Below are 260,259 nucleotides of genomic sequence, written 5' to 3' on the forward strand. Positions count from 1 at the left end.
CAGCCCCACCCAGCCCCTCCCCACCCTCCCCACCCAGCCCCACCCTCCCCACCCAGCCCCTCCCTGCACGACGGACGGACACAATAATCCCCTGTGGGCTGGTGTAACCAGGAGGTTCCTACCAGTATTAGGTCTAAGATTTATAGTTTTTGTAAACGGATGCCCGCAAGGGGCAGCCAAAGAGCCACAAGGGGGCAGACAAAGAGCCACCGCACGCGTCTCCAGAGCCGCAGGTAGCCGATCCCTGGACTATTGGGAGTGCGTAACTTCAGCAGCATTTGGTTAAACAAAAAGCAAACTCTGAACGGGGTTTGAGATTCAGTGTCTCATCAGCAGAGCCACGGCTGGTGAACTGCCAGATGTTTAGACAAAGACCCTTGCTCGGTGATGTCAGTGCTTTCCTTCATGTTCCATTGGGAATGGTGTGGGTACGTGCCTTTGGACATCTGTGAAATCTCTCCTGGATATTTGTGAAAAGAGCTTCATAGCTCATCTGATTTCTCCAGGATACATAATGATTCTGTACTCTTAGGTTATTTCGGTAAAGTAACGGAGATATGGAAATAAAGAAATAACTGTTCACGTTTCGATCGCAACAACAAGCTTACGGGAGAGGTTTTCCACACAACTCAGACATAATTTCAACTGAGGAGATGGATGCAAAATTGAGCAATCTTTTGAAGGACGTTGATCAACCAGGTAGGGTGTTAACTGTTGTTAGCCGACTCTGAATTGTATTACATTTCTGCATTTTGTGAAGTTTGATATCTAAGCTTCCTTATCACATTTATTTTCTCTTTCACCCAAGCCCTCTTAGAATATTATCCCCACCCTCTCGCCCCTTTGCGCCCCTTCCCCCTCTATGTAATGCCTCGTCACAGAGGCATGTTTCTCTCTTTCACTTGAGGACGATCGCTTGTTGTGTTGTTCTTGTTGCGATCGAACCGTCGTGATCGATTATATATTTATTTCCCTATCTACGTAACAGCACACGATGGGGTGGGTGGCCAACACCACGCCCGCCCGCCTTTGTCTCCCCAGTGGCGATGTTTACACACAGCACCAGGCACTTATTTGAGGCTGAGTCGACCTAGGGGAGGCCGTGAGCGGGAATCGAAATTGGGTCGCCAGGTTCGAAGCGCAGCATAGCGCTAACCGCTCGGCCACTGCTCCCCACCCGCAACCAGCGTCAACCCTCACCAGAACATTATTCATGAGAGAAATGTCACGCGACCACTTGGGGATTTGAACCAAGAACCTTCAAATGAATTGGTGACTCGATGCTCAAACACAGACATAGAAGCTGCGAGTCGTCCAGCCGAGCAAATACAGTCGTTTTAATCCCAAGGCTCAACACATTACCTCGGCGCACACACAGGGAAGTCACGTCGTTGCACGCACGGTACAAAGCGCCAGCTCCCGATTCATTCGCTCCGTAGCCCATGTGTGCGCGATATGCCGCAGCAATAGAGTCTTGTCGCTCTCCCATACAAAGCAGCCGGCAGGTGTGCGCAGCTGTTGAAACGTTGATATCGACCGTGTCCGGTAAATTATGAATTTAATTGAAATGTATACAGTACTACTTCATAATGCACAGAGGTGATTAATAACTTCACGGGCAGAACACAACTTGATCTCAGAGTTTACACGAGTATTAACCTGATTGACTTTGGCAAACATTTGCATTAAATGAAGTCATCTGTACTCATGCATGTCAACATTTGGTTAAGATTATGTTTTGTATCCTGTTCAGGCTCATGTGTTGGCACGAAGGCCATTCCACAAGTGTTCTGCTGAAATGGACGAAAATCCGCAAACACGTTTTGTCTTTTGCATGAATCAGACCCCATGTGTTTCCTGCACAGCTCATTTTATGTTTACTGTGACTTCAATAATCCAATTAAAATGTCTGAAGAAAAAAAGTAATGTATTCAATAAAGGCTGATGATTACTGTCCCCATGAAGAGGTGATGATTTTTTTAAAATTAAGTTTTCGTGGCTATTTAATGAGCCAAATTGAAGTGTGCTTTCACTGCTAATTACTACACCAATGTTCCCGGACACTGAACAATGGCGTGTACATAAAATCAACGTGCTTCCAGTTCAACGGCATGGATTGTATCACTGCCACACAAACACACTTGACAATTAAATACACGCGGACAAACATTGGGCTGACTTAAAACAACAAAACATTTGAAACTACCGTGTACAACGCCCAAAACTGAGCAACTGGGAGAACAATATATACAGCACTTTGTGGAAATGCGTTACGGCAATCCCCTCGTCATTTTCTGTCGCACGAACCCTTACGTTTTGGTGTAGCGTCCACATGATGTTCTCTTGTCAACAGAATTACCAAACACGGATCCATGACAACCAGGACGTTTGCCAGCCATTGCAGTTCGCTCTGACGCGAACCGATGGTGCCAGCCGTGGTGGGAAAAGTGAAAAACTTCACTCAGCTCAGCGCCGATACAACGTTTTATTCGGGAATCGGCGGAGGAAATGCAATTCACAAAAGGTCAATTTGTATTCAGCGTTGCAGTGCACGAACAAATCAAGTTGAACGAATGTGATTTGCATCAATGTCCACCACGATTGTCCTACCACGCCCAGCAAAGTCCAACTTTGCATGAGCGTCCTCAGCTGATGCAGAGCCGTGTTATCATCAGCCGTTATGATTCGGCATTATCATCATCTTCATCATGTAAAAGCACTTAATATATTAATGTTATAAATAATGGTACTTACTTTTTGCACCTATAAAGATAACTCAATACAACACGACGAACCCATGGCAACCTCCCCTTTCTTTCTTCTCTGCCTCTCGCCATCACCAGCTGATAATAACGAAATAAAATTTATGGCATATCCACCCATCACTTTAGTCTTTCCAACGACCGCTCTGCATACCCAGAAGATTCCAAAGCACCGTGACATCGTCATACGTGCGAGGCCCATGGCTTTTTTTTTGGCTAATTCACCCTGAAGTGCTCGAACGTCCTCATGAACACTGCGCCATCAGTCGTCTGATGGAAAGTGAATGTCCATTCACTTTTCACAGCATCTTGAGATGCCGTTGTATTTCGAATTTTGTATAAACCTAAATTGCATTGCAATACCATTGTATACTGAGAACAAAATCAGTCTGGGTAGGTGTAGATGGTGGACGAAGAGGTTAAAGGTCATCTCCAAGTCCTTACCTCTGGCTGTCAGTGCCGATGAGCACCGTCCAACCTCTCTGTATTATTCAGGTTGTCCCACTGCTCAGAGCATTATGGGTAAACGTGTTCGGCAGGAATTTTGCTGGTCGGCAGAGCCGCACAAATGCGAATGGCCTCTGCTAATCGGAATGGTTGCAGTCACCGTCGTGCCCAGGTGTATAGGCTGCGAGACCTTGGGTGTGCACGGAAAGAGGGGGTGAAGGGAGCATCATTTGTCGGCCCGCACAAAGGAAGCGAACATGCTGTCATGCGCGAGCAGCGCGCTGGGCGTGTCATACTCCAGCACGCTGCCGCGCTTCAGCACCATCACCAGGTCCGCCGTCAGGATGGTGTGCACACGGTGCTGCACGCATAGACGCACACAAGAGACAAAGATTCCCCGTCAGCCCACACAAGATTGTTGGGGTAAAGTGCTGTTCGCGAACGCCAACGAAGGCCATCGTGGCGTCCGAGGGGTGATGTGGCCAGCAGCGTAGTTGATATTTACATCCCGCACCAGGCACATATTTAAGGCTGAGTTGATGTAGGGAGGCCCTAGACCGGTTCAGATGTCACTCAACACCGACGTTAGACATGGCTTGGAATTTAACCCATGTCATGGGGTTCATAGCACAGGGCTCTAATGACTACAAAGACAAAGATTTCCCCATAGCCATTCACAGATTGTTGGGGCAAGTACTATTAGTGAGCAACTATGAAGCCTGACACGGCACATGAAGCCTCCCTTCATGGCCAACACCACGCCCGGCTGCTTTGTCTCTCCACCAGTACTAATATTTACATACCACACCAAGTACTCATTACAGGCTGAGTCGACCTAGGGGGGGGGGTCCAGGACCGGCAAAAATATTCATAACTATTACTGATCATGAGCAGGAATCGAACTGAGGTTGCAAAATTCACTGAAGTGCATTAACTACTATGCCACGCTGCATAAAAAGACACACGCACATGGAAGCACTCTTATGCTGGTACATGTACACTGATACTCGCATGTCAATATACATTCAATGCTTGCATTTGCATGTAGAGTACATTGACATAGGAGTAAACGTTCACACGTGGCACACACACGTGGCCAGACATGAGCATCATCACTCTTTCATGTGAGTGTAGATATGCGCATGCGCACAAGCATGCGCATTCATTAAGAGCATAAAGACAAATATAGCCTGATTAGCATTAACAGACTGTTGGGGCAAGTACTGTCAGCGAGCACCTATGAAGGCCGACACGGCACACAAAGGGATTGGTGGCCAACACCACGCCCGGCCACCAGTGGTGATGTTTACATACCACACGAGGTACTCATTTGCTGAGTCGACCTAGGGGAGGCCCAGGACAGGTTCAGATAAACATGACTGATATTGGCCGTGAGCGGGAACCAAATTCGATTTGTCGCGTTCATTGCGCAGCGTGCTAACCGCTGCACTACCGCTCCCCACATGCACCTCTATACATGACTATCCTTTGCGATCAACATAATTTTATAATGAATGCATGATGAACGTTTTTATGCAGGAGCACAGGAGAAGATCTTGACTTAAAGCTTTCGTGACTGCAGGAATTCATATTATTTTGGTCATTTGGTAAAGTCACGTAGATAGGTTCAAAGAAAATAACAAAAAACTACGACGTTTCGATCGCAACACAAGCGGTCGTCATCAGGAAAAGGGGGTTAGCTTCGAAAGGCAAACTGTTTATAAAAGTTTAAAATTGGCATAGCCCAAATGTCAGCAGCATGGGTGGGGCAGCTATTGTTAATGTAAGTGATGGGCACGGACCGCGATTGGCGGTGGGTTCCACCAATTAAAGGGCTGCCAGGTAAAAATTTGCATGTTAATGTGAGATCAGTGAGCGGCCTCCACGGCGAGTGCGCTGAGGTGGCTGTGTTGGTGTGAGATCGAGACGTCGTAGTTTTTTGTTATTTTCTTTGAACCTAACTACGTGACTTTACCGAAAGACCCAAATAAGAATACAGGAGAAGATATTCAAATATTGCCACACGGTTCTCTGAAACAGACCACTGTTTCATACCAACCCCAATGTTTTCATCTCCTTACAAACCACTTCAGATGTTATTACTCAAGCCGTCATGTAGTTGTGGCTGGGAGAAATCAATTTGTGCTCAGTAATACTCACAGCAATGATGACTACTGTCCTGTTGGCAAACGCTGTCATCACCACCTTCTGGAGAATGCTCTCCTGAATAAGAACAAAAGAACAAAAGAAGCAAAGTAAAAATGCACACAGTCCCTCTAAAGATCATTCTACCTCTTCTGCTCGTGTTCTACCACTGCAGTCGCAGGTTTATCCAGTATCGAGCACGTGATGTGGCCAGCAGTGGACAGACCCTGGTACATGATGACGGTGATAATGTGGCCCGGTCTGTAGCCCTGGCAAGGTTTCTCTTGGTACACAGCTCCTCCAAGGGCTGACAGACGCTGCGTAGTCCGTGTCTCAGTCACGTGTGCCAGTGTTGCTCGAGGAGCCCCACTTTCCGCATGTTGCCTGTTAAGCTGCCCACTTCCGATCGAAGGCGAATTAAACATCGACAATGTTTTATTTCGCGCCCAAGAGTCCTTCGACATTTTACAGGCGTTGTTGTCAGTGCCGGCCCTGAAGAGGGCCCCTCTGAGTGGTGACACTGATGACTCCAGTGGTCTGCAAGGCATTAACCATCGTTGGTGGTGGTCGGTTTTCAGCAGGATAGTTCTGCTGTGCCGTGATGAAGGACACATGCAACAGAGTGGCACCATTGGCTGTGTCGAATAAACCTTCTCCATCAGAAATCCTCGTTTCAATTTGATGTGGTGCGGGGCGTTGGTACGGATATGTGTGAAACTGAAAGTGTGAATGTGAGGGTGTGTGTGCAGGTGCGAAGGCGTGAGTGTGTGAGGGTGTGGAGGTGAATGTGTACATGTATGTGTGTGGGGGTGTAACGGGTGCGAGGGACTGGTAACCCTTCAACCTTCAATTCATTACCACTAAACCATGACTGAAATAAGCTTGTGCCAGAGGCGTCTATGACGTCTCCTCGGGGCCGTCATAGAAACAACAAAAAAAACACTACGTGTGGCCACGTGGAATGTTCGAACGCTCACTGCGGAGGAGAGGCTGCCACTCCTCTGTCGGGAGCTGGACCGGTACCGCCTGGATCTCTGTGGTATTTAGGAGGTCCAGTGGACCGGCTCTGGCTCCTGCCACCATGAGGGGTCGACAGTCCTCTTCTCGGGGCAGGAGACTGCCAAACAACAGGGAGTGGCTCTTATGAACAAAAGAATGAAGGGGATGTGAGAGCATGGCATTGAGGTGTGGGAATCTGTAAGCCCCAGGCTACTTTGGGCTCGCCTTCCCATCAACCAGAGGCGAGGAGTAGTGGTCATGGTTACTTATGCCCCCACCGAAGACGAACATCCATGGAGGGATGCAGGCAAGGCCGATGAGTCAGATGCCTTCTATGACCTCCTGTCACAGATGCTAGCTAAAGTGGCCCCTCGGGATAAAGTCATCTTGTTGGGTGACTTCAATGCCCGAGTTGGTCATGATACCGGAGTGATTGTTAGGCATTAGCCAGATCAGCTCAATAACAATGACAGGAGGCTGCTAGATTTTTGTACAGCCCATGGGCTTGTAATTACCATCATGCTGTTCCATCATCAGCACATCCACACAACATCATGGATGCATGTCGGGTCCAAGCAAGAACATCTGCTGGACTACATAGTGATGGAACAGCGGATGCGGGCCCATGTCCTTGACACCCGGACCGACCTTGGAGCTGATCTGCCCACTGACCATCAACTTGTCATCTGTAAGATACGCCTGCCATTCTTCTACTCCAGTGGTGGGTGTACACCCAGGACCCCATTCAAACCCTTAGTGGCATGGTCTCAGCTAGCTGATGAAAGTTGCAAGCGAGAATTTCATCATCGCTTGCGGCTGGGGTTGGCATCGTCCCCCACTCCTCCTGATGTCGGGGGGAAATGGGCGAGGTTTAGGACTGCGGCTCATGCAGCTGCAATGGCTGCATTGGGTACACGGTCCAGACCTCCCCAGAGACCCTGGCTGACAGAGGAGGTGTTTAAGCTGGCTGAGAAAGAGCAACAGGCCCACTCTCATTGGCTACAGCATCCCACGTCGGAGAATGAGGAGGCTTACCGCAGCCTTCGCTTGGAGGTTCGGAGAGCCGTGAGGCGCTGCAAGGATGGGTGGTGGTCGCGGGTTGCTGAGGAGATGGAGTCTGCCTCAATGGCCTGCGATCACAAATCGCTTTTTAATTCCATAAAAAAAGTTACCTGCAGCGCCACACCTATTACCAGCATTAGGGAAAGAACGGTGATCCAATCTCCGACCCCCAGGAACAGGTTTGCAGATTTGCTGAAGATTTCTGTGAGGTCCTGGGGGAGGGGAAATCCCTCAGCCTGGAAAACAACGTGGGACAAAGTGGGGATGACCCTGCCAAGGCTGCGGTGCCTCAAATATTGGAAGAAGAAGTCACCCCTTGTGAGTGGCTGGCTGAGGTGCCATCTGTTGAGGAAGTACAGAAGGCGATCCAGAGTCTGAGACCAGGAAAGGCACCGGGCAGAGATGATCTCCCAAACGAAATGCGGAGGGAGGGTGGCGTTTGTGCACAGACTGCCCTACATCATGACATCATAACAACAGTCTGGACCACTGGACGGGTTCCGCAGGATTGGAAGGATGTCCTAGTCGTCCCCCTCTTTAAGAAGGGGGACCGCACAGACTGTAACAACTACAGGGGCATCTCACTCCTCAGTGTGCCGGGAAAGGTCCTGGTAAGGCTTATTCAACATCGCCTTGCTAGGCATGCTGAGGAGAGGATTGCGGAGCCCCAATGCAGTTTCAGGAAAGCGCGGTCCTGCACAGATGCCATATTTTCTGTCCATCTGCTACAGCAGAGGTGTAGGTAATTCCAACAAGACCTACATCTCTGCTTTATTGACCTGGTCAAGGCCTATGATACCATCAGTAGGCCTGGGCTCTGGGTTGTTCTTCGTCCTTTCGGAGTCCCTGACCCTCTGCTCATGATCATTAAGGACCTTCATGATGGTGAGCGGGCCCGGGTAAAACTACGTGGCCAGGAGACGGAGCCATTCCCTGTACACCTTGGGGTGCGACAGGGATGCCCTCTGGCTCCCACATTATTTCACATCTATTTCGACCAAGTAGTTCGTGAATACCTTCAATAGCTGTACCGGAGGAATTTCCATCTGGTACAGATACAATGGGAGGCTGATCGATCCCCGGGTGCGGTCAAGGTATGGCTCCCTATTGCTCAACTATGTTATGTATGCTGATGATCTGGTAATTGCTGCTCACTCAGAGGAGGAGTTGGAGGCGCTGCTGCTGAACCTGGAGCTTGCCACTAAGAGGTGGGGCCTTACGATCAGCCCCACCAAAACTAAGCACCTGCCTGGGTATTTTGTACCAATGGAAACTCCACCCCTACAACTCCAAATTGGTAATAGGGCAGTTCTGGAGAGGGTGGAGAGTTTCCCATACCTGGGCAGTGTGCTCATTACCGGCTCTGGTTTAACAGCAGAGGTCTCACTCTGAATCAGTTGAGCGGCATTATCTTTTCATCGGTTGCGTAACACTGTGTAGAAGCTACCTGGTCTGTCACTCCGCACGAAGCTTCAGGTCTTCTCGGCCACAGTCATACCCTCCCTTATCTATGCTTGTGAAACGTGGACCCCCCTAATGGAACATCTTCGCCAGTTAGAAACAATTAGGATGGCCTGCCTACGATCCATCCTGGGTTCAACAAAGCTGGATTGTGTGAGGAGCTCACAGGCAAGTCTGCGTTGGCTGGGTCATGTAGCCCGCATACCCAGCCACCGCATGCCTAAACAGCTTTTGTTCGGCCGGATCGAGGGGGCTAAACGGGTGCAGCACGGGCTAGAGAAGAGATGGAGTGATGTGGTTGAGGAGGATGTGAAGCTAAGTGGACTTGCCGATGACTGGTACCAGCAGTGTCAAGATTGGCCTCTGTGGAGGAGGCTCGTGAAGGACGCTACTGGGCAGTTGGAGGCATTGCCCTCCAACAACAACGAAGGGCAGAGAAGCGACGCTCACAACAACGAGTGGAGCGCCGGGTGGCGAAAGCACAGCAAGTTGGTACAGTAGGGGGCACAGGCGGTGCATCAGCCAGTCTTCTCAGTCAGTTGACCTGTGGCATCTGGGACTGCCCCGTGACCTCCTGCCAGCGGGCGTTCGACACTTCACGTGGCCTCAAAGTGCACATAGCCTGGCACAAGGGTCGTGGTGACGTCACCGTCACTTAGTGGCGAATGGCGGTTGTTGTTGTTGTTGTGTGGTGGGGGAAGCAGTCGTGTAGTCGTGAGCGCACCGGGCTACGAACCTGGGTTCGATTCCCGCTCATCGCCAACACCAGTGACGATTATCTGAACCAGTCCTGGGCCTCCCCTAAGTCCATTAAGCCCCAAATGAGTACCTGGTGAGGTGTGTAAACAATACCACTAGGGATACAAAGGCGGCTGGGCATGGTGTTGGTCAATGCCGACCTTCATAGGTGCATGCTAACAGTACTTGCCCCAACAATCTGTTAAGGTGGAGGTGTAGAGGTGTGTGGAGGTGTAGAGGTGTGTGGAGGTGTAGAGGTGTGTGGAGGTGTAGAGGTGTGTGCAGGTGTAGAGGTGTGTGGAGGTGTAGAGGTGTGTGGAGGTGTAGAGGTGTGTGGAGGTGTAGAGGTGTGTGCAGGTGTAGAGGTGTGTGGAAGTGTAGAGGTGTGTGGATGTGTAGAGGTGTGTAGAGGTGTGTGGAGGTGTAGAGGTGTGTGGATGTGTAGAGGTGTGTGGAGGTGTAGAGGTGTGTGGAGGTGTAGAGGTGTGTGGAGGTGTAGAGGTGTGTGGATGTGTAGAGGTGTGTGGAGGTGTAGAGGTGTGTGGAGGTGTAGAGGTGTGTGGAGGTGTAGAGGTGTGTGGATGTGTAGAGGTGTGTGGAGGTGTAGAGGTGTGTGGATGTGTAGAGGTGTGTGGATGTGTAGAGGTGTGTGGAGGTGTAGAGGTGTGTGGAGCTCACCGTGGCCATGTCGATGGAGGCCGTCGCCTCGTCCATGATGAAGATGCTGGTTTTGCGCACGAAGGCTCTGGCCAGGCAGAAAAGCTGCCTCTGCCCCACGCTGAAGTTCTCGCCGTTTTCTGTCACCATGGCATCTGTGGAATGGTGGCAGCACGATCCGACATCAGGAGTCGAATTATTAGGCATCTCCAGGGCGACGTTTGAGAGCAACTGCCATCAGCCCAACAAGGACTACATTACAGTATTCCCTCGTTATCCACGAATCGCGTCTGGAACGCTACACGACTGCATCGAGAGAGAGATTGAGAGAAAGTGATGAGATAATGTCATGAGATAAAGTAATGATGCGCAGCATCATAATTTAAGGTAAGTTAAGTTAAAAACTATTATTTAATACGTTAATATTCATTTACTTTATGATTATTATAGCCATTTTTTGTGTTATTATGAAATGTTAATGTATTTAATCGCTCATTTATGTATTTATTTAAGGTAACCCATTTAGAAGATAGGTTTCCATAGGCCAATATCATTGTCCGCGAAATTTGCTGTTCATGAGCATCTCCGGAACGTATCTTTCACGAATAACGCGGGAATACTGTACAACCTTTGTTCTAATGCTGTGTAGCGTGCCACATTCTCCTGTGTATCAACATGTTCCACTGCACGAAAACAATCACCCTTTTGTTCTACCAGACATCAGCACTCTGGTCAGTACCGATTGGTGAAGAGGTGACCCAGAACCGGGTCAGATATTACACTTCACTGGCGTTGGCCGCGGACGGGAACTTAACTCAGGGTGGCGAACTCGTAGTGCAATCACCGCACCATCGTAGTGGCTGAATTTAAGCCCTGTTCTACACCACTCATTACATAACTTTCTGTTATCTGCGAGACGGCTAGCACAAGCAATCACGAGACATCGATGACCGGTAAGGAGCTATCCCTTGACTACACCCAGACAATAGTTAATCTCCCATGGCACCTGAGTCAGACAAAAAAAACCCGATGCAATGCATTGAAGATGGGAGAGAGGGGTAAGTGTGGAGGAGCCGTGACTGAGAGTTGGGGGAGGGGTTGACGCACCGAGGCCCCCCGGCAGCGCCTTGACCACGTGCTTCAGCTGGGCGATGTCAAGGGCCTCCCAGAGGACCCCGTCGCCACACGCCGCCTCCGGGTCCAGGTTGAACCTGTCACATAGCGTGGCACAGCAGCAGCGTGGCACAGCATAAGCCACGGCACAAACCTTCACGTCACATCGTGACGAGCGTTCATTATCAAAATGTGTTGCTGACGGTGCCACCGATATATATGAGTTTGCAATGTCTCTCTATGCAAAGTCTCTCTTCCCATGGTGGCATGGATATTTCTGTGGGTCCTCCAGTTTTTCCATCCATATTTATAAATCATGTGCGTTTAGCGTAATTGGCTGTTATAAATTTCCACGTGATATGCCACTTTGTTGAGCAATCATTTGTGGCCAGGTCACTTCTGAAAAAGAGCTAAACAGCTCAGTCGGACTTGCCTAGTAAAATAAAAATAGTTGATTGTAGTTTTGTTAACTTTCTGAAACATCAGGACAAACTAGATTTTAAAAGTCAAAGTGGTTTCCTGTACAAATGAGCACAGGGTGCTATTCTGTTTACACCCCTGAGGAAGCTGTGGAAATTCCACATTGGTATGGAAACTTAATTTAAAATTACTGCACGCACATTTCCATAATTGCTGGTCAGTTACGCGTGTTAACAAAATATGACTTGCTGAATAAATGCTGTCATAATAAAAATCGCTTAACCCTTAAAAATATCCCCCCAAAAAATACCTGATAAACCTAACGCTAACACCTAACTTCATTAAAGTTAACAAATTACTGTGACTCGTAAAAATGTGTTTGGGTTAGATTGCATAAATATAAATGTGTCATGAACCCAGCACCACCACCCAACACAGCCAATCAGTGAGGTTTGTCACGTAAACAAAACGTGCCAATCAGTTACTACGTCAGCACACCGCTTGTGTGTTGGAGAGTAAACCCACAACATTTAAAATTTGAGCACGAAGTTTCTCTGGTGATTACAACTAGCTTCATCAGCCAATTTGCCAGGATTGTGAAGAAGTCTTTCTCTTTTAGTGTGAAAATCAGAGGAGGTTATTGTAACCATATAAATTATAATGGATTGTTAATCTGAAAATATGCAGACCATATTACCGGTTTGGTAACCTGAATAGGTATGTAATTAAACGGTGTATATGTCACAACAACATGTAGCTGTCAGAACAGTGTAAAACAAATTATTTCACTCAATTTCAATAGATTCTCTACATGGGCAGAGCTTCACTTCCAAACTGGACACCTTTATTAATTCAATTGCAGTAGTTTACAATTAAGATTAAAAATAAATGTATTAATTACATGCACCCGCAATTCCTAATCTGAGGGACAAAGCAAACTCCTGCTCCCCCCCCCCCCCCGAATACAGAAGTCAAACTCTCTGCCTATGATTCTATAAATAAAGAGATATACAATAATTTTTAGGCGTGGGAGAGGGGTGGAGGTGACGCGCGGTGCACTAGGAGTGAGGAGGAGGGGTAACCTGATTGATCCACTAAAGAGGATGGGGTCCTGCAGGATGATGGACAGACGCGAGCGCAGCGTGTGCAGGGGGATCTTGGCAATGTCGATGTTGTCAATGATGATCCTCCCTGCGCACGGCATGCATGGGGAGGCGGCAGCGTTGTTACGGGCGTGCGATGGCGCCCCACATTCACCGAGCCAAAAAGTATCCATTTCAGTCGCGCTCACGAACCGTCGCGCGCGGGAATCGGTTGATCCCACGACTCGCGAAGCAAACGTGATGGTCGGGCTAATGGAGCGGAGTGCAACGGTACAAATGAGATGGGAAAAAACAGCAAAACACTACGAATGAGAGGGTAGAATGGCACATGGAGAAGCGATTCTTGAGTTGAATCAGAGCAACCGATTATGTCTCTCGTGTCTGGACCGGGGGTGGCAGACAAAGGGTCAGACTCAATCAAGCCTTGGTGAAATTGTCACAACACATTGCCTTAAGCGGTCTGTCCACTATTGTTATTAGAGACATCAGGGGCGTATTTCACAAAACTGCAAGGAACACTTGCTAACCTGTGAATTTACACCAACGTACATATGCGTAGCACAGAGATGGACATGCAAATGCATACACTTTACCTCATCGCGTATTGTGGTGAATGGTACATGATAAACACGGTGCGAACGAAGTTCAACATACATACAACGGCGCTATTACAGTACTGTATTCTGGACCAAATGCAACGATGTACTTCTTTACAACAGTAATGCAAGAGAACTTACATATTACAGAATTGTTAATTCCCAATTAAACTCTTTGCCAGAACTTATAAACCCCAACTCCACTATGTTTGTACCAAATTTCAGGTTATAACGAAGCATTTGTGCAGCACTCGTAGCAAACGGCAGTGTGAATGTGATCATTAAATTGTCACCTTCAAAAGTGTCCACCATCCGGAAGAAGGCCAGCGAGAGCGAAGATTTCCCACTCCCCGTGCGTCCACAGATTCCCACCTGGGCAAATGTTCATGGTTGCAGCATCAGGGTTCATCGGTTACTGTATACATCATGCAATACACGTAAACTAGGTGGGTTCTTCCCACTTGAGACTAACACGCTGACAAAAAAAGTAGGCCCAAACTAATTTAATTTGGTTTTGTATTATTATAGTTCTAAGCAAAGACTCGACGAGATGTCTGTCAATTTCACCTCACAGGCTCTTCTAGAACATCATAATAATACACCAATACCAATACCCGCCATTCGCCACTAAGTGACGATGACGTAACCACAGCGACAGTGCCAGGCCAGGTGCACTCTGATGTATACCACAGTCACTCACTCACTCACTGATTGAAAGAAAAAAATATTTTTTATCAGTCAGGCATCACAGCCAGGGAACGAATCGGCAAGACACAGCAGGAACTATTTGTCCTTCTGTACATGTGTGAAAAAGAGCTTCATAGCTCATCGGATTCCTGTTGCTGCTCTACGCCCCCTGTACCGTTCCCGTTCTGCTGCAATGTGCCTACTTCATCGAGGGTGATATTGGCCCTTCAAAAGAAGATAATTGATTGCTTGATTGATTGAAAATAATAAACGAACAAATAATAAATCCGAGCCCTGCTGGCCCATGCGTGTGTGCATTCGTGCTCCACCTTTTGGCTGGGCTGGATGTGGGCGTTGACGTGCTTGAGCACGGGCTTCAGCGTGCTGTCGTAGCGCACGGACAGCTCCTCGATCTTGATCTCACCCGACTGTGGCCAGTTGTCCGGCACCTGTGCTTGAGCTGCACGCGACAAGGCATGCATGTACCCTCGTTGTCGCTCGCGTGCACACGCACCCTCGTCGTCACTCGCGTGCACACGCACCGCGGCAGAACTGAGCTATCGCGCCTCACCCGCGGCGTGTGGGGACGTTGCCATAACGTCGGCGACGTCAGCCACGGTGATGATCGATCACATTCTTCACTTCCAGAAGGCCGTGGGGCCCATGGGTTGCGTAAATAAATTGTTTATTTCTCACGTGGAGAGAGAGGTATATGAAGGAGGCGTATTGCCCGCTTTATCTATTTTGTTCATCACATGACGAGGTGCAAGGGAAATCCGTTAAGGGTCGGCCAATTGGCACAGATTCACCTTCAGCTTTGTGCAATCACAAGTGTGCTTTGGGGAAATGTGTACTGCCGTTATGCAAGAAAAATGTGCTGTGCACAATGAAAGTTTCTTTTTTTAAACCTTACAAAACTCTATATATTGATTTGATATTAAAATACATCTTTCAGAGACAAACATCTTTTTCTCCACACACAATTACATTAGTTTAAAAAAATTATTTCATTACTTATGTATCTTCTGGACCAACAGTTTAAGCAGACGAACTCCAGTTTCATCAGCAGTGTGGTCTATTCATTAAATGTTGCGTGGTTGCAGTCATTTTGAGCAAATTATTAATTGGTATAAAAAGTCAGACTTGTACTTTACACAACGGCACATAAAGAGTTTTTGATTTGGATAATTATACTTGTTAATATTCCATAATTTAATCTGCCTTTCCTATCATCATACATTGTAACATTGACTGATAGGAGCTAAAAGCTTGAGTCATAAAAATCTAAAGACTATGTGCCACCCTTCTCAAATAAGCAATGGTCAAGGCTTCGTTAGCAGCGCTGAACCAATGTGCAAATTCCATATTCCCATTGGTGGGGGGCAGTCTGTCCATAAGATGGTCAGTGTTGACTTCCCCAAGAGTAGTATTCATTTTATCGACCATAAAGGTTGATGAGCTGAGTGGATCCTTAACTGGGATTTTAAATCAAACCCGATTGTATTTAAACCGCACAATATTCAACAATTTTTTTTATTTTACCACTGAGCTATATGGCACTTTTCAGAAGTGACCTGGCCACAAGTGATAGCCCAATGAAGTGGCTTATCATGTGGACAATTGTAGCAGCCAAATACTCTAAACGCGTGATTCTAAATGTGGAGGGAAAAACTGGAGGACCCAGAGACAAATCCACACGACCACGGGGAGAGACATACAAACTCCGAATATAAAGACGACTGAGTAGGGATATAACGCAGGCCCTCCTGTATACCAGGCGAGGTAGTTAATATCTCGCCACCGCGAGCTTTGTGCTGTCACCACAGTCACAAGACTTTCCTGGCAGTCTCCATTCAAAACGGCAATCGTGCGCGTGACCCAATCAGCAAAGAATAATAAACAGCCTGCTTGCCGTGACGGCAAGCTGCAGACATCAAGGGCTCGTGTGCTACTGCACAGCCTGTTATGGCAGATATAACTAAACCTGTCATCCGCACTTTTTGAGCTTTTTAATTAAATTTTTAAAGCCATTTTATCAATCCACTGCTGTGTCGGCGTTGGGAATTGTTCTTACCATACTTCACCACAATGTTCCGTGCAGGTTGATTAAGGGTGTGGCCAGGCCTGGCTTGCATATAACTTGACGTTAGCCACGGCTGGGAATTGAATTCGGTTCGCTACACGGGTTCGTAGCACGATGCGCCGACCCGCTGTGCCAAAGCCCCATCCAATATTGAGTTTGCAGGCCTGCAAATCCTATGGACTAACCACCGTGCCACAGTTCTTGGCGAGAAAATGCCGGAGAAGGCCCCAAGGGTCACTCACAAAGCAGCCCGTCGTAGGATTCGGTCTCGATCTGCAGGAGGTTGTTCACTCGCTTTATGGCTCCCATCTGCACCTCTATGTCCGCCAGGTTTCGCACGACCCAGTTCAGGTAGTTTGACACCTGCATCACAGCCCAGCGTGTGGAGGTCAGGGCGAACAGACAGGTTACACAGTGTCCAGTCGCTGATGTTAACATATCTCAGTCTTCGGCATTAGCTGCACACATCGTCACGGTTCAATGATGGGAAAGCCACCTTGTATTAGGCCGATACCATGAATCCCAGTTTAACACGTAGGCTTTCACGACCAATATTATTCATGTGTCGACACATTTATACTTACGTGGACTAACCCAAACACCTTTATTACCATTAATCTCAGCAACCCTGTGGACCAACAGGATATCATGTACCATGTAGAAAGACGTTCTCTGTTTATGATTGCATGTTTGGAAGTTATTTATGCTTGATGGATGGTCCGTGAAAAAATTGTCTTCCATGAAACCGGTCCCTGGTGCTAAAAAGTTATGGGGACCGTTGCCTGCCATAGAACATAAAAAAGCTCGCCTGCTAAAGAAATGCACCTCTTGACCACTTTCTATCACTTGTGGCCCTTCTGAAAAATAACTAATAGCTGAGTGGGCTTTACCTGGTAAAATAAAAAGTAAATTTTCCGATACTTTACACTCCTATCGTTCAAAAAGAAAATTGTTTTTATTGCTGTAACTTTCTGACCTGCCCCCTTTACCGGACATCTGAGTTTAAAGAACTTTGTAGCTCAACGGATTTCCCTAGGATAAATAAAAGATTATGATTCTCACAGCCCCCCCATCCCCACCTCCCGGGAGAAGAGTGTTTGAGCAGAATTGCGCTCCGTGCCGTTCCCAGGTGAAGGTAGCGGTAGTGGGCCTCACCATGAGCGCGTAGGTGAGGCACAGGCCCACGCGTGCCGACGACAGCGTGTTGTTCCACGAGTCGGTGATGGAGGCCACGGACGCGATCAGCACGATGCACGCCCCGATGTAATCCTTGCACCACGCAGAGAGAGTGAGAGACGGCACGGCCGCTAAACTCCCGCCGTGCAATTACCGCCGTCCTTCACTTGGCCACAAACGCCTCACAGAGTCTCAATAATATTTGAACTAATACTTTAAACTATTTTTGATTTTAGCAGGTAAGGCCACACTGAGCTGTATAGCTCTTTTTTTAGAAACGACCTGATTGCCCAATGAAGTAGCTTATCATGTGGAAATTTATAGCAGCCAAATACAAAAAGTGCATGTTTCTAAATATCGAGGGGAAAGCCGGAAGATCTGGAGAAAAATCTACACGACCACAGGGAGAACATGCAAACTCCAAATATACAAGCGGCAGGGTCAGGATCGAACCCATGAACTCCTGTATACCAGGCGAGGTAGTTAACATCTCACCACTGTGGCAAGATGTTCAGATTTCAGGATGGGCCCAAGTTGGGATGTTTGAACACTTCTCAAGTGAGTGTTCTGCACCAGAAAAAAAAACACATCCACGAGGGAATGACACTGCATGGATATAGGTCAGCAGAACACTTGACGTGCTGCCACCTGTTAGCCACGTCCTAGCTCAGTAAGGTGGGAATCATATAGGACATAATGAAAACTGCATGATCTTGATTTTAAGCTTTCGTGACTGCAGGAATCCATACTCTTTGGTTCTTTCAGTAAAATCACGTAGGTATAAATAAAATAAAATAAATCTCGACGTTTCAAACGCAACACAAGCGCCCGTCTTCAGGTGAAAATCGCGACAGCTGCGATGTCTGCTGCGAGCAGCATGATGTCTGCTGCCTTTACGTGACTTTACCGAAAGAACCAAAGAGTATGAAAACTGCATGATCCATCATCTTTGACTCCACATTGCAGTGTTACAAGTGTGAGGCACGATGCCATTGTATGTATTAATATGCCACCATCGATACATAACATAATTTGGCCATCATTATGAAGGCAGCACACGGTATGTATGGGCTTGAGGGCCGTACTGAGGCCATAGAGAGCCCAGGAATAGCCACGACTGCGTGGCTTTCACTGCATTGCTTGGAGTATTGCCCAAGTCGTGAAAAACTCAAACATTTTGATTAACCTTTAAGAAGGTAACTTAAAGGATTAAAGAACACAACCCAGGATAATGACGTAAGTAAAACGCTTAAGTCGAGCTGGGTAGGGCACATCTCAAGAAGGAATGATGGGCGATGGTTAAGTATAATAACGGAGAGGCGGCTAATTAATGGAATTAGTCCGATAGAACGTCCAGTAGGGAGATGCAGCAATGAAATCAGTTCATGGGTAGGTGCCAGATAGATTATTACATCACAGATTCGTAAGAGGTGGCAATAGCTTGGGGGGGGGGGCTTTTTCCAGCAGTGGAATGACCATGACTGATGATGAGAACGATGCTAATTTTGTTGTACCAATATTCTTTAAGAATTCATTTAATTTATTGTATATTTCACATCACTTTAACTTGCCAGATAGATCTCCTGCCCAGTTTAAGTGAGTCCTCCAGGCTGGGCTGTCCAGGATGAGGGGAGACAGGATGAGTGGTCGTTACTCATTACCGGTTGTAACCTGAAGGATGAGCGTGGTGGTGAATAGCTGTAATCCAGTGCTTGGGACGGGATTCACAGATGACGCTGACTAATCAAAGACACGAGACTCCCAGCCTGGCAGACTATGAGATGGCCAGTAGATAGCATTACAGCAAATGAATTTATGACCGATATATACATTTAATTCATAAGGGTTCTTTTTCCCTTGCATATATGTGGCTTTTCTCCACATATTCCAAAAATTTACTCAAATGGAAAATGTAAGTGGCCAAACATCCCAATGCAAAGCCTTCAACAAAACATTGTGAGAATCATTATGCTTATCAAGATAATAAAAATCATAAATATAACAGACCGAATAGTTAAAATCAAATTGATTACGTATTTATTATTTATGTGTACCTGGCTGGCAGTAAATACACCCGTCAGATAATTTACCTCAATAACCAGACACTGCATGCCCCTGTGTTTACCAGATTCGGCCACCAGCCCCTAAAACCCTTACACTTGCTCATCCAGTGCACACTCACCACTCTCACCGCACACGCCCCACGTCGCTCGCCAAATGCCATCGCTGGCCAATTACCGCTGCAGCCAACTTACCAGGCGCACCTCCAGCCAGCGGTTGGCAGCTGACAGGAAGAGGTACGAGATGTTGTTGGCGTCCGTGAGCTCCAGCAGCCGCTGGCGGAAGCGAACCTCGTGCCTGCGCGAGACCGAGAACAACTACCGTGGGTCAAACAAAGCGGAGACCTTTGGTGCACTCTCATGATCCAGCGCTGTGACAGACGGGCCGTGGCGGCTATGGTGCGTGTGTGTTGGTAAATGCCCGTGATCCAGCACTGCACCTCCAATCAGCAGAGTTGGCTACGCACGGTGCGAAAGAATTTCGATTTAAAGCTTTCGTGACTGCAGGGATTCATCTTCTTGGTTCTTTCGGTAAAGTCACGTAGAAGGGAAGTAATAAAATAATCATTGGAAGGACGTAATAAACCATTTCGATACACATTAGGGTGGGTAGAATAATACATAGTGTTATGTTGAAATGTATAAGGTATAGGGTGGTTTATAGTAATACAGTATATAATTTAATGTTGGGTTTATCTATGGCAGTATATAGTACGGTATATGCTCGTGTGATGTAAGAGAATAAAGTTTAGATGGAAGCGTATTATATCATTTTTACGACGTAGAATTGTAATGTATTACTTGCTGTTAGTAACTCAGCTTATTGTAGAGTATAGTAAGTATACTGATGGTGCTATGCAGTTTATACTTTAGCTTTTTATGTAGTTTATACTTTAGTTTTCTACGTGGTTGTTTAGTAACTGCAGCTACATATCATTAACATTCCTTTCCTTTGTTAATGCTACTCCCTGCACCCCCCCTTGGTGCTGTTGATCCTGCATAATGCATGGGCATAATATGACTTTGAAACCCCCCCCGCCCACCTCCTACGCATTTACCATGAATATGCAAAATTCCTCTTCATATGCACATTCTTTTTGTTAAGGCGCTCTTCCACCTCCAACCCAGTTTAGATATAAGCTCCTAGCTTGGTAGTGTCTCATTCTTCACCTGAAGACGGCTACTTGCGTTGTAGCCGAAACGTCGTGAGAATTATTTCATTTTATTTTTATTATTTTATTACTTCCCTTCTACGTGACTTTACCGAAAGAACCAAGAAGGTGCGAAAGAAGTTAAACATGCATACAACACTCGTTTAGTATTTAAAACTCAAAGTACGCAATTTTTCATTACATAAATTAAGGTCTACTGAGTGTATAGCTCTTTTTCAGAAGCGACCTGGCTATCACAAATTATAGCTCGACTAAGTGGCTTATCACGTGAACATTTCTAGCATCCAAATACTCTGAACGCGTGATATTGATTCTCAATGTGGAGGGGAAAACCGGAGGACCCGGAGAAAAATCCACGCGACCACGGAGAAAAAGATTTGCAAACTCCAAACATACAGCAGTCGTCACGGTCAGGATCGAACCCACGACCTGCTGTATACCAGGCGAGGTGGTTAACATCTCACCACCGTGGCAACCCCACGAAGGTGCAGCTATTTATTCCTGCATGAACAGAGGAGCAATGAAGAATACCGGAAGGCACGGATGGTGGTGATGCCCTCGACGGTTTCGGAAAAATGTGAGAATAGGGGCAGCTGGGTGCTGTCGTCCAGCTCCTGCAGGTCCCTGCGGAGCGACACAGACATCTGCGTTTCACGGAACGTTCATAATTACCAGAGGACGTCAAGTTCGTATATTAAGTAAATGGGAAAAAACATTGTCTTTAACCTTTCTGGCAATAATACTGGCAAAAAGGGTCCCGTAGTTATATCTGCTCAAACCTAGCTTTTAATGCTCTGATACGTGCATTGCCTTTGTGCTGTTCGCCTTTTGGCATCGTCTGGTCCAACACTGGTGAGACTAGCCCATGGAGAAGGCTATCTCTGGTGTAGACCAATCAGTTTCAAAGACAAAGCATATTATCAGAGCATATTTGTTTGCATGTTTTACCACAAACATGTGTGGTTAATGCAGAATTGATGCCTTGCAATGGGTGTCTATTTGGTGTTTGAACATCTTAACACCTTATTCTTTGGCAGCGACCGCGACGGTTGTGGGTTTTCCACCATTAACATTAGCTTCCCCGCCCATGCTGCTGACATTTGGGCTACGCCCATTTCAAACCTTTATAAATAGGTTGCCTTTATAAGCTAACCCCCTTTTCCTGATGATGACCGCTTGTGTTGCGATCGAAATGTCGTAGTTTTTTGTTATTTTCTTTGATCCTATCTATGTGACTTTAACGAAAGACCCAAAGAATATTAATTTCTGCAGTCACGAAAGCTTTAAGTCAAGATCTTAACTCCTTCTGTATAGTTACAAAAAAGGGTACAAAGCCTGTTCTTTTTTTCCATCATTTTGATACTTGCAAAAAACGGTCCCATAGAGAAAAATAAATGTGACGGTGCATTGGCAGGGGTGCGAAAGCAGAAATGAAAAGAGCTCAACACATTCGTCGGTGCGAAAGAAGTTCAACATGCACATGCACGTACGTACAGGGCACCGCAGGCTGGTGCGCTCACCTAGAGGCAACACGGAAGTACTTCTGGATAAAGTAGTAGGCGATGGCGAGCGGCACGAGAGCGATGAGGAAGATGGGCGTCACGTAGGCGATTATCCCGAGCGCCGACAGGCACAGCAGCGCCGAGCGCATCAGTGACTCCAGCGTCGTCGGGATTTGCTGCGAGGAATCACCAAGAAGCAGTGGTCGGCATGTGCCTCTGTCTGTTTGTGCCTGTTTATCCTGTCTATCCGGGAAGGGGAGCGGTTAGTGTAGCGGTTCGCATGCTGAGCTATGAACCCGGAGACCCCAGTTCGATTCTCGCTCTAACGGCCACCAACACCAGTGACAATTATCTGAACTGGTAATCCACCTCCCCTAGGTCGACTCAGACAGATTAGTAAAACATCGCCATTGGGGAGACAGAGGTGGCCGGGCGTGCTGCTGGCCACCCACCCCCTCGTGTGCCGTACCTGCCTTCATAGGTGCTGTTCTCTAACAACACTTACCCCAATAATCTGTTAAGACTATATGGCGAATATTTGTCTTTGTCTGTCTCTGTTATCGTGTATCAGTGTGCCCAGTATCATTATGACCATTCCCATGTGAACGTGTGTCCCTTCTGTGTCTATCTGTTCAGTAAAATTCCCTGTGCTTGCCCATGTGATAATGTATTTTCACATTTCTTAAAATGAAAGCAATATAATAAGGTACATCTCACTTTTAGAATTTACACCAAAAGTGAAGTACAAACACAGGATAGTTACTGCACGAGGCAGTAAAACTTCAGTGTGTATAGGTGAGCAATGTATAAACACAGGCTCTTATTCACAGATTCATCTTCTTTAGTTTCATCGCAGACTTGTGCGTCCTCTGGGTAATTAACATCATACTGGAAAATATTGGTCGCAAAAGCCTACGTGTATATCTCATGGTGGTTGTCAAGGGGGGCCCAACTCGAAGCCTTGGCCACCTGGGAGGGGGGAGGGGCAAGGCACCCCCTGCCCCCATGCTCGTTATGCTAATGGGTTCACCTATATAGATTTATCTTTTGCGTGTGGTCCCTATTATCTGTGTGCGTACATGCAGTACATTTTGCATCTGTAGATCGGGAATTCCATTTCACAGTCCAAAGACAACATAGTTTGGGAGTAAATAAAGGGTTTATGCGGCTACACGAGAGAGCTGTGACAACGTCTCATTACCGGTCAACAATCGTTCCTTGTTGGATTTGTCAGTGCTCTTTAACGGCTATCCCGCACACCCTCGTGAACAATTGTTATGAATTCAAATGTTGAGACGATAACAGCTTGTGGAGGTAGGCGAAGGGCAGCGGAAACCGTTTCTCTCCTGTACCGAGTCTCGTCTCTCAGGGGGAGTGACTGCCACTCAACAGTTGTGACCGTTCACAATGCTCTCCACAGCACTTACTCGTGGGATTTTAACATCAAAACTTCGTTTGACTGAGCTGCAGCGGCGGATCCAATGGGGCGAGTGATGTAGATTATTGCTTTCCGCCCAGGTGGCTTCGAAAAGTGGTATTTTATCGATATTTAGCAGATAAAATGTATTTAATGTTTTATGCCTTTTTATGGTCTTTTTAAAAACCTTGTAATTTGGGGACCGCCTCCCTTGGGAATCTTTTAACTCGTTTATTAGCAACCCGCAAGTCATTTGGAAGTGACTGTCCATCTGTCCCACCCAGCCAGCCAGCAAAACTTTTAAACTTACATAGAACCCTGTGTCTCTCCACCTTTTGCCTTCTCTGTGCTGTATATCCCAATTTGTCTTACTTTGCCTCCATTTCCATCCGTTTCTCTATGTCTCTGTCCCCTCTTCTACCTCTCCCTCTGTATTCCTCTCCTCCAACAATAAGAACAACCGCCATTTGCCATTAAGTGGTGGTGACATCACTACGGCCCTTGTGTTAGGCTATGTGCACTTTAAGGCCACGTAAAGTGTCGAACGCCCGCTGGCAGTAGGTCATGGGACAGACCCAGGTGCCATGGGTTGGCCGGGGTGGAGGGTGGGTGGCAGGGGAGGTGTGACATCATTATGATGCACAAACCAAGCTCAACGCTGTGACATGCGGGTGACATCATCACGCAGATGCGATCAGTCACATTACTACTGAGCACGTGCACTTGTGCGCTAGCCAGCCAGGCAGACAGGAATCCAGGTAGAAAACTTTTTTTTACATAGTATTATTTATCCAGAAAAGCTGGGAGGGTCCTGCATTGGGTTTTTATTTAAGATTAACTGCAAGCGGCACAGATCTACAACAGAAAATGGGAAATCCTTCATCCGAGCTGTGTTGGTCGTCCTCCAAATGTAAAGCAGATGGCGACTATTTTGATGACGAAGTGCAGGACCACACATTTGTAACAATGTCCGTCTCACAATGTCTGTGTCACACAGTTCTCACCTGGTCCATGATGTTCGTGTCAGCCGAGAAGCGGTTGAGGATGTGTCCCAGCGGAGTCGTGTCAAAATACCTGAAGTCAGAAAAAAAAACATGACTTACACCTGATGGTACTTGCCTGTAAACACATTGTCAATACTTATATCCAATTCTAAAAACTAAAACTAAACCCTTTTTATTTCACCAGGTAAGGCCCACTGAACTATGTAACTCTTTATCAGAAGCGACTTGGCTATCACAAATGATAGCATAACGAAGTGGCTTACTTGTGGAAATGTATAGCAGCCAAATACTCTGAACGCACGTTGATTCTAAATGTGGAGGGAAAAACCGGAGGATCCGGAGAAAAATTCAAGCGACAACGGGGAGAGAGAGACACAGGCAAACCCCACATATACAGGCGTCAGGATCGGGATCGAACCCACGACCTCTTGTATACCCGGCAAAGTAGTTAACATCTCGTCACCGATACTGTTGTCTTAGCGCTCAAGACCGATGCTGCTGTTACTCTGATCCAGAAAAAAAAACTTCACATTGGAAGCCAGCAACCCTGAAAACTTTCATCCTATCTCAAGCCACCCTTGCCTTGGAAAAGTTCCTAGGTAGGGTCATCTCATCACGTGACTTCCATTCACCTCTCTCTCCATCCTCTAACAAACCCAGTACAATCGAGTTTCTGCCAACACCATTCTGCCAGAGCTGCTCTCCTACGAGTGGTAAATGACCTCCTTCCTCCTCAGAGAAGTTTTAGAGCATGTGACATTTCATCTCCCATCGTGCCTATAATTTTTAGTGATGCTTGTTTACCCAGGAGAGCCTCACTGAGTCTCAAGACTCGTTTTCAGGAGGGTCCTGCCAAGTTTTTCACAGTATGAGGGCAATATTGCTGCTGAGTGTAATCTCAAATGAGTCATTATTAGGTGATTTTTTTGCATTGGAATGTCTGGCCAATATTAGTTATATTGTATGATTTATTAGGTATTGGAGGAAACTGGAGAAACCCAGAGGAAACCCATGCCAAACAAGGGGGAGATCATACAAACGCCACAGATAAAGAAGCCTGAGTCGGGAATGGCAGACCCAGACCGTTGCTGCTGCATGGCACGAGTGTTTCCACTGTGTATACATATATTTGTGACACCGTAAGTAGCCAACCGCACTCATCAGAGGTGCGGGGAGAAAGAAGAACAACCACTGTGCCACTCCGCCACCCAGGGGCAAGTCTCGTGGAAGATGCCCTAAGGCACGTACTCATGAGAAGCTAAGTAACGCCAGGGGAAGCCTTCGTCAGGTGTGGAGGGGCTGATGGTCACTACCTTCGGGCTCATCTCTGCTAAAGAAGCACCGCAATCATGCCGAGGGCCTCCTGCGAGGGCCTCGCTCAGACGACTCAACCAACGTCCCTCGTGCATCACAGGGGCCCGGGCGTGCGCGCTGCTACTACCTCATAGGTGCCAGCACGATCCTCTTGAGCATGTTGTTGTGCACGTTCCTGGCCGTCTTGAGGCCGGTCCACTCCACGGTGAGGGACGTGATGAAGCAGAGCGCGATACCCGAGCAGCAGAGCAGCCCGAATACCATGGGGTAGATGCACAGGATGCGGCAGCCCTGCAGCTGCAAGGCGACACAGTGATTGTATTTCGGAATCAGAATCTCTATTTATACAGTACTGGAGGAATCCGCTGAGCTATAAAGCTATTTTGCACAGATATCCAATAGCGGCGGGTCAGAAGGTTACAACAACAAACAATACCAAAACGCGATAGTATAGCAAAGGTAAACAAATCACATAAAAACTATTCCATGTTTAGTTTACCAGGTAAATCCCATTGAGCTATTAGCTTCTTTTTCAGAAGCGACCTGGCCACTTCGTTGATAGCTCAACCAAGTGGCTTATCACGTGGAAATGTACAGCAGCCAAAAATACTCTAAACGCGTGTTTCTAAATGTGGAGGGGAAAATCCATGTGACCACGGAGAGAACACACAAACTCCAAATATACAGCAGGCGTCAGGGTCGGGATCGAACCCATGACCTCTGGTATACCAGGCAAAGTCGTTAACATCTCGCCCTACTCAATAACAACCTCCACACTATCTCAATCACCATCACACTCAATCAGAATCGTATACGAGAATAAAGTGGAGTGTCCAAACAACTGGCAAGTGTCTCGTACACAGCGGCCTTACTGCTCACATTTGTAGGTATAGTCTGTTCTCCTACAATGTCTCGTGTTGTTTTCATAACGCGAATCGGATATAACGCGATGAATGTATTAGGAAAAACATTTTCTAAAACGCGGTTGAATGTAACGCGATTGAGTGAACAGAACAACGTTGCGCGAGTAGGAATAAACGGTTGTACGGCTGCCTCGGCGTAGCATCACACAAGGCGGGATGTTACTGGATGCTTATAGATGCTACCCACGTGCCTCAGGCTTTGTTCACCCTGTCTACACATCTCACGTGTTATCACAGACTGCTTTGCCCTATATTATTTATTATAACACGGTGTTCTTCAGGAACACAACTACCGCGTTATAGAATAGACTGTACATGCCACTGCAGCCAACTATACGGTTAAACTTAACACTTCATGTGAGGTGATGTGCACTCATGGAGGTGCACCCAGGCCTGATGAGATGGGTGGGAATGTGGTGCAACTGGACAGTGACTCCAAGCTTCAGGGGGTCCCCCAAATTATAATTTGAAAAATATTTTGGTTTTAATTTATAAGGGAAGGGATAGAAACCCAGAAGTGGAAAGTAAATGAAGATTGAGTCAAGAAAAGTAATGGCTCTTACCCTGGATATTCATACGTAAGCCGTAGGTACCAGGCTGTCCAATTACAGCTTGAATCTTTGTCATGTTATTTGATTACAACGTTTTCTGGATGGACTCCTGGCTGGATTCCTGTCTGCCTGCCGGGAGTGCGCCCAAGTGCGCGTGTGCAGTGGTGACGTCACCCGCATTGCACAGCTTTGAACCGGGTTCACGCTTTGTGCTGACGTCACTCCCCCCCCCCCCACCCTGGATGTGCATCCCGCGAAATTGCGATAGAGGAGCGAGGTAGAAGAGGGAGGTAGTGGAGGAAGGAAGAGGCAGAGGAATGGAGAGGAGAGGGGTGGGGAGAGAGTGAAAGGGCGTGAAATGGATAGTGAGGGAAAGTGACAAACAGTGGCAGGATTAAGGAGAGGGCAAGGCAGATTCAGATGGGAAAGGGAGAGGTGGGAATAAGGAAAGCGAGGGAGAAAGGTGAGAGAAACAGGGAGAGAAAGCGGGAGGGAAGAGGATGAGATGGTGTGGAGGAAGGAGAGGAATATAGAGAAAGGGAGGGAGAGCCAGAAGAGGGGACAGAGGAACAGAAAAACTGATAGAGATAACAAAGCGAGAAATCGAGATAAATTGGAAAATGCAATAGAGAGAAGGCATGGTAAAGGTGAAGAGAGACAGGGCTCTATATAACTGGAGGAATCCCTTGAGAAATTACGTATTTTTTCACAGATGTCCAGTATAGGCAGGTCAGAAAAAATATCAAAAGTTTTGCTGGCTGGCTAGTAGGGAGGGAAGGATGATCACTTCCAAAGGACTTGCAGGTTTCTAGTTAATGATTAAAAACATACTTCATAGTTAACACATCCCTCCTACTTCCCCCAGCAGACATACCCTCATTCACTCACTCACCAATTCTAACGCCACACCCTAATACCCTAATTTCCCTCCCCCACAGCGTTCCTCAAAGCATCAGCAACTCCGCTCCCTCTCTCTCTTCCTCTTATAACGCTCATGCCCCGTGTGGGACCCCAACACGCTTGTTGGTGTTCTTCCGTTACGCTTCTACCCCTCGCGTTCCCCCATCCAGCCCCGTCTGTCTGTACGCTGTATCTTCCTGGTTTTTTTTCCCTACAAAATATATCTGGAAAAAATATACTTTTTAAACGTATACTTTGTAACAGAAGTATTTATGAGATGCTATGAGCATGAATGACGCTATATAACATGACAGTATTATTATGATTATCACTTCAGAGTGAAAGTCACCGCACGGACGTTGTGTTAAAACACGTGGGGATGGGGACACCACGTCGTGCCATGGCGATGCGCTAGACCGTCACTTTGAGGTCCTTATTTGTGCCGGACAGCTCGCGAACACGCAGCCCAGCGTGTCTAGCAGCCACGAGACGAGAGCCACGTGTTCGTTTTTTTGTGCGGGAGGGGGTTTCGTCTTCCTTCCGCAGAGAGGCTGCACGCTCGCCCCGGGCTCCGCCATACCGCCTGCGTGCCGTTGCCGTGGCTGCAGTTGGGCTGCTGCGCTGCGCCTGTGCAGTTGTAGGCGTCGGACGTCCACTCGGAGAGCCAGAAGTCGATGGCCACCATGGCCGAGTGCTTGAGCAGCTGGGAGAGGATGAGCAGCAGCAGCAGAGGAGCGCCGCCCGAAGTGAGGTAGCGCAGGAACGCGCCCCACGGCAGCTTGGCACGCTGACGGAATACGGAAGATACGTCGTCCTCGTCATCGCTCTCCAGCTCCTCCTCTGCGGGCCGGGATTTCAGAGATCACACACAGAGCGCACCACCACGCAGGTGTCAGAGATCACACACGGTGCACTACCACACCGGGTGTCAGACATCACACACGCTGCACTGCCACACTGGGTGTCAGACATCACACACGCTGCACTGCCACACAGGAGAATGCCATTCAATCAACTGCACATGCTGAGGGTTCTCAATTATGGAGGATGTATCGAGCTCAATTAAACTTGTCAAGTACAATTAGAGAGATTACAAGGAAGAGTTGCGTATGTTTCCTGTGGCAATAGAGGAAGTACACTTTGCAGATTGAGAATGGGATTGCAGGAATGCGTTCATTCTGCACCATTGTTTTTATTAAAATGTTCCGCTATCTTCACTTATAAATTGCAAGGGGAAGGGGAGACAGAGGGAAGGAGAAAAAGGTGGAATTGCAACCATGAAAATGTTGATGATAAGGGTGATGATGTGCTTGGGGTAAGGCAAGATGGGGTTTTCTGTCACTCGTAAGATCTCCGACTGGTTGACAACGATCGAAAAATTTGACAGTGTACCACCACGAAGTGGTTGTAGAAGTCGACGTGTAAGTGTGGACGTTCCCTAATCCCAGCAACGTCTCACCCAACGCCCACACCCTTTTGTGGAATAATAATCTCGGGTGGAAACCACTTTCTGTTTGGTGCAAACTGGTTGCATTGCATGGATAATTAATTTTCAACTTCTTTCATACTGTACATAGCCAACGATGCTAATCAGAGGTGCGGGGGAAGGACAACAAACTTAAGACAAAAAACAGTTCTAAAGAAATTCGTTTTCAATCTAGATTTAAAAGTACATAGCTCCTGCGGCTTCCTAATGTCAGAAAGAAAAGCATTCCAGATGGCGCGATGTGGGGACCATCTTTGTTTGATAGCTATCCAATAGCCGCTGCTGCGCGGATGACCGCAGTTTGCGTGATGGTGTATGCTTCTTGACGAGATCAGCAAGGTATTTTGTTTCATGTGTGGGAATAACTCTGTCTGTAATGAGTGCGACCTTATCATGTATTAGTTCGGCAACCGAAATCCGCATTAATGACGGAAACACTTTAAATTTACACCACTATTTTATATTAATACGCTAGTTTGATATTGTATATATATAACAAAAAAATTCTGCCTGAATTCTTGTTTGGATTCCTGGCTGGCGCATGCCCAAGCTTGCGTGCGCGGTGGAGACGTCGCTGGGCACATCCGCGTGATGACATCCCCCCGTGTCCCACAGCATTGAGCCGGGTTTGTCCGTTGCGATGTTACGACTCCCCCCCACCCCCACCCTCCACCCCGACCGCGTGTATCCCACGCAAATGCGTAGTCAGTGCGGGAGGGAGGAAAAAAAAGGAGGGAGGGACACGTCCTAAGGATATGCAGGCTGCTTATGCTTAAAAAAAATTATTCGGCAGAAAATCAGGTTAGGGGCAAGACGTCAATCAGCGGCCATATTTTTCTTTCAATATTAAACCTTTGGGATTGTATTCTATCGGTATCGTAACAATGTGGCGCATTACGCTTACAATGTCCGTGTCCCGCCACAACCAATACACAACGCGTGATGATTACGTTCGGAGGGGGCGGAGCGTGACGGGCCCTGAGGGCTGGAGTGCGAGCGGCCGTTGGGGGTAGGTACCACACCTTCCTCCTCCTCGTCCTGCTGGGTTTTGAGCTGGGCTTCGCGCGAGTACATCGCCCGCCGGAGGTTCTTGCGCTCCAGCACCGTCTTGCTCTCAGATATCGTTTCCTGCAGCGGAAGCGGCACCAAAGCCCAGTTCATTTGAGGTCTACAATGACATTTGCTTACACCTGGCTAAGACCTCGAACGCAAGCATGGATACTTCTGTGGGTTAAGCTTCTGCTATTGGACAAAGAAGGAAATTAATGTCTGGGCTGAAAGGAACATCCCCTGGTGCTGAACTGAACAGGGAGAAGAATGGACGTCTGCATGTGAATTGGCAGCATGAAAATGTCATTTTATTGCGGATTTAGTCACGCAATTTTTTGTCCGCAACAAAAGTGTTGAAGGTAGGACGTGCTTTGTGAGTGGGTGCACGAAGGAACCTTCTCAAACTCCTGGTCCTGCCGGTTCATGAGCGTCTTCCAGTGTTCGTACAACTCGGGGTCGTTGTTCTGGATGTCCTTGAGGGTGCCCTCCCGAAGCACGGTCCCGTCCTTCATGGCGATTATCTGAAAATTCATAGAATGGAGTACGGGGGATGAGCAATGAACAGGCCATTGCGAAGTTTACATCCCGGCGGTTTTCTTATCATTCGTACATTTTAAACACGAATTTAATCACTGTAATATAGTAATACATCTTTGCACAGGAAAGGCTCACTGAGTAACGAGCAAAAACATTTGAAGAGGTTCCTGCTCAAAGCGTTTGTTCAGATGCAATCCACACACTCTGCCTGTGAGAAACCCTACCACACAAAACACCTGCACCAGTGCCGGGAAGTGCGAATCAAAAACGCACGCCACGTCGTCGCACACCACCGGTCTCCCGCAGCAGCTCTCACAATTCCGAATCCTCCTGCCGACGGTTCGTGCAGCACCCCTCTACGGTGGGTCACCGCCTGCCGCTCCAGCGAGGATCCCGGCCACGAGACAAGGAACGGGGCAGCGGCGGTGCCAGGACACGGCGGAAGGGGGTGGGGGGCGCGGCACCTACCCAGTCGGCGTGCGGAAGGTACTGCAGCTTGTGTGTGACGAGCACCACGGTGCGCTTGTCGTCACGCAGCAGCTTCAGGATTCCCTCCTGCATGAGGTGGTCGCTCAGGTGCACGTCCAGCGCCGAGAATGGGTCATCCTGAACGGGTGGGAGCGGAGGGTGAGAGGACAGGGGGGGGGGGGAGTCAACGCTGCTGAAAATGGTCGCCGGCGGTACGCGAGTCGGCCGAGGGACTCCTCTTCTCCCAGGTCAGTGCTCCCTCTGGCTCTGTCCGCAAACATCCCCACCGGGCCCAGCGGGGGTGGCTCATGGCTCCGGTTTGTTGATATAAAGGTGCAGCCTTGTCATTGATTGTTCGTGTACGTGTGTATGTGTGTGTTGAACTTCTTTCGCACTTTATGTAGCCAACCGTGCTAGCCAGAGGTGCAGGGGGAAGCACAACAAACTAAACACGTAAAGTTATTCTAAAGAAACGAGTTTTCAATTAAGATTTAAAAGTGCATAACTCCAGTGGCTTCCACGAGACCAAGCTCTAGAGAGACCCACGAGAGGATATTTTGTTCTGCTTGCTCACTCTCTTCGGACGTCTTGGAGGAAGTGGATGTATCCACGCTTGATCACAACACACACGGCCCTCCAATTAACTAACTGCGGTGTACCCATTTATGCTGCTGGGTGGACGGAAGCCGGAGTGTTTAAGAAATTCGGCCCATTGTTTCACCCGCCATACCAGGATACAAAATCGTGTCTTACTTTGATAAAACAAACATTACGAGATCTTAAGTCCATTGCGGATCATACCGAATCAAAATACGAAACACTTCACCATGTAAGGTTTGGGTTCGTCGCAACTTGTCTCAAATCACAGCTCCCCTGTGTGTGTTTAAACTAACGCGTAAGAACATGAACTCCACTTCGCCTCTGCGGGCAACCTGCGGCTCACGGGCCACCTGTTAACTACCTCGCCTCGTATACAGGAAGTCGTGGGTTTGATCACAACCCTGACACCTGTATATTTGGAGTTTGTGTGTCTCTCTCTCCCAGTGGTCATTTGGATTTTTCTCCGGGTCCTCTAGTTTTTTCGTCCACGTATAGAATCCAATGTGCGTTTCGAGTATTTGGCTATAAATTTCGACGTGAGAAGCCACTTCGTTGAGGTATCATTTGTGGCCAGGTCGTTTCTGACAAAGAGCAATATAGCTCAGTGGGCCTTAGCTAAAAAAAAAAAATTATAGTCCAGATTTCCCATCACTGCTCTATGAGGTAGAAGATCATGCAGCCAATATATAAACTGTGACTAACAGTAGTTCTCCTCAATTCACTACCAGTGGTTTGCATGTGCCCTTTTATGACAGCTTGTTTATGTGAGTATGTATGTATGTTGAACTTCTTTCGCACCGTACAGAGCCAACCGTGCTAATCGGGGGTGCGGGGGGGAAGGACGACAAACTAAACACAATAGAGCGATGGAGCCTATCGACCAGCTGGGCGTCACACCAGGTCACAGATGGCGAGATGCAGCCATGCCTGTAAAAGAGAAGGCAGGTGGAGCGGGCAGTGCTGGCGCTCACCAGGAACACCATGTTGGTCTCCTGGTAGATGGCCCGGGCCACGCTGATTCGCTGCCGTTGTCCTCCGCTGAGGTTGATGCCCTGCAGAGTGGTGGTGGCGATGCATGCGGGAAACATGGAGTCAAAGGTACAGGAGGAAGCATTCAGAAACGACTGCAGTCCTGAGAAAGGGGGAAGCGCTAAACGTTTTGTAATCGTACACAAACCCTGCGTGATGCAGAGCATCGAAACAGAGTTTACCAATTTGTGCGATTCCAGAAACGTGTCCAACACTGCCCAGCTTCCTCTACACACAGCTCATCAGCGACCCCACCACCACACTGCCCAGCTTCCTCTACATACAGCTCATCAGTGACCCCACCACCACACTGCACAGCTTCCTCTACACACAGCTCATTAGCGACCCCACTACCATACTGCACAGCTTCCTCTACACAGAGCTCATCAGTGATCCCACTACCACACTGCACAGCCTCCTCTACACAGAGCTCATCAGTGACCCCCACCACCACACTGCCCAGCTTCGTCTACACAGAGCTCATCAGTGACCCTCCCCACCACCACACTACCCAGCTTCCTCTACACACAGCTCATCAGTGACCCCCACCACCACACTGCCCAGCTTCGTCTACACACAGCTCATCAGTGACCCCACCATCACACTGCACAGCTTCGTCTACACACAGCTCATCAGTGACTCCACCACCACACTACCCAGCTTCCTCTACACACAGCTCATCAGTGACCCCCACCATCACACTGCCCAGCTTCACTACACACAGCTCATCAGTGACCCCACCACCACACTACCCAGCTTACTCTACATAGAGCTCATCTGTGACCCCACCACCACACTGCACAGCTTCGTCTACACACAGCTCATCAGTAACCCCATCACCACACTGCCCAGCTTCCTCTACACACAGATCATCATTGACCCCACCACCACTCTGCCCGGCTTCCTCCACACACAGCACATCAGTGACCCCACCACCACACTGCCCAGCTTCCTCTACACACAGCCCATCAGCGATCCCACCACCACACTGCTCAGCTTCCTCTACACAGATCTCATCAGCGACCCCCACCACCACACTTCACAGCTTCCTCTACACACAACCCATCAGCGATCCCACCACCACACTGCCCAGCTTCCTCTACACACAGCTCATCAGTGATCCCACCACCACACTGCCCAGCTTCCTCTACACACAGCTCATCAGTGACCCCCACCACCACACTTCACAGCTTCCTCTACACACAGCTCATCAGCGACCCCCACCACCACACTTCACAGCTTCCTCTACACACAGCTCATCAGTGACCCCACCACCACACTGCCCAGCTTCGTCTACACACAGCTCATAAGCGACCCTACTACCACACTGCACAGCTTCCTCTACACACAGCTCATCAGTAACCCCACCACCACACTGCCCAGCTTCCTCTACACACAGATCATCAGTGACCCCACCACCACACTGGCCAGCTTCGTCGACACACAGCTCATCAGTGACCCCACCACCACACTGCCCAGCTTCCTCTATACACAGCTCATCAGTGACCCCACCACCACACTGCTCAGCTTCCTCTACACACAGCTCATCAGTGACCCCACCACCACACTGCCCAGCTTCCTCTACACAGAGCTCATCAGTGACCCCACCACCACACTGCACAGCTTCCTCTACACACAGCTCATCAGTGACCCCACCACCACACTGCCCAGCTTCCTCTACACACAGCTCATCAGCGACACCACCACCACACTACCCAGCTTCCTCTACACACAGCTCATCAGTGACCCCACCACCACACTGCCCAGCTTCCTCTACACACAGCTCATCAGTGACCCCACCACCACACTACCCAGCTTCCTCTACACACAGCTCATCAGCGACTCCACCACCACACTGCCCAGCTTCCTCTACACACAGCTCCTCAGTAACCACACCACCACACTGCACAGCTTCCTCTACACACAGCTCATCAGTGACCCCACCATCACACTACCCAGCTTCCTCTACATACAGCTCATTAGTGACCCCCACCACCACACTTCACAGCTTCCTCTACACAGAGCTCATCAGTGACCCCCACCACCACACTACCCAGCTTCCTCTACACACAGCTCATCAGTGACCCACACCACCACACTTCACAGCTTCCTCTACACAGAGCTCATCAGTGACCCCACCACCACACTACCCAGCTTCATCTACATACAGCTCATCAGTGACCCCCACCACCACACTTCACAGCTTCCTCTACACAGAGCTCATCAGTGATCCCCACCACCACACTACCCAGCTTCCTCTACACACAGCTCATCAGTGACCCCCACCACCACACTTCACAGCTTCCTCTACACAGAGCTCATCAGTGACTCCCACCACCACACTACCCAGCTTCCTCTACACACAGCTCATCAGTGACCCCACCACCACACTACCCAACTTCCTCTACACACAGCTCATCAGCGATCCCCACCACCACACTACCCAGCTTCCCTTACATACAGCTCATCAGCGACCCCACCAACACTCTGCAATTCACCAACTCTCAGACAAAGCAATTGAATGGCTAAATCTCTTTGAACTAAACCTCTAATAGCTAGTTTCTCTTCATTGGCCTACACAATCATCATCATCACGATAAACTGTGAAATATGCGTACGTTTGAAGGCTGGAACAAAAGTATCAAAATGTGTTCAGGCTTTGACATCCGTCATGGCACATCATACACCATGACAAACGCTTTTTTATTTATTTCTTCCTTCTGCTGTTATTTCAACAAACGTATGAACTGGCAAGTTTTTTTATTATCAATTTAGGCTTCTATATATATATAAAAGACTATAATATGTGTAGATAACGGACAAATCAATCTCCATCCAGGCACATTACTTTCACGTCTATTTGTTATGAGACAAGGTGAGAAATACGGAGTACCAGGATGCAGCAGGGAAAAATGTATTTCCAAAAGGTAGTGAATACTGAAGAGGCGATTGAAAATGCATCCCAGAAACTTTTAATACAGCAGTCAAAATGTTGGAATCAGGTCACCCAGTAACAGCTTCTGGTGAGTACTGCTAAGATGATGAATAGAAAATAATATGAATAATCCGATTAAATAAAGCTGAAAGGGGTAAACAGCATTTGCCACAGGATGGGAAATTGGATCACTTAATTACGATGGACAGAATGGAATAGTCGAGAGATAAGTAACACATCAGGGAAATATTTACCAAAAGTTTTGTTGGCTTTTTATACCAATTATCACCCAATTGTGATGCAATCGGTGTCACACCATGCAACAAAGACAACCCGCAGAAGTTGACATCAGAGCATCATTCTCGAGTCCCTTCTGTCAGCTTCATTATCCACACGAGCAGCACACCTTGTATACGCCATGCAAAGAGCGTCCACTGCGTGGCAATCACAAAGCAATTCAGAATAACTATGAATTTGATAAGGATAAAACCAAAATGCATACACATTTCATGTTACTGACAATGAACTTTGGTTCAATGCATGAGGCCAAGGCTGGTGCTGGGTGGGTGCCCGGGGTGGGCCCTGCACCATCAACGTCCTGCTGGCCCACCCAAGTCCACTCCACCTAGCGGTCAATCACCATTACGGTGGCGGCTCCACACAGCAGCTCGACTGGACTCCCCCCTCACCCCCCCACGTCTGACAGCACCTGCAGCTGGGCCTGCATAAAGCTTTAATCCGATCTTAATGAATCACTTGGTAGTAAACTTTACCCTGCAGGAGATTTGGTTAGGCGCGCACTTTGTAATGATTGTTTAAATGGTGGTAGTACACTGACCCGCTCTCCGATCATCGTCTGGTCTCCCTGTGGCAGGATATCAATGTCTGGCTGTAGAGAGCAGGCGTCAATCACTGCAATGTACCTGTTTGAACAAACGAGGCACCAATTGTAAGGCACAACATGTGTACCCTGCATGGAACAATCAGGCACGCACGCACACACTCACACAGAGGAACGTATACTCATATACTCACACACTAAAGCACATACAAAATCATCAACTGCCGTTCACCATTTAGTGGCAGTGACGTCACCGCAGTGCCTGTGCTAGGCTAAGTGCACTGTGAGGCCACGTGAAGTGTCGAAGGCTCACTGACAGGAGGTCATGGTATACACCCAGGTGCCATGGGTTGACTGACGGAGATGACTGGCAGATGCACCACCTGTGCTCCCGACTGTGCCAAGTTTCTCCGTTTTAGTCACCTGGCGCTCCGCTCGTTGTTGTGAGCGTCGCTCCTCTGCCCTCTGCTGTTGCTGGAGGGAGACTGCCTCCAACTGTCCAGTAGCTTCCTTAACTCGCCTTCTCCACAGAGGCCAATCTAAACACCAATGTACCAGTCATTGGCAAGTCCAATCAGGCCCACATCCTTCTGTACCAAATCAGTCCATCTGCTGTCTAGTCCGAACCACACCAATTTAGCCCCCTCTATCCAGCCAAACAGAAGCAACTTCGACATGCGGTGGCTGGGCATGTTGGCTACATGACCCAGCCAACGCATCCTCGCCTTCCGGGGGAAGCACACTGATGAGCCTGCGTCCAGATCTTTCAAGGATCTGTGAGTTCCTCACAATCCAGTCTGGTTAAACCCAGGATGGATCGTAGACAGGCCATCTTGAATGTTTAAAACCGGCGCAGATGTTCCTTTAAAGGGCTCCACTTTTCACAAGCATCGAGAAGGGAAAGCATTACTGTGGCCGAGAAGACCCGCAACTCATATAAAGTTATAGCCCCGGTTGATTCACACGGTGTTACGCAGCTGATGAAAATATTATTGCACTCAACTTATTTGGTTTGACATCTCCGCTGCCTGTCCAGAGTTGGTCATACGCACACTGCAGAGATACGGAAACTTCTCCACTCTCTGCACAACTGTCCCAAAACTAATCGGGAGTGGTGGGGCTGGAGTGTTTTATGACACAAAATACCCAGGCAGGTGTTTTGTTTATGTGGGGCTAATGGTAAGGCCCCATTTCTTAGTGACACTTTCCAAGTTCAGCAGCCAGTCCCCAACTCCATCTTAGAGTGAGCAGCAATGACCAGATCATTAGCATATGTAACATGGTTGACCATTAGTGAGTAATCCCTTAACCGCATCCAGGAATTGATCAACCTCCTATTGTATATATACCAGATAAACATTCCTCTGTTACAGCCACGGAAAGCTTCTCAAACCACATGTAATTTTTTTTTAAATAATGTAGAAGCCAGATGACATCCCTGTCGAACCCCAGGATGTACAGGGAATGGCACTGATTTCTGACGACGCAGCTTTACCTGGGCCTGCCCAACATCATGAAAGTCTTTAATGATTGAGAGCAGAGGGTCAGAGACCCCAAATGCATGAACGGTAACCCAGAGCCCTGGCCTATTGATTGTATAATAGGCATTTACGTGGTCGATAAAGCAAAAATGTAGGTCCTGTTGAAATTTACTACACCTCTGCTGCAGCAGATGGACAGAAAATGTTATATAGGACAGCCTGAAAAAAATCAGCAGTTCACTTGGGAGATTATCTCTGCCTCGCACTTTTCCTGGTCTCAGACTCTGGATTGCTCTTGAAACTTCCTCAACAGATGGCACATCCGCTAGTCACTCACAGAGGGTGGCTACTTCCTCCAATATTCGCACATTCACATGCACACTCTTAAGAAAAACAAAGACAAAGATCCCCAGTATAGCCTTAACAGACTGTTGGAGCAAATGCTGTTAGCGAGTAGCTATGAAGGCCGGCACGGCTCACGAGGTGGATGGCCAGCACCACGCCCAGCACACACGCTCACACACAAACAATCACGGACACACCCACACAAAACGGCTCAAACGCACACACATATACTCCTGGTCTAGTCACTGCACAATTAGATTGGCATCCTTCAAGAAACACCCCATCATGTCTCATCCATTACATTAATCTGTAGCCATATGAAGTTAAAGGAACAGCCCTGAAATCTGCTTATGCCACTTTTGGAAGGGCCTCCACCTTGCACGAGGCGGGAGCACCCTGTGCTTTAGCACATCACACGCGATCTGTCAATCAACATTGGGGAACCGTGGTGAAAGCAACATATTTTCAGGTAACAAAAAACAACGAAATTCCAGAGGCAAGAAACTTGCACCATTATTTCACTTGCTGTGCCAGGAGATTGAACTGAACCAGCAACTTCTAGATTGCAAGCAAATCCAGCATGTTAACTCACTAGTTATTTAATAAACTACAAAAGTCTATTTTCATTTTACCAGGGAAGGCCCACTGAGCTATACAGCTTTTTTTCAGAAGCGACCTGGCCATAAATGATAGCTCAATGAAGTGGCTTTTCACGTGGAAATTTATAGCAGCCAAATACTCTGAACGCATGTTTTTTAATGTGGAATAAAAAACCAGAGGACCGGGAGAAAAATCGACGCGACCACGGGAAGAACATGCAAACTCCAAATATACAGGTATCAGGGTCAGCATCGAATCCACAACCTCCTGTACACCAGGCGAGGTTGTTAAAATCTCGCCACCGTGGCATTAAACACGCCCACAGTGTGAGCACCAGCACAGTGTTGATGACGCTGTGCTCACCGCTGCTTGACGAACGGGCTGCCGAAGGTGATGTTCTCCTCCACAGTGGCATTGAGGAGCCACGGCTTCTGCGCTGCATACGCGACTGGACCCCTCTTGCGGCTGCCACAATGAGAGGAGCAGATGGAGGGCACGAGAGGCGAACACGAAGGAATTACTGAGCAGTCTAAGGCAATACTATTAAATAGTGTGATTATATATCATTGTATATATGCAGGACAATTATATGCTGTGTGTATATATTTATCACTCGACACTTAAAAATGCTGTGCATTTATTTTATGAAGTAAAACATTAAATTGATGTTTTAATCCAAATAAAGCAGACTTAAGCCAAGAGAAGTCAATTGTTAAGTGAGCATATACAGTGAGGGGAAAAAGTATTTGATCCCCTGCTGATTTTGTACGTTTGCCCACTGACAAAGAAATGATCAGTCTATAATTTTAAGGGTAGGTTTATTTGAACAGTGAGAGACAGAATAACAACAAAATCCAGAAAAACGCATGTCAAAAATTTTATAAATTGATTTGCATTTTAATGAGGAAAATAAGTATTTGACCCCTCTGCAAAACATGACTTAGTACTTTGTGGTAAAACCCTTGTTGGCAATCACAGAGGTCAGACGTTTCTTGTAGTTGGCCACCAGATTTGCACACATCTCAGGATGGATTTGTCCCACTCCTCTTTGCAGATCTTCTCCAAGTCATTAAGGTTTCGAGGCTGACGTTTAGCAACTCGAACCTTCAACTCCCTCCACAGATTTTCTATGGGATGAAGGTCTGGAGACTGGCTAGGCCACTCCAAGACCTTAATGTGCTTCTTCTTGAGTCACTCTTTGTTGCCTTGGCCATGTGTTTTGGGTCATTGTCATGCTGGAATACCCATCCACGACCCATTTTCAATGCCCTGGCTGAGGGAAGGAGGTTCTCACCCAAAATTTGACGGTACATGGCCCCGTCCATTGTCCCTTTGATGCGGTGAAGTTGTCCTGTCCCCTTAGCAGAAAAACACACCCAAAGCATAATGTTTCCACCTCCATGTTTGACGGTGGGGATGGTGTTCTTGGGGTCATAGGCAGCATTCCTCCTCCTCCAAACACGGCGAGTTGAGTTGATGCCAAAGAGCTCCATTTTGGTCTCATCTGACCACAACACTTTCACCCAGTTGTCCTCTGAATCATTCAGATGTTCATTGGCAAACTTCAGACGGGCATGTATATGTGCTTTCTTGAGTAGGGGGACCTTGCGGGCGTTGCAGGATTTTAGTCCTTCACGGCGTAGTGTGTTACCAACTGTTTTCTTGGTGACTATGGTCCCAACTGCCTTGAGATCATTGACAAGATCCTCCCGTGTAGTTCTGGGCTGATTCCTCACCGTTCTCATGATCATTGCAACTGCACGAGGTGAGATCTTGCATGGAGCCCCAGGCTGAGGGAGATTGACAGTTCTTTTAGTGTTTCTTTCATTTGCGAATAATCGCATCAACTGTTATCACCTTCTCACCAAGCTGCTTGGCGATGGTCTTGTAGCCCATTCCAGCCTTGTGTAGGTCTACAATCTTGTCCCTGACATCCTTGGAGAGCTCTTTGGTCTTGGCCATGGTGGAGAGTTTGTAATCTGATTGATTGATTGCTTCTGTTAACAGATTAGGAGCACTCCCTTTAAGAGTGTGCTCCTAATCTCAGCTCTTTACCTGAATAAAAGACACCTGGGAGCCAGAAATCTTTCTAATTGAGAGGGGGTCAAATACTTATTTCCCTCATTAAAATGCAAATCAATTTATACAATTTTTGACATGCGTTTTTCTGGATTTTTTTGATGTTATTCTGTCTCTCACTGTTCAAATAAACCTACCATTAAAATTATAGACTGATCATTTCTTTGTTAGTGGGCAAACGTACACAATCAGCAGGGAATCAAATACTTGTTTCCCTCACTGTATGTGAACTTGCTTGTGTATATACCGCAGTGTATAAACTATAGTGTCTGGTCCGTCTCCTTAAAGTGTCTCCAACGTCAACCAGGGACTTGGGGAGGTGCCTGCCTCAGCTGCTGGTCACTTTGAGCCCGTGGAGGAAATTCCACATTCCCATGGCGAGAGCTAGCCTCTCTGCATGGCCACTATTGAATTACCCAAAGAGTGGCAACCAATGTTATTAATTCCCCAGGGTTGACCAAGTTGACCCTGTAATTTTATGCTCACAACATTCCCACTAAGACGAGAACTCTGAGACAGCACCGCCAGCAGCCAGCATGCCGTGTAAAAGGCAAAGGTGCAGACCTGTATTCTCTTGCTCATGCCACTGCTGGCGGAAGGGCCTATCACTCAGGGTGAACTTTAGATTAACCATCTGTATGGTATATAATGGCCTACTCTTCCATTGCTGGCCAGACGTCTTTGGGCAAAGCGTGAGTTTTCCCCACCACACAGAACTTTTCTATTAAGTAACTGGTGCACCCATTTATACTGCTAGGTGGACAGAGTTTGGAGAGATTTAAGAGACTTGCTAATTGTTCCAACTGCTGCGCTGGGAGAATGGACCAAACCGGCGACCCTCTGGATTGCAAGTCCGGCGTGTTAATAACCATTACACTATGGCAATCAATATTTGCCCAGGTGCATCATGATATCCAACTGTTCAATATTCTACCTTTCCATAAGTAGTGGTGTAGTTGTTTAGAGTGTGGAGGTTCCCTTACCCAGGCAAATGCATTTATGACTGGCCAATAACTGTCAGTAGAAATCTGATGCCTGTGTAGGGGTGTTAGAGAGAGAGCCGTTATGCATGGCAGCTTATGGGAAACAAACACAGTGGGCGGGGCTACGTGAGTGCACGGGGGGGGGGGGGTGCTCTCAACGACGTCCGCACCAGGCAGCCCGGGGCCCCACCCCTCAGCGGGGGTGGAGTATAAAGGGGGATGTGTCAGAGGGCTCGGGGCAGAATGTTAAAGCTAAACCAGTGAAGACCGAAGATCGTCTAGCTAGAGCCCTGGACTCCCCTGGGACGCCGCCCTTGTCAGGGCCGCGCAGGACCGAGCCAGCGGCGTGGTCCCGAGAACCAGAGCTAGTGCTCTGGGACTCCGGGTACCGTAGCCCGACTTACCAGTGTCGGGCCAGACAGCCTCCCCTAGCCCGTTAGTGGAGGACTAGGAGGTAGGTCAGAGATAGCTAGCAGTGTATTCCCAGCTAGCCGGGTGAGGGGGCCGATACCCCCTCTAGTATTGTATGTCCACAGTTGTGACTACTTGTACGGAATAAATACGTGTGCCTCACCAACGGTGTCCAAGAGTCATCAACGGTACTTCATCTGGTGTCAGAACAACTATGAACATGGACACGCGCCGGACAGCTCGAGCCGGAGTACCGCAGGTGGAGGACACCGCTGAAATTGTCGAGCCCGAGACGGCTCAACAAGACATCGTGCAGCCGGGGCCGGACGCATTCTTACCGGGGCATCAGGATGAAGAGGAGCCGCCATCAGAAGGGCTGAGGCTGGCTCACGCGAGGCTGGCGGAGCTGCTTTACGCTGCTGCCGCCACACTCGAACACATCACGTGGCTGGGGGCTGGTGGACCACCACGGGGCGAGGAGAACCGACGTCCGATGCGCCTTCCCGCCATCTCAACGGATTCAAACTTTGAATCTCCCGCCATCGCCGCAGCAGCTGCTGAGGGCGTGGCCGGCCTGAACCTCGGCTCCAACATCGCTCTCGCTGGGGCTGCCGCGTCACCGCCAGCGGAGGGAGCGTCATCACGGCTGCGACAGGCGATACCATCTGCCGTTCGCGCCGAAGCGCAGCCGAGTTACGGGGACAGCAGCCTGCGAGCTTCCATGGCGACCGCTGCGCTGCACCAACGGCTGCCTCCGCTCAAAGAGTTTGTTGGCGCGGAGGGCGACTGGGGCGGCTTCCAGTGACGCTTCCTCGCCCACTAAGAAATGGCACGGTGGTCGGATGCTGAGGCTCTCTGCGCGCTGCCGGCGCTCCTCGACAGCGACGCACTCGCCGCCCTTACATCGGCGCCGAGGGAGAAGCGCTCCACGCTACAGATGGCGCTGCAGTTGCTGGCCGGGGTCTACGGACCTTCAGCGTAATGCAGGCAGCAGTTTTACGATCGCCAGCGGGGTGCAAAGGAGTCGCCGCTGGCATACAGGACGAGTCTCCTGGCACTGGCGAAGACGGCCTTCCCTCGAATGGACGACGACGGCGTGGACGCCATGGTCACAGAAAAAATCCTCCTGCTGGCAGACGACCTGGACATCGCCGTCGTTGCACAGGAGGACACGGAGATGAGTTCCCTCCAGGCTGCGCGGCTCCTCCACGCCAACCTGCTGTCACAGCGTCGGAAAGCCAGCAGGGCGTGCGGTGGCTGCAGCCACCCTCCCGGCGGAGGAGGTTTACGCCATCGACCGTCGACGGCAGCAGGGGACGGGAGCACGGTCGGGCCGGGATGGGTCGAGCCGCTTCGACCGTCCGTCATCGCCGCCGGCACTCCCGCGTTGCTTCAACTGCGGCGTCCGGGGCCATGTCGCCTCGGGGTGCCGCTCTCCTCGGCAGCGCGGGACGATGCCTCGACAGGACGCCGGCCCTCCTCCTCCCAAGCTCCATCAACATAATCCGGCGAGTCGCGGCACCCCTCATGTTTGGCCCAAGCACACACTCGTCACACACTCGCACACCGCAACGAACGGGGGGGCCGACATTGCGCTGCGACGGGCCAACACGCACCACTATGGGGACTCAAATCGAACCCAGGCAGTGGTCCATGTTGGCCCATCGCGTTGTGGCCGCGTCGTCGGGGTCGTCGGCCGTGGTGGGACACATTGACGGGGTGGAGGTACGCATCCTGGTCGATACGGGGGCATCGGCGACCATCATTTCCGAACTCATTTACAATATTCTACCTGTCCAGAGCCGTCCTTTACTGCCGGTTAACGTCCCATTCTATGCTGCTAACGGGGGCTCTCTTGGCATCATTGGACAGATTCGAGCGCAAATTTGTATCGGGGATATCAAATTGTCGGGCCCGATTTTTGTTTCCTCCTCGCTGGCGGTTCCGTGCCTGCTGGGGACGGACTTCTTGGGCAAAATGCTGATTCGTATTTTAATAGACCAGGGATGCATTGAGCTCCCGTCGGGAGGACGCATGGCGTTCCTGCCTTCCCCTACTGCGGCTCGGACGGCGTTCGTAACAGTACCAGCGTTCGTCGTTAAAATAGTTCGTGTGCCGCCGGGAGCTCAAATGTTGATGCCTCTAAAACTTCGTCGGCCCTTCGCTGAGGGCATTGGGGACCAGGGAATTCTGCTGGGACCATCTAGGGCCGGGGTTAGTGGACCTCATTTGATTCCGGCCCAGACCGTCGTAAGAGGGGACGGGGACCCTTTCATCGCGGTCCTCAATGTGGGGTCGCAGACAGTGGTAGTTCCTCAAGGGACGGTGCTTGCTCACGCGACGCCGGTGCCCTGCGAGGAACCTGTTGCGAATCACGTCGGCACTGCTCCCCGGCCGCACCCACATTCGGACAGCGATGGAGGGTGGCTCGATGCGCTTTGTGCGGGATCGACGGACCTGTCAAATTCAGAGCGCCAACAGCTTAGAACGCTACTGCGGGAATTTTCCGACGTTTTCAGTCGGGACAAATACGATTTGGGTTGCACTCATCTGCTGCGTCACCATATTGACACGGGTGACAGCGCGCCAATACGCCAGAATCCGTTTCGGTTAAGTCCCGCCGAAAAGGACCATGTCAAATCGGCTATTGATGACATGTTAGCCGCCGACATCATTTCTCCTTCCACCAGCCCTTGGGGAGCACCGATCGTCCTGGTTATAAAGCAGGACGGCTCGTTGCGGTTTTGCGTTGATTTTCGGCGCCTTAACAAAATTTCGGTTGCCGACGCATACCCGCTCCCACGGATGGACGAATCGCTGGACGCCTTGGCGGGAGCGCGATTCTTCTCCACACTGGATTTACTTTCGGGATTCTGGCAGCTTCCTCTGGACGATGATTCAAAGCCTAAAACTGATTTCCGTACACCGCACGGCCTGTTCCAATTCAACCGGTTGCCGATGGGCTTACACTCAGCGCCGGCAACTTTCCAGCGTTTGATGGAATTGGTTTTGGCTGGATTGCAATGGGAGTCGTGCCTGATTTATTTGGATGACGTTATCGTCTTTAGTAAAACTTTTGACGAACATCTCCAGAGGTTGCGGGCGGTTTTCCTAAAGATGCGGGCTGCTAATTTTAAATTCAAACCCCAAAAATGTCATTTGTTACGCGATTCGGTGCGTTATTTGGGGCACATCGTGGGGCGCTCAGGTATTGCTACCGATCCCGCCAAAACGCAGTGTGTCAGCTCCTGGCCGACTCCCACCTTGGTGGGAGAGGTCAGGAGTTTCATTGGCTTCGCGTCGTATTACCGACGGTTCGTCGCTGATTTTGCGACGATTGCCAAACCCCTACACGCTTTAACATCAAAAGGGGTTCGGTTCCACTGGGGTCAGGAGGACGAGGTTGCTTTCTGCTCCCTTCGGGACGCCCTGGTAAAAGCTCCTCCCTTGATTTACCCCGATTTTTCGGAACCATTTTTGCTCGACACCGATGCGAGCAACACGGGTATTGGGGGCGTGCTTTCCCAGGTGGTTGACGGCGTGGAACGGGTGGTTGCGTACGGCAGTCGGGTGTTGTCTCCAGCGGAGCAAAGATATTGTGTCACCCGTAGGGAACTGTTGGCAATTGTCTATTTCATCCAACAGTATCGTCCATATCTGTACGGTCGGCATTTCACCGTCCGCACAGATCATGCGGCACTGCAGTACGCCCTGCGAGTTCAACAGCCATCGGGACAATTGTCCCGATGGTTGGAGATCCTCCAGGATTTTGATTTCGAAACCACCTACCGTAAGGGCGTTCGCCACACCAACGCGGACGCTCTGTCGCGCATGCCAACCACCTCCGAATGTGCATGCCTCCTGGGGTCGGGACGTTGCAAGCCAGCAGGGGACATGCCGGTTCCGTTCCTGGCGGCCGCCGCCGATGACGAAACATTGCTTCCAAATTCTATCACACAACAGGGAAAAGATTCCCTGCTGGGTTTGCCTGTTAATGAATGGGGGCGCCTCCAGATGGAGGATACCTCCCTCCTCGCGTCGCGTCGTCGCGCCGGGGAGGCGGGGCGGGGGACGGGTGATGCCGACGCATGGGAAATGCACGCGGGGTTGCTGATGCATTGGGACGGGAAATCCCATCGACACCGGCTGGTGGTCCCTTCTGAGTTACGGGGTAGGGTGGTGTGGGCTGCTCATGAGCGCCTCCTCCACCTGGGTACCCAAAAGACCCTCGCCTTGCTCCAGCTTGATTTTTTTTGGCCAGGCATGACGAGGGATGTCGCAGATCTGTTGGCATCATGCCCTCGGTGTGCGCAGCGAAAACCACCAGCACGGGAGTCAAACCCGCCTTTGCAGTCTATCAGAGTCTCCAGAGTGAACGAACTTGTCGCGCTGGATATTCTGGGGCCATTTCCCGCCACCCCTAGGGGCAATAGATATTTGTTGACCGGGGTGGAATACTTTACGCGCTGGCCTATGGCCTGGCCCCTGGCCAACCAGTCGGCAGCAGCCATCGTGGAGGCCTTTGTCCAAGGTTACATCATGGACAAAGGTGCTCCGGAGCGGCTGCTGACCGACCAGGGAAAATTTTTTTCCGGCAAACTCCTCCAACAGGTCTGTGAGCTCCTGGGAACGAAAAAAATTCGTACCTCTCCCTATCACCCGCAAACTGACGGGATGGTCGAGCGTCTGCATCGAACCATCACGTCTATGTTGTCGCAGCAGGTTTCGGACTCACAGACCGATTGGGACTTGCAAATTCAAGGGGTCCTGGCAGCATACAGATTGGCCCCCCATGCTGCGACGGGATTTTCACCCTTCTTCCTCATGTATGGCCACGAACCTGACCCACCTGTTCGGGCACAGCTGCAGATCCCCGCGCCGCTGGGAAAAACTAAATTGGCCGACCATGTTAAATTTAACCTTGCGAAATTGACTGAGGCACGGGATGCTGCCATGCTGAATTCCGACAGGCGTCAGAAAGCGAATGAGCGCCTCAGACTGGGTCGCGCGCACGTGCTGCAGTGGAAGCCGGGGGACAGGGCGTGGCTGCACTGTCCCCAGGTACCACTCGCGACCTCAAAACTGGTGCGGCCGTGGCGGGGCCCCGTCGAGGTGGTCGAGGTTTTGCGGCCTCAGTGCGTTCGCATCAAATGGGGGAAGCGCCGGTGGTTTGTGCACCCCTCTAGGCTGAAACCCTTCGTTGCGGTGCGAGGCCCCACTCCACACACGCGTGGCCAAACATGTGGGGGGTCGGCCGACTCAAAGGGTCCGTCTCTAATGCTCTCGCCTGACGTGTTGCCGGCTGTCCCGCCCCCAGGTGCACCAGGAATGACGGGCTCCCGCCCAACAACCCCTACGGGGGATGCCGAGGGTCTCGCGACATCAAGCGCAGACTCACTTCGAAATGGACAGCTGCCACCGGATGGTCCGCCATCCGGGGTTGCCCCGTGTGACGGGCCTGCGGCAAGGACGCGCGCAAGAATGCGCAGACTCTTGTGATGCACAAAAAGAAGAATTTTTTTTTATTTTCACGTGTATGGTTACTGTGCGCTGCGTCGGTGGTGTGCTCCTGGCACATTGTGTTGTGTTGTGTGTGTGTTGGGGGTTCCTTGCGATTTGTATATACGTTGCTTTTACGGAATTCGTATTTATTCGGGGGGGGGGGGGTGCGTCGGGCTGTTTTCCCTTCGGGGTTTTCTGGTTCTTGTTGTTGTTCTCTTCGCGTTATGTTGAAAAATAGTGAGGCACACGCGCGGTCAGGGGGTAAATGCGCTTTTATTGTCGTTTTTTTTTTGTATGTTGGCAGCCGGGACGGCTGCAAGCTATGCGGGGGGGGGGGGGTGATGTAGGGGTGTTAGAGAGAGAGCCGTTATGCATGGCAGCTTATGGGAAACAAACACAGTGGGCGGGGCTACGTGAGTGCACGGGGGGGGTGCTCTCAACGACGTCCGCACCAGGCAGCCCTGGGCCCCACCCCTCAGCGGGGGTGGAGTATAAAGGGGGATGTGTCAGAGGGCTCGGGGCAGAATGTTAAAGCTAAACCAGTGAAGACCGAAGATCGTCTAGCTAGAGCCCTGGACTCCTCTGGGACGCCGCCCTTGTCAGGGCCGCGCAGGACCGAGCCAGCGGCGTGGTCCCAAGAACCAGAGCTAGTGCTCTGGGACTCCGGGTACCGTAGCCCGACTTACCAGTGTCGGGCCAGACAGCCTCCCCTAGCCCGTTAGTGGAGGACTAGGAGGTAGGTCAGAGATAGCTAGCAGTGTATTCCCAGCTAGCCGGGTGAGGGGGCCGATACCCCCTCTAGTATTGTATGTCCACAGTTGTGACTACTTGTACGGAATAAATACGTGTGCCTCACCAACGGTGTCCAAGAGTCATCAAAGGTTCTTCACCTGCAAGCAATCTTCTTCTTCTTTCGTACAGTTGATGTAGATGCAAAGCAACAACTACAATTTCACATTCAGGTGGTCAACCCAGATTACCGCGACAGGAGCCAGCGGAGTGTATCGCTGTGATGTCCCCTTCGTATTTATGGATCGAGCTTTGCGTCGTTATACGTTGTATGGTCTGTTCTGGATGACCAGGGTCCCACACTGGAGAGTTTTAATTTTCCAATTGTGCATCAGGTATCCACATCTGCCATGGGTTGTGCGGATGTGGTTTGGGGCAGACCATGAGCTTTGTGGAAGTCATATCCAGGGATCTTCTTCGTTGGGTCTTTCACAAGGTGTTTGTTTGTGCATTATTTTGAACTACATTCAGCTATCTAAGCTTCATCGATGTTGAACTCGCATTGTTGAAAGGTTAAGCGTATGGGTCCAAAAGGGCTTACGTGACTTCAAGCAATGACAAGGGACGTTATTGAGGTCCTGATGAATGGAGAGGCGACTGTTTTCCTAAAGTCACAAGACTTCCCGGAGGGTTGCAGCATCGTTGCGGATGTGTGGGGGAGAGATGTGGGACAGCACGGGCAGCCAGGGAGTTGTGGTTGACTTGATTTTACTGGCTCTGCAGTGGTTTGCGAACGCTGCCTGACTTGTCTCTGAACACCGAGCTCCACGTCTTTGCGGCCCCGTGCCAGATTAACCCTGGTTGCACTGCTATATTGAATCGGCCCGCTTTAGCATGGTTGGATACGTACGGTGCGAAAAAAGATCAACATACACACACACGCATATTCACCATGCACAGTCAAATATCATTCGGCTGGACAGATGGAGCCACACGGGGGAAGGGACATGACATAATCGACTGGTATCGTCATTTGGGAAAAATTGGGGACAATGTGGGTATACAATGGATATCGCACAGGCTAATGACCATGTACTCTTTGGTTCTTTTGGTAAGGTCTCTCTCTATTTAAGGCCTCGACACAGAGACGTATTTCTGTGTGCCTATGTGTGTGTCTCTCTCTGTTTGTCTCTGTGTGAGTCTCTCTCTGTTTGTGTGTCAGGTCTGTGTGTCTCTGTTTTGTCTCTCTCTCAAATTTAGCAATCTTTGGAAGAACGTAATCAACCAGGTGGGGTGTTGACTGTTTTGTTGGCCGACTCTCTGTTTTGTATTGCATAAAATTTCCAAGTTCACTATGTTTGTTTTCTCATTCATTTGTACCTGATGATGGTTGCTTGTGTTGCAATCGAAACGTCGTATTCTATTATTATTTAATTAGATTTCTTTCTACGTGAATTTTCTGAAAGAACCAAATAGTAATTCCTGCAGTCAAGAAAGCTTCGATTCTTATATAATTAACATGTAGTTCAAAGTCATGCACAGGGACTTGCCCGAAGAGTGCACTTGCTTTTGGCTTGCACTGTGTCAGAGCTATCCCCTGTGGAGGTTGGCAATTAATGGTGTTGGGCTGCCCTCCAATACCACAATGTGGTGGAGCAACCTTCGCTACAATGAGAAGAGTGCCAGGCAGCCAAAGCACAGTGAGATAGCTCTCAACACCTGTGCCAGTGAGCGTTCACTATTTGTGGCCTTATGGTGCCACGAGTCCCAATCACAGGCACTGGAGCCATGCCACCACCACTGACAGATGGTGGCGGCTGCTGCTGCTGTTCTTGCCTGAATACATCCGTCAAAACACTTCATAGCTAGTCAAGCAAATAGCTGCTGATAAGTGATGTTTTTAATAGACCACAGCAACTTCGCTGTATGAAGGCGAAAACTAAACTATTTTTATTTTAGCAGGTAAGGCCCACTGAGCTATACAGCTCTTTTTTCAGAAGCGATTTGGCCACAAATGATAGGTCAACGAAGTGACCTATCATTTATAGCTCAACGAAGTGGCTTATCATCTGCAAATTTATCACAGCCAGATACTCTAAATGCATGTTTCCAAGTGTAGAGGGAAAAACCGGAGGACTGGGAAAAAAATCCACGACCATGGGGAAAACATGCAAACGCCAAATATACAGGCATCAGGGTCAGGATCAAACCCACGACCTCCTGCATACCAGGTGAGGGAGTAAACATCTCGCCACCGTGGCGCCCATATGACCGTGTTTACTCCAACCCCTAGCAGTCGGAAGGGTCGTGGATTCTAGCTGGCTCGAATTACTAAGATTCACATTCTGTTGATTCTTTCATGGCAGAATCCATGCTAGAATCCCGTTAAATAAAAAGGTTTCATCATTTGGAATCACCCACAGAAGAATCACGATTCTTGCGAGAATCAGGAATCTCTAATGCAGTGGTTCTCAAACGGGGGTACGCAGACCCCTGGGGGTATGTGGAAATGTCCCAGGGGGTACGTGACGTGATTTATAAATGTGTGAAATTACATCATACGTGAGAGTCATTGAATAATTCACGAATTAATCTGCCAATATAAAATAACTACGATAAGATGTTAATCCATATTGTAACCTACAACGATATAGAAGACCTTTCCAAACTCATTGATCGTACCAATGTGGTTTCCAAGAGTAACCGGCGAGCGCAAAGCGTCCGTTGAATTTGGTTTATTCGCTTGCAGTTACGAGCTAGTTAGTATAACTCACGAAATGGAAAATTGGTTAAAATATTCATGTTCATTATTCATACATTTATTTCTCAGAACCATGTTGGGTCAGATAAGGGGGGTACTCGGTTGAAACAAAATTCAACAAGGGGTACATGAGCCAAACAAGGTTGAGAACCACTGCTCTAATGGACATGAAGTGACATCGTACCACCCACGTCATGGAAACCTGGGAACAGATTGGGGAAGTTCCAGCATGCCGTGTGAAGTGAGCCCTGGATCAACCACAGGTCTGCTACTCCACACTCCGCATTGGAATAGAATTGCATAACACGACTTTTCATCTGCAATGGATAAAAAAAACATGCCATGGTAGGTAGACATTATGATACTGAAACAAATAGTATTATCTGTGATGCATCTTGTATTCAGTGAGGACAGCAATCATTTTAGACCAATGTTCCTCGGTAAAACCGAGTCATGCTGGGGCCATTCAGAGCCATCCCGGCACAGATTGGGAGGCACCAAATAATCTAGACAAAGATCTCTCGAATAGTCTGCAACAGACTGTTGGGGCAAGTGCTGCTAGCGTGACGCATCTATGAACGTCGATTACCATGGTTGGCTACATACAGTGCGAAAGAAGTTCAGCATGTATACAAATACGAGGAGGTGAGTGGCCAGCACCATGGTCGGCCACCTCTGTCTCCCCAGTGGTGATGTTTACACACAACACCAGGTACTCATTTGAGGCTAAGTAGACCTAGGGGAGGCCAAGGACCGGTTCAAATAATCGTCACTGCTGTTGGCCGTGAGCGGGTATCGAACTCAGGTCCCTGGCTTCGTAGCGCAGTGCACTAACCGCTGTGCCACCGCTCCACCCAACAAAGATATTTACCCACTGCAGAATGAGCAACTCACGATTCACCCTACCTCTGGCCCTGGGCCAGATTCAGACGTCTTCGCGTGAGGCCAGGGTTTCACGGTTTGGTTCTGGCCTGGCATGGCACATAATCCGGTACAAAACCACCCCTATCATGAGGCACCATGGGCTGGCTCAAATGTGCCAGTGGAGGGGTGCGATGACAGAATGTTCGTTTCAGATGAAAATCGATTTGCAATAAATACAAGGTACAAGATATGCAGCGTTGCCCATATTTTTGTTGGTCAAGAAATATGTGCTGATCCTTGGCCTCTGCAACGTTGTGGCTGGATGCTTGTGTAAGTGGGAACTTTTAATGCATCCGATCCATTAGTGGAAGATGCTTCATAGCCAGATCAAGGACACCGTGATGTTGCTCCAGTGTATGGAGTCCCAGGTTCAGTCCCTCCCGAAGAATGACCATTGCTCATCTGCATGAATGGGCAAATGTGTCTCCAAAAACGGGGGCCAAAGACCACCGCAACGATGGACGGACAGAAGAATGGGCATGCACATGCATGTTCTGATGCACAAGCACAGGGTTACGGAGGGTGGAGCTGAAGCGCGGTGGCGGTACCTGTCACTCTCCTCAGAGGAGCCGTCGCAATCCAGGGGGCTGCATGTAACATCCAAGTGCGTGTTAAGGTCAACGCTGCAGTGATGCGCCGATGCAAAAGGCAAGCTTGAGCATGGGCACAACCTGCTGCTGCTACTGCTGCTGCTGCATTCAGAAGCGGAGTATTTGGGCGATTCCCTCTGGGCCCTGCCTCACGTCTCTTCCTTGTGTGGTGTCCAGCGAGGGCACAGCAGAGGGCACGTGGCTCGACCCCAAAGCGACGGCTTTGGTTCTAGCGTAACTTCAACCCTCTTCTCTTATCCAACCCAAACCCATTCCCCCTTTTATCCCTACCCCTCTCAAATTTGGACGACATGTACGTTTATTTAAACAAATTATTTGGTGGTGATGCTGCTGCTGTTGTTTGAATTGGCAGTGGTGCACAAGCATAGCTAACAATACACTCTTCAACACGTTCATCAATACCACTGTGGCCTTAAAGGAAAAGTATATAATATGTATACTGTACTTATACCTTACCCTTTAAGGCTACAGTGTTATTGATGAACATGTTGAGTTTATTGTTAGCAGTGCTTGTGCACCACTGCCAACGAAGCAACAGCAGCAGCATCACCAAATAATGTTTAAATAAACGTAGATATTTAAATAAACGCAGATATATGTAGTATGTCATGTCTAAACTGTGCTTATACTCTTGCTTTAAGGTCGCTGTGATATTGATGAATGTTGTCAAATAAATGCTGTTAAAAGCTACTCTTTGTGTCGAGTTTTGTTTTGATATTTTTACTTCGAAAGCCTTGCATCTTTAGAAAGGCCCATCGCTTCATTTCAATTAACTTGACAATTGCAACTTTGTGTAGGAATTACACAATTGTCTGTGGGTATGTGCATGCCCGTACGAAAATTGAGTCAAACTTTTTTTGGATAATTTCTGTTTCATATTGGGTGCACCGACATCTTGAGAATCTATCTCAACACCACCCAGTGCCACCCGCTGCTGCTATCGCCACTTGGTTTCCAGTTTATTTTGTCTAACCAGGTGAGACCAGGATCGTATAATTTGCAAGAGTGACCTGGGGCCTTAGTTTGTCAGTAAGAGGCAATCATTACTGTGCATCATCCCAATTAAGTAATTGCTTGGTAATTTGATTAATTGGCAAATTTAGGCCCTGATTCCAGTACACAATGGCCTACCCTTGCAAATGACGTCAGGGGATCTTTAACGTCGACTGTGAAGCAGCCAGTGTGTAGCATTACTATGGATTTATTTTTATTTTACCAGGTAAGGCCCACTGAGTTATATATGTCTCTTTTTCAGAAGTGACCTGGCCACACATGATAGGTCAACGAAGTGACCTATCATTTATAGCAGGCAAATACTCTAAACGCACGTTGATTCTAAATGTGGAAGGAAAAACTGGAGAACCCAGAAAAAAATCCACGCAACCACGGGGAGAGAGAGACGCAAATTCCAAATATACAGCAGGCGCCAGGGTCGGGATCAAACCCACTACCTCCTGCATACCAGATAAGGTAGTTAACATCTCGGCACCATGGCACCCCTAATAATCAGGGCAGCCGTTTGATTTGAACCGTGAACCTCTCCAACGTGGCCAACACACTACGGGTGGGCCGTGTCACTGCCCTTGACACTGCCAAGCGTAGCGGTAGCGCACTGCACTCTGAATACAGCGTCCTGAGTTCAATCTCCGGCTATGGCTAACATCAGTTGCGAGTAACATCTGAACTGCACTCACTCCCCCCACTCTCCATAACGACACCAATTCACTCCGACCAGTTTGATGAAGCATGATGAAACAACCCACGTGACTGTAACGGTGCAGGGAAGCCTTCAGCGGTGAAATGAGAACAAGAAGAAAAATATTAATTAATTAATGAAAGTATATATTACTTAACACTAAAAATTGTCGTCAAAATATATTTCACGAGCTTGAATTTTCTGATCTTATCTCTGCTAGTTTAACACGTAGGCTTTCGTGACCAATATTGTCCATAATACAGGATTTTTGGGTTAGATCGCGTAAATATAAATGTGTCATTAAACCCGCCACCACCCGACATAGCCAATTAGTAAGGTTTGTCATGTAAACAGAACATGCCAATTCGTTACTAGTACAGCACACCGGTGTGTTGGAGACTAAATCCACAACATTTACAATCTAAGTACGACGTTTCGCCAGTAATTACAACTAGCATCATCATCCGTAATTACTGGCGAAACGTCGTACTCAGATTGTAAATGTTATGGATTTACTCTCCAACACACCGGTGTGCTGTACTAGTAACGAATTGGCATGTTCTGTTTACGTGACAAACCTTACTAATTTGCTGTGTCGGGTGGTGCCAGGTTTAACGACTTATCTCTGCTGCTTCCAGGGCGTTCGGGCTGGAAGTCTCGTGACAAAATGGAGCGCTATAGCTAGGCCTCGGCACGATAAGGTAATTTACCCTTTTTACCGGGTAAAAGGGTAAAGGTAAAGGTGTCGACATGCCAAGGGGTAAGGTAAAGGGTAGGGTAAAGGTAGCTCGGAAGAATTACCCGGTAGGGTAAAAGTAGCGCGAAGTATTACCCGGTAAATACGATAACTTGTTTACCGCTAGAAGCTCCGTGGTGCAGTCCGTGGCCTCCATTTAATAAGGAATATAAAAAAAACTTTTTAAAAACACGCTTTTATTTAATGTATGGGTAATGGCAGAACTACACGACTCCAAGAAGTGGCCCGAAGCTTGCCATAACGAAAGGGACTGTGGCCAATTACAGCCAACGTTAGTTGAGCGTGGAAAATTAGACCCAAGCCGAAACATAACATAAAAATTAATGTTTAAATATATATTTTATGATAGAATATCGTATTGTCATCAGTATGACATAAGTAGACCAAGTTTGCAGTCGATACCATATTGGGAAGTGGGTTAAAATTGAGTTACAAGATTTGAGGATACAACAACGACAACAATGACAACGACAACAACAGGCGTGTAAAATTGGAATCATCGAGTGTATTCTATATGACTAAAGCGCTCTACCTAGCATTTACCATTAGAAACCTTTTTCATGTTTAGTTCCCTAGTAATTACCCTGTAATCGGGTAATTTGTATGGGGTAAGGGTAGAAGGTAGGGTAAAAGGTAGGCTCGTTGCTTTTTACCTTTTACCTTACCTGCTAAAGGGTAAAAGGTAGGGTAGAGTGATTGTATTGTGGTAAGGTAAAAGGTAGGGTAAAGGTAGGCTCGTTGTTTTTACCTTTTAACTTTTACCTTACCTTGCCGAGGCCTAGCTACAGCCCAGTATCAGTGAGTGCACAGTAGGTAGACGCGGTGTGAGCTGTGCAATGTGTGCGGTTATGTTTGCAGTACCTCCTTCGCCCATCTGGTGTGGAAGGACTCCCCACCCGACTAAAAAAGCAGAAACAACACAGCATTACAAGACGTGCCCACATCACAGCCTTGGGTGTGGTCAGCTGCTGTTACATGGGAATTGTATTCCAAATGCAGAAGACGTGTAAACTGGACACTACTCCATCCCTCTGTAGCCACTGGCGCGTCCTTGCGATCACCTGTTCCAGTTGACGGCTCCTGACATGGTCTGCATCTCACCAAGGGTGGCCAGCAGCAGTGACGACTTCCCACATCCAACCTGGCCCACGATCATCGTCATCTGCCCTGGGGATGAGTGGTGTAGGCGGAGTGGCAGAGAGATTGGAGTAGTGGTGGTGAGGGGGGGGGTAATAGGTAGGGATGAGTCCGCCAGGTCAGGTGGTGGAGAGAGTGGTGTAGTGCTTGTCAGGGCGGGGAGGGGTGTGGTGAAGTTCTCAGTTGATAGATGATAAGCGTGTTTGGAGGATGGAAAAAATGGAAGAGGAATTTAAAACGTTGAAAGGAAAGATGTGGAACAGACGGGGAAGAGGTGGGTGGTGGAGGACAGGAATCTGTAAACAGATGTTAAGATGAAGAGTGGATGTGCGAGGGAAGCAACAGTAGCTAGGAATAATGTGAGCGAACAGCCTTCGCACATCCACTATTATGTGAAGGAATAAACGGAAGGAAAAGCTGAACTGAAAAAAATAGATTGTGTTGTTGTAGTAACAAAAATCATATCATAATTATCATGCTGTCACTGAGGACTCGTACAAGACCTTCATATTGCTCTGCTGGAAAATATAGTTTACCAATAGGCACCTGCGCAGATTTAAAAGGACTTCAGTGGCATTGCCCGAGCCCTCTCTACGTCCTCCAGAAAATAGCAGTGACAAATACTGCGCGTAAACTCGGTGATTTATAAAACTCCACCGAACTGTCATGATGTAGTTTTTTTACGACGGGCGATTAATAAGAAAGGGCAAAGGAGCAGGGTTCTGCTCATACCGTGAGGTACTTGGATGTTGATGTTGGAGAGAGTTGGGATGCCGCTGCCGGTCCAGTTGAAAACCCCACTGGTTACCTTGCGACCAGACACCATTACAAGGGCACAGACATGTTTGTTAAGTGTGGTGATAATTTAAAATGCTTTCATAGCAACAATAATAATTTTCTGCCCTTTGACAATCCATTACTGGGTGAAGGCCTCCCCGTGCTGCTTTGTCAGTCATGGGGGTTTGTTTTGGCCAAAGATAACCATGCTGGCCACGTCTCATACATTAGTGGTGAAACGTGCATTACAGCAGCCATTTCACTTTCACCGCCAATATTATTTGAACTAAATTCAAAGGGTTTTTTTTTATCAAAAAGCCCTGCACATTCGCAATTTCCATGTTTTATGAAATCACCTTAAAAAATATTTATAATTGTATATATAAAACAGAAAATTTAGACAAACCCTTAACTACTATTTTAACTCAAGCTGGGACAACCAGGAGACTGAGGTAAAACATCGACTACCTGATTATTTTTATATTATTAACGACGATTTTTATATTATTGACGACTATTTTCATAGTCCATTATACAGGCTCCTTTCAAAATAGCGGCCTCCCCCCAAATCCAGCCTCTCTGAAGGGAGGAATCCGCCCAACAGCCACCCCGAGCATGACGTGGCCTATGATGTCACCAAGCCCTGCCCCTCACCTCCCGTCCAATGGCACGCAGGGGTGAAAGGGGCGAGGGATTTTTGTTCCAATTTTCTGTCACCCGATCAATGGAGAAATTGGACCGATAACCAATAGTGGTGATCGATCACAGCAATTTAAAATGGGATAGGCGAGGTCTACTACCGCCCCACGGCACCTGCAGACGTATCTAGCGTCATGCACGGCTCAGGCTGAGGCGGGCAGCACATAACCACGTGGGAGAGTGTAACTCTCACCCACCACCCCCCTCCCTCTTTGCCCCCCATTGCTTTGATGGTTACAATTCAATCGAAGAATGCATCGTATTTGTTTAAATGTCATCTTACAATGTTTGTAATAATTGTCTTTTTTCTACTCATCTGTACAGTTTGGTTCACTGGATATATCGGGTTCTGAATATTCTTGTAGTGTGACGGCATTATATATATAACATTTTAAATTAACCATAGGAAACCCACTGAGCTATATAGCTTTTGCAGAAGTGACCTGCCCATAAATGATAGCTCAACAAATTGGCTTATCATGTGAACATTTATAGCAGTCAAATACTTAAGCGAGTGTTTTAAAATGTGGAGGGAAAAAACGGAATAAGCGGAGATAAAACCACACGACCACAGGGAAAAAAAGACACGCAAACTCCAAATATACAGCAGGCGTCAGGGTTGGGATCAAACCCACGACCTCCTGCATACAAGGCGAGGGAGTTAACATCTCGCCACCCTTGCTGTCAATGTCCCTGTAGTGTACCGCACAGTCCACTGGATAATCCTCCAGTTACCTTCAAGGCCACGTCGTCTCCTTCACCGAGCGAGGGCTGCCGCCACGTCTGCGCGTCCAGAGAGCTCCAGTATCGCTTGCCTCCCGCCTTCCTGTTTATGGCCCTCAGTGGCTAAGGGCGGCAAGTGGCAGACGGAGGTTGCAGACCGACGCCAGACGACACACAGCTGTCACAGACGAGCTCTCACGTCACAGTCAATATAAACCTCTGATGACGATGGTAAGCACGTGCACAGAGGAGATTCCAAAGAACACAGGATGAGATGTTACTATCCTTTGTGCAAGCACTTCCAAGAGTTCATGAACAGTGAGTCTGGTGAAATTTGGGGAGCGCATCGTCAGTAGTGCTTCTAATAGCTAATAGTTGCAGGGGCAATGTGAAACCATTACACATTAATATGTAAGAACCAAAAGTACGATTTGATGCAGGTATTGTGAGCTTAATAATTGACAATAATCAATCATTTACTCAATCACTGGCGGAGCCAGTGGGAGGGGGGTTGGCACGTGCCCCCCCCCCAATGGACCGATCGAAATCCCTAATTTCGATCGGATCATTGGGGTTTGTTAGTAAATCGGCATTTTGCGACCCCTACTGCCACTGTGAAGCATAATATTACGTGCCAGGGACTCTATTAGATAGGACAATAGTCTGAGTCCATAATTGGCAATAAGTAACGGCAAAGCAGTTATAAGTGACTCATAGAATTGTGCGCAGTTGCATATACAGTACACGACTTCCCTGAAGGCATACTTTCAGCGAGCGCGATGCTGATCACACACGGTTCGAATTCGACACTCGATCGATGGCTGCGCCATCGCCGCACACGCGTCGAATAAAAAGCAAGGGAAAAGTCCTTACTTACAACTCCTATCATTTTTCATTGCTGGAGGGGTTGCCCCCCCACCTGAAAACCATGGCTCCGCCATTGGACTCAATGCATCGTTACACTCATAACACATACTTTACACAGTCTAGTTGTGTAATATTGCTGAACACCCTGTCCTCGTTCTTGCCAATGTGAATGTTTTTGGATTTTGTTGTTGTTGCTGTACTCCAGCACCACTGATCACCTTTGTAATACAGTCGGGTAACTGAATAAATGGGATCATCTGTGTAACAAATAAAACAAACTCAAACGTAATATAATAGAACCGCTCTTAATAACCACACATGTTAACAACTAATCGCTTTACGACGGGCCTCCATACAGCCCAATGTGTAGTGTATAGTAACGGAGTGTATAGTAGTGTAGTGTATACTCTTTGGTTCTTTCGGAAAAGTCACGTAGGTATAAAATAAAATAAATCACGACGTTTCGGGTGCAACACAAGCGTCTGTCATCAGGTGGGAAAGCATGGTCTGCTGCTGAAGCAGACTGATTTAAAAGGTTTGAAATGGCTGTAGCCCAAGGGTCATAAAGAAGTGGGCGGGGCTAGTGATGTTAACGTGAGAAATTAGCATGTTAATGTAAGATAGGAGAGCTGCCTCCTCGACGAGGGCACGGAAGTGGCTATGTTAATGTGAGAGATTAGCATGTTAATGTGAAATCGAAGAGTGGTGAAATCAAAAGGCATGAGTGCAACCCAAAGGGTGCAATCCAAAGGGCATGTGAGCATGAGAGTGCAATCCAAAGGCATGAGAGTGCAATGCAAAAGACATGTGAGCATGAGAGATCTAAGAGAGAAGCATAGAAAGAGAGAGAGACACACACAGAGAGTTGGAAATAACAGCTGACATAGGCAGGTAGGATGGAAACATCACAGTCAGTTAAGACTTTACCTGGTTAATAACGTCCTTCCAATGATTGCTCAGTTTGTACCCATCCTCTCGGTTGAAGTTGTGTCTGTATTTTTTAATCTGGATGGCTTCATGAACAAATCTCTGAAGGTAGCCGGTAGGTTTGCAGAGTACCTCCGTCTTGGAAAAATCAATTTCGTGTGAGCCCACAGCGTTAAAACAATGATCGGCAATGGCAGAGGTATTGGTCCTACCGTGTTTCAGATCTGCCTTGTGTTCACGAACTCGGTCCGAGACATGTTGTTTCGTTTCCCCAATGTAACTGCTGCCGCAACCACAACTCAGTTTGTAGACACCAGGGTATTGCATGTCAGGAATCACATCCTTTACAGATGGGATTAAATAACAGATTTTGTGTACTGTGTTGAATCTAACCTGAATTTTGTGTTTGTTTAAGATTTTGGAAATATTTTTGGTAACCCCTGCTATGTATGGTAAAATGATGGTTTTGGTTGGATCCTCAGAAGGTTGTCTCCGCATGGCTGGGGAGAAAGCTTTGCGGATTGTACGGTCCGAGTATCCGTTCATCTTGAGGGCTTGGTGTACGTGCTCCAACTCACAGGCTAAGTGGTGCTGGTCGAAGATGCAATGGGCCCTATGGTGTAGTGTTTTGATGAGGGAATTCTTCTGGGCTGGATGGTGGTGGGAGTCAGGCTTTAGATAGGCATCTGTGTTGGTAGCTTTCCTGTAGACCGAATGTCCCAACGAGCCATCAGGTCTCTTCTTGATCAAAACATACAAGAATGGTAGTTTGCCATCCTTTTCCACTTCCATGGTGAATTTGATAGATGGATGTATGGAATTGATGTGGTTGAGAAATTGGTTCAGTGCTGGCAGGCCATGTGGCCAGATGACGAACCTGTCATCCACGTATCTCTTCCATGAGGAAGGACGTAGGGTGGATGTCTGGATGGCATCTGTCTCAAATTTCTCCATGAAAACATTCGCTACCATTGGCGATAAGGGAGAACCCATTGGGGTACCCTCATTTTGTTTGTGAATGTACCATTCCAGGTGATATATGTGTTGGGAAGGGAATGCCTTGCCAAAGTTGGTACATCTGGAATCAGTCCTTGTTGGACCAAGTCTTCAATGATTGCAATGGTGTCAGGTACAGGTACATTGGTGAACAGAGAGACTACATCGAAACTGACAAGCAAATAATCTGGAGACAGTGAGATGACCTTGATTAAAGAAACTAAGTGAGCTGAGTTAAGTACAGCTGAGGTGGACTTGCCCGTGAAAGGAAGCAGGATCTCAGAAATAAATCGGGCCAGTTTGTAGGCGTGTGAGTTAATGGTGGAGACGATAGGGCGGAGCGGGGTACCTACTTTGTGGATTTTTAGAAGGCCATATAATCTGGGTGGTCTCGCAGCCGAAGGTTTTAGGGAGCTCTGCTTGGTCTGATCGATTAGAGAAGTTGATTTAGTGATGATATTGTTGGTTTTTGTAGCTAGGCGGTTGGTGGGATCTCTGTTGATTTTGGAATAGCTGCCATCATTAAGAAGGTCCTGAATTTTGTTGTTGTAAGTGTTTTTTTCCATGATGACAGTGGCATTGCCTTTGCAAACTGAGAGGATGACAATGTCATCTTTGTTTTTTTATTTAGAGAGTTCAAAACGCTCGTTCTTGCTGATGTTGCTAATGGGTTTCTTAGCATTTTTGAGGATAGCAGGGATTTCAGATCTATAAACGTCTGCCGGGATGTGTCCCAAGCCTTTGAGGGCTACGTCAACCTGGGCAATTATATCATTCACTGGGATGTGTTTAGGGGTGACTTCGAAATTCAACCCTTTGGCTAGTACCGATTTTAGGCTGTCGGAAATTGGGATGTTACTATGATTGATGACAATCTTGTTAATATCTAACTTTTTAACGTGTGGCAATGGCTTCTTTTTTGACAGGAGGTTGAATTTAGCGATCAAGTTAACATTGCATTTGGTTGACATTGAAGTAGCAGAATAAACTGTCATGTTATCTAGATGGTCCCAATCAGAAGTGGACATTTTATCTGTTAATTTTAAGTGTGATTGTAAGAGAGGCTTGTCTAAATTATCAAAATCGGAGAAATATTATTTTCTCTGAGATTAGCGATAAGCTGGCCTTAAACAAGATCCATTTAGCGTTAGGAGAAGTGACAGCAGCAGATGTGAGTGTAAATGTGGTCGGTATTACCTTGTTGTCGCGGCATCTCTTGAGAAAGGTGAAAGACTCGATCAGGTGAGCCTTCTTGTCTCGCAGTCTGTTAAAAGCTCTAACAGATGTGTGGAAACCCTCCCCGTAGAGGCGGTTCAATCTTGATTTGAAACTTTCGTGACTGCAGGAATCCATACTCTTTGGTTCTTTCGGTAAAGTCACGTGCGCCCGGAACGCCGTGATTTATTTTATTTTATTCCTACGTGACTTTACCGAAAGAACCAAAGAGTATGGATTCCTGCAATCACGAAAGCTTCAAATCAAGATTAGTGTAGTGTATATTGGTGTCGTGTATAGTAGTGTCGTGTATAGTAATGTAGAGTAGAACCCTTCTTAACAACCACCCCTCTTAACGACTAATCACTTTACAGTTAATATTAATTCATGCATTTATTAACCATGTTTCTTTAACATGATGTGTTTATGTTGTTAGTATCTTTATGTATTTATATCCATTGTTTAAATATTATAAAGTACGTTTTTTGGGTGAAAAATGGGTAACTTTCGGTGCTATTGGAACGAATTAAGTCTTTAATGTGCACTTTCTATACTCACATAATGACCAAATCACGTAACAACCGGTTTCGTGGAACTAATTACCGTCGTTGAGAGGTGGGGTTCTACATATATGACCAGTGATTATTTGTGGGTAGAGGATATAAAGGCCTTCATATTAACAACTGAAAGTACTTGGTGGGATGGATGCCAGTGGAGAGGGGATTTCAGATCAGAGTCGTGGTCAAGCAGAGAGACACACAACCGGTTTAGTACTGAACCAGTAACTAATTGGCACGTTTTGTTTACGTGACAAACCGAACGAATTGGCTGTGTTGGGTGGTGGCGGGTTTAACAACACATTTATATTTACGGGATCTAACCCAAAAAAAACTTGATGATGAAGAGAGAAAAACCTTGCACAAAGCAGAGGTTTGGTTTGAAGGTCAGAGAATAAGCAGTTGCTACTGGCGTGAAGAACACGTGGATGGAAGTCAGGAGAGGTACAGTTAGTGATGTAAATAGGGACAAGAAGAGGGAAACTCTTTAGCTTCGCAGAGTCGACAGCCAACATTCCTTGTCTCCCCGCAGCTCTCACTCACCCTTGCTGCATTCACAGACGTCTCTTCGAAGCCAGAACCCAGAGACACGGCCATACCACTCTGAACATCAATTCCACAACAGCACTCACACCCTCACTCACCATGTCCTCCTTGTTGCTTTCTGGGGGCGCATCCCATGCTGCACACGATCCCTCCTCACGGATTTCATCGCTCCTCAGGAACTCTTTCAGCTTCTGCACGCTGCACGGTCCGACCACACACACTCAGAGGACAACAGCCGGAAGCTCCGCAGTTTAACATACACAGCCACAGGCAGAGATCTCCCGTGGAGCCTTGCTTACATCCTGCTGGGCAAGTGCTGCTCGCAAGCACCAATAGCGTCGCGTCGGTGACATTGGCCTCGGTGCAAGAAATGAAATGAGGCCCCCTCTCCAATTTACTCCCTCTCTACAAACCTGACGCCTGCACCTATCTGGCCTGTGGGCCTGGTGCAGGCGCACTGCCTGCACACTCAATAGCTACACGACTGGCAAGCACCTTATAAGAGTCGGCACACCGAACGAGAGGGATGGTGTGGGCAGGAGCATGCCCGGTCACCTCTGTTTCTGCAGTGTTGCGGTGCTGAGTTTTACCCACCACACCACTAACCTTAAAAGACTATTGGGGCAAGCATGGTTAGCGAGCACCAAATGAAGGCCAACAAGGCACACGAGGGGGTGGATGGCCAACACCACGCCCAGCCACCTTTGTCTCTCCAGTGCTGATGTTTTATACACATCGCACCAGGTACACATTTAAGGCTGAGTCAACCGAGAGAAGTCCCAGGACTGGTTCAAATATTCACCACTGTTTTTGTGTCGTGAGTGGGAATTGAACTAAGGTAATCAGGTTCGTAGTAGAGTGCACGAACTACTGCGCCACCGCTCCCCGTACACAAACACATACACAGAGGAAGACTCCACAGATGTCAATGCACATGCAGGTGTCGTCAGGCCAGTACTATGCCCCACCATCTTTGTCCCCTTTGTCTGCTCAGCAACAATTGGCACAAGAAGCTCATTTTAGGCACAAAAACACCCCCCCCCCCCGTAGTACAACCAATCCTTATCATCACAATCTTTAGTCATCTGATGTGCAACACTCTATTACTTTGTGCCACCGCTGATGTCCTTGAGGACACATGATGCAGTGAAGGTCAAATTACAGCCCTTTATAAATCCACTGCTGGATGAAGGACTCCCCACACTATCTCGGACAAGGGGACTCCTAGACCCTACTTTACCACACTGGTCATTGTGGCTTAGTTATACTTACTCCAGTTTACGTATCACTCATAGTGCAGTGCGCTAACCACTGCACCACCTCGAACCCTCTGCTACAATTTACGTTCCCTGACACTATACGTAGCAAGCAAAACAGCCTGGGAATAGGCTTTCCAACTCACAATATTTATCTACGTCCCTTTAAAAAATGATTGGTTGCAGGCAACAACTACCACCGCTACCTCTCACCTTATCTTGATGGACGAGCACACAAACACTCAGGACGCGCAGTGGTCAACACTTCACTATCGTGTGCCCACGCTCCATTCATTCCACTGCAGTATTCAGGGGAAGAGGCAGCAGCCTTGGCTGTCAATCACATTCCTGTCCTATGTGGGGGCACTGATCCCTTGTCATGATGGCAGCAGCCGGAGTCGGTCCACTCAATGTATCATGCACCAGAGACCCATATGTGCCAGCCTGTCTCCTGACACAACAGTGACAGCCTCTTTCCCCCCAAGTGCACCTTTGCGTATTGTGCCTCACCAGCAACACAGGCTGACAATGCAGGCTTTAACAAGAATGTGCTGCAGGTTGTGTAACTGTGCTGGTATGAAGGAAAAGCTAACATGAGTTGACCGACTGCTTTGGTAGGATTAACCCTGATAGGATTGAGTATGGCAGTGAGGTCACATTCTCTAGACCTCCGTGGTGGCTGTGAGCGAGGCCGCTTCATTCTCCGGACCCATGCTCCTTTGCATTGCTGATATAAAGCCCTGAAATTACCAAATGAACGTGCTGGTTTTGAAAACACAAACAACACATTAAATTTAAACGAAGCACGAAGGATGAGAGAAGATCCTTCATTAGTAAATCGAAACTTTCAGCGTGAGTGCTGTTAGTTTGAGTCTCTTTACTGAGAATGGTCATTGCACCTGACACTCACTTAAGGCCGATTTGACCTGGGGGAGGGGCCCATGTTTGGTTTATATATACAACTTGGAACTGATGTTGTACACTACCGGGAATTGGATTTTGGTTGTCGCGATAACAGCACTCTCCGTGAACCAGCTACGACATTGTTCCCCGTAAAAAAACACACACATGGAATGGCCAGGCAAGCTTATTTTAGGAAGGCAAGATGACATTCTTTGCACATTAGCACATCCAGACACACTCAGAATGTATATCGTGTGACTAAGCAGCACTTAGTGCCACGCACGCGGAATACATCACAACCAGACATGCTTAAGATGTAAAGCAGATTGAGCAGAGGAGATCAACATACCACATAAAGACACCCGCTGCAGTAAAATAATACAAGAAAGGCTAACGTCTGAGTCCTGAATAAATAGAAGTTCGTAAATACGATGTGATGACAAAGTGCATGTGCAGTCCGTCTTCGGACATCTACCTAATTTTCCTAAGAATAGATTGAAAGACTCCCTTAGTTTAGCAGTTTTAGTCCTGAATATTTCCACTGAATAATACGAACTGGCATCCTAATCACAGTATGGGCAGTTCATGACTCAATACCCGCAGATAGTTTTAACGCAGTAGAATTCCATACTGCCTTTACAGTGCCATGCTATAGTTCTCAGCATAGTAAAGTTGGGAAATTGGTGACCAATGCAAGGACAAATGTTTGAATCCATCACGTGACACTCCAGTCATCCTCACAGCGGCTGTTGGCTGGCCATCGAACAAAGATGGTCACTGCATCGCGTGCTTTCAGATGCACTTCTGTGGCTATCTGGAATGCTCTTCCTTCTGATATGAAGAAGCCACTGGAGCTATGCACTTTTAAATCTAGATTTAGGACGAATATCTTTAGAACTGCTTTTTGTGTGGAGTTTGTTGTCCTTCCGTTGCACCTCCGAATATCTCAGTTGGCTACATTCTGTGCGAAATAAGTTCATCATACACGCATATTAATGTGCTTAAGATCTACATTTTTTTTTGGATGATGCCATGCATTGGATGTTCTATGCGGACATTATCATGAAGCCTCCATCACCCGTTGAGATTGTTATGCTTACAAAGATTTTATATCTCACAATGTATTGATACAATTCTGACTTTCCTGACTACATTTAATATAACATATGACGTATTTTACAAATTGCTTTGAGCTTTCAAACTGCTTCGAAGCCAAGTGGCTTTCCCCAAAAACAAATATAGATCACTGTATTTGCTACGGAAACCTACATGTTATAGAAATGTAGTGACTGGAAATGTCACTGTGTGGTGCCGGGCCTGCGAGGCCACGGCGAGATGTATACTGTTGTGGGTACACCCTGGACACGGGGTGTAGTACCAGCCCTAGTGGGGGCTTGGGTGAGCGCTGGTGAAGCGCGGTGGCACCACGCACAGCGTGTGTCGCGGGCTCCCGTTGAGAGAGCGAGAGTCAGCCAGCTGGGGTTACGTTGGGGGCATGATACTCTGGCTGACCTGGGGACATGTGTCCGGATGATACTGGAGGGGGCCATCGGTGGAGGGGGCCAATGGGTGGTCACATGGTCTGGGAAGAACTCTCAAGAGCCTTCGGGCAAGGGGCGAGAAGGTAGGCGGGGCGAGAGGCGGAGCCAGCCCCAGCCCGGCCCAATATAAGGGGGGCCCTGTAAGGGGCTAGGGGTTCTTACTGTTGGAGAGGCAGGAGATCCACGTCAAGCTTGAAAAAGCCTCCAGCCATGCGGTCCGGGACCCAACTTGTGGTCCGGACCGGGATAGTGGCACCGCGTCTAATTCTGCCGTAGCGTAGTTAGTTTGGTGTTAATAGTCCTGGAGTATGTTTTGCAAATAGTTAATAAACGTGTTGCTCCTAAGACAACGTCTGCGACTCAGTTGGACTCACTACATATATATATATAAACCTATTACATGGTTACATTTAACATACTTGCCATGTGGAAGTAGAGTTTAAGATGATAATATTGGTCATCATGTAAATCCTCTAAAACTATCTACCGCATGCTACTGTATCAATATTTTATTCATATAACTTTCATGTTTATTTTAATACACACTCCAAAATCTCAAATCCCTCATGTAAATTATCCGGGTTAGACACTCGATACACATCATCTCACTCAGAGAGACAGGACTACGATGGTGCTAAACCGGTCCACGTGACAATGGTGATGGGACGAAGAAGTGTGGCGATCGTGGTGTAGTTGGCACACGATGGACAACGGACGGCACAACTCCCCGGACCTCTGCTATCTGCCGAGTGGCTGCGTCACACCATTACCAATCCAGCTTCACGGCATTGCAAGATAAAATTTCACTTCAGGCCACGCGGCATGCCAAGCAAGTGCGCTATTCTTAACGCGACACTTCAAAAGCAGAATCTTCTGAACGTCCGTAGTCGTTTCATGCATAACCGTAGTTTGCCTGTGTGTTGCCAATTCCAGTTCAAACACCAAATGCAGGCTTCACAGAGCTGTGGGGGTTAATACAGCTGCACTTACTGGACCTGCATTCGCTATGAGACACTAAGTAGAGCAGCTGTGTTCTCATCGTGTGTGCTATAGCATTACAATGCTTGGCAACAATCGTTTTCACGTCACTTTATGGCCCACAGTACTGTGTCATAATATGATTTTGGAGATGCATTACTTTTCTAGTTATAATAAAAATAAAAAAGTCATCAAACCGTTTGAATGTACCATGTAGGTTCGGATGAATAATTGATGCAATATGCACAGTGAAGATTTGAAAATGCATGAAAGAGGCCCAAGGAGCTATTCTTAGTCAGGTGCAGAACGAGCGTGACTGGGGCGTTATTCATCTCAGACGTGAGCGGTGATTGACTTACAATGCCAGGCACAATGAATGTGTCACTAAATTTAGATGCCTCCTCTTCCTTCTCCTCCTCTTCTTCAGTACATCTAGCTCATAGCTCACCCTAAATCACATCCACTGCACAAACCATGGCAGATGCGGATACCGGATGTACAAATGGAAAATTCAAAACTCCCCAGAAGTGTGCGACGGTGGTCATCCAGTACAGATCATACAACATAACGACGCAATTCCCAATCCACAAATACGAAGGAAATATCACAGCGATCAAACTCCGCTGCTCCTGACGTAGTTATCTGGCTTGACCACCTGAATGTGAAATTGTAGTTGTTGTCTTCTTAGGTTCTTTCGGTAAAGCCACGCAGAAAGTAAAATAAAATAAAAACAAAAATCACGACGTTTCGGAGGCAACACAAGTCTCCGTCATCAGGTGGGACCGTCACAGCCAGATTAGCTGTATCAAGTGAGGCAATGATTCAAGATGTAATCCCTTAAAAGCGAGTTGAGGGGGGAGGGAGAGGGAGGGGGGAGCTCATCAGACTATGGTAGCCAATGAAAGGAACGTATCGAGAGGGAGGGGGGGCGAGGCCAAAAGGGTGGGCGATGGACGTGGAAGCGCTTGTGCGCAAGCGGCCAATTACTGCACACGCCAACACAATGGAGCGATTGTGCGCAAGCGGCCAGCCACTGCACCCGCCAACACAATGGGCAGAGAGGAGGAGGGGAGGTCTAATACACATGATAGACAAAAGAACGAAAATGATGATGGGTACAAACTTAGGGGGAGCTCATCAGACTATGGTGGCCAATGAATGGAACGTATCGGGAGGGAGGGGGGGGCCGGGGGGGGGGCGAGGCCAAAAGGGTGGGCGACGGATGTGGAAGCGCTTGTGCGCAAGCGGCCAATTACTGCACACGCCAACACAATGGAGAGAGAGGGGGAGGGGGGGGTCTGATACACATGATAGACAAAAGAACCAAAATGCCCATGTTTATACCAATGCTGGCTGAACAATGAAGAGAGTACTGTTAAAATAACTGGGGATGTTAACACTCGGTAAAGTACAGTAAAATAGTGCCTGTCAGATAAGATGGTCCAAAAAATTTGTGATTAAGTCTTTTTTGCGTGGTTGATAACATCTTTCCAATGATTACTAAGTTTGTACCCATCATCACGGTTGAAATTATTTCTAGATTTGAAGCTTTCGTGACTGCAATGATTCATATTCTCAGGTTTTTTCGGTAAAGTCACTTTCATTACTTTTAATGTTTTTACCTACGTGACTTTACCGAAAAAACCTGAGAATAAGGTTGAAATTATGTCTGTGTTTGTATATTTGTATGGCTTCGTGTACAAACCTTTGATGGTAGCCGGGAGGTTTGCAGAGAACCTTGGTCTCGGAAAAGACAATTTCATGAGAGCCCACCGAGTTGTAGCAATGATCGGCCACGGCAGAAGAATCAGTTCTGCCGTGTTTCAGATCTGACTTGTGCTCGCGGACACGATCAGAAACATGACGTTTCGTTTCTCCAATGTAGCAATCACCACAAATGCAACTCAATTTGTAGACTCCAGGATACTGTAAGTCAGGAACGACATCCTTCACAGATGGAATCAGATCACGGATTTTATGCACTGTACTGAATCGGACTTGGATCTTATGTTTGTTTAGAATTTTGGAGATCTTTTTGGTCACGCCAGCTATGTATGGTAACGTAATGGTTTTGGTCGGAGTTTCATGTGGCTGTTTCTGTGTGGTGGGAGAGACAGCTTGGCGGATAGTACGGTCAGAGTATCCGTTCATCCTGAGGGCCTGATGTACATGTCTTAATTCACCGGTCAGGTGGTGTTTGTCAGAACACCACCTGACCGGTGACAAACACCACCTGACCGGTGAATTAAGACATGTACATCAGGCCCTCAGGATGAACGGATACTCTGACCGTACTATCCGCCAAGCTGTCTCTCCCACCACACAGAAACAGCCACATGAAACTCCGACCAAAACCATTACGTTACCATACATAGCTGGCGTGACCAAAAAGATCTCCAAAATTCTAAACAAACATAAGATCCAAGTCCGATTCAGTACAGTGCATAAAATCCGTGATCTGATTCCATCTGTGAAGGATGTCGTTCCTGACTTACAGTATCCTGGAGTCTACAAATTGAGTTGCATTTGTGGTGATTGCTACATTGGAGAAACGAAACATCATGTTTCTGATCGTGTCCGCGAGCACAAGTCAGATCTGAAACACGGCAGAACTGATTCTTCTGCCGTGGCCGATCATTGCTACAACTCGGTGGGCTCTCATGAAATTGTCTTTTCCGAGACCAAGGTTCTCTGTAAACCTCCCGGCTACCATCAAAGGTTGTACACGAAGCCATACAAATATACAAACACAGACATAATTTCAACCGTGATGATGGGTACAAACTTAGTAATCATTGGAAAGATGTTATCAACCACGCAAAAAAGACTTAATCACAAATTTTTTGGACCATCTTATCTGACAGGCACTATTTTACTGTACTTTACCGAGTGTTAACATCCCCAGTTATTTTAACAGTACTCTCTTCATTGTTCAGCCAGCATTGGTATAAACATGGGCATTTTCGTTCTTTTGTCTATCATGTGTATCAGACCCCCCCCTCCCCCTCTCTCTCCATTGTGTTGGCGTGTGCAGTAATTGGCCGCTTGCGCACAAGCGCTTCCACGTCCGTCGCCCACCCTTTTGGCCTCGCCCCCCCCCCGGCCCCCCCCCTCTCTCCCGATACGTTCCATTCATTGGCCACCATAGTCTGATGAGCTTCCCCTAAGTTTGTACCCATCATCATTTTCGTTCTTTTGTCTATCATGTGTATTAGACCTCCCCTCCTCCTCTCTGCCCATTGTGTTGGCGGGTGCAGTGGCTGGCCGCTTGCGCACAATCGCTCCATTGTGTTGGCGTGTGCAGTAATTGGCCGCTTGCGCACAAGCGCTTCCACGTCCATCGCCCACCCTTTTGGCCTCGCCCCCCCTCCCTCTCGATACGTTCCTTTCATTGGCTACCATAGTCTGATGAGCTCCCCCCTCCCTCTCCCTCCCCCCTCAACTCGCTTTTAAGGGATTACATCTTGAATCATTGCCTCACTTGATACAGCTAATCTGGCTGTGACGGTCCCACCTGATGACGGAGACTTGTGTTGCCTCCGAAACGTCGTGATTTTTGTTTTTATTTTATTTTACTTTCTGCGTGGCTTTACCGAAAGAACCTAAGAAGATGATTCCTTGCAGTCACGAAAGCTTCAAATCTAGAATTGTAGTTGTTGCTCTGCATCTACATCAACCATACAAAAGAAGAAGATTACATCAATGCCACTTTTTGCCAAATTGTTTTCCAAACTCCACACTTCCTAACCATATCCTTTCATGACATTTATAGCATTCTCTGCATGCTTCTACACTCAAAAGCCAGAAACTTATCTTCTATATGCTTTGTTAAAATACATCCCTCTGACCCTTACAGCAATATCTATCACTCTTACCTTAACCATATATATGTATGTTCATACTAAAGATTTCAGTTAGTTTCATCCTATCAAATCCACCATGCCAATGCAGTCTCTTAATGTTCTGCATTACAGAACAAACCCACAGGCACTTCTAGAATGTCTACTGTCCCATTGTCTGATGACACCTTTGTGATAGAGATACACATTAGGGCCTTTGTCTAACCACCCAGTAAAAAGATGTCTAAAGTGGCTACAATCTCCAACAAGGAAAAAAAAACCTGGTCCGGTACAATTCCTGAAGCCAGAGGAACCTACAGAGTCGCAGCCTGTGTAAGCAAAGCATCACTCAAGCCAGATGAGCCTGCAGTGGTCAGGAGCATCCCACAGACTGACAGAGGAGTAGCTATTGCTCATTGCATTACCAGCCACCAATAAAGCCACGAGGCTAATTCGTGACCCGAATGAATCTCAGGGCTTACACAGCGTAAAATTATCATGACTGCTAGGAACGCACAATTATTGTCAATTAAGAAAAAGTAACAAACTGACCGAAGAGCAGGGTTGTGGATCACCTAAACAAATGTTAAACTCTACAACCCACTAGGTTTGTGAGGTGGTCATGAGGTAACAGTACAGCAAGTGGGCTCATAAACCCATCTGTACAGAGCTTTGAGAGTTATCCACTGGTATGCATGGTTTTTTCTGAGTACTTAGGTTTCTTTCACGTGAAAAAATACTGCTTTTAAAGGAATCAATTAAACATCCCAATTACGGACCATGCTCAAAAACATCCCAATTAAGGACAGTGCTGAATGAGGCTTTCCTGGCAAACTGAAGAACAGCCCTGCAATATCTTCTTCTCGCCACTGCTGGCGGAAGAGCCCTCACTCGAGGGAGCTCTAGAGAGCTTCCTTAGATGGAATTTTGGCCTACTCTTTCACAGCAGCCAGATATCTTCAAAGAGGTGGTAGTACCCATAATAGAGGTTTTTGGGTTAGATCACGTAAATATAAATATGTCGTTAAACCCGCCACCATCCGACACAGCCTATTAGTAAGGTTTGTCACATAAACAAAACGTGCCAATTCGTTACCAGTACAACACACCGGTGTGTTGGCGAGCAAACCAACAACATTTACAATTCGAGTGCCATGATGTTTCGCCGGTAATTGCAACCAGCCTTATCAGACAACAGCCGGAATTGTGGAGAAATCCTCCTGTTTCAGTTTTAAATAGAGGGATGCAGATAAATGTGATGTTGTCACTTGTGAGCCAATCAGGTACGAAGGCAAAGGGGGGGTTAATCTATGCATATAAATAACAATGGATATCCATCCAGATGGTAGTTCGCAAACTTTACCCGACCACATGCAACCCGCTAATAGACTGCGATGAACCCATTTATACTGCTCGGTGAATAGAGGCCAGGGGATTTAAGAAATGTGCCCCATTGTTTCAACTTCTTGTTGCCGTATGGTTGACGTTGATGCAGAGAAACAACAACAATTTCACATTCAGGTGGTTAACTCAGATAACTTCGTCACGAGTAGCGGAGTGTATCGCTGTAATGTCTCCTTCGTATTTGTGGATCGGGCACTGGTGTCGTTATATGTTTTACAGTCTGTTCTGTATGACCACAGTCACACACTGGAGAGTTTTTAATTTTCCATTTGTGCATGAGGAATCCGCATCTGCCATAGTTTGTGCGGATGCGGTTTAGAATCGACCATGAGCTTCGTGGAAGATCATTCCCAGGGATCTTCTGCGTTGGTTCTTTCACAATAAGGTGTTTGTTTGTGAGTTCTTTTGAACTCTATTCATAAACTTCATCGAGGTTGAACTTGCATTGTTGAAGGTTAATCGTATGGGTCCAAAAGGGCTTGGCATGCCTTCGAGCGATGACGAGGGACCTTAACAAGGTCCTGATTGTTTCAACTGCCCTGGCATGACATCCGGATTGCAAGTCCGGTGTGCTGACCGTTACACCGTGGCAGCATCCTTTCACCGTAAATTAAATGTTTACAATTATTCTGAAGAGCACCTGGGCCCTACCTGACGAGAGCCTTGACGGTGAAGCGCACCACGGTGGACAGGAGGAAGAGCGGCGTCACCAAGATGTGGAACAGCGACAGAGACGCGAACGCCACCGACGGGGTCAGCTCGGTCTCCTCAATGTGGGCATGAGCCACAAACGTCTACACAAAAAACAAAGACAGAGAGCCCCCTTATAGCCTCAACAGACTCTTGGGGCAATCGCTGTTTAGCGAGTAAAATCACCTATGAAGGCCGGCAATGGTAAACGAGGGGGTGGGTGGCAAGCACCACGCCCGGCCGTCTTTCTCTCCCCAGTGGTCATGTTTAAACACCGTAACCAGGTACTCATTTACAGATGAGTTGACCTAGGGAAGGCCCAGGACAGATAATCGTCACTGGTGTTGGCCGTGAGCAGGAATCAAGCTCGGGTCATCGAGTTCTTAGCACAGCATGCTAACCGCTGCGCCACCGCTCCCCACACACACGTGCGCGAGGTTACACGGCTATCAGTGAAATATCCGTGTTATAGTGTTAACAGCACAGAAGGAGAAACATTTTCGTGTCAGCTGGAGCTACTTTGCTCTGAAAGATCGCAGTTTGTGATGAACTCCAATCATTGTTTCATCCAAAGCCAAGCAAAATGTTCTCCTTGAGCAATGAGTGAATGAAATGGAAAACAAATGGAGCTGTGTGCCTTCACTTGGGCACTGTCACAAAAAATCCTTTAAAACTGCTTTTTGTGTTTAGTTTGTTGTCCTTCCCCGCACCTCTGATTAGCACGGTGGGCGATGTACGGTGCGAAAGAAGTTAAACATACATACGTCACAATGGTTTCATGATGGGCAGGAAAGAACATGTGTGTGGGTGATACTCACGGCAAGGACGGCTGCAATTGGAATTCCAGCATTCATGAAAACTGCACACACACAGAGGAGATATTTTGAGAACGTCTCAGACCAGTACAGCTGAGTGATAGCATGCAATAGATATTTTCAAACAAATTCAGAAACATTGCACGATTGTTATTGCCAGCAATTTACACTACATATGCATTTGTTGATGAAAAAAAAAATCCATACTATATTTGCTGTCGGCTCATTGTTTGTTATTTCTCAAGTACATTGTCCATTACTGTGGGTGCATGCTAAAGTGATTTGGTAAGCATGCATCAAGGTAAATGGCAGTGTGAGAAGATGAGGATCACAGTTGTTTTCACGTCTCTTGTGACAAACGTGGCCCGATTCATGAGATTTGTGGCGCCTGCTAGCTCTTGGTCAGTCCCAAGCTGCCCCAAAGCCAGTCCAATATCACCATCCCCTACTAGCAGACTAATCCACATTTGCAGGATGGTGGAGCATTCAACTTGAGTCATGACACCGTGAGAGCTGCCGCTGGGCGGTCTCCCTGGTTAGACTCCAGCACCACAGCAGGGCGATGGAGTGGTTAAGATATGATGTAAGGCACTGAGTGAGCTGCTGATGAATGTAAGCCAGAGTAGCAGGTGTGTTTATGCTCATGATAAAATATGAATATAACTATATTCTTTGGTTCTTTCGGTAAAGTCACATAGGTAGAAAAATAAAAAAACCACGATGTTTCGATCACAACACAAGCAATCGTCATCAGGTGGGACAACCACAGCAAGAAAAACTGCTGAAGTAGGCGAGAGATCTGCCGTGGCACGAGGTTATATAGGCCTCGGCAGTAGGGGGGGAGAGAGAAGGGGGGGGGGGGAGGAGGCGGGGCAGAAAATGGACCGCGCAGCAGCACCCGGGTCACTGGAGTAGAGATCAGAGAGAGATGCACAGAGAGAGAGAGAGAGAAAGACAGTAGCAAACTAATGTGAAATTCACAAATTGGGAGCGAGGGTAGGGCAGCACTGTCTGTGCGGGCCGGGTCGTGACCCAGTGTTGTTGCTGTAACGTAAATAAACACATTTCAGGTGTTTATTAATAAATACAACTTTACAACAGTGCCATTTTAATTAACATTGTTCATTATAAAGTTAACGCAGCTTAGTGCGGAAGGAATAATCACCAGGCCACTCACTGGTTCTGTGCAGGAAGGAAGGACTGGAGAGAGAATTAGTGGAGAAGAAGAGAGTGGTGCTCGAGAAGGAAAGAGGTTCACTGAACAGGGTGGTCCAGATGTGTTGTAACCCCCAATTCATTGACCCATATTTTGTTTTCCTTTGAATATTCATTTCTGCTTTAAATATAACCTTACTTTTAAAAACTATATTAATTTCTAGAGAATGAAATGGGGGTCACGAGACATCCGGACCACCCTGTCGAGTGTGTGCCCCCTCCGAGAGGGGGAACGAGGGGAGAATTGGAACTCACTGGAGAGGGATGTGTAGATGGCAAAGGTCTTGAGGCTCTTGAGTTCCTTCTCCCTCAGGGTCTCCACGCTGGAGCAGAAGATGTTTTCCCAGGCGTACAGCTTGAGCAGCTTGATGCCCTTGAGCATTTCACTCGTCTTCATGAGGCGCTCGTTGGAGTACTCCTGTCCACGCCACATTCAATGTCAGTTGAGGAAAATTACCCAGATATTCACAGCGCGCAAAGTCATCGCGTGGTAATGATGGGTCTACGTCAACCAAATGTAAACGGTGTGTGCACAGTAAACCCTCGCTATGTGCGAGTTCTGGATTCGCGAGTTTCCCATATTCACGAGTTACTATATGTATACTGATTCCCTATTCCTGACCCGCCGGGCTCCAGTGTTTGCGAGTCTACGTAGTGCCGGACCACCGACACCGGGGAGGTGCGCACAGAATGTTGTTACATTTGAAACGGTCTGCAAAGATTAAGCAAGCCCTCTCGGCTGCCCGCTTAGTCTTCAAGTCTCGCAGTAATCCCGCTCTGACATTGCTACTGTGCATCTTTACTTTATTCTGTATGTACTTGCAGTCAACTGTAAGGTCCGTAAAAAAGAACCCGAGTGCAATCGGGGATTGCAGGAAGCTGATTGTTCACATTGGTGATGATTTCAGCTGTGAGGAGTAGGTGATGTGAAACTTTTGTTCCTAAAAAGTTTTATTTCAATGAAATGCAATCCAAATATTGCAGTAGTTCTCAACTCATGGGGTCCGTCTCCCCCCCGCCTTCCCCAGCATTTCAGGGGGGGGGGGCGAGAGGCTGTGGCGTGGATACCATGCAGGAGAATTTTGAATGTGTGTAGGGAACATCAAGCACACCGTAATGCCTTACAAACCACACAAATACACAACATGAAACAAATGCCTTTCTAACTCCGCGTTGACTAGAGGCGTGGATATGTGACCTCTCTGTGGTTCTAATTGGGGGGCTGACATACCGAGCAGGTTGAGAACAACTAATGCATGGTGGGGAAAAAAAAACATTTAGCTTTTTAAAAAGGAATGCCTCGAGGGACGTCATTCCTACCCAAGGCTATAGTAATTAAGGACTGGCTGGCCCATACAAATTGGCAACCGGTAAAAGATAAGTATATATGTGATGCAACATAGCTCTAACATGAAGAGCACGCTTATTACCGGGAGGGAAAGGTAACAAGAAACACGAGTACACATTTCAGCATGCGTAATGTGAATTCAGTCTCAAACAAGGAAGTTAAAGCCATTGATTAATGGAATAATGGGATAAGTGGAGCAATTAAAGACATTTACTTGATGCAGTGGCTATTTAAGTTTCAGACAACATCGGTAGCGGTCATTCGACCCTTCCTGAAAACGATCACAAGAAAAACACCGTCACCGCTTAAGCGAAAGAGTAAACGTGGTTTCGTTTGTGAAAAAAAGTTGAAGTAAATTCACAGGAAACTACATTTAATTCGTTTAATGACTGCACTGCATGACGATGATGCACTGTGTCTTTGAATGCCGACAGATGCCATTTAGCTGTAAATGTCAGAAAGCATTTAGCTGTCTGTGCTTCTCAAGGGGGCAGGTGTCTCTCAGCCACACCGATGAACAGCCTGGGAAGACTCTAGAGCTGGGTCAACGCGTAGGCAGAAGGATGCTATCGTTAAATCGGATTTACGTTTAGAGAAGTCGAGACTGAGAGCACCATGGATCATTTCATGTAAAGCCCAAGCAGTTTTTCTTTGGTCGGATTAGATGTGGAAAACCTCTCGGAGTGATTTCTGCTTGGCATTGACTTCAGATTGAGACCAGGGTGCGACGTGTCTAGATGTATCACAGCATTCGAATGCACATGCGGCTCCCGAAGAAGCTCGCAGCAAGTGGCATGAGATGTAGGACATTATGCCGAACAGCACGCGGTACAGCCCACAAAACACGTTGCAAAAACGTGTGCAGCACACGTAAAATATTTTTGTGTGAGCATGTACACACTTTTGTTTTCCACTGCCAAGACATCGTACAATGAAAGACATTACGTTATATTCACTTCATCATCACGCACATCAAAAAGCATTTTCACGATCACTGGTTTGCTGCGTGTGTGAAAATGTTGAGCTAAAATATTAACGACCAATAAACGAATGCTCGTCTCAACATTATGGCCCTCTTTGTTAATCCCTGCGTGGAATGGAAGTTATTTTACCATGCCGCATGTCGGTAAGTGGGGGTTAGTGAAGGAAAGCAGCATTGATATGGTCGCACAGTACAGTACAACAATGGTATATTTTCTGCATTTCCCCCTGCTGCCCATTACCTATCACAGCCACAAAACATCAAATTATCATAAAGGTTTTTGGTTCTTGGTTAAATTGCATAAATATAAATGCGTTGATAACCCACCACCACCCGACACAGCCAATTAGTAAGGTTTGTCACGTGAACGAAACGTGCCAATTAGTTACTGCTTCAGCACACCGGTGTGTTTAAGAGTAAACCCATAACGTTTAAAATTTGAGTACAAAAGAAAAAACAACTTCACTATGATAATTGGTTTTTTACCCTTCTATCTGGCAACAAAACTGACACTTTTTTTTTACAAGGAGTCATGTTTGCATAGACCGCAATACCTGCAGTCATCTGGTCCAACCCATGTGAGACTAGGCTCTAAGGAAAGCTGTCTCGGGTGTGGACCAATCAACTTCAAGGACAGTGCACATTGTCAGAGTTATGTCTTTTGTATTATGACTGCAGGTATTGCGGTCTATGCAAACATGACTCCTTGTAAAAAAAAATAGGTGTCAGTTTTGTTGCCAGATAGAAGGGTAAAAAACCAATGATCATATTTTTACTGGCAAATGAGGTTCCCATGGTGTAAAAAAACTTCACTATGAATAATATTTCCCGCGAAAGCCTACGAGTTAAAGCAGATCAATCACTGAAATAAAGAAATGTCCACCGCCCAATGATGACATGACGGAGCGGTTTAGTCGTTGGGCCACCAGGTGAGGGCCAGCTCGGTGAGCGTGGTGGTGCGCACTCCTCACCAGCGTGCACTTCTGCACGTCGGCCAGCTTGGTGGCAATGTAGTACTGCGCTGGGGCGAGCAGCGCGATCACCGTGGCCCCGATGAGCGCGCTCACTCCCAGCTGGTTATACAGGAGGATGACCCCCATCACTATCTGCGCGACAAAAGACAAAGATCCCCCGCGTAGCCTTAAGAAACTTTTGGGGCAAGTTCTGTGAGCGAGCGCCTATGTTGGCCGGAATGGCACACGAGGCGGTTGGTGGCCCACACCATGCCCGGCTGCCATTGTCTCCCCAGTTGCGATGTTTAGACACCACACCAGGCACTCATTTTAGGCTGAGTCGACCTATGGTCGGCCCAGAACCGATTCATATTATCGTCACTGGTGTTGGCCGTGAGCGGGAATCGAACTTGGGTTGCCGGGGTTCGTAGCGCAGTGGGCTAACCGCGACACTACCGACACATAGCAGGACCAGAATGTCTAAAATGTGTCTTGCCCAAGTCTTGAACAGGTCCACTCAACATTTCCTGACAGTTAAAACGATAAACCTAATTTGTGTCTCTCTCTGTTTATCAATGCAAATCAAATTGGTCATACTTCTTTGTGGACTCTTCTGCCATTTGTTAAAATATCATATTACATGGGAGGACATACAGTATATATTTTTTCCTTATTTATCCTTTGTAAGGTAATTTCCCATCCCCCGTCCTGGATCGGCAAAGTAGTCGATGTTGATTACTCAGTCACCTGAGGCACAGGGTTTGCTTGGTGAAATCGGCCTGAATAATTATGTCAGCAGTAGTGAACCGCAAAGGACATAGGAAGCAAATGATTATCGTCTAAACCCAGAAACAGCAGCACGGCAATTTCAGATCTCCATATTCCTGATAAAAAATAAAATTAGTGCATATATATACCATTAAGCATAGCTATTAATGGCACGTGTTTCAAGTTTATACATTTGAGTTTATGTAACATCTTTATACAGCCATGGAGTTAACATCTATACGTCTCAGAATAAGGTGGCTCATGGACATGAGCTACGGAAAATGACTGAAAAACTCGACAAAGATGGGTGCCCTAGTTGGGCCAAAGGTAAATATGAGCAAAACAAAAGTATAACAAACTTTTAATTAATTGGTGTAGGTATCCAACTGGTAAATACAACGGAATATGTATTCCTAAGACAGTTGCTGTAGGCAGATTGGGATAAAAATCCTGAAGAGGCTAATCGAGAGCACGATAGAGCAATTTTGGAAAACTACATTTGACAACGAAAAGCAACAAATTATCTGTGATGGCTTATGGAACAGAAACTTCTACCTCTGAAGCCATAAGCACACCTCTGAGGACCCCCAAAAAAGCTCACAGGTCCATGGGAAGCCCTGGGCCACAGCACACCCATTGCAGTAACCGCATCGTCACACCGCGCGGACCCCGTGGCATGGCAATCCCAGTGGAAGAACCTACCTGGACTGGCATGGCCCAGAGGTTGGGGCACAGGAACATAAACCACATGAGCTGGTTGGTGTCAATGGCCACGAGGTTGCAGATCTGCCCGATGGTCATCTCCCCCATGGACATGTTGGATGTGGACAGCCTTAGGATTTTGTTGTAGATCGTCGTCTGAAGGAAGACACGAACACGCACGCACTGAAGAATACCAACATTACAGCATGTTACAAAAACAGACACGCCTTATACAAACAGCGCTGTGTGGGTGTACAGAACACTATTGTGGGTACATTATGTCGATATGTTTTTTAGTGTGAGAGGTCTGTTGCTCGAATGGATCTTGAGCCCAAAGTGTCTCACTGCTCAGACGATCAGCGGGGCCATTGATCATCGCTATTTGTCATTCTACGCCAGTGGCAGACACCTCACCACCAGGGCAATGGTCTTGTCATGGTAATGACCACTGTTACATTCCCCCAGGGCAGCACTGTCTTGATTGCTCAGTAACCTGAGTAATTTGGACACTGAGGGCTGATCAGAACTTTTTTATTATTATTTAACCAACATCAGTCATCACATCAGAGAGCACATACCAACACGGGTAACATCAGCATGGCGAGGGGGGGGAGTGACGTGTGCTTTTCTCCTTAAACAGGAGCAGGTTAAGGTGGACCAGGTTTATGTAACTAACCCAACCACTCTCTCGGGTCGAGGGTACTCTTGAGCGTAGAGAAAACCCCGGAGCCCATCCTCCTACCTCCGCAACCTTTTACAGTTTTGGGTGTTCTAGATTAACTCTACGGTGCGCTCCTATATCCAGACCCTACATGGGGTTACTGAGGAGTGACACCGGCCGCCCTGTGCCACCCCGTGCCGCGTCGTGCAACCCCGTGCAGGCGAGTCCTCAAGTGTCTCTCTCTGACCTGTATGGCTCCCCGCAGGTTGATGCCAGTCTCGATGGCAACGTAATAGGAGGCCTGCAGGAATGTGCGCTGCAGGATGAGCGCCAGGAAGAGCAGCACCGCGAGCACGTAGGCGTTGGCCAGAAACTCCCGTGACGAGATGAAGTACACGCCAAAGAACTTGTCCTGGGAATTGGCACAAAGCACATGGCTAAGGCAGCAGAGGGACTCGCTGTCAATGAGCCACATTTCAAGAATTTCACTTCAAGGACGGACACAGCCAAGATGTTGGATTCGTTTATAGTAACCATTTCAAATGTTTTTTACGCAGAGACCAATGCGATGTGTATTTTCCCTCTGCTTAGCCACCAATGCTGCATGGAACATTAGTGTTAGATATGTGTGATGTGATTTTCACCGTGCGCTGCACCTCCTATTAGCATGGTTGGCTACGTACGGTGCAAAAAAAGTTCAACATACATACACTAAATTCTATCACATTGGCATTGTCAACCCTTAGCTCCAAAGTGCATGATTAGACTGTAATTCTATCTCAAACGCCTAATGTTTAATGCAATTAACTCCAAAATGTATCATGCACAATGTTGTAACAATGGATGGTACAGGTTTAAAACGGGGAGAATGATACAAGAATTCGGAAGCCAGTGAAGGCACGAACACCAGCCGCATTCCTGATACACTAGTGCCCTGTCCGTGTGCCGCTCGCGATCCCACAAAGAGGCTACAGCACTCGCAACTTGTCATCAAGTGCATGCGTCGCGCGTATCAGCAGCCATTGTCTCCGATCGTGAGGCACCCGGGGATGATAGCGGTTCACGCACAGGGCAGGTATGGTGCCGGCTCAAAGCCCAAATCAGTGGCGGCTCGGCACTATGTACTGTACGTATGTTGAACTTCTTTCTCACCGTAATAGCCAACCGTGCTAATCGGAGGTGCATTAGAGGCCGGTGGGGCAGGGCCCCACTCATGAAAAGTATAAAGTGAGGAGAGAAAAAAACTCAAACACAATACATGACTCCTCATTATAAATATTATTGGTTGCATTAAATCCTTCAACCCACCCCACCCCCACTCTTTCCCTGCTCCCCCTCCCTCCACGGTCTTCTATACCCCACCAATATATTGAACCCATTGATATAATCAAATACCTGTCTGCCATGCACTGAAGGATGATTCTCACAACAACACATTTGGAAATCAATCATCAGCTGGTGTGTTAATTTATCGAAACAAAACTCCTGTTCAAGATTCAAGCTTTTTTACGTGCTGCATAATGTTGTTTGAACTATTAAAGTAAACCTGACTTTAATATGTATTTTAAACGTTGCATCATAATATAATATATTTATGTATTTCCAAGCAAAAAAACTGAAGAGGATCAATAATTGTTTACATTGTTTTTAACACTTTATCTGCACAATGACACCTTGCCATATTTGCACTATGTTACCCTATTTGTATTTTTGTATTTTTATATTGTATATTATAGCTATTTTATAATTTATATTTCATTCAAATGTTTTACATACTTTAGCCCCTTAGTATTAGTTAGACTTTGTATCTTTAGTATAGTTAGATTTGTACACCACTTATTTAAGATTTAAGATTCCTATATGTTGAACGTATGCACCTTCCTGCCAAAGTAAATTCCTTGTTTGTGCGAACTTTCATGGCGAATAAAACCCTTTCTGATTCTGATTAGAGACCTTTTTAATTGAGGGAGTGGTGGCACCATGATTCGCAACCTTTGCATTTTGAAGCTGGCTACCTAAATCCCAGCGTAGGCCAACGCCAGCAGCGAGTGATATGTGAACCAGCGTGGTGAAATATGGTCAAACAACCCCATCTGTAACATAGAATTAGGAAGGCCTTCATCCAGCAGTGGATTGACAAAGGGTAATTCGTTTTTTATTAACACATTTGAACAAACATGGGGAATATTACAACACAAATAACAGTGCTTTATTTATCCGTGAAATACTGAATCTCAAAGCTATCATTCCGGAGGATCCTGAATTTGGATGTTTAGTCCATTTACTAATATTTGGCATGAGTATTTGTTATATTAATACGCTTGCGGGACACTATATAAGTATAATACCAAACTTCATTGCATTGGAGCATATGGGCTTCACGAATTGACACCCGTACGAATCCTAAGGATTATAATAGTCTGTCCCTATGAGCCTCAAGCATTTACAGTAAACCTAAAGAATCCAAATGTTACCTGAGTCTGGGCTCTGAACCCCAGGTATTACCAATGAATCACATGCATTATTTTGTGTTTTTTAGATCATGTTAAGAATCTTTACGGTGCCGTGGTCAAAATGTCAAAGCTTGAAGGGGCATTGTTATGGAACTTTGTGCTCACCTTATCCCAGATTGAATTTGTGGTGAATGTGGCGTTTCTAGTGGCACCGTGTGCTTGTCCGTGGGTCCATAATGACGAACCAATTTGTGGCACCACGTCTTTCACTTTATTCACTTGCTACACGACAATCAGACACATTTAGCTACTAGAGTGGCACTGTGCTGCATGCACAATGAAACAAAAAATATCACATGTTAGAAATATCGTTTAACAGTTATTTTTTGGCTTTTTTTTATTCTGGCTGTCATCTGATGAGTCTGGTTGCAATTGCTGGCGAAACATCATACTTGAATTGTAAATGCTCTGGGTTTAATCTCCACCACACAGGTGTGCTAAACTACTAACAAATTGGTATGTTTTGTTTACGTGACAAACCTTACTAACTGGCTGTGTCAGTGGAGGCGGTTTTAACAATACATTTATATTGACAAAATTGTAATTAACATTCCCATGTGGTTTTATTGTGAGATGAGCTGACTGAGCTTGTAGGGCGAGCAGCTTGCAATCAAAACTTCGTGAGTTCAAACCCTGGTTGGGGTCGACTCAGCCCATTGTCCCTCTGGTATGTTTAAACTTAGTTCCGTACCACTATGTGGGGAAGGCAACAGTGGTCGTCATTTGGATAGACTATCCTCTACCATAGGAATGTTGAATTTCCACAACTGACTCACGGCTTATAAAGAGGAGATGAGCACCAATGCCCCAATGGCCATTTCAGCCAGGTATTTCTTTGACTTTGATTGTGAGAAAATAGTCCACAGATACCAGCAGTGACTCAGTTCCAAACATGCAATGTGACAAGATGACATGAAGTATCGCAATTACATTGTATCATAGGTTTCATTCGTATTTTTGTTCTACGGTTGTATTTATCCTCATTATAAAATGAATTAATAAATAAACAATCCAGATAAATACTTGCTATAAAAAAGCAAGAATTTAGAAATTTAGAAGACTGTCCAAATTTGGGTGCTTTTGGTAAAGACAGGATTTATATTAATACTTTAGCCGGTAATGTTCTTAGATATTATCAACAAAAACCAAAAGTGGTGAATGCTACTACATCCCCTGTAAAAGGAAATGGACTAATTCCACACAGCTGAGTTATAACTACATCCACATCGGGCTCTCCATCCCATTCTAATTGTGGTCATAATACTGTCGACATACACTCACGATGGCTATGTTCGTATTCATTCGACTAGAGTTTTGCCAAAATGCCATCAGAAACTCTACCCTTCATACTCGGCCGTGTAAGAAGCAATCCTGAAAACTAAGCTAGATTGAATCAACATGGCCATAATACAGAGGTATCAGTTTTACTGCAAAAATTACAGCATCAAAATACTAACCAATTTTAAAGAACAGTCAGCCAATCGCAAAGCTGCAATAAAAACCAGGAAAGTGTGACCCCGAGCAAGGACATCAGAAGAAAAAAATACGTCAACTATACGTAGGTTTAATTTTAGGGGAGCTCTACCAAAGATAACCAACAATATTAAAATTAAAAATAGTTAAGATTACATGCATCTTTTTGGTTCTTCCGGTAAAGTCACGTAGAAAGAAACTAAATAAAATAAAATAATAGAATACGAGGTTTCGATTACAACACAAGCAATCATCATCAGCAATCATCATCTGATGATCGAAACGTCGTATTCATCATCTGATGATGATTGCTTGTGTTGCAATCGAAACGTCGTACTCTATTATTTAATTTCCAGCAGTCAGGAAAGCTCCAAAACAAGTTTATTACATGCATCATTGTCAAAATAAATATAGGTCGTATTAAACCAGGGCTGTGTATCTACAGAACACAAGTGGAATCACATTCCACTTACTCGATTGGCCCACCCCCACGTGTCACACGACACCAGGAGTCCAACTGGTGTCACGTTCCGGCAGCTACTGCCGCTGTGAGAAGAGGTTTGCAGCGAGTGCGCAAACCGAGTCAAGCCGGTAGAAGAGTCTGACCTGCGGGTGCAGCTTCTTGTCCTTGTTGCTCAGGTGGTGGACGATGCCCCATATGCAGAGGGGGCCGGCGAAGCCCAGCAAATCGGACAGGTAGCGGTAAGTGCTGCTCAGCAGGATGGGCCGGCCGAAAGCACGGTACAGCGAGCGCCAGATGGAGGGGGGCTGCGCCTCTCCGGCAGACAGCTGCGGAGAGAGAGCGGCAGAGAAACGCATTTCTCAGCTAGCACCGCACACACACACGCAGCCGACGCCGCCAGTGCGCAAGTACGAGGCCAGGCAAAATGAGGCAAGTTACTCGACAGTCTCCCTCACACGGCAGGTGTGCGAGATCTGCAGCGGTTATTACAGAGAGCACCGTTGCCTGCATCTCGTATTCTTGCAAGCCGTGCAAGATATGCAGGCGTAGAAAAAGGTCGCTTAGTTAATCGACATTCAAATTTAGACCCCCATTGAAAGCGTGAATTAGATAATTTGCCTGTTATGTACAGCAACTCTCCGATGTGCTCTCGGGTTGTTTGGCATGGTGTCCGACGTTTCGCTCCACATGCTGCGAGCGGTACAACACGAAAAGACATCAGAAAGCTGTGCAGCTAAATCGCAAAAACCTGCACAGTGACATGTGCAGTAACTCCTAAATATGTGTTACCAGTGCAGAACTGGGTGGTAGCTAAGAAGACGAATCCTGATGTCATAATAATCAGACAACACTTGGTAGAGACTGGTCCATGTCATGCAGCACTACTGCAGATTGTCTGTGTGTAGTAAGTTTTGTGTGGGAATGATGAAGCCAATCACTGCACCAACCCCTTCACATAAGCCACGTGACTTTAATTGTACTTGCAGCCAGGTTGCCTTCTTGTAGCTCATCTATTATATTGGTTTAAAAAAAATGGCACTGTTTTATTTTAAGTTCAATATGTAGATGGTCGGTCAAAGCCTTTGGCAGCAAGTCATTGACTTATTCATTTAGCTTGGTTGTAACACCTCCGATTAGAACGGTTGGCTAAGTACAAGGCGAAAGAAGTTCAACATACATACATACAACACCCTGCTGCCTTCCTCAGGGGGCGTTACACCTTACTGCTGAGGGGGTTGAGACCCACCTGAGGAAACTAGTTGGGATTAACTAGTTGGAATAAGCAAGTTTGAGGCTGGGGCGTTCTGCTTCTGTAGGGCCCAGAAGCATCACAATGTTTAATGTATCAGACACCACGCCTACACCAGCTCGTAATATGCACGCGCGTGCAAGGTGCATCGTCTTAAACGTGTTTATTTTGTCTCTTGCGGTAGGCAACGGGAGAAATCCTATAATGCGGCTACGACGCGGGATACCTTCTGCTCCTCGTAGGCGTTGCGAAAGCGGATGTAGTTGGTGAGCGCCCGCATGGCGATGGGCAGCTTGCCGATGCTCTTGAGGTCGATGGGGCGGCGGTGCGCGCTCGTGATGAAGGCGTTCATCCACCAGTAGGTGGCCTTGGACAGGAGGTTGACGAACGGCTGGAGGAACCGCACGCCCAGGTCCTGCAGGTCCTCGGGTGGCTTCACCTTCTTTGGGTTGTGGAAGCCAACGTACTTCTGTGACCGAGGGGGCACGGAGGGACAAATGCGGCCGAGCTCGGCCATTAGGGTTAATGTACTCGAATGTGGCCATAGTGGCCTGTGAATGGACGCGTGGCCATAGTGGCTGCAGTGGCCGCAGTGGCCTGTGAATGGATGTGTGGCCATCGTGGCCTGTGAATGGATGTGTGACCACAGTGGCCTGTGAATGGATGTGTGGCCACAGTGGCCTGTGAATGAACATGTGGCCGCAGTGGCCTGTGAATGAACATGTGGCCGCAGTGGCCTGTGAGTGGACGCGTGGCCGCAGTGGCCTGTGAGTGGACGCGTGGCCGCAGTGGCCTGTGAGTGGACGCGTGGCCGCAGTGGCCTGTGAGTGGACGCGTGGCCGCAGTGGCTTGTGCATGGAGGCATGGTCACAGTGGCCTGTGAATGGAGGCGTGGCCACAGTGGCCTGTGAATGGAGGCGTGGCCACAGTGGCCTGTGAGTGGACGCGTGGCCGCAGTGGCCTGTGAGTGGACGCGTGGACACAGTGGCCTGTGAATGGAGGTATGGTCACAGTGGCCTGTGCATGGATGTGTGGTCGCTAATGTGTGCAAGTGTTGCTCCGTCCAAAATGGAGGTGCAAAATTGTTGAGTTAAGCTAAAGATAGCTTAGTGCAACTTTCAAAATGGCAATGAAGATGATGATGGTGAAGATAATGACATGGATGATGATGAATATGCTAATGAATAGTATGATGATTATGACAGCAATGATGTGGATATGAAGATGGCAATAAAGATGGTGAAAGATGTTCCAATTTGTGCTTGTGATGTTGATGATGATGATAATGGTGTTGCTGCTGCGGTTTATAATGATCCACCAACCCTCACCAACTCTCATCTCATGCAGATCCACCAACTATAGTCTCCAAAGCATTGCATTGCTGAGTTGACCAAGTGAAGGCTCAGAACAGGTGCCAATAAAGTTTGCAACGGCTTGGAATTAAACTAGCTGGGTTCGCCATGCAGTGCTACTCCCTCAATCAACTGGGAGGTGGTGGAATGATAGCTAAAAAAGGGCAGGAACGAAGAGACAAATTCGTTTGTGTGGAAGGTCTCGCAAGGGAGCTCGATTTACACGATGAGATGAAGAGGACCAAGTAAGACGAGCAGCTAAACCCATATGAAGACAAATGTGAGAAACTCTGAAGGAGCACTGACTACAAAGTAAGGGCAGAGGCAGGTCACAGAGCGACGTGGAGAGTGGCCACAGAGACAGGCAGGGCATGCTCATTGTTTCATAATTCAATTATATTTTATATGAGGAGAAATCATTCAGCTTGGGAAAAGAAATAGCATAGTCCAATATGAATATATGTTGAATTTCTTTTGCACCGTACATAGCCAACCGTGCTAACTGGAGGTGTGGGGGAAGGACAACAAACGAAACATAAAAAGCAGTTCTAAACAACAAGATAAAGCACTAATGCATGGGAAAAATAAACCATCTTGTTTGTGATTCATATTTTGGCAGAGGTCCACTTGACCGTGGTAGAGTTAGTCCGATTTGGTGAAGCGAATGGAACAATAACAACACACATTGCTCCGCCAATCCCACACGGCCTTCTGCCAATGCATGAGTCACCCCTTGTAAGTCCAGACCACGCTGTTCTTGTCAGCACAATGGTATTTTTTATTCAGTATCACGCCAATGTCATCGACTGATTCATCCATATTTCTTTTCCACTCTTATCCCATGCCTACCCCAATCTCTCCCACTCCCTCCTAAAATCTTTCATCTCCGTCTGCCGCAACTACACCATTCTCTATTAACGATTTCTATTACTTACCCATCTTATCCCAACATACGGTTGATGCCTCTGAGGTACAGCAAATCAGGACATATCACGTGAAGAAGTATATCTCACAATACCAGAAGAGGGGAGAACTGCACGTAAGCAAAATTGTGTTGCATTATTATGCAACTGACGAAAACCAGGATTGTCAGTGTCCTGGCAAGACTTACATTTTTCCCAGGGCAGCTCCCACATAAAGAGGACAATCCTGGTGAAACTGGGACTGGTGGCAACGTATGGGCGCCACTGTGGCGAGATATTAACTACCTCGCCTGGAATACAGAAGGTCGTAAGTTCAATCCCTATCTTGACGCCTACTGCTGTATATTTGGAGTTTGCATGTCTTTCTCTCTCCCTGTGGTCGTGTGGATTTAGAATCAAGATCACACATTTTAGAGTATTTGGATGCTTAACATTTCCAGACGATAAGCCACTTCGTTGAGCCATCATTTCTGATGACCAGGTCACTTCTGAAAAAAGAGCTACATAGCTCAGTGGAGGCCTTACCTGGTAAGATTTAAAAATAGTTGATAGTTTAGTTTTCTTATCCCTGACGAACACGCAGGGTGCGGGTCTCTCCTGTATGTATGTATGTTGAACTTCTTTCGCACCGTACATAGCCAACTGTGCTAATCGGAGGTGTGGGGGGAGGACAACAAACTAAACATAAAAAGCAGTTTCAAAAAAATTAGTTTTCAATCTAGATGATTTAAAAGTAATATCGGAAGGAATAGTGTTCCAGACGGCCGCAGAAGCACATCTGAAAGTACCACGATGCGGTGACTGCCTTTGTTTAATGGCCAGCCAAAAGCCGCTGCTGCGAGGATGACCAGAGTTAACGCGATGATGGTTTATGCTCCTTGCTGACGAGATCAGCGAGGTACTTGCTTGTAACGGCCTGGGCACGGGGGCCGCCCCAGGCTCGCCGAGGACCCACCCGCATGCGGATGACGTTGAGCTCGACGGAGAGCAGCATGCCGTAGATGAGCACCAGCAGCCCCGTGATGCAGAAGCGCAGCTGGTTGAAGCCGACGCCGTGCTCGCAGAACTTCACCAGCTTGATGGTCTTCATGGTGAAGGCCAGCAGCCAGTAGACCAGCAGGGCTGCGGAGGGGCACAGAGACAAGGATCCCCACGTATAGCCTTATAGGAAACTTGGGGCAAGTGTTGTTGGTGAGTAGCGCCCACGAAGGCTTGCACGATATACGAAGGGGCGTGGTTGGCCAGCACCTATCATGTGTATATTTATAGCAGCAAAATACTCTAAAAGCACATTAATAAATGTGGAGGGAAAAACCGGAGGACTCGGAAAAAAATCCACACGACCACGGGGAGAGCGAGATGCAAACTTCAAATATACAGGAGTCAGGGTCTGGATCGCAGTGGTTATGGCAATCTACCATGAACACAGCGACCTAAGATTGATTCCTAGCCACGACTAACATTAGTTACGAGTGATATCTGAACAGTCCTGGAAAACCCCCTATCTGCCTTCAACAATCCACGCTTACCTGCACGGTGAAGTATGGTCAGAGCACCCCCATGACTGACAGTGTGTGGGGAGGGATTGATCCAGCAGTAGATTTACTAATGGATGAATATATTTTATACAATTCGACAGCAACATAGAATGATGCTGTATACTAAAGAAAAAACGTAAAGTATTTAAAAGTGCTGCAAATAACAACACTATTGTGTGTATTTGTAGTGAAATTTAACTTACAACATTTCCCCAAAGAGTGGATGATTCACGCTTGTCACTCTCCCACACCATCCCTTAAGCTACTGGTTTCCCATCTCCAGCGTCTGAGCTAGAATCATTCCAGAATGTCCAGAAATTCACAGAAGGAAATTGTAATTGTGTAGTGACGGAAGAGTTGTCTATGATAGTGATTTAGCAAAACAAGTTTACAGGATGTAAGCCGATGCTTCGTACGTGGCATCAGTGCAAAGCTCCCCTCTGGTTAACTACTGTGGTGAATGCAGTTCGATTCAAAGTCTGGGAGACGTTAGTGCTTCCAGGAATAGTTTTCCACATTAAAACCATCCACTCAGTGGTTGTTGGAGATTCCAATGGCTTGTTATTCAAGATCTGTATCGCATGGTGAACCTCAGTGAAAGTCACTGAAAACTGATTTCCTCCGACATGTATACACACTCATTAATTGCCTGAAGGAAAACATATTTCACAGAGAACTGCAGAGCTTGGCCAATTATTGGTGGTGCCGGCTCAAAAGGAAGTTCTGCTGCCTCCCTTTTTGTACGTGGTTCCTCAGTGATTGTGAGATACAATTTGCATAAATGATGCCGTATAAAACGAAACATTATTACTATTATTGGAGGCTAGCAAAAATAATTCTCAAAATAATATAAGACCAGCGCAGCTGAATGGGACCTCCAATAATGTTTTTCAAGAAATATTGAAATTACTGCTTTGCAAACCTCTCGATTGTAAAATAAATAAATAAACGAGTCACTCCATGAGAAGCAGACTAGGCACATGAAAACACATAAGAAGATTATGGGTTTAACATTTGCAAAATATATATAAATAGCAATGGATGTTGGTTTAAATGTTTTACTGCCGTATGCTCTGACTTATAAAAGATGCACTTTTTTTATTCAATGTTAAAGCAAAAGTCGGGGGTGTGTATTATAATTCGGTTGAGGTGTGTGTGCGTGACTAGATTTGTGTAATTCTATTGACACCGGGCACAAGTTTGGGGTACATTTTACTTTCTCATGCGCCTTATTATTTGGAGCACATGGATACATTTTTGTTCCCTGAGATCCATTTTGAACTCGAGATTTGTTGTTGAGAAACATCGTCACAAAGCAACGTGATACACTGTACATCACCAACAACAACAACAACGGTATCAGGATAGAGGCAACCCAGGTGATACCGCAAAGGGGCTTAACTCTCCTCATTCTTTTCTGTATCTCTCTCTAGGCAAGCAACGGACACTCCTTCCTGCCCATGACATCACGGCCAGAGGGAGTCCCCAGTGCTTCCGGTGCAATGTCCATCCCACGCACGACGATGTGGATTGTGTTGCAACAGAAAGCCAGAGACTTCCTTCCAGGTGCAAATGTCAGGTTAGTTAAAATCGCAGAATCATTATTTAACTTATCACTGGTGGAAATGTAAATTGTTCAATGTTAAGTTAGTACAATCCTTTCTGTAATGAATGTATAACAGTAACTTCTCACACACACGGTTCCATGTGTGTATCACGACTCTAACATCTACCAGAATCGACAAAACAATGTATAGTCTCACTCTGCTATGTAAATACTCCACCACGGAGGAAGTATATAATCCAGGTGGTGTCAGAGTGTGAGTACAGTACCTCTCTCTGCTCTTTTGTATTGATAAAATCGAGAATATTTGCATGCAAGGAGAATCGCAGAGTGAGCTGACTGCTCTGTTGCACCCCGCTGGACTGCATAGTTATTGTTTTTGTTGTTTTCTCATTCATGTTATACAACCCACCGAGCAGAAGCTTGGGAAAGTTGGACGTTTCGATGTTGTGGTAGTAGACGATGGAAGTGGTGGCAGCGATGAAAGCCATGATGGCCGGCATGTAGAGGTGCAGGTGGCGTGACTCCATGAACCTGCCCGTTACACCAACACACGCACGTACGACGCATTAATTTCACTTTATTTAAAGCTTTATTTTCTCTTTTCCCCCAATTGTATCCTGAGCACGCTCTCGATGTTGTGCCATGAGACGATCCATTTGGATCTCTCGCACTGCATTATGATGCTTAGTATTAGAGAATGGCCCACGGAAGCGGACACGACAGAGCTACCGCTGAAATCCCTTCAGGTGACCTGTGGTCCACATAGTAAAGGGGTAACACATTTCCACCAGCTCTATAGGTGGGACAGAGCTGAACCAAAGTTCAATGCAATGCCCTTTTTGTGCAATTAATTCTTTAGCCCGACCGAGACAATCAATTTATCCACTCGAGAACTCGGTTTAATCCCAGGTGACTGCCTGGAATTGAACCTAGGATCTCAGCAGTTCCAGCTCAGCGCATCTGAGGCACCTGGCTATCTCATCTTAAAACCTATTAAAACAAATCTGATTCCTGCATTTTTTTACTAAATTCATCTTGTTTGATAAATCAGTACTTTTGTTACAACATAATTAAGAGCCTCATAATATTTATTGGCTTACTGCCAGTACTGTACATCCATAGCCATCGCTCAGACTGCCGCATTGCTTGGTATTGAGTATCAGGAGCAAGACAGCATTCAGTATCTGTGGTAATACTCATCATATAAAGGAGAAAATGTAGCTATTAGTCCTAATAACTAAAAGGTTGATTACATTTTAGTATCTGCGGTAGCATGGTGATCAGAGTACTGCACTATGAACCCGGCAACCTGAGTTTAGTTCCCGGCGATGGCTAACATAATTTTGAAAAACTGCATTCTTACCTGACAGCAGACATTATATTAACAGCACCCCAGTTCCTATTGCAAGTGAAGCCATAAGTGGTGTGCGCACTCACATTTGTGACAATTACTAAGTCGTTTTCCCCCAGCCTGTGTCGTAAGAATTCGGGGCTGGCAAGTCTCACGCACTGCGCGTGTGGCATGCGCAGGCCCATGGGCCCCATCACACACAAGACGTGGTGTGGCTGTGTAACCCGTTTACAGCCTCTGCTATCCACCCCCACCACCACCCGCGCCAACACCGACATGCAAACACTGTGTACAAACACCCACCAATCGCAAGCAATCGGCATGAAAGCTGCCCCCTAAAAAAAAAACACTCACCAGCACGGCAGTACCTGGCAGCTGACAATGCAATTTACAAGTGAGATTCACCGACTGGCAGCCTTGACAGTGGAAATGATCGGTAAATATGATGCATTTCTCATACTGAAACCTGACAAGCCAAGAAGCATCACTACTACCATCACTACTAGCATCACGTTCCGTTTGTGTGGGAGGTGTCACCGCATTCGTTTGCGTGGTGACGTCACCACATTCCGTTTGAGTGGCCTACGACTACCACCACTAACATTGGCTGCCCTGCCCATGCTGCTACACCTGAGCTACGCCCATGTTAAACCTTTACCTGGCAGCCCTTTCATTGGTGTCGTTGCCCACTACTATCATCACTTACATTAACATTAGCTGCCCTGCCCATGCTGCTGACACTTCGACTATGCCCATTTTAAACCTTTATAAACAGCTTGCCTTTAGAGGCTAACCCCCATTTTCCTGATGACGACCGCTTGTGTTGCAATCGAAACGTGGTGGTTTTTATTTGTATTTTATTTTAATTATTTTTATTCACTTTATTATTCTTTTTCTATCTACGTAACTTTACTGAAAGAACCAAAGAAGAAGAATAATGACATTTATAACGTGCCAGATTGTGCAGACAAGTTAACAACTCAGAGTCACGGAGCCAAGCTCAGGGCTGCTCGAAAGCATGAACCAATACAGATAGAGTTGCCTTTAGATGTTTCTTGAAACTAGTCAGAGTGCATTGATGTTGCGGATGTGCAATGCGATTTAAGAGTTCCACAGCGAAGGGGTGAGAGCAGAGAACCGACGTGAGGCTGAGACCTTGGTGTCCAAAGAGTGACGCTGCGTAGGGTTCCACCATGAGCTTCAGTGCAAGGCCAGAGTAGTGATTCTTGTTTTTTAAATTACAGAACTATTATTATCATTTCACCACCCTCATCTCCTCACTGCTTGAAGCCAGATGTAGGGGTGGGCATTGGATTTGGTTTAACACGTAGGTTTTCGCGACCAATATCATCCATAATAGAGGTTTTTTGGTTAGATCGCGTAAATATATAGATGTGTCGTTAAAATCCCGCCACCACCCGACACAACCAACTAGTAAGGGTTGTCACGTATACAGAACATGTCAATTCGTCACTAGTGCAGCACACCGGTGTGTTAGAGAGTTAAACCACAACATTTACAATTCGAGTACGACATTTTGCTGGTGATTACAACCAGCCTAATCAGGCGATAGCCAGAACACACTGATGTACGGAACTTGTAACGAATTTCATTTACCACACGTGCAGTTAATGTTGGGCAAACAGGACGAATGATCAGCACTAGACTAAAAGAACATCAGATAAATATTAAATTCTCACAAATACAACTGTCAGCAGTAGCAGAACACGCGTGCCAACAAGGACTCTCAATTTATTTTTATAATGGTGATGTTTTGTGCAAAACTAGCTACTACAGGCCAAGACTAATTAGATAATCTATCGAAATTGAAAGAAATCTAAATAACTGTAACCGTTCGGATAGCTACTGCCTTAGTGCTACATGGAAGCGAATCATCAAATACGAAACAGTAAGACTTCACAAATCTGGCTGTCGCCTGATGAAGCTAGTTGTAATTACTGGTGAAACGTCGTACTCAGTTTGTAAATGTTGTGGCTTGGCTCTCCAACACACCGGTGTGCTGTACTAGTGATGAATTGGCACGTTCTGTTTACGTGACAAGCCTCACTAGTTGGATGTGTCGGGTGATGGTGGGTTTTTAATGACACATTTATATATTTACGCGATCTAACCCAAAAACCTCTATTATGGCATTGGATAAAAAAAAAATGCATTTGCACAGCAAAGCACGACGCACGTGCTCGAAATGCAGCGTGCTCGAGGTGCAACGTGCTCAGTGCCCAATGATAATGCATTGTCTGCAACTCTCCCTCTACTTTTCGGGAACAAGCAGAGACAATTAACACATTTTTATAAAAATGCAATGAAGGTAATTTTGCATTGAGCTAAAAGGACGGTAAGAAAATAATTTCTACGCTCTGTACAGCGGACAGAAGCAGGATATAAAAAAAAAGTAGAAAGCATCCCGCTGCTTCCCCCTGTGGTAATTGGTGATGACATACTATCAAGAAGGGTGCAAACTGTGTCGCAGCAATTCAGAGAGCGTTATGTTTTAGTGACTTTCCAGAAGAAGGTGGTAGAGCAAGAAGGCTTTCGTGACCAATATTATCCATAAGAGGTTTGTTGGGGTTAAATCGTGTAAATATAAATGTGTCGTTAATTCCGCCACCACCCGACACAGCCAATTAATAAGGTTTTTCACGTAATTAAAACATGCCAATTAATTAGTAGTGTTGGAGAGTAAACCCACAACATTTACAATTCGAGTACGTTTTTCCGGTAATTACAACCAGCCTTAGTTGTGGAGAAATCCTCCTGTTTCAGTCTTAAAAAATGTATAACCCTATTATGGACTCTTATCAGTTGCCCCCTCACATGTGTAATGAGCAACTTCTACGACACGTCGTATAGAGGGTACTTCTTCTTTATTACTCACACTGGGCACAACACTGGTTCTTCCTCCCACTGAATATACTCGTGGCAATAACACCTCTACTGGCTACACGCACAGCCGATCACTCAGCGTCGTACCCTCGCCCTCAGTCGTCTCCGCCGCTGGCTGGCGGCGTGATGACGACGGCAATGGAACCCACGGAGGAGATCTTCCACGTGGCCGGACGATGGAGAGAGATGTCGGTGAACAGCGACATGCCAGGACCCCACACACGAGCCCCGAGCTGCGGGTCCGCTCCCCCTTATATCCCCCCAGGCGTGGCTAGGCCCTGCCTCCGGCCACGCCCTCTCGTAGAACCTTCGAGCAGGTTCCCGGAGTATCTCGGCGAGCCCCACCTGTTACCTTTGCCCCAGATACACCTCCTTCCCTGATTGGTTGTTACCTCTGTGGCATTACCCGTTAATCCCTTCCCAGGCCAGCAGGTGTCACCCTGTCATGTCAGCAGGTGTCACTCTGTCATTACACATGTATAGGATTTCTCCGGGTGTTCTGGCTTCCTCCCACATTTAAACATATCTTCATATATTGTGGACCGCAGAGCTAAGGCAATTGTCAATAGCGCTGCTTCACTACCCGTCTGCCGATTGTCTGAGGTTCCCTCAGCGATTGTGAGATGCAATTTGTATGAATGGCAGCGCTATATATATATATCACTAAACATCATTTTATGGCAAAAAGAATGTACACAAATTGTGCCACCTCAGGAAAATGTTCCTTGATTGGGAAGAATGGCCCACCATATAGAGAAGTAATCTGATGTATTCACAGTAATGAGAGAAGCTAGAGAGGGGGGAGATAATAGAAGCGGTGATGATTTTGGGTGCATGCAAGAAGTCGGGCAAGGTGCATTCTGGATCACTTTGAGTGTCGCGGTGAGGAGTTCGGGGAGGGCAATGAGGCGTTACAGTAATTAGGCAAAATTATATGAAAACACAAATGTGTGTAACAGTAGGCTCAGAGAAGTGACTTTGTTAGTTGGTTGGTGACTGGGCAACAACTGCAACATTGGGTAAAACATTATTGGTGGTGAGGTGTTGTGGTGGTGTCAACACCATTGGCCATCGTAACCTCTTGTTCTTGATGTCTAATAGACAATGAAAGCAGAAGTAAATGTATTTACGTATAATTGGTGAGCATTAAAAAAATCTACAAACATCCACCATATAGCAAAAACAGACTGTTAGGGCAAGTGCTGTTAATGAGCACCTATGAAGGCCGGCACGGCACACAAGGGGGTGGGTCGTCAGCACTTAGTCCGGACACCTTTGTCTCCCTAGTAGCGATGTTTACATGTTATACCAGGTATTTATTCGAAGCTGAGTCCACCTAGGGGAGGCCCAGGGCTGGTTCAGATGATCATCGCTATCGTGAGCAGGAATTGGTTCATAGCACAATGTGCTAACCACTTCACCACCGCTCCCCCCACACGCACAACGTTTGGTGAGCAAACACACACACTGCCTCAACTGACATGAGAGCTTGTAACACGACATACGTCCGACATCTCTATCCCTATGCCACAGCCAGGCACAGAGATACGCATCCCATAAAATGGCCCAACATTCTGGCAGGGATCCTCTGTACTAAAATGTCATTATACAGTACCATCAAACTTCAATTCGCGTTTTCATTATTCACGTTTACATTTGCTGGATGTGGGAGTTGCTTGCCTGAAATCCATCACTTTGAGGTGGAGTTGGTGGATCGTGCGGGGATCAAAGACAAAGATCCCCTGTATAGCCTTCACAGCGTGTTGGGGCAAGTGCTGTTAGCGAGCACCTATGAAGGCTGGCACGGCACACGAGGGGGTGCGTGGCCAACACCACGTCCGACCGCCTTTGTCTCCCTAGCGGCGATATTTACACACCGCATCAGGTCCTCATTTGAGGCTGAGTCAACCTAGGGGAGGCCCAGGACAAGTTAAGATAAACGTCACTGGTGTTGGCCGTGAGCGGGAATCAAATTCAGGATGCCAGGTTTGTAGCGCAGGACGCTAACCGCTACACCACCGCTCCCTACCATGTATGTCACATGCATTTTTCAGGGGAACCACAGTTCCAGAGATGTAAAAAAAGCGATTGGATCGTGATCTATCTCCGGAGGTGTTTGAGTATCACCTCCTCACATGCGCGTTTAGAAATACGCAGAAAGGAAATAGCTGAGCAAAAAAGGTCCTGGCTAAACATCATGAAAGAATGACCCTCATTAAAAACATTGATGTTGACACTTATTTGAGGCTTGCTAGGGTGAATGACTGCTACATTATGAAGCATCACAAGAGCGACAACATAGATAAACATGGACATGTTCAACTGTGCTCTTAATGCATATATGAAAATGTATTTTGCTAAATAATTATGCTCGTGACGTGAGGGAAATAACAATTTGGTTTAATGTAAAACGTAAGAGTAGGATTGTTTCTAATTATGCAAGAGCTCACAGTGTGTTTACACCGTTGAAAAATCTTGTTATAGCCATCACAACACAATTGACAGCAACTCTGAACATTTCTCAATAACACTGTGGCCTTAAAAGGGAGAATACATAATATGTGATTTTCGGGGGAATGGCGCTTCTTCAAAGCACTTAAAATTAAGGGCCATTGCCTGAAATGTTGCCTATTTTTCTATGTTTCCTTTTAAAGCAACAGTATTACCGACGAATGTGTTGAGTTTTTTTTTATTGTGCTTGTGCACCAATGCCACCGCAGCAGTAGCAGCATCGCCAAATACATTTTTTGTCATTAACGGCAAGATCACATCAGCAGCAGTTTCAATAAGCGACCTCAAAGAGAAACACCCAAACTATAATTATATATATATCGTTTTACCAGGTAAGGCCACTGAGCTATATAGCTCTTTTTCACAAATGATAGCTCAACGAAGTGGCTTATCATGTGGAAATGTATAGCAGTTACCAAATACTCAAAACGCACGTTTCTAAATGTGGAGATAAAGAAACTGGAGGACCCGGAGAAAAATCTACGCGACCACGGGGAGAACGTGCAAACTTCAAATATACCTGCCATCAGGGTGAGGATCAAACCCACGACCAAGCAGAAATCACCAGAAAACAACACTATAAGAGCCGGGACAACAGCAAACAATTTACACCTAATATCTCGGCCTCGCTGTACGCTGCGTTGCACCGCTAGTCGAGTAGATAACCATGTGTTCAATAAACCCTCGGAGCCAGGATGACCGTCCAACTCCGATTGTCATTTATTGATTGTAACAGGTAAAACTGGTGAGAAAACACAGATACAGCATCTGTTATAATTCGGAAACACCCACACAATGAACACCACAGCATCAGAACATTGTCTCAGATAACAATAGATCCTGGAAGGACCAGGCCCCCACATTACCCCTGAACAACTAGACAAAGGCACAAGCTGGTGCGTTGCATACAGGCACATAGTGTATTCATCCCACTGCACCCCAAATGTACAGCATTACACTTAACACTAAACTGTGGATAAGATACTTCGTCATCACTCTCAGGATCGCAACATAGGCACAAGTCTGACTCGACCTACTAAATCACAAGTAACATCCACAATAAGGAAAGTCACAGGCTTCGTTACTAACTAGGCCTCGTATTTACTACAACAACTTAACGGCACCATAAAGGCATTTACATTGCTATAACGGTCATTCCAACATTACAACAGCATTTCCAATATTATAGGAATATAAACAACTTACAGATAATGCTTCTTAAGCTCCCACAATGGACAAGTGCGGCTGTGGTCTCACTGAGATGTGATGCGTGCCGCCATCTTGACTTATCTGTGTAATGGCTGACGCCCGCGTGGTACAGTGAAAATCTAACATCGTCACTTCCTGGTCACGTGACCAACATTAGCATAAAAAAACAGGAACTTCCTGTGAACGTACGCTCCCCATCTGCCGTGAGGCAAGACACTCCCCGTCTGGTATCTAGGAGATACCACCATTTATTTCCTATCTCATAAACAAGTGTATAACAACTTCAACGGGTCGACTTATTTGTCCATATCTTTGCGAGAGAGAAGTAGTACTATCTCGACTATGGGCCTGATGAAATTTCTTGCGACTCCTTGCTTCGCAATCATAACCTCGACCTTTCGAACTTTTCCATCGGCACTTGGAATCGACTTGAGGATGCGGCCCATTGGCCACTCATTCGGTTTGGCTTGGTTGTCCTTCAGTAGGACGAGGTCGCCTTCTTGGATGTCTGGTCTATTAGACTGCCACTTGTTGCGCACTTGGAGTGTCGTAAGGTACTCGTTTTTCCAGCGACGCCAGAACGTGTTCGCGAAGCTCTGCACTTGTCTCCATTGACGTCTGTAGAGGTCTGCAGTGCTGGCCTCCTCGGTAGGTGCTGTGAGCACATCTGTCTTCTGGGTAAGAAGTGTAGCAGGAGTCAAGATGAATGGTGACTCCGGGTCGGTTGAGACGGGGATCAGGGGTCTTGAGTTAATTATGGCTGAGACCTCGGCCATGAGAGTGGTCAAGACCTCGTGAGAGAGCCGTGTGGACCCGACATCACATAGCATGGAGTCGAGAATGCGTCGAGCAATCCCGATCATGCGTTCCCAGGCTCCACCCATGTGCGAAGAGTGGGGAGGATTGAAGATCCATGTGCAGCCTTGGTCACTAAGATATTTCCTGACAGAATAATCTTCGACATTCTCCGTATTGATCTTAAGCTCTTTACATGCTCCTATGAAATTGGTTCCACAATCAGAACGGAGTTGCTTGGCTGGCCCTCTGATGGCGAAGAACCTCCGGAGTGCATTTATAAAGCTCGAAGAGTCCATGGACTCGATGACTTCGATGTGCACTGCTCGTGTACTCATACAGTTGAACAGCACTGCCCAACGTTTGCTGTTCGCGAGCCCTCCTCTGGTGCGGCGGGAGATGACTGTCCACGGTCCGAACACGTCAATCCCTACAGAGGTGAAGGGAGGTTCCACACTGAGTCGATCGGCTGGGAGGTCTGCCATTTTCTGTTCTTCCTGTTTTCCACGTAGCTTGCGACACGGGATACACTTGTGGATTGTGCTGGCGATGCACCTCTTTGCTCCAACGATCCACAGCCCTGCAGATCGGATTGCTCCTTCTGTGAAGTGCCGACCTTGGTGCTTGACCTTCTCGTGGTAGTGGCGCACGAGTAAGATTGCGATGTGGCTCTGGCTTGGGATTATGAGGGGGTTTCGTTCATTCTCATCTAATTTTGCATTCCCTAGCCGACCACCGATCCTGAGCAAGTCGTCTTTGTCCATCCCGGGGTTTAGCTTCCTGAGGGTGCTGACCCTAGGAAGGTCTTCTCCCTTGTTGATGGCCTTGATCTCACTTGCATAAGCTGCCTGTTGCACACAGCGGAAGATTGATTTCCTTGCTCTGGAAAGCTCGTCTTCAGTGCGTGGCACTGTGCAGTAATGCCATCCATTGCAGCTACCAGTGGTGCCTCTCATCGGGCGATGGAAGCAGTCTGCCATATGCGTTAAATGTGCTATCGCTCGCACAAGCGTCGTCCATTTCGAGAAATGTTCATAATGGTGTGGACTCAGTGGACTTCTTGGTCGCACATTTGTTACGAAAGTTGTCACTAGAGGATGAATCTCCTTGTCGGACTCGGGCTCTAAGAGTCCAAAGGTCTCCTTGGTAGTACATGGGCCAACGTCACGTCGTAACAGGAACGCTGGACCCGTCAGCCAGATAGTTTGATTCGGCAGAGATGCAGGGACGGACCTAGTTGCGAGATCTGCTGGATTCTGGTCAGTTGGAACGTAATTCCATTGCTCCGGCTGCGTCGATCTCCTGATGCGCTCCACCCGGTTGCTGATGTAGGTGTAGAACCTTCTGGTTTGGTTGTTTATGTAGCCTAGTACGACCTTACTGTCCGTGTAGAACTTGACCGCGTCCAGTTTGACGTCAAATTCGTCTAAGATCAGTTCCACCACCTCTGTAGCAAGAATGGCTCCACACAGCTCGAGCCTTGAGATGGTATGTTCCAGTTGTGGGGCCTTGCCGTGGAACTCCTTCCAGAATTCCCACTCGGACGATAGCTCCGAGTCGAGGAACGGAGAGGCCACGGTCACAGCGACCACCGCCACGACCACCAGCAGAGCGACGAGCAGCGGCTTCACCTTAGTCTTCTTCCCGTCAGTCAGGACTGGCTTGGAGAAACGTGGAGGAACAAACTCCAACGAAGACGGTGGATGCATAAGCGAAGTCATGGTGGCTTCTTCGTAAGTCTGCACGGTACAGCCTTGACTTCTCTCGCCGAGTTCCTCTTTCAGCGTGAAGTGGTTGGGGCACGGTTTGAAGAGCGACGTGCGTCCATTCGTGAGCACACTCGTTCTGAATGTGCTAATGTGGTCTGGTTTGTGTATTCCCTTCAGACAAACGTCACCTACGATGACCCATCCTAGGTCAAGTCTCTGGGCATAGGGAGCGTCGTGAGGTCCATTGCGTTTGTTACGAACCTTGTGGACTCTCAGCATGTCCCTGCCGAGCAGAAGTAAAATCTGTGCCGCGTGATCCAATGGCGGGATGAACTCTGCTATGGGTTTCAGGTGTGGGTGGTGACGTGCAACTTCGGGCGTGGGAATCTCACTCCTGTCGTCCGGTATCTCGTTGCACTCTGTCACCATAGGAAGGGCTAGCTTCATGGTGCTATCTATGGTTTCCACCATGAGGCCGCTCGCTCTTCTTCCCGCTGTCTCCATCAGTCCTGAGCATGTTCTGAGCGTGTATGGAAAGGAATTCCCACCTACACTTAGCTGATCAAAGAACTCTGACCTTGCCAAAGACCTGTTGCTCTGGTCGTCCATTATGGCGTACATCCTTACTGCCCTTTCAGGATGTCCTTTGGGATAGACTCAGACGAGGAATATCTTTGAGCAAGATCTTCCTTTGAAGCCTTCTCCACAGACTTCTGTGCATTTGGTTGTGATTGATGAAGTGAGTGCGGCGATCTCGCCTTGCTCCCCGCCGTGCTCTGCTTCGGGATCGGAAGCCTTAGTGCTACTGGGTTTCGAGTAAAATGTGTGCAGAGCAGTTGCGTGTTTGTCGCTGCCACATTCCTCGCACTTGATATCTGCCTTGCAATTCCTTGCAAGGTGGTTAGTAGAAGCACAGCATTTGAAGCACACTCCAAATTCTTTCAGCATGTTCTTCCGCTCTTCCAATGGCTTCCTCCTGAACTCACGGCATTTCTGGAGGGAGTGAGGTTGTTTCTCTGGATCTTTTATCTTTTTCTTTGTGGTGGTTGCCTGGACGGAGTCTGCGAATGTCGCAGGAGAGACCTCAGTCTTGTGTACGGAAATTGGCACTCTCGCTGTTCCTCGTTTCGCCGTTGTCCTTTCCATTTTTGGGAGATCTGGACTGGAAATCCCCGTGGTGCCAAACATGAAACTCGGGTCATTTCTAGTCTTAGCCAGGTTGCGGATAAACTTTGAGAAAAAAGAGAATGGGGGGAATGCAACCTGATGCTCTGACTTGTATCTTGAACCCGCTGTTCTCCATTTTTCTTGCACGTCAAATGGCAATTTCTCTACGATGGGGTTCACGCCATGGTAGGTATTCAAGAAAATGAGACCTGGCAAGTAGGGATCAGCCTGGGCTGATTCAAGCTCCATCAAAAGATCTCCAAGCTCCCGTAACCTTTTATTGTCTCGACCAGAGATTTTTGGAAAGTTCTGCAACTTCTTGAAGAGAGCCTTCTCAATGGTTTCTGGGCTACCATAGCACTCCTCGAGCCTCTCCCACACCGCATGCAGGCTTGAGGCGGGGTCGTCAATGTTTGCTGACCGGATCCTCTTCGCGTACTCTGCAGATTCATTTCCTAACCATTTCACCAACAGGTCGAGTTCTTCACTTGCAGAGATGTCTGCATTTCGGATTGCATTCCTGAAGGTAGATCTCCAGGCTCGATAGTTCTCAGAGTGGTCATCAAACTTAACGAGTCCTGTGTTGATTAGTTCGCGGTGAGCCAGGTACCTAGCAAAGTCTCCTAGTCCTGCTGATCCAGGGTGTGTCCATACTGGCGCTTGTGAGGCGGCATTATTGGCTGTATTGCCTAGCATGCCGTCATTTGCGATGGCGTTGGACTGTGGGCCCAAAGGGTTTCGATCACGTTGGCTGGATCCCTTTATGTGACTGTCTGGAATGTGGGTCTGACTTGGTGCATCCACGTCTGACCCCACGTGCGCGACGCTGAGTTGGCGACTAACTGCCAGGGCAGGATATGCATTTCCACCATTCCTGTAGACAGCATTAATGTTCATTCGGTGTGGAGATGGCGATGCCTGAACGTCCACCCTTTGTTCAGTATCGTTTGGTGGAGGAGCATTGATGCATTGTTCAGACCAGTCCAAAATATTTTTTCTGGTGAGTTGATCACGGTCCTTGACAGGTATCTGAGTGCCAAACTCACTCCAATTCTCTTCCTTATCCAGGTTGGCTGCTGCCTCGAGCACCTCTGCCTGGGCCATTGCAGCAGCTGCTTCCCTTTTGAGTTGTAGGGTGCTTAACTTAGCATCCAGCTCAATGTTCTTCCGCGTGGCGGTAGCCACTAATATACTCTCTTGCTCTTCAAGCTCTGCTTTCTTCCGCGCAGCAGTAGCCACTAATATACTCTCTTGCTCTCGTGCGGCAGCAGTTGCTAATATACTTTCTTGCTCTGCTTTCCTCCGTGCGGCAGCAGTTGCTATGCTTGCTTCTTCTTGTATGTGGGCCTTTTCAATTAGCATGGCTTCCTCTTCAGCCATGTAGGCAATACGGGCGTTTGCTGCTTCTGCTGCTGCGCGTGCCTGAGCTGCTGCCATACTAGTAGATGATGTCTTTGAGTGTGCTGAGGCTTTAGATTTTGTGGTGGACCTGGATGAGACAGAGTGCTGAGATCGTGTCTCTCTTAAGCCCTCCACACGGTCCATTGCATCTTGTATCACTGCCTGCACATTATCATCGAGCAGTTCAAGGAAGTGCTCTTGTCTGCGCACTCCCTCAATGCCCTCATCTGTTTTCACCTTCATCAGGAGCGAGATGTATTTATTTGCCAGGAGCTTGTAGCTTGAGCTGCTCACATTCACTCGCTGGATGGCCCGCTGAATTGAGGCCACTGTGTCTGAGGCGTTTGAAGCTTCAGATAAATCTGCTTCAACCCGGTTCCATGCCCGTTGTATCCTGGCATCAAGGTCCTGTTTCTCAGCTTCATAGCTTTCCAAGGCCCGTTGCGTCAACCTGACCTCCCTCTGGGGCCTTGAACTCCCTTGGTCCTCTTGAGGCAGGATGGGAGATCCTGGATTGCTTGGTTCACCATCTTCAGCATCTCTCCCTGCTGAACTGTGGCTTTCCATGCTGCGATGCTTGCAGCACGATTTTAATGTAGACTCGTTGCAGAGCTCCTTGCTTGTTGCAGGCTGACTGCAGGGCTGGCTGCAAAGCTGGCTGCAGAGCTGACTGCAGGGCTGGCTGCAGAGCTGGCTGCAGGGCTGGCTGCAGAGCTGACTGCAGAGCTGGCTGCAGGACTTCTTGGGAACTTGAAGAAGAGTGTCTTTTTACTATCTCGGCCTCGCTGTACGCTGCGTTGCACCGCTAGTCGAGTAGATAACCATGTGTTCAATAAACCCTCGGAGCCAGGATGACCGTCCAACTCCGATCGTAATTTATTGATTGTAACAGGTAAAACTGGTGAGAAAACAGCATCTGTTATAATTCGGAAACACCCACACAATGAACACCACAGCATCAGAACATTGTCTCAGATAACAATAGATCCTGGAAGGACCAGGCCCCCACATTACCCCTGAACAACTAGACAAAGGCACAAGCTGGTGCTTTGCATACAGGCACATAGTGTATTCATCCCACTGCACCCCAAATGTACAGCATTACACTTAACACTAAACTGTGGATAAGATACTTCGTCATCACTCTCAGGATCGCAACATAGGCACAAGTCTGACTCGACCTACTAAATCACAAGTAACATCCACAATAAGGAAAGTCACAGGCTTTGTTACTAACTAGGCCTCATATTTACTACAACAACTTAACGGCACCATAAAGGCATTTACATTGCTATAACGGTCATTCCAACATTACAACAGCATTTCCAATATTATAGGAATATAAACAACTTACAGATAATGCTTCTTAAGCTCCCACAATGGACAAGTGCGGCTGTGGTCTCACTGAGATGCGATGCGTGCCGCCATCTTGACTTATCTGTGTAATGGCTGACGCCCGCGTGGTACAGTGGAAATCTAACATCGTCACTTCCTGGTCACGTGACCAACATTAGCATAAAAAAACGGGAACTTCCTGTGAACGTACGCTCCCCATCTGCCGTGAGGCAAGACACCTAATGTGTTTTTCTCTGCCAAAGAGAGAAACATCAATACACCCAACACGGGAGCAAAATAATTGACCGTTTCCAAAATACAATTTCCTCATGGTAAAGGCTCATTGTGAGTGCCACCGTCTCCACGGACCTCCGCTCGAGCTGACAAAATGCGTTCATAATTGTGGCCCTGTGGAAACACTAAGACAATGGCGTTCACGCGAAGGGGCTGAGCGACATTTTGAACTGGGGGTGTGCGCGCGCACGCAAACACGCGCGATGTACTACGTACGCTTTGCTACGTTATCAAAATCACTGCACGAGCGAAAGGCATCGCGCGCTGAAGGAAGCCACTCATTTCCGCGTGCATTCATTGTACGCAAATGAACATCACGGCGTGTGAGAACCCGCCGGCTTGTCGGACGGCGTCACCTTGTCACCGGGAAATGCATAACAGCCCTTGGCAAGAAAATTCCATGGAAAAACACACATTCAGGATACGGCAGGTGGAATGGAAAAGAACATAAAGCAGACTTGCTATATTTAAACAAGTGTGGCTACCATTTATAAATACACGTCTGTGCCAATCTTGACGTTTATATTTTACCGTGAGCATTCAAGTACAATGATCACCCGACATATATTTGACATATCTGTAGCTTGATTTGTAATTGTACTACGATCGACCTGCACATTTGCAGAGAAACCTGGAGGGAAAACTAAGACAAATTCCTGGCAAATCAGGACGAACGTCAACCGTACAAATCCTCCAGTGGATTGGACACGTGTCCACAAGGTAATGCGTGCCCAGTAAAAATGGAACGTTGGGCCAACTTTGTTCCAACGTTGGTCCAACGATGCCAACCAAGTGCCGATGCCAACCACATGCCTACAACGTTACATGTTCACTCCGCAGTTCCAGGTTAGGGATTAAATCTTAGCGACATCAAAGGACCAAAGTGCCCTGCACTTCAACGAGATTACTTAAGAGAAACGTCATGGTTTCATTCAGGGACTGGTTTTATTATATATCGCGCCTCCAATTTTTCACGCATCCCTCGCTGAGTGTGCACCAGCCATCAGCAGGAGCAGCGTATGACTCTCACAGGAATCCCCATCGCCCGGTGATCATAGATTTTAACCAAAGCCCATTTAGGGGCTCTTCAGATCCCTGTAACAAGTTGCTTACAGAGTGCACAGTTAAACCAACAAAATCAAGCTTTGGGTTAAGGATATGTGCTCTTGCACTGTACATGCAGTGTGTTGCACCCTATAACTAGTCGGTCATGCGAGTGATTGTTATTTTTAGACGATAAAGAAGGGAGATAAAGAAAAACGCTTGAGGCCAATCCGTGTACGAGCCGTGAATCGGCACGAACTTCCTAAGCTGAATCACATGGTGCTGAGGGTTCAGGTGCAATACCCAAAACACGAAGAGCCAACATAAGGCAATCTCATGGGAAGGAAATAACACCCCATGCCGGCCTATGTGGCTGCCTTTGGCAAACAGCGTATTATGTGGCTACAGACTACCAAATAAACCTATCCTTATTATCCTAAATGTTATCTATAAAGTAAGTGGTACTGACAGATGGAGGCAGTTTAAATAAACAAGCCTCGCTTGAAAAAAGGGACCTGACAAATATAACTTGTATAGGGACCTGCAAATGCACTGTTGAAAGAAAACACACAGGCCAGGGCTTGGTGAGGCTGTGTGCCTCCTGCCCCTTCCAGTAAGGCCACCCACTTCACGAAGCAACACAAAGGGTCCGGACATTCAATCGCTTTTTCTTCCTCCACACCAACCAACTGGGAGAGTCCTCCCAAGGGCTTGTTGTGAACAGAAACCGCCCTGAACTGCTGCACAGAGCGGCCCACAAATCAAAGCAATTACCAGCAACACTGCGGAGAATATAAATAACAAAATAGGCAAGTAAACACCATATCTCCTCCATATGTCTGTCTTCCCACATTAAACAATATGTATTTTTTACACATCCCAAGTTCAAGTTCAAGTTCATTTATTAGGTATAGCCCTGTGAGCCATTCAGCTCTTGAATCGGGTGCAACCGCAACAAACAAAAAACAAAAACATGAACAAAAAAACATCTTAAAGTGAATATGTGACTAAGTGCAAACAGAAAATCCAAGAAAAGACAGCAAAATATTGCAGAAAAAACACCGTACACCAACGCTGTGTGCAAAAATCCCAGTGGGATGCAAGTCAAACAACAACAACAACAACCACAAGACAGCTTAAATTAAGGCCATCAGTCTAACTCTGTACTACAACAAACAAACATGGCTAAACCAATAAACTTTTCGAAATCACCAAAATAAAGCCATGAAAGCAATGAAAAAGCAATCATAGGAACTGTGACAGAATTTTCACAATAAATGGCATAAACAACATGTACTACCAAAACCCTGCAGCCATAGCTGGCTGCATGAGTCACTCCACCTTTAAGATCAGCACACTAAATCAAAACACAGGTCATACTTTGCAGCGATCATCCGGAGCGAAACATTTTATTTTAGGTCACTGAATAGCACTGGCAGCTAGGGGTGTACAACTCCTCTAGAGCAGTTTTGAGTGAAGATCTCATAGGTAGTGACTCAAGTTTCAATTTATTGGCAACAGCATTCCAGACCCTGGGGGCATCAATAGCAAAGGCCCTTCCTCCAGTATATGTACGGCAATAGGGAATATTAAGCTGGTAAATGAGTGTAGACCTTAGGTCAAATTTGTTCTTTGAAACAGAGATGAGATCCAGCAGGTAATCTGCAGATTCTTTTGCAAGTACATCATGAATAAATAAGATCTGGTGCACAAGCCGTCGAACATTCAGAGATGTTAAGTTTGACCCAATGTAGAGGTCACAGTGGTGAGTCCTATATGGGCAGTTCAATGCAAATCTTAAGGCCGAGTGATACATTGAGTCAAGCTTCTTCAGTACAGTACTTGGGGCTGATTTATAAACAATGTCACAGTAATCAAGTAGAGGCAGTATGGTAGCTTTAATCAATTCCAAACGGAACATAGGGGGGAAGCAGTGCTTGTGTCGATATAGAAAACCAATTTTAATTTTTGTCTTTTTCCCAATATAATCAATGTGATCTTCAAAATTCAGTTTTGAATCCAGGATGATCCCAAGATACTTATAGATCTTAACTTGCTCTATTTGATCATTATTTAAGGAATGTAATTTGGGGAAAATAACTTCCCGCTTTAGTCCTGGTGAGAAGCATAGCACCTTGGTTTTGGCAGGATTTAGGACTAGTTTAAGAGCAACTAGCTGATGTTGTAGTTTGTTGAAATCACTCTGGAGCTTAGCAATCACGTCATCCGGAGAGCGGCCAGCAGTAATTAGTACCGTGTCATCTGCAAAAAGATTTACCCTGGAATAATCCAGTTCAGTGCCCAAGTCATTTACATAAAGAGAGAACAAGAGGGGGCCGAGAATGGAACCCTGTGGAACCCCTTTTGTTATCTTAACACTGTTTGACCTCCAACCATCTGTGAATACAGTTTGGGTGCGAGAAAAGAGGTAATTTTTTAACCATTTTACTGTGTTTTCGGAAAAACCGAGGCAACTTATTTTACTAAGCAGGATGTTGTGGTCTACTGTATCAAAAGCTTTGGACAAGTCAAGAAAAAGACAGGCGCAGTACTGCTTATTATCAAGGCTACTGTAAATGTGATTCATAGAGTCTAATGCAGCAGATGTGGTGCTGTATTTTTTTCGGAACCCAGATTGTTTTAGGCCCACGGCTTTCTGGGAGTGAATTATTTCAGTAGCATTGATTTAGTACAAGCAAAATATTGACATATGCTGTATCACAAATGAACCACAATACCTTGCGAATCTCGTCAAGGAGCATAAACCATCACGCAAACTCCGGTCATCCTTACAAAGGCGGCTTTTGGTTAACCATCGAACAAAGATGGTCACTGTATCGCATGCTTTCAGATTATGTGGCCAACTGGAAAGCTGGTCCTTCGGAAGCCACTGGAGCTATGCCCTTTCAAATCTAGATTGAAAACGAATTTCTTTAGAACTGCTTTTTTGTGTTTAGTTTATTCCTCCCCCGCACCTTCGATTATCACGGTTGACTAAGTACGGTGCAAAAGAAGTCCAACATACATACAGTGTCTAATCAGCATAGTTGATTGATGGAGTCAATGCTGGTGAATTGCCAGATGCCATAGGCAAAGATCATCCCTTTATGATATGGGTCATCATTGGACACAAAATCATATAACTTAAAACAATAAAGAATACTTTTATTTTGCACGTGGAGAGACAGATATACGAAGGAGACATCATGTCTGTTAGTCTATTTAGCCTTTAATAATGATCGCTGGCACGAGCTGCAGTGCAAGAGTAACTGAGGCAGCCGAGAGCACCGCTTGCAGACACAGATGTCCAGGATTGAACTGCCACCGCTTTAACAAGTAGCTGATGTGTTAAGAATATGCCTATTTTGGTGTTTATATTTAAAAAGAATACATTTTACTATTGTTGCCACTGCCATTGATAAAGCATTGTCAAGCCGATCAACAATAAAGTCTATAACCTATGCATCAGCTATCCCCATTTCCCCTTAACTTTGTAAACAAGAGCAACACTGTGAATGGACACGATACCGTTAAAACAGAATAAAGGAAGATCTTCCTGACATCCATCCTATTCATATAAAAGATGATTGTATACCAAACAGCAAGAGCCAGGGCTTGTGTTGTGATTAACTTTGTAAACCTCGAACGAACTTTCCCGACGTGTTAAATGTGCGCGTGCACCTCGGAAAACGATTGCGTGCAGCGTGTTGTGGTCGTGTGATTGAATGCAGGTCGCGCATGGCAGAGGAAAGTGTGGGGACCTCCATCACTTACAAGATGTCTGGCCGTGTGAAAGAGTGGGCCAAATATCCCCTTTAGGATATTTAGTGGAGGCTCTTTCACATACAGTGGTGTGAGCAAGAAATTGCTGGGCTGCACCTTTACCTTTTAACCTTTACCAGTTTCAATGAGACATCCGCAATCTATCTATGAGCACCGATACAATGATGTAAAAACAGACGAAGTGAACACATTCCAAATATCTTTTAATAGTATTGCACATATGGGAAGTTGTGTGCTGAATGAACCATGTTATCTGCAATGTCACAAGTTCAGGACCGAGGAAATCTTCAGGTTCTTAGTGAAAGGGAACTCGACGTATTGATATCCTATACATTAGCTCGAGGCCATTATGGCAAACCACCAACACCTTAATATCTCTTCCTCTCTTATGCCACATCTTGTAATGCTTGCATACTCAACAACCCCCTACCTCCTCTTTTGAAATCTCCCTTCGTCTGGTGTTTTGTTATCCTCTCCTTGCTCACTGCCCTCTCCATCGCCGGTAGTAATCTAAAAATGTGTTATTGATATTGCGCCCTCCTTTACACTGGGGCTTCTGTACACGATAAGCGACTTACGTCACATCTCATCTCGAACACGTGGGATGGCTCAGGGCACCTGGCCTACAATCGGGCATTAGTCTGTCAAAAGGGGCAACGATTATTCTGTGTAGTCCCAAATTAGTAATTTTCTTTCCGTCATTCAAGGCTTGAGGTCAACAGATGCCACATGAGATGTGCGGGCAAAAGGGTTATTTGAGGAGGAAATTGTTCTTTTTCGATTGACATTTATTTCCACAGCATACAAAGGGAATCTTCACATCCTGAGCAGGATACACGATCCTTTGACCTGCAGTCATATAACACCCTGGGGCATCAATAATGAAACAATCCACCAAAGTGCAACGTCTGCTGCCAAAGGCAAGTTTGCCGTATGTTACATGACAGGTTGCAATGCAACGCTTCTTCCTGTGCCCGTTCCCCTTCTCCGCAGCAACCTCGCTCATGGCCACTCGGAGAAGACGCATGCAGCGCTGTGAGAAACCCCTACGCAGTCAGGCCCCGCTCTCTGAGGTGGCGATACACCATACACTATTAATAATAAGATATGGCCTTGTTTCCTGGCTGGATGCTGGCTGGGCTCCTCTCCACCACAACTATAACCCTGTTGCTGTTGTTTAGTGGCTGCTGTGGACCGTCATCACCAAAACTATCTGGGCAAATTACTAAACGGGATTTTACACAGAACAAATAAACTTGTAATGAATTTCGATGTAAAGCTTTCGTGACTGCAGGGATTCATCTTCTTGGTTCTTTCGGTAAAGTCATGTAGAAGGAAAATAATAAAAATAAAACATAATAAAATAATTCTCACGACGTTTCGGCCACAACGCAAGCAGCCGTCTTCAGGTGGAGAACAGGTCTGTCGAGAAGACTATAACCCTGTCGAGAAGACAGACCTGTTTTCCACCTGAAGACGGCTGCTTGCGTTGTGGCCGAAACGTCGTGAGAATTATTTTATTATGTTTTACTTTTATTATTTTATTATTTTCCTTCTACGTGACTTTACCGAAAGAACCAAGAAGTTGTAATGAATTGAAAAGGTGGAAAAAGAAGTTCGTAAGATGTATAATAGATAGTGACACCGATGAGGTGGGAGTAACGAATAAAGAAGGCTGACACAGTTCATTTAAAATTGATCTAACTTTTCAATTTGTGCTAGTATGAATGTCATTATTTCACCAGAATTACAAAAGAACATAAAAAACTCACAATATATTATGTGGCCCTGTCTGCCTGTGGTCGAGTGGAATTTTCTCCGGGTCCTTCGGTTTTTCCATCCACATTTAGAGTATTTGGCTGCTGCTATAAATGCCCACGTGATAAGCCACTTCGTTGAGCTCTCATTTGTGGCCAGGTCGCTTCTGAAAAAGAGCTAAATATAGCTCAGTTGGCCCTACCTGGTAAAATAAAAAATAGTACTACGTACAAATCAGGTTCTCTTTAGTGCTCCTAGTAGAGGATTGTGAGAAGAGCATGAAAATGACAGCTGTCTCTTATTTTCAGTTGCAGACCAATGGGTTCTTTACTCGTTTGATTCACTATTTGTATTATTAATCTTGTTTATACCCAGGAAAATCTCACTGTGTCTCATGATTCTTTTTTAAGGAGGGTCCTGGCAAGTTTCCGTAGAAGGGGGACGATGATTGCTAAGTAAAGTTTCAATTTGGGAATTTTGCGCCTAATTTTCCAGATTCGCCCAATTTGGACCATTGCCGTCGGCACGCAATCGACTACTCTTGCAAATGACGTCACGAGTCAAATTGTATTTAATGGTTTTAAAGTCTCCATAAACAGCACTTTGACAGTTTGTACCGTTTATTCCATTGATTGTTATAATGACTGTCATCAGAAAAGTGGTTCATACCGTCTCCATTTATGTTTATTCCAATCCAATTTGGACAAACATATTCTACTGTCGCTTTAAATAACCTGCAAAAATGTGTGACCTCGTCTGACTCCCCTTCCAATATATATGTTATTTTCTTCTTCATACAATTCAGTGTAAATGTTCAGTTTTACGTGTGTACTTGTGCATAGTCATCATACCAATGTGTCAGGCAGACAGCGTTTAATCAGTGTGTATTGCATACTATGAAATATGGATCAGAAACATGGACGATGACGAAGCAAATAGACAAAAATCTGAAAAGTATTAAAATGAAGCATGGGAGGAGAGGTGCATGTTTGAAATTACACTGGAGAGGAAAAGCAAACCCATTGCTGGGGGAACATACGCACACTATAGACAACATTGACTGTAAAGAAAAGTACGTGGGCTCGGGGAGGAAATCGTTGTGAGAAGGACCAACAGTCAAAACTGGCGATGGCGTGGCAGCCAGGGCAAGTCGTCTTCCCCGTGATAAATTAAGTTCATTTGCAGATGCCGGACAGATCGTCACATCACAAGACCATAAAGTAGAGGTGAGGCCTTCATCCAGCAGTGGATAGATCATGGCTGATGACGTACCATTTTTGTTGATTGTACTGCACAGTATTATATTGTACAGTACAGCACTATATTTTGACGTTATTTAAATTTACGTCGATAACAAAAACCCCGATGCAGAAAATAACCCTCGTTGGGGATGCAGCAAGTCAAAACATAACGCTGGAACTATTTTTTTTACTTTCAGACTTATTATAGAGTTAGAGTTCCACAACTTTGAACATACACAGAACATGCTATAGCTTTATTTAACGGGTTGATTTAAGAATTGGCAATCCTAGCACTGTTGGTTTAGTATCAAGAGTATGACACATAGCAGTATCATGTATATGTCAATTCGTTGAGCACGAGTGAATAATGTATTATGTTCCAGTCACTCTCGGTAGGAACCTGTAAATTCAGTATCATCGTACCAGTGAATTGCAATATGAATTAATTTTGTTGTCAGAGACGATTGCTGTTATCAGTAGCAACAAGTCTAACAGTATTGTATTTGTGGCACTCGGTCGCAGGACATTTAGCAGTGTTATGTAATCGTGCATATCAACAATAATTTATTTTAATAGTACGATAGTTCCCATCGGTGGTAAATTGTAATTGCTGTATTCAAGCATGCATGCTAACTCCGCCGATTACAGCAGTGGGGTGCTGCCAGTTTATAAGCGTCGTACACCGCGCAGCGATTCTCCGAGCAAATATTGTGGCAAAAGTCATTTTCAAGATTATTACAAATCGGTGCAGTTATCTTTGAAAGTGAGAAAAAGCATTTTAAATGTGGCAGCTGCTTAAACCAGTCATGTAATGTAACAGGTAATTTATATATTACTTATTATGAGAAATATACAAATGTTGTTTTGATTGTTTGTCATCATTACGAGAGGAGTAAATTGGAGTTGCAGTGCTGTTTGTGGTGGTGGTGGATTTCTATAGTGAGTGGCAACTGTGGTAATGTTTCTGTTGTCAACTATATTCACATTATGAAGGTCGTAGCAAGTCGCCTGTGTAAGTCATGCACTTACAGGTGTGTATCTTCACCAACCTGCACTGACCAGCGTGGTGGAGTTTGGTGAAACAGCCCTCGCTTATCCAACGGCGGATTGACAAACAGGCTATACACGTACAATTACACACGCGCACTGGCCTTACGTGTTCAACGGACACACGGTCGACCGCTTCCCTCTATATTCACTAACCACGGGCGTCCCGTGGCTGCCTCTGCTCGTCTCCTTCCGCCCATGGGTGGCGACAGGCTGACTGCGATGATTCCCCGTCAAACTCACCCGTCAGACACGACCCCCTCGGCGATCTCACACACGTGCACGAAGAGCAGCACGAAGGTGAAGATCCAGCGCAGGTTGTGGCCGGGGAAGTGCAGCCACGTGTTGTGGTGGATCTGCACCTTGGAGCTCTGGCTGCCCCATCCTGCTCGCGCGCATGCACGCGTTACCATAAGACGTTGTATGTATGAGTGTATGTTGAACTTCTTTTGCACCGTACGTAGCCAACCGTGCTAGTCGGAGGGTTGCCATTCCACAGGGCCGCATTGTTTTTTTTCCAGCCCATGCTGTCCTCCACACCTGGACGATTGCGAGCCTCTCCATGCCGTGCGGGGAGTGGGGGTTATTTGGCCGCAAGTCACCACGCTGGCTATTTAGTCTTTTTCGTAATTTAATTCCGGTAATATGCACTTAATTTTCCCGTTGTGCATTTTGCTTTGTATCGTAGCATTTTACTTGGAAATGCTGAAAAATGTTCAATTGTAGTCTCAATGGAAACTAACGGGGTTGAAATTGAAATGTTCTGTCACAATAACAAGTTGTGTTTTTTTTAATGGAAATGTGGACCAGGGAAATCAGAAACGTGTTACATTATTTATTTTCATGAGATGACGACCGAGGTCGCTTGAACCGTGTAAGTGAGCAAGTGAGCTGCGGCAACCTTCTCACGCGGTGAAATCGTCGCAATGTTCTCCCCTCGAATACGAGCTGCTCAGCAGGCTGAACAAACGTCACCGCTGTTGTCATTAATAACGAATGAAAGGTTAACGCAAAATACAAACGGGTTCTCTCTTTCACTGCAAGAAAACATGATCTTGACATTTTGGTCAACTTTCCCTCTTTAAGATATGACAATTTCAAGAAAGCAGCAACTTTATACAAAGCATGAAAAAATGCCACCTAACCAATTAGACATAACATGTGTCACTGACCTTGAAAGCAGAATATTTGTCAAAACAACATAAACAAATGTGCGTCTGATTGAAATAAACTTTACACAAAGTATTCGCGTGCAATGAAATCAAGAGCTGGGATTAAGTCACCTGACAACCAGAAGAGGAGAGGAGGTGACACAAGCATGCACATGTGAGGAGGAGAGGACACAAGAGTGCTGGCACATGGACACACCTATGAAGAGGATGGGGAAGGTGATGAAGAGCAGGAAGACGTGCGGCACCAGGTTGAGCGCGTCCACGAAGCAGCCGTTGCTGAGCACCCCGCGGTCCACGCTGTACGCCGACACGTTGGAGCTGTCGCTGCCGCAGAACGCGAGCGCCATGGCGGGGCTGCTGCGGCCCTGCCGCGTCCCACACACAGCGGTGGGATGGGGGCGAGGGGAAGGAGAGCAGCGACCCCGGTGACCGTGAGGTGAGACGGGGAAGGGAGAGTGTGGAGGAGTGGGGTGGGGGGGGAGATATCGTGGAAGGAGGTGGAGGGAACACGGTGGGAAGGGGGAGGGGAGAAGAGATGGGAGGGTAGGGAGCGGTGAGGAAGGGGAGAGGAGGGGTGGGAGAGACGAGGGAGAGAGAGAGAGGCCGTGGCACCGTGCCCACTGCCTCATGGATGGGGACGCATCACTCGGACACCTGCTTGAACCGTTGCGTCACTGAGCATACGCGCAGGGCACACACAAAATAAACACAGCAACAGCAGCCCGTAGTTTGCAATGCAAGAGGGATCTATAAAGCACCTGAACACAAATGTAACTCAAGATGCTGCTGAACACCCAAGGAATAGGGAACGGAATTGCTTTCTGACAGGGTTTAGAGATTAATGATTGTAAGGAGCTGTGCAGAGCGATGGTATGAGCGTGTGATTACAATATTAAGTCAATATAATGCATGATACAATATAAAATGCTCTCTGATCCACATGTTCCTCTTGCTGTCTCTGAACATAATTCCACTCATCCGCCTCTCCACCGCTTCGTGGCACACTCTTCCGATTGTGTTTCCGTAACCCTTTGTCGACGAATATACTTCTGCCACCTATGTCACAGCAGATGTATCGCCCGCCAAGTGGCAAGGTCACAGATGCAAGAAAAATCTTGTCCGATCATACAGAAGAACGCAACGGGCGTCTCGAGTTACAATGGGAAAAAGGTGTCCCCCGCACGCTACACAGGAAGCACGGTGCACGCGTATCCCCTGGGTGGACCTTGCTGCCTGAAGAAGACTCATTGCGCGAAACGTTACTCCGGTTTATGTCCTGGCCATAGCACGGTGTTAAAGACCACCAAGCTGGTTACTTTCCACGTGACCCTGCACAGCTGTGAGACACGTGGGTCCTTACACAATTACGCCGCCGACGATTATGATCCCTGGGCACTCGGGGAATAATCTCAGCCGGAGACATACGGGGCTGAGCTCCGGAAGAAAGGAAAAACCCCATGGATTAAATGAGAAATGAACCGCTACTGACAATGACAATTGGGACATGGTCGCTGACACCCAGCAGATGGGTTCCTGTGAAGGAAGGGGTGGGGGGGTCCCGTCCCGGCCCCCAAGTCCACACAGCCCGTACGGGCTGAGCGCTGTTCACGGGATTCAGGACAAACATGGACACACTGGCCGCCCGCTGCTGCTGCGCAAGGCGCGTTCAGCAGCGGACGCGGAGCGCTGCGGGGAAGAAGGAAGCGCCGCTGCGTGTCTGTTCAGGCTCCTATTACGATGAAGATGACGACGGTGGTAATGGTGGTGGTGGTGATGACGACGGTGATAGTGATGATGGGTGAAACCATCATCGCCCACCCCACCCACCCCGTCACCTACCAGCTTCACCCTGTTCATGGTGTTCATCGCTTCCGAACAAAACGACGGCGCCTCGCATCCCCAGCGAGAGAGCGGGGAGAGCAGTGGGGAGAGGGAGGGAGAGCAGGGAGAGACGGGGGGGGGAGAGTTGGCGGGCGGCAGGGAGAGGAGGTGGAGGAGAGAGGGGGGATGGAGAGAATGGGGAGAGAGCGCGGAGGAGAGAGGGAGGGAGGGAGCGTGAGTGACCTTCGGGCCGCAGTGACGCGGGGACACTGGGAGCCGCGGGGGAGGAGACAGGGGGCAGATGGGGGAGCCGGGGACAGATCGGGAACAGACACGGGAAGGAGACGAGGTGACGACAGGTGGAAGATGACGAGTGGAGATGTGGTAAGAAGGGAAATCTTTCATTTAAAAGGGGGGGGGGGGGGCACATAAAGCAAAGCATTGAAAATAAACACAAAAAAACGAAATGATGAACGAAGCAAAATGCCGACTACACCGAGCATCTTCTTGTTTCCTCTGATCGTAAAAAAAGAAGGGACAGGAGGATAGCTCAACGGCTACACCCTGCTGATTACAATCATATAAGAATCTGGTGCAGGTTAACCGCTTACACGCTGCTGTAAATAATTGGTGCGGAAGGAGCTGGCCTGGTGGAACTTGAGTCTTCTTTGACGGGTGAGTAACGCGTCAAAGAAGAGAAGAGGCACAATCCAAGAAAAACTCCCTCTCCATGACGTCCGTGCTGTCGACTCCATGTATTCTCTTCTGCCAATCTCTTCCTCTGGTGTTACACACCGTTTGTCATCTAAACGATGCGCGTATTCCCAGAGGTTTTTATTTATTTGGGTACCTACAGAGTCTTGAGACGCAGTCGGATTTACTGGTAGGAACCTCCTGGTTCCACCAGCCCACAGGGGATTATTGTGTTCGTCCGTCGTGCATCCAAAAATGGGAGGGGTGGGGCTGGATGGAGAGGGGAGGGTGGGGAGGGGCAGGGTGGGGAGGGGAGGGGCTGGGTGGGGAGGGTGAGGCTGGGTGGGGAGGGGAGGGTGGGGAGGGGCTGGATGGGAAGGGCTCTGGGTGGGGAGGGTGGGAAAGGCTCTGGGTGGGGAGGGTGGGAGGGGCTGAGTGGGGAGGGTGGGGAGGCGAGGGTGGGGAGGGGCTGGTCACCCCGTGGTGCCCTTATAAAACTCAACGTTTAACCTACTCACGTCGGCTTGTGCCCGCCCTCACAGTCGGGCATATTTGCGGAATACACCACGCCGCCGTTGACCCTGGCCATTGACCGAGCAACCCAACGTTCCTACCAGCTCCCTCCGCAGGAATGTGTTAGCGGGTGTACCCCACCGTCGGAGTGTTGTTTGCATGATAATGCACCATCAGAGGAAAGCCTCTGGATGTTGAGACCATGCGTTTGAAGGATCGAGTTGACTGAAAGAGACTGCAAACCCCTCACTGCTGAACAATCAGCCCCCCATTATTCTGCATACCTCTTACAGACCAATTCAGACCTCATTGGTCACCCCGTGACCCTTATACATCTCGACCTCCATCTTGCAAAGTCCCATTACAAGGGAGAAACACAAACAAATAGACAAAATAAAATTTCCCGAATTGAAACGGCTTTACGTCGTATGGACCTGAAAACTCGATTTCCCTATACAATACGGGTGAACCGTATGTGTTGACAGGTTTGCTTCTGGTCAAACATGGTGGTGCAATATTTAAGTACTGTACAGTAATTTGTATCTGTGCTGATGACTGTTGAGCACCCTGTAATGGCTGACCACACACACTGCTTTGCTGCGGTATCCTTGTACCTTTGCAGCCTTCATCTGACGATATATGAAGCGTAGTAGGCGGAGGGGGGCTGCAGGATAGGGGAACTGTGTGATACTGGGACTTTGTGTTTTTGGCAAGAGTTACATTTCTCATTCGAGATTTTCTTCGACGCTTCTGGCGTCTTGGCTAGATTGTGTGAAAAGATAAAACTTGGAGCATCGAGGTGTGTGAGCCACATGATGCTTGGGGTGCGGGTTTCGTTGATACACTCGAGGTTTCGTTGCATGCAAAGGTTGATGGACTATATTTATGATATTCCACTTAATGGAGTTAGGCAACAGCACCCGGTTGCATAATGAAATCAGTATGTTGAATACCTGTCAACCAATACGGTTTACCCGTATTCTTGTACAGGGAAATTTAGTTTTCAGGTCCATAAAGCGTACAGCTGTTTCAATACGCGCAAAAAAGTATATTTGTTTGTGTTTCTCCCTTGTGATGGGACTTTGTAGGATGAACTTTGAGATTTATAAAGGGCATGGGGTGACGGAAAAGCTTTGAATTGGCCTACAATGTAGAAGGCACTGATAAGGGGTTGACAGGTATGATGTTGTGGATCACAGTGTCCGCGGTAGGTCAAATCCCTTTAGCTGTTGTGTCGGGGTGTGCAACAAGGTGTTTGTTGCGATCCCTAGCACGGTTCCGCACAGCAGTTGTGATCCCAGAGTTGTTCATGGGACTTGAGACAGGGCCTGGAAGGGTTATTGAGCATCTCGCGAATGGGCAGGCTCGGCGTCGAGATACTTAATTCCCTTGCCTGGTATGTATGAGGTCGTAGGTTTGATCTCGACCCTGACAACGCTTGTACATTTGGAGTTTGCATGTTATCTCTCCCCTCGGTCTTGTGAAATTTTTTTCCGTGTTCACCGTTTTTTCCCCTCCACATTTAGAACATGCGTGTGGAATATGTGGCTGCTATAAATTTCCACGTGATAAGCTGCTTCGTTGAGCTATAATTGTATGGCCCGGTCGCTTCTGCAAAATAACTATATAGCTCAGTTGGGCCTTACCTGGTAAAATAAAAAAAGTTTAGTTTTAATCTAATTTGGGTGAATTCGAAGACTATTCGGGCATCTCTTCAGATAACCCAGCAGTGCGATGTGGGCGAGGGAGTGAAGACAATCGGTTGGCGTTGCTTTGAGGGTCCCTGTTATTGCGTTGTTGAGGTGAGGGTCGAGCGTTCTCGAACGTGAGCTTGGCGACCAGACGAGCGTGCAAGTAACTCTGCAAAAGGCGACAATATTGCCAAGTGTGGCCATTCTTAGATCTCGGGGCTGACGCTCCTCAGGTTATCCTGGAGAGTTTTGTAAGAGAAGTCCAATCCTTGACTTGACATTTCCTAGGATCTTCTCTTAGATGAGTCCAGAAGGTCAGGCTTCAGTTGGAGGGTGACCCCAAGGTATTTTTGGAAGGGGTCGTTTTTATCAGAGTTGCCACACAAAATACATATCAATCACGTCCCTTGTGGCCTTATTAAGATGAAACACAGTGGGCCCTTGTTATAGTCACGTTGCTGAAAACCCCATCTGTGGAAGTATGTTCATGCTGCTAAGTAATTGGTCAGTATCTTGCTAACATTCTCGATGTTCGGCCCTCGGGTTATGAGGGCTGTGTCATCCGTATATATGCATTTGTGGGACATGGTTGATAAATCACTTACAAAGATTTTTAAAAGGGATGGTGCCTGAACCAACCCCTGTGGGAGTGTGGATCTAGCATATTTTTTTCCAAACAGATGCATGCAAACTGTGCAGTTGCTGAGAGCTGAGGAAAGGAAGCATATGGTCATGCGGCACTTGATTACAGCAGACCATGTCTCCAGATGGTATCAGAGGTCGCTGAGAGGTTTATAAAATGCGGCCTCTCTTATTCTCTTTGAAAGTCAGTTTTTATTTAGCTGTGAATGCCAGAAGCAGATTGCTGCAGCTTCGTCCTGGGTGGAAGCCTGCATGTTCGATTGGGAGGTTGTCCTCTACCCAGGGGTATAAGATATGCGAGTAGGGTGCGATCCATCACCTTGGAGGTCGCTGACAATAGCAATATCGGGTTATGACTTGAAGGTTTGTCATGAGGCTCTCCTGGCTTGATGGTGGTGACCCTTTAGGCAATGTCCCTGTTGTGTGTATGACTGAGGGTCACCAGCCAGTCTCGTCCACCTGTGCCCTTATTCTTTAAAACTTCAGAGTAAATATGTAATTGTCGGCCACCTTGTTTGAGTTATAGCCCTTGAAGGCCTTATCAACCCCAGTCCTGAGATAGGGGGCTGCAAGTGAGGATGAGGGAGCGAGATGACAGAATGTATCTATGTTCTTGCTTGCAGACTTTGCGTGTTTAAGAGCTTATTGGTCAGCACCTTAGAGTGGGGAAGAATGCATGTCGCCACTGGGTTACTGTTTTTGTGTTTTGATTTTAAAAAAATCTGAGGTCTTGGTTATGGTCTGTGCACCACGTTCTGAAACGGAAAGTGCCTGGTTATTTCAGGTCGAAGAGTGCCAGGCTGTTTGGGGTCGAAATGAAAACCCATTTCTTTGATACTGCTTTTTTTTATTAAATTTGTTGTACTTCCACCGCACCTCCAATTTGCACGGTTGGCGAGGATCGGTACGAAAGAAGTTCAACATACATACATACCTACAGTTGCATGTGTTTGCTGATGTGAATTCCGTGAGCTGTTCACCTACCTTGTCAATGTTTGAATAGCCCCAGTCTGTGTTCGTGGCTGTTAAAATCACCAACGGGATCACTGTGTGGCTTGCTGGTGGAAGTGCTGGCAGGGGGGAAGCCAATGTTCGGGGCCTTGTAACCTTCGATGAGTGTAACTTGTCTGAATCAGATTGTGATGGCAGATACACATGTGTCCATCCATGTTCTTTATAAAGACTTCAAAGTCCATTAGGCCTTTCCTGACGCAGATGGCGAAGCCGTATTTTGCATGATCGATGCCTGTGCTGAGGTCGTACCCAAAGATCCTGTGATTTGAGAGCCATTCGCTGTTTTTGGCATGGGGCTCCTAAAGGGCGACATTGATGTTGTTGGCTGATCGAGTGCTGCTGGAGAAGTCTCATTTGGAGTGCTGCTCGCGTAAGGTGCTACCACTACTATACAAGGTATGACTGTCAGTAATAATACTATATGATTGTAGCCTATATTTCTGTAATCATAAAAACAGGTTCATTTCTATATATTTGGTTTAAAAGAAAAAAATAAGCCGAGATAGATGTGGTGTGACAAATTAATTCCTGTAACGGTATTTTCCAGACTTTTCTGTCTGAAATTAAGGAACGGACTTTGTTCAGAGAATTGTTGTGCAGCAGAGGCAGTGGACCAGGGCTCTGGGCTTCTATTGTGGGGGAACCAAAGAGCTGTCGTCGCCGTCGTCATCTTGGAGCGGTCGTCTTGATCGTCCTGGAACGGGCACCTTGTAGTCTTGGAAGGCTAGAGTTATATTGTCTCGGTGACTGCTACGCATCCGCTCCTGTGTAGCTAGCCAACTACACAGGGAGCGTCGCGTAGAGTCACATAAGTTACCCAAGTGGAAATAGTCACGCGCGGTTGCTCGTTAAGTTATCAGTGAGTCGGTGGACTTTATTCTTCATAAATATACATATAACTGAGCAAGGTGTCTCTGAGAGCTACATTACAAAAGGAATGGAATGAGGACACCGTCCAATCTTCCCTCTCTTCACAGCCCAGTGCATGGGCACCTCCTACCCATGGGCCCACGTGCAGTTGCACCGCCTGCACACTCGTTAACGATGCCACTGAGCGAGTGACTGGGTAGTTGTACTCGGTTGGGTTGTTATAGCGTTGTCAGACAACGGTGAATGGGGATGCTGCTAATTAGGAGTTGCAGTGTCCCAGGTGTGGGTGGCGTGCGAAAGAACGATCTGGTATGGAGGGGTTCACAGGGTACCCTGGGGGCGGGGGGGGTGTTGGGTGACCTCTTGAGGCAGCCAAGCTTCTGCTGACAAACAGCGCGGGTGGAAATGCGCAAGCATCCTCCGCGTGCACGTCCACGGCTTCCTGCCATTCACACGGCTCACGCCTTCTCAGCCACACACGTCACCACCTCCTCCTCTTCCTCCTCCTCACCACCTCCCCTCCCTCCTCACCTCTCAACCACACCGTCTTTGTCCTCCTCGCCTCTTACCACGTCTTCTGATCCCCCTTCATCACCTCTCACGCACTGCTCTCCCGCCGAACATATCAACAGCCTCTCTTCTCACTCCTCACCTCCTCACCTCTCACCACCCCCTCTTCCTTTCCCCTCCAAATACAAAGTTCCTCCATATAGCCTTAACAGACTTTTGGGGCAAGTGCTGTTAGTGAACACCTATTAAGGCATGCACGGCACACGAGGGGGTGGGTGGCCAGCACCACACCCGGCCGACTTTGTCTCCCTAGTGGCGATGTTTAGACACCTCACGAGGTACTCATTTGAGGCCGAGTCAACCTAGGTAAGGTCCAGGACCAGTTCAGATAATCATCACTGGTGTTCAGTTGTGAGTGGGAATCGAACCCGGGTCGCCGGGTTCGTAGCTTAGGGCGCTAACCACTGTACAACCGCTCCCCTCCTCACCTATGACCACATCCTCTCCCTCCTCACCTCTCACCACACCTTTTTATTCTTCATCCTCGCCTCTCACCACCCCTCTCCCTCCTCACCTTTCACCACGTGCTCTTCCTCATCACCTCTGGGCAGTGCATGATCTCAGCTAAATGAACACATAACAATGTCCACTGCATATGCCATGTAACACGTGTTTATATTACTGCTCTGGTCACACTGTGGGTAAGAGGGTGACTTGCAAACGGAAGGCTAAGAGTTCAAATCCTAGTTGGGGAGGGGGGGTTGAGTCAGCCTATTGTTCCTCCTGGGTCAATGAAATGAGTTACACGTTGTGGGAGGTCGAAGCGGTTAATCTATATATCTATAAATATACCAGCCCTCGTCATGAGAATGTAAAATGTCCACCACTGCATCAGGACCATGACCAAAAGTGAACAAACAGCATGCTCGTTTGAGCAGTAAAGATTGAGAGCAGAGAGTAAATTTTAGGGCTTCCAGATATATCCACAAAGGGTCACATTGATGGGCTATGTCTAATACATCAATTTGTACTCGTAACCAGGGGCGGTTTCTTCATTAGGGCGATTGGGCGACGCACCACCAATGTCATTCAACCACAGAGTCACGCTAGCCGTCACTGTCAGCCTCTGGATATAGTCCAATCAGCGTCATGTCACGTTCTGTGGAGTACCGCCTCTTTTTGGGCGATTTCACTACGGCTGAGAATCGCCCCGAGTGGCCCCATAGACTTACATTCAAAGATGTTTTTTTTCGAACGGGGGCGCTGCAATGCATTCTCTATGGCTTCCGGGAGGGCATGCACTAACGTGCTTACGTCATCATACGTGCTAACGTCATCATACGTAAGCACGTTTCATCCAACAATATAATTTATCGCCACCTAGTGGAATCTTTAATAAAATAAACTTGAGTGGTTTGTTTTAATAGTGAGTATATAAACAAACAAGATGTATTGTAAGAGTCACTTTATTTTTCATTAATATTAAAGAAGTGAAGTTGCCTTTACATGCTTAAGCTGTTAATTTATTCATTGCATGGGTGGACCTTATCAATCATCCAGACATTTGCCCCCCCTGAGAGATTTTGCAGGAGCCGCCACTGCTCGTAACTATTGATTAGCCGTTAGAACGGGGTATGTATAAACTATGAATGCAAAAGTAAATAAATTACCCGGTGGCACATGGCAAATAATTCAACTAACGATTCGATGTGTCTAAGTTCCATCCATGTTTGGGAGTTAAGTTCCCCTATATCAATGAAACATTACCTCATCATTCCTCTAGAGTCTGTAAAATTAGTATCAAAATAAGTACCACTGTGTGAGACTTCAACAGTGATCACCCTATACCAGGGGTCGGCAACTAAAATAACAAGAAGATACATTTTTGTCAAATTCGGTAAAAAAACATATTTCAAGAGCTGCAATGCACGTGGTGAATGCAAGACGGTGGTCCTAAATAAATAGCGTCACGAATCAGTCCTTAAAGAGCGATGCACAAATCCTTGCCCTAGCAATATGGATTGCCCACTGTTGGTTCAGAGCCAACAAAGGAGATGAGCAGCTTTCAAGATGTGTGAGCAAGAAGATACTTTAACCTTGTTTTTGAGTTCACAGACTTTTAATTGATGCTGTCTGGAGCAGCGCTGTATTACTATCCTTGGGAAATAATGGCAGTGATAACACTCCCAACACGACTACATAAGGGAGGTGTCTAAACTTGATTTTGTTTCCAAACAAATTGTTCATCGTCTGTTAACAATTCTCAGCCTTTAAGCATTTGGCCTCATTTCATGCGAGGCGACAGAGAACATGTAAACAGGATTGTGTGCAGTGCCAAAAGACATCTGCGGAAACATAAACTTCCTTTAGAATAACTCACTTGATTTCTGAAGTGAGTAACATGTCTTCTCAGAGACACAATCATGAAATCACACGCTGGAGTAAAACGCGAATATGAGCATCATCTAAGCGACCTATCTGCTAAGTCCTATTCATTCATCGAGTAAAAGTAAGCAGTATCATTTAGATCATGATTTAGTACACTTCTACAGTAATCTAATCTTGCATAGACTACAATGTGCTCTATTATCTATTGGTACTACCATAATGCATGGAAGTTACAGTTCACCACATTATCGTTGTCGACGGCTATAAAACGTCTATAACAATAATAAGAAAAATACAACAATTTATAACGAGCACAAATTTCGTGAAACGGACACACTGTTGTTCGATCGACGCGGAACAATCAATGAGAGCGTGGCCAAAAAGTCCCCTTTGTAACATGCAGGCGGCAGCAAGATGGGGCTTCTGCACATTATTCTCTCGCAAGTCCGGAATATTTTGAATATGGAATTCAGTGGACGATGGATGGCGAGAGGATCTCCCGCGATGTGGCCACCCTGAAGCCCAGACCCGACAACGTGTGATCATCTTCTTGGTTCTTTCGGTAAAGTCACGTAGAAGGGAAATAATACAATGATAAAAATAAAACATAATAAAATACAATTCTCACGACGTTTCGGCCACAACGCAAGCAGCCGTCCTCAGGTAAAGAAATGGGTCTGTCGGAAAGATGCTGAAATGGGTCTGTCGGAAAGATGCTGTCTGTGAGGACGGCTGCTTGCGTTGTGGCCGAAACGTCGTGAGAATTGTATGTTATTGTTTTATTTTTATTATTTTATTATTTCCCTTCTACGTGACTTTACCGAAAGAACCAAGAAGATGAATCCCTGCAGTCACGAAAGCTTTCAATCGAAATTTAACGTGTGATCATTTTCTTTTGGGGAATTATCAAGGAGAATGCTTCACGCTTAAGATTGACAAACATTGAGAGACTCAAATATACATAAACGTACACACGCTAACTAGACCCCAGCAGGGTAACTACATAACCGGATCAGTCAGTAACATCCTGACTGACCCACGACGCCGAGCAGAGACCGAAGATCGGAGAGACGTAGTGCCGAGGGTTGATTCCAGAGAACATCCGCGATCGCTCTCGGGACTTCCCTCTTATGCTCCCAAGCGTGGCCTTGCTCCGCTTTTGGCCACGCCCCCTTCTGGATCTCACCAAAAGGATTTCGACCAGCATCATGTGTCCCTCAAGCTCCCCTTCCGCCCCCCTCGCTACCCTGTGCCGGTCACGTGCCCTCTCAGGGTCACCCAGACTGTCACGTCCTCACATGCCCTCTCTATGGCCGTCATCCGAATCATGCCCTCTAGGGTCCGCTTCCATGGCATACACACCCTGGTGACAGAGAGACTCAAGATGCACAGTTCCACTCTTTTGACAGTAGTTAGCGCTAAACGCCATAGTGACTTCATTTACGTCACTACAAATGTAAGAGCACGTTGTTTGGAAGGGAATATAGACGAGACTGGTGATAGAATGGCAGTCAAAGGGAGTAAAACAAGCCCAATTGAAAGACTGCCATGGGGATGAAGCGACGAGGTCAGCTCGTGTGCGGGAGCGAGATATATTTGTGTGAAATCGTGAGGATCGTGAGGGATGGCAAGGTCATCATCCAGCTGTGGAGAGATCACGGTTGATTATGGTATTGATTCGGAAACACTTTAAACATGGAAATGGGGTATATTAAAATGTTATTCACATTTTACTAAATAAAGATGTGGAATAGGGGGTTAACAGTTTTGATTTTACTGTATGTGAGTAAATATAAATATTTACTCTTTGGTCCTTTTGGTAAAGTCACGTTGAAAATCAAATCAAATAATAATAGAATACGACGTTTCGGTTGCAACACAAGCAGCCATCATCAGGTAAGAATAATGATAAAACACAGACACGGAAACAGCATAGGCAGACCCACATGCAAAGAGATACACACACAAAGACACACCGAGCGAGACACACACCAAGACAAACAGAAGGACAACGACTCTGTGGCGAGGTCTTAAATAGAGAGAGGGGTGAGGGGCCGGGGCAAAGAGAGGACTGCGGAGGACAAAAAAAATGTTTCTACCTAGTCAATTACAATTTGTTCAAATATGCAGAATTAAATATTTTGTTAATAAAATATTTACAGAACAGTTCCAATCCATTAAATACTTGCTCGTGACACTTTTGAGGTCATTAAATCACCAGGTTTTTGCTGCTGTTCACATGTCAAGTTTATTTGTTTAACCAGTTAAGAACTCAAGAAACCAGGATAGCCTCATTTGCAAAGTAACCCGGGTCCTCAAAATGCGATCAGGAGTCATAATCACCAAGTCCATTAATGCAATCATTTATCTCCATTACTCTCTTCCTTTTTAAATCCTTTATATTAAGTTCACTTTGCTTGCTTGCTTGCGCGCTTACGACCGTGCAAATCTTTCGGTCGTTTTTTAACCCACTTCCCGTGATCCAATCGAGCTGACATTTTGCACACAGACTCGTTGTGCGTGACAATTTATTTTCGTGAAAAAATTTTTCCAAAATTTTCCACTTTTTAGGAAAAATAAATTTTCATATTTAATTTAAAATACCAATGTGATAAAAATGAAACTCTTACTCAAGAAAAACAGAAATGAATAATAAAATAAAACCGATGCCACGAATATAAAAGATTTATAGTGAAAAACTTTGTTTTTACGGGTTAATTTTTACTTGCATAGTGGTGGTAAGGTCAACGGCCATCCCTCCCTCAAGGTCCATCCTCATAGTTCCCCATCATCTGGCTTTAGGTCACCCCCCACTGGTCATTCACCTCCAAACTCACTTTTACAAAACGCACGTATTCTAATGAAAGCCAACTGTGCATCCATATCACTTGAAAAATAACGTGGACTCTGAAACCAACAGGGTCCAAAATGTGACTATACCTTGCTATGTTGAGTCTTAAAAGGAAGTTGAATCCGGTTTCCAAAGGATGCAGCTGTAAATGTCAGTCTGTATAGCAACATCCAACAAACAAACGCCATGTAGCCTGAATGAGAACTCCTCAGGGAGCAAGTTTCCCAGCCTAGCACAGACACATCCACATTTCATTAGCCCAAAAATAGCAGCGCACTCCTTATTGCTCATGCTAAATTAGTTTAGCGTTTTATTTTAATTCATTTAATGGGCTCAGTTACTTGTTGTCTAATTGGAAATTGTCTCTGCAACCTTTGCATAATAGATGTCCTCCTGCACAAGGTATTTTGTAAGTCATGTACTTTAAATAGAAACAGTATGCTGAAGCGTAAACACAAACTGTGGTGTGCGATCCAATACATAGATGGGTTTTGTAATATATTGGCTAACAATCAGCTCCAAGGCTACGTTGACCGAAAGGCATTTTGGCACATGCCGGTGAGTGGCCCCAGTACTCCCCAGGGCCTTTCTGATGACCATGAGCAGCACTCCCATCTCCCTGCACCCCATGGCTACTACTGCTAGTTGTGCTGTCCGCGGCCCTATTTATGTCACCACATAGTCCATGGGCCAGAGCAGAAATTGTTACCACCAATGGTATTTACACGACTAAGAAGCGCGAATTACTTGATAACCCACTCAATTAAAATGGTTATAAATAATTAATTCACTGTTATTTGCCACATCAAGTAATTGGAACTACTGAAATTATGCCACCTCAGGTGGGTAACGACAAGTGAAATATCTGGTCTGGGCTCATGGACTAACAGCACAGTTTCTTCAGAGGGCAGGTGCCAGAGGCCCCAAGACCCACTCATCCGGCACTGTAATGTTCTTTTTGATTCATACTTGAGCGCTGGATAAATCTGATAAGGTGAACTAAAATTGAGAAGGTTGAAGGTTGCTATTATAAAGATAAACCTGACAAACTAGTGTCATCCTCATGATGAGGCTATGAGAAGACTTGCATTCATAGTATGCTCATAATCTAATGAAACATCTCAATTTGTTGGTTTTTGGCCTAGAGGACCTCCAAATGACAGTTAACTTTTCTGAGCAGTTAATATGCTCGTTCAACACGTAGGATTTCACGATAAATATTATCCTCATGGTTTTTTGGGTTATATCGCGTAAATATAAATGCGTCGTTAAACCTGTCACCACCCGACACAGCCAATTAGCAAGGTTTGTCACGTGAGCAGAACATGGCAATTTGTTACTAGTACAACACACCAGTGTGTTAGAGAGTTAACCCACAACATTTACATTCGAGTACGACGTTTTGCTGGTGATTACGACCAGCCTCATCAGGCGATAGCCAGAACACACCGGTGTACGGAACTTGTAACGAATTGGGTGGTGGCGGACTTAACAACACATTTATATTTACGCGATCCAACCCAAAAATATCGATGATGGAGTTAATATGCTGTCTCTCACTCGTGTTTGCTCTCTGATCCATGTGTTTCTCTTTCTGTCTATCGGTGCTTGTTTGCGCACGTGTCAACATTGTTCCATTTTCTTTGTTAATGTCCAACGTTGTCATAAGTAACATTCACCGATTGAAACCCTTCTTGTTTGGGGACATAGTTATGTTGTTATTATCCGTTATAAATGTTGGTTTCCAAAATCAGTCCAACCTGATCTCTAGAGAGCGTGATGAACTTACATTTGATTATGTTCTCGTAATACAGCACTCTGCAGGACAACTCTTATCCACGGCCCAATTACCAGTGACTTATTTTCCGTGCCAGCTGTAGGGTTTGCAAAAATCCTATTTTCCGTGGCCTTATTTCTTCCTATTATGCGCGTAGCAATGCGGCTTTCTATTATTCTCGATTTTTCAACGGATAATAGGGTTCACATGGCAAATTACTCCTGAAATTCGCGGTTATCCACATTTTTTTCATGGCCGTGATAAAAGAGCATGGGCAGTAAGTAGTTTATTTGATCACGAGACAACACAGACAACACCCAGACACGAATATACTCACAGAGACAAAGAGTATACACAAGAGACGTGGAGATAAACATGGAAACAGAGAGACACAGAGACAGACAAACACGGATACACTCACAGAGACAGAGACAAACGCAAGAGACAGGTACAGAAACGGAGATAGACGCAGAGACACGGAGACAGCGAACGAGACGAAGATAGAGACAAAGAGATAGGGAGACAGAGAAACCTGGACTCAAAGTGCACAGGGCCAGGCACAAGTAATCCACTAGAGCTATGCACTTTTAAATGTAGATTGCAAACTAATTTATTTAGAACTGATTTTCGTGTTTAGTTTGTTGTCCTTCCCCCTCACTTTCGATTCGCACGGTACGTACGGTGCAAGAGAAGCTCAACATACAAGCGCCGTGGTGACTTCACCGCCACCCAGTGGCGAACGACGGTTGTCGGTTAGGGTTGTGGTGGAAGATCGTCGTACGTTGTCTGCCTGGCTTTGGGAAGAAAGCATTGAAGATATCCCTTGCCTCTGCATCGTGGCCTCTACACAGATTTACACTCACATATACCGTGGCCAGATAGAGCCATGGTAAGCCATGGTAAAGCGCTCGAATCCAGGCCTGCGGGGTCGACTCAGCCTATCATCCTCCGGGGTGGATAAAATTACTAACCACCTTTTTGGAGGCGTGTATGCTGGTTCGCCCGGCAAGGAAGCAGCGGAAAGCATAATGCACGTCGAGCATGTTCCTCGCAGCGTTCATCCACTGCCATCTGCTGTGCACAGCTATGCACTGTAAAAGAGTACGCTACGTTTTTTAAATACTTTATATATTTACCGAAAGTGTAATTTTATTATTATTGTCCTTTCGTAGTTTTTGATTATATCTACATTGCGAATGTCGTCGTTCCTGTTCTTGAATTTTACTGTAATTCGATTGTATTTTATCTACACTTGTTAGTAGTTTTTTAATGTACAGCGCGTTGAGATATTTAATTTAAAAAGTATATATATTATTAAGATTTGGGACAGTGACAGGCTTGAGCGGTAACGCGTTCACCATTTGTTGCAGAAGCTTGCGGTTCGAGTCCAGCGGCCGACCTCAGCGGCCAACCTAGTTAATACTGCGGAGGTATTACCATGAGATGCTACGCGCCGTCTGCATCACGTTGGACGTTAAAGATCCCGTGACGCTATTCGACAAATGGTCGTGGGCCGTGTATGCTGGTGTCACGGGTCAAAGTTGCCCTCGAGAAAAAAATAAGTTGGGAAAGATCAACACCGCCGCCTACTGAGGAATGAGAAGCACTTTATTGGGTCGTCAAGAGCAGTTGTTCTATAGAGACATCCCCGCCAGAGGAAGGTTGCATTTCCACCACTGGCCCAGGACTGTAAAGAGGGGATAAGAGAATATGGTAATTATGGGCTTCAGAATTCTGGTAAAATATTTGGCGTCGCTGTTTATTTACTAGTTACAATGTAATACTCTATTAAACATATACATGCACGGCACATCTCACTGGACCACATCTCTTTGGCGCTGAGAGATCTGCATTGGTTACTAGTCCGCATTAAAAAAAACTCAACATATCAGGCCTGGATGGCACGGGTCCTGCTTACCTCTTTAAACTTTTGGAGAGATTTGTTCCTCAGTGTGGATGTGTTACTTTGGGAGGGCGCTCATTCCGTTATATCTCCCAGGTTGTGGAATGACCTCCCAATTGACATAATATAAGCTGAACAGGACCCTGCGGGGTGGGCTGGTAGGAACGAATAACCAAAGAATATAAACATAATGTATTATTACACTTGTTTAGCCAGGAAAGCCCCACTGAGTCTAAAGGTTTTTGTAGGGTCCTGCCAAGTGTTTGCAGTAGGGGGCGATGTTGCTACACCTAATCGGACGATCCGAAGGGAGATTTTGAGGCCTAGTTCTAGGCTTTAGGCCTAGCTGTAGGCTTTAGGGCGCTGTGAGTTAATTTTTAATTTAAATGTTTTAATTATTAATGTATAATTTAAATGGTTTAATTATTAATGTAAAAGCTTTAAATGTAAATGTTTCTATTTTAAAACATCAGGGAATGTAACATTGTTAAACATTAACTCCCTTTCACACACGCGGGGGTACGATACGAAGGGAGACTTTGAGGCCTAGTTCTAGGCTTTAGGCCTAGCTGTAGGCTTTAGGGCGCTGTGAGTTTTTTTTTTAATTTAATTTCAAAGTTTTAATTAAAAGCTATCTCAGGGAATTATAAGGGAATGTTACACGTGTTTAGCCAGGAAAGCCTCATTAATTTAAATGTTTTAATTAAAAGCTATCTGAGGGAATTATAAGGGAATGTTACACTTGTTTAGCCAGGAAAGCCTCGCAGTCTAAAGGTTTTTGTAGGGTCATGCCAAGTGTTTTCAGTAGGGGGCGATGTTGCTACACGTAATCGGACATCGGACGGACGATATAATCTATTGTAGGCTGGTCCACTTCGTTCCTACCAGTATAATTGATTCACCTTTAAATGGTGCTGAAGACACATCTCTTTGGTCTGATAGCTTGACATCTGTCGTTCGTGGAACTAACTTTTTACGCTGAGAGTGGGTTCATAATTCGGGTTTGTGGGTTTCTCGTCTGTTTGTGGTCTCGTAGTTCAGGTTCATGGGTTCATAGCCTGATGCAGCGTGTAGGGTGTTCCTGGTGCAGCGTGGGGGTTTCTGGCATTACCTTGCGCTGGTTCAATTCCTCCCTCTCCAATCAAAAGCAGTTTGTTATTTTTGGACGGCAACATTCTGATACATGTGTAGTGTCTTGTAAAATCACTCAGTCGGACACGTTGTTACAAGTCACCTGCTTACACTTTATTACTCTATTCTTGCACCAGTTGTAGGCACTCCTGTATCTGTCTATACGGTCAATTTTGTTAACCAACTTCCCCTATCTACTTTACACCTCGCTGACCTGCCTGCTGCAGCTCTTCCTCTTAGCAGCTCCGCACTCACAGCTTCGCACACAGACAGCAGCTCACAAAGGGCTTGCACACAGCTGCGCTCACACAGAGCTTGCACACAGCTTCGCTCACACAGATGCTTCGATCACACAGAGGCTTCGCTCACACAGAGGCTTTACTCACACAGTGCTTGCACACACAGAGCTTGCACGCAGCAGTGCTTACACAGAGCTCGCACAAAGCTGCTCTCCCTCTGCGCCGCTGCCCTCGCCTACGTTCCCTCAGACCCACTCACTCGTCCGGTCCTTGTAGGGGGATCAACCATCACCCGCTCGGTGACTCGTGAGGACTTGAGGTCCGTCCCTGGCTTGAGCAGCAGTGGCGAGATGTCTTCACCTTGGTCCCAGCAACCCAAACTCCCGCTCCGCTCTCACGCACCCCCTTATATTCTCCTCTCAATTATCCAGCTCCTCCCTTGTCACTCTTTAGGGCCGAACAGGCTGGCACCTGTCAGGCCATCAATCACCCCTTATCGATTGTCTCCAAGGCAACACCGGCCCGACCCCATATGCAACAGATTCGTTGCACACGCCCACTTGCCTGCCCTTGGTTGCCCTCGGACAGCAGTGCGCACTGCGTATTTTACCGCATCTCCACACACAGCATCTCCGCACACAGCGTCTTCGCACACAGCGTCTTTGCACACAGCATCTCCGCACACAGCTTCTTCGCACACAGCCTCTCCGCACACAGCGTCTCCGCACACAGCGTCTCCGCACACAGCGTCTCCGCACACAGCAGCTTCGCACATAGCAGCTTTGCACCCAGCAACTCTACATCTCCACCGCTGCGCTCACCTACGCTCCCTCAGACCCGTTCACCCGTCTGTCCCGGACGGGGGGATCAGCCAATACCCGCCCGGCGACGCGTGAGGGTTGAGGTCCCGTTGACGGCTTGAGCGACAGCGGCAAGATGTCTTCACTCTAGTCCCCGGCAATAACTCTCTCTCTCTCTGCTCACGCACACAGCCTTATATCACTCTGCTAATTATCTGAGACCTCCCGTGTGTCTCTTTAGCTCTCGCTAGGCTGGCGCCAGATGTCACATTAATAATCTCTTATCTCCCGTTTCCCTGGCAACACCTCCGGCCTCAGCGTGCTCAACCGGTCAACCCCATTTGCACCCGCTTCTCCCTTTAATTAGGTGGCGGTTTGTCCGTGCAACCCCATGTTGCACACGTGCACCTGTTTGCCCTCAGTTGCCCTCGGTTAACTGTGCGCAATGCGTATTTCACTCTTCTACACATGTTCTATTCCCTTTAGTTTGCCTCATGGTTCAGTCCTCTGCCCACTGTTTTGTATATATATGTACAGTAAATGTATAACCCATATCTTACACAAACTCAGTCTCAGCTTAAATTGTTATGCTGATGACACTCAAATTTACATTCATAGCATACGACGTTTCGATTGCAACGCAAGCAATCATCAGGTATAAATGAAATAGCAACAAAAAATCTAACCAGAAAACTATAGACAGACATATAAGCAGACAGATATCACCAAGATACATAGAGAGAGTAACACAGGCACAGAGAGGGAGATCGTCTCTGTGGCGTGGCCTTAAATAGACAGAGGGGGGCGGAGGTAGAGAAGGGAGGGGTTAGAGAAAAAAATGTACATGTCAATGAGTAGTCTATCAGGTTTTCTCATGACTATCAAGGCTTAGATGCAATCCAATTTTCTTCAGCTGAATTTTTATAATATAGAGGCGTTGGTTGTTGGGTCCCCAGACCAACTTTCTAAGGCTGGCTCGATGTTTTGACAATCGATCGCCACAATATTGGTGCTGCTCAGAAATTGAGGGTGCATCGATGGAAATATGTTAACTACTTCCCCTGATATGAAGGTTGTGGGTTCGATCCCGACCCTGATGCCTGTATATTTGTAGTTTGCATGTTCTCCCCGTGGTCACGTTTATTTTTATCCAGGTTTATATATTTGTTTCCCTCCACATTTAGAATCACGCGTTTAGAGTATTTAGCTGCTTTAAATTTCCACAAAAGCCATGTGTGGCCAAGTCGCTTCCCTTACCTGGTAAAATAAAATAAAAATAGTTCCTTCAATTCGCACATTAACAATGCCACTAAGGCTTCCTTTTTCATCTTAGCAATATAGCCAGGCTGTGCCCTAACCTCTCACTAATCAGACACTGAGAAGCTGGTTCATGCGTTTTCCCTCGCACTGACTTTTGGAATTCACTATTTGCTGGCATTCCCCTTAAACTGTTAAATCGCCTACAACACATGAAAGATGTGGCTGCCAGAATTAATATGCGCACGGCAGTTACTGAATATATTACCCCTGTGCTGGCATCTTACTTTTATATCTAGATTGCAAACTAATTTATTTAGAACTACTTTGTTTTCATCACCTCCAATTAGCACGGGTGGTTAAGTACGGTACAAAAGCTCATCATACATGCATACATCTCTCCATTGGCTGCCGGTCCTGTTTCGTGTAGAGTTAAAGATTACTCTACTCACCTACAAGGCTCTGAATGATGATGCTCCCTCATATATACAGGACCTTCTTCACCCATATATTCCAACAAGAGTACTTCAGTCGTCCGAGCTTGGAGTGTTGTGTGTGCTGTGCTCATGTCTCGCTAGGATGGGTGATTGGGCCTTTGCTCGTGTGGGCTTGAGGCTGTGGAATACACTTCCACTGGACGTTTGCTCTGCTGACTTTCCCCTCGTTTTATTGAAATCGCGCTTTAAGATGCAATGATTTTTAAGGGCGTTTTCTATTTCTTAAAACCTCTGTTTTGGGGTGGGATTTTATTGGTGCGGGTCTGCATGTGTTTTCTACAGTGCATTGTGATCACCAGGTGGCGGGCACAATAGAAGTGTGAATTATTAGTAGTATTATTTGAAGAGGTAATAATAATGGTATTTATCCACCGAGGCAAGCCTCAGTCTCAAGGCTCTCTTTGGGTGGATCCTGCTACATTTGGATCTTTGGCCAATTTCATTAATTGGGGTTTGGCTCCGTGTGAGGGAACCCACAGCACATGTTACTCCACTGCTGGAAGTGGCCCCATCACACTGTGCGGGTCATGGGGGTTATTTGACCATACTTCAGCACGATGGTCACCATGGGTTGAAGGCGGGATTTGCAAAGGACAGGCTCAGATCCAGACTGAGGGACCTTTGGGATTCCACTGTTAAATACAAGGCTCATCGAGCTGGGATAAGGCTCTTTAAGGACCCTTGTGATTCATTGTTTATAACTAAGGCTTGTAGAGTCTGACCAAGGCGCTTCTAGGATGCTTAGCATTTGGTGTTAATGCCTTGTGTTAATACGACTTCGTTTCTAGCTCAGCTCCAATCTGTTGCCTTATTCCAAATGAACTTGTCTCCCAAGTGAGATGACCACCGCCTGACACACAATATAGAACGGCTGCATCAGGCGGCCATCTTACCTAGGGAGACATGCTCAATCAGGTTACATTGCCGTCTCTTCTAAAAAAAAAAAATCTATTTTCACATAAGCTACTTCGTTGAGCTATCATTTGTGTACAGGTCGCTTCTGAAAAAAAAGCCCATAGCTCAGTGGGCTTTACTTGGGAAATATAAAAAATAGTAAATGTCATTTTTATCCTGGCCTATCTTCAGTAATTGCCCTAGGGATGCACTGGCATGGGTCACCATTACCTCGTGACCTTGGCTTGAGTTATTAATTAAGTATAGTCGTGGCAAGAAACAAATTAATTTTATTACAAGTTAAAAAGACATGAGCATGTATCTGGAAACGCAACCGTGTGTGAGCGCGTGTAACTGTGTACGTGTCCAATTCATGGCTACCATCAGTTTGTATTGTCTTGTATTGTCCACGCATCCGCGTCTCCACGTCCATGTCTTCAGAACACCACTTCCTAGTCTTCCTTGGGCTCCTTGTCTCGGCCCTCCTCTGTCTCCTCATTGATGATCCTCTCCTTCATCTTTCTGCTGCTGCTGAGTGCAGGAAAGGAGTTTTTCCAAATCGCACAGCACCAGGAAGCCTCCTTTCTCTCTTAGGAGATGCGATGTGATTATCCTCTTTTTTATTCTGCTCTCAATGGTCTTCCTCTGACTTCTGACTTAACTTCAATAATCTCTTCCTCCCTTGCCCGTCCTCAATTACTTCAACCTCAATCACCTATACCTCCACTACTTCCTGTTTGGGCTGTCTCTCATTTCACTCTCCCTCAGCCTCTCTTTTATCTTCATCTCCTTCACCTCATAAACTTTCTTGCCATTCCTATGCAGCCTCTAATTCCTGTTTCCTCGGAACACCACCTCCCTTGCCCTTTTTTATATCTCCTCCACCTTGTTCTCAACTTTCTTCACCATGTCCTGATTGTCCTCTGCCTCAATTACCTCTACCTTCTTCACCGCTTCCTGCTTGGCCTTTCCCTCAATCATCTCTACCTCACTCTTTGGTTCTTTCGGTAAAGTTACGTAGGTAGAAAAATAATAGATCACGACATTTCAATTGCAACACAAGCAATCGTCATCAGGTGGGACAACTACAGCAAGGAAAAACTGCTGAAGTATGCAAGATATCTGCCGTGGCACGAGGTTATATCGGCCTCTGCAGTAGGGGGGGAGAAAGAAGGGCGGGTGGGAGGAGGCGGGGCAGAAAGTGGACCCCGCGGCAGCACCCAGGTCACTGGAGTAGAGATTGGAGAGAGATGCACAGAGAGAGAGAAAGACACACAGAGAGTCGGAAATAACAGCTGACATAGGCAGGTAGGATGGAAACATCACCGTCAGTTAAGACTTTACCTGGTTAATAACGTCCTTCCAATGATTGCTCAGTTTGTACCCATCTTCTCGGTTGAGGTTGTGTCCGTGTTTATATATCTGGATGGCTTCATGAATAAATATCTGATAATAGCTAGTGGGTTTGCAAAGTACCTTCGTCTTGGAAAAGTCAATTTCGTGTGAGCCCACTGCGTTAAAACAATGATCAGCAACGACAGAAGTATTGGTCCTACCTGCCTATGTCAGCTGTTATTTCCGACTCTCTGTGTGTCTTTCTCTCTCTCTCTGTGCATCTGTCTCCGATCTCTACTCCAGTGACCCGGGTGCTGCCGCGGGGTCCACTTTCTGCCCCGCCTCCTCCCCCAACCTTCTCTCTCCCCCCTGCAGCTGATCTCTCCAGTGCTGCCGTGGTGGTCCACTTTACTCCAGTGACCCGGGGATACTGCGGGGTCCACTTTCTGCCCCGCTTCCCCCCCCCCCTTCTCTCTCCTCTCCTGCAGCCAATCTCTCCAGTGCTGCCACGGTGGCCCACTTTACTCCAGTGACCCGGGTACTGCTGCAGGGTCCACTTTCTGCCCTGCCTCCTCCCCTCCCCCCTTCTCTTCCCCCCCCCCCCTGCAACCGACCTCTCCAGTGCTACCACGGTGGCCCACTTTACTCCAGTGACCCGGGTGCTGCTGGAGGGTCTACTTTCTGCCCCGCCTCCTTCCCCCCCTTCTCTCTCCCCCCCCCTACTAACCGAGGCCTATATAACCGCGTGCCACGGCAGATCTCTCGCCTACTTCAGAAGTTTTTTTCTTGCTGTGGTTGTCCCACCTGATGACGATTGCTTGTGTTGTGATCGAAACGTCGTGATCTATTATTTTTCTACCTACATGACTTTACCGAAAGAACCAAAGAGTATGGATTCCTGCAGTCACGAAAGCTTCAAATCAATATCTCTACCTCATTTCCCTAAGCTTTTTTCCTTTTAATTCCTTCTCCTGAACTTCTCATTTTTATATTTCTTCCTGTTCCTAAATTTCATCAACGCCATCTTCTTCATCTCCTCCACCTTGTGAACTTTCTTGCCATTCTCCCATTTCTCCTGCACATCCTCATTTGCGTTCACCTCTTCCGCCTGCTGCTTCTCTGTCAGCTGCGGTTGATGCTGCTGCCTCTGCTGTTGCAGCTGCTGCTCTTGGTGATGAGGATGCGCTGCCACTCCTGGAATCCCAGCAGGTCCCTCTGATGCTTGTGCTGCTGCAACATGCACTGCTCCACCTGGAACCTCTTCAACTCCTACACCTGCCGCTGAGTCTCGAGTTCCACTACACAGATCTCATGCTTGATGAGGCACTTCGAGCCGGGGTCTGTGGCATAAAACAGGGAGGAAAAGAGCACCGTCACCTCTTCCGTCTACCCTCTCTATCTCTCTCCCCCTGTCTATATTCCCCATGTCTCCCCGTATTTGTTCCCAATGTATGTATCTCTCCCAGTATCTATATGACGGCTTGTCTTCCCGTGACTGTCTCACCGTGTATCTCTCCCACTGTCTGTTTCCCTCATCTGTGTCTCTCTCAGTGTCTATTGCCCTGTGTCTGTCCCCATATCTCTGTCCCTGTGTCTGATATTTCAGGTTGAAAGCATGGAGAGGTGCATTTTTGGAATAATATTAAGACAGAAAGAGAAACATATGATGCATAATAATTTTAACTTATAACACAGATCAGTATTTACTCTCGAAGAGAGAGAATTACTCTAAAGCACAGAAAAGCACATACAAGCAGGAAGGCAGTAACTTGATAACCAGCGCCAACTTCCCAGCCTCTGCAGTATTCTATATATTAAGGTGTTATCAGCCAATAAATGTTTCTATGTGGAACGAAACTGGAGGACCCAGAGAAAATCCATGTGTGTGATGGGGAAACACAATCCCATACAGATGGAACAGGTCCACATTTTTGCTGTACAGCATACTTTTCCCTTACACGGGCTTAGCTACTGTGGTTTTGCAGTTAATCGTGCTAGATGTATTGATGTACAGTGTGCCTATCATATCTCTGAAGCTCAATCCTTCGCAGTTGAATGTGAGATTCCAGTATGCATCACAACCGCACTGCTTGTGATTACGTTGCCGCGGAAGAACACACACGCCACCATGTCTTCATCTCGTTTCCCAAGTGGCCCATCGTTGGTCCCAGGTCATGTGTTCCCAGCCTCCAGTAAGGAGGCAGCCACACAATTTTTCTTCCTGCAGTATACATTACTCTACAAGTATGTGAATAGTATTGTACACTACATTATTTTTTTCTATACCTTTACAATACAAGTTATACTTTACACTCGAAAATATGAATCATATTTTACATTAAAAATACTTCCTGTTTAATGTTTGGGTTGATGTAGGGTAACATAAAAAAATGAGGGGGTGTCGTATTCCGAACCGTGAACCAAACTCTAGTTTTCCTATTTGCCTTCGAGTTTGCATATCGCATATTGCGGCCATTTTCAAGAATGTAACCCTCGCGATGTACTACATTTTCCTGGTGAGCCAGGATATGGCACATCTTCGATGCCCATGACCCAGCCAACGCAGTCTCACTTGCCGGAGGAGCTCACTCACAATGCGAATATTTACACACATTGCCAGATGCATCTAGCTGTTTGATATAACATACTCAACACGCTTACGGATGAAGTGAATATTCATATACATTTTGCCGTCCACTCGTGGGGCAATTGAGTGTCAGGGGCAAGTGATGGGGATGAGTGCGCCATGCAGAATGAAGAATGGAGAAAGGGGTTTGTGTTGAGGTGAAGTTGAAAAATAAAGAGTGTATATAAGCACAAAATACAGAGCGACTCAGCATCATTTCTTACATGTGTAGTGAGTGCCGACTGGTCGGGCAGCGGCCAGGCCATAGGCCATCGTGATAAAGAATCAATCCCTACCAAGAGAAACTTGTTCCCCCTTTGCGTGGCAGGAAAGGGCCTAAGGGTGTCGAGTGCGACCAACTCATTGATGCGCGAAACCGAGATGAACTGCAATGGAGGCTGTGGCGCATTCAGTGCAACCCTGAATGAAGTGGTGCACGTCGCTCGACATCCCTGACCAATAATCATCGCGTTGCAACGTTAGCAACGTTTTTCGTGCACCCCACGAGTCAGCTGTGGGAACTACAACACGATGACGGTGTGACCCATTCTCGTCCATCATCAAAAAGACCGTCCCTTAGGACCGGTCACAGGCCGTCATAGGGAGCGGACCCTTTTCGTCCTGCTTCTGCTTGATGCCGCAAGGTCATAAGGGACACATTTTCCATTTGCAATCCTCCTCATTCAGCACGCGCAAGGTGCAAAACACTATCCCCGGCGCGACCTCCTCGGCGGGCTCCACTCCCCCAAGCGCTGCCATGACAGCCGAGGGAATTGCCACCGGAGGTTCACAATGACCCGCGCCCGACGCGCACGCAAAACTATTGCCTTGAGGTAAGCGGGATAACGCGTCGGCGTTACAATGCCATATTTCTTCATAGTACATCACTCAGAACGAGTACTCCTGGAGAATCTCCAGCCAACGCGAGAGCTGCCCGGAGGGCTAGTCTACTCTGAGGGAGTACTGAAGGGCCGCATGATCTGAGTGAACCACAAATTCCCTGCCATAAAGATAAGGCCTATACTGTTGTATAAAGTATACCATGGCCAACTGTTCCCTACGGGTGACACAGTAATACTGTTCAGCCATAGACAAGACGCGGCTACCATACGCGACCACTCTTTCCACACTATTTTTAACCTGGGAAAGGACGACACCTATACCCGTGTCGCTAGCGTCTGTGTCAAGAACAAAGGGTAGGGAGAAATCTGGGTAATCGAGTGGGGGCGCGTTAGCCAAGCGTTCACAAAGAGCCATAAATGCATCCTCTTCCTCCGACCCCCACTTGAACCTTTGATTCATAGCCAACAAGGCGTGTAGTGGTTTAGCCACTGAAGCAAATTGTGGCACAAATCTACGATAATACGACATAAACCCAACAAAACTGCGGACCTCCCCCACAGACTTGGGGGTCGGCCAGTCCCGCACACACGCCGTTTTCTCGGGGTCCGTCGCTATCCCGTTCACACTGACAATGTGGCCTAAGTATCGCACGGAGTTTTGCAGCAAATTACATTTAGCAGGCTTCAATTTCAGATTAGCCGATCGCATTCGAACAAGAACAGCTCACAGTCGCTGGAGGTGCTGTTCAAATGTTCGGCTAAACACAATGATGTCATCTAAGTAGATGAGGCAGGAGTCCCACTGCAGGCCAACCAAAGCGAGTTCCATCAACTGCTGAAAAGAGGCTGAGGCCGAGTGCAAAAGTTCCTGGGGCATACAGAACGCAGTTTTAGGTTTCGACAACTTGTCAAGGGGAAGTTGCCAAAACCTCGCTAACAAGTCAAGAGTAGAGAAAAAATGCGCGCCGGACAATGCGTCCAGGGAATCGTCCATGCGAGGGAGCAGGCACGCATCGGCCACCGAGATTTTGTTCAATTTCCGAAAGTCCACACAAAATCTAAGACTGCCATCATGTGTCTTAACGAGCACGACAGGCACTCTCCAAGGGCTGGTAGAAGGAGAAATAATATCGGCGGCTGACATCTCATCTACCGCTTTCTGCCCATGTTCCTTCTCCAGTGGATTCAGCCAATATGGGTTCTAACGAATGGGGCCGGCCTCCCCTGTATCAATGCGATGTTGCAACAGGGAGGTATGGCAAATATCGAACTTGCTTTTACTAAACACATCCAAAAACTTGCACAGCAGCGATCGTAATTCCCCCTGCTGCGCCGGACACAATTGCGGGTTCTTATGACACAAGACCTCTGCCCACGTCTCGTCCATTGTAAAAAAAAATTCCACCGCGCCAACAATCTCGTCGCGTGCAAGACCATCACCTTCGTGACACATGGCTGTCGTGTGAGCCAACACCGTCCCCGCCTGAACCACAGCTGTCTCCAGGCCTGCATTGAGCACCTGCAAGAACGGCTCCTGGTTAAGGCTGACGACTGTCTGTGCGCCAACCAGCGCCAATCAACGAGTCACCACATTCAACGGAGTCAACAAGATGCCCAATTCAGGATCTGCTACCTGCAACCACTTGCAATAGCGCAGCGGCACCAACATCTGGGATCTGATGGGATTTGCACTGAGTCCTTGGCAAGAGCCTGGACCTTAACATTAGCAACTGTACTCCTGTGTGGGGACCGCAAAAAAAGTTTGCGTCCCGACGTCGTCTCCACACAGCCCTGATCAATGCGGATCTTAAGGGGTATTTTACTAAAACAATCCGTACCTAGAAGGCAGGGCGCCACCAGCGTCCTCGAGATCAGTACCAGCCCAACAACTGCAATCTCTCCAATCTCGACGCAGGCTTCTATTTACCCTATAATCTCTATACTACCACCATTCGTCGCAACGCACACGTTCACTACTGGCCTAACAAGCCGGTCCCTGATCAGTAACAAGTAAAAAATCACGTCCGATATAATGGTAGCGGAACCACCCGTATCAACCAACACACGCACCTCAATTCCTTAAATACAACCCGACACCGCCGAGGCCGCCGCAGCGCCCGCGATCACTCGTCGAGCTAACTTCCTCCACTGTGCCCCCAAGCTAAGCCACCCCTGTGTAACTAAGCCTTGCTGCCCGGCGGCCATATGAGTGCGATGCGGGGTGGCGATGACTTCCGTAAGCCTAGCCTGAGTTTGTAAGTTCACCTCCAAAATGGTCAACGCATCGACTTCACCGAAGGAAATGCCCAACAACAGACCCTGGCGCCACAAGATACCACCCTGATGGTGTTCTTTCTTTTGTGCCCAAGTGACCCATTTGCTGCTTCCCTCCTCTACCATGAAGTTCGCTCCTACTATACATGGACTGCTAAAGAAAATGGAAACGATGTGCTGCTGAAGGTGAATGAGATGCCTTAGGAAGAATCTACACAGTTCATTCCAACAATCAGCAGTGCTACGTTCTCCCAATGCTTCTCCATGTTGCTCCACGGCCTTTCGTATGCCGCAGGGATTGTTTGAATTTAATCGGCTTCCTATGGGGCTCCATTCCGCGCCAGCCACGTTCCAACAATTGATGAAACTGGTCCTAGTTGGTCTCCAATGGGACTCGTGTTTAATATATCTCGATGATGTGATCGTCTTCAGCCGCACTTTCGATGACCATTTGGACCAACTGTGTGCTGTCTTCCTCAAAATGCGTGCAGCTAACCTGAAATTAAGCCACAGAAATGTCATCTTGTCCAGAAATTGGTTCGGTATCTTGGCCACATAGTTAACGAATCGGGTATTGCGACCGACCCGGAGAAAACCGTGTGTGTCCGAACTTGGCCGACCCCCACCTCGGTGAGTGAGGTATACAGTTTCATCGGCTTGCATCCTACTCTCACCGTTTTGTTGCCGGGTTCGAGTCCATTGCAAAACCTCTCCACGCATTGACAGCTAAGGGTCATAAGTTTCATTGGGAGGAAGAGGAGGAGGCTACATTTTGTGCCATCCACGATGGATTGGTGAACGCCCCTCCCCTGCGTTATCCTGATTTTTCATTGCCATTCATCCTTGATACAGATGCTAGCAATACTGGAATTGGAGCTGTCTTGTTGCAGGTTGTCAAAGGGGTGGAGAGCGTTGTTGCGTACGGCAGTAGGGTGTTGTCTCTGGCCGAACAGCGGTACTGTGTTAGGTGCCGTGAATTGCTGGCAATTGTGGTTTTTGTGCAGCAATATCGCCACTACTTGTACAGTAGACGTTTGGAGTTGCGCTCCGATCATGCAGCGCTCCAATACGGGCTGCGGGTAGACCAGCCATTAGGCCAACTATCACGCTGGCTGGAGATCCTGCAGGACTTCTCGTTCCATGTCATGTATCGCAAGGGTTCTCGCCATACGAACGCCGACGCCTTGTCGCGATTGCCAACGAGTGGAGGGTGTGCGTGCTTTTCGGGCTCCGGGCACTGTAAACCAGCCGATGTGACCTCACTCCCTCCTCTCGTGGCATCTGCCGAGGCCGCGACGGGCGGGGCGGGTGGCGGTTCTGTCGCATGGGATGCGGTCATTGGGTTGGATTATGAGGAATGGGGACATCTTCAGGCGGAGGACTCTTCCCTACTCAAGTTGCGGCAGCGTGTTAGAGAGGCTGACAGGGGCATGGGTCGACGTGGCATTGCCTCGGTCGTCCTGCGGGGCGGCTTACTCATGCATTGGGATGGAGGGCTGCGCCGTTATACCATTGTCGTCCCCACTGCCCTGTGAGGTGAGGTTGTTTGGGCTGTGCATGGGTGCCTGTTGCACCTGGGCATGCAGAAGACGCTGGCCACGCTTAAACTGGACTTCTATAGGGCGGCCATGGCTGCGGATGTCGATAATCTACTCAAAGGGTGTGTGCAGTGTGCACAGCGGAAGCTGCCGGTGAAGCCCTGCCGCCCCCCACTACAATCGATTCAGGTGTCAGGCGTCAATGAACGTGTTGCTCTGGACATCCTTGGTCTGTTCCCCACTACCGCTCGAGGGAATAAATATTTGCATGTGGGGGTCGAGTATTTTTTCACGCTGGCCTGTGGCCTGGCCGCTCCCCAATCAATCGGCTGTGACTATTACTGAGGATGTATTACTTGCTGTTAGTAACTCAGCTTATTGTAGAGTATAGTAAGTATACTGATGATGCTATGCAGTTTATACTTTAGTTTTTTATGTAGTTTATACTTTAGTTTTCTACATGGTTGTTTAGTAACTGCAGCTACATACTATTAACATTCCTTTCCTTTGTTAATGCTACTCCCTGCACCCTCCCTTGGTGCTGCTGATCCTGCATAATGCATGGGCATAATATGACTTTGAAACCCCCCCGCCCACCTCCTACGCATTTCCCATGAATATGCTAAATTCCTCTTGATATGCACATTCTTTTTGTTAAGGCGCTCTTCTTCCACCTCCAACCGAGCTTATATATAAGCTCCTAGCTTGGCAGTGTCTCATTCTTCACCTGAAGACGGCTGCTTGCGTTGTAGCCGAAACGTCGTGAGAATTATTTTATTTTGTTATGTTTTATTTTTATTATTTTATTACTTCCCTTCTACGTGACTATACCGAAACAACCAAGAAGATGAATCCCTGCAGTCACGAAAGCTTTAAATCGAAATATTACTGAGGAATTCCTCAATGGCTATGTTATGGACAAGGGTGCTCCTGAATGTATTTGACTGATCAAGGCAATATTTTTTCTTCTAAATTGTTGCGTGAAGTCTGTGATTTGTTAGGGAGGAAGAAGGTGCGCACGTCACCGTACAGATGGCATGGTCGAACGGCTACATAAGACTCTGACCTCCATGTTAAGCGACCAGGTCAGTGAGTCACAACTCGATTGGGACTTGCACATTCCTATGGTCCTGGCCACTTACAGGATGGCCTCGCACGCATCCACCGGCTACTCACCATCTGTTTTTATGTATGGCAGGGAATACGACCCCCTGATCGATGTGCAGTTACAAGCCATGCCCAACATGTCTAAATCTAAGATTTTGGACTCCATTCTTCAAAAGCTTTCCGAGGCACGGGAAGCTTCCAGGGTTAATTCTGAGTCGCGACAATTGGCCAACGAATGTCTTAAGGAAGTCCGTGCTTTTCTGTATGAATGGGCACCTGGGGACAAGGTTGCACTGTCCACAGGTGCCGCTGGGTACATCGCCTAAGTTGCTCCAGCCCTGGAGAGGGCCGGTCGATGTTGTTCGGGTTGTTCGGCCACAGTATGTCCAGATCCGCTTGGGTCGGCGGAGTTGGTTCATGCATCCCTCTCGCCTGAAACCGTTTATCGCGCCGAGTGAATTTTCGGATGTGTTCGATGAGCCGGGGTGTGTGCCTGCTGAGGTTGGTCCTCAGTGGAACGATTCTGTTCCGCCCACAGGTGCCGCGTGACTGACGTCTCCCGAACGGCTGCCCATGCCGGCTTTGCAGGCTTTGGGCACGGAGGACCCGTCGACTCGGCCTCCTGCTCTCCGAGAGGAGCCGGTTTCGAGTGCTAAGAAGGGGGGGGTGATGTAGTGACATTGGGGATGTCACTGTATGGTGCTGGCCCTAGAGGGCCATGGCATGCGATGTACTTACATTGCGGAAAGCATTGTGTTGTTACTGAGTGATGCCGGCTCTAGCAGAGCACGGTGTGCAATGCACTGTCATCGCGTACACCCCATCGGTGGGTGTAGTACCAGCCCTAGCGAGGCTTGGTGAGCGCTGGAATAGCGATGGCACCACACATAGCGTGCAGTGCAGGCTCCTACTAGAGGGAACGGGAGAGTGTCAGCCCAGGGACAGGGTTGCCCCGGGCCATGGCACTCTGGTTGACCCCGTAGGCAGTGATCCAGAGTGTCCATAGGGAGGCCCACATGTGGGGGGGGGGGGGGGGGGCTATGGGGTGATCACGTATCCGGGGAGAGCTCTCAAGAGGGATCGGGAGAGAGCTGGAATGCTCTCGAAGGTGGGCGGGGCCAAGGGCGGAGCCGGCCCCAACCTGGAAAGATATTAGGTGGGTTCCTGGGAGGGACCGGTGTTGCTTCGTTCTGCAAGCTGGAAGCTCCACGTTCGACATCTGAAGAAGCACCAACACGTGGCCCGGGACCTGAGTACTGGTCCGGTCTGTCGTAGCCATAACTCCTGTATGGTAGTGTAGTTAGCTGGGTGGTCACCACCCTAGGCTGTATCTGGTAAAGGGGCAGCTACCCCTTTTGTATATACGTGTTGTGTAATAAATGTGTTGCCTCTGAAGAAGAACGTCTGCGACTCAGTTGGACCCACTACAAAAGTAAAGTAGGCTTGGACAGGACACATTGCTAGAACTAGTGATGGCCAGTGGTCAATAATAATGATGGTAGTGACAGACAAGGAATGCAATGCATACGGGAGCACATAGATCTGGGACATGGAGTGATGAGATCAGTTCGGGTCCAGGTGCTAGGTGGATTGTTACATTTAAGGATTGAGAGAGAAGGCAGTGGCTTAGGAAGACCTTCATCCAGCAGTGGATTGGCCATGGCTGATGATTAAGCCCTGTATTTTCTTGACAGTTTGAATTGAACTGACAAAAAATAGATCATGGCAGTGATTTAATTTATACTCGTAGACCAGGAACATATTCCTGATTTTTAGATGTGAAAAAAAAAAAATCGGGCCTAGATATGAAATTTTGTTGTAGTTTCGGATTGATGAAATCGCTATACACCACATCAAATGTTGCCTCTTACTTTGCGTCCCATCCATACATATCTTGCTAAAAGTGGCGTCACGTGGCATCGAGCGGCGTCACTTTTGGTAGCATGAAGACATCTCAAATGATGAAGTATAATGTAAATAATCAGAAAATCCAAATTTCTCAAAATAGACGTAAAATTATCTTTAAAAAAAATTGAAGTCTAAAATGTCTAAATTCTAAACTCATCCTAATAGTCGACTAAAAATGTTGCATTGTAATTTATTGCAGGACAAAACAGGAAATACCGAACCTGTAGTAAAGGGAACAGACGCTGTCTCCCCGACAGACCTGGTCTTCACCAGAGGACGGCTGCTTGTATTGTGGCCGAAACGTCGTGAGAATTATCTTATTATGTTTTATTTTATTATTTTATTATTTCCATTCTACGTGACTTTACCGAAAGAACCAAGAAGGGGAACAATATGGTTTCTAACAACTTACCAAACAACGAGTATTGAGCTGGCACCCGCACGGGCTCCCAGTCTATCTGTTTAAAAACTTTACGGAAGCAGGTAACATGACTTCCATAATTTCACGCATGCTATACGCTAATTCATTTATATTTGCAGCCATTTTCAATCCACTCCTGGATAAAGTCCTTCCACTACAGATCCATCTCATAGAGGTCCCTTCCACCAGCAGTGGCATGAACAATTGCAGGGCTGCTCCTTTACCTTTTTACTTTACATCCAAGATTAATGTATCTATTTGGTATCGTTAGTGATGGAGCATTATGTTGTTTTTCATTTTGAACTTGAATAGGTGTTACCGCTGAGGGGTTGGTGATCCTGCAAGACACACTGACGATGCCGTACATATACTGGAGGAAGGGCCTTTGCTATTGATGCCCCCAGGGTCTGGAATGCTGTTGCCAATAAATTGAAACTTGAGTCACTATCTATGAGATCTTCACTGAAAACTGCTCTAGAGGAGTTGTACACCCCTAGCTGCCAGTGCTATTCAGTGGCCTAAAATAAAATGTTTCGCTCCGGATGATCGCTACAAAGTATGACCTGTGTTTTGATTTAGTGTGCTGATCTTAAAGGTTCATTGAAAAATTATAATACTCCGATTGATGCTCCTGCTGTTGTGGAGTGGCTCATGCAGCCAGCTATGGCTGCAGGGTTTTGGTAGTACATGGTTATGCCATTTATTGTGAAAATTCCGTCACAGTTCCTATGATTGCTTTTTCATTGCTTTCATGGCTTTATTTTGGTGATTTCGAAAAGTATATTGGTTTAGCCATGTTTGTTTGTTGTAGTACAGTTAGACTGATGGCCTTAATCTAAGTTGTCTTATGGTTGTTGTTGTTGTTTGACTTGCATCCCACTGGGATTTTTGCACACAGCGTTGGTGTACGGTGTTTTTTTCTGCAAAATTTTGCTGTCTTTTCTTGGATTTTCTGTTTGCACTTAATCACATATTCACTTTAAGATGTTTTTTGTTCGTGTTTTTTGTTTGTTGCGGTTGCACCCGATTCAAGAGCCGAATGGCTCACAGGGCTATACCTAATAAATGAACTTGAACTTGCTGGCCACGAGAGGGCTTCATGAGAGAGTTTGTGTGTCGTTGCAAGCAACCGATCACTAAGGTGTGGACCCATCTGTGTGTGTGGGGGGGTGTATCGTTCCACCCATAGTTATGGTGCGTTGGCAAGAACAAATGTGCACACTTATCTAAGCTGGCTTTTGCGTAGTGGATAAACTAAGATTGTCGTGTTTTCTTAATGTACTGTCATCGGGAGTTGCGGTTCCGTGGTGCGTTGGCAAGAGCACCCCTCAGGCACTGCGTCAGGTTCAGTCTCAGGAAAATTAGCAGTGTAGATAATAGAGTGTCAGTGCACTGACGTTAATTAATCAGCAGGCAGCAGGCCACATCACAGACCGTCGCAGCGTCATAAAAGCACAGCTAAAAAAGGGAATATTTAGCAACCTAATAATGAAAAATTAGTTTTGTGCACACAAACATTATTATTGTAATATCTGCCAACGTACTTGTTTAATAATAGTAAACAATAATACTCCAATAATCCTATCTAAGCACTGTAATAATATTCATATCTACAGACTTTATAGCAGTAACTACACGCATCGTGTTGGGGGGGGGGGGGGCGAAGAGGACATCACACTGTGAAAAAATAGCCGCAGCGTTATGTGTATATTTATTGCATGTTAAACGCGAAAAAGAAAATGTCCCCCATGAGCTCGACCGAACGCACATCACTTGGCAGGGTCCCCCCCCCCACGCAATTGGTGTGAGTTGGTAGGTCAATGTCGCGCAATAAATCAATAAATATAGAAAAATCCCACTAAATTGCTAATTTAACTAATTAAAAGGTGACGGACGTGAAAAAGGAATAGCCTATTATCACCGCGGGGCTTAGGGCGTGCTGGCTGGCAAATATTTTTCGATGTGAACCCCTCCGTTTGAGAGCTAAATCCCTCGCAAGCGCGCGCACGGAGACTTTCATATTTCAAAAAAATGAGAAAAATAAGAATAAGAAGATGTTGATTATCTTGTGCAGTCTGGGATGACATTGCTGGAATGTCAGAACTTGATGCCCAACATTGAGAGTCTTCCGCACATCAAAACATACACCGATACATGCATCCACGTGGAGGTCCCATGATTCAGACCACTTGTCGATTAATTTTTATATTTACATTGAGACATACCACTAATTGAGAAAGCTAAAAAAAAGGTGAGATGACATCGTCATTCTCTCAGCCGACAAGGGCAATACTCGAGTCATCATGGACAAAATCACATACAATAACAAAATTCAGGACCTACTTAATGATGGTAGCTATATAAAAAAATTAAAGAGATCCCACCAACAGCCTGGTTACAAAAACCAACAATATCATCACTGATTCGACATCTTTAATCGAATCAACCAAGCGGTTTTCCTTAACACCCTCTGCTGCTAGACCACCCAGATTGTATGGCTTACCAAAAATCCATGAAGAAGGTACACCCCTTCGTCCTATCGTCTCCACCATTGACTCACCCACCTACAAACTGGCCCGATTTCTGTCTGAGACCTTACAACCATTCACTGGTAAGACCACCTCAGCTGTACTTAACTCAGCTCACTTGGTATCGTTAATTAAGGACATCTCACTATCTGCTGGTGATTTGCTCGTTAGTTTCGATGTAGTCTCTTTGTTTACTAAAGTTCCTGTGCCTGACGCCATTGCAATAATTGAAGATTTGGTCCAACAAGGACTGAATGCTGATGTACCTGCTCTGGTAAGACACTGCCTCACAAACACTTACTTCACTTGGAATGGAACATTCTAAAAACAAGTTAAAGGTACCCTAGTGGGTTCTCCATTATCTACAGTTGTAGCCAATGTTTTCATGGAAAATTTTGAGACAGATGCCATCCAGGCATCCACTCTACATCCATCCTTTTGGAAGAGGTATGTAGATGACACGTTCGTCATCTGGCCACATGGCCGACCAGCTCTGAACCAATTCCTCAACCACATAAATTCCATACACCCAGTCATCAAATTCACCACGGAGGTGGAAAAGGATAGCAAGCTTCCATTCTTGGATGTTTTCATCGAAAAGAGACCAGATGGCTCAATGGGACACTGTCTACAGAAAAGCCACCCATACGGATGCCTATCTAAAACCTGACTCCCAACACCATCCATCCCAGAACAATTCCCTCATCAAAACTCTACACCATAGAGATCTATGTATTTCCGACCATCATCACCTAGGCAGTGAACTGGAACACGTATGCCAAGCTATCAAGATGAATGCATATTCAGACTATACAATCCGTAAAGTTATCACCCCAACCGTTGGGAAAGAACCATCTGAGGACCCAATAAAACCATCACCTTTCCATACATAGCAGGGGTCACCAAATTGTTTTTTCAAAATCATGAGCAAACACAAGATCCAGGTTCGATTTAACACAGTACATAAAATTCATGATTTGATCCCATCTGTGAAGGATGTGATCCCTGGCATGCAATACCCCGGCGTCTACAAACTAAGCTGTGTCTTCGGCAGTAGTTACATTGGGAAAACTAAGCAACATGTCTTGGACCGTGTTCGTGGACATAAGGCAGATTTGAAACACAGTGGGACCAATACCTTGGTCGTGGCTGATCATTGTTTTAATGCGGTGGGCTCACCCTAAATGTATTTCTCTAAGATGAAGGTACTTTGCAAACACACTGGCTATCAATAAAGATTCGTTCATGAAGCCATCCATATATACAGACTCAGACACAATTTCAACCAATAAGATGGGTACAAACTGAGGAATCATTGGAAGGACATTATCAACCAGTTTAAGTCATAACTGGCTGTGATATTCCCCTCCTACCACCTTCCCATGTTAGTTGTTATTTTCGGCTCTCCGATTTTACATTAACAGATTAAATTTCTCACACTTACACAGCCACCGTCGCGCGCCGACCTAGAGCTTGCGGCTCTGCAATCTTCCATTAACATGCTAATCTCTTCCATTAACATAGCCACTTCAGCACGCTCGCCGTGGAGGCCGCTCACCAATTTTAAATTAACATGCAAATTTTTACCTGGCAGCACTTCAATTGGTGGAAAACCCACCACCATCGCGGTCGCCGCCCACCACTTACATTAACATTAGCTGCCCCGCCCATGCTGCTGACATTTGGGCTAGGCCCATTTCAAACCTTTAAAAACAGTTTGCCGTTAGAAGCTAACCCCCTTTTCCTAATGTCGACCGCTTGTGTTGCGATCGAAACCTCGTAGTTTTTTGTTAATTTCTTTGAACCTATCTATGTGACTTTACCGAAAGACCCAAAGAATATTAATTCCTGCAGTCACGAAAGCTTTAAGTCAAGATTTAAGTGGTTATTTTTACATTGGGAGCAAAAAACACAGCCTTTCAGCAATAACAACTGTCTCTATGTCCCAATTGCCAAAAGCGTGTGCTACTTAATTCCACCGCTTGATCACGTCACGTGCATGTGTAGGGGTGTCAGGGGAAGGATTCCCACCAATAGATGGGTTAGGGGGAGGGGTGATCGAGGTGATATAAGGAGAGAACGTGCGGGAAGGGGGGGCCTTTGGCGGGAACGGGATTGGGACGGCTGGCGACAGGTGTGAATGGAAGGAAAGGAATAAAGGACGAGACCCCTGCAATCTCGTGTCGGCTCCTCTCTACATTTGGTGGCAGCGGTGGGATCCTAATGGCTACAAAGAAGAATCCTCGCGGGAGGGAGCCGAGGGAGGAGGAAGCAGGGGCCGGGGATCCTTCACATCCTGGGCAACAAGGGGGCCTGCTGTCAGAAGCAGCAGAAGGGGGCCCGGATCGCCTGGAGGATCGCATGGAGGACCGCATGGCCCGCGTGGAGAGGGCGCTCCAGGAGCTCTTGCAGAGGCTCCCTATGGGGGGCCCGCCGGCACCGGGACCCCCACCCCCACGCGTACTACGGGAGGAGAGGCCACGGGAACCGGACGCCGACCAGCCGGCCGGGCAGGAGCCGCAACCAACCTCGTCACGCCAGCCGCCGCCGCTCCCGCCAAAACCCCCAGGGCTAAACACCCAACACGGAGAGCAGGTGGCCGGACGGCCGCGTCGGCTGGGGCCCGTCGACAAGTTTGTGGCTGAGGAAGAAGATTGGGAGGAGTTTGTCCGCCGATTCGAGGCTGCCTTCCACGCTCTCGAGTGGACAGACGAAGAGGCCCTACGAGCGCTGCCATCTGTTCTGGGCAAAGAAGCACTCTCCTCTTACACCTCCCTTCCCTCGCACAGCAAGTCCACGCTACAGGCGGCCTACGAGGCTTTGGGGGAGATCTATTGCCCGGCGGAAGGAGCCTTTAAACGGTTCCAGGATCGCCAGCGAGGGGCTAAAGAATCCCCTTTAGCCTACAGGGGGGCGCTGCTTGTGTTGGCGAGGAGAGCTTTCCCTCGCCTGGCTGAAGAAGCGCTCGAGGACCTCGTGGTCGAGCACCTCATCGCCTACGCTTGCCGCGCCGGCGTTGTAATGCCCGTAGTGACGCCGGAAGAACGCACCTCGCTGTGGGCTGCCCGGACCATCCAAGCCCACGAGCAGGTCATGGGCCGGGCGCCACCCGTGGGCCCGGTGGCTGGCGCGGCGGGGGGGAACAGCCGAGCCGTTGCCGCGGCGCTACTTGGTCCAGCGACACTAACCGCCGAACCTGCACCGTCACCACAGGCTGCCGGTGGGGCATCTGGGGACGGACCGCCGACGTCTGAGACGGAGCCATCGCTGCGGGAGGTGTACGCGGCGATCCGGGGACTGGCGGAGCAGAGGGACCAGCCGCCGCGTCGCTGGCAGCCGCCTCTACAACATCGCGCCGAGCCCCCCCGACGCAACGCCCCGTGGGTCTGCCACCGTTGTGGTCGAGAGGGGCATGTGGCGAGGGGGTGCCGCACGGAGCCGGAGGCCGCCAACGGCACCTGGAACCTGCCGGGGCCGAACGCCGACAGGAGCCAGGCGAGTGACGCCGTCCCACCCGGCCTCTCGGTCGGGCCGGGTAATTACAATTCCGACGCCGCGAACTCACCGGGAGTCTCCTCGGGGTGGGCGCCGGTGGTGTCGTTTCCCGGTCCCCGCTGTTCTGGTCGGGGGAAGGGGATAGCGCCGGGGCCTGTGGTCGCATCGCGACCCGGAGTGGCGTCGCGAACGGACGTGACGTTGCGTCCGGAAGTGACGTCGCGGCCGGAAGTGGTGTCGCGGATCGCGCCGGGAATTGCGCCGGGGCCGTGGACCGCGCCGGGAATCGCGCCGGGGCCAGGGACCGCGTCGGGGATCGCGCCGAGGCCGGGGACCGCGCCGGGAGTCGCGCCGACGCCGGGAGGGACGTCGCGGACGGAGGTGACGTCGCGGGCGGAGGTGACGTCGCGGGCGGAAGTGACGTCGCGGCCGGCAGCGACGTCGATGCCGGGCGTGACGTCGCGGGCGGGCGGGGTTTTGCGGGCGGGCGTGACGTCGCGGGCGGGCGGGGTTTCGCGGGCGGGCGTGACGTCGCGGGTGGGCGGGGTTTCGCGGGCGGGCGTGACGTCGCGGGTGGGCGTGGTTTCGCGGGCGGGCGTGACGTCACCAGTTACCTGCAACGCCGGCGAGTTGCCAGGGGCAACGGCCCGGGGGCGGAGGCAGCCCACACGATTGACATTGCGCCCTGGAGCAATTCCACGACCCGCCTCACCACCGCTTTGCGACAGAGCGAGACGGAACCAGGGGGACCACGCCCCCGTGACAAAGGAAAGGGAGGGGCTCACGGGAAGGCCCACCCCCCAGTCCCCACCGCCCCCTACAATGGGGGGGCCCCCCCACACCACAAGGGGGGCCCATCCTACATCACATAGGGGGGGCAATTTGCACTACATAGAGAGCCCAGCCCGCAACCCAGGGGTAAGCCCACACTATGTAACAAGGGCGCGTTCACCCTGCTGTGACGCACTCCAAAGGGAGGAACCCCATCTTCAGTCCATCCACACCCATCCCCCATCATTTCACCATGCACCACAGGATAACGAGACGCCGCCTGGTCAGTGGCCGGACTCAGCCACACAATGGAGGAAGCTGGCAAGGCGGGTGGTAGCGGCCACGTCAGGAACCTCGGTCCTGGTCGGTGAAATCGCGGGAGTGTCGGCACGTATCTTGGTCGATACGGGGGCATCAGCCACGATCATCTCGAGCACCATGCATGAGATGCTGCCGGATAAAATCCGACCTTTAGTCCCCGTCAAGACAACGTTCATTGCAGCAAATGGAGGCAGCATGGGCTTCCTGGGCCAGGTTGAAGCCCCGATACAGATTGGGCAGCTTTCGGTAGCAGGACCCATCCTTGTCTCCGCAACGTTGCCCGTACCCTGCCTGTTGGGGACGGACTTTCTGAGGCGGATGCCAATGAAAATCGATCTGGCCAATGGGCGGGTGGAAGTCCAGGGAACGCATCTCCATTTCCTAAAGGCGGAGGGGGCCAGCCGGGGTGTACCCTACGTGCAGGCTCTGGTCAGTAAGTCTGTCTCCATTCCCCCGGCAGCCCAGATGCTGGTTCCGCTGCAATATCGGTCCCCCCTCGTGACAGCCCGACCAGACTCACCCATCCTGGTGTCTCCGGCGTCAGCGGCCATGGATCGTCATGCGCTGGTGGGGGCCGAAACTATTGTACAGAGGAACCAGCATCTGTTCATTCAGGTGCTGAACACCTCCGATAGAACAGCGACGGTGCAGGAGGGAACAGTTCTGGCCCACGTTAGTCCCTTGTCACTAGGAGCCCCAGGGACAGAGCCCGAGCTTGTAGGCAGCATCAGCCAGTCCGAGGACAGAGGGGCCAAATCGTGGATGGACCAGCTGGCGGGGCCTGAGCCGGGATTGCCGCCCGACCAGAAACAGCAGCTGCACTCGTTATTGCAGGAGTTCTCGGACGTGTTCAGCCGGGGACCGTTCGACCTAGGGCGCACAAATCTGTCACAGCACCACATCAACACGGGAGATGCCGCACCCCTGCGCCAAAACACATATAGAATGAGCCCAATGGAAAAAGGGCACATTCAACAAGCGGTGCAGGAGATGCTGCGGGCCGACATAATTTCTCCATCCTCGAGTCCCTGGGGGGCACCGGTGGTCCTAGTCAAGAAGTCAGATGGGTCACTGAGATTCTGTGTGGACTTCCGACGCCTCAATGCCGTCACGCTGGCCGACGCATATCCCCTACCACGTATCGATGACTCATTGGATGCACTGGCGGGAGCTAAATTTTTCAGTACGCTGGATTTGTTGTCCGGGTTCTGGCAGGTCCCACTAGACGCGGACTCCCGGCCTAAAACAGCATTCCGGACACCACAGGGCCTGTTCGAGTTCAACTGCCTGCCTATGGGCCTCCAGACGGCGCCGGCAACGTTCCAACGCATAATGGAGTTGGCCTTGGCAGGCCTCCAATGGGAAACGTGCCTCATCTACCTGGACGACGTCATTGTTTTCAGCCGATCATTCGAGGAACACATTGACCGATTGCGTCAGGTGTTCCTGCGGTTCCGGAACGCGAACTTGAAGCTCAAGCCGTCGAAGTGCCACCTTATGCAGTCGTCGGTACGCTACTTGGGCCACTTCGTCAGTGAGTCGGGAGTGGCTACAGACCCGGAAAAGACGGCCTGCGTGAGGGCCTGGGCTGTTCCCACAACGGTTCCGGAGGTACGCCGGTTTGTGGGTTTCGTTTCTTACTACCGCCGGTTTGTGCCCAACTTCGCAACCATTGCCAAGCCCTTGCACGTGTTGACGGCGAAGAACCAGAGGTTTTATTGGGGCCCTCTGGAGGAAGAGGCATTCCAGCAGCTGCGCTCACGTCTGACAGATGCACCACCATTGGCCTTTCCGGATTTTGGCCTCCCCTTTATCCTGGACACGGACGCCAGCGATGTGGGCATCGGCAGTGTTTTGTCGCAAGTCCAGCAGGGTCGGGAGGTGGTTATCGCCTATGGTAGTCGCGTGCTTTCATCAGCGGAGCAGCGCTACTGCGTCACACGTAGGGAACTCCTGGCAGTCGTTCACTTTGTGCAGCAATTCCGACCCTACCTGTATGGTCGCAAATTTACGGTCCGCACTGACCACGCGGCCTTGCAGTATTCGCTCCGCATCGACCAGCCTTCGGGCCAGCTGGCCAGATGGATAGAACGCCTGCAGGAGTACAGGTACCAAGTAGTGCATCGCAAAGGGACCAGACATGCCAACGCAGACGCATTGTCCCGACTGGTGCCCCAGGGCCCTTGTGCATGCACCACAGGCGGGGCACGCTGCAAGGAGGCGAGGCCGGAGGGGACGGTCATCGCTCCCGTACGCACGGCGGAGGGCGCACAGGGTGAGGTCCAGCTGACCGACCACGACCTGGGGCTGACCTTGGACAATTGGAAACGGCTACAGCTGGAGGAAGCCCCACTGCGAACACTACGCGCCTCAGCAGAGGCAGGGGGGGAGGAGTACATCGTATGGGAAGATCTCCTCATGCGATGGGACCCGACAGGGCGCCGGCGATGCCTGGTAGTTCCGGAGTCGCTGCGTCAACAATTGGTTATGGACGTACACGGCCGCCAGCTGCTGCACCTGGCAGGGCGGAAGACACTGCACACATTACAGGGTCGGTACTTTTGGCCAGGTATGACCGCTGACGTGCATCGATGGGTCGCTACCTGCGTCGAATGTGCGCGGCGAAAGCCGCCACCCCGGGTAAGCCGGGCGCCCCTACAGCCCATCACGGTGACCAGGGTCAACGAATTGGTTGCGTTGGACATCTTGGGACCGCTGCCGGTCACGCCACGAGGAAATAAATACCTGTTGGTCGGAGTCGAGTACTGCACGAGGTGGCCGATGGCGTGGGCCCTCCCGGACCAAACGGCACAGACCATCGCCGATGCCTTCGTGGGAGGCTATGTCCTTGATAAGGGGGCACCGGAGCGGTTGCTCACGGATCAGGGCAGGAATTTCTCCTCACAGCTATTGAAGGACGTCTGCTCTATCCTGGGCACTAAAAAGGTCCGAACATCTCCATATCATCCCCAGACCGATGGTATGGTAGAGCGGCTTAACCGCACCATAGCGGCCATGCTGTCCCAAGTGGTGGACGAAAACCATTCCGACTGGGACCTCCACATTCCATCGGTCTTAGCGGCATACAGGGTGGCCCCACACGCGGCGACGGGGTTCTCGCCGTTTTTCCTGATGTACGGACGGGATCCCGTTCCGCCTATTGAGGTGCAGCTGACGGACATTCCTGCAAGAGCCGACGCATGGCCGAAGGCACTAAAGACCTCCCTCATTTATTTGAGAGAGGCCCGCCAAGCAGCCGAGGCCGCATCGGCCGCGAGCCAAGAGAGTAATGTACGGATACGGGAGAGGACAGTGACAGCCAAGCCCTTTAAAGTCGGGGACCAGGCATGGCTACACTGTCCTCAGGTGCCGGTTGGCCTCTCACCAAAGCTGCACCGACCCTGGAAAGGGCCGGTCGAGGTCATCAAAGCACTCCGACCGCAGTGGGTCCAGGTCCAACTGGGTAAGCGACGATGGTTTGTACACCCCACCCGCCTTAAGCCATACATCTCTCCACCGTCATCTTCACCAACATCACCACCAACATCACTGCCAACATCATCATCATCCCTACCCAGGCCAAGGTCGCCGACCACCACGCGCCGACCGGCAGGGGGTTCGGTGCCCTGTGTTCCCTTGTCACCTACAGCACCCCATGTGAGGCCTGACGGAGCGGCGGCACGAGCGGGGGCCGGAGAGACAGCGACGCCAGGCAAGGCGACACCGGCACCACCGAACCAGGGACCGCGACGAGAGGGCCTTCGAAGGAGGGGGCCGCCACGGTCATCTGCTGCCTGTGGATGTCCGGGCTGTTACGGGATGCTGGCTGGAGACCTGGGCAGGCCGCGCAATTGATTTGTTGTGTTATATTGCATTGTATGGTTGTGGGGGGGGGTAAGGGCTGTCGTCACTGTCAGTGGTGGGAGGCATGGGGAGACTTAAATGGTCCATGGGGGAGGCAGAACCGAGGACGGTTATTTTTTCTCCGGGGGGGGGGGTGATGTAGGGGTGTCAGGGGAAGGATTCCCACCAATAGATGGGTTAGGGGGAGGGGTGATCGAGGTGATATAAGGAGAGAACGGGCGGGAAGGGGGGGCCTTTGGCGGGAACGGGATTGGGACGGCTGGCGACAGGTGTGAATGGAAGGAAAGGAATAAAGGACGAGACCCCTGCAATCTCGTGTCGGCTCCTCTCTACACATGTGCAATTTTGCTCCAGGTCCTAGTTCGATGCAAAATTATATAAAACATAACTCAAAATAATAATTAAGACATCATCCACAGGAGAAGACGAGTTATATGCATTTGCACTTGTGGTTGTGGCAGATCTCATATATAAACTCCTCACACACATATTCAATCGCTCAGTAATCGAATGTACATTTCCACTTGGGTGAAAATTCGTTCTTATTCGGCCAGTATATATAAACAAATCGCTCCAAAGAAGACCCTAATAATTATAAACCAACCTCTAATCTTTCAGGAATAATTAATATATTCGAAAAAAACATTTAAATCACAAATAAACTGCTACCTAAAAAGTCACAAACTGCTACCTAAAAAGTCACACAGTCTGATTTTCTCGAGGATTACTGCACAACCACAGCAACAATGGATATACTGTATTACATTTTATCTTCATTAACCTGAATAAAGGCCACTACTGCTGTGCACTATTCCTTAACTAAAAAAAAAACCTTTGATGATGTTGACCATTACGTTCAACTTACAAGATTTTAGGCAACTAAAATTTGAAGACAGTACAATAAACTAGTTTAAGAGTTACCCATCAGACAGTTCTCAAAAGCTGCATCGTGATAACATCTCGTCCACAAGGTTCTCTGCTCGGTCCAATTCTGTTCTCCTTATATTTAAACAATCTTGGACCAAATTTAAATCAATTAGAATTACATCTCTCTGCTGATGACACTGTCATGCTGGTCTCGGGTGAATCTGCAAACAAAGTCAAACATAATCTCCAACATGATTTTGACTTAATTCAATACAATTGTAGTGAGTCCAACTGAGTCGCAGACGTTATCTTAGGAGCAACACTATTTATTTACACAACGGTATGTAACATAACACAATCTACACTCGGGTATCGAATGCCCATCTAACCATGCTATGACAGAACTAGGCACAGTTCGCTATCCCGGTCCGGACCACAAGCTGGGTCCCGGACCGCGTGGCTAGAGGCTTCTTCTCCCCGATGTAGATTTTCGTAACACCAACACTTGAAGAACCCCGAGCTCCTCACGGGGCCCTCGTTATATGCCCCCGGGCTGGGGCTGGCTCTGCCCTTCACCCCGCCCACCTTCCAGGTCTCTCGAGCTCCTTCTCAAAGGTTCCTGAGAGCTCTTTTGGACCATGTGACCGCCCCGCGGCCCCCGTCCAATATCATCCGGTCACGTGTCAGCAGGTCAACCAGCGTATCATGCCCCAAGGTAACCCTGGCTGGCTGACGCTCCCTCTCGCTCCCTCACCGATAGCCCGCACCGCACACTGCTCGCGGTGCCTCTGCGCTAACCAGCGCTCACCCAAGCCCCACTCGGGCTGGTACTACATCCCGTAACCTGGGCTGCCCATAATGACAACGCATTACCCGCCGTGGCTTCGTAAGCCCCGGCACCATACAGTGATAAGCACAGTCACTACACAATCACTAAAATTGTTCCTAATTACCCCCAAAACCAAGATCATGCTCTTTTGATAAAACAAAAATCCAGTTTAATTCCCTTAACCTATTACGGATATAAACAGCATCATACAATTCGTGGGTTTACTGATTGATTCAAGGCTTACATTACAACCCCATATTGATAACATCTGAAAAATGTTTTGGGTTGTATACAAAAACACCGTTTTCCCATTCGATTACACCTACAAATTTTTAAAGCTATTATTCTACCACTTTTTTACTATTGTGACGCTGCTTACAGATCAGCTATTAGATTTGCTACACAGGACGCACAAGTCTGGCCTCTACCTACGATTCAATCGCACGTCACTTGATGCAAGAAGAAATCTATATTCTTGGTTCTTTCGGTAAAGTCACGTAGAAGGGAAGTAATAAAATAATAAAAATAAAACATAATAAAACAATTCTCACGACGTTTCGGCTACACCTATATAAGCTAGGAGCTTATATAGGTGTAGCGAGGAGGAGCGCCTTAACAAAAGAATGTGCATATGAAGAGGAATTTAGCATACCAATGGGCAATGCGTAGGAGGTGGGCGGAGGGGTTTCAAAGTCCCATTATGCCCATGCATTATGCAGGATCAACAGCACCACGGGGGGGCGCAAGGAACAGCGTTAATAAAGGAAAGGAATGTTAATGATATGTAGCTGCATTTACCAAACAACCATGTAGAAAACCAAAGTAAAAAACTATAAGCTCCTAGCTTGATAATGTCTCATTCTTCGCCTGAGGACGGCTGCTTGCGTTGTGGCCGAAACGTCGTGAGAATTGTTTTATTATGTTTTATTTTTATTATTTTATTACTTCCCTTCTACGTGACTTTACCGAAAGAACCAAGAAGATGAATCCCTGCAGTCACGAAAGCTTTAAATCGAAAAGAAATCTATATTTGGCCCTGTTCATCCATAAAATCCTTCTTGGCAAATCTGCACTATACGGTACTTGGATAACACTGGTCAACACACTTTTTCTGGCATAAGGTATTCCAACGGCTTTAAGGTAATTTTGGGGTGCTGATTCCAAATCTGGCATTAGTTTGTGTCTATCACGTCAGGTTTTTGAGATATCAAACAATAAAAACTGCAGAAGAAAAATATTAAATAAATGTTGATATCTACATAAAATGATATTATAAACACACTATCCTAAAAATACAGCACCATATTTTAACACTAAAGCAGTCACTGACTCGCAACAACTTGCAATCATAAGTGACAGAGTTAATTTCGGGTAAAATCAATGCAAATAGGGTATGCCGATAGCATAACAATGAGATGTAATCGAGCAAATCTGAGATCAGATTTTGAATCAGCACCCTGAAATTAGTCTAAAACAGCTGCAAAAGTCCAGGCCATAATTTTATTTTTTGTTGACCAGTGTAATTATTCATTAACGCCAGTGTCAAAACTAAGAAACCTAAGACGTCCATCAAATTGCCATTTTATCTATCTCAAGAACAAGAATTGGAATGGGCGACAGAGCATTTGCTGTTGCAGCACGAGGTTTTGGAACAACCTTGTTTCCTCCCTTAACATCGTAAATCTTCCTTAAAAAATATTCTGAAGCAGAAGATACAGCCACATTTTGAAATGTGATTTGTAACTTTGAACCTGACCCGTGTATAGTTCAATGCAAGGCCATAGCCATGGAGTCAACATTGGGGGGGACCAAATCTTCCAGGGGATATGGGGGTCTCCCCCCAGAACAAAATCTAAATTTGAAAACGAATTTACTGCCTAAAATATGAAAAAAAATCACTAACACATAGGATGGACTTTTTGTTTTACAATAATGTCGAATAGTGTATTGTATTACATTGCTGCTTTTTCTTTTTAACCTTTCTTGTTTCATCGTATGTAATGGCAGAGATTAGGGATTCATAAAGTACAACCAGTGGCGGCTTGTCAATAGAGGGCGCTGGGGTGCCGCCCCCATCAAGATTCAAGAAATATACATATACAAAAATTATATAAAAATACATAAATAAAATATTTTTTTCATACGATGTGCCGGCTGGTAGTAAGAAAAGCATCAGCATTTAATAAAAACTGGCTTTAATCGGTCAACTATTTTCTATGTTTTTCAATGTGTTTCATGCGGGACGCCGGACAAATGGATGTCTATGTGAGACTTTAAATTTTCGGACAGCATGTGACCTGAAGCTGGTCTCTAATTGGTTTCTTAAAGATTCTCCTCAGGGCGCAAGTCGTTGCGTCCCTGGCCAATCAGAATTGGATACATGTTATTTTATCCAATCTGATTGGTTCTCGTCACCTGTCATTCAACTTTACGCTCTGGGCCACTACTGCGAGTGCGCAGGCGACACCACTTCGACACTTGCTAGGCTGATCAAATTTTTTGTGTAAACAATGGCAGCAGTTCATCCAAATTCTGTAATTTATTTACAAAAAAACCCTTTCACAAGGCTTTCGCTGGAAGAAATAAAAAAGATAAAGGATCTCGGACCGGACCAACCCGATTTACAAATCCAGCAGCAGGCCAGTGACAGAGGACGAAGCTACACACGAAGCTTCACCCGCGCTTGTTATGAGAAACGGAGGTGGCTGGCTGGATGTGATGTTAGCAATTCTCTTTTTTGTTTTCCCTGTCTTTTATTTCAAAGTGTCGGCACTGAAGTTTTGTGGACAACGACGGTGGTAAGAGACCTCAAACATCTCTCTGACAAATGCAAACGTCATGAAAGTAGCCGCAGCCATATTGATAATAGCATGAAACTCACGTTTTTGGGCAGAGTTAGCATTGCTGAACAACTAGATGAAGGCTACAGGATTGGCATTAGAAGGCACAACGAAGAGGCGACAAAAAATCGACACATACTGTCCAGGATAATAGACTGTGTGAAATTTTGTGGAGCATTTGAGTTGGCGTTACGTGGCCATGATGAGAGTGAGAGCTCAGATAACCCCGGTATATTTCGCAGGTTGGTGGATTTTGTTGCCTCTCTTGATGGAGCATTGAAAGAGCACCTTGACAGTGCTACTGTATTTAAGGGAACGTCGAAAACTATACAGAACGAGCTACTGGACTGTATGTTGTCTGTTACAAGAGAAGAAATACTCAAAGAAGTCCAGACAAGTAGTTTTTTATCAATCCAGGCAGATGAAACAACAGATATTGCCACACAGTCCCAACTTGTGCTTGTGCTGCGCTACATCGACGACAAAAATAACGTGCAGGAAAGATTTTTTGAGTTCATCCCTCTGCAGTCAGCTACAGCTGAGTCCATTGCTACTGCACTAAAAGAGCGTCTTGCTTCTATCCTTCCTAAGGATCAGAAAAGTAAGCTCATCTGCCAGGCATATGATGGGGCCAGCGTGATGAGGGGTGCCACTGCAGGTGTTCAGAGAAAAATACAAGATGTGTACCCAAATGCCCACTACATCCACTGCTACGCACATCAGCTCAACCTGATAATGCAACAGGCCACGTCTCACATATCCAAGACGAGAATATTTTTTTCTAACATTGGTGGATTTGCCAGCTTTTTTTCCAAGTCACCCAAGCGGACATGTTTTCTGGATAAAGTGGTTGCCCATAGACTGCCAAGATCCAGCAACATCAGATGGAACTTTCATAGCCGTGCCATTAATACTGTTTTTGAGCACAGAGAGGATCTCATTCACTGTTTTGAGAGCATACAAGACTCAGGTGACTTCGACCCCAATACTGTTAGAGAAGCAGGAGCCCTGGCCATGCTACTGGAGGATGAGGATTTTAAGTTCTTTCTGGAACTTTATCACCACATCATGCCACATGTAGACTTCCTCTATGCCAAGCTCCAGAAAAAGAACATTGATTCAGTCTATATCAAAGTGAGCATCCAACAGTTCCAACAAGAAATACAAAAGATCAGGTAACTTTATTCCTGTAATATGATCATTATTTGCTTTCTCTTTCATTTTTAACTCTCTTTATCCTTTGCCAAAATTATAATAAATTATCTTTGTCCTTTGCAGAAACTCTCTCCATTCCATTGGTGAGCAAAGCAGTGGTTCTCGTCCAACAAAGAGGCGCCGGGCGCTCAGTTCGGAAGACCGTGAAAGGATTGCAGCAGAGGTGAGTTTGTTATAGAAATCAGTCAAAATACCATTTTACATTATTGTTGTGCTGCAGAGATGTCCTGCCTACATATCATATTCTACAGACTCAAGAAAACATTTTTAGTTTGGTATAAATCCTAACAAAAATCTTAATTTTAATATACAATAGCATCCCAAAAAAAATAAATTGGCAACATAAAAATAAATGATCAAATGAAATTTGAAGCCACCAAAAACTACAGTCTTGTATGGGACAAAAACTCAAATGGCACTATTTTTCTTTTGAAAGTAATTGCAACTGTGACAATTAGTGGTCTACTACATTTATATATCTATTTGTTTAATTATCTCTATAGGTCTGTGACACAATCCTGGGACACACTAGGGAGCGTTTCTCCTTCACAGACCACCTTGTCTGTGCCACCTTGTTGCAGGGGGACAGGTTTGATGAGTACAAGGATACCTTTCCTGAAGATGCATTGAGCAGCACCATGAAAGCGTACCCGATGCTCAGTGGAAGCAAGCTGAAGACGGAGCTCAGTCTCATCTACAGCAAGGAAGAGTTCAGAGCCTGCCGTGGTGCTGTGGACCTATTCCAGCTGTTTATGGAGAATAATCTCAAAGAAGTATTTTCCGAAACTGTGACTCTCCTAAAAGTTATCATTACCACACCCATGACCACGGCTGAAGCTGAGAGGTGCTTCTCAACCTTGAAACGAATAAAAACTTTTCTCAGAAACACCATGACCCAGGAGAGGCTGAATGCACTGGCATTGCTGTCCATGGAAAAGAGACTTGTTACGGAGATGACTGACTTTAATCAGAGAGTAGTTGAGAAATTTGCTGGCCAGAAAGAAAGAAGAGCAAAATTTATGTTCAAGTAGGAAACATGCTTTTTGGTACTTTGGTCTGAAATGTATATAAAAGAGAAACATTTATGTTCAAGTAGGAAACATGCTTTTTGGTACTTCTTTTGGTCTGAAATGTAAATAAAGATCATCAAAATTTATATTCAAGTAGTCAAAATGGTTTTTGGTACTGCTTTATATTTATTTGCCCCCCTCAATAAAATAAAAAAAATGCGCCCCCCCAAAAATAAATATCACCAGCCGCCACTGAGTACAACCATAACCACAATCATATAAAGAGAAATCTATTTAATAGCAATATATTGGGGGGGACATTTTGAGCATATTTGAATATTGGGGGGGGAATGTGTCCCCCCCCAATATATATTATACCTAGCTTTACTACCCGGCTTCGCCCGGGACTTGGATTCACCACGCCCGGCCGCATTTGTCTCCCCAGTGGCGATGTTCACACACCACACCAGTTACTCGTTTGAGGCTGAGTCGACCTAGGGGAGGCCCAGGACCGGTTCAAATAATCGTCACCGGTGGTGGTCGTGTGGGGGTAGCGCAGCGCGCTAACCGCTACATTACCGCTAACCTAACACTCACACGCAACGCGCGTCCATAGGTACACATACACGCGCTTGCTGCAGACACACACAACTTCCAGGGTGCGTACGGCAGTAAACGACTGACAAAAAATAAAGCAATGCTGCTCGAAAAACGCCTTAGACCTGCAACACATTTGTATGGCACTTTACCCGCGGAGGGTTGGGGGGGGGTGCGTGACGTCAGCAGACACACTGCGCATGCGCGGGTGACATGACAGATGTGACGTGACAGCTCACTTTTGCCGTGCAAAATATAGGGCATTATTGCGCCCCCCCCCCCCCAAATACAAAAGTCTTTTTTTTTTGCATGGTGTATAGTCTGGAAAGTACCCACATGGCAAATTTCAAGTTTGTTGCATGTCGGGAAGTATGCTAAACATTTTGAACAGACACACATATTCACAAATTTCCCTTTTATATATATCATGGGTGGAAAAAACCCAATTTTTCCAGCGGCAGGCATCGGGTTTTATCTTTAATACAATTAAACCTGATTTCGGGGAATTAAAACCTGGTTTAATGAATACGAAACTCTGATAGGCTTAGGCTGCTTCCTCGTCGGTGCTGCTATCGTACTCGGGGCCGTCGGGCACGGGGTAGATGTAGAATGCGGGCAGGTTGGTCTTGATGAACACGAGCTTCTCCACAATCGTGGGCACCAGTGAGTTCCTTAGCTTAGAATGGATGAAGCCCATCATTGAGAAGTTCCGCTCGGATGCCGCGCTCGATGTGACCATGCTGAATAGCTTGATGGCGATCTTCTTCAGGTCGGGCCACTCTGAGCCGTCGGTCTGTCACCACTGCAACACGGTCTTCTTCCAATTGACCAGCATCTGATAGTGGAACGTGTTCACCGACTGTTCGGCCGACGCCACGATCATGAACGCCGTGTACTGCAGGTACAGGGCCTCCCTGCGGGCGTCATCGACGGGCTCGATGTCGTCGGCCGGTGTGTTCATCAGCTTGTCCTCGAGATCTCGTTTGCTCGGGCCCGGCAGGCCCTCGCCGAGAAGGGACGGGTCGAGCAAATACGACAGGCTGTGCGTGTCGCTGTACATGAACAGGAAGCGCTGATGCGCAAGCTTGCATAGGTAGTTCAGCTCGTCGGTGTCGATGACCAGGGCCTGGAAGATCGTGTTGAACTGCGTCGGCAGGGCGTGGAAGTCTGGCAGCACCTGGGAGATGGGCACCTTGTCCGACTGGTACTTGACGATGAGCGCGTCGATCGGGCGCAGTATCGCGAGCGTCTTGTTCAGGTTGCTGATGAAGTCCTCGTCCGTCATGGTCTCTCGGACCTTGAGCCGCTCCGCCTTCTGGGCCGCCGTCCCCTTGATGAAGTCGCGCGCCGTGACGAGCGCGTGCAGGTGGTGCTCTGAGTCCAGCAGCGACTGGGCCATGCCCTGAATTGTTCCCCAGCGAGTGGACGCCGCACGTACGAGCGTTCTCGAGTTGGTCGTCTTCTGCAGCTCGCGCAGCTGGGATTTCGGGATGTGGTGGTTGTGGAAGAACTTCACGACGGCCTTGCAGTCCTGCACAAAGTCCTGCAGGGGCTCGAATGGATAGCCGTCCGGGTACGTCGGCTCGTCTTGGCTGGCTTTCTTGGTCTTGGTCGCTCCGAACACGTCCTTGACGAGCAGATGCAGGCCGTGCGACGTGCATCCCTGGAAGTAGGATGACGGGAACATCTTCTGTAGGAGGAGTCACACTTTCTTGTTGGTGGACGTGTTGTCAGTCACGACGCCAGCGAATGCCGTCTTCTCGTGCCGGCGGATGACGCGGTCGATGTCGTCAGCGATGAATCGGTGGTCGTGCCCTTGCTGCCCCGTCGACACCAACTCCAGGAACAGGTAGCAGGCGGGCGGCACGGCCAAGTAGTTGATCTTGATGTTGGTCCAGGCATCGGTTGTCAGGCACGACGTCACGCTGCATATGCGCTCATTAACCTTTGCCATGAGCTTGGCGTGGCATTTGTCGAGCAGTGTCGTCGCCAGCTGCTTCCTGTTCGGGAGCAAATCGCCGTCGGGCCGAAATGTCCGGACCGCATGCATGAGATGCACATTCTCGACGCGCTGAAATGACGTCCCTGTAGCATAGAAGTGCATGGCGATATTCTGTTGGAACTGGACCTTCTCCTGCTTGGACACGGCGGGCAGCGCGAACTCCCTCATCGAGCTCTGCCGGCTCATGCTGAGACTCCTGGACGGGGTGGTAGACGACGACTGCTGCGAGGACATCGGCTTGGCGTTGCGCTTGTACCAATACGGCCGGTCCGCGTACTCCATGCCGTTCATGAGTTTGCGGAAGGGCTAACACTTGTTCAGGTGCACCTTGACTGACTCAATCTTCTTGTGATAATTGATGAGCGTCTTGCAGTGCTTGCACATGTTCGACTTGGCCTTGTGCAGCTGGCTGGCCTCGGTGAAGAGCTCCCAAACGTCGGCTGTCTTATGGCCACGCTTATTGGGCCGTTGCTCGGGGCCGTCGGCGTCTTCTTCATCATAGTTGTCGATCAACATGATCTCGTCGCCACCGGAGACGAACAACACGGCGCTGCTATCATCAACGTCGGGGCTGAGAGCCGTGCGGGCGCCGCTGTTGGACATCATTGTTGGAAAATGGAAATCACTCAATAAGAAAATGGCGTCAATTGCGCAAATGGGCGGAAGCAGGCGCGGTGTCCGGCGGGCCGCTGGCAAAGTGCGGTTCTGCGATTAAAACCAATTTAACCGGATTTCTCCCAATCTCAGATGATCGGGTTTAATATAAAAAGACAATTAAACCCGATTGTAAAAAATCCGACTGTGCCACCCTTGATATATATAGAAGATTACGGCATTGGTTCAATGTTAATGTGCAATTTCATTGAGGGACTGTTGTCGTGGGCTCACTTCAGTGTTGAATGTAATGCAATGGTCAAATATCCAGCTTCATGGCAACGTGTATCTTGTCTTTAAAAAAATCGAATGCCCAAACACCCTTCGTAAGCTTATTATCAACTGTGGCATTTCACATTTTATTATTTTGTTTTGGCGATGTGCTAAACGCCTGACACTGTACGCTCTGAAAGGCTTATTAAAATTATAACTATTAGTTTGTTACAAGAATAATATGTGATATATGGAGATTGTTTTGTTTATTAGGTAAATTCAACACAATCTTAAAATGTTAGTCTTTTTCATTCAATTTAATATTGATGAACCCGTCACATGACGGGCAATTGCATTGGTTTATGAATATGGAATGAGCTCGATCTGGAGGGGACCCTTCCCTCTAACCTGGCATCACGAACTGCTCGGGGATTGGGCCGACCTTGTGGCTGGGTGTGGCCGATCACGTGCGCGGGCGCGGTCCGTCACGTGGCGTTAAATCAACGGCTCGCGATTGGCGGAGCTCCGTTACTGCGACAGTCGCCTCCGAGGTTTTGCGGCGCCGGAAAAGCGATCCGCGGTTGTGATGCCAACGGTTGATTCTGCATCAGTTATCGCCGTAGCCACCCGCAATCACTGCAGTTGCGAAGCGAGAGTCAAACGCCAGTTTATTCGATTTAACCTGGGTTCCCTACCGTAGGTTCAAAAATGTATAATTTCTTCTCAATGTCATAACATCGCCACGTGCTCGATTCCTAGCGATCCCTTTCGATCCGATGATGTAATCAATTCGCGTCTCGAGTCCAGGTGGGGGGGGTGGATCGATTCCACCTCGCGCAGTCGCAGCGCGGACAAAGAGGGGCCGGGGTAGGGTGGGAGGGGCTTGAGGAAATGAAGGGTGGGGGCTCGTGGTGGAGGGGCGTAGGCAGGGGGAGGGGTTTGGGGTGCACGGGAGGCGGGGCTGGTGGTGGAGGGGTGGGGTTAAGGGGAGGGGCTTGGGGGAAATGGGGCCAAGGGGCGGGGCTCAGGGGTACGGGGTGGAGCTCGGGAGAAGCGACGGGAGGCGGAGAGATCGAGGAGAGATCAGAGAGCGCGGACTGCGCATCGCTAAAGGGAGGCAATCATGGCGCAGCTGAAGGAGATGTTTGACAACTTCGTGAAAGAGAAGAACGTGTTCACGGAGGCGCTGGATCTCGTGGAGAAGAAGACGGGAGTCAGCAAGAGCATTCTGGCGCTGGGTACGAGCTTGAGAAGCCGCGCCGGCGGCGATGATGACGATGGGTGATGTTGCTGTGCTTTGTAATGTTGAAGCAGGAGGAGTATGTTTGCGATATCTCTTAACCACATAGGCTCCTCGATTTGCGTATCGACCGTTTTGCTAAATGTAGTCATCTGATTATGGTGGTTATTTTTTCCAATGGTATATATTAAATTAATGTAATAACTAGGTTGTACGAAAATAGCATTTGCCCATTTCGTAAAACTATTTGTTTTTCCACTCACTAACGATCCAGCGGTGAGATGACATCATTGTTATACACAGCACTGTGCACTTTGTTGATCGTGCCACTCGGTGACAGCAGCTTGTGATGTCGGTGATTGAGGACTCATCATGGCAGGCTCGTGCGTTGCGTGAACTGCAGTTTCAGAATGTCATCTCAATTCATACTAAAATTATAACAAAGCACAACAACATATATTTGTAATACTACGCATAAGAAACAAGATATCGCAACAATTATCAACGTAAATTTTTGTGTTGTAAAAATGAAAATCGTGGCAACCCCAGCAGTTGATGGGTGTTAAGGTGACTGACTGTATGATGAGACTGTGATGATGATGTTGCTGTGTTGTGTTTAAGGCGGCGCTAGTGACGTGGCGCAGAGATCAACACAATGAGTTGGCCCCCATCACACGTATGTCCTGGGTTCGAATCCCAGCAGCGAGTTGATGTTCTCATCCCTGTCACGAGTGAGGAGCAAAACGCATCCTAGGAAGTTGGGTTGTTGTTGCAATGTGGCTAAATTCCAGCTCTCAAAATGGAAAATCGACTGCCACGCGACAAATTTAGCAGTGTGTGTGATAGCGCGCCTCCTAGAGTGTCTAGAAATTATTTGGTGGTGGTGCACATGCACACATTTTACGATTATATATTACCAAGGCCCACTGGGCCATACAGTATAGCTCTTGAGTCAGAAGCGACTTGGCTATCGCAAATGATAGCTCAACAAAAAGTGGCTTATGTGGAAATTTCTAGCAGTCAAATAATCTTAAATGCATGTTTCCAAATGCGGAGGTAAAAAACGGAGGACGCAGAGAAAAATCCACACGACCACGGGGAGAGAGACACCGCAGACTGCAAATATACAGCAGCAGCAGCCGTCAGGGTCGGGATCGAACCCACGACCTCCTGCATAGCAGGCGAGGGAGTTAACATCTCCTAGCCACTGCAGCGCCCTCCATAATACAACTCAACGCATTCGTCAATAACTACCTCTGGACTCTCTTTGTGCTATGAAGATTGGACGTCGCCTCAAATGTCACTTATTTACTGTGTAAAGGGTAAAGCTGTTTCTCTGTCACATGAGGCATTCTGCTCCGTGTGATTACCAACTGGATTATTTGTATTGTGACATTGACGCTGATACCCGTTCAGTGCCCATTTCTATTCTACCACACCACATTAAATTTGAGTTTGCACTTCATAGGGCTCAACGTACTGTATAATAAAAAATGTTAGTTTCATGATCATGCGACGAACATTCAGTAGCAGGGTGTGGTGGGAATGTGCAGCCCCTCGTGCGGAGGGCACTTGAAAACATTTCAGAAGCAGTTATATGATGTCTCTTTTGCATCATTGGGAGTTGGGTTCAACCTTTTTGGGCAACATTCTCAAAGATTAAATTGATACGCTCTAACACAGTGATACACCGCTGTGCAAGAGTTCAAACTCGATGCTCTTTCTCGTGACATTCTGATAAAACGATCATGGAAAATTTCGTCAAAAGGCAAACATTGTATTGATGGGTGTTTTTTTTCATCGGTTTTACTTATTCTCATTGTGAATCTATTTCACTGGTGTTAGAAGTGGTGGTGAAGGTGGTGCGGATGCTTAATGTGGCGGCAGTGATGTTTAAGATGATGGTGTGGATGTCGGTGGTTGATATTTTTGTGGAATATTGTAGAGTAAGTTCGTGGCAACAGGGTGTTGTTGGAACATGCCTCTAAAACGTTTCCAGCTTAGAATAGGTCAAGTTTCCAATATTAAATTACGGCAGCTGGCCTGCATGTGTACAGTGTACCACAGTTTATCAACAACCTATGAGAAGTTGCGTTTTTGTTTAACTGCCTCAGGTTATTAAAAATATATGACCGATAGATTTAGGCATTTACAATAATTTTTGTTTTTTAGGTGCAAGATTAATGTGGTAGATGTGCCATTACAGTGCTCACAAATGTGCTACAGTGTATTGTTGAGGTTGTATGCAGTCCATTTCTTGCCATAGAAACACAGCATTTGCTATCAGTGAGTTAATTGTGTTTGTGCTGTAACCATTGTTGATATCCTGCTCGTCCATGCAGCACATGAGTCCTTATCACCCAGCTTTACTTGTTGGTCGTATCACTTTTATAACTGCGGCATGGGATCAAGCTGATCTGTGACCAATCGTAAGCAATGACTCAAATCACCCGTGCTTCGGCAGGGATGCTGATGTGACCACAGTCGGGTGTGGTTCATTGCTCAATAAAAAGTCATGATTATTTAGGAAATTACACACTGGAGTTTAGTAGATGGTGTGTTAGTGCAGTGTATGGTGGTTCTGCAGACTGGAAGTAGTTGGTAGTCAGGTAGTAAGGTGATATTTCCTAGTTTTTGTAAGGGTTCTTTGTTAATAATGGTGATTAAATGTGATCGTAATGTTAGTATGGTGACACGGCTTGAGTCCTGCAATATTAATATAATAAAGAACATATTACAAACGTTGCTTATTTATATATTCTATCTCCCACCAAACATTTCAAATTAGCCTCAAGATCTATTCACAATAGTTTAGCATGGGATATTTCATTTTTTTAAAATAAACTTTATTTGTATATAGGAAAACATCTAGGGTGCATTGCATGGGAAAAAAACCCAATACATGTAAAGCAGATCGAATTGATCATCAGCATGAATCTTTATTACAATTAAATCATCAACACAAGTCAGCCACCTACTTGCTACCTATGCAGGCCACCTCATTCCCCTCTCACACCCATGAATGCCATTACCATCTACCAACAGTGCCTTCCAAAGCATAGTCCAATGGGTGGGTCAAGTTTTGTCATGGTTGAGAGTGATGCAGTGGTCGAGGGTTGGGAGTTGAGGGGTCTAGTGTTGGAGGTTGGATGTTGAGAAAGGGAGGCAGCGATGACGTGGTTCTGTTTGCGTTTGCAGAGGCATAAACCGCGGTCATCGTTTGACAGGTACTGTTTGTGTGTGATTCAGTAGAGGCATTAGTGCTGTGTGTTGATTGAAAACTTGGTGGTGGTGTGGTGATTGTGGGAAAGTTTTGTGGAGTCGTGGTTTAGTGACAGTAGACATTGTTGATAGCAATGTTGTGATCCCAGTATTGTTTTGATCGTGTTAAATCTTGTAGTGTTTGCTTCGTAAATATGGGGTGTTGTTATTATTTGTATTAATATTCAACAAAACTGAGTAATATGATGGCAGAAATCTTTTATTTTCAAAAGAAAATGTCATATCAGGAGAAAAAGTAGTGGTGTGGTCAAATATTGTAAGCAGCTGTCTTTTCACCAGCACATGAATTACTGTGGTCCCAAAATTTGATTTCTTATTAATTACATTCGTGGTCTGTACGCTGCGCATTTACTTTCATTAACCACGAGGTGTTGTACTGTAGTTATACAGGTACCAATTGAGTAACTTAAAAACATGGATGATGAAGTAAATGTCAAATATATGTTTGTAATCTGTCTTCCAGTCAGCTTTCTGGTTTAGTATTTTTAGAGATACATGCAACACAGCACAGATGATGAACCTGGTGCACTGTGTTAGAGTATCTGAATGCTGTTGGTTCTATTGTGGGCACGTAGTTAAATCTGTTTCTCCAGCTGTGGGCTGCGTTATCAAATGCAGTTAATAGAGGCTATTTCGAGAACAGAGTGCGTGTGAAGGGTGGAGCATGCATTGACGCATGGTTTCAGGCAGAAGCGATGTTTCATCTGAAAGACATCTGTGCTAGATCATAACCTAGTTTTGTACGGTGTACAAACCACATTTCCTGCTGTGAAATACGTTTAATTTAAGAGATGATGGGAAATGCGATGTTTTACAATTTGCATATGCTATATGTCATGGGTTTACATGGTCTTGCATTTACTAGAAGCTTCAACGTTCCCTGCAATTTTAATTATTCATTCTCAATCCTCAATTGCTCGAGGGAGGAGGGGGAGGGCATCATGGATGATGCGTGTTGTTGGTCACCGTTGCCAGCATTCACGGAAATATTATTTCTTGACATTAGCAATTCCCTCTGGAGGCCACGAAATGGATGCAGTGAATTCTTAAGGAACGTGTTTTATGGAATGGAACATCAAATCTATACGTGGTTTATATTTAAGTGCTATATTTTAAGAAGTCATAGACAACTAATTTATAAATATTGACTTAAAGCTTTCGTGACTGCAGGAATTCATATTCTTTGGGTCTTTTGGTAAAGCCACATAGATATAAAAAATATAAAAAATAATAACTATCTGACGACGATTCGATCGCAACACAAGCAATCGTCATCAGGTGAGAGCTGCTGAGGTAGGAAAAAAATGTTTTTTGTTATTATTTTTATTATATATTTTCTATTTACGTGGCTTTACCGAAAGACCCAACAAAATAATTTATATTCACCTAGATGGAAGATTAGAATAATTTCTGAGCAAGCAGTTTGATTGCCGCTGATATGTAATATTCGAAGGTTATGTATTTGGGAAGATACAGCTTGCAGCACTCGGTGTGCTGCTTATGTTTTTAAACGAAAGTTATTTATCGTGCTCATTTCAGATTGTATTCGTGTTAAAGTACCCCTGGTGATACCACCCAACAGGCAGCAGAAGCTGTGGCTCTTGTGCAATATTTATTATAATTAAAGTATCGTTTTTCCAACTTTTGTGTCAACGATTACGGCGTTAGTCATTTTACTTTTGCCCACTTCATTATAATCCCTTATGTATCAATGCAAAAAATGCATACGTAATTTCATATAGCTTACTCGGGATAACCTGGGTTATAAGAGTTGCTCGTTTATAAATGTGTAGCGTCGGAAATACATAGCACACGCCACCCTATGTACACTTACCTGTAGTTGCGGGCACGGGTCTGTAGGGGGTGCCATCCAGAGCTAGAGAGAGAGGGCTTGACCTTCGAGATGCCGAGTTCCCCCGACCCCAGGTGAGGGGTTGGGGGGTTATTCCAGAGCCCCTTGGAAGGTTCCAGAAAGGGGGCGGTACCGGGGGCGGGGAGTCCCCGAGGTGGATATAAAAGACGGACCTCAGGACGGCTCGAGGCAGTGCTCTGAAGACGAAGACTGAAGACCAGCTAGGCTAGGACACTGGTGACTCCCGGGAACCGACGTCCTTTTAAGGGCCGGGCCCGAGCGCAGGCCAGTGGTTGAGACCCGTACCCTGGCGGGTTCGGGTCAGCGTAGCCTCCCCTAGGTCACCCTTAGCCGGAGGACTGAGCCCGTGGTCCCAGTGATAGGGCACGTAAGCCCCAGGTAGTGGGTAAAGGGGCCGTCACCCCTTGTGTTAGAGGCCGGTAACGTTATTGTAACGTTATTGAATTTAACGTGTTGCCTCCAAAAGCTACGTCTCCGGTCTCCGTGGGAACCCACTACAAATGTACTTATGTGTTTTCAGAAAGTTATCGGGGCTGTACATATATATGACAATAACTTTGGTAAGTAATATGCACTTGATTTGCTTGACAATTTGTTGTATCTTTTGTGGGGCAAAATGGGCAGTCTGTTTCCTTAGGTAACGTCGGGTTTGGTGGTATGCGTTGGGTTAAAAAAAGACACAACCCATGGATGTGGCAAACCCACTCTCAAAAAGGGAGGCACCACGCAGGCTCTGATCCGTGACACGAACACCCACTTGAGCTAGTGCGTGAGTATTGCGACGGGGCACATTTAGGCGTGTGCAATCAAGCAGTGCATTTTAAGGGTAGATTCCAGGTGATTGAGCAAGGAATGTTTCAGACAACATTTTCACCAAAATTTGGCACAGTGGTGGCTGGTGAGGCACGTCCCTCCATACCTCCGCAGCACCCACCTCACCACACCTTGCTGCAAGTGTGAATCGTGTTCTTGCGGGAATGTACAACCTTTAGCGATAAAGTGTGTTTTAGTTTGTCTTCCCTTCCGCCGTGTGACAGGAACTTGGGTGAAAAACCGCATTTTGCGTGGCGTAGCTCACGTGTTTCCATAGCGAGGAAAGTTTCATCACTATTTCCACAAACACATTTTAGAATAAAATATATAAAAAGGAATTCTGTGCAAACACATAATATTTACGACCTTAATAATTTATTCAGAAATAGGCCAAAGCCAATGAATATTCAGGATTCATTCTTTATTACATCTCCTGTTAGTTTGCTGATGAATAATGTTACATATACAGTAATGCCCCGTCAAACTGTTTTTATTTGAGTGGGTATGTTAGCGTCACCATCCCATACAGTGGTTTCTTTAAGTTATGTTAATTCAGTCTGAGCCCATTTTTTGCCGAGGTGACTAAAACACATCTATCTGTTTTGCAAATCGCCTCACTTTTGTGAAGCAAAAACAAATGCATTTGGACATTCGCCTTTGTGTTGCTGTTTGCTACTTTAATCTGTTTGAATGCTTTGTTGCTTTGGATGGATAAGATAAACAAAGGGTCCTTGTGTCAATCTTACTTCTTGCCTGTGTTGTTGCCCAAACTTTCCGTGATACAGCAAACCCCTTGGCTCATTTTTGTATCTTACCAACCGACCTCAGATGTATGATGACTGCGTTAACTGATGATTATTTACAGTTTGGTGGTATTGCTGTTTTGTAACTTATTTTCAAATACAATACTGTATTTCATAAGTGCGTTTTTGAAATGCATAAGGGGGTTTGTGCTGTCATTAACAGAACATACACACCAAGTGTGCTGCAATGCTCCAGACCGCAACAACGTGCCTACCTATAACAACAGTACCATGGCCGTACGGGCCAGCCTGTCTCATGCGTGGGTGGGGTGAGCAGCACGGGCAGAGATGGTGGGAGAATGGAGGGCGGCTCAAGTGCAGGGTGTCATACACGTCTACAAATCCCTTAGTTGTCTTACCCCACCATATCTTGCCATTCTTGTATATGTGTCGCCTTCTGGCCCTCTACGTTCTCAATCTTTGCTCTCTCTCTCTGTTCTCCTTGTGCTCAATCCACGCTTTCACTCTTTCTGTATTATCGCCCCCCTTCACTGGAACACACTTCCCCTCCACATTAAGCAGTCACCTTCACTCACTAGTTTTTTCCTCCTCACTAAAAGATCACTTATTGTTCCATCGCTCACCCCACGACCCCTTAATCTCCCCCTCAAAACCACCACAGTTGTTTCCTCTTCATATTCGCATTATATGGCTATCACTCATTTCCCATTCATTCAATCCATTCATCATTTACTTTAATCAATTTCGCTTTCACCGAATTAACGCATTACAGATTCGCCCATTGCTTCCTCTCATCTATTTCATTCACCTCATCTCTGCCATTACATGTGTACGTACCATTCTTAATACTATGTAAAGCACCTTGGTTAAGGCGCTATATAAATTACGTTAAGATGTGTGGACTCATCAAGGACAATAATTTACTCAACGCAGATGCAGGCTTGCATACGCTCACGAACACATCTTCTCACAAATAAACACATATTTGCTTCATGCAAATACAATATGACAACAGTCCCTGTGGCTAGCCTTGTTACAAACTGTTAGGGAAAGTGCTGTTAACAAGCACCGATTAAGGCCAGCGCATTCCACAAGAAAGTGGTTCAGCAGCACAACGCCTCTCGACGTTTGTCTCCAGGGCAGTGGTTCTTAACCTTGTTGGAGGTACTGAACCCCACCTGTTTCATATGCGCATTCACCGAACCCTTCTTCATTTGAAAAATAAAATATGATTTTTTCAAATTCAAAACATAGGTATATGTTTTACTGATGCACAAAATGAACCGTGCATCAACATCACTGTGTTCAAAGAACAAAACCAGCAAAACATGATTTTCACACAAAAACAAAATAATGAATACTTACTGCAAATCAGTGTGACTTCTGCTGTTGCCTTTCAGAGACCAATTCAGAAATGCGCGGCTTCACCTTGGCAAGTGCCACTCTCATGTCATTTTCGCAACAAAGTCTGTTCCTTTTCTTCGTTTTTATGTCCAGCATCCTCGAAAAGGATTGCTCGCAAAGATATGTTGTAACAAACGGTATGAAAATCTCCAGGGCTTTCTTAGTAATAACAGGGTACATTACCATTTGTTGACACCAAAACGTTGAGAGCGTTGTTGTTCTGAAGAGTTGCTGTTGAACCTGGCTCTGCTGAATTTCAATGATTTCGTCGAGGTATTCATCATTGACATCTGCTGTCTCAACACTAAACGTGAACAGCTGTCTCACCCATGCTGGATATGACTCTCTTGTAGGGAAGTATCCGTCGAGAGACTTTGCAAGCTCATCTAAGTGCGTGGCAATTGCTTGCTTCAGTTCCGCGGGTACAGAAATGTCTCCGATTCCAGATACATCTTCGATCTTACTTACATAGTCGCCCAGCAGGGGAAAGTTTGCGAAGTTATCGTTCTCTGTTCGTCGTTTCCATAACGGTAGCTTTTTTTGAAAAGCCTTCAGGTTTTATTCTGCTTCAATGATGTTGACTCCACCGCCCTGCATCTGCTGATTGAGATGATTGAGAGCTGCGAAGATATCAGCCATGTACGCTAAAATGAGAATGAACTCAGAATTTTTGAAGCAATCTGCATGACAATGTTGGTGCTCTTGCAAAAACAGGGCTAATTCCACATGCATGGCAAAAACACGATTCAGCACCTGTCCCCGGGATAACCACCGAACGTTAGAATGGTACAGAAGTACCTCGAATTCAGAGCCCAGTTCTTTACACAGCTCACTGAAGATGCGGTGCTTCAGAGCACTATTTCGCACATAGTTCACGCATTCCACTACAATTTTTTATATTTGTCAGTTTTGGAGGCAAGGTTTTTGTTGTCAACGCATGCCTGTGCAGAATACAATGCGTAACAATGATGTGTGGTGCATCGGCTTTCACTAGCACACCAAAACCAGACTTTCTTCCCAGCATGACTGGAGCTCCGTCCAAACAAACTGCAGAAACCATATCCCACGAAAAATTGTTGTCTTTGAAGAAGTCATCCACAAGTTTCTTCACATCGGCTGCCTTAGTTGTTGTAAGAGGCTTACAAAATAAAAAAAATCTTCCTTTATCACGTCGTCTTTCACACAGTGCACGAATACAGCAAGCTGGCTTAGATTGGAAACGTCTGTGGTCTCGTCGAGTTGCAGGCTGAATTTTGCTGGGCTTGAAATCAGATCTGCAACTACTTGAGCCAAGATGTCTTTGCTCATGTCCTCTATTCTGTCGCTGATGGTGTCATTTGAAAGAGGAATTTGGGATAACTTAACTTCAGCCGCTTTTCCTAGCATGATATTCGCCATCTTCAACACAGCTGGTTTTATGAGTGTTTCACCAATGGTGTGTGGTTTGCCCTGCTTAGCGATCAGGTAAGCAACTTCGTACGATGCTGTGAGGATCGGTTTGTTGATGGGTACAAAGCCGAGAACAGGCAGAGTAGCCTTTTCATCGAATCTGGCTCTCTTCACCTTGAATTCAGCGAGCGTTGTGTTCTTGTATTCCCCATCTCCATGCAGCATAAGGAAGTGTTCCCTTAGTTTTGCTGGTGCTAGACTAGAATTGCTCAACTTGGCATTGCAAATCATGCAGTTAGGACGCTGACTCCCATCACGTTCCGTTATACATGTGAATCCATATTGTACATATTCGTCCGACCACTTTCTTTTTTTGCTCGACATAGTATGAAGGGATTAAAATATTAAGAAAGAAATCACACGACGTACCATCACGACAGTCACAAGTCGACTACCGAGCGCACCAAATTCCCTGCAGCACAGATAGGCCAAGCGATGTAGTGTGATCACTTGCAGCCAATGATGGCCAAGCCGGACGTGTCATCACGAATCATATGAGCCGGGTGTGTGTCTTAACCTCCGCCGAACCCCTGAGACTGACTCACGGAACCCCTGGGGTTCGATCGAACCCAGGTTAAGAACCACTGCTCCAGGGCAATGATATGTACACACAGTGCCAGGTATTCAATTAAGTCAACCCAATGGAGGCCAAAGACCAGTTTCAATATCAGTTACCATTGATGTTGGCTGTGGCCAGGAATTTTACTTATGATGCTACTTTTGTAGTGTAGTGCACAATGATCCACAGTGCCACCACAATAACAGCAACCGGTGTTCGCCACTAATCAGCAATGATGTCATCACGGTGCTTATACCAGGCTAGATATACATTGAGGCTACGTAAAGTTTCTAAGGCTCGCCGGCAGAAGATCACGGGACAGACCGAGATATACTATGGATTAGTCGACCAAGATGACTGGCAGATGCACCATCTACTTACCCCACTTTGCCAACCTACTGCATTTTAGCCACCCGGCGCTCTGGTCATTGTTATGAACGTTACTCCTTTTCCCTCCACTATTGTTGGAGGACTACTGCCCTCCAATAGTTCAATAAAGCAGAGATGCAGGTCCATTTGTTGTAGCAGATGAACACAGAAATGACCAGGTTGTGGCTCCTTAAGCTTCTCATCCGGATATGACTTGCAAGGTGATATTGAATAATCCATGCCAGGATCTTTCCCAGCACACTGAGGAGGGAGATGCCCCGGTAGTGTTGCAATCAGTGTCGTCCCCCTTTTTAATAAGTAATATTTAAAAATACTTTTTTATAAACACGCTTTAATGAATTGTATCGTATTGGTAAGGGCAGAACTCCACTATTCCAGGAAGTGGCCTCGAGGCTTGCCATAACTTAAGGGACCGTGGTGATTTACAGCCAAACGTGAGTTGAGCGTGGACAATTAGAGCCAAGGCAAAACATAAAATAAAAAATGGTTTTAAATATTTTTACATTTTTTAGAGATAGAATATAGTATTGTCATCAGTATGACATAAGTATACCAAGTTTGCAGTCGATACCACATTGGGAAGTGGGTTAAAATTTAGTTACAAGATTTGAGGATACGACAACAACAACAGACAGTGAATTTCGATTTAAAGCTTCTGTGACTGCAGGGATTCATCTTCTTGGTTCTTTCGGTAAAGTCACGTAGAAGGGAAGTAATAAAATAATAAAAATAAAACATAATAAAATAAAATAATTCTCACAACGTTTCGGCTACAACGCAAGCAGCCGTCTTCAGGTGAAGAATGAGACACTACCAAGCTAGGAGCTTATATATAAGCTGGGTTGGAGGTGGAAGAGCGCCTTAACAAAAAGAATGTGCATATGAAGAGGAATTTAGCATATTCATGGGACATGCGTAGGAGGTGGGCGGGGGGGTTTCAAAGTCATATTATGCCCATGCATTATGCAGGATCAGCAGCACCAAGGGGGGGTGCAGGGAGTAGCATTAACAAAGGAAATGAATGTTAATGATATGTAGCTGCAGTTACTAAACAACCACGTAGAAAACTAAAGTATAAACTACATAGAAAACTAAAGTATAAACTGCATAGCACCATCAGTATACTTACTATACTCTACAATAAGCTGAGTTACTAACAGCAAGTAATACATTACAATTCTACGTCGTAAAAATGATATAATATGCTTCCATCTAAACTATATTCTCTTACATCACACGAGCATATACCGTACTATATACTGCCATAGATAAACCCAACATTAAATTATATACTGTATTGCTATAAACCACCCTATACCTTATACATTTTAATATAACACTATGTATTATTCTACCCACCATAATGTGTATCGAAATGGTTTATTACGTCCTTCCAATGATTGCTAAGCCAGAATCCATCTTCTCGGTTAAAATTGTCTCTGTGTTTGTATATGTGGATCGCCTCATGAACGAATCTCTCATGATAGCCAGATGGCTTGCAGAGTACCTCTGTCTTGGAGAAGTCAATGTCATGTGAGCCCACTGAGTTGTAACAGTGATCTGCCACGGCTGAGGTGTTTGTCCTACCGTGTTTCAGGTCAGCTTTATGTTCACGGATGCGGTCCGAGACATGTCGTTTGGTTTCCCCAATGTAACTGCTACCACAGAGGCAACTTAGTTTGTAGACGCCAGGGTACTGTATGTCTGGAACCACATCTTTTACAGACGGTACCTGATCACGGATTTTATGTACTGTGTTGAATCGGACCTGGATCTTGTGTTTAATCAGGATTTTGGAGATCTTTTTTGTGACCCCAGCAATGTAGGGTAAGGTGATGGTCTTGAAAGGCTCCTCAACAGGATCCTTCTTGATGGTTGGAGTGATGGCTTTGCGGATTGTGTAGTCGGAGTAACCATTAGCCTTAAGAGCTTGGCGTACGTGTTTGAGTTCACTGGAAATGTGTTCATGGTCGGAGATGCATTGGGCTCTATGATATAGAGTCTTGATGAGGGAATTCTTCTGGGATGGATGGTGGTGGGAATCCGGTTTTAGGTAAGCATCCGTATGGGTGGCTTTCCTGTAGACAGAGTGGCTAATTGATTCTGGCTTAGCAATCATTGGAAGGACGTAATAAACCATTTCGATACACATTAGGGTGGGTAGAATAATACATAGTGTTATATTAAAATGTATAAGGTATAGGGTGGTTTATAGCAATACAGTATATAATTTAATGTTGGGTTTATCTATGGCAGTATATAGTACGGTATATGCTCGTGTGATGTAAGAGAATATAGTTTAGATGGAAGCATATTATATAATTTTTACGACGTAGAATTGTAATGTATTACTTGCTGTTAGTTACTCAGCTTATTGTAGAGTATAGTAAGTATACTGATGGTGCTATGCAGTTTATACTTTAGTTTTTTATGTAGTTTATACTTTAGTTTTCTACGTGGTTGTTTAGTAACTGCAGCTACATATCATTAACATTCCTTTCCTTTGTTAATGCTACTCCCTGCACCCCCCCTTGGTGCTGCTGATCCTGCATAATGCATGGGCATAATATGACTTTGAAACCCCCCCGCCCACCTACGCATTTCCCATGAATATGCTAAATTCCTCTTCATATGCACATTCTTTTTGTTAAGGCGCTCTTCCACCTCCAACCCAGCTTATATATAAGCTCCTAGCTTGGTAGTGTCTCATTCTTCACCTGAAGACGGCTGCTTGCGTTGTAGCCGAAACGTCGTGAGAATTATTTTATTTTATTATGTTTTATTTTTATTATTTTATTACTTCCCTTCTACGTGACTTTACCGAAAGAACCAAGAAGAAGAAAAAAACAGACAGTGAGTTAAATACTGTAAAAGGGTGTAAACAAATGGGGACCATCAGAGCATCCTTTTGATCGTGTTGAACCCATCCTGTGGAACAGACAGTTGTAATCACATCGCGTAGCACAGTCTTCACACTAACGCCATCCTCAGCAGTTCGTTTGAGGTCTCGTCTTTGCCTGGCGCTTCCTTGGTCTTCGGCTCTGGATCGCACTTAGCACATCAGTGAACCACTCAGCGAGCGAGTACGACGTCTAATATAGGAGGCACTGAGGTCCCAGCAAGGTCAACCCCACCATGCCCTGTGATGTTGTTTGTGCCGAGGGGTTTCACCTCCAAAACCTCAGAATTGCTCAGTAAACCTGCAAAACTGTTCCTGGGGGTCAGAGATCAGACCATTTTTTCCCTTAAGGATGGTAATAAGTACTTTTAAAAATGGAAATACAGTGGGGTTTGACCAGAAGATGTCAGTAACGCCTACAAGCCTTGTTGGCTGGTTCCATCGTGGCATTTGGTAATTGCATGGTGGAGGAGTTGACAGCCCCTCGCACACATGAGTCCATTCATGTACACAGAAAGACAGACATACCTCGAAACTTCCTATTCACTTCACCCTCACCACACTCACCCCTATTCACACTCCAGCCTCACCACGCTCACCCCCTACTCAGCCCTACTCACACACAGGCCAACCTCACCGTGTTCACCCTCGCACTATACTACACCACACACTCGTATCAGTACTATACTATATACACTTCATTACACCACATACTACACTATTCACCGCACACTACTGTACTGCACACCACCACTGTACCCACAGCACTAGTGTAGTGTACAGTACTCAACATACACATAAACACGCACGAAAATACATGAACACGTGTGGTCGCTAACAAACACCACTCAGACACCAACATGTGGGTGCATGAGCGCTGATCCTGTGTACGCGACAACTTAAAACAAAAATTATAATCCATTGTTAACATCCTACTGTACTGTATTAGATGGATCGCATTGCAGTTGGGCTGCGGATAGTGAGAGTTAAGCTCCAACGTAATTATGAATGTAAGTTTCTATACATTGGCCACACGAGCACTTTGGTTTTCAATCGCTCAATTCGACTTGGTCATATAAAGAGACATTCATAAATCTCGTCCATATGTTAACTGGCAAAAATGTGCGCGCACCGTTTGAATGCACACTCACTGGATGGGTGGCAGTTGGTGGTGATTCATAAACCCGAGTGGAAGATGCGAGTGACCAGTTTAAAATAAGACGCACTGCTCTGCATTTAGATCCGGCTGTTTTTAGATAACGAGAATAAATGCCCAGGATGGGTGGTCTTGGTTTGAGTCGGCCATGTTGTGAGGTTTCAAAGACTGCCCAGAGATGTTCACTGTGTGGTTTGAATTTCTGTTTCGCCAAAGGCTGCCTTGGGCAAACAAACACCATTGAGATATGCTACTTTGTGGGTTGGAGCATGTATGTATGACAGTGGGGCTTTTGTGTTTGAAATCGTTGGGTGAATGGAATTGTAATGTTCGGGTGTACGTAACTTGTGAAACATTCATCAGCGTTACAATTCTATTCAAGGGCATTGAAGCCGAGACCTTCGGGGCTGACTGTAACCACAGCGTGTGCTGTACAGTGAGTGCAGCTGTTATTGTACGACTCCATTTGTGCATTTAATTATTTTATATCGTTATTTTAGTACGAGGGGCCCTAAAGGAAGTTTTGTTTTAACCAGAAATTCAAGATTAGCATGGTCCACCAAACTGTGGACAACAGGAAATCTCTACAATACTCTACTCGCTTAATCTCACCGATCAAACTGATGAGAAGCACGGTGGCATATGTGGGACATATCCATGTCCACGTATCACCTGGAGATTTGATGGACATGATTCTGCAAGGGAAAATGGAAGGGAAGAGGGGAGGAGGAAGGAAGCAGATCAGCTGGTGGGTCACTGTCAGCAGTTGGGGGAGATCACAAAAAGTGGAAAGTGTATAAATGACCGCAATTTGTAACACAACATGGAAACACGACCTCAACTTGACACATTTTAAATAAAGAAATTGCATGGTAGTGTTAGTGTGATTAACTCGCACTATAAACGCTATTCGTGCGTATGGCAATATGTTAATGAACCAAATACCAATGTCGGAAGTCTGCTAGCCACAAGAGGTCTTCAGGAGATTTGTAGTTTTGCTATTCCTTCATTGAATGAGCACAGATCACAGTGGTTTATTATATGTCCATAGTTTTATTGCGTGACCATAGTCGCACTGTGGCCTGTCTTTATTTTCTATTTATGAAGGAGGTGTGCAATGGCCTGTTGATGTTTATGTTCTGATGCAGTTAATGATACACCAGTGTGATGTTTGGGTCTCAAATGAGGTGTATATTCTGGACGTCTGCATTGTTCCATTCGCCAGCGTTATTCTGGATCTGAGTGAGATTTTAGGAGGGTGACATTGCGATCCCAGAATGGGAATCGGCCCTTAATTTTGCAGTGAGTTACATTGTTGAGGAACACCTCAAATACTGTGTGTGCTGTGTGGTTTTGGCAGGGCTGTCAGTATTTATCGGCATTTACCTGATCGTTGGCTATGGAGCTTCCCTGCTTTGCAACTTCATTGGCTTCCTCTACCCTGCATATGATTCGTGAGTACATCTATGAACTCTTCAAGTATCGCTTTTTATTGGTGATAGAATGACAGATGTAATTTTTTATCGATTATTAAGCTCAGAATATGCGATCATTCATCGCAGTGCTTAAAAACAATTGATTATTGAATCATATAGCAATTAATTGTGACAATACATCAAATCTTGGGGTTGGGGGGATTGCATAGTCCCTCTCCCTACCTTATGGGACCTTTCTTTCCAAGTATTAAAATATAACAATAGGTTTTAGCCTTTCTGGCAATAAAACAGGTGTCAAGATGTGGACCAATCCGTTTCAAAGACAATGCATATATTATTATTATCAGAGAATGTTTTTTGTTTGCATGTTCACCACAAGTACGGGTGGTTAATGCAGACAGGATTCCTTGAATAAGGATTCTGTTTGGTGTTTTAACATTTTGAAACCTGTTTTATTACCAGAAAGGGTAAACCCTTTTGCTATATCTCCCTACCTTATTGTTTATGCATACCTGACATGAACTGTTGAATGTGTATAATGAGCAAATGGTTTGTTATGATTATGACATAACGTGCATAAAAAAAATGTAAATCTAAACTAATATCACTTTGGCTAAATGTATGGATTGTGTATATTGCACAGTTATGTAGCCAATCATGCGTGGGCATTCATAATTGCATGGGATTTTTCAATCCAGTCACAAACTGTGCACAGAAAAGCTGACAATATTTTTGTCCATCCTGACCATCCTTCCACCACCGTCACGTGCTGTTTACGCCTCTCTGGTGCCCTCTTTAAAAGCAGAACCACACATCACAAAGAATAATCTGGATCTGATGTCATGGGCAAATGACTAGTATATCACTTTTCTCAAATACTTGAATGGTTTGTCTAACCATATTTATGATTTTTTGTCAAACAGTTTATCCAAACAGTTTGGGCAAATACATTTTTTCCATTTATATTGACATGTTTGTGGCTCACAGTGTCAGAGTCCTAAGGAAGTGGACATTTAGTTACATATGGCCACTATTAATTATGTTGGCATGAATTGATATATCAAATTGGCATTATGAACTGGAACTATTGAAACATGGTTCTATTTTTAAGTAGAGTGACTCCTCAGAGGCAGAGCTACTCATGAATACACTTGACTGATTATGTCAGAGTGGTAGTGTAGCAGTTAGCACACTGCGCTACACACCCAGCGTCCCAAGTTCGATTATTTCACCCAGTCCTGAGCCTCCCCAAGGTCGACTCAGCCTCAAATGAGTACTTGGTGCGGTGTGTAAAAACATCGCCACTGGGGAGACAAAGACAGTCAGGCGTGGTGCTGGCCTCTCGCCCTCTCATATGCCGTTCCGGCCTTCATAGGTGCCCGCTTCATAGTACTGGTCCCAACAGTCAGTTAAGGCTATATGGGAGATCTTTGTGATTCATTGCCCCCGTGGGGAATCACACCATGACGTCATGAAGCCATGGTAGAACGGATGTGCATGCTACCGATTATGTGGTGTGGAAGTGCACCTTGTTTTAATAATGAATAGTGGCTTTTGAGGAAAGATACCACCAGCAAAACTTTCACAAGTGTAAAACTGCCATGTTCATTACTTGGGCCGCTCAATTCAAACATAAAAAACAGTGCATAACAGCTGTTTCAAACGCTTTATTAGCATTAACGAATATTTGGTGCCATTTTTGTGACGTTGATGTGATGCCAGAATCAAAGCCATTGAGAGTCTGAACAAGGATGACGACACACAGTGGCTCATCTACTGGGTGGTGTACGGCTTCTTCTGTGTGGTGGAATTCTTCTCTGACATCTTCCTCTACTGGGTTCCCTTCTACTACTTCATAAAGGTATGTCCTGTGGCAGTTTTCACCACTTTTTCAAAGTTGTCATAGGAAAAATATACGATTTTCCCAACAGCCAAACGTCCTTATTAGGGCCTGCCCTATCTGGACAGAAATTAATGCTTTTATGATCAAAGGTATACTTCTTACAAATGTTTCGCACATTTGCCGGGCTACATGTGTAATGACAATAGAGCTTGCATGCAGTGTGAGGGAATAATGGCCGCAGGAGTTAATGACAGCGAGGTCAGCCGACAGTATGAATGCACTAGTGGCCACAGGAGGTAATGACAGGGAAATAGGCTTACAGTACGGATGCACTATTGGCCACGGGAGGTAATGACAGGGGGGGTATCAGTTGTGAGTGCGAAGGGACTGGTGGCTATGGGAATGTTCGAAAAGGGAGCATGGTCAGGTGACGGAAGAGGACGGTAGAGTCTGCCAGTAAAGGAAGCGTCCAGAGTCAGCGAGAATGATCGAGAAGGGGGGCGTGGCCTCGTGTTGATATATAAGGGAGATGCGTGGGAGACTCGGGACTGTTGCAGTGGGATCTCCGCCTTCAATAAAGTGCCATCTCAAGATAAGTGTGTCTAGTCGTCATTACACATGTAATTGTAGTGAGGCAGTGACATCCTTGTCATCCTGTGTTAGAGCTGTGATAAGTGGTCTGAATGAGCTCGCCTCCTTCCCCCTCAGTGCGTGTTCCTTGTGTGGTGCATGGCACCCGTCAAGTATAATGGCGCGCAGAAAATCTACACGCTCCTCATCCGCCCATGGTTTCTGAAGCATGAGGGCAAGCTGGACGACATTGCCAACAACCTGGGCAAGAAGGCCAAGGAGGCGGCCGACGCCATCACGAAGGATGGTAACCTCTTCCCCCTACAGCGGGTGCACGTGGCGTGAGCAGTGAGGGCTTTACGGGGCTATATTGCCAGACAGAAGTTAACTTAAAAATCTTGGTGCTTCTTGGCTGTGAAACTTTCCCTGACCGTTTTCACTACCTGGAAATGAGTATTGTGCACAAGCCAGGTCCTCATTGTTTACATTTGATAAATCCAAATGCACATCTGCATTCCAAAGGACTTCTGATAGAGGTTGTGTTCTGCCTCTTAGGGTTTACACAGTGGGTTATGAGTGTTGTGAAGAGGTTGAGTGGTGGTTGAGGAAGGTGATCAGTATGAGTCATCATTGTTTTGGCATTATATTATGAGAATTTCAAATGCCCATCATTCGTGGTGACCTCAATTCTGATAAACAGCTGTGTGGTAACACCTATGGGTCATCCTTGTAATGCCTCTCAGCTGTCTCATGAGAGTCTCAAACCCTGATTAAATCTTAGTTGATCGTATGACAGCAACCTCCAGTGCACTTACAATTTTGAGAGAGTGAGAATTTTCCAGACATTCCTGATAAGAATACTGAGGAACACATTGCAAAATTGTACGTATTTAAATCCTGTAAATCTACTTTAGACTTGTCCCCTAATAAGTATAGCAAACTTGGTCAAAGTGAAGTTCTTGCATTAGCTGAAGTCTGTATTTAAATGCCTTTGCAGAGTGCAGACTGTGCACACTACATCTAATTACTAGACCACTTGCAGGCTTTTTGACATTTCTAACTGCCTGGTGTAACCTTCCAACAATCCACATTTCTTCTCCGTGGTTTAACTTTGGGAGTTGCGAACCCCTATGACACACGCTAAAAAGTCACTTGTGTGAATTTGATTTAAAAAACTATTTTTTTTAATGTCACATTTGCGCTGGTACACTAAAGACACAGTAAATGTACGAGTACTCTTTCCAAAGTGTGTCTGTTCTCAGAATGTTTCCCCCAGTTGATATGAAGGCTTAGAAGTAATGCATATGTTCGCAACGCTTGACTTTGTCACCACTAATATTTTTACTTTCCCTTCATTCTGTATAACACTTCCACTATATTTATATTCATATCTTTTTTTAATCAAGTTGAAGATAGCATGTTTTAAAATCTTAAGTCATTCTGTCATCACATTCATTTTTTGATAGGCTAATACTGAAGTCGTTTGTTTATTGCATTTATTTTAAACATAAAGAATTGGCCCAGCTCAGAATTTATTTACATTGTTTACTTTTTGTATTCTCTGACCTTGACTTTGCTGGAACCGTGAATTTGTTTTGTGTTAATAACTATGTGCAAAACAAATACATGTTTATCGTGAAATATTGGCACAGCTGATGGATACTGAGGAAGATGCACTAGAATTGCAGTCCAATTTTAAAGTAAAACAAGCATACATTAAAGTCTATTGTATGTTCAGCTTTGGTCGTACAATATTTATTGAAGCGTAGCTTGCTTAAATTCATTTTAAATGCATCTTAGTATTGTAATGTGCCATTTTCAACTTCAACCAATGCAAATATTTTGTTTACATAATGCATAAGCTATCTTTCTTGCAGCTGGTTAAAGCAATGGATTAAAATGACGGTATAATTCTTCCATAATTATTTTACAAATCCCTTATGGAACAATGACTGGAACAGTATTTAAATTCCCATAGACCTGGCTGGATCTTGAAGGCATTGAAGCATTAGCATGGACACATCCAGGCCTCTAATTCCATTGTCTCCATTTTGTTAGTAAATATTCAATCGTTTGATATTTCGGAGAACCAATGACCATGACTGGAATTTAATTCTGCGAAGACCACATTGGAAAGCAAATTAATTAACCTACAGTGCAGTTAATTAACATGTCACTCCACCTGTCCAAGTCAATGCTGCTGTGGCATGGATGTCAAGACTTCACCAATATCCATTTTTTTAAATTGTGATTTGGATGTGAAGCAATATTTGCCAAATATAATGAAAGTGTTTAATTAAACGGTTTAGCATATTTTATTTTGTTAAAAAAACTACACAAGAAGTAGTCTCTAAAGTTATTCTAGTTACAAAGGTGGTAGATGTTGTGAAGTTAGAGGGATGTTTGTGTGTTTTTCAGCTACCAAGGCTGCTACCAACATAGCAGCCCATGTGCTCAAGGGCGAAAAGGACTCGTGAGCGCCCCTCTGTGGCTCACTGTGGCCTGGCTCGCTGTCCTGCTTACTCAGTGCACCCCCTCATACCTTTTACACCTGTCTCTCGCTGCATGCCACTAAGACAACTCTCTTCAGGTTGAACTTAATATGCATTTCCTTGTCATGCTGCTGCTGCTGTGCTTGTATCTCAACCTTTAAGTAAAGAGTGAATCTAGGAGCCCCATGTTAGCAGTGCGCCTGATCCTAAACCAAAGCCACACAATTAATTTACAAGTTCCAAGGCATTAAAAGGGATATTCTCATAGGTAGACATCACAAGCCATTACATTTATTAAACTAAACGAATGTTAAAATAATATTTTTTTCTGTAGAGCATACTGCACTTTTTTTCCAGAAGCAGGACCATTACAGAGCTCACAGTAAGCATGTGATAACCATTGGAGGTGTAAACGCCACATGCTGTAACTGTATTTCGAGGAGTCTGGCTCATTGTGCAGTTATTGTGGGATGGGTTTTCTTTGTGCTATGAAAAAGCACGGAAATATTACAAAAGGCTCTTTAATATTAGAGGACACAGTAAGTGTGTAGTCTGGTAAGAAGTCCTTCGTTTTAACTTGTTGCATAGATGAGATAGTTTATGATTAGTGTAAACAATGCACTTTGCAAGCAGGCTGCACTGGCCAACACTTGCACATGCAGAAACGTAAGCTTTATTACGTAGTGTGGTGTGTGTTTTGGTTTGAAGTTTGGAAGCTAAGTTGGGAATTTAGAATTCAGTAAAAAACTTTTTGACTTCTTGAAATAATAAAAGTAGCTTGCAGTTTTGTTTTTAAGATGTTGAGTTTTTTTGCAGGGGATGGTGGGAAAATGTTTCGGGAAACATGCAATTGTAAGTCTGGTACAGAAACAACAATAGCAAAGATGGCTTAAGGAAAACATCCATATTCTCAAGTAATAATTATAGAACGACAATCCTTAGTGCATGTTATGCATATGTTTTATTTCATGTTTAAGCTTTTGTTTGCTTGTGTGAACCTACCTACAGGTATTAAGCATCTGGCGCTTGTTTTGAACGTGAAGTATGGGTAGAATTGGTTGCCATGTTGCATAATTAAAATGTTACCAATGTAGTTGGGAGTGAATTTATGTTCTAGATTTCATTTGTGGTAAGTTTTCATATGTAAAATAAAGCATGTGAACCAGATGTTTTGAAGTGTTGTCACGTGTATTTTAATCTATGTAAGTGTATATATATATTTTAAGTTGCTATTACAGTGGACATTGCATATGTAATCACTGAATTTCGATTTAAAGTTTTCGTGACTGCAGGGATTCATCTTCTTGGTTCTTTCGGTAAAGTCACGTAGAAGGGAAGTAATAAAATAATAAAAATAAAACAATAAAATAATTCTCACGACGTTTCGGCCACAACGCAAGCAGCCGTCCTCAGGTGAAGAATGAAACACCACCAAGCTTGGAGCGTATATTTAAGCTGGGTTGCAGGGGGGGAGGTGGGAAGAAGAGCGCCTAGACAAAATAATTTGCATATCAAGAGGAATTTAGCATATGGAAAATGCGTAGGAGGTGGGCGGGGGGGGGTTCAAATTAATATGCCCGTGCATTATGCAGGATTAGCAGCATCAAAGGGACGGGGAAGGGGGGGTAGCATTAACAAAGGAAAGGAATGTTAATAGTATGTAGCTGCAGTTGCTAAACAACCACGTAAAAAACTAAAGTATAAACTACATAAACAACTAAAGTATAAACTACATAGCATCATCAGTATACTTACTATACTCTACAATAAGCTGAGTTACTAACAGTAAGTAATACATTACAATTCTACGTCGTAAAAAGTATATAATATGCTTCCATCTAAACTTTGTTCTCTTACATCACACGAGTCTACACCGTACTATATACTGCCATAGACAAACCCAACATTAAATTATATACTGTTGCTATAAACCACCCTATACCTTATACATTTTAATATAACACTGTATTATTCTACCCACCCTAATGTGTATCACGCTGCTATATGTTTACTATACAATTACGATACTATATATTACGATACAATATATTACTTTGTATTTGTTATTATACACTGTACCATTGACCGTCGTGTCAATGGGTGAGTCGTGGGGAGAAACTTGCAGCGGAGCAAAGAATCCATTCCATGCGGAGAATACAATGCCAGTGAGTGGAACGCGGTCTGAAAGTGATGTAAGAGAACAAAGTTTAGATGGAAGCATATTATATAATTTTTACGACGTAGAATTGTAATGTATTACTTACTGTTAGTAACTCAGCTTATTGTAGAGTATAGTAAGTATACTGATGATGCTATGTAGTTTATACTTTCGTTGTTTATGTAGTTTATACTTTAGTTTTCTACGTGGTTGTTTAGTAACTGCAGCTACATACTATTAACATTCCTTTCCTTTGTTAATGCTACCCCCCTTCCCCCTCCCTTTGATGCTGCTAATCCTGCATAATGCACGGGCATAATATTAATTTGAAACCCCCCCCGCCCACCTCCTACGCATTTTCCATATGCTAAATTCCTCTTGATATGCAAATTATTTTGTCTAGACGCTCTTCTTCCCCCCCCCCTCCAACCCAGCTTAAATATACGCTCCAAGCTTGGTGGTGTTTCATTCTTCACCTGAGGACGGCTGCTTGCGTTGTGGCCGAAACGTCGTGAGAATTATTTTATTATTTTTTATTTGTATTCTTTTATTACTTCTCTTCTACGTGATTTTACCGAAAGAACCAAGAAGATGAGTATTTACTCTGATAGAAAATAGAACACTCTACAAGTTTCTCAATGAGAATCGTTGAAAACACATTTTTATTCCAAAAGACGCCAATACTGAACACGTTCATCAGTCCACATGACAATGCCCCTTTCGCTGAAGATCTATTGCAAACTCAACCTCCATGCGTATCATGCATTACATTTAAATGGTTTTGTTTATAAAAAAAAAAAGGTTTGGGTTATGCATGTTGCTATGTACAGCATCTGGAGATGCTTCTAGTTCTCATATGCTGGGTAAATTATTTAAATGAGATGCACAACGTGTATATCGATGCAGTGCAGTACATTTTCAATGTCTCGCTTAAACGCAGTATTGGAGCTGATACATTCCAAACCAAACAAGTACCACCAATTGTTTTTTCAGTTATCTTGCAGTAGGCTACAGAATTTTAAACACGCATCTGCAAGTGTAAGAATTAATGTTAAAGAGGACTTGTATCACCCCTGAATCCACCACTCCCGAGCCATGTGCAGTCTGACCCTTACCTGACACCATGTTCCGAACTGGTGAACATGTATAACACAAATACAATCCAGCAAACGAGTAACTCTTGCCCACAGTGCGGCCGATGCTTTCACTCAAGGGCTGGGCTTTCATCCCACCAGAGCGCAGGAAAATGATCTGCTCTTGTGGCATTATATAGGCACGGGATGGGAGAGGGGGGGGAGTTTGGCTCTGGGAGTTCACAGGGGAGGGGGGAAGGTTTGTGGCGTGCATGGATGGGTGGGGCTAGAGAAATTAGCACGTAAATGGACTTGTAGTTCAAGTCGTAATCGGACGACAATCGGGTGGGTGAGTGAAAATCATAGCAGTTCAGACTTGACGTGGTTTATCACATCTTTCCAATGATTGCTCAATCTGAATCCATCTTCTCGATTAAAGTTTTGTCCGTTTGTATATCTGGATGGCTTCATGAACAAATCTCTGAAGGTGGCCCGAGGGTTTGCAGAGCACCTTGGTCTCGGAGAAAACAATGTCACGTGTGCCCACAGCATTGAAACAATGATTCGCCACCGCCGAGGAGTTGGTTCTGCCGTGTTTGAAATCCGCTTTGTGTTCGCGAACCCGGTCTGAGACACGTCGCTTCGTTTCACCAATTAAACTGCTGCCGCAGACACAACTCAGCTTATAGACACCAGGACATTGCATGTCCGGAATCGCATCCTTCACCGATGGGATCAAATCACGGATTGTGTACTGTATTGAACCGAACTTGGATCTTGAGTTTGTTTAAGATTTTGGCAATCCTTTTGGTGACCCCTGCTATGTATGGTAAGGTGATGGTTTTGATTGGGTCCTCAGATGGTTCTCTACCCATGGTTGGGGATACAGCTTTGCGGATTGTGCGGTCAGAATATCCATTCCTCCTGAGAGCCTGGCATACGTGTTCAAGCCTCAAATCAAGATTATGTATTATTTCCCGAATAAGGCCAGCTGGCGAAATTTTAGTCTTTATTACCTCTCAGTGATGAAAAAATGCACTTCATTTTTAAATAAACTTTCTGTGCATCAATCTTGGGTTAGGCAGAGCAGAAATGAGTGAGGCTTTCCCCCACTTATTGCCGCCTCCAAGTCGCTGCGAGAGATCGAGATGTCCCTTCCTTCACAGAAATCTACTTATATATCACATTTTGTAAGACAGCGTCATGTAAAATAACTTAAGGCATTTGACAAAAACATTAAACAAAACCCTCCACCTAAAATTCAATACTACGAGCATTTTCATATGGTGACAATATTTAAATACTGTGTACAGACAGTACTGTGGAATGGTTGCAGAAAATCATGAATTTTTAATTAATATAGCTCTGTCAATTAAATCAGAACGGAAGCAGTCTCATTCAATTATTAGCGGGAAGAGATGTATAATTAATAAAATACGACTTTATCGAATGCATCATGAGAAAATAACTGATGTTCCTGCAAATATTGTGCTCTATTCATGAGACATCGCATTCATGCTGAATCATGTGTGGAAGTCACTTAAAATCCCACAATACCATGGCGGCTGGGTGGTTCAGAGGTCAGGTTCCACTGAGATCTTCAGCTTGAATCCGGTTCAGCTGCCTCTGGGTTCTCAAGTGTACCGAGTTAACGGTCTCAACCAGGTCACCAATGACTCCACCAAAATTACATTTGGTACTTAATTTGGCTATAATTAAATATATCTGTAATGTAAAAAAATGCATTGACTTTGTCTTAGAAAAAGCAATCTCAACAGTATATTGGAAAGAGTTAACTCCTGTGTTCGGGATACAAAAATAATATTTTTTTCAGAAGTCTTGCGAAAAATCTGTTCCATAGCCATTCTCTGACAAGGGGGCGCACTGTTGTCAGAATTCCAAATGGATTCTTCATCTTTTGAAGAGACACTGGGAGAAAAAAACATCTTCCAAAAATATATTTAAAAAACATTTAAATACAATGATTCCAAGCTCACTGTGGCAAGTATGAGCAATATGCCCCATTGTTACGCGAGTTACATTAAAAGCATTCAACAAAATTTCAGCGGTTGTTGCTACCTTAAACTTTACATTACACCGCACAGGCGCCCAGCTGGAGACGGATGATGCCATTGGTGTGCAGCCTCAGCAGGTGTGCAAATTCCATCTTGAGATCAAAGACTTCCTTGACCTTTGATTCCTGGTCGCTTTGTTCAAAGTAGCTGTGCCGGACGGTCACGATGGAGGTCCTGGACCTTCTGCTCCGGCGACCACGGCGATTCACCGACGCGATTTCCATGGGCCAGAAGCCAAAGAGGTGCACCTCCTCGCAGGCTTCCAGGGCAGCGCTCGTCATGTGGAGGCCCGCGGAGAGGTACTTGGAAGCAAGGCCTTGGTGGTTCCACAGTGCTCTGAGCCCACGTGAGTAATTGGGGTTTAGGAAGAGGATGGACTGCCCTGTGGCAAAGTCATCCATGGTGTAAAAAGCCTGAGAGAGATGTGGGGAAATTAGAGTCACGAAGTCACATCTGGGGCTGCATACAGAGAGGTCTGGCATATGAAGTAAATTCATGGATGCTTCCAATGTTCTTTTTGTTGTTGTTGAAAATTGTTATTTGTCGATCAATAGCTTTCATAACCACATGTAGTATAATGCACCGTATTGTGGTGTCTTACGTGGATGTGGTATCGTGAGTTTATCGGTTACACGATGGGTCCAGATACAAAAACCAATAGAAATTAAAAGGAAGGTTGGGGAGATATTGGGGATGGATGTTTGTTCATCCTAGTACGGATTTGGGATGTATTGAGTAAGCTGAGAATGTTTTAATACATATGGTATATATCAATAGATATAAAACAATTTAAGCACCTTATTTTGAGCAGCAGCGACACTGACGAATGTTGTTCATGCTGATTCGCCTGTTGTGAAAACAATTATGGAAACTAGGAATATGAAATATGTCTGAATCATTGCAGTAGTCTACAATTTCCTTATTCAACCAATACCTTGTAAGCGAGGTTGGTGTGAGTCAAGTGATTGAAGGCAGTGAAGAGGAAGTCACTGCCGTACTTCTGCATGTCTTCCACGAATTTAATCCTGCTGTCCCTCAGGCCCGAGTACCTGCAACAGCAATATTCGCAGAGTCAAGCCTAATGAAGCCAGTCATACAGGAGAACGACATGTGGGGTGACTGAGAACCATAGTGCTGAGACAGAACAGCTCGCACAGCAAGCTTTAATCAGTAAAATAGTGCGCACTCCTTCCACGGACGTGGTGCCAAAGAGTAATTAAACAGCCACACGGACACATGACTGAATCACCCAGAATTCGCCCGATCTCTTCAGATCTCAGAAGCTGAGCAGGCTTGAGGCTGGATGCTTGGATGAGTGACCGTCACATACGTTAGGTCATCGGCGGCCGTAGAGCTGTGCTACGTGGTGGTCAGCAGATGGCAATGCAGTTACGTCAATCATTGTACCCAGGGCCGTCCATAGGGGGATGTGAGGCCAGGGCCAATCACGCCATGTGGGCCCCCCGTCGCTTTCAAACTAAACAAAGATTCGTTCATGGCTACATGAACGAATCTTTGTTGATAGCCAGTGGGTTTGCAAAGTTCCTTCGTCTTAGAGAAATCAATTTCGTGTGAGACCACCGCATTAAAACAATGATCAGCTACACTCATGCCATCCATATATATAGACACGGACACAATTTCAACCGAAAATGGGTACAAACTGAGCAATCATTGGAAGGACGTTATTAACCAGTTTAAGTCATAACTGTCTGTGATGTTCCCATCATACCACCTTCCGATGTTAGTTGTTATTGTCGGCTCTGATTTTTTACATTAACAGATTAAATTTCTCACACTAATACTGCTGCTCGGCGATCTCCCATTAACATGCTAATCTCTTACATTAACATCGCCCCCTTGGCGCGCTCGCCGTAGAGGATGCTCGGCGATCTTACATTAACAAGCAACTTTTTACCTGGCAGCCCTTTGATTGGTGGAAAACCCACCACCGCCGCAGTCGCTGCCCACCACCTACATTAACATTGGCTGCTGACATTTGGGCTACGCCAATTTCAAACCTTTATAAAAAGTTTTCTTTAGAAGCTAACCCATCTTTTCCTGATGACGACCGCTTGTGTTGCGATCGAAACGTCGTAGTTTTTTGTTTTGTTATTTTCTTTGAACCTATCTGCGTGACTTGACCGAAAGACCCAAAGAATATGACGTTTGTCTTCACTCAGATGCTGCGGGACTGTCCATGCACATCGATTGGCCAAGGGGCGCTGTGGTATCAGCGTTTGACTCGCAGTCTGAAGGTTACAATTCCGGCAGTTAACTCAACACATTTATCCTCCAAGGTCAATTAAATCAGTACCACTTTGTGGAACGTTAAGAGTGGACTTACTATGGATAGACTGGTCCTTCTCATAGAAATGTAGAATTCCAATTACTGACTCGAGTCCACCAATAGAAAGGAGAAACCACCTAGTGCTAATGTGTGCATGAAGACGCTGCCATTTGTATAAGAATTTGTTTAAGCAAGCAAACTCTGGAGTAGTTTTAAACCTACTGGGTCTCCGCAGATTAAAAAAAGGTGCTGCTCAGTAAGTGTGATGACATAAAACATGAGAATGGGGTTTCAGCCACTTTTTTTAAAAATGACAATCTTGCTTAAGGGCATTTGCATTTCCCTTGCACACATACTTGTTGACAATGAGAGATGGCTTCACAAAAACCAAGTTCGTCTTCTCACCCACGTCCAAGCTGTATTTTTTGCTGATGTTTGGCAAGTTACACCTGGTTACAAAACAACAAAAACCAAAGACGTACTATGAATCTAAAAAGGGGCATTTCCTTCACGTTTTGGACTTGGACACACACACGTGTGAAGTGACAAGAAAAGTGATATAATGAAATAAATAAAGGCCTCTTCACTCAAGCCTAATGGGTGGCGTGTTGCTCAAGAGTAGCATGAATAGGCATCACTTTACGCGATTGCATAACCTGGAAAATACCATACAGTGATAAAAACAAAACTTGGAGTTACACATAACAGTTACGCGTCAATCAGCATAACTGTAGCAGTAAAATAAGTTGCAGCACATATTTACAGTATGTAGGAGAATGCATGCATCTGACGTGTGATTTTAAAAAAATGTGCACCATGCATGTCTGTGCCTCATGCAGCAGAGGTAGCTTTAATCACAACCATGCGGGTTGGTGAAGAGGTGACCCTATACAGCTATCATATGATTTGTACGTTGACAGCTTAAATTTATTTTCTCTTTTTTATCCAGAAATAAACATTGTTATGTAAGACAATGGACCTTCAGAATAGAGCATTGGGGAAATACGTTTCTCATACAGTATGGTGTTACATTACATAACAGCGGTTAGCAACGTCTCACGTTATTCAAGGAGTCATCATCAACTGGGAGGTTGCACTAAGACAAATATCGTCATTGAATCTCAGAAGCCAAGCAAAGTTGAGTCTTGATGGTGCCCAATTGGGTGAATGACCATGCACGCAAAGTTGCTGTAGGCTTTAGGGTTGTGGTGCGCAGCAAAGGGGAGTGCATATAAATGTTCTGTTGTAATGTAATTTATATACCCCTATGGCTATTCTCCCTGCCTTCACCAAACCGCACTGACCAGCGTGAAGTGTGACACAAAACAATCCAACGACCCCTGTGACGTGGGAAGCACCTCTACCGGCAGTGCTGTGCATTGTGGGTTCAATGAGTGGATTTTAATCACAAACCTCATTATGAAGTCTGACTTATCAATCTCCTTTCCACATTTGCTGTTTAGCAGAAACCCAGAATTTCCCACTACAGCACATGTTTTCATTTTCATGTCAGGTCCAGGAAATGTCTGGAAACAATAATAATTACAATGACAAAAATATTCAGCTTAGGGTTTCACACATCAAAACACGCAATTATGAGAAACAAAGATTTGGAATGTGTTTCATAGAGGTACTGTTATTATTCCCAAAACACAATGGAATGACCTCTGTCACCACTCCTCCATGCAGTGCCATATCGTAGTGCATTTGACGCACACCTCAACCATTGCCATCATCATCATCATCACCACCCCTTGTGTGATGGCCTCATCACCACAGGTGCTGTGGATAAAAAGGTGAGTTTATCCAAGATCGTGGATAACAGGAAGTGCCAATCTGTGGAACAATTGGTGTTGCAGTGGTTATCAAGCTGCACTAAATCCGAGCTACTCAAATTTTATACCTGGTCACGGCTCACATCATTTGCACGTGCTAAACAGCATGTGGTATCTGAACTGGTCCTGGGTCTTCCCCTTCACAAACCCACACACACACACCAGTGTGGTGAACAAGACAACCCCACATCCAGCACGGTGAAAGAAGGTCTTCATCCAACAGTGGATTATAATCACAAAAATGTCACCTTGTAATGTGCACATTATTACGACTCAGAAGCACGAGGAACCACAGGCAAGCGGAAAGGCAGTAGCCGGGCGATGTGCCGGCACCAACAATTGCCCAAGCTCTCTGGCCTTCTATATATTCAGATGGTTTAAGCCAATTAATGAGTGTTTACATTTGAGAGTGGGCAACACTCTATTCCCATACAGATGGAATAGATGGAGTCCGCATTAGCTGAACCACCTGGCAAGTCAGGGTGTGGGAACCTTGACACTGACAGGGAGTTTAACAAAATTTGTATGATCCACCAAACCTCGCCACCACTGTGCTAGATTACTGGCTTGTGCCACCGTCAGATTGGCAAAGTGTTGCAACCTGCAGAAAACATGAAGAATGATCGGCCCAATCCTCGTGGACATTAGGCATCACGGATAAAAGGGGTTCTTTCAAATTATATAATTGTTTTGCATCTCAATACAATATATACTGTGATTCACCTGATAACTTAGTTCAGACATCTACAAAATATCAACTCAAAATCACTGTCATCATTATGACACTACACCACAAGATATGCCTCGGGGCTCTTGTCTGCCCATCGACAATTATAATAATATTTGCTGATATACCACTGAACTGCCACTCACAAGGGTGGTGAGGGGAAAGGACTGTCCCTGTAGATCACCCCCCCCCATACCCCCCTGGGGCAGACTGCCCTTGGGACTCGTTGATGCTGCCCCAGCTTCCCATTGGACTTATTGGACCACCCCTCCCAATGCATCCCTGTGCTCATCCCACCTCCCATTTCATCTTCTTCGCGAATGTTGCCCCTCACTTATATAATGCGCTGTGAGATGCGGTTGCATTGAGATGCCACACACATAAAATGTTGCCGGTGTTGTATTCCAATTGCATGATGGTGGGCTTAATTTTCACGTGCACATTGGATTTACTGCACTATGGATATTTGTCTTCTTGAACAGTTACCATTGGAATGATGTTGGTTAATTCAGTTCCAACTGTGAGCTGTGCGTTTCCAATGAGGTAGGATATGTTGGAGCCGAGCGGAGAGTTATTCTGCGTCACCACAATGTTTGACGATCCATCCGTGAAGCACTTCATGTAGATCCTGCACACAGCAGTGCCAGAGGCCACACGTGGTAATAGGGCTTGAGGTCAGAGGTTATTACGTGGAGTAGTGTCGCCAAACGGATCTCAAAAGTCACGACATGATGCTAGATAGTCGTTGTACAGTCATCAAATATGTCCCGAGACAATTTACCAGGTATTGCACATTAGCGAACTCATGGAATATTCCTAATACACACCTGAAATTGCTCCTACATCTGCATAATGTCCTCGTTAGATTTGTTCTTCGCCGCTTTAACAAAAAATATATTGTCATTGTGGAATTCCAAAAAGTTGCCAGACCTCGTGAGAAATTGTCAGAGTTGGCAACACTGATGGAGTGGAAGGGATTCAACCCCCCCCAAAAAAATATGAATCATATCCAGTTCTATTACATTAAAATGTTAAGGATGAAGCATTCAACGTTCTTATTATATAACTACATACAGTACAGGTGTAGTAGAGTTACCCACTCGATATTCACAAACTCGGAGAGCAAATCGTTAACAAGGTTTTCCCGCTCAAACTAACGGTCAGGGTCTCACAAGCTGTGAGAGCTGACCGTAAACAAGGTTTTCCCGCGTGACCAAACGGTCAGGGTCAGATAGGGTGAATTGGGATCGAAAAGCATATTGGGAACGACCAATCACAGGGTTCCACAAGGTGGCCGGGGATTGGACAACCCGGCCACGAACAAGTATAAAGCCAGAGCGCTGAGAGCTCTCGGGGAGTTGGACTACACGAAGACCCAAGACGGCGGAAGAAGCCTAGGACCCTGGACCAAGCCCTCCAGCCCTTATCAGGGCTAGGGTTCAGAGTAACCAGTGGTCGGGAGACATCTCCCTAGGTCCAGTCAGAGGACACTGAAAGAGCAGGATATTAAGTAGCCTGTAGGGTACGGGGGCTTGTACGTTCTGAGTGTAACGGATGAGGGGACCGTATACCCCTCAGTGCATAGGGACTGTGTTAATAAGACGAATAAAAGTGTGTGCTACAAAAGACGTTGAAGAGTCCGTCTGTACAACACTACACAGGTACTGGATATGCAATATGTTTGGGAACATGTGATATCTACCAAATTTGGCATGGAGAATAAATAAAAAATTAATACCATACATTTTAGCAACTACAATCGTGCGTGTAATGTAATTCAACACACACACACTGACCTGTAGGCTTCTTTTTTAGACGCATTGGCCTTCCACTTGTTTTTGTTCACACTGATCGCTTCCTTAAGCAGGGAGTTATCCAGAGAACTAACACACATCCAACGGGGCGTGGGTGCAGGTTGGTTCACATGTTCACAAGGTAATTCACGAGGCACTGTCCACAATGCACTGCATCAGAGCACCATCATCACAACATAAACGGGCATCAACAGGCTACTGCACGCATCTTCATACGTGCCAAATTAAAGACAGGCCTCAGTGTAACTCCGGCCATGCAACCAAAGCTGTGGACCATGTAGAAATAACTATAGGCTGCATTCCTTCAACAAAGGAATGGCAAAACTACACAGACTATCCCCTGAAGCCCTCTCGTGGCTAGAAAACCTTGACATTGGCATTTAGCTCCTGAACATATTGCCACGTGCACGAATAGAACCTTGACAAATTAGTTCACACATTTTACAAGATAGACCACAAGTTCACACATCATTTCAGAAAGGTTACAAAGGAGGTTTACAAGTTGTTTCACAAGTTTACAAGTTAGTCTACACATTTTCACGCGTGCCAAATTCCATTTGATGTACTAAATTATATTCCGGTATAAAACATATTCATATTAATCGTGTGTACAACCTTTTGTCAACCCATGGGATGAATTCCTCCCCATGAAGCACTATACCAGCGTGCCACCTGAAGAATGCTATTATTGTAATTTAAAATAGGGATTTTATTATTTCATCCTATCAACTTCATGCAAAGTGAAACGCTCAGGTGACTATGTTCACATTTTGTTATAACATTTTTCACATTTTAAGCTCAATCATCAGTGTATTGCATGTAATGGGGTGACCCAGTTAATAGTAATACATTTAAATACATTCTAACATATTTCTGTACAAAGTCAAAAAAGGCAACCGACTCTGCAATTGTCTCTTGCTGAATTGTCAGTGCTTTGTCAGGTGTATAGACTGTGGCGATATACTTGTGGTTCTGGTCATTTCATATCTTTGTAAGCCTATGTGGCATATTCTGTTGGAAATCTGTACTGTGTATAACTTGCCTCTTTATACTGAAACACTTCAGCAGGATAGTCGAATAATTTTTGTCAGAAAAAAAAAGGATTCAATCCACTACATCAAACTTAGATGTCTCTCCCTGCAAATCATGATCTTATATATTCCCACTAAATTAGGTCCATGTAGAATTGTGTCATGAATGGTTTGCACATTACAGTACCCTATCCCTGTTATAGTTGGCTAAACATGTGCAAACATCAGTCTTGAGGAGGATTTTGCCTATCACTTGGATTCAAGTCCTCAGAAACGTTTTTCACTTCTTATATGTATGTACGTTGAACTTATTTCGCACCATACGTAGCCAACCATATGTTGTAACTACAAATCCATAATTCTGGACGTACAAACAATTGTTAAAATCCATTATCCATGTTGTATGTATGGTGAACTTTTTTTACACTGTAAATAGCCAACGTGCCAATCAGAGGTGCGGGGGAAGGACAACAAACTAAACACAAAAAGCAGTTTCAAAGAAGCGCATCCGAAAGCGAGCGATGCAGTGACCATCTTAGTTCGATGGCTAGCCAAAAGCTACTTTATCTAAACATGTGAGGATGTTTTTTTCGTGTGAACACACATGTATCCCAGCATTGCAGGTCACCTCCTTCAAGAAGGCCTTTGCCTTAACATAAACTGTGAAAAAACATCTCTGCCTGTGTGTAATCACATCCACTGTTGCGGAGGTTGATTCTGAGGGCCTGCTTTGGAGGTGCAGCAGGAAGTGAGGGTCATGTGATGTGCTTATGCGTGGCACCTTATAGGAAGCGCTATGGGTTTTAGAATGAACTCGGGTCTTGTACACGAAGTCACAGATTGCACGTGGACGATCTTTTTGACTCGTCTCGCACTGAAAGAAACAAAAGCACCATTTTTCAAACAGCAAGCCAAGATAAAACATGTCTTGGTAATGCTGCATTGGCAGCAGTGCACAAGCACAAATAAGACAAAACACTCAACACATTCCTAAAATAACACTGCCTCAATGTTTCTAATAGGCAACGTTTCTGGCAATGGCCCCTCTTCACAGCTGTATTCCTCTGACCTCACTATGTGCTGTGAAGAGAGCCATTGCTAAAAAACGCAAGCTACTTGATTACATGCTTTAATTTTAAGGCAAAATAAACATGTAGATTATTATTGTGTATTGCAGGTAAACACATAAGAAAGAAAATAATATGTAGTAGTATGTTTTATAAAAACTGTCTTGAACCATATTACATGCATGTGCTTTATCAAATCTACTATAATTCCGAAGGCTTATCTTCCTGTTAGCTTGCAAAGTGTTGAAGTCCGGCCTGAGGAGGCGTTACGGTCAAACGCTCATTAGGACTGTTGTTCTTGGCTCATGAATATGAAAATTAATGAATATTAAAATAAATATTGTTTATTTAAATAATAAATAAAAGTTAGCTATTTTAAAGTTTCATAGCTCGTAAAAATTCCCACACCTATGAGTTTTCATTCGAAGCTGTCAATGTACAAAACCAGGCCGACTCTGGAGAAATCCAATGAGCTATTTTCACAGATGTCCAGTAGGGGCGGATTAGAACGTTACAACAGCAAACAATAAAAAAAAACGACAGGAGTTCAAAGTATAGGAAGGGTAAACATCACTGAAAATAAATACGTTAAATAAAGTATATAAGTACAAATTGTATAAGGAAACCAATTCCGAAGCTTGGGCTAGGCAGCAAAACAACAGAAAAAACAGATCCAAATCACAACAAGACAACACACAGTCCCTCAATAAAATTGCAAATAAAAATTGAACGATCGATACATGGGTAAGGATGAAAGTTACAAATTACATTGGCAAATGCAGTTGTATCCAGCATTAATTTTCTGCTTCAGGATATTTTTTTGAAAATGTACGATGTTAAGGGAGGAAACAAAGTCTTTCCAAAACGTTGCTGCTGCAACGGCAAAGGCTTTGTCACCTATTATTGCCCTTGGGATAGTTAAAAGGCAAATAGATGGACGACTCTAGTCATTTAACATCATGACATTTTACAAGCGGATGATGGCCTTCATTTCCCTGTGAAAGGAGCCAAAGAGACACATCGGTCAGTGTTAAAAGAAAAGAAAGCCATAGTTAAGGTCAGAAATTGAATCAAACAATAGCTGAGAATAAAAATTAGAAGAGGATGCAGGCTAAGCTGAAATAAATCACATTAAAATGTGTTAGAGACAGTGTCAAACACAAACAGATTAAAATAAGTTGCTGATAGAAATAGGGAGCTAGAGCATAGCATTGTCCTCTTAATTTGTGAGAGATAGTGGCAAGAGGAATTCTAAGAAAACTGGTTTATAACCAGTTAAGAATTGCAGTGGCACATACGTTCAGTGCATGACATCTGACACAACTGGTTTAACCACGAGACTCGGTGGAGTCATTGAGAAAACATCAACCCATAGGGCGAAAAGTAATTGGCTTGAGTTGCAGAATACCAGAGAAAGAAAAAAAGAACCAAAGTACAAATATACAAAAGCAGCAAAAGAGACGTTAAATATGGCCAATAGAAATATGGAGGAGAGGACTGCATTTGGTAGAGAACAGCAGCCACGGCTGTGGAATTGGAATATAAATGAAACGTCTACATTTGGAGGGCTGCTTTTGCTGAACATTCCATGCAATTGTAGCTTTTCAGAATGTAAGTTATCTTGAGGGAACACCAGTATAGGGCAGGTGTTGCAACGGTTACATTATTACCATCGGGCAACTCATAGAAAAGAGCTGGGAATACATAAATGAACTTTTATTGAGATTTATCCAGTTAAGTAAGAATACAATTCTTTATATTTTTAAAGACCGAGGTTTAAAAGAAGAAAAAACAGGGAAAGATAAAGCAATTGCTTAACAATGTTCATGATGTGCCTTAGGCTTGTGTGTTGTTAGTAGTGGTGGGTGGACATCATTGACAGTGGAGAGGTCTGCCACTAATTTCTTCGAAATGCACTGGAGCCTGATTCACATCGTAATTGTTATCTAGCAGATGGATTATCTGGCCTTAAATTCTGTACCGAGCTAGACATTCCCATGGCTCTATGTGTATGTGCTTGGATGACATCTGTAAAACAAATCGAAAACTTCTTCCCATTGACACGGGTTTAACATGGAGAGCAACATTCTCAATGTCCATAAAATATAAAATGCTACAAAACAGCACTTGTAAAGCATTGTTGTGATGTCGATAATATTCATAAAAAGATCATGGGTGTGGGCTCCGGTTGTGTGGCATAAGCTCAGTCAACGTTGCTAGGATGGAAATGAACAGATGAGGTTTAACCTTTCCTTCTGTGCTCGCAGTACGAACATGCTCAGCTCACCTGTGTCTCGGTCTCATGTGCCTCCTTGGTGGTCGGTTCTCCGTTGCCACGTTTTGGTTTTCCGATGTATGGTTGGAGAATAATTTGAGTGTTGAAATATTCATATTATGCGATTTCATGTGCCTATTAAAAAAGAAGAGGGCAGCATATATTTGCGAATTATAGAACAGCTGTTTCAGGCCATTAGCAATCACAGTAATACTTTATCCACTGCTTCAATCCACTGCTTCAATCCAAGTTATTTTCATGCTGTATCGGTCATGGGGCTTGTTCGACTGTACTTTACTGCGCTGGTCAGTGTGTGTCGGTGGAGTGAGTGGGAAAGTAGTCATGAAATGAACAATTTACAATAAATGCATTGCACAGGACTATACTGATTTGTTTATAATTACTGTACAGCATGAGATTCACTTGAAGAACAGTCATAATTTACCCATCTAGATTGTATTTTGCTTCTGACAGCACCACAATCACATTCAATTATCTTCCCATTTACATTCCACCAAGAGTCACACATTTGTTGGTTTTCGGAGGAGCTGTTACCTGTGACTTCCCATCCACAAATTATTTTATCTGCAGGACGAATTGAAACTCCAAAACTCCTGTGATATGTGTCTAGAGTTGTACAATTAGTCACAACATTTCCGTGGATAAGAATTTCCACCTAGCAGTGGTTGTACGTAGTATCCTCTAAATCAGTGGTTATAACCTGGCGTGCATGCACCTCCTGGGGGTATGAGACGCCCTTTATGAGAACCAAAGGGGTGCAGGCTGCAGTAAAGGTTAAGAACCACTTCTCTAACTTCATTCAGCTAACTGCAATTGCCATGAATAAAATATGCGTATGATGCCAACAAGTCTTGAGATCATCATTATTATTATGCTGCTGTGGCTGATGCTGCTGATGATGTGATTTATCCAGAGTCTCAAGACACTTTGTCAGGAAAGTACTAATTTGGAATGCTTGACAAGTGAATGCTTGAGGAGAATTTTGTACATGGGAATACCTGGAACAAACTCATGCATGCGAGGCCGTGACACTAAAAGGTCCACACAGATAAGTTCACGTACACACTTGCTGAACACTACCATCTCCCTCCCATTGGGTTTGGCAGGGGGATGTCATCCGCCAACGCTCGCTGGCGCTGCAGTGTACGTGCGGATCAGACTACAGTGATGGATGGCAGCAAAAGAAGAGAATACACCCGAGGGGATGGCCACTGGAGAGGGACCAATTGTCTCATTTCACACGTGAAAGACACTGACAGAGCCGTCCCAACGGTACGGTGAATCAGGGTGATTGCCCCGGGCCCCACGTTTGGGGGGGGGCTCACTTTGATGTTACGGTGTCAGATGTAATACTACCGGTTTAGTTTGAAGGCTTCGGGGGGCATGGTGGTATTTGTCCCGGGCCGCGCAACCACCGCTATGGACGGCCCTGACTATTGATTTTGGCATTGCAGAGTTATGTGGGATGTTGACAGCGTGGGGAGGTCATTTTCCAGCAGTCGATAAATATTGGCGAATCATGAAAATATTTTTTAAATGAAGATTGATGATCATAAGATGGTCATGAATATGATGGTGTAATTTTTTCTGCTGCTGCAGTCTCCATTAACTGCTGCAACCATGGCATAGAATACAGGAGACTCATTAATATCGTGGGGGTTACGTGGTTCTTGAAAATGCCGTGAAAGCCAAACGCGCAATATTCATTACGTACGTCTTACCTAACTAATGGGGTTGGGTACACGACAACCAAAACAGACAGCATATAAGTACTGTACTGTATGCAAAAAAAACACAACATTTTTTGAAATAAACATGTAAAAACCGGATACGAAAAACATTTCTAGACAATAAATAGAAATATAAAGACTGAATAAATACTGTACCTATAAATGATGATGATGATCCAAAGCAGGGGTGTGTGTGTGTTTGTCTGCGAGTGGGGAGCGGTAGTGCTAAGATTAGCGCGCTGCGCTACGAACTCGGTGACCCGAGTTAGATTCCTACTCACGCCCAACACCAGTGGCGATTATCTGAATAGGTCCTGGGCCTCCCCTAGGTCGCCTCAGCCTTAAAAAAGCGAACGATAAACCCGCGAGATTCAAGGGTGTCCTGTATTACCCCACCACGCTGTGCCATGGCACGACACGGCACGCGACATGGCACACCACACTACACCACTTCACTACACGACCACACTACACCACCATACTACACAAGGACACTGCACGGCACACCATAATACACAATCCTACGACACAACCACACTACATACATGCATTACATAGCACACAACACTACACCACCGCACTATGCCATCACACTACATCACCAGTCCACCATACACCAACCCACTATGCCACCACACTACAAATCTCTTCCCCAACCATCCGCCGCAATGTTGCAACCATCCGGGAAGTCCTGCGAATCGAGGAAAACAGTTGCGTTCCCGTTCATCAAGACCTCAATAACGTCCCTTGTCATCGTTTGAAGTCACTCAAAACCTTTAGGACCCATGCGCTTAACCTTCAACAATGCGAGTTCAACCGCAATGAAGCCTGGAGAGTTGAATGGAGTTCAAAATAACTCACAAACAAACATCTTGTGAAAGACCCCACGCAAAAGGGTTTGATCTTCCACAAAGCGCATGGTCCCCCCTTAACCGCATCCGCACAAACCATGGCAGATGCGGATACTTGATGCACAAATGGAAAATAGAAATCTCTTTGGTGTGCAACTGTGGTCATCCAGAACAGACCATACAACATATAATGATGTAATGCCCGATCCACAAATACGAAGAAGACATCACAGCGATACACTCCGCTGCTCCTGACGCGGTTATCTGACTTGACCACCTGGATGTGAAATTGTAGTTGTTGCTGTGCATCTACATCAGCCATACGAAATAAAAATATCACACTACCCCACCACACTTTTCCACCACACTACATGGCACACCACACACCACCACCCAACTATGCCATCGCACTACATGACACACCACACTACACCACCACACTACATGGCACACCACACTACACAACCACCACAATGAAGCTCTTTTGCCTAATCCTTTCATGTGCAAGATTTTGTGGAAAAGACACGCAGACATGGCTGCCTTTGTGCATAGAATCAATCCCATTATCTGTGAATGTTCACAAATGGGTGGCGTTGCATGTTAACTTAATGCTACCATGTTGTGGATAAGAGTGAGTAAGAATAATACTTCTCGACGATAATAGGACTAGAGAACTCCTCTTTTCAATGGATCTGCTCATCCGTGAAGGGTATCTGCCACCTCAGCACGGTATAGGGCCTCCGGATTCTCCCATGTTTTAACGCAGTCACCTCCGATTAGCGCGGTTGGCCACGTTCGGTGTGAAAGAAGTTAAAAGTCCATACGTACAACTAAAATAGGATGATGTTCGCAAACACCAGTCAGCCAGAGTGGCGTGAGCTTTCCCGTGCAGGTATCCTCAGAAATCGTTAAAAGCTGCCAATCACCAAAATGTTAACACGTGGGTTGGGGCATTAATAACAAAAAACACTGCTCTGCACAAGAGACATGGCTATCACAGCCGATAGCTATGAAACTAATAGGAAAGCTCCACCCTTTCCTGCTAAAAATCCAAAGCGTGACAGCACAAGTTGTCTCGGTGAGGTGGCCGAGTGGTTTGGTTGTCGGAGCGGTGACCTGGCACTGCTGACTGATGTCCCCTGAGTTTGAATGCAGGAAGCCACCTGTGACTTCTGAGTTATGTTAAACATCCAAATTTAAGGCCACGCAGCTTGAGTAATTGTTGGTGCTGGTTAGGACTGCCTTCCCGCATTGTTTGAAGTTTCCTGCACCTCGAAATCATTCTCTTCCCTGAGAATGAACTCATGCTATGCGTGTCATAAACTCTACATGACTACTATGAACTGTGTTTTAAAATGTAGTGAGTTGATGATCTCAGCCCAGTAACCAATGACCGCATACGAAAACAAAATCATTATTAAATTTATTTCTGCACTTAGCTTGGCCAAATTCCAGGTGTGAGAGTTAAATTATGTAAGGTTGTTAATCGAATAACTTTAACCTCAGTGGCGGAGTGTGTCGTAAAATGCTGTCCCATACTGTGTGGACCAGGTCACCTTGAAGAGGTCTCAAAAAAGTAGTTAGTTCTGTATCTTGTGCTACGTTGGGCTGTTATTGTAATACAAAGGGTTTTACTGCTCTGTAAGAAATGTGAATGGACATTTCATTGCATGACATGATGAAGTACAATCAGGGTAAAACGGGGGGAAATAGAGCAAAAAAACAAAAAGAGACCTCTCTCGGTTTGTGTTGCTGATGTAGAGTGCCCCTCTTCTCCATCTCAGATAGCTACATGGCAGCCTGCGGTATGAACGGAGCCTCACCACTTTTATCGCTCACTACCATGCACTACTTGTGCCCTGGCCAGCAAGGACACTAAGCTGAATTTAGTTGAGAAATCAGCCTTCCCTGAAAATGTGTCTCCAGTCAACTTGACAAACACAGTAGCATCCCATTCTCGGAATCCCCCTCCTCACTCTGACGATTCTCTCTTACCCGCCATATTTCATTATCCACTTTTAATTCCATGGGTCCAGACGTGTCAGTACCACCTGAGGTGGAATTACATGAGGGGTTACAACTTCTCTATGTGGCCCACAACAGTAAATCACGTGATAACCTGGTAAAGTGAATGGGGTCATCACACAATTCACTCGTATTCGCCGATTAAACACATCGTTGTAACTAAGGTTTTGCAACCTCAGGTGGTGCTGATTATGTGCTCTAGCCCATGGACTACTTCCTTTGACTTGCCCCCATCTACTGCCTATAATTGTGCAATGGATAATATCTCTCATAGCTACTTTAGGCTAAAATTCGCAGTGGTTAAAATCACGTATTAAGTATCACTCTTCTTTCGTGAATGTGTCATTAAACCCGCGACCACCCGACACAGCTAATTAGTAAGGTTTGTCACATAAACAGAACATGCCAATTCGTTACTAGTATAACACACTGGTGTGTTGGTGAACAAATCCACAAGATTTACAATTTACATTTGTGGATTTACTCTTCAACACAGCGGTGTACTGTACTAGTAACGAATTGACATGTTCTGTTTACGTGACAAACCTTACTAATTGGCTGTGTCGGGCAGCGGCGGGTTTAACAACACATTTATATTTACACAATCTAACCCAAAAAAACATTATGGATGACATTGGTCGCGAAAGCCTATGTGTTAAACTACTTAATAGATTAAAATCAATAGTAAATAAATATGTATTTTTTATCCTTGCATGTTTATCATGAGAAAACACGATTTCAACATGCTTTCTAAGACTTGGCATTCACCCTGAGTTGTGGCTGTCCCCGCTGGCAACCACCTCTACAAGCATGGAGCTCGCTCTGCAGGCAGGCTGCAGGAATTTCCGTCATCTCTTTAACCTGACTTTACATTTTCTACCATAAACTCCACAACAATGTGACCTCTTCTGAGCAGCTCTCCATTAACCCCCCACTGCTCTCTCAACGCTGTTGCCTACGCTCCCCACCAAAACCAAACTCAAAAGAGTGTGCCTGACTTTTATGATGTTAACACAAGCTTAGGCCTCTGCTGCTTTCCACATGCATGGTGACGATCCATCTAATTCTATCTCTACCACCTCTGTGTCACTTTCTGAACTCCATGCATCCCTCTCAATTGTAAAGGACGTCGAAGGGTGATCCTTATTCGGCAGTCATTGAAGTCGTTACTCGAAGCTAAGCATCAGTTTCACGGTTTCATTTGGGCTGGTCGCTGTATTTAACTGATTCTGATTGATTGTGCGGGGCAACCACTAACAATCAATGGTATGTTCGACGAGCGAGCATGAGATTGGCTCGTGAGCTTATATGGGAATTCACGGGAGTTCTTGAAAAGGAAACGGCTAAGAGAAGCTTTGGGAGCATAGGGGCCAGGAGAGTATTTAAGGGACAGGCAAGGGGAGCTCGAGGTCTTTTGAAGATCTCCCTACACGTGGACTGCTGCCTGTTGTTAAATAAAACACCTGCAGTAAAACTCCATGAGCATGTGCTGCTGCACTCTTCATATCATCTCTGGCTCATTTCTATGGCCACACGCGATCTCGTCATCTCCAAAACTCTATCGGACTCGGCTTTGCTTGGGCCACACACTTTTGACTTCTAAGCTTATGAACATTGGCGCCATCACTCTACCCTCGAATTCACCTGCCACTTTGAGTGATGACTGCTTCATGAGGCAACTCCTTCCAGACACGTCTCATTCACGTCACTGCTCCGACTTTCTGCTTATTTAGTATTTCCTTAATGAATCAACAAAATAATTCTGGTAGGTACGACAATGCCACCTTGTCTACTGCTGTGAATGAAATCGCTTCTACAAAGACTTGTAACTTTTTTAGATCCACCTTGAATACGATCACTCTTTTGTAATAAAAATACAATTAGTTTTAGACTTGAGCGAAGACGAGTCAGCTGTGCCGAGTCCACATCAGACTCATATGTCCAGTGCTGCTGTCCGCTCCATGTTCATTGAATGACCTCGTAATCAGTTGGCAGAAGAGTTATAGACAAGTGATAGCACTGTAGTAATGAAAGGGCAAATGTACACTTACATATTGATATAGTGAGATTAAAGGTGTAAACAAAGAATATAAATGTTAGTGAGGTCATAAAGAAAGATACAGATGAGACAGCAATGCCGTGAAACGAGAGAGATGTCGACAAGGGCGATTATAGAAGAGAGATGAATACGATATAATTGTAGTGATAAAATATAGTAAGATAACGTGATGATAGAAATATTCGGATACAATATCAGGTAGGAGATGCATTCACATGAGCTAACAGAGATATCATGGGAATGTGTTAAGACGTAGACAGGTGACAGAAGATACATTCAGATGAGATATAAGGGAGAGGTGGTAGAAGAGAGATGCCCTCAAATGAACAAGACGGAATAAGTGAGAGAGATGTGGTATGAATTATCGCTGAAGTTGACATTTATAACTGCGTGTTAGCCAATCTTTTGAAACACTTTGCCGGTATCTATAGGGCAAGTCCCTAACGGAACGCAACTTTGTACTCAAGTTGTATATTTATCTTGGATTATCTCTACGACAGATAAAGTGACCACCTGCTACCGACACACAGCGCTAACTATAAATGGATCTTTGAAATCAATGCCGTAATTATAATATATATTGGGGGGGTGGACTCAAAATGTCCCCCCCAATATATATTGCTATAAAAAATTAGCTATGCTATGTAAATAAAAATAACAATTTGCTAAACCTTGGCCACAATATCTGGACTTGTCTTCATATAAATCAATGCATAGATTTCTGTTTATATGATTGTGGTTATGGTTGTACTTCATTAATCCCTAATCTCTGCCATTACATACAATTAAACAAAAAATGGTAAAAAAAAGTAAAAACAGAGCAATGTAATACAATACACTATTAGATATTATTGTAAAAAATAAAGAAAAAGTCCATCCCATGTGTTAGTGATTTTTTTAATATTTTAGGCAGGAAATTAATTTTCAAATTTAGATCTTTTTCTGGGTTGGGACCCCCAGATACCCTGGAAGATTTGGTCCCCCCCCCAATGTTGACTCCATGGCTACGGCCTTGTTTGAAATGACTCTCATGCGCGTTCGTCACTTGAGTGGTGCTCCTGTGTGACCACACACGGGTGGGTGCCCAGTCACCTGGAGGGGGTGAGCTCCAGTCGGATGATCTCTTTCATGAGCACGAGCACCAGCAGGGTCAGTCCCACGCTGAGCAATAGGCGCACGTGAAGGCGAGCCATGCCAGCCGAGATTCGCTGGGATCCTTCGAGCAGTGGCGAGAGCTACAGAGAGACAGAGACTCAGCTGTCGACTGCAGACTCGAGACTCCTAGACGCACAAAGCACAGCTAGACAATGAACTCGGCTCTCGACTATAAATGAACAAATTAGACGACACGGCTGTAGGATCACACATCAGTGACAGAGATATCGACTATACCCACACAGCATAGGGAATCTGCCGGAGGTTATATGCTCACAGCAGAGACAGGAACTCAGCTCTAGACTCACAGCGCCGACTCGTCTCTAAACTCACGACTGGACCCACAGCAGAGAGACAAAGGACTCGACTTTTAGACTCACAACTCTTGGCGCGACACTCGATCCGCGTGTAGACTCGCGCGGAACAGCAGCAGGGAGAGGCGTGTGTGAGCCGTGCCGTTGCTGCCCAGAGCAGGGGTGTTCAGGTGTGTTACCTGGACCCCTGCGTGCCGCGATACGTTGCGTCTCCGCCTCGTGCACCTTGGGCTGGTGTTACGGTTATGAATATTTAAACGAATTACATAAGCATCGTTCATTCATCAGTAATACGTGCGTTTTCTTTACGCAAATCGCTTCATAGTGACATTGTGTTTCCTCTCGAGACGGAAGTTGTTGCCCGGGTGCAAGTTGAGCAATGCTTATTCGCGGGTTCGGAATGTTTAAAGTGTAAAGAGACACTCTCGTGGGGGTGGGGAGGGAGAGATTGTGAAATTCCTCGTAGAGGAAACAGTAAAAAACTGGTTTGACGCGCTATCGGGGTAGAACGTCGTAGTCGGGCTGCTTTATGCAGAAACCAACGTGGACGTTTGTTACAACACGTACATATTTACTTTGGTGATGCCCTTGCCCAAATAGGGGCCTGTGGAATTAAGGTTGAACGCGCACTCGGCCGAAACCAGAGTACTCCGATGAGCACGTTTGGCTACGTACGGTGCGAAAGAAGTACAACATACGGTAATACATAGATCTGGCTGCGGCAATAGCATCTACAAATCCATAATTATGGACGTACAGACAATTGTTAAAACCATTATCCATGTTGTATGTACGGTGGACTTCTTTTGCACCGCACATAACCAACCGTGCCAATCGGAGGTACGGGCAAAGGTGCAACAATCTAAACATAAACATCCACTGCTGGATGAAGGCCAAGTTGTCGGCATCTCAGGATCTCCAATCGGAGATCAATAGAGTAGAAATGTGTTCATTTGAATGGTGATAAAAATCGCGAGACCAAACAGGAAGTATGAATCCAAGGCGAGATTGCGTATTTTTGCGTATTTCAATTCCTGAAGAAGGTCGTGCCGGTGAAAGCTCGAGATAAATGCTTCACGCGCAGTCCACCCGATATACGTACAATGTCAACATAGCAAACAGATGTGGTCATTTTTTAAATTAAAGCCTTGATTTACGACTACATAGTATTAATTTAAATTTGCCATTGTAATTGGGAGCGAACTGAAAAAAAAACACAAATAAAAGGGGCTATGTAAAAATTAGCAACATTAACAAACTTAATTAAATCCTTCACATTCAACAGCATATATAGTATTTATATAATTGTATGATACAGCTTGTGTATATTATGTGACATCTATTCCGACAGGGCAAAAAGCAAAACACTTTAATGAACGCTGCCTTACACGGTAGTCCTCGACTTACGGAAAAGTTCAGTTCCTGGGGGCCGTTCGTAAGTCGGAACACAATAATATTCTGTATTTAAAAGCACATAGGTCAGTGTTATACATTGTTTTACGGTTCAACAAATAATTGAAGCATTATTAAACTAATAAATAAGAAGAAATATAGCACATTTGCATGTAATATCGTCATAAATATTGTACAGTAAATCGATGTTTACACATTGCACCAGGTACTCATTTGAGGCTGAGTCGACCTAGGGAGGCCCAGGATCGGTTGTTGTGTATTTGCCTTTTCTAATTTTATTTTTAAATGCAAGTGTATTTTGAATGTCATAGTTACTTGTCGACATATGTGTGCTCATTGTGTTCTGCGAGTTGAAAAACCAGAAGGGCAACAAAACGATGAGCACAAAGTTGGAAAACAAAACAGGCTTGATGGCTTGGGATGATAAGAAGTGGCACGAACCGGGAAGCCCATAAATGGGGACCCTGCTGTTTTATCTGTGCCCATTGCAGCAAACCGGCAACACTGAGCATCTGAGCTATTTTTTAAAATCAAAATTAGTCTTGGCATTTGCAGAATAAAAACATTCAGAATGAAAACTACCGCATATGAATATTCTTAAACATCATGATATTAAACTTTAACTTTGATGAGAGGACGTATGACCACATGACAAAACAGCCCAGGGTAAAACGGTTTTTAATATGACTATTTCGCATGATCGTATAAACAATCACTGTTATCAAAAAATATATTCCAAGCATGTTAAACTTGATGATAATAGAATTATGTCTTTCCGTCAGACCTGTTCTTCACCTGAGGACGGCTGCTTGCGTTGTGGCCGAAACGGCGTGAGAATAGTTTTATGTTTTATTTTTATTATTTTATTATTTGCCTTCTACGTGACTTTACCGAAAGAACCAAGAAGAAGAATTATGGCAGTTCGTGTTGAGGTATTCAATCTAAGGATCGTTAAGGACAACAACATATTTTAATTATGCCAATCTCCACGACCAAAAATCTTAGATATTCAAAGTTATATAACCAGAGCCAAGTCCGATCGCCTTTGTCTCCCCAGTGGCGATCTTTCCATGCCACATCAGGTATTCATTATAAGGCTCAGATATATATAGCGTCAGATATATAGCGTCAGACGCTATCTTTCCGACATACCTGTTCTTCACCTGAGGACGGCTGCTTGCGTTGTGGCCGAAACGCCGTGAGAATTGTATTTTATTATGTTTTATTTTTATTATTTTATTATTTCCCTTCTACGTGACTTTACCGAAAGAAGCAAAAAGATAGCATGCTATTTTTGCGCAAATGCATTTTATATATAACTAGCGGGAAGTACCCGGCGTTGCCCAGGCGAAAAAGACACACACTCATCGACTTGCACACACACAGACATCGGCCCACACACATATCGACCTACACGCACACATATGGACTCAAACACACACATCGACTCACACACACACATCGACTTACACAGCAGTCCCCGATGATGCCACAGCTAGGGCAATTTTCTCCCTCTGGCGAACCTTAGCGAGGAGCAGGTTGAGAAAAAAGGTCTTTCCAGTACCGCCAGGTGCATCAAGGAAAAAATAACTAAAATTACTAAATTTTTTGTCTCAATGTTTTCTCTGTGTGCATCCATCAGCTTTGGTTAATTTTTCTCAATACATTTAAGAAGCTCTAAACCATCAGAGGATATTTAATGTAGGATCTCTTGAGCAAGGGCATGCAGGTTGTCCCTGTAGGGTGTTGGTAGTCCCATAGATGTGAGGTCTTTTCCACCAATGGGGTGCAGTTTGTGTTCAAGAAGGATGAGGGACTGTTTGAAGATGACATCAGAAAAGTTGACGTCGAGGTTTAGATTTTCTCGTTGAGCTCTGTGGAGGATGTCCTCACTCATGCCCTCTTTGTATTTTGCCAGAGTCCCATGGGGTTAGATGGCCTGCAAACTTGAAGATTTATGCAGAAGAGCAATGTCAGTCGGGAAGGGGACTGACTAACAGAAGCTTCTGTCATAGCTTTATCAAGATGCTGATCATCCTCAAGTATGCCACGAAGATTGCAAGCTTCCCTGTATGTTTGACAGACAACTTCTTCCACTGTTTTGAGGTCTTTGAAATATTTGGGTTGTTTGACAACATAGAGAAGCATTCGGAGAAGTAGCACCCCTGATTGTTGGGATGAACTGTGTAGACTCTTTGGAAGCATCAGATTCACCGTGAGCAGCACGTCGCTTCAATTTTTTTTAGCACTCCTTGTATAGTAGGAGAGAACTTCATGGTCAAGCAGGGTGGCAGAAAATGGATCACTTTGGTACAAAACAAAGAACTCCATAAGGGTGGAATCTTATGGAGCCAGTGCCTGTTGTTGGGCATTTCCTTCAGTGAAGTAGATGCATTGACCATTTTCGAGGTGAACTGCCAAATGGATTAGTGTGGGGGGAACGCTCATGGATGGGGAAGCCAATAATTCTCCAAATGGCCTCATTGCTGCTGATGTATCTTCCTTGGACAACATGTTTAACCTCATCTACACTTTGCCCCTCTGTTTTGTAAGGCAAAGACAGCCATGTCAGAGCCTGTGTTGATGTATTGGCAAACATATTTGATGGCTTTCACATAATTGCACAATTCCACATTAAAGTGTGCCTCGAAGATGTTGCACAGAAGAGGGCAGTAGGGAATTAGCCACCAGTTGTCAACCTTCATTTGATTGTTAGTGGCAGGTCTTGCATTCATGGCGAATTTGGATTGAACTGGCCACATGGGCCATGGACCATTTGCTTGCAGGCCACATAAAAAAGGGCAGGGTCTTGATGGGAGTCAGGTAGCTCAGCACTGATAAATTTGTCAATGTCACTTGCATGAATTTTTTCCCTCATCTATAACAAAATATGAGCATGAGGAAGATGACGTATTTGGCACTCAATGGTGTGCAAGTTACTGCTTGTCTTTCTAAAGACGCCACCTTCGTTAGTCATAATAAGCATCATGAGGTCATCAACTATGAGTTTAAAGATCCTTGTGTGTTTGTTGGCTTTTGGTTTGGATAAAGCTCAAACTGGATCTCCTTCCATTTCGGATTGCAAGTGAAGGTAATAAAGAGATCAGGCCTGCCATCTTGGCTAATGTACGTCACGGCATCTTGATTCTTCTCATGCATGTATCTTGGTCCAGCAGTGAAGGATGAAGGCAAAAAACTAATCTGCCCACATTCTGAGCATTTGCATCTCGTCGGAATTGATAGCATCCCAGAGATGAGCGTACTGTTCAACACGCAGGTGTTTTTGATTCAGTTGAATGTAAAGAAGGCGCTCACTCAATTTTGGCATACTCATCGACAACATACTGGTAAAAGAGGTTGGCGCACCATAATGTGGTTTCCTCCTCTGTCCATGATCATGAAGGAATAGAAGTCTTTAGAGGAGACGGTTTGGTGAGGATGTCTCTGTCCTGTAGCTTTGATCATTATAATTTGAGGAATCTGGACATGGTAGCCATCTTGGCCTTGCCACAGTAAAATGGGGTATTGTAGGGCATCATATGCTCTGTTTGCGTCAGAAAATCGTTTGATGGTGTTGTCTTGGTAACGAAACACAATGTCTCTCTTACCATGCTCCTCACCCACCATAAGAACAACAAGCTCAACAAAATTTGGGGCATTGAACCTTCCTGCGTGCTCCCCGCTTGGGTGCAAAGAAAAGGTGCGGTACGCCAAATGTAAAATGGATGATTTTCCCACAAATGTAACAAAATGATAGACGAAATGAAATCGGCTGTAGCTAAGAAAGTCCAACGTATTTAGCAGTATAACATAGAAATCGGCATCGCAGTACTGCATATCAGTAAATAGTGTGACGTGAGCAAACCAAATAGAAATGTATTGAAGAAAGAAACTAGAATACGTCTACATTATAGAGCAGCAGTACGCACATTTAAGTTAATAAGCAGGCTACGGTCTAGATTATAGACTGGCAGTATGCTGACTCAATGACCTAAGCATTGCTACAGTCGACATAATAAGCTGGCAATATGGTCAGCAGCTTAAAAAGCAGGTACAGTCTACATAAAAGACTGGCAGCACAGTGAGCGAGGTAAAGAAGCAGGCAACAGATTATAGACTGGCATACACTTACCCTGGCCAGTAGCAATATTTACAGTGTAGATAATAGACTGCCAGTGCACTGACTTTCATTAATATGCAGGCAACAGGCCACATGACAGACTGCCAGTCAACTGGCACAGCTTCATAAAAACACATTAATATTTAGCAACTTAATTTTTAAATATTAGTTCTCTACACACAAACATTCATATTTGAAAATTTCCAAACTTATTTTTATATTAATAGTTTTCTATGTACTTGAGTTTAGCGAAAGAAGCAAGAAATTAGTACTTAACATTGCCGTGGTGAGGCCGAGTCCTGTGCAGAGCCCCCGGCCTTGCCTAGATTGCCCAGCTGGCCAAGGTGGCACCTTGGCATGCTGGGGGCTGGGCCGCTACCCCCGCCAACACCATCCCCCCGCCCGCGCTACAATAATACTATGTAAGCGCGATAATATAAATATCTACCGACTGTATAGTAGTAACTGCACGCATCGGAGTGGGAGGGGGACATGAAACTTTGAAGAATTTACCCCAGCGTTGATTTGCATTATGAAGGCAAAAAATAAATCCCAACCCCCCCTGCACTGATGATGCACGTGCGATTCAGTACACTACATAAAATCCGTGATCTAATTCCATCTGTGAAAGATGTCATTCCTGACTTACAATACCTTGGAGTCTACAAACTGAGTTGCAGCTGTGGTGATTGTTACATTGGAGAAACGAAACGTCATATCTCTGTCTTCTTGGTTCTTTCGGTAAAGTCATGTAGAATGGAAACAATAAAAATAATAAAATAAAACATAAGTAGTACTAATCACATACCTGCATTTCCCATAAATATTCCCATAAATATGCTAAATTCCTCTTGATATGCAAATTCTTTTGTCAAGGCGCCCTTCCCCCCCCCTTCCAACCCAGCTTAAATATACGCTCCAAGCATGGTGCTGTTTCATTCAGACGCTGTCTCCCCGACAGACCTGGTCTTCACCTGATGACGGCTGCTTGCGTTGTGGCCGAAACGTCGTGAGAATTATTTTATTATGTTTTATTTTATTATTTTTATTGTTTCCATTCTACGTTACTTTACCGAAAGAACCAAGAAGATGAATCCCTGCAGTCACGAAAGCTTTAAATCGAAAGTCATATCTCTGATCGTGTCCGCGAGCACAAGTCAGATCTGAAACACGGCAAAATTGAGTCTTCCGCCGTTGCCGATCATTGCTACAACGCTGTGGGCTCTCATGAGATTGTCTTTTCCGAGACCAAGGTACTCTGCAAACCTCCTGGCTACCATCAAAGGTTTGTACACGAAGCCATCCAGATATACAAACACAGACATAATTTCAACCGTGATGATGGGTACAAACTGAGTAATCATTGGAGAGATGTTATTAAACATGCAAAAAAGATTTAACTACACATATTTGTGACCATCTTATTTGACAGGCACTATTCTTTAGTTACCGTACAGTTTACTGATAGACAGCCAGTTTTGTTTTATCATGTTTAGCTTCGTTTTTCACACACTGGTTTCCTGCTTTAAGTTTTACCCACCCAGCAACATAGCAAGGGGCTGTTTCTTCCTGACCTGCTTTTCTGCTTCTACCATCTACATAACAAAGGCTCAGTCCCATTAGCAGCAGCCGCACCTTAACAACTCTGGCACCTCCCAGCTCAACCAGTCTACATAACAAAGGCTCAGTCCTAGCAGCAGCCACAGCCGCACCAACCTTATCTTCTTCTAATATATAAAAGTCTCTGCGCGCTCGTGCTTGCGGGGGATTTGGCTCTCGGATGGTGGGGACGTAGAAAAACATTTGACAGGCGGCACGCCCTAAGTCCCGCAGTGGGAATAGGCTATTCCGTTTTCCCATCCGTAAACTTTAAAGTAGTTTAATTTACACATTTGTGCCGTTTCTCTTATCAATGATTTACTTATTGCAAGACATCGACTGTACCAACTGACGCCAATTGCGTGGGGGGGGGGGGGCCTGCCAAGTGCTGCGTGTTCACTCGAGCTCATGGGGGACATTTCCTTTTACGCGTTTTACAGCCAACACATACACACATGACGCTGCAGATATTTCTTCACAGTGTCATGTCCTCTTCGCCCCCCCTAACACGATGCGTCCAGTTTATAGTACAGACTCCGTAGATAATAATATTTAGGTGCTTACATACCATTATTCTTGCACGTGCGAGGGATGCTGGGGGGGGGGGGTAGCGGCCCAGCCCCTAGCCTGGCAATGTGCCAACTCTGCCGCCTCTCCAATGTAGGCCAGGACTGGGACTACGCATGCCACAAGGCCTCAACATGGCTATGGTAAGTACAAAGTTCCTTGCTTCTTACGCTAACAACTCAAGTCCATTGTTTACTATTGTTAAACACATTAGTTCACAAACATTACAATAATAATGTTTGCGTGCAGAACATTTATTACGTTTATTGCTTATTATTATTAAACAAATGCCTTGCCAGATATTGTGTGCAGATAACAACGCAGGTTCATTGTTTACCATTATGAAACAAGTTGACAGATGTTACAATAATTATGTTTGTGCGCACAAAAGTATTTTTAAATCCTTTATATTAAGTTCGCTTGCTTGCTTGCGTGCTTGCTTGCGTGCTTGCTTGCTTACGACCGTGCAAATCTTTCGGTCGTTTTTTAACCCACTTCCCGTGATCCAATCGAGCTGACATTTTCCACACAGACTCGTTGTGCGAGACAATTAATGTTCGTGAAAAAAAATTCCCAAAATTTTACATTGTTTAGGGAAAACAAATTAAATATTTAATTACCAATTGCTTAATACTGGCAGACAATCATCTGACCCATAGGTGGCAGCCATCTCAAGCCAGAGGACGAGAAGACTCTAGCCGCCACGCATATAAAGGATTTATAGTGGAAAACTTTGTTTTTACGGGTTTACTTGTTTAATTTTTACGTTGCTCAATTTTCCTTTTTTTTGCTGCACTTTTATGACGCTGCCACGGTCTACTGCCAGTCTGTGATTTCTGGTTATTTCTTCAACACATTTCTATTCTTTCCATCGCTCACGTCACGCTATTTCATCATACGTAGTACTGCCATACTGATAGCTGTGCCATCATCGGGGATTGCTGTGCCCGTCGATGTGTGTCTTTGAGTCCATATGTGTGTGCGTGTAGAGCCATGCATGTCTTTAATTCCATGTGTGTGTCTGTCTTTTTCGAATGGACAACGCCCCATGTGTGTGTGTACGTCAAAGTGTTTATGTGTCTGTGTCAGTCCAAGTGTGCGTGTCAGTCCATTTGCGTGCGTATCAGTCGCTGTGTGTGTGTGTGTGTAAGTCCATGTGTGTGTGTCTTAGTCCATATGTGTGTGTGTAAGTACATGTGTGTTTACGTCAATGTGTGTGTGAGTCCACGTATTGCTGTGTGTGAGTTGGTGTGTGTGTGTGTGAGTCGCTGTATGTGTGTACATCCATATATGTGTGTGTAACTCCATCTGTGTATATCTCAAGTCGATGTCTATGTGTGACAGTCCACATGTGTATGTGTGTGTACGGCAATGTGTGTGTCACTCTATGTATGTATGTGTGTAAGTCCCTGTACGTGTGTATGTCGATATGTGTGTGTAACTCCATGTGTGTGTATCTCAAGTGCATGTGTGTGTGAGTCCATATGTGTGTGTGTCTCAGTCCATGTGCGTGTGTGTTAGTCGCTGTGTGTGCATGCCTCCATGTTAGTCAGTGTAACTCCATTTTTTTGCGTGTCTGTAGGTCCATGTGTGCATCTTAGTCCATGCCTGCTCAAGGCCTATGATACCATCAGTAGGCCTGGCCTCTGGGTTGCTCTTCGTGCTTTCCGAGTCCCTGACCCACTGATCACCATCCTTAAGGACCTTCATGATGGTGAGTGGCCCCACGTCTAACTACGTGGCCGTGAGTCAGAGCCATTCCCTTTACACCTTGGGGTGCAACAGGGATGTCCTCTGGCTCCCACATTATTTAACATATATTTGGACCACGTAGTTTGTCAAGTCTTCAATGCCTGTACCCAGAGCCGGCCCTAGACCTTTGGGGGCCCTAAGCAAAATTTGGTTGGAGGCCCCTTTGATGTATGATTTTTTTCACCCACTAGCTAGCAGTGACTCTAGGGGGCCCTCTGCTGGCCACGGGGCCCTTTGCAATTGCAAGGGTCGCTTAGTGGCTGGGCCGGCTCTGCCTGTACCGAAAAAATTTCCATCTGCTACAGATACAATGGGAGGCTGATCGATGCCCGGGTGCGGTCAAGGGATGGCTTCCTATTCCTCAACCACGTTATGTATGCCGATGATCTGCTAATTGCTGCTCACTCGGAGGAGGAGTTCAAGGTGCTGCTGCTGAACCTGGAGCTTGCCACCAAGAGGTGGGGCCTCACCATCAGCCCCACCAAAACTAAGCACCTGCCTGGCAATTTCGTACCATCGGACACTCCACCCCCACAATTCCCAATGGGCGATGGGGCAGTTGTGGAGACAGTGGAGAGTTTATCCTACCTTGCCAGTGTGCTAATGACCGGCTCCAGTTTAACAGCAAAGGTCTCACTCCGAATCAGTCGAGCTGCAGTATCTTTTCATTGGCTGCGTAATGCTGCGTGGAAGCTACCTGGTCTATCACTCCGTACGAAGCTTCAGGTCTTCTCGGACACGGTCATTCCCTCCCTTCTCTACGCTTGCGAAACTTGGACCCCCCAAATGGAACATCTTCACCGGTTAGAAACATTTAGGATGGGCAGCCTACGATCCATCCTGGGTTTAACCAGGCTGCATTGTGTGAGGAGCTCACAAATCCTTGAAAGATGTAGACAAAGTCCCATCGGTGACCTCCGGCAGGCAAGGCTGTGTTGCCTGAGTCATGGTGCCCGCATGGCCAGCCACCGCATGCCTAAATAAATTTTGTTCGGCCAGATCGAGGGGGCTAAACGGGCGCAGCACGGGCTGGAGAAGACATGGAGTGATGTGCTACAGGAGGACTTGGAGCTGAGTCCACTTGCGGATGACTGGTACCAGCCGTGTCAAGATCGGCCTCTGTGGAGGAGGCTCCTGAAGGACGGTACTGGCCAGTTGGAGGCAGTCACCCTCCAACAACAACGGAGGGCGGAGAAGCGACGCTCACAACAACAAGCGGAGCGCCGGGTGGCTAAAGCACAGTAGGGGCCACAGGTGGTGCATCAGCCAGACGTCTCAGTCAGTCGACCTGTGCCATCAGGGTTTGCCCCGTGACCTCCTGTCAGTGAGCGTTCGACATTTCACGTGGCTTCAAGGTGCACATAGCCTGGCACAAGCATTGTCGTGACATCACCGCCACTTAGTGGCGAATGGCGGTTGTTGTTGTTCAGTCTATGTATGTATGTGTGAGTCCATTTGTGCGTGTAACTCTATGTGCGTGTAACTCTATGTGTGTGTATCAATGGAATTGCGTGTGTCTGCCTTTTTCGCATGGGCATCGCCGGGTACTAACCGCTAGTCATAATAAAAAAAACTCCTATCCAGGGGCCTACCCTGGCTCCTCCCCCCTCAACCAGTATATATACAAGGTCAGGTCTCTTGGAATTTCTCTTTACTTGATACAGCAATCGTGCTGTGACGGTTCCACCTGAAGACGGAAACTTGTGTTGCCTCCGAAACGTCGTGATTTTTTATTTTACTTTTATTAATTTAAAAAAAAAAATTTACCTACGTGACTTTACCGAAAAAACCTAAGAGTTTGAATCCTTGCAGTCACAAAAGCTTCAAATCTAGAATGCAGTCCTAAGGTTGCATTGCCCACCAAACGCCATAGCTACATAGAGTGCGTTGCTGCGCGCTGATTGGCCGAGACGAATGTAAACAAACATTCCATGACACTGCTCAAGAAACGTATTTCATTATAATTTGATATTTAATTATATCGTACTGTTTATGGATTGTATTATTTACTCGTTTCAGTGGATCTATTTATTACTTTACTTTCTTTGGTACCATTAAAATAGTGGAAATAAATCCAAAGTACGTATTACTGAAACTTCGTACTGTAATGGGAACCGACAGTTGCACCACCTCGCCCAGGCGGCGCTTCTTTCGTGGGCAACTGACGTCGGTGGTGACGTATGTCCAGCTCGCTAAGCGAATTGCTGTTGTGCACAAGCTTTAGTGGCCTTAAAGGCGAACTGGAAAACGGCCTCTACTGTTCATCCATCTACGGTCAGCTTGCTTTGTACAGGCTGAGGTTTCCGCGGGCAAATGGCAGCTACCATCAGAGAAAATCACCCAGGATGTGTCTGGCATCACTGTGGTACATTTACTACACTATCAAATTACTTATGCTAAGTAGGAATATATATGTTATATGTAAGCTGTATACCATAACTATGTATAATATATTCAAGCTGTAGAATGTCAATAATTTAATAAACTTGGTTAACACCACTCCTTTTTCTAATTATGCATTTCATGCTTTTAGACAGCCTCTTTTATTTTTATACATTTGGCTTTGTCACTAAATTTCAGTGTACTATGTGTAATGCGAGCGTAAACGGGCTCGCGGGATGTGACGTAACAGGTGGGAGGAGTTAGGGTCACGTGGGGAGAGGGAGAGCTTTTAAGGACAGGAACCGGAAGGGCTAGGGAAGAGTGTGGGAATAAAGACAGGAGGAGGCCACGCAGGGCAAGAGGAGGAAAGTGGCGTGATCGCCACAGGTCGGGACTCGGCACCGTTGGCCAGCGGTGTCCGGGCACGGAGGCGACGGAGAGGCAGCAGTGGGGCTGCATAGTGAGCAGCCGTGGGGCTGCAGGTCGGAGGCAGAGAGGCTGAGTAACGAGCCAGCAGCGGTGCTGCATAGTGAGCCAGCAACAAGTCGGCAGGAGCGATGGCAGCAGTGGGGCTGCCGAGCGGGAGACGGAGGAGACTCTGAGCGAGATGCCGTGCGGGCAAAGTTGTACGAACCAATAAAGGACAACGGAGACAGACCCAGTGCAAGAGTCCTTTATTACACTGGTGTCAGAAGTGAAACGGCATGTCAAAACAGCTCAGAAGAACGAATATCCCCGCACCATCGTCTGCTACATCTTCCGACGACGACGACCTTCCTCAGGCAGTGGCACTGCCAACGATGGAGGGAGAAATCGACGCGGGAACGAGTGACGGCCCGGGGGTGCAAGAGGTCGCCGCTTCGGTGGATCCGCCCGCGCCGGGGGATGCTGACCAGCGATGGAGACAGATGGCGGCCTAGCTGGAGACCTTGAAGACCGTCTTGGCGCAACTGTGCGACCTCGTCACGCCGGCGACGGGTTCGGGGAGGCCCGGGGGTGAACAACAGACCAGGGCCTTGCCTGCGCCACCAGTGCCCTCCGCCATGCGGCACGAGGACGCCATCTTGAGCGTGGCGGGAGAAGAACCGCGGGAAGCCGCCATCTTGCGCCCTCCGCGGCGGGAAGCCGCCATCTTTGACACGTTGCGGTGCGACGCCATCTTGAACATGCCACGCGATGCGCCGTCTGCGGAGGACAGCGGAGCGACGACCCGCAGCCGTCACTTGACAACAGTTAAAGAATTTTTAATTGTAGGCGACTGGAGTGCGTTCGCCTGCCGATTTTTGGCGGCGGTACGCTCCGCCAGATGGACTGACGCAGAGGCCCTGGAAGTTCTGCCAACTCTCCTCGACGATGAGTCGGTCAGATTTTTCCATTCCATCAAGGCTGAGAAGAAGAAGACACTGAGAGGGGTTTTTGACGAGATGGCGGATGCGTACGAGCCACCGGATGACGCTCACCGACGATTCGTTCAGCGCCAGCGAGCACCCGAAGAGTCGCAGGTGGCATACAGGGGTGTTGTCCTGGAATTGGCCATGGCCGCATACCCTGAGACGGAGCCTGACCTATTGGAACCCCTCATTTTGGGCAAAATGCTTGAGCTATCGAGAGATTTGGGGATCCCTATGCCGGTGTGCGGCCATGAGAAGTTGATGTTACAGGCTGCTGTGAAGTATTTGGATGCCCAGTTTAATCTGCGCCGTTGGAAGCAGGTGACAGCGTGGACGGGGGGGCCCATCGTGGAAGGGGGTGCCGTGGGTTGGGATCCCAAAAAGGCGGTGTACGTTCCTGACGGGGGGGGCCCGCAGGAATTGACGGCCGCCTCTGCGCAGTGGTCTGCCCGCGGGGGGCCGGGGCCGTGATCTGCGCCGCCGACGCGGGAGCACTGTGCGTCGCAACGACGTCGAGTGTTTTCGCTGCGGTCGCAAAGGCCACTTCGCCAGGGATTGCTGGGCCCGTATCCCGGGGCCGCCCCAGCAGGAGGCCTCGACCACAGATGTGCCACGGAAGGACCCTCCTGGACAGGCAAGTCGGTGCGCACCAGACACCCGGCAAGGCTTGGCACCTCATTCATCACCGTTGCTGCGCGATCCGGGTGTCGTTAACAACGGGAGGCCGCCGACTGGCCTATGTCGCTCGGTAACGCAGTGGCATAAATTGGCACGGCGGGTTGTTGCGGCCGCTGCTGGTTCGTTCACTGTGCCGGGTTCTATACAAGGGGTCGACGTGCGTATTTTAGTGGACTCCAGTGCGTCCGCGACGATTATATCGGATGTCATTTTCCATCTGTTGGGCATCCCGCCGGACGCAGTGCTCCCGGTTTACGATTCCTGTGTAGCAGCGAACAGGGGAAGTATGGGCATTGTGGGCCAGGTGGACGCCAATATATCCATCGGGGGAGTGTCGGCCTCGGGAACTGTGTTGATTTCGAGGTCCCTTGCGGTTCCGTGTTTGTTGGGAACTAATTTTCTGGCCAAAATGGCCATTCTAATAAGAGTTAATCAAAATTGCATTGAATTACCGGGGGGTCGATAAATAACGTTTTTGCCGTCGCCCTGGGGGCGACCCACTCCGGTCTGCCAGGTGCAGGCGCTGTCCGAAGTATCTGTTGACATTCCACCTGGCTCACAGATGCTTATCCCCTTGCGATATCGGAAACCGGTGCCTGGGCGGGAAGGAGCGCCTGGGGTTTTGTTATCGCCGTCCGCAACTATAACGGGCGGGTCGGCGCTGGTCGGGGCGCAAACTATTATCCGGCCGGACCAGCAGCCGTTTTTGCAGGTGCTCAATGGGAGTACGGAGAATGTTTGCGTGCCGGCCGGAACGGTCGTGGCCCATGCCACAACAGCGTTCACGGCCCAGGTCGGTCTGGGCCGCCGGGATGTGGTTGGCGGAGTTTCGGGCCCTACGGGCCAAGATGATCGCTGGGTCGCCGAATTGTGCGGGGAAAATTCATCCCTCACCGGGGAACAGCGATCCGCGCTTCGCGCGCTATTGTTGAGTTATTCCGATGTGTTTAGCTCCGACGAATTGGACTTGGGACGCACCTCCCTGCTTTCCCATCATATTGATACGGGGGACGCTGCTCCGATTCGGTTGAACTCGCATCGGATGAGCCCGGCGGAGCGAGACCATGTTCGTGGAGCAGTGGATGACATGCTGGCTGCGGACATAATATCTCCGTCTAACAGCCCATGGGGCGCGCCTGTAGTCTTGGTCAAAAAGAAAGATGGCAAATTGCGATTTTGCGTCGATTTTCGCAAATTAAACAAAGTGTCCGTGGCGGATGCGTACCCCCTGCCGGGTATGGATGATTCCCTCGATGTCTTGTTGGGGGCGAAGTTCTTTTCGACGCTGGATCTCTCTTCGGGATTCTGGCAGCTTCCCCTCGATGAGTCCTCGCGGGAAAAGACTGCTTTCCGTACGCCACAGAGCCTATTTCAATTTAATTGTCTTCCGATGGGGTTGAATGCTGCCCCCGCCACATTTCAGAGGTTGATGGAGCTGGTATTAACGGGGTTGCAGTGGGAGACATGTCTGATATATTTAGACGACATCATCGTCTTTAGCCGCACATTTGACAAACATCCACAGAGACTGGAGGCGGTGTTCGCCAGGATGCGCTCCGCCAATCTGAAATATAAACCTAAGAAATGTCACCTATTGCAACGGTCTGTGCGCTATTTGGGACATATAGTCAGTGCCGACGGGGTTGCCACGGATCCGGAGAAGACGGCGTGCGTCTGCAACTGGCCAACCCCGGCCACGGTGGGGGATGTGCGTCGCTTCTTGGGGTTTGCCTCATATTACCGTAGGTTCGTTCCCAATTTTGCAACGATCGCTAGGCCTCTGCACCTCCTTACGGATAAAGGACGAAAATTCAGTTTGGGACCGCCAGAGGAGGCGGCGTTTAAGGGCCTGCGCGATCGTTTGGCGACGGCGCCAACATTGGACTATCCCGATTTTGATCACCCTTTCATTCTGGACACGGACGCGAGTGACACGGGCATTGGGGCCGTTCTGTCGCAGTCCAAAGGCGGTGTGGAACGCGTGGTGGCGTACGGTAGCCGCATCTTGTCCCCAGCGGAAACCCGCTACTGCGTCACTCGCCGCAAACTTTTGGCCATTGTCTATTTTCTCCGCCAATTTCGGCCGTATCTCTACGGCCGTTCGTTTATTGTGCGCACGGATCATGCGGCTTTACAATATGCTCTGAGGGTAGACCAACCATCTGGCCAGCTGGCACGATGGTTGGACACTCTGCAGGAGTTTTCCTTCCAAATTCAGCATCGGAAGGGGGCACGTCACGCGAATGCGGACGCGCTCTCCAGGTTACCGCAAGGATCCGCTTGCGCGTCGGGTACGCATAGGTGTACGCCGACCCAGCAGCCCCCTCGGCCTATTGCGTTAGCGGTCGAGGTGCCTGAGGCTCCAGTGTGCCTGGGCCCGGCCGATGGGGTTCTGAACCTTCCACGAGCGGTGTGGATTCGTGAACAAATGCTTGACGACTCGTTGGGGACCCTGCGGAGTCGGGCTGCAAAGGGCGGGGGGGGACTGGTTTCCGGAGGGATGCCGGGGGCCGCCTCCCCCCCGCGACGGACTGCTGATGTGGAGGGAGGGGTTACATGATCGCTGGCGTCTGGTTGTACCATCGTCGTTACGGTACGAATTGATTAGGACTCTGCATTGCGACACGCTATTACACCTGGGGGTGCAGAAAACCTTGTTGACGTTGCAGCGAGACTACTTCTGGCACGGCATGATGACGGATGTCGTCGGGCACGTTCGCGCGTGTCCCGAGTGTGCCCGGCGGAAGCCGCCTAAACACCCATATGTGCCGCCGATACAGTCTATACAGGTGTCTCGAGTTAACGAGTTGGTGGCGTTGGATATTTTGGGACCCTTCCTGCCATCCGCTAAGGGTAATACATACTTGCTAGTTGGGGTGGAGTATCTCTCCCGCTGGCCAATGGCCTGGCCCTTGCCCGACCAGTCGGCGGCGTCTATTACGGACGCCTTTCTATTTGGATATGTCATGGACAAAGGGGCGCCGGAGAGGCTGCTCACGGATCAGGGCTGGAATTTTTCTTCTGAATTGTTGGGGGAGGTGTGCGCTGCTCTGGGGACCAAAAAGATCCGGACATCCCCCTACCACCCGCAGACGGATGGCATGGTGGAACGACTAAATCGGATGCTGTCAGCCATGCTGTGTCACACGGTTAATGAGAAGCAAGCTGACTGGGATTTGCACATCCCTGGGGTACTCTCGGTATACCGGATGACGCCTCACGCGTCCACAGAATATTTTCCGTTTTTTCTCATGTACGGTCGCGAAAACGTGCCGCCAATGGATGTGCAGTTGGGAACGGGAGTGAGAGGGCCTACTAAGCCTCTCCCCGACTACATTCAGGACGCCGTTCGCCGCGTCGCTGAGGCGCGGGAGGGGGCCCGATTGGCTACTGCCAAAACCCAGGCCCGAAACGAACGTTGTGCTCGACGCTCGAAGGGGAAGTGCCCCTGGAAGGTGGGGGACATGGCTTGGCTGCATTGCCCGCAGGTGCAAGCAGGAACCTCCCCTAAATTGCATAAACCATGGCAGGGGCCTGTTAGGCTCATTGAGGTTCCTAACCCGCAGTCCGCGCGCGTTCGGTTCGGATCTCGGCGCTGGTACGTCCATACGTCTCGGTTGAAACCATACGTGGCCCCTCGGACGGATGCGTCATCTCCTGATGTTGCCTTGCCGGAGTCTGTTGCTGCCGACGCACCCTTGCCTGTGCCTGTTGACCCTGCAAGAGCGCCTGTCGTCCCTTCTACAGACAAACCGGCCGTGACACTGCAGGAGGCAGCGGACTCTGCTCTGGGTGGGCCTACCACGGCTGCGGGGACACCTGACCCCGCCGCCCCTCCAACCCCACCACAGACACGGTTGCGGGACACCCCGGACTCTGGTCCTTCGGGGGAACGGGACCTTGGCGTTGGCGGGCCTCCAATAGCGACAGGCGGTTTTGATCCTGTCGCTCCTAAAACCCCGTCGCGTTCTCGGTCTGCAGGGGGGCCGCCGCTCGTCCGGGACGGGCCGGCGACCCGCACGTGTTCGAAATCTCTTTCTTTTCGTTGATTGTTGTTTTCGTTCTTGTTGTTATTGTTATTATCGTTTCATTCTCCGTTGTCCGGTCACGGCTGATGGTTGGTGGTCGATCGCATTACTTGTTCTGTTTCAGCCGAGGACGGCTGGAATTTTCTCTACGGGGGAGGGTGGTGTAATGCGAGCGTAAACGGGCTCGCGGGATGTGACGTAACAGGTGGGAGGAGTTAGGGTCACGTGGGGAGAGGGAGAGCTTTTAAGGACAGAGAGTGTGGGAATAAAGACAGGAGGAGGCCACGCAGGGCAAGAGGAGGAAAGTGGCGTGATCGCCACAGGTCGGGACTCAGCACCGTTGGCCAGCGGTGTCCGGGCACGGAGGCGACGGAGAGCCAGCAGCGGGGCTGCATAGTGAGCAGCCGTGGGGCTGCAGGTCGGAGGCAGAGAGGCTGAGTAATGAGCCAGCAGCGGGGCTGCATAGTGAGCCAGCAACAAGTCGGCAGGAGCGACGGCAGCAGTGGGGCTGCCGAGCGGGAGACGGAGGAGACTCTGAGCGAGACGCCGTGCGGGCAAAGTTGTACGAACCAATAAAGGACAACGGAGACAGACCCAGTGTAAGAGTCCTTTATTACATATGTATTACAGTGCTATATATATGCATGGAATGAATGATATATCGAAGCAGTCCCACCTTTTCACAAACTAAGGCTTTAATAAAAACAAATACAGTAAACTGTCTCTATCCGCAAAAATTACATTCTTGAAAATACTCGCGAATGTAGAATTTGCGAATGCAGAATCCTTGTTCAGATGGGAAAAATGGGGTTATGTTCCTGGCATGAGTGAACGTGGGGGGGGGGGGGGGAGGTACATCTTTAATAACAGTGAATACAATAAATAAATGATAAAGAACAATGTAGCTTTTTATTATTATCTTTGATGATGATTTTACAACAACGGAGGTGGTGGTAATGGTGAACATGACTCCTCAGGAGATGCAGGTGTTTGATAACATTGCACAGTTATCATTTTAGCACTCTGGAGAGCACTAGCCTTAACACATTCTCCGATTGCTTTCGCGTTCTTTTTAATTGACCTCACAGTCGACTCATACCAAAATGCATAAATGAGTCGACTGTAACTACGTATATAAAGTAAAATTGCACAGTAGTGAGTTCAGAGTGGGATCACTGGGAGACTGAGGACTAAGCGGGAATCCGAGAGGGCATGCCTAATCTTCGCAGACCATTTCAAATGTAACAACATTTTGCGCGTACCTCCCCGGTGTCGGTGGTCCGGCACTACAGAGACTCACTAATACTGGAGCCCGTGTGGGTTGCAAATAGGAAATTAGTATACATCTATATATATAAAAGGGAAATTTGTGAATATGTGTGTCAAAAATGTTTAGCATACTTCCCGACATGCAACACACTTGAAATTTGGCATGTGGATTTGAAGCTTTCGTGACTGCAAGGATTCATATTCTTGGGTTTTTTCGGTAAAAAATTTAAATTAAAACGTCGTGATTTTTATTTACATTTCTACGTGACTTTACCGAAAAAACCCAAGAATATTTGGCATGTGGGTACTTTCCAGACTGTACACCATGCAACAATTATAAAAATAGACTTTTGTATTTTGGGGGGGGTGGGGGGGGCGCAATAATGGATATATTTTGCACGGCGTGTGAGCTGTGACGTCACATCTGTGATGTCACCCGCATGCGGAAGCGTCACGCAGTGTGCCTGCTGATGTCACGCATCCCCCCCCAACCCTCCAAGAGTAAAGTGCCATACAAATGTGTTGCAGGTCTAAGGCGTTCTTCGCGCAGCATTGCTTTATTATTTCAGTCGTTTACTGCCGTACGCACCCTGAAAGTTGTGTGTGTCTGCTGCAAACGCGTGTATGTGTGGGGAGAGCGGTAGTGTAGTGGTTAGCGTGCTGCGTTACGAACCCGGCGACCCGAGTTCGATTCCCGCTCACGGCCACCACCGGTGACGATTATTTGAACCGGTCCTGGGCCTCCCCTAGGTCGACTTAACCTCAAACGAGTAACTCGTGTGGTGTGTGAACATCGCCACTGGGTTGACAAAGGCGGATGGGCGTGGTGAATCCAAGTCCCGTGCGAAGCCGGGTAGTAAAGCTAGTGCAGTATATGCGAAGCTCGCAAATCCAGAACTCGCGCTTAGCAAGGGTTTACTGTTTACAGAAACTATCAAAACTGTTTACAAAGAGAAGATGGCTATGTTGAGATTGTACAGGTCGGGGTGTGTTGAGCATTTATTTTCTAAAGTTTCCACCCACGCTACGACTGCGGAGATCTTCAGGAATTAAATTAGGTCATCTTGTCTATGCTTCATCCTTGTAATACTGTTTGCCGTGAAACATTTTCCCCGTCAAATGAATATTTATATTAATTGAACAAATATCTATTGATCAGCACCCGCGGAATGCAGTCGCAACTGATCATGGCTAGCAAAATGTTGTAACCGCATTTCTTCACCTGACATGTTTATTTATTTGGCTGCTCGGGTGGAGGAGGGTGTACCATCGACATTGGCATTTTGTGCAGGTGATCTGAACCAAGAATCTTTAACGAATAATAAATAAGTTCAACATACATAATGTTGGTCGTGAAGGCCTTAGTGGACATGTTTTTATCTCCATGTGTTGTTTAGCCATGAACATACATTTTAGTCGTGGCAGCTGGTCTGTATGGGAACTGGGGCAGCACACCTAAGTATTTGCTTTACATTATAGTACAATGACATGTTGGCTTCCTATTGGTCGATTCTAACTTCTTCCACAGAATCAGATACTTGGTGATCCTGAGATTGTCCCAACCCCAATCATAAGCCGTCATTCGGAGACTATTGGTATGTTGAGACGCCAAAGATTTGGGCTACCAAGCTGCCAATACTCTGGGCATTTTGTTGCCTGCACCTTTGCCAATAACATTCTATTTTTCCCATGTTAGTATATGCACATTCTCTTCTTTGTTATTTATTTTAAGAATAAAATGCAATTTCAATGCAAATTTCCAACAAAATCGCACCGTCGTAGATGGATGCTGCTATTTACTGTTTTCACAGCAATTTTCGGTTGCTCTTGCTGGATTTTGTATAATACCACTTTTACAACGTACATGTTGAAAAACTGGTTTAAGGTAATTTCCAGGAAAATTCAGCTATGGGAGATTTTGAATGAAATTTGGGCCCCGAGTGGTGAAAGAGCGCCTTCTATTGGTGATTACAGCACCTCTCTAGCGATGAAACAGCGTCGTCTAATGCAGCGGTCCCCAGCCTTTTTGGCACCAGGGACCGGATTTGTGGAAGACATTTTTTTCACGGACGGGGGGGGGGCGTCATCATTGGGTCTTTCCCCCTCTTCAAAGAAGCTCTCCAGCGACGTTTGCTTTTACTCATTTTGGCTAGGGTTAGCTTGTGGGCTTTCCAAAGGGGCCGTCCATAAATGATGTCACGCAATTTTGGACGATTTTTTTTATCCCCCCCCCCCCCTTGTCACACGGGGTCACAAAAAGTCAGACCCCCCCCTCAAATATGACGTCACAAAGCACTGCCCCCCCCAAAGAAAATAAAACATGCTTCAAATCGCTTTAAACTATTGCCATTGTAGTGCGTATTTAATGTGCCGCTGCACTCTGATGTAGGAGAAAACATTTAGTAAAACGTCTATTTAATTAAGTAGAACGTGTTGTCTATATTTATTTAAAGTTGTGCATTTTGATGTGACGTCACATTGCTCCCCCCCCCCCTCGTCACACATCGTCACAAATGTCTGACCCCCCCTCTGCAGGTGCGTGACGTCATTTATGGACGGCCCCAAAACTGTGACTGAGACAATTGCGCAGTGTGGGAAAGAGGCGCGGACGGAAGTGGTAAATAAAATCATGGGCGGGCCACGCGTGGACTCACCGCTCACCTCCTGCTGTGCGGCCTGGTTCCTAACAGGCCACGGTCCGGTACCGGTCCGCGGCCCGGGGGTTGGGGACCCCTGGTCGAATGCAACAGCACTCTCTCGTTGTGAAACATCACCGTCTAGTGGTGAAGGAGTGCCGTCTAGTGGTGAAACAGCACCATTAGTGGTGAAACAGCACCCTCTAATGGTTAAATAGCACCCTCTAAATTTCGATTGAAAGCTTTCGTGACTGGAGGGATTCATCTTCTTGGTTCTTTCGGTAAAGTCACGTAGAAGGGAAATAATAAAATAATAACATTTCCCTTCTACGTGAAGGGAAATAATAAAAACAAAATATTTGTATTATTTGTATTATTATTTTATTATTTCCCTTCTACGTGACTTTACCGAAAGAATATTTTTATTATTTTATTATTTCCCTTCTACGTGACTTTACCGAAAGAACCAAGAAGATAGCACCCTCTAGTGGTGAAAATAGCTATCTCGTGGCGAAAGAGCACCCGACATTAATTAAATAGCATCTGCCCATCGTTGAGCAGTTGTGGTACACAGTTGTAGTGATACGCTTAGGTTTTTTCGGTAAAGTCACGTAGGTAAAAAATTTAAATTAATAAAAGTAAAATAAAACAAATAAAAAAATTCACGATGTTTCGGAAGCAACACAAGCCTCCGTCTTCAGGTGGAACCGTCACAGCCACGACAGCTGTATCAAGTAAATGAGAGATCATAAGAAATACTACCCCGTATATATAATGGTTGAGGGGGGAAGGGCCAGGAACGGCACACTTTTTTATTAATATGGTAAGGTGAGGCTTAAGACCAAGAGTAGACTGCATAACAAAGGACTGAGCCTTTGTTATGGAGAGGTGCGGTTTGTAACTAACACATGGCAAACATGACAAAAGTGTGAAAAAAGAAAAGCAAGTAAAAAACTAAAACTGGTAAAACAACAAACTGGCTGTCTATCAATGACCTGTAATAGTTGTCTGTCAAATAAGATGGTCCAAATAAGTGTAGTTACATCTTTTTTGCATGGTTAATCACATCTTTCCAATGATTACTCAGTTTGTAACCCTCATCACGGTTGAAATTATGTCTGTGTTTGTATATTTGTATGGCTTCGTGTACAAACCTTTGATGGTAGCCAGTAGGTTTGCAGAGCACCTTGGTCTTGGAAAAGACAATGTCATGAGAGCCCACAGAGTTGTAGCAATGATCGGCAACAGCCGAAGAATCAGTTCTGCCGTGTTTCAGATCTGACTTGTGCTCGCGGACACGATCAGAAACATGACGTCTCGTTTCTCCAATGTAGCAATCACCACAACTGCAACTCAATTTGTAGACTCCAGGATACTGTAAGTCAGGAACGACATCCTTCACAGATGGAATCAGATCACGGATTTTATGCACTGTACTGAATCGGACTTTGATCTTATATTTGTTTAGAATTTTGGAGGTCTTTTTGGTCACGCCTGCTATGTATGGTAACGTGATAGTTTTGGTCGGAGTTTCATGTGGCTGTTTCTGTATGGTGGGAGAAACAGCTTGGCGTATGGTGCGGTCAGAGTATCCGTTCATCCTGAGGGCCCGATGTACATGTCTCAATTCACCGGCCAGGTGGTGTTGGTCAGAAATGCCATGGGCTCTGTGGTATAGCGTTTTGGGACATTCTGTGTACAGGAAAGCCACCCACACAGATTCCTACTTGAAACCGGATTCCCACCACCACCCATCTCAAAAGAATTATCTAATCAAAACGCTATACCACAGAGCCCATGGCATTTCTGACCAACACCACCTGGCCGGTGAATTGAGACATGTACATCGGGCCCTCAGGATGAACGGATACTCTGACCGCACCATACGCCAAGCTGTTTCTCCCACCATATAGAAACAACCACATGAAACTCCGACCAAAACTATCACGTTACCATACATAGCAGGCGTGACCAAAAAGATCTCTAAAATTCTTAACAAACATAAGATCCAAGTCCGATTCAGTACAGTGCATAAAATCCGTGATCTGATTCCATCTGTGAAGGATGTCTGTTGGATCTATGCCCTGTTTTCCGTTATTAATATTAAGAATAATAAAAAAAAAACTATTTCTCTTTTTATTATATCTATATATACCTTTTAATTAAATAATGAAAACAACCCACTACAAACACACCAGGAATCTGTGAAACGGCCATTAAACTGGTAAGAAGTCGGTGACAGAGAGGTCATAGACATCCAGATGGACAAAATATGTATGGACTAACCTCCCAAGACATCTGGAGATGTACAGATAAGGTGCAGAATAAATAACGGTTGAAACTTCGCGTTTTCTTAACGTTTTCCTTACCGAAAAGTAGAAACTTAACAAAGATAATTAACCAACAAACAATAATATTTTTTTCTATTATTATATGTTTCCTACCTACACGACCTTCCAAAAAAAAAAAAACTAAAGAGTACGAATTCCAGAAAGCTTAAGTGGAAACATAATAACGCTTAACCTCAGGACATTAAAATATAACTCAGAATAAACACCAATCTCTGGAGAACTAAACTTGGCGAAGCCAAATAATAATGTGACGAGAATCATTACGAATATTCATTAAACATAGACGAATGATTACCACGATACTAAGACCGAAGGAACTCATAAATATAATTCAAGAATAAATGTAACACACAGGACCACATAAATGTATTACAAACATCTCCTCAGCCACCTTTGTCTTCCAGCGGGGTCTGACGGGCAAGGAGGGAGCAAAAGGTCACAAGGCGGGGGGGTGTCTGCTTCTTCTCGCTCTGTCTTGTTTGTTTTCTCTCGCAAGAGACGCGAAGAGAGGGGAGTCACGTTTTGAGTTAGGCACGGGTGAACACCGCGAAAGTGACAGTCTGGGTTGAGTCGTGCTCAGTCTCGCAACTCGGCTTGCGACGCGGTGTTGCGATGGGGCTCGCAAGAGAGGTGTGGCAGTCGTGCCTCAAGGAGAGATGGGACGACGAGACGTCGTTAAAGTGACAGTCTGAGAGCAGTCTGGGTCGAGTCGTGCTCGGTCTCGCAACTCGGCTTGCGACGCAGCGTTGCGACAGGGCTCACAAGAGAGCGGGGGCAGATCGTGCCTCGAGAAGTGATGGAACGAGGAGGGGTCGTTCGAGTCGCAGAAGTCTGAGTTCAACCTGGGTCGGGGCTGGGTTTCAGCCGTGCTCCGGCTGGCGGAGCGTCGTGAGGAAACGAAACACCGATGCCGATAGCAGGTGTCGCTTCTCGCAGAACGAAGTTAAGTGCGAGTGAAGCTGGCAGCTGCACGAACAAGGGAAGCACGGAGCAGAGAGAGTGACGAGCGACGACAAGCAATCAACCTGTAAAAGGGCGGAGATCGCCAAGCGTCGACCAAGCGAGCAAAGCAGAGAGCGCGAAGCAGTGGAGAAAGCCTGGTCAAACGATTGTGAGGAGAAGGACAGCGCTGTTGAATGCGCCGTCTGTCTAATACACACCCAGATCAACCAGCATCAACCAAAACCGACTCGTCATCCAGCAGTGGGGAGAGAGAGAGCGCAAGAGCAGCACGACTCGGACGTCACCGGGCGTCACCGAGCGTCGTGCCAACTCGTCATCCAGCAGTGGAGAGAGAGAGAGCGCAAGAGCAGCACGACTCGGACGTCACCGGGCATCACCGAGCGTCGTGCCAACTCGTCATCCAGCAGTGGAGAGAGAGAGAGCGCAAGAGCAGCACGACTCGGACGTCACCGGGCGTCACCGAGCGTCGTGCCAACTCGTCATCCAGCAGTGGAGAGAGAGAGAGCGCAAGAGCAGCACGACTCGGACGTCACCGGGCGTCACCGAGCGTCGTGCCAACTCGTCATCCAGCAGTGGAGAGAGAGAGAGCGCAAGAGCAGCACGACTCGGACGTCACCGGGCGTCACCGAGCGTCGTGCCAACTCGTCATCTAGCAGTGGAGGGAGAGAGAGCGCACAAGCAGAGACACGCAGGGGCTCGCGGCGGCCACGCCCAACCCAGAGAAAACTTCTGGCCGCTGTTTGTATCCTCCTACACCACACAAGCTAACGACACAATTAATATTACGAGGGGACAACGCACACACAGCCCGCACACGAATAAGACTTAAAAAAAAATTATCTTTGCGTTTCAGAAAGGGTTGCCATTTCGAGGTGGTGCGTTCAATATCAACGGATCGTGCAAAGCAGTTGCTGCCGTCGAGTTACATGAATAAGAAATGTTTTAGTCATTCATTTTTGTTAACTGCATAATTTCGCCAATGAAGAAGTATTTTTAGTCATTCATTTTCGTTAATTGCATAATCTTGCCCATGAATTTATTGACGTATACCTGCTTTCGCATAAGAGAGTGTCATGTGCTTGTTTAGAATTAAAATTGCTTAACACCAATTGTTCGAGTGCTTCTTTCCAAATCCATGCAAAACTATCTTATTCTTGATAACTGTATCCTGTGATGAGATCTGAACTGGTGACCTAAAATAATAATAAACACACTAAGATAATCGGTAAACGTTTAATCGATGATAATCGTGTTATCCTGATTGATATAACTCTGGATAAACGAAGCTAAGCCTAATTATCACAACTGCTCACATTAACATCATCGCAAGCATCCGCATAAATTACTACGATTATCTCAGCGATTATCATAATTTATGCATATAATCACATGCATTATCATAATTTATGCATGTTAATACACACATTAACATAATTAATGCGATTTGCGCATTTTTTGGAAAATTATTAATTTTTATTATTTTCATCAAAATTTCATAACCCGACACATACAACATGTCGTTCCTGACTTACAGTATCCTGGAGTCTACAAATTGGGTTGCAGTTGTGGTGATTGCTACATTGGAGAAACGAAACGTCATGTTTCTGATCGTGTCCGCGAGCACAAGTCAGATCTGAAACACGGCAGAACTGATTCTTCGGCTGTTGCCGATCATTGCTACAACTCTGTGGGCTCTTGTAGTGACATAGAATGGTCACTACTGTGTCGGCCTGTACGAAGGCTGGGGGCCCCAAGGGGGTGCCTGGGGGGTCACGTGGTGGAGGGATCCGGACCTTCCCAGAGGTGGGGGAAGTGAGGCGTGTCCTGGGAAGGGAGGCGTGGCCTGAAGAGAGCCAGCCACGCCGGGGCGGAGCCAGCCACGCCAAACCAGATATAAGCGTGGTGTGAACGCAGAGCGAGGCTGTTGTACTGTACTCCGAAGTGAAGACATCATCGGTCGTCAAGTCCCGAGTCGTCGTCCTGGGCCAGGCAGGCCGTTGCCTGCCTGGTCCAGTCTGTGTCGCGTTCCAGAGTGTTAGTGAGTTGAGGAAGGTGGTCACCACCTCATGTACAGCATTATATTATTTACCGTTTAATAAATAGTGTTGCCTCCAAGCTGCGTGTGTGTGCACCTAATTCAGTCTTACTACATTTGGTGTAGAAGTGGTCATCGAACTTTCGCTGATTAATTTGAAGAAGCTGTACCCTTCGCTGCCATGGTGTAAAAGCTGGCAGCGAAGTGCAAGACCCAACCGGAGGTGCGGATGGACGGTGTGGGTTGCACCTGGCCTCTCCCTGCGACGACCCCGGAGTCCGGGGCCCCGGTGATGTGCCCCGGGGGATGGGCAACTGCAGCCTGCATGGGAGGAGGCTGCGGGCCCGGGCTGGTCGCCATCGACGGCGAGTTGGAGCGACGTCGCTCGTCAACTCGACCAGCTGCTGGTGGCAAGGGAGTGGCCGGGTGTTGGTGAGTGATGGCGAAATTGCAAGATGACGCAGCTGTGGCGTTCGCGCCGTTTCGGCGGTGCCGGCGTTCCTGCCATTTCACTGCGGCGGCGTTCCCGCCAGTTTCACAGCGCCGGCGTTCCCGCCATTTGCAACGTGCCGGCGTTCCCGCCATTTCAACGTGCCGCCGTTCCCGCCATTTTTTTACGTGCCAGCGTTCCCGCGGCGGCGGCGTTCCCGCCATTTCAACGTGTTGGCGTTCCCGCACTTCCCACAGCCGCGTTCCCGCCATTTTCACCGCGGCAGTGGTTTCGCGGTGGCGGCGTTCCCGCCTTTTGCGCTTTGGGTGCTGCGCCGGCCTGGCGGCGCGCCGCGGCAGCCCTGTGATTACGGGCCTCCCTCCCCACATTGAAGTAAGAAGAGCGGGGGAGGGCATCGGTGGTGAGAGCGAGAGGGGCCCGTGATTGAAGAGAGGGTTTCGACGTTGGAGACACTGCTGGGAGGGACTTTTTCAGTTTGACTCTCCGGTTTTGTGTTCCTCGCGGACGGTTTTTCCCTCTGTTCTTTTTGCATTTTGGCTTGTGCGAGTGTTATTTGGTGTTATATTGTTGTTGTGATGTTGTGGCCAGGAAGAGGTTGGCTTAGGGCTTTTGGTTTGCTATTCATAGGGATGTTAGTTGGGTGCTTGGTGTTGTGGTGTGTTGCTGTGTGGCGTTTTTGATGCTTGGCGTAGGGGTTTAGGATTGGTTTGTTGTTGCGGTTGTCTAGGATTGTTGTTGTTTATATGTGGGGACTGGATGGAGCATTGCGCCAAATGATTGACTGTAAGAACTTCGTATACTGCATATACTGTATTAATCAATTCGGCGATTTTGGACGTTTGTGTCTAGTTTTTTTTTGCTCTCAAAATTCGAATGCCCTGAGTCCCATGGTTAATGTTGAAGGGGATTTTGAAATGACAGGTTCGGTTTGTTTCAAACTCACTGGTTGGTTCCTGTCCGTTGTTGCACAGATGATGTCTTTTGTGCGGGAATGCTCCTTGTGTTCTACGTGGATCGGGGGTGCGTTTCCGTTAATTGCCGTCAAATTGCGTTGCTCTCTCCACTCGGTTGGTACAGCTGCATGCTGCAATGCGAGTCTCGGAGATGATGTGTACGGATACGGGATGTGAGGTGTATTGTTGTGACCATTGAATATTCGGGATCGTCACAAATTGTGCGTACCTGTTCGGCATTGGATCAGTTCTGTGGGGGATCATAATTCAAATTGTATGTGTTGTGATGGTGTTAAATTGCGATGGTGACATGCTGCCAGGGATTTGGAATTGTGCTGCTGGCTGTCACCTATCTTGGGGCGCAGGTCCTGACCAGGATGGCCCAGTGAGTGTTGCGTGTCTAACATGAACGTTGTGGTCCCGTCATGCTATGGCTGACGGCTTGACCTGACAGCCCGGAGATTGAAACACTCCGTGGTATGTCTAGCCTAGCGGGCTGTGCGCTCACAGGGCTCGGAGAGTGTGGTCCCGTCATGCAATGGCTGACGGCTTGACCTGACAGCCCGGAGATTGAAACGCTCCGTGGCATGTCTAGCCTAGTGGGCTGTGCGCTCACATGGCTCGGAGAGTGTGGTCCCGTCATGCTATGGCTGACGGCTTGACCTGACAGCCCGGAGATTGAAACACTCCGTGGTATGACTAGCCTAGTGGGCTGTGCGCTCACAGGGCTCGGAGAGTGTGGTCCCGTCATGCAATGGCTGACGGCTTGACCTGACAGCCCGGAGATTGAAACACTCCGTGGCATGTCTAGCCTAGTGGGCTGTGCGCTCACATGGCTCGGAGAGTGTGGTCCCGTCATGCAATGGCTGACGGCTTGACCTGACAGCCCGGAGATCGAGACACTCCGTGGCTTGTCTAGCCTAGTGGGCTGTGCGCTCACATGGCTCGGGGAGTGTGGTCCCGTCATGCTGTGTCTGATGGCTTGACCTGACAGCCCGGAGATCGAGACACTCTGTGGCTTGTCTAGCCTTGTGGGCTGTGCGCTCACATGGCTCGGGGAGTGTGGTCCCGTCATGCTATGGCTGACAGCTTGACCTGACGGCTCGGAGGTTGAGACCCTCTGAGGCGCGTTGAAACAGTGGGCTGGAGATTTGTAAGGTTCAGGTGGAGTTGTCCTGTTACGTTGAGACTGTATCCCTCAGTTGTTAGGGTGCATGTTGTGCAGTGAGTGAGAGACTGGGTCGTCTCAGCTCGGTCGGTACAGCTATATGCTGCGATGCGAGTCTTGGAGAGAGACTGGGTTAAAATCCCACCGATATGGCCGACGCGTGCTGCTGGTTGTGACGCCGCGTCGGAAAGGCGGTGGGGTGGTAACATGGAAATCCCCCCCCCGATATGGCCGACGTGTGCTACTGGTTGTGACGCCGCGTCGGAAAGGCGGTGGGGTGGTAACATGGAAATTCCCCCCCCGATATGGCCGACGCGTGCTACTGGTTGTGACGCCGCGTCGGAAAGGCGGTGGGGTGGTAACATGGAAATTCCCCCCCCGATATGGCCGACGCGTGCTACTGGTTGTGACGCCACATCGGAAAGGCGGGGGGGGTGCTAACGGGTGACTGTCATTGCATGCGTGATTCTAACGGGGGGGGGGGGGGGGCTGTGCTGGAGCGTAAGTGGGTTAGCCAGTTTTCATGTATATTTGTTGTTTATTCCCCGTTTTCTATGCGGTTCCCTTTTACCCTCATCGATTCTGTATATATTACGTGATTGTATTTCTTATCGGTCGCCGGTCATTTATTCATGTTGCTGGTTCGGAGGCACACCTTTTCGATTTTTCACAGATGTGTTACAGCCGGGGACGGCTGTGTGTTTATACAGGGGGGGGTGATGTAGTGACATAGAATGGTCACTACTGTGTCGGCCTGTACGAAGGCTGGGGGCCCCAAGGGGGTGCCTGGGGGGTCACGTGGTGGAGGGATCCGGACCTTCCCAGAGGTGGGGGAAGTGAGGCGTGTCCTGGGAAGGGAGGCGTGGCCTGAAGAGAGCCAGCCACGCCGGGGCGGAGCCAGCCACGCCAAACCAGATATAAGCGTGGTGTGAACGCAGAGCGAGGCTGTTGTACTGTACTCCGAAGTGAAGACATCATCGGTCGTCAAGTCCCGAGTCGTCGTCCTGGGCCAGGCAGGCCGTTGCCTGCCTGGTCCAGTCTGTGTCGCGTTCCAGAGTGTTAGTGAGTTGAGGAAGGTGGTCACCACCTCATGTACAGCGTTATATTATTTACCGTTTAATAAATAGTGTTGCCTCCAAGCTGCGTGTGTGTGCACCTAATTCAGTCTTACTACACTCTCATGAAATTGTCTTTTCCGAGACCAAGGTGCTCTGCAAACCTACTGACTACCATCAAAGGTATGTACACGAAGCCATACAAATATACAAACACAGACATAATTTCAACCGTGATGAGGGTTACAAACTGAGTAATCATTGGAAAGATGTGATTAACCATCTTTCCAATGATAACTATTACAGGTCATTGATAGACAGCCAGTTTGTTGTCTTACCAGTTTTAGTTTTTTACTTGCTTCTCTTTTTTCACACTTTTGTCATGTTTGTCATGTGTTAGTTACAAACCGCACCTCTCCATAACAAAGGCTCAGTCCTTTGTTATGCAGTCTACTCTTGGTCTTAAGCCTCCCCTTACCATATTAATAAAAAAGTGTGCCGTTCCTGGCCCTTCCCCCCTCAACCATTATATATACGGGGTAGTATTTCTTGTGATCTCTCATTTACTTGAAACAGCTGTCGTGGCTGTGACGGTTCTACCTGAAGACGGAGGCTTGTGTTGCTTCCGAAACGTCGTGAATTTTTTAATTTGTTTTATTTTACTTTTATTAATTTAAATTTTTTACCTACGTGACTTTACCGAAAAAACCTAAGAGTATGAATCTTTGCAGACACGAAAGCTTCAAATCTAGTTGTAGTGATGTATGGTTGTGATTGTTTCAGCACTTCTTATGTGTGGTTGTTTGAGAGGTTTAAGGTTGTGGTTATTTAGTGCTTGTTCTTGTGGAGTCATGGATATTGACGAGTGAGAACCGGACGTGGGCAGGAATTACCTTAGGCTGACTCCCACAGCCCCAGTGAGACCCAGGTTATAACACATTTTTCCACCCTACCTTGGTGGCAGCAGTGGGATATAATGATAACCTCCACAGGTTAAGTTTCGCAGGGAGTTTGGTGGGAGGAGTTATTATGGCTCTTGGGGAACGTGTAGAGTGGCAATGGGTGGTCGATCAAGACAGCAATCCAAGTGGCATTTTCTGTCCACTGCGGGAGTGTGGGGGCCGACGTCCACCCCACCGCCCTCGCCAGGCAGGTGGGGCGCAACGTCCGCCCCTTCCGCTCCCTCCTCCCCCGCATCAGCCGGCTCTCGCCGGGCCCCCGCCGGGCCCCGGCCGGGCCCCCGCCGACTGAATGAATGGAACCCCCGCACTGGCGCCCGCTCTGAGAGACATGTTCGCACTGCTGGCTCACGGCCAATAGGAGTTACCCAACACACCCGTGCACACCACAGCTATCGCTAACCCAGCCTCCAGCAGCACGCTCGCGTTCCCCACCTGCGAGCGATTACCTCAACAAGCGTCTGTGCACACTGCAGCTATAGTTAACACAGGGGCGCGTACGCACTCACACCTGCGGGCGATTATTTCCAAACACGCGCGCACACCACAGCCAACGCTAACGCGGTGCACAGCGGTACGCCCACGCCCACACCTGCGAGCGATTACCTCACCGCGCACCCGTGCTGCAGCTCCGCATCCACTCAGTGCCCTCTCTGAGGGACATAGCTAAACTGCTGGCTCACCGCCGCACGGAGTTAACCCAGGGCCGCGACCGCGCTCGCACCTGCGGGCGATTATTTCCTAGCACGCATGCACACGCGGCTCCACGTTCACTCTCCCACGCACACCAACACTCACGCTAATGCGGTGCACAGCGGTTGAGAGGTAATCACTCACAGGTGTGGGACCTGTGAGCGATTACCTCTCAACACGCACGTACACGCTGCGCTCCACATACAAATCACAGACACCACACCAATGCTCTGTGCTAAGTTTTATTCGCGGCGCAAATACACACTACCTGGGGGAATATTTCGCGAAAAGAGCCTAGCCTAACGCTGCCTAAGTGCCTAGTACCTCAAATGTCCTACCACGTACCGCGTAATTGTACTCACAGCATCGCATAGACGTTGTGAGCGTAGGAGGGAAGAGGACGGAAAAAAAACCTTGCCTATCACTGCCTCGTAGCGACACTCACTGGCATCACACCGATGCTGTGAGCGGCTCGAGAAGGCACGACGGCAGGGAGTGGGTCTTTGCGGCCCAGAGGTTGAAGACAAGAGACCAAAAATCGTTCCGGGCTACTCTTTTTATTCCCTTAACTTCAAAGGCCTGAGGTGGCATTGTACCACGCGGCCAATCGTGCACCTGCCTACCTGTGGTTACCGCCCCCTGTTACCGTGTCTTCTGTGGAGTGCCGCCGTGGCGGCGCCGGCCATCCCTTGTCCCTCGTTGCTCATTGTCTGGAAGGGCGCCCGCCTGGTGAACACACACCTTGCCAGGGTGTATTCGGTATGAGGGTTGAGATGGGGGTGGCAGTGGCGCTGCGATTCTCTTGACCTCATGGTTTGCTGTTCTTGCTTAATATTCCACCCTCAGTCCCTCCCGATGTCATGAATAACTCATTGCGGCTGGCCCAGTGAACCGTTTCTTTTTGCACCCATACAATTTTATGCCAACTCAGGGGCACCATAATGTGATCTGTCCTGTGAGGGTCGGCCAATTTCCTGGCACCGGGAAACTGTGGGACTTTCCTCCTAGGGCCACCACCATCGCCGCCAGGTCCGGGTCCCAATGCTGGGCCTGTTACAGCTGTTTGTTGTCTAGGCCAGGGAATGCACAGCCGACGTCCTCTTGGATCCGACCGGGTTGGTCGGAGCATCTCGTCGGGCCCAGAGGTGCGGGATCCGTGCCTGTCGGGCGGCCCCCTGGGCCCTCGGCCCTTTCCACAGGGACCTCTGTGACACACACGGCACTCTCTCTCAACAGAGGGGGGTTAGTCTCAGGGCGTTCCAGGGGGGCTGCTGCCTGTTGGCAGTGCCCCCCCGTGAAACACAGGCAGGCCTCCTGAGCCCATGTCTCGGAGCACACCGCGGGTCGTCTCGACAATGCGTCCGCATTTGCATGTGTCCGTCCAACCCTGTACTCGATCTGCAGGTTATATTCCTGCAGCTGCGTCAGCCACCAGGCCATTGCCCCCGTGGCTCCTTTAAAGTGAAGAGGAACTGCAGAGCATAATGATCAGTGCGCACGTGACATTTCTGGCCATACAGATACGGCCGGAACTGCTTGTACACGACAGGTCACACAATAGTTCAGTTCGGCCCCGCTCAGGGTCCGGCTGGCGTACGCGATGACCCGTTCCACCCCATCCTGCACTTGCGACAATACAGTTGCCAACGCACTGCTGCAGTCGTCAGTGTCCAGGATAAAATTTGTGGAAAAGTCAGGGAAAGCCAGGATGGGGGTCCTTGAGGGTGGTGAAGGCCGTCTGGCAGGCCTCCGTCCAATGGTAAGGGTTCTTAGGGGAAGTGAGTTGGGTTAGGGGACGTGCAATGGCGCTGCGATTCTCCTGACCTCATGGTCTGCTCTTCTTGCTTAATATTACACCCTACTAGAGACCCTTCGGATAAAAACCCATTGCGCCAGGCGATCCCCCGCCAGAACACTACGTGTGTGCGCATCATGTGGTTGGTCAGTGTGTGTACTCAGTGTGGGGCCAGGGGGGAGTCACGGCGCTGGCAGAGTTGCTTTGCGGCCGTGGCACCACAGGAGACCCTCTGTCAGTGGTTTGGGCTGCCTTTGATACCTGCCTTGAGACCCAGACCAGGAACTTTGATGAGGGCATCTGCATTTTCACGGACGACTTCCTGGATTTAACGAAACTAGCACTTCGACTTGAGGTCACTACTGGACATGTGGGCCCGGTTTCAGTGCTACCTCTGGGCCACAGAATCGTGGCAAGACAAGGTGGGGTGTACCAGCACCCTCAGCATAAATGCTTTGATTGACCGGTTTCACGAGTGTGAAAATCTCTTCTTAGCACAAGAGCAGGTATAGTGGAGTTGTCGGGGTTGTGTCCTCTGGGTGGAAGATGACTTGGAGGACCACAGCCAATGCTGTGCCCGTCTGGGCGTGCGACATTCAGGAGTGGGTGATCAATTTTTATTGGGATCCATAATAGAGGTTTTTTTGGTTAGATCGCGTAAATATATATGTAGTGACATCGGGGATATCACTGTTTGGTGCCGGCCCGAGAGGCATGCGATGTCCCTACATTGCGGACAGCACTGGGTGGGTTGCTGTGTGAGGCCGGCTCTAGCACAGCAAGGCGTGCGATGCACTGTCATCACGTACACCCCGTAGACGGGCACCACACATAGTGTGTAGTGTGGGCTCCCACCAGGGGGAGTGGGAGAGTGTCAGCCCAGAGGCAGGGTTGCCCCGGGCCATGGCACTCTGGTTGACCCCGTGGACACGTGATCTGGAGTGTCCACAGAGAAGGCCCCAGGTGGGGGGGCTAGGGGGTGATCATGTGTCCGGGGAAAGCTCTCGAGAGGGATCGAGAGGGAGCTAGAACGCTCGAGAAGGCGGGCAGGGCCAAGGGCGGGGGGATATAAGGTGGATCCCTGGGAGGGACCGGGGTTCTTCGTTTTACAAGCTGGAAGGTCCACATCTAAAGGCTGGAAGCTCTACGAGGTATCAACACGTGGTCGGGGACCCAAGTGAGGGTCTGACCTTTCGTAGCTATAACTCCTACGTATAGAGTAGTTAGCTGTGTGGTCACCACCCTAGGCTGTATCTGGTGAAGGGGCAGTTACCCCCTTGTGTTAACGGGTTAATGTTACAATAAAAGTGTTGCCTCTAAAGAACAATGTCTGCGACTCAGTTGGACTCACTACATATAAATGTCAAGTTAATACCTGCCACCACCCGAAAAATCCAACTAGTAAGGGATGTCACGTAAACAGAACATGCCAATTCGTTACTACTACAGCACACGAGTGTGTTGGAGAGCCAAGCCACAACATTTACCAGTACATTTTGCCAGTAATTACAACTAGCTTCATCAGGCGACAGCCAGATTTGTGGCGAAGTCTTACTGTTTTGTTCCTTATATTGAGGCGTAGATGTGGTGACCATGTTTCTGCACTCTTGCACAATGTGGGGGGGGGGGGGGGGGTGGAATTACTGAGGCAACATACATTGAGCACGTACATTATGCGAGCCCTTAGTACTTGTCCTTCCTGTCTGTGTTTATTAAAATAGCCCTGCCAACGGTAATCCCTATTGAAGTACGCTGCCCTTTGTCGGCATGTATTTAAATAATGAATTATTTGATTATTCTGTTCCACACAGCAATAAGGTGGTAGCTATCTGAACGGTTAAAGTTATTTTGATTTCTTTCAATTTCGATAGATTATATAATTAGTCTTGACCAGTAGTAGCTAGTTTTGCACAAAACTTCAACATTATCAAAATCAATTGAGTGTCCTTGTTGGCACGCATGTTCTGGTACTGCTGACAGTTGTATTTGGGAGAATTTTATATTTCTCGTGCTGATCATTCGTCCTGTTTGCCCAACATAACATTTACCACACGTGCAGTTAATCCTGTACACATCTTGTTGTTAGCTTCGGTAATACATCTTTTGTACCAGATACTAATTTCTGTATTCTATGTACCATTCCAATCTGACTCAGATGTTTTGTTTTTCCAAACATCTGTCTAGTTTATCAGTTACTCCCGCAATCTACGGTATTTTGATCGTTTTAATTACTTGGGCAGTTTCAATGCTCTTGTTATTTGATTTGGATGCCTGCTATTCGGGCATAGAGGAAATGCAACCACCCAGAGTGGAACAACCCGAACCTCTGTGGTAGTCGAAACTACCACAGAGGTTCGAGCGGATGCCTGGCAGAAGAGCGAGAGGGCACACCTGGGGCAACAATACAGCAACCGGCCTCGGGTGGCGGCCTCGCACTTCAAGCCTTGTTATGCGTGTGGCTCTACAACCTGATTCCCAAGCTGGTCCAATATGCAAAGCTCATTCGCCCGTGGACCGGGCCACTGCAGGTGTAGCATATCTGCTCAACCTGTGCTATGTAAAACTGCTCAACCCGAGCTATTAATACTTCAATACTTGCAGTGCCTTTGTGCTGTTTGCCTTTTGTTGTCTGGTCTCACACAGATGAGACAAGGCCACAAAGAGGGCTGTCTCTTGTGTAGGCCAATCAGTTTTAAAGACAATGCATATTTTATCCGAGCATGTTTGCATGGTTTTCCACCAGTATGTGTGGTTAATGCAAACTTGATGCCTTGCAATAGGTATATATTTGGTGTTTCAACAGATTAACACCTGTTTTTTTTTATTGCCAGAAAGGTTAAAACCTATTGTTATTTATGCATCAGCCAATGTCCTTTAACCCATTTGTGCCTGAGTTTGTTCTCCAGATGGAGAGTGTGATGAGGCCAGGGAATTGCCCCCCTCCAGAGCCAGCGGGGCCACGGGCGAATAGGAGTAGTAGATGGATGCCTTGGGTACTACGCGACTGTGAATTCAGTGTCTTGGAGACACAGGAGTCAATGGGGGTGGTGGAATCACACCTGCGGGGTTCTGTGGAGTCATGGAAATCAAAACTCCACCCCATGCTGGTGCAGCTCTGGGTCTCCCCTCCCCCTCCAACTGCCCACCAAGCCCTGCGCCAGGGCTCCCCTGGGGTCAGCCAAGTCACAAGGTAGGGAGAGTGAGCCAGAGGGGGGCCCAAGTGGGGTGGCTCCCTCTCATGTAAGGGGGCAGGTCACCATTGGCCAGCTTCCGACTGCACGGCTGAGGAATACCTTGCACTCGGGGGAGGGGATGCTCTTTCCAGGAGACGGAAACTCAGACAAGTGTTGGGTCTTTATCTTTTCCAAGAATTCATTTTAAATGTGATATCAATTTGAATGTTATGTTTTCTTGTATATCTATATGTGTGTAATGACAGGGTGACACCTGCTGACATGACAGGGTGACACCCGCTAGTCTGGGAAGGGATTCACGGGTACGGCTACAGAGGTAACAACCAATCAGGGATGGAGGTGTATCTGGGGCAAAGGTAACAGGTGGGGCTAGCCAAGATACTCCGGGAACCTGCTCGAATGTTCCACGAGAGGGCGTGGCCGGAGGCAGGGCCTAGCCACGCCTGGGGGGATATAAGGGGGAGTGGACCCGCAGCTCGGGGCTCGTGTGTGGGGTCATGGGTCCTGGCGTGTCGCGGTTCACCGACATCTCTTTCCGTCGTCTGGCTACGCGGAATATCTCCTGCGTGGGTTCCGTTGTTGTCACGCCTCCAGACAGTGGCGGAGACGAGTGAGGGTGAAGGGACCACAGCGAGTGATCGGTTGTGCGTGTAGCCGGTAGAGGTGTTATTGCCTAGAGTATATTCAGTGGGAGGAAGAATCATTGTTGGCCTGGGTTGTGCCCAGTGTGAGTAATAAAGAAGTACCCTCTATACGACATGTCGTGGAATTCGCTCATTACATGTGCATTCGTTGCCATTCTGGGTCATGAAACAGCGAGCGTGCCACATGGAAATGATCATTTTGTCAAAAACGTATAAAATGTAGGACATAGACTTTGATGGCTGGGTGCGTTGAGAATAAAAACACACAATAAAAATTGGTGTGAATGAGGAGGGACCAAAGGAATGTATGACCTGGTGTGTTATTTAAGCAGGTAGCTTTTTAAAGATGCCTCCCGTGTGAGGTCAGAGGCAATTATTGCTGGAGGCAATAAATAAATGTCACCCTGCTGTCCTAAGGATGACAATAATAAAAACCCTGCCTCTCCAACATTACTTTTAAAATTCATAATCAAGGCCTTGGTGTTTTGAGAATTAAAATAACTCCAATGTAATGTAATACCACACAGAGAGTCGGCTAACACAATAGTCAACACCCTACCTGGTTGATTACATTCTTCCAAAGATTTCTAAATTTGAGAGACAAAATACAGACGGAGAACATAACGTCGTTGTTTCACTGTGTTCTCTGTGTGTCTCTCTCTGCTTGTGTGTCTCTCTATGTGCTGTCTGTATTTTTTCTCTCTCTCAAATTTAGTAATCTTTGGAAGAACGTAATCAACCAGGTAGGGTGTTGACTGTTGTGTTAGCCGACTATCTGTGTTGTATTACATTACATTTCTAAGTTTACTAGGTTTGTTTTCTCTTTTATTCATACCTGATGACGGTTGCTTGTGTTGCTGTGTGCAGATCAAGCATGTTGGCTTTCCATTAACCTCCATGAATAGCAATTCCTCTTTTGTTGGACAACTCTACACTCAGTTTACCACATTGGCTTTCGTGACCAATATCCATAATAAAGCTTTCTTATTGTAAAGGGGAGCCGACACAAGATTGCAGGGGTCTCGTCCTTTATTCCTTTTCTTCCATCCACACCTGTCCCCAGCCGTTCCAATATCGTTCCCGCCAAAGGCCCCCTCTTCCCGCCCGTTCTCTCCTTATATCTCCTCGATCACCCCTCCCACTAACCCACCTATTGGTGGGAATCCTTCCCCTGACACCCCTACATTATTATTAAACCGCCTAAATACAAATGTCGTTAAACCCACCACCACACGACACAGCCAATTAGTAAAGGTTCTCACGTGAACAAAACGTGCTAATTCTTTACTAGTTCAGGACACCGGTGAGTTGGAAAGTAAACACAACGACGTTTCGCTGGTGATTAAAACTAGCTTCGTCAGGTGATAGCCAGAGGCCAGATTACACTTGCTAATGCATGATAGCTGTTTCACATTTTCCTTGACACATTTCTTCCGGTTCCATCGTGAGGCAATCACTAACGTGTATTTGTATTCCATGCCTGTGGCTACAGTGACCACACTGTTATTCCATCGACTAGCTTGTCACTATCAATTAGGACTTCACACTCCCCTCACTTTTTTTTTGAAACTCTGGGCTGATGTAAGTGGAACACCAAATAAACAAATTTCTCAGACTGTTCAGCAGCTTCCATAACCACGCTTGCTCATCTCATCCAGAAGAGCTTGTGAAGAGATTATAACGGTATAATTTACATCCGGTTGGAACATCCACGTTCTAAGCCAAACTATGTACGACACTTGGTCCCTGACTTAATCCATTTTCTGCAAGGCGAGTTTGCGATCCTGCACATGGCTCCATTTGATATACAAATCAAGTGAAAGATACAAGACTATATCTTGTAGCCAGTGGATCGCCTTCCATCTTATGAATTGTTTGCAACCATGCCTGCAGAAATACTCAACCATCAATTCGTCGATTGCAATATGCTCAGATATTGGCAGTCTTGTTGATCTTGTTGAAACTCAAAAAATTGGATGACTCTTGAAGAAAGGGTTACTTGTGATTTTGGTATTGTTGACATGGATCGAAGACATATCGTCAGTTATGCTAAAAATTACATTACGCTGTAGGACAAATTGATTTATCCCAAGTACATTTTGTTGGAAGAAAAGTTATGGTGGATCTAAAAAAGTCATGTAGAGCAAACTCGCTGAGAAAAAAATATTTACATTGTTTTGGGGAAAAGGCTACAATTGACAGGGTAATTATATACATTCACTAGTTAAAACAAATGAAAGCAAGATTTTATGAATGCATTTACAGGAGTAAAATAAAAAAATCTCGGCATGTTATCTGTGGACTGACTATTGTGACCATGTGCAATTTTG

General features: G+C 46.8%; 3 protein-coding genes and 1 long non-coding RNA gene across 9 annotated transcripts; 2 read left to right on the forward strand and 2 right to left on the reverse strand.

Annotated features, from left to right (window-relative positions):
• Nucleotides 1-1,318: 1,318 nt before the first annotated feature.
• LOC144722898 (ATP-binding cassette sub-family C member 8-like) lies at nt 1,319-118,852 on the reverse strand. Of its 3 annotated transcripts, XM_078601303.1 has the most exons (38): nt 118,612-118,852; nt 117,487-117,628; nt 94,104-94,225; nt 91,545-91,711; nt 88,541-88,783; nt 87,209-87,391; nt 82,864-83,028; nt 81,956-82,111; nt 80,504-80,638; nt 77,458-77,620; nt 75,991-76,031; nt 75,134-75,276; nt 64,660-64,759; nt 59,466-59,576; nt 57,987-58,062; nt 57,179-57,284; nt 56,979-57,017; nt 40,028-40,129; nt 37,236-37,320; nt 33,405-33,485; nt 31,834-31,971; nt 31,224-31,349; nt 30,801-30,906; nt 28,873-29,132; nt 26,046-26,215; nt 24,605-24,674; nt 22,202-22,359; nt 21,213-21,305; nt 19,705-19,807; nt 17,429-17,542; nt 16,516-16,636; nt 14,520-14,650; nt 13,797-13,875; nt 12,887-12,995; nt 11,379-11,482; nt 10,293-10,426; nt 5,370-5,432; nt 1,319-3,570 (listed from the first exon to the last, which is right to left on the reverse strand). In XM_078601303.1, exons 1-38 carry the CDS (start codon nt 118,760-118,762, stop codon nt 3,436-3,438), a joined length of 4,725 nt encoding a protein of 1,574 aa, XP_078457429.1. In that variant the 5' UTR covers nt 118,763-118,852; the 3' UTR covers nt 1,319-3,435. The 3 variants fall into 3 exon arrangements, with proteins under 3 accessions (XP_078457429.1, XP_078457431.1, XP_078457430.1); XM_078601305.1 differs by lacking the exons at nt 117,487-117,628; nt 118,612-118,852 and adding an exon at nt 95,400-95,626; XM_078601304.1 differs by lacking the exons at nt 117,487-117,628; nt 118,612-118,852 and adding an exon at nt 95,132-95,278.
• A 49,600-nt stretch (nt 118,853-168,452) lies between these two features.
• Nucleotides 168,453-169,949, forward strand: LOC144722900 (uncharacterized). 2 transcript variants are annotated; one of them, XR_013586109.1, is made up of 2 exons: nt 168,453-168,850; nt 169,191-169,949. It is a non-coding gene; the product is annotated as an uncharacterized LOC144722900 (long non-coding RNA). The 2 variants fall into 2 exon arrangements; XR_013586108.1 differs by having other exon boundaries at nt 169,269-169,949.
• Nucleotides 169,950-174,202: 4,253 nt separating this feature from the next.
• Nucleotides 174,203-196,500, forward strand: LOC144722901 (receptor expression-enhancing protein 5-like). The gene is made up of 5 exons (XM_078601306.1): nt 174,203-174,401; nt 190,353-190,446; nt 192,151-192,289; nt 192,980-193,148; nt 195,260-196,500. Exons 1-5 carry the CDS (start codon nt 174,287-174,289, stop codon nt 195,316-195,318), a joined length of 576 nt encoding a protein of 191 aa, XP_078457432.1. The 5' UTR covers nt 174,203-174,286; the 3' UTR covers nt 195,319-196,500.
• A 1,622-nt stretch (nt 196,501-198,122) lies between these two features.
• Nucleotides 198,123-220,246, reverse strand: LOC144722902 (alpha-N-acetylneuraminide alpha-2,8-sialyltransferase-like). 3 transcript variants are annotated; one of them, XM_078601307.1, is made up of 10 exons: nt 220,013-220,246; nt 219,457-219,599; nt 211,691-211,813; nt 209,118-209,210; nt 207,288-207,374; nt 205,978-206,119; nt 204,343-204,455; nt 203,286-203,378; nt 201,574-201,688; nt 198,123-201,052 (listed from the first exon to the last, which is right to left on the reverse strand). In XM_078601307.1, the coding sequence occupies exons 1-10, from the start codon at nt 220,112-220,114 to the stop codon at nt 200,657-200,659; spliced, it is 1,407 nt and encodes a 468-aa protein (XP_078457433.1). In that variant the 5' UTR covers nt 220,115-220,246; the 3' UTR covers nt 198,123-200,656. The 3 variants fall into 3 exon arrangements, with proteins under 3 accessions (XP_078457433.1, XP_078457436.1, XP_078457434.1); XM_078601310.1 differs by having other exon boundaries at nt 219,900-220,228; XM_078601308.1 differs by lacking the exon at nt 203,286-203,378.
• Between the last annotated feature and the right edge of the window lie 40,013 nt (nt 220,247-260,259).

The sequence above is a fragment of the Lampetra planeri genome, chromosome 16 (assembly GCF_965212315.1).
Source record: "Lampetra planeri chromosome 16, kcLamPlan1.2.h2, whole genome shotgun sequence".
NCBI classification, from domain to species: domain Eukaryota; kingdom Metazoa; phylum Chordata; class Hyperoartia; order Petromyzontiformes; family Petromyzontidae; genus Lampetra; species Lampetra planeri.

Excerpts from the sequence above, each read along its gene's own strand:
- LOC144722901 (XM_078601306.1), top strand. The coding sequence starts at position 174,287 with ATGGCGCAGCTGAAGGAGATGTTTGACAACTTCGTGAAAGAGAAGAAC. Across the intron at positions 174,402-190,352 it reads CAAGAGCATTCTGGCGCTGG|GGCTGTCAGTATTTATCGGC; the intron begins GTACGAGCTTGA and ends TGGTTTTGGCAG. Across the intron at positions 192,290-192,979 it reads CCTTCTACTACTTCATAAAG|TGCGTGTTCCTTGTGTGGTG; the intron begins GTATGTCCTGTG and ends CTTCCCCCTCAG.
- LOC144722902 (XM_078601307.1), bottom strand. The coding sequence starts at position 220,114 with ATGAACGATGCTTATGTAATTCGTTTAAATATTCATAACCGTAACACC. Across the intron at positions 219,600-220,012 it reads CGCGGCACGCAGGGGTCCAG|CTCTCGCCACTGCTCGAAGG; the intron begins GTAACACACCTG and ends GTCTCTCTGTAG. Across the intron at positions 207,375-209,117 it reads CCCATAGCGCTTCCTATAAG|TTCTCTGGATAACTCCCTGC; the intron begins GTGCCACGCATA and ends GATGTGTGTTAG.
- LOC144722898 (XM_078601303.1), bottom strand. The coding sequence starts at position 118,762 with ATGGCGCTCGCGTTCTGCGGCAGCGACAGCTCCAACGTGTCGGCGTAC. Across the intron at positions 33,486-37,235 it reads AGACGATGATCGGAGAGCGG|GGCATCAACCTCAGCGGAGG; the intron begins GTCAGTGTACTA and ends ACCACTCTGCAG. Across the intron at positions 3,571-5,369 it reads GGACAGTAGTCATCATTGCT|CACCGTGTGCACACCATCCT; the intron begins GTGAGTATTACT and ends CTATGCGTGCAG.